This window comes from Canis lupus, chromosome 2, assembly GCF_048164855.1.
Source record: "Canis lupus baileyi chromosome 2, mCanLup2.hap1, whole genome shotgun sequence".
Taxonomy (NCBI): Eukaryota; Metazoa; Chordata; class Mammalia; order Carnivora; family Canidae; genus Canis; species Canis lupus.
In genome coordinates this window covers 6,646,600-6,934,957 of record NC_132839.1, presented here as the reverse complement: position 1 = coordinate 6,934,957, position 288,358 = coordinate 6,646,600, and the positions used below count along the sequence as shown (strand labels likewise).

The 288,358-nt window shown below is 34.1% G+C and overlaps 2 long non-coding RNA genes across 16 annotated transcripts; one reads left to right on the top strand and one right to left on the bottom strand.

Moving 5' to 3' along the window:
• Nucleotides 1-57,969: 57,969 nt before the first annotated feature.
• Nucleotides 57,970-117,973, bottom strand: LOC140611791 (uncharacterized). 2 transcript variants are annotated; one of them, XR_012013013.1, is made up of 5 exons: nucleotides 117,583-117,973; nucleotides 86,870-86,997; nucleotides 61,599-61,644; nucleotides 58,945-58,994; nucleotides 57,970-58,378 (listed from the first exon to the last, which is right to left on the bottom strand). It is a non-coding gene; the product is annotated as an uncharacterized lncRNA (long non-coding RNA). The 2 variants fall into 2 exon arrangements; XR_012013015.1 differs by lacking the exon at nucleotides 61,599-61,644 and having other exon boundaries at nucleotides 117,583-117,968.
• On the top strand, nucleotides 117,889-266,557 carry LOC140611795 (uncharacterized). 14 transcript variants are annotated; one of them, XR_012013056.1, is made up of 7 exons: nucleotides 117,889-118,034; nucleotides 161,820-161,876; nucleotides 166,897-167,022; nucleotides 167,598-168,119; nucleotides 171,983-172,093; nucleotides 237,241-237,308; nucleotides 238,024-238,514. It is a non-coding gene; the product is annotated as an uncharacterized lncRNA (long non-coding RNA). The 14 variants fall into 14 exon arrangements; XR_012013040.1 differs by lacking the exon at nucleotides 161,820-161,876 and having other exon boundaries at nucleotides 238,024-238,513; XR_012013037.1 differs by lacking the exons at nucleotides 161,820-161,876; nucleotides 166,897-167,022; nucleotides 238,024-238,514 and adding an exon at nucleotides 265,491-266,557.
• Nucleotides 266,558-288,358: the final 21,801 nt, after the last annotated feature.

Genomic DNA, 288,358 nt, shown 5'->3' with positions numbered 1-288,358 from the left:
GCATGGACACACTGAGCTCCAAGGCCAACAAAGTTCCTTATTTGAGGATCTACATCCCACTGAATTTCCTGGTTATTATGAGCCTCTGACTTGGTTCTGAGATAAACAAAACATCTGGTTGAGATTACTGCTTGGCCACTACAGGTATAAGTTTGGTCTACTAAGATCCATATGCTGGTTGTTGCCAATCCTCCCCACTTTTCACAACAGATTCTCAGGGATTGAGCCCTAGATTCCTCTGTGATCCTTATGGTGTGAGATCACAGTAGGAACTCCCACAAAACGACCACAATGCTGGATGGGCTGGCTGTCTCCCCTGGATTTTCCTTTCCTAATGGAGGAACCAGAGGCTCAGGGAGACCTCTCCTGTGGTGCCTTGCTGGCATGGGGAGGAGCAATGCAGTCAATATATAGCTACTTCTCTTATTCATCTAATGCAGTCAGTCTTGGTCTCTGTGGTACAGGGTGGGGGATGCTTCAGCCTCACCTCCATGTTCTAGCATTCTCTCAGCAGTGTCTTGTTTTTAAATAGTTAACTGTTCTTGCATGAAGGAGCAAAGTCAGGAATAATCTATGTCACCACCTTGGTGATGTCTCCTTGAGACTAGATCATAAATGTTCTCATCAATAAAGAGATGGTATTATGTGACCCAGTAAATGTGTTGGCTAATGCTATACGGGTAATTATATTGCAATATAGAATTGTATCAAATCAATGGGCTCTATACCTTAAGAATATGCAAATTATATGCCAATTATATCTCAAAAAAATCTCTGAGCCTTCTGGTCAACTCCTATCAATTTACTTTTAATGATCTCTTAAAGTGCCTGTTAATGACTCATTACATCTAAAAATAAATTATATTTACTCTACACAAAAAAAAAAAAATGAAGGAAAAAGACAACCTCATCTAAAAGTAAGCCAAATACCTTAAAAGATACCTCACCAAAGAAGATACGCAGATAGCAAATAAGCATACGAAGACATTTCACATCCTATGTCCTCAGTGAAATGCAAATTAAAATATAGAGATATTCTATATATACACATCTATTAAAATGACCAACATACAAAACACTGTACACAAAAATACTGGCAAGAATGTAGAGCAATAGAAACTCTCATTCATAGTTGGTGGGAATGCAAAATGGTACAGTCACTTTGGGAGACAGTTTGGTGGGTTTCTTATAAAACTAAACACCACTCACTATATGATCCAGTGATCATCTTCTTTGGTATTTACCCAAAGGAGTTGAAAATTTATGCTCATACAAGAATCCATACACAGATATTTATAGTAGTTTTATTCACAATTGCCAAAAGTTAGAAGCAACCAAGATACTTTTCAGTAGATGAACGGATAAACTATTTTGGCATATCTGACAATGAAATGTTACTAAGTACTAAAAATACATGAGCTATTAAGACACAAAAAGAAATGGAAAAATCTTAAATGCATATTATACAAGTTAGCATAATATATAAGAATATAGAAGGATATAAATTGCTAATTTTCACATTTTATAGGGATGATGTGTGTTGGTGGTATATGGTAAAATATTATTTAATTATTAACTTTTATAATTAAAGATTTTTAGAATAAGAATTTTTTAAAGGATGGATACTTCCCAACTACTGAAAAAAATAAATCAATAAAAGCAAATGAATTCTGTATTAAAATAAAGTAAAATAAGCTCATAGATATCAAGGTTCAGAAATAGAAAGCATAGTGACAAGTAAGTATAAGCAACCATATCATCTTGTCTAGTGAGGCCAAATGATTTGAAGTTCTATATTATATTTCAAGGTCTTCCAATTTCAAGTTGAGCACCTTATACATATATGCACACGCACTACATATACAAACACACATAGTGAAAAAAATCTAATTTTAGAAAGTTATATCAGGAAAATTCAAAAATAAAGAACCTGGATTTGACAGCAATAGCAATGGAAAAGCTGGATTTTATTGGGAAAATGTTTGTGAGGGATTAATAAGGGTTATCTTAAGAGTAGACATGTTGAAGAATATAAAAAACTAGTAGAAACATAGTACCAAAATATATAAAGCAAAAAATGAAGAAGAAAGAAGAAGATGATGATGACGACAAAGAAAATGAAGGAGGAGGAGAGGAAGGAAGAAGAGGGAGAAGAAATTGACTGCATAATCATGGAGATTGTCCTACCTTTCGCTAGGGCAAAAATAAATTTAAAAATAAATCCAAAAGATCTGATTAATATACAATTGCTTCAACAGACCTATGTCAAAGACTTGTTCTGCAACGTGAGAAATTTTGTTTCCAATTGAATACCTTTGGGGAAGTTATTATAATTTAGGTCATAAAAATTGTTAATAAATGGCAAAAATATTTAAGAAACACTTTCAAGCCTCAGTGTGAAAAAACTAGAAAATCATAATCAAAGGATCTACAATGAAACCCCTAACTTTGAAATTAATAAGTGAAAGAATTACTTCTTTGCTTTGAATGAGTCCCTATAGTTTGGATCCGTTGCTTTAATTACCATAGTTTCCAAAGTGTTGTGCTGGCAGAATTGACTCTCTCTTAGGTACAAGAAGAGTTCTATCATTTTGTAAAAGAAAGATCCAACCCAAAATAGTGAGAAAGAAATTGCTTTACTGCAGAAAAATAAAACTTGTAAAAACATAAGTACAGTCCTAGTCCATGAATTAGCCACACAGAAGATTGGTGAAACCCAAAGCTAAATGAGACTCTTTTTGTGTGAATTTTTGTTCCCTACTTCCTAGCTCTGTATTCTGGGCCAATTACACTACTGCTCTGAGCTCCAATTTCCTCTTCTGTCACATAAAGATATCGTTATTTGCTTTTAAAGTTATTTGACCCCCCCAAAAAAAGTTATTTTGAATATTAAATGAGATAAAATGTATAAAATGCTTATAGAGCTTCTTTCATCCATATTATTATCTTACTTGGTTAATTCTTGCCAAATCAATTAACAGTAAATTTAGAAGTATTACAAGCTTGCTCTCACCTAGGCAATTGGAATCTTGTCTGGAAATGCAGTATCCCAACAATCTTGAAGCTATGTCACTCAGATGATGGCACATTAAACATGGCCAATATGTCTCTATTTCTATAATAGTCAGAGTTACTCTGGTTGCTTTAGTCGGAATCAGATTTTTTTTTCTCATTTTATCAATTCTGGAGGCTGCCCCGTGTACTTCTCGTAACATTCTTTTTCAGTTTTTAAAGTGAGAGTCAGATTTTATTTAATGCAATCAAAGAATCCTAATTAGCATCACAGTTGTTATGAGACTGGGCTTTGACAAGATTTACTTAAGAAAAGTGGGGAGTATTCAGGGGCTCCTGGATGGTTCAGTTTGGTTGAGCATCAGATTCCTGGTTTTGGCTAGGGTTGTGATCTCAGGGTCTTGGAGTGGAATCAAGCCCTATGTGGGAGTTGGTGCTCCATGGGGAGTCTGTAGGAGATTCTCTCTCTCCCTCTCCCACTGCCCCTTCCACTCCGCATGGGTGCATGCTCTCTCTTTCAAATAAATAAATCTTATAAAAATACATTAAAAAAAGAAAAGTGGGGTATTCAGAATTAGTTATTAAGAATTAATAAAAGGCATGGAATGGGCATATAATGGTAAATATATCACAAAATCATGCTAGCAGATAGTAAAACCCACAGGGATACTGGACACTTGGTCCTCCAATTTAACACAAACGATGTCAATTGGGACTGATAACACTGACAGTATCCATTAGGTTGGATGTTTTGGTTGCACCAACACACTGGATAAGTCAAGGTGACAAACTCAAATCCCTTAGACACAACCTAGACATTGCCCCAAGACATAGCCATGCTGAGAAAATCATTTTATGGCTGTGCTGATAGGACTGGGAACACAAACTTCAGATATAGACATAGACGCAGACACAGACATAGATATGGCTAGTTGCCAAAGTAGTCTTCCTATATAATTCACAACTTCATCCTGTCTTTATCTCTACTGGGAAAATTATTAGAGTCTAATAATTATAATAGTAACACTAGGAAACTTTGGAGGACTAGGGTAACAAGAACAACTAAACTTTGAAACACTACCCTCTGCACTTCTCTTCTTGGAGAAGCCACTCTTTGCTTTCTTGCTTTTTCTTTTTTCTTTCTTTCTTTCTTTCTTTCTTTCTTTCTTTCTTTCTTTCTTTCTTTCTTTCTTTCTTTCTTTCTGTTTTAGAAAGTGAGAGAGAAAAGGGAATGCATACCCATATTCACTAGAGGAGAAGGGGAGGGACAGAGGGAGAGAAAGAATCTCGAGCAGGCTCCACGCCCAACTGGGGGCTCCATCTCACAACTGTGAGATCAGGACCTGAGCCAAAATCAATGGTCGGGTGCTTTACTGATTGAGACACCCAGGTGGCCCCTCAAATGACTTTTTTTTAAGGTTTAATTTATTTATTCATCACACACACACACACACACACACACACACACACACACAGAGGCAGAGGTAGAGACACAGACAGAGGGAGAAGCAGGCTCCTTACAGGGACCCTGATTTGGGACTCCATCCCAAGAGCGCAGGATCACACCCTGCGCCGAAGGCAGATGCTCAACTGCTGAGCTACCCAGGCATCTCCCAAGTGACTCTTAAGGATAGAGAACAAACTGAGCGTTGATAGACGGAGGTGGGTGGGAATGGGCTAGATAAGTATTAAATGAGGACACTAATGAGTCTTTAATACTAATGAGTATTAAAGAGGACACTTGTGATGGGCACTGGGTGTTATATGTAAGTGATGAATCACTGAAGTCTACTCCAGAAACCAATATTGCACAGTATGTTAACCAACTAAATTTAAATAAAAAAATAAAGAGATTTCTCTTCAAAATAAATAAATAAATACAAATAAAACACATAAACACATAGATGTAAATCAAAACTCTGATACAAGGTAGGAACATTGTAATTGGGTTGGGTTGGTAGGATAGTGTCTGAAACATGATATGAATCTAGAGTGATTCAATAAGGGAAGGAAAAATAAGTGGACCCATGCTGAGGAAAATTATGATGAAATACAAAGTGAACTTTCCAGAGGAACTCACCCTGGACAAAATTGACAAATCAGCCTTTTTTTTTGACACCACATGATAAGAATGATTATCCGGGCAGTTCTGCTCAAAACTTATAAAGAGCCAACATGCATGATATGTCTAGATTTCTGTTAGTCAAGTTACCATCTTTTTTTTTTTTCTAGTTATCATCTTAATGGACTATAAGGTTACAACAAATTCAGGATACAATAATTTTAAGTTTATTTGTATATAAAAGGTAAGTTTAATACAAAAATACCCAAAAAAAAAAAAAAAAAAAAAAAAATACCCAACATATACTGGTATTCTGAAATGAAAGCTGTTATGTAAAGTTATAAAAAGAAATACAACCAACCACACAAATGTCACATAAAATTCACCCTCCCTTCCCCCTTTTTTCCTCTTTATTCCTTCCTTCCTTTCTCCCTTATGCCTCCCTTCCTTTTTTTATATTTGACTTCAATTTAACACACTATAGGCTTAAATCTAGCAAAACTAGATAGTGGCTTTTATTTTCTACCAACAAAGAACAAAATATAGTCAAAACACATTTTCTCAAGTTATCTTAGCTGTATTTATTAAAAGTAAAGTAGTAGTAATTTGGTTTTTCCTATAGTTTTATCTGGCATGTCAATAACAGCTTTTGTAAAAACACTGGATGGTCTTCACAGGCATTTATCTAAATAAATGCCCTTTGTCCCTTTCTACCCCAAACAGGTATCACCATCTGCATTTTCCTCATGCTCAATAGTATACCCAAAATAGTATACAGAGTAGGGAAAAAAAGGAAAAAAAATATAAACAAAACCTAAAACAGAACCTAAGAGACAATTTCGCACATCTGTTCCTGCGGGTGTTCTTTCATTCTTTCTCATTTATAATTAATGAAAAATAATGGTGCTGACACAAGTTAATTACTATGAAAAATTACAGTTTATGCTATTCATTATAATAATGGCAAATTACTCGAGATTTTCAAACACTGTTCCTAAGCAATTAGAAGTGTTCATAAGGAGTTCACCTGTGAAATTTTTTCATCTGCGTTTGCATTCTGTGAAGTGAAAGAACACCCAATGTTTTTCATTAGCAGCAGAGATAACACAGCAAGAGATATTAATCATGGAGTCCTGTACCTGGGAAAACACTTAAAACAAATTGGGATTGTGTAGTTGAAGCAGAGGTCAAAACAATATAGAGAGATATTTATTACAACCAAACTTTTCTTAACAGATTCAAAGGGACTATTAAATCTGTTCCATTTAGTAACAATTTGGTATAACTAATTAGAATTACTATCTTGTCCTAGTTTACCAAAAATATTAAATTACCAATTTTAAAATTAGAATTAATATCTATCTAATTAGCACATGCAAATTAGGAGATTGTCCCTTCTCGAACTTGCTTTTCTTATAGACCTATAAATTGTAACACTAATGCAATAGTCCTCAGGTTATTAAGAATAACTTATGACTAAAAAATACTAATTAGGCCTAATATGCCTGTGTAAATGAGCTAAGTGAAAAACATCGCTGTGAAATATTTGGTCTGCTGTAGTTTCAATAGTAACCTAAACGGGGAGAAGCTAGTTTTGTCTTACTTAGGTTAATGACAAAGTTGCTGTACATTTACACCATATTTTGTTTCATTTTTTATTCATTCAAGGTAATATAGAAAAAATTAAAAATTTCAAAACAGTGACAAGTGCTCTGTATTATTTTTAATAACTTTAATTGAATTATATTTTAGGAATACATTTATTTAAGAATACACCAGTTGCTAAGAGTAAAGACAAAAAATATCAAGCTTTACTGAAGAGGTAAGAAAAAAAACGTAAAAATGTATAAATTTTATTAAATAATATGTACTTAGTAATTGCTGTTGAAATTAGCTTTGATAAAATGGTTTAAATATATTCAAAACTCTCTATGCTGTACCTTTTATGCTCATGAGTTATTCATAACTGGAAGCTTGTATTTCCAACCTTCCATCACCCATAAAAGGCACAACATAGGGGATGCAGTCAATATTATTATAATAGGATTGTATAGTGACAGATGGGAGCTATACTTGTGGTGAGCATAGCATAAGTTACAGAGTTGTCAAAAGCACTATGTTGTACACCTGAAACTAATGTAACGTTGGGTGCCATTAACTAACGATTTTAAAAAATAAAAAATAAAATATTCAAAATTATTTTAAGGATTCATTTGTAATATTTCTCTCCATATCCCAGTATATTGTCAACAAAGGAATTACAAATATAAAATTATGTTGTAGATCTTGTTGTTGTTGTTGTCGTAGATCTTGAGTCAATAATGTATAACACCTCCTCCAAAATACTAAATTCTATACTTTGGATGATATTATCATTTTTGTAATCACATGTAAAAAACTTCAAGTCAGTGAAGAGAATTGAGTGTGTTTAAAGAAAATAAGTGCACAGGAAAATAAAAGTCTTTACTTGGTAAATCTTACAGTCTTAGCATAACTGATTAGTGTATCTGAAATTTAAAATTTTTAAGCAAAAAAGAAGTTGGTTGATTCATACAACTATATTGAATACATTTTATTTCCTGCTTTCAAATATGCTCATTGTAGGTGGTAAAATCAAGAAATCAACATTATCTCTTTCTCTGCTTCAGTTAGGCTGCTTATCTTTGGGTGTATTCCTTGCTCATCAGGATCTTTCTACATGATTGCCATGATGAACACCAACAGTTGCAATACACATAAACACCAAGATTTCCAATGTTGGTAGGTTAGTGGTGTCAGAGTAAAAAGGAATAAAAACTCCTGCCATTTTCAAAGCAATAGTAAATTTAAATGGACTTAAAAATTGTGTTTGACGTCTCATTTCAATTTCATGAATAGAAAAAACTAGTTTTTATCAATTAGTTAGATATAAATGGATATTTCTTGGTATAATATCAATAAGAAATGTACTCTAAGTACCATTTTGCCTACTATTTAGGTGTATTATGACCAATCTATTGTTTTGTACATATACCAGAGATGTAGAAAATAGGCTCCTATTATTGAAGACATAACTGATAAAATTAGACTCATTAAGTAAATTGCCCAGGATCAAACAATTGGTAAGCAACTAGCCCAGGAATCACACAGTTTTACCTTATTACAAATTTATTTTACAATATTTTTTCAGTTCCTATTCTGAATAAGCTATATTTAAATAGAATTAGTAGCAAATGATTTTGCTAAGGAGGATAATTATATTCTCTTTATTAGGAGAAGTCTTAAATCTTTCCTTTCTAAGAACATAAAATTATATACAGATAACTGAAAATTCTGCATCTTTTTGTCTTATAATTCTAGCTCCACTTGTTATTAGAGATTATCTGGCATATAAAGTCTGTGTACAAAAGGGGACTTATACTTGATGATTCAGACACTGAGGTTATTACATATATTTAACACTCTTTAATAAAAAATTTGCTTTAAAAGGCTAATTGTCTCTCGAGTGAACCAAATTAAATATTTTAATGTCATGAAAATATCATGGAATTATAAACTAAAAACTGGACTTTGAAACCAAACCAATTTTGAAATCATTTGTATATTTCATAAAATTTTACATTATGAACTCTATATTCATAGTATGAATTCGTTTCTATATAGGATGTCTTCCTTCATAAAAGTGTTTCTCTTTTTTTATTGATGAATTAATGGGTTCAACAATATAAAAATAATCATGTAATATATAATTGTATCATTTCTTTCCAAAGTCTCCCTCCCTCCCTTCCTCCCACATATATGTGTTTATGTGTGTGTGAGAGAGACACACATATATCACACATATATATGTAATAGAATACAAAGAGGCAGTTTAAGTTTCCAAAATGTCAAAAAAAAATCATCTAGAAACTTTATAAATCAAACCCTAAAACTCAGATGTGCAAAAAATTTTGCAATACATCATTTTCTTTACTTTTTTATTTTATTATTATTTTACCTTTTTCACATTATTTTTTAAGTGAAATTAAATCTGAATCCAGGCAATCATTCCACTGTATTGACACAAATTTTGCTTGTCACATGGAAATTTGCTCAACAATCTAGAGAAGAGGTGGTTATACAATTATCAAAAATTAGGAAAAGGGCTTTGAGACTCCAACCCATAATGGACAGGCTTGTGGAATCATTGTTGAAGTATGGCCTCTAAAAGTAGCACCCCTAATTCTCTGGAAGATACAGGCTGGGGATGTTTGGGGTCAGGGGGTCTAGGCAACTCTAAATTTTGTAGAAGAGTTGGATCCCAGAAGAGAGACTTGCTTCCACTTATGTCATTAGCCACTGTGCTTGACTGCATTCAAAATAGATGGTACCTTTTCTAATGCAATTTTAGGTGCCATACGTGAGGCCAGCAGTCCTGGTACAACCTCTCAAGTGTACCACCCAACGTTTCCCTGTCCAAATTGCCTTTGTCTAAACTGCCACTGTGGATCATGGTATAATGTAGGGCTCTGCTTTCCGGGGAGCCTGAAGATGGCTGCTCTTAGACAGTCTTGTGAGGCATCCATCACCCTCTTCAAAAGCTTCCATAATGCCCCTTCCTCACAGTGTATTCTCCTTAGAGGAGATTTGTTTATACACACACACTCCTCCAAGAAAAGAAGTTTGCCTTTAAGGTTTTCTACCCAAACCTCACAACATATAAGTTCCTAGAAATTTTTTGGCACTAAAAAAGTCAGGATTTTCTTCACAACAACCACATACTATGCACATTTTTTTATAGTGCTTGGTGAGGTAGCAAGAGGATGGGGGATGGGAGCAGGGGGGGGCACCTGGGTGGCTCAGTTGGTTAAGCATCTGCCTTTGGTTCAGGTCATGATCCCAGGGCCCTGGGATCCAGCCTTGCATTGGGATCCCTGCTCCTCAAAGAAGTAGGGGAGCCTACTTCTCCCTCTCCCTCTGCCACTACCTCTACTTGTGCTCTCTCTCTCACGCTGTCAAATAAATAAATAAAATATTTTAAAAATAAAAAGGAAAGAAGACTGGGAAGAAAAGAACAATATGTAATGAATGCTCACTGTGTTTTAGGTGCTTAATATTATGCAATTTCTTCTAATACCCTCACTATCCTAAAGTGTTATAATTTTTTATCATTTTTGGAACAAGAAGAAACTAAATTTCAGTAAAATGAAATAGCAAAATCAAGGTATGCGCCATTGCTAGTTCCATCTGAATTTCCACACAATTTCCAGCCGATCCTTGTTTTGTCTCATGCAAAGAGAGAAAGGTGAAGTCCTCACTTCTCTAGATTCTTCTATTTTTTATTCATCAGAGAGATGTACCATATACAACATCAGAGTCAAAGGGTCATCTTTTCATTTCTTTTAGAGATTAAGAGTCTAGGTAATAAAATTTGAAAAATTTTGAAAACATTTTCCTGTTACTCCATAAACAAATGTGGTAGAAAGAGAATGCAGACAGAAATGAAAAACAATGCAATAGGGAATTGAAAAGATGGGACTATAAACAACAGACTAGTGGAAAGGGGGTAGAAATTACAGAGAGGCACAAGCTGGCATTGGCTGATGTTACAAAGTTGGCGCAAGAAGCAGGAGCTAGGATGTGGACAGAACAGGTTGGGCCTAGCCAACAGGACTGGCTGCTTTGCAAGAGATGGGTGTAGGTGCTTTAAGGGATTATCTACTTAAAGCCAATGAGGTTCAGACAGTTAAAAATGTGAGTGGAGTACAGGTAAGCCCAATTTGAGGACAAGACCAGGAATGGGAAAAGTAAGCAAACTAAAGGAGTTAAGAAATGGGAATAAGGTCTAAAAGTTTGAAGGGAGGAATGCTGAGGGGAATGATAGTGAGAACTGAGAAGCTATAATGACAGGAGCAGGGGCTGGTCAAAACTTCACTTCCAGAGAAGGAATGGGACCCAAGTCTTTAGAGGAAGTAGAGGAGTTGAGGTTTTGACTTTTAGGGAGGGAAGAGCATGGGTTTTAGTAATGGATCTTGGAAAGTAACAAGCCAGGACACAAGTGAAGGAAATTTGTATAAAATATTCAGGTGCAAAAAACATGAGACTAAATGATTCCTCCCCTTAGGCCTGTAATGGGTCAAATGACTTCATTAGTAATTTCAAGGGAATTAATTGCACATGAAGCATATTTTAACCAATGGGACTTGGGGAGCAAAAGGAGCCCAGAAGATGAATTCTCTTCCCTACTTTGTTTCCATGGACTACTCTATAGCGTGACTCCCCTTGATGTGTGCCCAGAGGTCTTAAATGGACCATTCTAGACACAGCAAGAGACTGTGTATCTTTCCAATTTCTCTTAAAGTGGTGGCAAGTGCTGTAATGCATGTCTCCATTGGCTGACATTCTTTTTATTCCTAGTACTCTTTCTCTTCTCCATCTTGGATTTGCACGACCCATCTCCCTCAACCAATAGCATTGTAACTTTCACCTTTGTTTTGGGTCATATTTCTAGATAACTCTAGCTAAGGCAACCACATAAAAGCTATCTCCTATATCTGAGACATATTTCAGAAAACACTGCAATGTGTCATGTTGATTCCTATAGGTGTAATGGAAAAGAGAATCTTTTAAGTTCCAGTACTTTTATTTGTCATGCGGCTTTTCAGTCTTTTGTCTTACTGCTTTTTAAAACTCTAATAGAGATGATATCACAAGATGATTTAACTATAGCATAGAGTTGTTGACAATATAAAAAAAATAAGTCAAAGTCTATATTACAAAGCAAATTCACTCAAAAGTTTTCATAGATATAGTTCATGAAATTAATTATACATTTTATATTTTTACATTAATATAATATACTATAATACCATATATAACTTCTATTTTATACTATGAAGTTTGAATATAAAATTGGAAGCATTACAGAGAAAAGGCTGACCTATATATGATAATATAGTTTGCCATAATCTAATCCAATATGTAATTGCTATTTTTTTCTAACATAAAAAATAAAAAATGTTAGGAAGGAAGAAATGGAGGAAGGGTGGAAGAGAGGGAAGAAGGGAAGAAGAAAGGACAGGAAGGGAGGATGGAAGAAAAGCTGGGAGAAAGGAAGAAAGAAAAATAGGAAAGTATTCAATTTATATTCAGGAGGCATGTACCAGGAAATACTCTTTGCTTCTTTGTAAGGGAAAAAATAGACTCTCGATTCACTGAATTTCAGGTTGTTGTTGTTGTTGTTTTTAGATTTTACTTATTTGTTTATTCATGAGAAACAGAGAGAGAGAGAGGCAGAGACACAGGCAGAGGGAGAAGCAGGCTCCATGCAGGGAGCCCAACATGGGACTCAATCCTGGGGCTCCAGGATCACACCCTGGGCCAAAGGCATGCGCTAAACTGCTGAGCCACCCAGGGATCCCTGAATTTCAGTTTTAAACTAAACTTTAGATTTTAAAGGATCAACGAGTAATCCTAATTTTACTTGTTGGCATCAATTGTATAAGAAAAATATATTGTTTTTCTGTTAATCTCAATTTTGACTTGCCACAAAAACAGTATTTATTTTGGTTAAATTTGAAGTTTTAGGCAAACACATCCTGTTGTACTGAGGTCTGTTTTCAGTTCTAAACCAAAGTTTCTTAATTAAAACAATTTTAACTCATACACAGGACCTAATATCACCTTCTTGACTATAATGGCTTTATTGCATTCTCTCGGTTCACTAATATCTGGATGCAATATAATTAAAATTAATGAAGGAATTCTAAGGTATGCTATATAGTAAATTTCCAATTCTATGTTGGCTTCAAAAGATTGATATGTAAAGTTTTCCTCATTCATTTTTTTAAAAAGGCTAAAAGCAGAAAACATGCTCTCAGGAATAGAAAATAGCTATAGAAGCCATTCCTCTGAATTTCTGCTCTAAAAACACACATTATTTTAGGAAAACTTGTCCAGTGCAATATTTAAGAGAGTTCATCATTAAACTATAGTTTGTACTACTATAATTTTTTACTGTAATAGAAGCCCATATTTTATCTATTTTTAGTTTTTTTATCTATGCTTAAGACAGTGTAGGAATGTAGAAATACTAATCATATAATTATTTCTGTGTACCAAGAAATGTTCATTTTTAAGATATGATACAGATTTGCACTTATCTAAATCTCCCCTAGGGAGTATCATATAAAAGCTAACAGGTGATACATTTTCCCTGAATATTTTTAGAGATTGCTCCAAAACCAGTATTTTAAAATAAGGCAATGAATGTACAGTTTATGTCAGAGAAAGAGAGAGAGAGAGAGAGAGAGAGAGAGAGAGATGCAAGAATTTACCATTACTTGCACTTAAAACTTAACAACGATTGAACTCCAAAACTACCTACTTGGCTGTTCATCACTGTGTTTTTCTGTCTTGAGAGTCCCAAATACATGAGCTTAATCCTCTGGAGTTTATAATCAATTGTGGCAACAAAATACATGGCTTAATTTTCCATTGAATTTTAATGTTTTCCTTGGGCCTCCCTATTATGTCTTCTCAAACTGATTTTATCACCGTAATATAAAGCAATTGAATTAAATATGTAAATCTTTGGCTGCTTACAGGTTTGCTTTTCTTCTGAGCCAAATTAAAATAGCATTAAATTTAAAACTTGTAAGTAGGTTTAGTTAAAATCTTCAAGAACTGACTTTCCATGCAGTATACTTTATTTTGAATGTCTCATTTCAAAATTTAGAACATAACATTCTACTACTTAAACAAAATATATCAATCCATAGTCCAAGTTACTGGACATGAAAGGAAAAAAGTAACCACTTACTAAAAGACAGAAAAATAATGCAATTTATGTGGACATACAAACCTTGAAGAAATGGTGACTGATAATCTGTGCCTTTAATGATTGCTATAATGTTAAAGATATCTTCCAGCTAATACACTATTTTATTTTTATTATTGTTATTTTTCTGTTTGCAAAACAAACAGAAACACAACTAAATTGGAGGTTATGATTTGGTAAAAATATATTTAGGGATTTAAAGTTATGCCAGTTTTAAAATATCTCTTTAAGAATGAATTCATGTAGTATACACCATTGGATATTGGATATTCACTAGGCTTTATTGAATAAGATTGTGAATTACAAGCAGGAAATAGTTATGCTTTTTAATATAATTTAAAAATCACAAAAGAATGTTAGCTGTATAGTTATAGTAAATCTAACATATATTTTAACTTCTCTTCCATATTGCTGAAACAGATACTAGATACTAAAGAATAACAAAAATAACTTTAAAGAGATCCACAAGGCATAAAAGTAAATAATTCCAAATCATTTAAAACAAAGAGAAAAGAAATGAGTTAAGTTAAAAATTAAGTGTCTGCACAGGTAACATCATATTCAATGATGAAAACCTGAAATGTTTTCCTCAAAGATTGGGAACAAAACAAGGATGCCCACCTTCACCAATTCTATTCAATACAGTACTGGAATCTAGCTAGAGCATTCAGGTAAGAAAAATAAATAAAAGGTATTCAAATTGGAAAGGAAAAAATAAAATTAACTCTGTTTGCAGAGAGAATGATCTTCTATATAGAAAGTCTAAAGATTCCACACTAGAACCAAACAATGTAAAATGAAACAAAAACTGTTCAAATAAACAAGTTCAACAAAGTTGCTGGATCTGAAATCAACATGCAAAACTCAGTTGCATTTCTTTACACCAATACTGAACAGTCTGAAAAGTAAATCAGAACAATTCCATTACATACAATACCATCAAAAATACTGAGGAATAAATGTAATTCTGATTATAAATGATTTTTACAGTAAAATCTACAAAATGTTGAAAAAAATTTAAAGAAGGCATGAAGAAAGGGAAGGGTATCCCATCATCATGGTCTGGAAGACATAATATTATCCTAACCAAAATGTTGTTCTTAAGAATTACTTTAAAGCTACAGTAATCAAGAAAGTATGGTATTGTAATAAGGGTAGGTAAAAAGTATTATTGGAATATAATTGAGATTCTGGAAAGAGATTGATACACACATATATATAGTCAACTGGTTTTTTAAAAGATGCCAATGTAAATAATCCATTTTGGGAAAGAATGACAAATGATACTGGAAGAATTGGATATCCAAATGAAAATTTATGCACATAACAATTTCAACAAAAACTTGGCCTTACCACACACTATGTACAAAAATTAACTCCATATGTAAGATCCTAGAGTTAAGTGTTAGACCTAAAACTTTAATACATTTAGAAGAATAGAAAAGGAAAAAATCTTATATATCTTGTTTTAAAAACATATTTCTTAGATAAGAAAAAGAAGCAAGAACTAAAAATTAAATGGTAAATTGCATGTTTCAACTGAAAACTATTTTACACTTTATAGTATACTTTAAGAAATTAAAAATTCAAGCCATCAATTGGGAAAAAGTATTTGCCGAAAGTAAACCTGATAGAGGGACATGGGTCCCCAAAAGATAAAGAGCTTTCAGAGTGTGATAATAAGATGGCAATCACCTTGATTACAAACATGGTTGCATAATTTGAAGAGGTAATGTTGAAAAAAGATTTAAAAATGAAGAATAAGTACATATACAGATGGTCAACATCATCTATCAGTGGGGAATAAAAATTCAATCATAGTAAGATATTAATACACAGAGCAGTGGTAAAATTAAAAAAGACTGACAGCATTTAATGTCTCATTAATTGATAGTGGTAATGAAAAATAATACATCTATTTTGAAAAACATTTTGGCATTTTCTTATAAATTTTAACATATACCTCCCCTCAGTGCAGCAATCCAACTCATTTACCCAAGGTAAATGAAAACATTTGTCCATAAAAATACTTGTATCCAAACATTCATAACAGCTTTACTAATAACTCATTTAGAAACAATGGAAATGCTTATCAGAGGAAAATAATAATAACATCTGGTATGTCCATAACATGGAATACTACTCTGCAATGAAAAAGACCAAACTACAGACACAGGTAGTAATCTAAAAGCATCTCAGAATCATTATGCCAAGTGTAAGAAACTAACTTCAATATGACATACTTCTTATTCTGTTTTTATGAAATTCTTGATAAGTCAAAATTATAGAGCATAGCACTGTTTACCAGAAGCTAGTGCTTGGGACAGGGATTGACTCTAAGGAGGCACAAGGGAAATTTTTGGCATAGTAGATATGATCTAATGATTACAATAGCTATTGTGTGTCTAAACTCTGAATTGGTTAATTCATCATAAGAAACTGGAAAGAAAACTACCTAAATTAGCTATCCTAAAAAATATAGACTAATTACAAAGTCAAAGTAGGAAAAATAATTTTTCTATAACATTGTTTTGAGGCAGAGACATTCTATTACATTTTATAAGTTTTCATTGCTACTCTACTTTTTATACTTAAAAAAGATGTTCATAAAATTACACTGATTGTAAAGCCCTATTCTACTGAGAAAAAATTTGAAAATATACTGATGAATTTCAAGATTAAGAAAAACATTTTTTTAAGGCAAAGAAGTTGAAACTCAAAGAAGTTGTTTAAAGAAGGAAAAATTATTCTAAACATTTTAGTGGTCAGGTTATGAACATTTCAATTGAAAATAATGATAGGCAGTAAAACTATGGAATTATTAAAATATGAGATTAAGAAATAATGCCTATATTACCTAAAATTTAAAACATAATAAATTAAAGCATGGATCTTAGTACTGCATATTGCTCCAAACACTAAAGTATTCTAATCATGTTATTAAAATATCCAATCCAAGATCAAGAAATAGTGACTTTTTTGTGACCTTGTAGGTTTTCCTAATGCTCTCACACTGCATGTTATTAGTGATAAAATATGGGGTCACATCCATATATTTGAATAAGTGGGAAATATTTGGCTAAGTAGTATATGATTTTGATGCTACAGTTTCTAAAGAAGTTGTAAAAGTTTTGGAAAAGCTGCCTTTCCTGACCAAGATTAAACACTTTGTGTGATGCTGTCATAAGAATTTTAATATTCCCTGCAGTTGATGTTTCATCATCGATCTGACAAAGTCAGAGCATGGTAATAACATCTCCTTATTTTCATTGCTTGAATAAACCTAGAGTCACCAACGAGGAAAGTCCCCCTTGTATTGTGCCCAACTTTTTCATTCATTCTTAATAATTATTGGTACTTTTTGAAGGAAGAATTCATTAGCATTTATATTGCTGTGATTTTTTACCAACACTTAAAATGACTATCTAGACCTTTTAGTAAGAGAACTATGCGATGTAATCAGGTTGGGTAATACATATGTCATTCAAGAAAAAAAATTGGCTAACAGAATGAAAGAAGACAAAGGGTGTGGCTAGAACTTCCATTACCTATAAAAAAGGGAGAATTTTAGTTAAAAATATAAATTTACAATTTTGTTACTGTTTTTTATTTATTTAATTTTTTCTTGTTTTGCTGGTTTATTCATTTTCTTTCTTAATATTGTGAGGGAGAAAATATGAACCCTCATATCAAGTAAGGATTATCAAAAAATATTTTAAAATAACAATTAATATTAAAGAAACTAGAATAATGGAAAAAAAATAACACTTGAACAATTGGAAGAAACTTTCAATATATGTGCAACATATAGGACATAATGGGGAAGAACATTAATCAACTAGAATCCTGTATGCATCGGCTTTAGACAGAAAGGCACTTGTACTGTGAATGCAAGGAATCTAGAAACTTTTCCTCTTGTTCATTCTTACTTTCCTTTCAAAACCCTTAAACTTTTTAATAAGGCTCGCTCACTTAAATTTACCTATTAATGCTTTATTTATAAAATTTGAATCATTTTCAGTTATTGGGGAAAAACATTAAAAATATTAGTTAAGGACAATTAAAAATTTATAGGAAAAGGAAAAAAAGCATATAACCTATATTAACCCCACCAAAAGCTACAATTACATCTGACATATTTTTTTTTTAAGATTTATTTATTTGACGGGGAAAAAGGACAGATGGAGAAGGAGGGAATCTCAAGCCGATTCTGTCCACACTGAGTGTGATACCTAACACAGGGCTTGATCCCACAACCCTATGATCATGATCTGAGCCCAAATCAAGAGTCAGATGCTTAACCAACTGAGCCACCAAGGCCCCTGACATTTGATATATTTTCTTTCTGACTTTTCTCCTATGCATTTATTTATACAAGTGTAATTTTTATGTTTCACTTTTTCTTTGATAGTATATCATATATATCTTCCCATGAAGAACTCCAAACAACAGGAAATATTTTGAGAAACTGAAATGACAGTCCTTTCTACTTCCCTCTACCTTTAGAATTCAAGAACAAAAGCTTATTTTCTTGGATAAAAAAAGAAACAAAAATGCAACAGAAGTCCTCGGGCTTTGAATTTATCAGTTGTATGATTTTAATGCCCCATCACATTTTGCCTGTGTGTACACAGAGCAATTTTGACTTGAATATATAAAGAGGTTTTATAATACTTTAATAACAAAAGTTTATTTTTACCCACAGCACAATTTCTCTTCGGGGGAGTTGTGTAAGAATAAAAGCAACTCTATTTCACCACAAACAGATCATCATATTAGCAGAAGCATCAATGTGATAATTAAGATGTTTTCAATAACTACACAAATGTTTTTTATAAAAGGTGTATACTATAAAGCCATTAAAAAGTATAGCAAAGCAGAAGTAAGAAACTTAAACCCTAATTCATAACACCTCCCAGAAGCCGGTACCAACCTTGGCATTGAGTTGTCATACTATAGAACCAGATGGGAGCTCAGTGATCATTAAATGTTAAGTATAAATTCCCTATTTTAACAGTTGAGAAGGCTGAGGTCTGGAGACCAGAATTTGTTCTGAAAGGCTAATTTTCTTCATTACCCATCCAGCTATGTTTCTATTCCCCAGACAGCGGCAGAGTCTCAATGAGTTTACTGCAGGAGCAACTGTTCTGTGGAAAGTGGGAATGCAGAGGAAGCTGGAAAACATAGTCATAGGTAGTAGTAGTTTAGACTTAACTTCACAGTGAACAAAAATCATTCATTCCTCCCAACCCCAATAGTTGCCATTATTTATGTCAGGGATGTTAAGTAATTTTTCTTTTCTTTTCTTTTTTCTTTTTTTCTTTTTTTTTTTTTTTAGTAATTTTTATTTCATCATGAGTTTGAACAATTAAGATTCACTGCTAGGAACATTACGTTAAAGGAGGATTCTGAAAAAGTGCCATGAATTCTTAGCTAAAATGGTACTAAGCAAAAGAGGGAATGATATATTTCCTATATCTAGCTTAGATACAATTTAAAGAGGATAAAAATAACTGATTTTAATATTTGCAAAAGCAATTAATTCATGCATTGTTCTGATGACTAACATCTTAGTCGACGACAAAAGTAATCCTGAATATGTGTTGCAGTTATTTGGGTCACATTATACTTAGGTTAAGTGCAACTTCATAAGGACAGCAGTTAAAGTATGGGTTTTAAAAACTTAGAGACATGAATGAGATGAATTTAATCTGACTAATTTCTCTGAAGCAAAACACTGCGAGAAGAAACAGAGCTGACAGCTGACTACTAATTTCAGAAAGCATAGAGGATGGCAGTAGTGGGGTGGGTACTTAGATTTACCAATTGGTCTTTAAAACTTCCCTTTATGTTCAATTTAACTTATACCTCATGCAAAAAAATCAAGAATAGAATGGAAAACATTTACAAATATAATTCACCAGGTTCTCACAAGTCCCTAAAAACAAATGTTTATTTGTTTTATATCACAATACTTGGTTAGGTAGTAATTTGGACATGATGTAAATATCATGGGAAGAAAAGAGGTTTGGGGTAACTATTTGGGAGTTGGTGTTGTAAGTAGCATGTTTAGTTTTAAGAAGTTTAGTACATATAGCTTTCTAGCTACTTCCTGGGTATAGGTAATAGCCCTACATCATTTTTATATAAAATAGAGGTAAAGTAATGTAAGAGTCAACTCTAATTTGTATGAGTCGGTTTCTGTTTCTGATAATGTATTTTTTCCTAAATTAGCCACACTAATTACTTTCATTCCCCTTGGTTTATATCTCTGTTGATTTGTCTTTACATCTAAAATAGAAACTATTTCCCCTTAAATCATAATAAGGAAAACTTATTATAAAACATCATTTTGAAAGAAAGAAACAAAGGTCACTATGGTAGCTAAACAGACTGTTCTGGTAAGATTTTCTTAGTTCTAAGACCTATTTCTAATCATTATGTAGCTATTCTTCTAATATCTTTTCAAATTTAAATTTTAAAGCCTAGTTCCTACGGAAGAAAATACACAAAATCTTTACATAACAGCCAATTTCTTTAATATATTCTATTTGATACAGACTCCAACAAGGTACCTTCATTTCTTTGGATACTATTTCATAATAGGTGTCAACCACCCCTAGTATGCTGGTAGTTTTAATGGTGTCCCTAATCTATTCCATATTTCCAAAACTAAAATGGTTCCCCATGTGAACATGAAGATTAGTATAATATTGGTATTTTTTGTTTTATTTCCTCAAGATGAAATAAAAGCTCTGTACCTTGCAGCTGGCTCGGCCCTCTGGATAAATGACTCTTTCTTGCCTGCCAACCTGTACATACTCATTAAGCTTAGAATGTGGGGCCAACTTAGACCATACAAAAGAAAAAAAAGGTAAGTAAAGAAAAAAGAGAAAAGTATGTCATGGATAGGGTACAAAAATGCTGTCTTTGGCAGGCAAAGAAGTAAATGGAGCTCAGCTGCAAGAACAAAAGGTATCATTCAATGTGAAATTACTGTATCTTAACCCCAGGCGCACTTTGATGAGGACTTTTGCTCCATAGACTGAGTAAAGGGAAAGCAAGTGTTGAGAAGCAGAAGCATAGCACTAACAAGTGATATGCATAACCATACACTTTATCCTGCAGAAATATTTCTTTAAAAAATTAATAAACAGGAGAAAATGAGGAAATGACACCAACTCCACAGAGTATTTAGAATTTTTTTGTTGTTAGTTTTGTTAATGAAAACATGCCTCTGATAATCTGAGAAGAGGGAAAAACACATAAAAGTTGAAGCAAGTGTTTATTTTACTTAAGGTTATAGGTTTCTTTTTCCACAAGTGTGTGAGAGAGTACAAATATGAGATGACCAGGGGCCCCCAGCAGCCCTTGCCAATTTTAAAATCAATGATGCATAAGAAAACATCTAGAAGCACATTTTTCTTAGTGATGTATGTTATCTTCCAAACTGGTAAAAATAGAACATAAAAGGAAAGAGAATGAGACAAATGATTAATTGTCATTTAAGGGAAATAAAAAAAAGTATCCAAAAAAATCATTCTTTTTTTTTTGGGGGGGGGGGAAGGGTGCTTGTAAAGTCACTGATTATGTAATAATAATTAAATAAATAGCAAAAGTCTAATTTTGCTTTTTTTTGAAGTTGACAATAGGGGAGATAGGGAGTGGAAAATTGTGTTTCTCATGTCTTCGTAGACTAGTCACTTAAGTAGTTTAAGTGACCACGGAAGTGTTAGAAATCACTAAGAGCCTCTTCTGAAAGATGTTTGAGACTGGATAAGCTATCGTTCTGTAAAGGAAGTTCAGGTGAATACAAGCAGTGATAACTAGTAGCATAATTAGCTTTACTAACAATCAACACTCAGTGGCCCCAAAGGTGTGAAGAAATTAAACTAAATGGACATATAAAGTGAACTTAGGCAATCAGCATTTATTTTGGGAGATTACTTCCATGCCTAAGAGAGGATGGTTCTCTGTGAAGATTTCAAAACCCATAGTTTATTTTTGATGCCTTCACACAGGCACATGGAGGAGACAAAAGAATGCCCAGATGAAGCGATGTTTTGTCAGCTTTATCTGGGTGACAGGAAAATCAGGAAAACAAAGTGTAAAACGTAATGTAAAATGTGGGCTTTAGTATATATCACTTGTATTAGTAAGCAATCTGCATCAGGCTCAGGAAAATACATAAGATAGAATAAAGGTTTGAGTGATTTATTCTCCAAAAGGAAATACTGACTACATTCATTAACCACGTCTCATTCAATCTTTACTGAAATTAGAATATGTTTAAGATCTATTTTATTTATTTTTATTTTTTTTAAAGATTTTATTTATTTATTCATGAGAGACACACAGATAGAGAGAGGCAGAGACACAGGCAGAGGGAGAAGCAGGCTCCATGTAGGGAGCCTGATGTGGGACTCGATCCCGGGCTCCAGGATCAGTCCCTGGGCTTCAGGCAGCGCTGAACCACTGAGCCACCAGGACTGCCCATTAAGATCTATTTTAAATTTATACCTTAATATTTATTGGTATACATTTACTGCTATATGGCACTCCATCGCATACACTAACTCATGTTTTATAGACCCATTTCCAGGGATGGGCTTCTAGGTTATCTGCAGAGCTTCACTTCTACAAAATAAACACCATACTTACAGAAATATTTTTCCATATCAATTTAAAGACCTTTTTGAAACTGCTTTGTGAATGGACTCCCCTTCTGTTCCCAATGTAAGAGTCCACAAGGTCAGTCTTTCTCCACTGCATAACAACAACCAGTTGGCCTCCCATTCCTGAGGGAAGCTTAATGGGAAACAAACCAATTTGAAAAGCAGCTGAGGAAATCCACACAAGCCACCTAGAAAAATCAATATAATTCTTCATTCTTAACTACTCTGGCAAGATCCCATATTATTAATGACCCAACAAGAATCACATTTTAGGAAAATACATACTAATGTAGGAGAAAGACTGCAAATAAAAAAAGTCCCTTAATGGTTGATGAAACAAGAGATCTTTAAGAAGATAACTTTAAAAACAGTGTGATATATAACCTCACCGTAATTTTGAGAAGATGAAAAGGATGCTAGGAGAAAGTCTATTTAAAGAAAAAGAAATAGATTGGACTTTAGGAAATCGAATTGTTAAAATAAATTCAACAAAATCTGTGAGATGTTAAAGAAACATTTAATAATACAGAAGAAATGAATAAACAAAATATAAATATATTCCATATGGAAAACAAGGATATATAAGTGTCATATAAGTAGTTTTAGTTTCCAACTAATAGGAAATACAAAATCTGACAATGAAAACTTATAAATGTTGCACTAAAACTAGAAGACATTGTCTTGGAATGAATAAAATATATAAATCTTATATTGAAAAAGTCTACAAGATCTAGGCAGAGATTAAGAAAGAAGTCACATCCCCAGATATCTAGACTAATACTTTAAATACTCAAAATCAAAAGGAATATTCCACAGGTAGTTAAAAGCAAGAAGGACTTTTGTACAAAGAGTTTAGTTTTCTTCTGTGTGGCTGCATCAGAAAATAAGATGCAGACCAATGTCATAAAATTTCACTGTGCATAGAAAGAAGAAAATTAAAGAGCTGCTGAATGTGATAAAATAGTTAAAAGAAATAAATAATGGTAAAGAACTTTGAAAGGGCATCATCAACTGATGCCATTAATACTCCATTTAAGGACTGTGCTTATAGTAATACTTGATAGTAATTTAATTATTAATATGTAGGCTGTTACAATATTATGTAATTTATGAAAAAATAGGAAATTTAAGAAAAAATTGCAAGAGGATGTATTTTGCATTTTGATCACTATTTGTGAAGTACAAAAATAACAAAGAATAACAATGTGATAGAGATTTCAATTTGGGGGTTCATATGTATTCTAGAAAAAAACGAATGAAAATATTCTGATTTTAGAGAACACATAAGCAACTTTTTTCCTAACCTTTTATAGCATATTATTCCAAGATGAAGAAAATAAAATCTATGATATCTTTTAGCAGACTTATTTTTCATATTTCAGATTGTTTAATCTGTTGCAGAAGTAGAGGTTTCAGTAAAAAGCATAACAGATGTGACTTCACCAATAAGAAAATGAGTATTTAAATGTTAAGATGTGATATATGTTGGGAAGAAAATATTAAACCAATGAAAAGAAAATCATCTCTATTTATGATAACTTAAACTAGACTCTATGAATATCACAGGAATCTAAAGGAAAGTATCTTGCTTTACCTGTTGTCTGGCACTGCCTAAATCAATTGCTCAAAATCAAAATTAAAGGAGAAAAAGCAGAAAGATAAAGGCTGGATTTTCCCCTTCCTCCACCAAATTATGGTCATAAATATTACATCAACAGAGAGGAATTTATAGTTTCTCAAAGATGCCTTAAGCAACTTCATATGGCTCTTGGTCCATGAATATCTCCCATCAGTCTTACAAATAACCCCAAAGGATTATTTTGTGAACAAAAAGTCTTATCAAGTAGTAACGTTCCAACTTTTAAAGGAAAAACTCATCATTGCCACTTATTTCCTTTTTGAATATTGGGGAAAAAGAATAAAAGATAAAGATCTTAATGTCATTAAGATCTTAATATCATAAAGACACACACAAAAGAAGGTTTGACATGGGAATTCTACAGATCCTTTCTCTGTTTCAACTGTTTGAGTGAACATTTTTTAATGTCTATATATATATATATATATGCTGTGACAAATAATACAGCTACACTTGTCCAATCCTGGATTCTTCACTATGATTAAATAAAGATGAGACAAGATTAGAAAGTTTCTGAAGATGCAGCAGATTTGCTTGCTACTTTCAGCTAATTAAATCCATCTGGGGTAAAAATATACCAATGTGAATTTACACAGCCGATGAGTTTCCTGTCTCATATGCTACGACAAAACAGTGTTCCAACATGCTGGTCTGTCACGTGAAGAGGAATTGTCTTATCTGCCCATAGCAACTATAATCTCACAGAGCATCTTTCAAGTAAACCAAACTAAGCAGATACAGAGTCTGGTGCTCCTTTTGGATTCCAAATCTCATTCCATTTGTTTAGAGTTCAGGGAATCTGAGGGAGTCCTTTTTTTTTTTTTTTTTTTTTTTCCCTGAATGGCTAGAGATAATGTATTTATGTTCTGTCTTTCTTATATGAATCATCTTTGGAGCAATGTTGATTTTAACATCGCCTTTTTTTCCTTTTCTTTTTCACCAACCACTTAAATATTATCTATCCTATGTAGTTTTGCTTATCCCTTGCAGAATTAGCTCATAGTTCCTTGCTTCTTTTTTTTTTCTAAAATTGATCTTTATTTCATTAGGAATAATAAACATGCATAAATCATGTGCCATTCTTTGATTATTAGAATTTATTTCTGCCTGTAAGGAGTTTATGATTTAGTTTGTGATTTAGACACCAGATGAAAAACACAAGGTGGCAAATCCTATCTTATGAAGTCTGAAGAAGTTATCCCCAAAGACTGAAGAATTCAGGGAAGCTTCCTCTAAAGGACAGTTTTTAAAGTAGTCCTTGAAACTGGACCCAGGCAGTAAGAAGTGCTCCAAAAAATAAATAAATAAATAAATAAAATCTCTAAGATGAAGATTTGCACAGTGTCTTGATGAAACCAACTAAACACTGGGTTTTTGCAGGATGCAGAGAACAAGACCTGAGCGCTACATAAAGCTGAGTGAGTTAGCTCCTAGACTTAGGAGACTTTGGTGGGAAAAAAGCCAAGAAATACAAATAGGTATATTTCATGTTTATTTCAGAATATTTCATATATATTTCAGAATACTTCTTCCTTTGTCATACTTGATTGAGCATCAAATGATATATTCAAGAAATAGACAAGCACTTATGTCTCATGTGTTTAATATTCTTATACTAATTGAATAATCTCTTATTTTTATAATGATAGATTTTTCTCAGTGATATTTTCATAATTTTTATTTAATTTTTAATAATATGATTTTCTACCGGAAAAAGTCATTCACACTTATTATTGTTATAAACCAAAAAACCCTTCTCATTTGGTTTGGGATTGAAAACCCTTTTTGGTTTTGTTTTACTTTTCAGTTTAAAATGGAACATACTTTCTTATTTTAAGGTGATTTTGTGAAAAGTTGGAAAGCGTCTAAATAGTTCCTCTGAACTTTAAATATAATCATGGAAAATCATTTTTAAAATATTAAACATTTCAAAACTTAAACACATATCACAAAGTCAAAAATGGATGAGGCTTAAAATTAAGAGGGCCTGGACAAACAGGTCTAGTTTTTTATACTTTTTTAAAAGTGATATTCTTCTTAAATAACTTACCATAAGATCTACTTACTAAAGATATAACTTCTAATAATTTAATAGTTATGTTGGTTGAGATCTGATATGTGGAAATTTCAAAAGGGACAGAACAATAATAATAAAAACAAACAAATAAAACCTAATGATGACAAAGAGCAGTTACCAGATAACTTGGAACCAAGAAGACTGCATTAGTTGCAGGGAAAAGTATGCAATAAAAAGTTTTGCTAATTAATTTTGAGTTCAAAAGATTCTGCAATTATAATGTCTTGCTAAATGGGAAAACTGAAATGCTTATGCTCTGAGTTCTACATTCAAATTTAATTTATTAATGATGAAAATTCTTATGATAATGAAAACTGTGTTGAAGGTAGTAAGGATTTGGCATTCATGGATTTAAAAAAAATCTTATTGATTTACAGAAGGAAGGATTTTAAATGTCCTATTGAGACTAAAAGGGATATCAGGTAGATAGGTGGAAGGAGAGGGGTAACAATTATTAAATACCATGTGTACCATGTGCTATAAGTACCATGTGCCATATTCATTATATAGAATACTTTTTAATTTACTCAAGAGTCTACGGTCATTGAAGTAACTTCAAGTCAGGGTATTTGCCTAAGTCCACACATCTGGGTAAGAAACATAACAAAGAATCAAATTTTTCTGCCTTAATATTCATGGATATTAAGGCCGATGGACCTTAACACCCATACTGATTTTATTCTAATCAAATACTTCTATGCAGGAGCCAGCTCTCAGATATTATTTGTCTTCTGGACATACTATTCCCTGAAAATGATTTAAATACAGTAATATTATTAATAGAGTCATTCTGTAAAACTATAGCATAGACCAAAGCAAAGACTGAAATTTCCATAACCGATAAGATTTTTTCTTCACACTACAAAAATATTCCTAATTTCATCAGAGAGAGTAAGTCTGCATTTTACATTTTCTCTTGCAGACTGGAGTACTCCTATAACAGAATTCTAGTGAATGCGATATAAATGGAAGTTGTTGATTGTATCTTTGATGAAAATTCCTTAAAATGTATGAGTGACGGGATGGAGGGTGATTGACTCCAAGGTGTGTGACATTTTTCCCTTGCCTTTCCTGTCAGATAAACTGTTTTAATGCCCAGAAATAGGAAAACATCTTGCAACTACAAGTTAACTTTTCACAAGTTAAAAATAAATGATTAAAAATTTAAAGGATTCTACATCCTTCATGGCACTGTGGAGGCCTCACCAGTTCCAGCTACATTTTTCTAAATTTCTCATGATAGAGACAAAAAAAAAATTAAATGTACAAGTCAATATTTTTTCCCAGACTTTGCAATCTACAGGCTAAAACAAAGCCCCAAATTATCAATCTACATTAAATCTAATGCCAATCTACATGAAAAGCTGTCTCTCAATCACTGTGTCTATGTGGCATAAAATATCCAGATAAGTTTTTTTAAAGAATTTATTTATTTATTTGAGAGAGAGAGAGAGAGCGCACAAGCAGAAGCAGTGGCAGAGGGAGAAGGAGAAGCAGACTCCCTGATGACAGGCAGTCTGATGTGGGGCTTGATCCCAGAATCCCAGGATCACAACCTGAAATATAAGGCATATGCTTAATTGACTGAGCCACCCAGGTGCCCCTCCAGACAAGTTTTTTAAAGGCAATTCAAGAAATGTTGTTTTTCTCATCTAATTTTTATTTGTGTTTTTCTCATCTTAATGTCATAAAGATACACATAATGGCTGGTTTTCCTTCATGTAATTAAGCCCGGCTTCAGACTGAAACTAACCATAGTGTAAAAAATTAAAAATGCCACTTATAGAAAATTTATTAACATTTAACAATTAGAAAATTACAGGAATAAAATATAGTTGAGTCCTAAATGATCTAATCCATTCCATCACCCTACAATGTCTATGAATCAGGTATAATTGGTTATAGACACTTTGAAAATAACAGGTTATGGTATCTCAACTTTCTGCAATAAACTTTTATGAGGAATAAGAGTAAACAGTCTATGAAATTCCATGCCAACATATTGCCACATAAATAAAAATATCAATATTTTATAGCAAAAATTGTATACAGATACCAAAAACACTAGCCTAGTGTTTTTTACAGGGTTGACAGCATTTCTCATTTACATCTTCAATTATCAATTACTAATTTTACAGATACAGAAGTATTTTGGTCAATTCTTTTTTCTTTCTTGTATCTATTATAGTTTTTAATCTATGAATCCTTTTTTTAGGTTTTTAATTTTAATTCCAGTATTGTTAAATACAGTGTTATATGAATTTCAGGTGCACAATAGAGTGATTCAACAATTCTATACATTACTCAAATGTCATTGTAAGTATATTCTTTAATCCCCATTACCTATTTTACCTACTTTCCTAGGTACCTTCTCTCTGGTAACCATTAGCTTCTTCTCCATAGTTGAGTCTTCCTTGGTTTCTTTCTTTTTTTTTTTTTTCTTCCTTGGTTTCTTTCTCTTTCTCTCACTCTTTTTTTTCCGTTTGCTCATTTGTTTTGTTTCTTAAATTCCACATCTGAGTGAAATCATATAATATTTATTTTTCTGATTTATTTTGCTCAGCATTATACTCTCTAACTCCATCTAGGTTGTTTCAAGTGGCAAGATTTTATTCTTTTGTATGGCTGAAAAACATTCCATTGTAGTGTGTGTGTGTGTGTGTGTGTATACACACACACACATATATCTCACATATTCTTTATCCATGCATTTCTTGATGGACACTTGGTCTGCTTCCGTAATTTGGCTACTGTATGTAATGCTGCAATAAACATAGGAGTGCATGCATCCCTTGGAGTTAGTGTTTTTATATTTTGGGTGTAAATATCCAATACTGCAATTACTGGATCCTAGGGTAGTTCTGTTGTTAAATTTTTGAGGGACCTCCCTACTGTTTTCCACAGCAATGTAACCAGCTGCACCAGCTTGCATTCTCACCAACAGCATACAAGAGTACCTTTTTCTCCACATCCTCACCAACATCTTGTTGTTCCTTGTGTTGTGGGTCTTAGCCATCCTGACAGGTATGAGGAGATAACTCATTAGAGTTTTGATTTGTATTTCCCTGATGAGGAGTGATCTTGAGAATCTTTTAATATGCATGTTGGTCAATTGCATGTCTTCTTTGGAAAAATGTCTATTGATGTCTTCTGCCCATTTTTTAGGTGCGGCATTTGATTTTTGGGTGTTGAGTTATATCAATTCTTTATATATATTGTATACTAACCCTTTATCAGATATGTTCTTTGCAAATATCTTCTCCCATTCAGTAGATTGCCTTTAAGTTTTGCTGATTTCTTTGCTGTGCAGAGGATTTTTATTTTGATACAGTCCAAACAGTTTATTTTTGCTGTTATTTCCCTTGACTCAGGAGACATATCTAGGAAAATGTTGCTATGCCCAATGTCAGACAATTTACTACGTCTGCTCTCTTCTAGGATTTTTATGGTTTCAGGTCTCACATCTAGGTCTTCAATCCATTTTTGAGTTTATTTTTACATATGGTGAAAGTTGTCTCGTTTCATTCTTTTGCATGTAGCTGTCCAGTTTTCCCACATCATTTGTTGAAGAGGCTTTTTTATATTGCATATTCTTTGCTGCTTTGTTAAAGATTAATAGACCTTTGAATTGTGGGTTTACTTCTGGATCTTCTATTCTGTTCCCCTGATGTATGTATCTATTTTTGTGCCAGCACCAAGATGCTTTATTACTAGAGCTTTGTGATATAATTTGAAGTCTGGAATTGTGATAACTCCAGTTTTGTCTTTCTTTTACAACATTTCTTTGGCTATACAGCATTCCATACACATTTTAGGATTGTTTATTCTACTTCTGTGAAAAATGCTTTTGGTATTTTGATAGGGATTGCATTAAATGTGTAGATTGCTTTGAGTAGTATAGACATTTGGACAATATTTGTTCATGCAATCCATAAGCATGGAATAACTTTCTATTTCTTTGTGTCATCTTCAATGTCTTTCATCAGTGTATTATACTTTTCAGAGTACAGGTCTTTCACCCTTTTATCAATTCTTGTTATAAATATGTCAACTCTATTCCTATAGGTCTGAAGTATATATATATATATTTTAAATTTAGTTATTTATTAATGAGAGACACACAGAGAAAGGCAGAGACACAGGCAGAGGGAGAAGTCCTACATTGGAGCCCAGTGTAGGACTCGATCTCAGAACTCCAGAATCACACCCTGAGCCAAAGGCAGATGCTCAATCGCTGAACCACCCAGGCATCTCAGGTCTGAAGTATCTTCTATGATCGCTAATATTAAATGTGTAGGCAATACAACTTAAATGATGACAACATCTTTAAACTTGAAATGTGCTTTTAAAATAATTTAAAGAGATATTGCCTAGTTAATTAAAATGTGTACATATAAACTAAAAATTTCAAAGATTATATTCATTTAATTTTTTAAAGATTTATTTATTTTAGAAAGAGAGAGACAGCAGGAGGAGGGGCAGAAAGAAAGGAGAGAGAAAAATCCTTAAGCAGACTCCCCACTGAGGGCAGGGCACAAAGTAGGGTCTGATCCCAAGGTCATGGGATCATAACTTGAGCCAAAACCAAGTTGGCTCCTCAACTGACTGAGCCACCTCGCCGCCCCATGTCCGTTCAATTTTTACTGAATATCTGATAAAATGTAGGATGTAATGTTATCATGATAAAATATTTTGTTTTTCAATTTGAAAATATAAAAGTTTCAAAATATTTTTCTTGGATGGCTCAGTGACCTCAAATAATTTTAATTAATATTCTTTGGGAATGTAATCCCATAGAATTTCAAAAAACACAGTCAAAAGAAAAATACTTTGGAATTATTTTTTCGCTCAATAGATACTATTTAACAGAAAGGAATAAAAATATATTTCAAATTAAAATAAGTTTGTCACTCACCTAAAAAGACGAATATATAATTTCTTTGTGTTTGTTCAGAAAACTTGCATACAATTTTTAATTAGATGTTCATCAGAGCAGATTGAAAAGACTAATTTATTATCAAGGTCATCTTTTCCTAAGGGTTATATCTAAACACTAAAGGTATACTTTGAGAGAGAAATGAAATGGTATGCTATTGAATAGAAGAAAGAACTGACAGGGAGACCCATATTCTAACATTGCTTAATTAATATGTAGTGTCTGGCCATTATATCTTTAAACATAGATAAACAGAATATTGCTCTTGTCATCTTTATAAAATATAGCTAAAATAGACCAACATGTTTTTTCTTCCTGTTTTATACTCATTTCCCTGATGAAGTATCAAGCAGTTAGCTGGATGCCATTGATTGTTTATTTGTCTTAAGTATTTTCATTTCTTCTCTTATTTATTAGTTATTCTAAATGCATCCAGATGATTAAACTTAACATTGTAGTTAAACAAAATAAAATATTTTATATAATTTTTTTTAAAATTTAGGTTACATATAATAAACATACAGGATTTACACAATCCTTTTTTTACACAATCCTTCTTATATTTACTTATATAATAGTTGCCTGTATGAAGCAAAAGTTCATATATATATATATATAGAGAGAGAGAGAGAGAGAGAGAGAGTGTGTGTCTATGTTTCTTTTTATAATGGCTTATACTTTCAAAATCTTAAGTTTACAAAAAATATAAGTACTAGATTATTTGAAAAAATTGAGGTAATATTAATTTATAATATTTTATTTATTTATTTTTTAAAATATTTTATTTATTTATTCATGATAGAGAGAGAGAGAGAGAGAGGCAGAGACGCAGGCAGAGGGAGAAGCAGGCTCCATGCAGGGAGCCCCATGTGGGACTCGATCCCGGGTCTCCAGGATCACGTCCTGGGCCGAAGGTGGCGCTAAACTGCTGAGCCACCCAGGCTGCCCAATAATATTTTATTTTATACACTCATTCTTAATCCACACACTAATGAATTGGCATTAATGATTATAAAATACAGTAATATTCAAACACAGCTGGATAAGTTTGACATCCTGTTCTCATAAAAGAAATATATGAACAGTATAAAAATGAGTTAGTTTGCTAAAACATAGAGGGTTGCTCATAGAATATTTACTAAGATTCAACTTTATGTCTCGTATCACAGCCATTTGAACTAGCAAGGAAGAAAAACTCCTAAGTGATTTTTCAAATTCTGTTTTTTCTGAGTAGGGGCAGGTAACTAGAGGGGGGACAAACAACACTGAAACATTTTTACCAAGTACACTTATATCACTTGACATAAATACCTTAACTCCTACTAAAAAAAAGTAGGAATTAAATCTCCCATTAAAGCTACATTTGCATTCTCTCTGCTAATACATTTAGCTAGCCATTTGATTAGGGTTGAGGAGTTCAGTATTCTAAGAGGAATACTGGTTTTTCTTTCAGCACTGATGTTTATTATATTCTTTCTGGACGACAACCCCATAAGTTTGATGTATCATATTAATTTGTTTTGTAGGAGTTGATCAATTAACTTGAGAAAACTCTATGTAGTGTTGATTCAATCATATAACAAGCATAATTTAATATAAATGGTGCATAAGACATTGATTTTGCCCAACTGCTCTGTAGAATTAGTGTCACTAAAGAAAGCAGCCAAGCTGAACTAACAATATTAAGCATTTGTGCAATTTATCTCTTGCTATAATGAACAGTAAATGATATAATGACCAACAAGATTAATGATAAAACAAACATGCTAGTTAGATTCACGCTATAGAAGACCAATTCACAATGTTACTTGGTAATCAATAATTTGAAGATTAATTTAACCAATAGGAGTATAAAAATCAAACAGGGGAAATGGAAACCTTTCCTGGAACATGTTCATTGCTATAGCCATTTAAAAATGTATTCAAGATTGAATATGCTATAATTAATCTACTTACTTTATGATAAATTTATTTTCTAGAGTTGTAACCTAAAATTATACACTATGCCAAATAAATTATTTAAATTTCCTAAACTGATGAACCCCCAGATAGTTAGGGATGCCTCCTTCCTGATTCTGCCACAAATATTTATCAATAGAAGTCATTCACAACCAGTGCGCTTTCCTTTGAGTGGTTTTGCTGAATATAATTAACTAAAGGAAGAAAAGTGTGTCCAAGACCAAACACATGGGTGATATATAGGAGAAATCTCTTAATAGAAAATAATAAAGGTGAGAAAAAAATCTTATTATATTTCTTTCTAGTCCTCTCCAATTCATGAACTTTTTTTAGACTCTCACAAATTCTTTAACCTTTATCCTCAAATTAGGGACAAAAAGGCAGTAACCATACATTCAACAGTAAATTGGAAACTTTTAAATTTCAAGCTCTATGTTTCCTTAGAAGGACATAATCCAAAGTAGTTCAAAGCCTCACAGTAAGTAGAAACGTTCCCTTTGATTCCATGTCTTCCAAGGAATGAAATGGCTGTAAGCTAATACTCTGCAGTTCCTTTACGCTGTGTGTCTGTTCATGACTTGAACTACAGCCAATAGTGACTTCCTCTCCAAAAGAGAGTTATAAGTATTATTCCCATGGTCAACTCCACTATAAAAACAAAGAATTTGTATCTTGGCTCTGTTTTCATTCAATATAAAACTATACAAACTAAATTTATGTGAATAAATTCTCAAAGAACCAAACATTCAGTATTAGTGTCTATGTTATTATTATATAAGCAAGAGCATTATTTTCTGACACGAGGAGATTAGGACAGTGTTTGTGGTTAAATGTACAAATAATGAGTATTTTAGCATGTGATTATGATAACATAATAATAAATAAAATTAACACTGAGATCTTATATTCCTTAGGTACTCCTCTAAGCACTTCAGCAGCAATAACACTTATTCATTGTATTAACTCTCTGAGATAGGTACTGAGATAGGTATGAATTTTGTCCTCATTTTGTAGATGTCGAAATAGATACAAGAAGGTTAAGTAACTTGCTAAAGATCTCACAGCTTTTAAGTGGAAGATTTGTAGTTGGAGCCAAAATTTACTGTCCTTGCTCTACTAGTATTTCTGCTTAAACTTGAAAAAGAAATCCCCATTTTACTGCATTTTCTAAAGATAATCAAAAGTTTTGTTTTGTTTATCCTAGGCTTCCAGAAAAATCTATACCTTGTCATTTATCTAATTAAGTTCATGTGCTTGTGAAGAACACAATTTCAGATGTATTGTAAGAAGCCAAACATCTCCTAACCTCAAGAAGGGCAGTAATAGGAGTAAAATATAGCTACAGGCTTTTCACTCTGATGTCTACATTAACAGGCCACCACTACTCCCTATACTTCTTTTCCTTGTGCTACAACTCCCTTGTGTCCTCCACTGTGTGAAGGCATGTGTTTAATTTATAGATTCGGTTTTCTCAAGCTTTGGCCTCTTCATAATTGTAACTTATGTCTTCTTAAAACTTTGGTTTCTATTTGTACTTATAACATCTTTCACCATAAACTGTGATACCTAAGTGTTTAATTTACATTTCCACAAAAGGATGTCTGATTTTGGCTTAGCCAATTTTGACAGACTAGATCAGATGGGGCTGGACAATATACTGATTGGCTCTTCTTTGGTCAGGCTCCAGAGCATTGTTACAACGAGGTGGTCATGGGTCCTTTTTCTTTAGTGTCTGTGAGTCAGTTGGGTGAGGATCATTTACAAAAGGCTATAGGCTAGCAGCCCGCATGCTAACACAAGTATCTAGCTTGTGCCAAGCGCAAGCCTGTGCCAGTGCTTTCCTAAACAATATAAAGATCTCAGATACTATCATACGTGCTTTTAAGAAATGTTCATGTATATCCTTTTATAACTCTACCACTTGTTCCAGCATTGGTTTTGGATGCTGTATGCAACCAGTCAGTGTTCTATTAGACAGTGTTCAGTTTGCTTGGAGGTAGCTGGGTAATCAAAAATGTCTACTCTCTGATTCAATGTGAACCATAAGAACTTTATGACCAAGAGTCTGAAAAAGCTTTCTGTTAATGCTGTCTAGCATTTGTTTGATATCATTACTTTTCACCTTTTGAGCCTGAAAAAGAGTTCTGGATTGATGCAATGGCAACAATAAACTTGCCATTTAAATTTATTCAATAACCCTACATCATCAAGGTGTCTGTCTGTGTCAAACCTGTGGCTACTCTATATGCACTTTGTTTACTCTTTATACAAATAAATATACTAGAGACTTAAAAAAAAAACATCACAAACATCACTATTCACAAACATCACTATTCATCATTGTTTGCATGTGTCACATGCCAAAAACCAAGAATAATTTAAAAACAAAACAAAACTGAGCACCTGGGTGGCTCAGTTTGGTTAAGTGTCTGCCTTTAGCTCAGGTCATGATCCCGGGGTCCTGGGATTGAGTCCTGCATTGGGTTCTCTACTCAGCTTCTCCCTCTCTCTCTCTACTCCTCCCCCCTATTTGTGCTCTCTCTCTCAATTTTTGTTTTTTAAAATGAAAACAAAACATACCCAAGAGCTATTTTCAGTGTTTTTCAGTTTTATACTAATTATGGCTGAACAAGATAATTCAAGGAAAATATTTCATGAAAACATTTTATTTGATACACATGGTTGTATTATTTTAAAAAGTTATCATTCCTATCTACTAGTTATATGTCTCAATGAACTGTTTTATAATCTTCCATTCACACTGGTATTTTGGAATATTGATGTTAAATAATTCAAAGGAATTACCAAATATATCATATCAACAAAAATAATTTGACATTTAAAAGACCCCTCAAAACATAATGATTTTTAAAAAGCTCAATCTGTGGGTTTTGAACATGCAGAGATTACAATAATCCCTTCTTGTTCCTCCTTTCTTAGCACTTGCAATCCCTTTGGAATCCTAGAGTAATTAAAACACCACCACCAACAGAGATGTTTAAAAAAATGTTTTATAGACTTTCATTGACCTCTTGATGTCTACTGACAATTAAAGTATAGCCCAACTTACGTTAATGTACAAAACTCATATTTAGATTGTATCATCTTCACGTTACCTATTTTTTCAGTCTTCAGAGTTACCTCTTTATCCTCTAATGACTATTACCAGTAAAAATGACTGACTGACTTTGCACAGCTTTGTTCATAAATCTAAAACAGGTAATTGTTCTTGAGTTTATACTCAGGAAGGTGGTGTGAAAGTGCCTTCTCAGAATCACAGTTGTTCTTCATAAGGTCTTAGCAGCTAAGACTGACAGAGCAAATAAGGAGAAGGTAAATGAACCAGCTCTATCAAACATGGTAGCCCAATAACAAAGTAAGATTAGGTTTAAAAGGAATGCTCTATGGCTAAGAGCATATGGAACACCTTTCCAAAGAAAGAGAACTCATATTCTGCTCCTTAACTTAGGTGCATTGTACCACTCTTCACCTGTGAATGCTCCTTTTCAATCTCATGCAACGGGGAATACTGTAGATTTTTCTAAATAAGCAACAATTACGCTATGTCTCAAAAAAGCCTAACAAAATTTATATAATATTCAAGGTTCTTCCTGAACCTTGAATCAGGTCTCCTGATTGTACATTTGTCCCTATTAATCTGAAGAACTTCTCTATACCTAATTTCTCATTTTCAAGTTATTAATACAATACATTGTACTCATAACATTCTCTCTGTATGTGCATATACATACACACATATGTACGCTAGAGACATAGAGTATTAAAAAGTTGTACACATTTTTCTAAATGAATACATTACATGTTTATTTAAAATAAATCCAACAGAAATAGTACTGAGTAAAAATAAAAGGTATGGATAACATTTGATTAAAGATACTATGTGATCTGCTTTGGGGAAACCACTAAAAATCTCCATTATGTGTTACACAAAGTAGAATATGAATGGAACTGTTTCAGTAAGATTGGTCCATATTGATGTCACAATTATAAAAGTATTTCTTTTCAAAATTTGTGTTTTTGGATGCTTACATGGCAAGTTAATAAGAAATTGCAATAGACTCGATTATATAGTAGGAAATAGTGAATTTTTTTTAAAACAGGGCCACTAAAGATCATTATAATTTTCAAAAAGGCACTGAAAAACATTACAGATATCCAATATAGTCAGTCAGAAGAAAGACATTGATGTGATGTAAGAGACAATAAAGAAAGTTATGAAATATAATCCAAAAAAGCTATCTGATTTTTCAGTTTATCTCTTCTGTAAAACCAATCTATTTTTCCCCAGGACTGATTCTCAGATAAAACTTCCTGAAAGGGAATATACAAAAAGAACTGACATTATTTAAATTTGATAAGAAAAATTATGTTTATAACAAAAACATATTTAAATTCTTAAGAGAATACTTTCGTCATAGGAAATTTTTTATCTTATTTTAAAATGTAAACATTTGACTATTAACAGTCCAGTCTGGTACAGAGTAGGAGCTCAATAAATACTAGTTGAACACATTTTTTTAAAGTTCAGTTTATATCTACTTATCACTTTTATGTTTTTAAACATAATATTGACATTACCACTGTGATGTCTATTTTTTTAATAGAGTCAGCTTATTACATTTTTCTGCTTTATGACATTTAGTACCTCCAGCATTTGATGGTTAAACCAGAGTTGTAATGTCATTCAGTAAAATTACATTCACGGGGTCTGGTATATAGTATATATTGAATAAAAACTATTTTATTTCCATTGTAAATATCAACCCCTTTTTAAATTTTATTTAAACTCAATTAGCCAACATATAGTACATCATTAGTAAATACCACTCTTAATAAAAAATAAATATGTTCATGGCATTTAATTCACATGACCATTACTTTGAATAGTTTATCAATAGTGACAAAAATATGGAAAATTCTTAAGAACACTATTTTTCTTGTGTTTTTCTTTGTACAATATGATTTTCAGTTTCGTAACTGGTACTATCATCCAAACATCAGTTATACATGAACAGATATGAAGACTGAAATCATTTGAGAAAATAACTTCTTAGTAGGTGATTTAAATATTTAAAAAAAACCTTAGATTGAACTACTTATTACTTAAAAGAGGTATTATTTCAAGAAATTTTGAAATTTTGAGATTGATCTAATAAATTAAAAATTCTTTGAAAGAATTTTAATATCTGAAATAAGAGAAATTCATGACCATTCATGCTTTATATATCTTTTAATCCTGTCAGTTTACTCTGTTAAACTATCTTTCTGAATTATCATCTCCTACTTTAAGACCATACCAAATTTATATCCTGTATTTCATCTACAAAGTTGTAATCATAGAGACATAATCTGAGATATTTGAAAGCTCTTAACTTCTCCTACAACCAAAATCCCATCACACATAGAATTTCATAACACTGAAATTTCAATACTTTTCATTCTTGCTTAGAATTACTTTCCCCTATTAAACTCAATAAAAATATATTTATATTATAGTCCTATATTAATTTTTGTATATTTATAAACATATTAATGATATCCATATATATTATGAATAATTATACATATTTATTTTTCCTGATTATGATTCACATGTTAGGAATATAGCATGGGAATCATGGTCAACTAAGTAAGGAAAAACAAATATGTATAATTAATAATAATACTTTGTTGAAAGTTATCTTCTGGCATTTTGAGCAGGGCTTAATGAAACACTAGGGAAGGAAGCAATTAATTCTGCTGGGGATGTAATGAGGTGCAGAAATTTTTCTTGAAGAACTAGATACAATAAACATGATCTAAAAAGCACTTTTTGGTACTATATGAAGATGGTATCCTCAGTATCTGGTACACTGGACCATGATATATGAGAAATAAACAGGAAGTGATATTTGAGGCAGCAAAGTGTCTGATTTGGGCTAGGTCCTGTGCCCTTAAATATTAGACTTTAGTGTATTAGCCTCTTTAAACTTTGATTCTGGGAACTCATAGAAACCACATTGTTCAGTGCAACCAACATTTCTGTCTGGGTCTTGTTTTCAACTGAACAAATTTCTTGAATTCTTGGGAACAGACTATCCTGAGAGATGGCTGATCACTTCCACCCCATTCAACCCTTCCATCATGCACTCCTCTGTCCAATACATTGGACAAAAATGGTTTAACTGGAATAATGGACTTGGAAAGAAACTAACAAAAGACCAGAGATTTGTATTTATCCATTTCTCTTTCCTTAATATTAGGACTGAGCTTACACAAGCAAGTATACCCTTCGCTCTGCCTCATTCCTCCACACTTTGTTTTACAGGGGTCTTCCTCCATCGTGGAGCTTGTGATGGCCCATCAGCTTGCCTAACTGAGCAGGCAAATTGATCTAGTTCCAGGGTTCATAAAAATTGAATTTGGAAATATCTAAGACACATATTCAAGTATAAATTATATTGGAAATAAAATAATGTTTAAGTCTCTATCTACTACATTATTTTTTAATTGAGTCAGAACTTGATAGGGGGAAGGCTCAGTTTTTCATTGGAAACCCAAAGTCCAACTTACAGCATTCCATACAGGTATTAGTTATATGAAATCAAACTGCCATAGGCCACAGGGGAAGAACAGGAACTAAAAAACAGAGTTACTGAATAAATTAATATCTTAAATCAGGGGTTGGTAAACTATGATTGTGGACCAAATCCAACCCGATTGTTTTCATAAATAAAGTTTTATTAGAACACTGCCACACTCATTTATGTATTGTCTGAGGCTGTGTTCACACTACCATGGAAAGGTTGAGTATAACACAGCAAAGTCCAAGATATTTACTACCTGCCTTTAAGAAAAAAAAGTTTTCTGATCATTTCTTATTGAAATTTTTAGAAGATAGAAGGAAAATGGATTGTAATGCAATTATGCTCCTGGTAATATATATTACAAATATTTCTCTAGTTTGAATAATGAGTTTCTAAAAATGTTGAAATAGTAATTATTTCATCATCACCCTTGGGGTAGAACATAACTCTGTGAGGGGACTTAGTATTTCTTTAAGAGGTAGTCATCACTCCTTTCACTCACATTGGAAAGAGGCTGATAATTAGAAGATGAAGATGCGTAACGGAAGCTTTACATAGGTAGTTTAAAAAAAATACCCTTCCTCTTTAGGCTTACTGTCCTGCAGTTTGTCTTTCACAGGGTAGACATCTGGCTTCTGAACAGAAGGCGCTAAGATAGCATCCTATGTATGGAGGAAGATCAAGAGATCGAATGCAAAAGCAGTGTCTGCAACCCCTAGTAAAACGCAATTGCAGGAGTTCAGACTGTCAAGGTCTAACTCATATTCCCTTTTCTGTTATTCCAAGCATTTAAAAAATGTATTTGTGCATGGTGTAAACTTATTTAATCTGTATAAACAGGTATTTGATTGAGTAATATTTGTTGATTTAAAAAAAATCCCACAATTTCAGTGGCTTAACACACAAAAATAGCTTACTTCTAATTCTTAAAGCAGTTCAATGTGAGTGTTATAGTTGGCAGGCAGGTTTCCTTTATGAGGTGATTCAGAGACTAGGTTTTATCCATGTTATAATTTTTCTATCACATCACTCCACTTGATGCCTGGAGACCACAGTAGAAGGGGGATGATGGGGAAATGTATGTCACTGAGCAGCTACTTCACTTATATTAAGGAAGAAGGTTCAATTTTTTGTGGCTTACAGTCTTTATCATCAATCAACCAATCAATCAAGAACTATAGTTTAGTTACCCATGACCTATAGTTGGAGTAAGCGATTCCTGAAGCCATCTTGGTGAAAAAACAAATGTGTAAGGAGAAAGTGAATCTTGAAAATGAGACAATGAGGCCAAGCCAAACATTCTCCTTTGTAGGCAATTTTCCCACGATCAACTTTCATTTACTTAGCTTCATTTTATTAATAAAGACAGTTTTCTTGAGTGGGCCCAAATAAAATAGAGTGGAATAAATGTGCAGAAATACTATTGGGGCAGGAAGTGGTACAAACTCTGGCATCTGGTGAACAGAATTAATATTTAGAAAACATGAAAACTCATAAAAAAGAAAAAACACAGGAAGGTCCAAAATAAACTATTTTATATTCATATGTGGTAAAAATTCTCCAATAATGAATAGATTTTCAACAAAAAATATAATTTAAAGCTTTTTATTAGTGACTTAGGGTTTATATTCCTAGGAGTTTTCTTATGATGTCTTCTATTATTTTATTTTATCAATTATTTTAATGGAGAAAACTAAGCCTATAAAAAGTTGTGTGGTTTGCCTAAAGTCACATAATCGGTAAAAGAAGACACCGTTGTTTAGTCCAGGTTTTCTGACTCTTATTTCTATATTTTGTCTATTATACTACGCTGTGTCCATATAGTCAGAATAGAAAATATAAAGCACACATCAGTGTAGATCAAAGTGCTGAATTCACCAACACCATGTTTTCTTCTTTGGTGTGTGTGTGTGTGTGTGTGTGTGTGTGTGTGTGCTGGAAGAGGAGGCAACTTGCTTTTGATAGTAAAAAAAATAGGTAGAAGATCTTCACCTAAAACTCCCTGGAAGAAAGTAAGCCAAATCTGATAGATTGATGCCTTTATTCTGTATGACTGGGTCAGACGGAGTTAATTAAGCACACTCAGGGCCCCCAAGCTAGAAGTGCTTTTGGATGAAGTTCAGAGAAAAGTCCCCGAAGCTAGCATGGAGCTGGCCCCAACATCCTCATGTTGGCCAATACAAATATTATCATTGGTCCTATTAATCAGTTACAGTTTTGACTCTATGACCTTCTAAAGGCAATATATTTCCACAATGTTGTGTGAAGTATTTCCTTTTATTTGCTCAAATGTATTTGATAATAATTTCTTCTAAGGCTTTCATATATACTTTGTAAAAACAGTAAAGAAACAATATGGATCAATTTTTACTACATCTTTCTTGAACTCACATGACTCATTCAGTTTCCACTTCATTTCCTATTTCTGGAAAACAGGAAAACACAGTCTCTAATATATTTCTAACCTTACTTTCTCATAAATAGTACTATGAGAACTGACCTTTTCAGGATACCTGATGACATATTCCTTTACTGAAATCATCAAATTAAATTCAGTACATTGACTTTTGTTTATTTTTACATTAGTTCAAGTTTTGTTTTTATATACTAGGAAGTATTTATAATATTCATAACCATTTTTATAAACCCTCCTATTATTTCTCTTAATAGATCTTTATATATCAGAATCTATTTGTGAAAAAAAATCACCAAATTACCTTTACCAATAAATCTGTATTTAATCAGAATTTTCATATTATTATGCTGGCCTGTGATTTTGGCTTTATCTGGACTTTTTGCAGACTCTATAAGTTTTTAACTAAGAGTAACGACTTAATAATATCAGCCTACTTCACTTTACTATCTGTTTCCTCCTTTAAATCATTAATTTCTATAAACAACTAGGTAAATCTTAAATGGTTTCTCATGTTTCTCACAGATAACATTTCTAGACATGGAGGGACAGAAAAAAGAAACCCCAGATTTCTACCACACAAGTAGCTAAGTGTATAGCAAATGGCATTGATACATGATTGCTTAGTACTGCTTGATATAATCATCATAAAAAGCAAGCAAATCACTAATTTGCACGTACTTATGCTCACCATATTTCAAAATGAATTTATACATGTAAAGTCATTTTAAAAATATTTTTGTAAATATGGTGCATACTTTTTGTGCTTTGTAATTAAACACTCTTCAGCAAATTTTATGAATAGGAAGTGTGATATCAACAAGGTTCAAAATGTATTAGAACACATTTATCTTTCCAAGATTTTTAGGAAAAAAAAGAATAAAATTATGCAGATTCCTTATTCAAAATGCACTTCGGTTATGCAGCTTCTCTTTTGAAGATGCTTTGGCATTATGATTATGGTTTAAAATCTTCTATATAGATTATTATAGTTGATTATGGTAGTTTTATTGTCAGCATGTGTAAGATCCTTAAGATAGTAATTATAACTCTAGTCCTAGATACTTCTAAGATTACATCCACATACATGCACATATACACAGGCTTCAAAGAAGGGTCTGTGAATTTTAGCTTTGACAATAAAGAGTTTGGGGCAGGCATGTTATTTATCAATGAACTAATATTTGTTGGTATGTTGACCAAGCATATAAAAATAACTCAATAAATGTTTGTTTTTATAATATCTAGGATAATTACAAATTATTTAAGCTTCAACATAGTTCAGTAAATGCACAGAATAATTTTTAAAATCAATTTTATAAAATGTATAAAGCCATGAAATTCTCATGGTGACATTGTATACTTTCAAGCATCTCAAAGGAAAATTCATTCTATAACTTTACCATTATTTCAATGTCTTTTTACCTGTCATAATGTCTCTACAAACAATAATCTAAAAAATATTTATTGAATAAGAAATGTAATATCTCAAGGCCTGAAGGCAGCTGTCAGTCAGATAAGACATTTTCAGGGTAAAGTTACAAATGCAATGAAAAATAATCTGGAAAATATCCCATGAGATGAGGTCCCTTTGGTAGATATATATGAATTATAAAGGCTCTTTTATGATTTTTGTTTCAATTCTCCTCTTTCCATGACTAAGAAATCTAAAAAGTTTGGATTTCAGATGAAAGTTTCAAGTCCTTATCTGCATAACAGTGCTAACATTTGGACAACAGAGGAAAGAATCAACATAGTTCAGGAAATACACAGGATGTACCCATATTGCCCATAAGAAAAAAGGAGGGGAGACAAATTTTCCCCATAACTCACTCAAATAGAAGGCTACTAAGAGAAGGCTATAAAGTAAGAATAAAATATAAAATAATATGGGAGGATAACACCAGTGAGTTAAAAAATGGAAATGCTTTAACTTAAAAATTAAGAGTCAGAAGGTCTGTATTGAGGGCAAACAGTAGTATTGATTCTTATGTTGTTTAAAAAAGATTCACCTAAAAAAAATCTAAAAATGTTGAAAACACAAAAGTACAAAATTTGAGAAGTGAAATATAAGTGAAAGTAATAACATAAATGTACAAAACCGTTTTCTCTGTATTATACCTCAATCCAGCATTTCCTCAGTAGTCATATCAAAATAAGAAACTTATAAAGTTTCAATAATCTTAAATTTATAAGGAATGATTAAACAGTAAACTTTCATAGTAATTTTTAAGTAAATTTTACCTAAGAATGATCTTTTTTTATTTTTTGGCCAAAAAATATACTCTATTATGATTTAATTTTATTTAAATTATGATTTAATTTTATTTAAATGTGAAGTTTATATATTTCCTGCGCCGGCATTCTTTAATACGTTCTGCTATTTTATGCCCACCTTCATGTCAAGAATATAAATTATTTTAATTCCTGGTTTAAATTAATTTTCAAACTTGGCCAGATTCACAATAGGAAGTCCAAATTACTAAAACAAAACTGATCAAACCTTACAAGTAATCAGCAAAATCTCTATCAAAAACTGACATCACCATTTACAAATTGAAGTGACAAAGGTAACACAAAATAAGGCTTATTTTTGGAGAAGATATGAAGAAACAGACAATACTTCCAATAGGGCTATGAATTGGTTTATTGCAAAGGGTGATTTGAGTAACAGTCCCTGAGTCAGCAATTTGTCTAGAACTATAAAGCCAGGAAATCATTGTATGTAGTTGTATGTACAAAACAAAGCACGTAGCATCATGGTTTGTAATTTAGAAGCATATAAATGGGCTTTCAGGTAAAAACCAAGAAATGTGCTAAATTATGGTTCGTATCCATAAAAATAATACTGTTGGGTAGTTAAAATAATAAAAATGGTTATACTGGAATAAAATATTTTAATGAAATTGTGTGGAAAAACAGATTAGATATGTCACACTCTCTACCTACAGGTATAGTTTTTCACAAATATTCTGGCTTTCTCTAGAGACACGTGGTAAAATTCATCTTTCTTACCCATTTGACTTTGGGTTATATAACTAAATGGCTTAGTGATATGTGTCCCTTCCAGGCAGAAGCTTAAAAAGTCAGCACATGGTTCACTACCTTCTCTTCCTCTGCCCAGGGAATAATAGTCACTCTGTCAGCTTGGATCTCAGAGTGAAGAAAACAAGTACATGAATAACAACCTTCTAGTTGACTGGTGATGGACATGTAGCTTAAGCAAGGAATTACGTTTTGGTGTTTCAAGAAACAAAGGCTGTGGTTCTTACCACACCAAAATCTAGTTAATCCTGATATTTCTTAAAGTGTAATATCAAATATAGATACTAGAAATAAAATTATTCAGATATATCTATCAATTTTATGGATTTTGATATGACTACAGAATCAGAAATAAATTTGGAGGGGCATGAAACTCAAAATTTTGCTCTCTGACCCAGTAATAAGGAGGAAAAATATCAGGATTGTAAAATTTAGAATAGTTTAGACTTTTTGATACAAAGCATTGGGTATAAAGGAACTGGACAAAGTAAAATTGGACTGTGAAAGTTTACAAGTCCAAAGACAAGAGAACATCAGAAACTCTACCTCTGCGGCCGACATAGGAAGAATTTGGAGAAAGCAGATTATCTATCTATCTATCTATCTATCTATCTATCTATCTATCTATCTATCTCCTCTTCATCTATCATCTATTACCTACTTATATACAATTTTTTAAAAGCTAAAACAAATCAAGAAGGACATGAACTGAAAATCACAGCATGGGGATATAACAAAATGTCAATATTTTTTGAGTCCTATTGTCCCTGCAAAATTTTGCACATTTAAAATGACTTCAAGATCCACAGAGCCATATTCCAATTACAAGAAGAAAGAGAAATTCACATACCATAAAATAATAATAATGCTTAATTTTGGGGGTTAAGAGTTCAGATACTGCTTTTGTTTACATATATCCTATATTGGGACGCCTGGGTGGCTCAGCAGTTAAGCGTCTGCCTTCAGCTCAGGGCCTGATCCTGGAGTCCCGGAATCAAGTCCCACATCGGGCTTCCTGCGTGGAGCCTGCTCCTTCCTCTGCCTCTCTCTCTCTCATGAATAAATAAATAAAGTCTTAAAAAAATACATATATTCTATATTTTTCCACAGTGCAGCTACGATCCTTAAAATACTATCTTAAAAATTTGGCCTTATTATTTATTGTTAATAAGCAATGCGTGCAGTGATTGGTTCAGTTATAATTGATTTATAATTAAATCCTCTCCAACATGCTCCTCTCCCCAACTGAAAAAAAAAAAAAAACTGGTATCTTATAGAAACATAAAGTTTGATTTGTTTTTCATTTGGTGAATAGGACTTATAATTTCATTTGGAACTCAGGATTTTGAAAGTATGAAACCAAGAAAGTCTTAAAATTTGGGAATACAGAGAACACTGAGATCCAAAGGTTTACAGGCAGATTTTTTTGTCTGTTGCTAAGGTCTAAAAAGCATATCTCGGGAAAGTATGGAGATTGAAGGAAAATAGCTCCTCAGGACTGGTGGGCTGCTCTCTGTCAATTCAATAGTTAGAGATATTTTATGCTTTAATTGGGGAATTCTAGAGTAGAAATAGTCTGAACCAATGCATAATCAGAGGCAAGGTGTATGATAACCAAACATTTTATTATTAGGTGGTCATTGGGTCATTTTAGAAAAACAACCTGTTTGTAGGGAAATGGTTCTAAATTCTAACCTTGGTTCTGAGTAGTGGCTATTTCAGTCAAGTCCCTTAAACTCTAAATCTTGCTCCTCTGTGAAATCAGGGGGTAGGCAGTAGGCAGGGTATTTCCTTTCACATTTTTATATTCTGTCTCTCTCAAAGTCATAATTTGAAGCATACTTAAAGCTACATAGATTCTGAGAATAAACCTTACTTTTAGCACAGATCTTTGCATGACTTTTATCTCAGCATTCAGAGATCATTAGAGGACTGTAAAAATCATTGCACTAACTTTATGCCACTTTTTAAAATGCATTTTAAGAAGATCGGAAGGCCAGACCTATAACTATGTTTGGGTGTTTTAACTAATAAGTGATTAGCCATTTTGTGAGTTTATACAGGAATCATTCTCTAGTCACTCTCTGCAAAAGAGTTGCAGTCAACACCACCAACAGCAAACTATGCCCTTGCCGTTGCCGAAGTAAAAGGAGCTGTAAAAAGCCGTCACCAAATTTGGATAAAAGAATTTTCAGCATGATTCATTTGATATAATAACATTATAGATATTTGTAAGTAAAAACATCATAAAATAATTAGGAAGGATAAGGTATATAAATTAGGTATATGATATTTTTTCTTCTAAGAGAAGAAAATTAATGCATACTTGTTGAGATTCGAAGAAAAAAGGAAGGTAGGTTAGATAGATATTCCTTCTTCAAAAAATACCAATTTTGAACAATATCAAAGTGTCAGCTATCATTCCCTGCATTACTGATTCACATCTTTTAGTTCTTCTAAAAGGTGATTTTTATTTTCCCATTTTACGGATGAGGGAAAAAGGAATGAAGATAAATCTCTTAAAGGTGAAGTCATTTGCCCAAGGTCATAGAATTAATAAGGGTTCAACATTTCTAATCCTCTGGCTTTTCCTTGGACATGAAGCAAAAATGTCAGCCACACATTACTTGGTGAATAGGGTATTGCTATTACGTGAGAACTGTTTTTATGTTTTTATGCATGTGTGTGCTTCTGTGTGTGTTTTGATTAATCTCAACCACTTAATCAGCATTAAGACATGACATGTCTTTCAATAGAATTGATATCTAATGACACAGCCCTGTCATTCCGAAAAGGTGGATGTGATTAACATTTCATAAGACAAGCATTTGAACATTTGCTCACGTTTATTATCAGATAATATGACTTATTTTTTTGCTTGTTAGATTAGGCCCACCACTGTATCTGAGTAATGTATGTTTCCTACATTCAGTAAATATTAGTCTTTGGATCTGATATTTTTAATAACCATACATGCTGAGAACCATTTGGTTTGATATAAAGAAATGACTTCGTTACAATAATATTTGTAAAAGGCATTGATATCTTTTTTCCACCCACTTAACATTACAGCGCTTTGAGATACTGCCTCTAATTAAGCCCATGTGTTGATAGCCACAATTGGTCTATATAAAGTGTATAGTTACTTAGGAACTATTATTTAGGTTGCAGTTTTGTAAAAAAGGAAGGCTGATAGTTAAATCAAATAACTCTTTGATATAAAGAAAAAATACAACAGCTAAACATCAGTAGAGTAATTAAAAACTCAGGAGTTTAATATCCTGCAAATAGAAGTGACTATTACAATGTAGGCCAAAATAGATTACAGAAACGCAGGACTTTTTAACTTCGGAATAAACAGAATTTTCCATATACAAGAAAAGTTATGCCTGAATTGCAATATTTCTCAAGATTACAGATAGGTACATTTAGTTATTGGCTAGAGGGCATGCTAATAAGAAAATTACCCAATACCTTGAGGAAAAAAATTGCCTAGTGTAACTTTTCTTACTCAACCTAAAATAAGACATGGGCAATGGGGAATGAGTATTGCCATTTTTTTTTCCAAGTGTGGACATTTAAAGAGAAACAAACCAAGTTAACAGAATATAGTCCTACTTAAAACATGGTAAAAGGTAGGTCAGGACAAGTAGAATACCTAAGACTCACGGTGACAAGTTTATAAAAGAGATATTCCTCCCATGTCACCCCCACTCATATTCTTGACCTCTTTCATATCAATCTCTTCTAGTTCAAGAAAAAAATAGTGGAAAACAACTTTATTAGTCATAATCAAATTTTTTCATGTTTATATTGTAAAGCAAAAGTCTCCAATGTGACTTCATGTAGAAGATCATTCATTTCCTTTCTCTCTAGATTTAATTCCAAAAAATAAATCAGTACTCTAAAATATTTTAATATGTGATTCTTTTTTCAAGGAACTCTTTTTTCCTACTTTTAGGGCTCAAAGATGAGGGGGAGAGGGAATCTCTGCCTTGATGACAATGGAGAATGTAAACTTGCTAGGGAAATCTTTAAAAAACAAAGTCCATCAGGGCACCTGAGTGGCTCAGTGGTTGAGCGTCTGCCTTCAGCTCAGGTCACGATCCTGGGGTCCTGGGATCGAGCCCGCACAGGGTCCCCACACGGAACCTACTTCTCCCCCTGCCTATGTCTCTGCCTCTGTGTGCCTCTCATGAATAAATAAATAAAATCTTTTTTAAGAAGTCCATCAAAATGGACTTTTCCTACTTTGGAATTCTAGCAAAATGTGATAGAAAAAAAAACAACAACAACAACAACAAAAAGCAATCTTCATTGTAAGCAGTTGCTGAAGGGTATAGAATTATTTTAAGTTCTAAAGTCTTTTTAATACATGAGCTTAAGTCATGGGATCTTAGAAGAACTCAGATATTCTGCATTTATTTTTATTTTCTAACAGTAAATATTGTTAGTGGGTACAGAAGAGGTAAGGGAGTTATAAAAGCAAGATGTTTTATTTTTTTTCTGGGGATTTGTATTTGCTTTTTGGTTTTTATTGGAGTTCAATTTGCCAACATATAGCATAACACCCAGTGCTCATCCCAGCAAGTGCCCCCTCAGTGCCCGTCACTCACCTTCCATCAACTTAAATTTACCCAATATGTGAAATCAAAAGAGGAAACTCACTATATTTTTTCTTTCATTTCTTGACAAGATTTTACTTAGTGCCCTTTTTCTTTCACTGCTCTATGAAGGTATAATTAAAAGTATACTATATACATTGAAAGTATACAGTGTGGTGATTTGAAATACATATACACATGATATATATTTGATATATATATATATATACACACGTGATATATGTGACATATATATGCATACACACACACACACATTGCAAAAGGATGCCCCCCACCATTGAGTTAATTAATACAGCCATCACCTCACAGAGTTGCTGTTTTTTGAGTGTATGTGGTGAGAATGCTTAGGACCTAGTCTTGTAGCAAATTGCAAGCCTATAATACAATATTATTAACTATAGTCACCATGCTATATATTAGACTCCCCCAAATTTATTAATCTTATAACTGGATGTTTGTACATTTGACCAACATCCAATTATTTCCCTCACCCATTAAACTCTGGTGAGTACCATTCTACTCTAGTAGTTCAATTTTTTTTTTTTAGATTCAACACATAAAGTGGGATTATATGGTATTTGTCTTTCTTTGATTTATTTCACTTAGCATAATGTCTTTCAGATTTATCTGATTGTTGCAGATGATGGAATTTCTTTTTATGGCTATATAATATTCTATCATATATAAATACCATACTTCATTAACCCATTCATCCATCTACAGGTACTTAGGTTGTTTCTGTATCTTGGCTACTGTGAATAATACTGTAATAAATATGGGAGTACAGATAATTGCTTTCGACAGCAATTTCATTCCCTTCAGGTATCAAGCAGTAGGATTGCTGAATCATATATAATTTTATTTGTAATTTTTTGAAAAGCTTTCATACCGCTTTCCATAATGGCCATACTAATTTACGTTCCCACCAACAGGGGACAAGGGTTCTCTTTTCTCCACACCAAAATATATCTCATCTTTTTGATAATAGTCTTTCTAACAGGTGTGAGGTAATATCTCACTGTGGTTTCATTTGCATTTTCCTGATGATTAGTGATGGTGAATCTTTTCATGTACCTGTTGGCCATTTGAATAATATTCAGGTCCTTTATCTATTTTTTAAATCAGCCTATTTAGTTATTTGGCTATTGATTGTATGAATTTGTTTAAATATATTTTGGATATTAACCCCTTATTCAATGTATAGTTTACAAATATTTTCTTCCATTTGTTTGTTTTTGCCTGTGCTTTTGGTGTCATAGTCAAACAAACAAATAATCATTGCCCAGATCAGTTCCGAGGAGATTTTTCCCCCTATCTTTTGTTCTCGGAGTTTTATAGTACCAGGATTTATATTTAACTCTTTAACCATTTTGTAAGTGGTGTAAGATAAGGGTTCAGTTTCATTCTTTTGCATGTAGATATTCAGCTTTCCGAACATCATTTATTAAAGAAACTGTAATGCTAAACAATGTAGATACAACATTAAGTACATTTTGGATAATTCTGGCATCCTTGGGTTGAACAGGGATGGATGAAAGAGGGCTTTCAGGGTTTGGCTAGAGAGTTAATATCTTGTATTTATATTTCTATACTTCACTTGTACTCTGAATTCTCCAGACAAAATTCACATAATTCATTCTGGTTCTTGATATTGATAGTAGTGCTTCCTTCAATCAGTTTCATACAGTTGACCAATTAGTTTTGATTTTCAAAATAGAATCCAAATACTAACAATATCATCACTGATAATTCCCTATAAATTGGATTTTCATATTCTCCATCTGCAGTTTTAAGTTATTATAAGCCAATACTTAGTGAAAAAATTCCAGTAGAATAAAGTGATCGGCAAATCAATGAGTGGGATACAGTTCTTGTATTGTTTATGAAAGGAATGTTTCAATACTCAGTGTGTTTGTATAGAACTCGACACTTTGAGTATAAACACACAGTCATGATGTTTGGAGCTAGTTAGTTAAACAATTAGGTAGTCAGGGCCAGGGTTCCCCCTAAAAAAAAAAAAAAAAAAACACAGGGAGCCAGGACGGCTAAGACAAACCCGCTCTAGCATCCTGTTTTACCATTTACACAAAATCACAATAGCATTCTCTGCAGAAGTGACTTTTGCAAAATATCTTGAGACAAAATAAGTAACCATTAAACACTGGTCACTATTGCAATTTGAGGCAGTTAGCCTCCAAATGCGAGGCCAAAAGACCATCAGCACATAAGCAATAACCTGATAGGCACAGGGGTATATGATCAAAGCCTGAATGGCACACCTTAGCTGCCTATCTGCAAGGAGTCCATGCTCTGGTTACTTAAAATAGTTCTGCAAAAGAGCTTGTAAAAAAATGCCAAATTTGAATGCCAGAACAGCAACTCTCTCTGGTCCCATCCCTCTCTGGGAACTTTGTGGTGTTGCTCAATGCACTTTACCCTGCTGCCCACCACTCTGCATCTGGTCCACCTTCTTCATTCTTTGGAGCTGCATGGCCAAGAATCACAAGCACCAAGGAACAGAAATCCTGTAACAATAATTGGAATTTCAAGTTCCAACTTCCAAAGATTTTAAAACAATAATGCACCTTTCCTCCCCTTTAAATTACTTAAAATGTCACATAACTCCCATTTACTGTTAGCAATGGTAGTTTAGACCTATTCACTGCTTTCTCTATTATAACTTACAAACTTGGGAATACCTATAGAGCCCCAGGTGGCTTTAGCGATTTTAGCCTAAAGAAGGAATATCTATCTAACCTACCTTCCTTTTTCCTTCGAATCTCAACAAGTATGCATTAATTTTCTTCTCTTAGAAGAAAAAATATCATATACCTAATTTATATACCTTATCCTTCCTAATTATTTTATGATGTTTTTACTTACAAATATCTATAATGTTATTATATCAAATGAATCATGCTGAAAATTCTTTTTTCCAATTTAATTGTCCAACTAGCTCCAAAAAAAAATTCTTTTTTCCTTCTTGTTTTTCTCTATCAAGTATGTTTTATTAACTCCAAAGTATCTACTACTTTTCCTCTGCTTCTCTTACATAAATATGACCACACTGTAGTCATATTTTCAGAAAGATTACTCTTAAGTGCTAAATTGTAATGCCAAGTATTCTCTTCATTTCTCCTTTAAGAAGTGTCTGATTTCCTGAGGTTAATAACCTGACTATTCTACACATACATGCATGTGTACACATAAGTTACACCCATGTGCACACATACATGTGACCCTTTACCTTAAGATTTAAATAAAAAAGTCTAAAGACATCAGATGAATGGTGCTTAATGTCAGGTATAGGTGGATACTCTATTTTAATTCACATATTTCTCCTAACCATCCATGACAATGCACCTATAAACACTTTCACCCCAGATTAATGAATGCAGTTAAAAAAAAACATTTAAATCTCTTTCCTAATCTTACAACCATCTTCTCATTTACTCATTTCAACAAAACTTTAGGACTAAATGACTACATGACATTTTTATGTAGTCCTATTATCAAATAATTCTTGTTGCTAAATTCCCTTCACTGCAATTTGTAACCATTTCACTTCTTTCAATATTCTTACAACAAACACTCAAATTCCTAGAGTTACTGGCATTGTCCTTTACAACTAGCTACTACAAATATCATATTCACATATTTCCCTGCTTTTTAATTACATTAAGCATCTTGGCAACATATAGAGAAGCCGAGCCAAAACAAAACCACAAAAAAATAAATAAATAAATAACCCACCGTTTTTTTTTAATTTATTTTTTATTGGTGTTCAATTTACTAACATACAGAATAACCCCCAGTGCCCGTCACCCATTCAGTCCCACCCCCCGCCCTTCTCCCCTTCCACCACCCCTAGTTCGTTTCCCAGAGTTAGCAGTCTTTACATTCTGTCTCCCTTTCTGATATTTCCCACACATTTCTTCTCCCTTCCCTTATATTCCCTTTCACTATTATTTATATTCCCCAAATGAATGAGAACATATAATGTTTGTCCTCCTCCGACTGGCTTACTTCACTCAGCATAATACCCTCCAGTTCCATCCACGTTGAAGCAAATGGTGGGTATTTGTCATTTCTAATAGCTGAGTAATATTCCATTGTATACATAGACCACATCTTCTTTATCCATTCATCTTTCGTTGGACACCGAGGCTCCTTCCACAGTTTGGCTATCGTGGCCATTGCTGCTAGAAACATCGGGGTGCAGGTGTCCCGGCGTTTCATTGCATCTGTTATCTTTGGGGTAAATCCCCAGCAGTGCAATTGCTGGGTCGTAGGGCAGGTATATTTTTTGCATGTTATATTACATTAAATGATTCTCCTATAATGCCATCCATTTCTATATAAAATATCATAGCAAAACCCACTAAGTCTTAACAAAACATATAACATTTTTAATATTAGGATGACCATAATCCAACTGTTTCTATATCTCACGAAGCAAAAACAAATATAATAAAATAAATTGTAGTATGGTATTACTGAATAGTCAGCATATAATGGTTACATATCATGATAAGAACTTCATATGCATTTATTTATAGTGTTTACATTGATTTTATGGGGTATTTTATATTATTTGCACCATTTCCATATGATATAACCAATCTTTATGGAAGCTAACTAATTTGGCTGAATTTACCCAGGTTTGGGTCAAGCCAGGTGTGAACCCAAAATGCATCTGACACAGAGGTATATTCTCTTAACTGTTTTGTGATATCAAGGATATAGTTTTTTCCTGCTTGTATACTTCAGTCAAAGGTGCTCTCAGCTCAGAGTATTCTTTTTTTTTCTACAATTAAGAACTAATGTTAGATTCTTATGCCTCTATTTGTTGCTATATTAATACTGCAAAAAAGCATCAGTTATATCTTTCTTTTAAAATATTACATATTTGAGTAAAAAACTGAAATGGGAACTCATCAGAGAGGAAGAAAAACCTGAGAGACTCTTAACTATAGTAAACAGATTTGACGGAGGGGAGGTGGGGGGGTAATTTGGTGATGGGCATTAAGGAGGGCATGTGATATGATGAGCACTGGCTATTATACACAATTAATAAATCATTGCATGCTACACCTGAAGCTAAGTAGGTACTTCACGTTGGCTAATTGAATTTAAATTAAAAATAATTTATCTAAATTTTTTTAAATTATAAAAATATTACATATTTAACCAAGTATAATAGAACAGATAAACAACAGCAATTAAAAGCAAGTAAAACTTATCACACTACTTTAATTTAACCTGGCATCTGTGAACCTTAGCGTATGAGCTCTTATTTTTACACAACTGCCTTCAATACAATTTTTGTAGCATTTTTAAAAGATTTTTTATTTATTTATTCTTGAGAGACAGAGAGAGAGAGAGAGAGAGAGAAGCAGAGACACAGGCAGAGGGAGAAGCAGGCTTCACGCAGGGAGCCCGACGTGGGACTCGATCCCGGGTCTCCAGGATCATACCCTGGGCCGAAGGCAGAGCTAAACTGCTGAGCCACCCGGACTGCCCTTTTTGTAACATTTTGACATGCTATTATTTATAAACGTTTCTTTATATATACACAGTCCACATATTTATCACCTAATAAGAATATTTATTTTACCATGTGTCATGGATTTGTAAGCATATTTATAAATTTCATTTCACTATTATAAAACATGCAATCATTAATATTTTTAAAAATATGTTGCTATTTTTTCATTTGAAGTTTATATAAGCCTTTAGACTTAAAGAATTCAATAGAAAATAAAATTTTATCTTTTTGCTATTCATTTTATAGACAATGTAACTGAGAATTTGATAAGTTTATTACGTTGCATCATATAGCATAAGTAGCACTAGCAGACCTGACACTGAGACTCTGGGTGCCTAGGCCAGTGTTCTTTCTCTGATATTATAAACTTTATATTGCCTCAACTGTCTTTTAATCCTAGCCTTATAAATACAAAAATTCTGGTTTTCTCTTTACCTGTATTTTAAAAGCTATGGGTAATTAAATAAAATATGTAATATACTGTATCTTACATATTTATTTTGTTTGCTATAATCTCAAGGTTTATTTAAAGCTAAAATAAAACTTTTCAAAGAGACTTAAACTTCTTTTTTTCTGAAGTAACTGTTAAGCTCCAGACAGACAACATTAATACAATTTATAAGATATGCTAAACATTAGCTACTAAAATCTGCTAATGCAGCATTTAAGCAGAAAAGATAGGTCAGGAAATTCAAAGTGATGACTATGTACTATTGTTCATGCAAAACTATATTCCAAGTGACCAGGTCACCATAGAAACTAGATATATATGTATACATAATACATATTTTCTAGACTTTATGCATTGAAACTACCAAATTATATTAAGTTTGTTTATATGCATTCTTATTTTTATTATAAGCATAGATCAAATTGTATTCAAAGAGAGTTTAGAATACATGAGGATACTCAGATAACCAAATGGGAGGAAAACACAGCCTGTGTCTTTTTGGCTGTCATTGAATTTTTTTCAAAATCTTATTTGTTTTTATTTAAATTAACATTTCCTGTATATTCCATTAGGTTGCCAGTGTATTCAGCACAAATATTTTTAGGTTTTAAAATATATAGGTCATTATAATACCACTCTTAAAATATATGGACCAAATTATAATTATTCTTAATAAAATAGGTCTTTAGAAATTACAGTAAATATGTACTTTTATTTCAACCTATTTTTTAAAATTTGCTCTTTTGGGGAGGGAAATATTTATTTAACTCAATTTCTTATGGACATAAAAATTGATTAAAATATTTCCTTAAATAGTCTTATATTCAAATAAGATAACACACATCAAGGTTATGGTATGTATAAGAGAATAGTGTTTTATTATTCTAAAATAGCTTCTTCTCCACAAAGCTGTGAAATAGGCAGTATTTGACAGACTCTATTCTCACTCCCATTTTCCTCTGAACCCTAGTGTTTACTAGTGTTTACTAGTGTTTTTTTTACTAGTGTTCCCCAGCTTTACTTTACTAGTGTTCCCCAGCTCTTCTTCATTAGAGCACACACAACCTACCTCTTTACCTACTAGGTACTAAACATTTTTTGCTACCTATTTTGTACACAGAATTCTGTTTGGTGATTACAGTATAGGGTGTATTCTAGGTGTTGTAAGTGTTTAGGTGTTCTAGACACAACTGGACACATAATGAAAAATGCCAAAATGGCAGTATTGCAAAGGGTTATAGAACCATAGCAGAGGAGGCAAGTAGTTCTTCCTGGAAAAATCTTGAACTCCTCATAACGGAAGATGCTTTTGATAAAATATTTGATAGATGAAGTCATAGAGCTTGAAGGTGGGAAAAGAACTGATACAAAGGCACAAAACTGGGAAAGGTTAGAATGAATCAACAAGCAATAATGCTGGAATCATAAATTATTTGGTATGGGGAGCTTTGCTGGCTCAGTTCATAGAGCATGCAACTTGATCTTTGAACCTTGAGTTTGAGCCTCACGTTGGGTGTAGAGATTTCATAAAAATAAAATCTTTAAAAAAGTAAATAAAAATAAATTAGGTATGAATGTATTAATCATGAAGATTTGAGGATGAAATTACAGGCATCAGAGTAGCACGTTAGCGACTGAAGGGAAGAGAGGTTAAGGATAAGAAGACATAAAACAGGATTTCTAGGTGCAAAGGAAAGAATCATGTTGTCTACTTGAACTAAATACTTTAGAAATGTATCAATCATAAAAACAGGATTTTTTTCGAATCCTTTAAGGGAATACTAACAAAACACACTTTCAAGATATTTTAATGCTGCTAATTCACTTGGTAATTTAAAATATATAATATGATATGCACAGTGAGGAAGGGCAATGATATTTTCCAACAAAATATACTTCATTGGCTGGGAATGGGATGTTTCTGGCTGCAAAGTACTGCCGCCCCTTGCACTCTACCTTCTCCTACTTATTGTTTGTGAAAACTTTTACAGCCTATAGTCCCTCGTTTCCTCACTTAACATTGGTGAGATGAAGGATATAACAATAGCCATTAAAAATGTTCCCTTTTCAAAAACCTCCACAGCCTGTTCCAGGTTTTTCAAACCCTTTTGTCCCAGCAAGAATAATTTTCAAACACAAAAGATAACTGGATGAATAGACACTAATAGTTTTATTTGACATACTGCTGAGAGTACTAAGAAAAAAACTTGCATTTTATCATTTTATCTTTAGTCCATCTGGTTCAAAAATAGGAAGTATGCTATATCACCATATATGGCATACAGTGTTTTTCTTCTGTGTAGAATTTCCAGGAAAGTCTCTGTAGAAAACAGATCCTAGTTGTGAGGTCTTCAAATTCAAGCATCGTTATGGAAATCTTCCAACTCAGAAAGGAAGAAGGTAAAGTCTCAGTAACTTAAGTATATTTATTTTATGGTTAAAAGTTCAACTCTCCCAAATTTTCATCCAGGATCATATTGTGTATTTTAGTGCAAACAGAATGTTCATCAAAACATGACATTTCCTTTAGTCAGTCATGAGCTCCGCTTTAACTAAAAAAAAAAAAAAAAAAATGACAATTTTGGTGCACAGCCTACATACAAAAGTAAAATTTCAAACATTTGCAAGGTAATTAGTTATACCTATATTTTTACAGCTGCAAGATACTAAAAATGTATATGAACATTTGATTCATTACAGCATTTATCTCTCTCAAACACACACTTCCCTCCTCTTTCCTCCTTTCTCTGTATCCCCCCTACTTTGTCTCTCCCTAAGTAAATATATACATATATATATTTACATATATATTATATAAATATATTTATATTTCTTCTCGAGAAGAACTGGAGGTAAAATTGATACTAATACAATGTTGTCAATGTTTGCATAAAAGTAAAACTTTTATATAAAAACTGAAGGCACTAAGACTATCGTTCTTATATTAACATAGAACTTTATTTCAAAATAATGGTCTCAAGATCATGTCACTTATGAGAAGCAGAGTGGGAACTTTAGCACAGGCCTGACAGGAAAATCCCATCTATCTTTCATTTTTTATTCTCAATCACTTTCTACTTTGTAATACCTAGAAAGTCCTTTTAGAGAATGTTATTACCTTTTAACATTTGGTCCATAAACTTCCGTTCTTCATTGGAAAAGCAGAGGCTGGCAGAGAGAACAATGGAGTAAACTTGTGTATGTTTAATTATTCATACTTATTTAAAAACTATAACAAATATACCCAGATACCTGCATGTTTATATCTATGCCTATGTACACATGTGTATCTATATGAATATCTAAAGGTATATCCATATTTATATATGTAGTCTTAAAGCACAAGTCAAATTTATTATTTAAATGAAACTAGCCAATATATAGGACACCATTAGTTTCAGATATTCAGTGTTCAATAATGTATCAGTTGCCTATAACACCCAGTGCTCATCACATCTTGTGCCCATAAGTCAACTTTTAATCTGCTAGCTCTCCAAATGATGAAGAAATAGTTGGTTATGTGGGAATTACTGATGTATCATATAGTTAATGGAAAACTATGTGTAATGAACTTTCTGAGCAATAGAAAGGATTTTTTTTAAAGACTTATATGTACATTTTATTTGTGCCTTTTGGGCTTATAGAGAATCAGACTTCCTGGTACCACTAAAGACAGGACAGAGCTGGGAACCAAACCCAACTAGTTCAATTTCCCTCTGTTCTCATTTTAACTATGGAATACAGGCAAAGTACTTCCATTTCATATATTCCACAGTCTAGATGAGGTGAAAAAATGCTTTCTCATAGAATTTTAAAGCACAATAAATTGTAAAGAATTATAAATTATCAAGCGTAGAACTTCACATACTGTTAAGAACTTAGCATATAGGCAAAATGTTTTAATCATTTTATTTATGAGATTCTCTCAAAATGATTATTTGGAAAGAATTTAAAAACTTGTTTGTCTAATTATTGGTCCCATATAATGACTTCTTTAATCTCTTGAATACTTAATCTCAACATACAAAAACATTGGTAACATTTTAAAAAGAATATAAATATTCAATGAGGAGCACCCGGCTGGTTCAATGGTTGAGCATCTGCCTTGGGCTCAGGTCATGATCCTGGGGTCCTGGGATCGAGTCCCACATCAGGCTCCCTGCATGGAGCCTGCTTCTCCCTCTGCCTATGTCTCTGCTTCTCTCTGTGTGTCTCTCATGAATAAATAAATACATAAAATTTTTAAAAAGAATTTCAATGAATTAATAAATGATCATAAATGAAGGTCAACATATGCTTTTATTGGGAGAATTAACTAAGACATTTTGAATTGGAGTCTGAGCAAATGCATTAGATGTATCTGTTAATTCACTTAAGTAAACTTTTAGAGCAGCTCTTTAGTCACAGAAACGTACATGTACTTATACTTTTTAAAAGAATCCCCTATATTAGTTTATCTAATGAAATGTGGACAGTTTCTATATAAGTCTTTTTTGAGATATTAGTTTGCATTAGCATGTATCACTATGGTTCTCCAATAGAACCAGGAAATTGATCTATTGACCTTAAATTATCATTTAATAAATAAGTAAATTAATGAAAAATTATATAATTGTTAGTTAAGAGAGTTAGACTCTCTCCTAAATGACTGCTCTGTTGCCTTCCCCATAAATATAGCTTCCCACAGAGTTCTGTCCTTCAGACTTTACATTTTTAAACTGAGACTTTCTACACTTTTATGACTTCATGAATTCCTATTATGTGAATGACTTCCAAATATGTGTCTCTAGCACAGCTCTTTCCTCTGCACTTCAAATCTATACACTCAACTACTACCAGGCATGAGTACCTGATGTCCCTTGGGTCTACCAAAACCACAATGTGCACAACTGAAAACATTAATTTTTCCTCTAAAAATCAATATTCTTTAATTACATCACCAGCAGTATGGTCACACAATCATAGAACCTAGAATTTGTCTTCAAATCTTCTACTCTTCTCAGTCAGTATATAATGGTGATGCAGTCCTCTTTCTTCCATCTAATTAATAACTTACATATCTGCCCTTCCTGATCTATCTTCACCGGCACCACTTATTATCTAGACTATCACTATAGTCTCTTAAGTAGTCCAGGTGTTTTATCTTCCAAAATTTGGCAGAGAAATCTTTCTAAAACCAAGAACGACAGTGAAAATGTGAACTCAATTATCTCCAAATTTCAAACTATTCAAGCAGTTGCTTCCTCTTGTCTGCCAGAGTGAAAAGTCCTTAATGCAGTATGAAGAATATCATAATCTGGTCACTGTCTAACTCTCTAGAGTATTGTCTTCACATCCTGCAAATCATCTTAGAAAGCAATCAAATGGAACTACATGCTCATCCCAAACTACCTGTATTTTGCCACTGTGTCTAGAATACCGAATCCTTATGTCAAGATATACCGACAATAGAAAGCTCTATGGCTGATTTCAGTTCAAATAACCTGGACCTCTATTTCTTGTGCACTAATTGAACCCCATTAAATTTTAAAAATTGTTAATTTTTCAGAATAAAAATATTACATTTGTATATTTTCTAAACTCTTGTGGGCATTAAATTATGGTAAGCTCCCTGAAAGCTAGGCTCATACTTTATCTCTCATTGAATTTTCTCAATACCTATGCTTAATAGGTAATAGTAATTGACATAAAGGAAGTATCTACTAATGTCTACAGAATAAATTAATTCCAACCAATATTTATTAATGCATTTATCAAATGAATTGGACCAACCTTCTTGATGCTCATCGCAGGAGAAAAATAAACTGAGTTTGAAATTCTTGGAATAAAAGGAATAATAGACATTATTATAATGATGATATTGGTGATGATTAAGAAATGCCCCAAAATGTTAAGAAACTAACTCCATGGGCTTGGAGGGATGAAAGAGGGGAGGGATGAAAGGCAGTGTAATGTGAAAATTATAATAATAGGCAAGTAATGAATTTTCAAGGATGTGTTGTGGAAATCCTATGATATTTATAAATACATGACCCAGTCGCTGGCAATAGCAAATTAGAGAATTATAATGTCTTTCATTTTAAGTTGTATTTTGACCAAAAAAATAGAATTAGTATATTCTTAAATTGATTTTATGGTTATACTTCATTTATCTCACATTACAGAGGAAGGATATTATTCTTTACATTAATGAAATATTCAGATAACTGTAAGTATTCTTTAAAAATAAGAATTTATGGGTGCCTGGGTGGCTCAGTTGGTTAAGTATCTGACTTCAGCTCAGGTCATGGTCTCAGAGTCCTGGAAAGGAGTCCTGTGTCTGACTCTGCGCCAGTGGGATTCTGCTTCTTTTTCCCTCTCCCCCTCCCCCTGCATGTATTCTCAGTTTCTCTCTCTCTCCCTCTCTCAAATAAATATTTAAAAAAATAAAAATCTGTTCTATATCCATGGCGGCACCATGAGGCACTCTACAGAAATATTCCCTAAAGAAACAAGCACAGTTGGTGAAAACCACTGATATAAATAAAGTATGTCTCTGAAAATTGTCCTAAGGGCATACTAAGGGCACATATTAAAGAAAAAAAAAAACATTTAAGAAAACCCCCCAAAATTCTACAAGAACAGTGGGAGTCTGTACATTAGAGCCACAAGTAACTCCCTCCCTGTCACTACCCAGGTCACCCTGATGGAGGGTACATGTGTATGGTGACTGTGGTCAAGGGGACAGAGTTTTTCCTGTCCTCATCTCCAAACCAAGAGTTACCATACCTGTGAGGGGCAGGCCACCAACATTTCTCATCACCCCCAACACTAAACTGAAGAAGTTAAGTACCTGGTGAATACATCTGATAGGTCAGGAGCTTTTCCTCTCTCAAGTCCCTACACATGGGATAGTGGTTCTCTATCAGGCACTGCCAGCCAAAAATATAGCTTAATGAGCATACCTTCCATGTTGGAAGAGGCAAGATGGGGGGACCACAGGCTACAGTCACATTCTGCACATAGACTAGTAGCCCAGGGAGCTTTCCGAGAAGGATAGGATATCCACAAAAATGAGAGCTCCGAAGCATTCCCCAAGGCCTGGCTTTACTGGAAACGGAGTGTGGGAAAGTTCACTTACATGGACACTCTTAAAAATAATAGCTTAATAAAAATAATAACTTAATGAGTTAAACCACAGACCATCTAGTGCACCAGAGAGAACAAGTAAAAGAAATAGCTAAAAATAGCTCTTCTAGGGTCAGAACAAATTTCAAAGACTGGCCTTAATTTAATTCCTGAATTTAACCAGATCTGACTGCTAAGCAATTTGTGCACCAGGACATTGCCAAAACTCTAGGGCAATCAATCATTAATTAGGGTAACCTAAAATGTGAGGTATAATACCAATTGAAACATGTGTACTAACAGAGAGATCAAGGAAAGAGACAGCCAAAGGGACTAGAGAAATGGGATATCAGATTGAACAGGTAGACTTGAATGTGGTGGGGATTTCCCTTCCCCTGCCAGGCTCCCCGCTGTGATAAACTGTTTTTTACCCTTCAATGTGCCCCCAGCTCACTCCCTGCCACGGAGCAATGGTCCCCTTTGCTCCCAAATCTCATCTCCACCCTTCCTACCTTCTCCCAGATGTCCTCTTCCCAACCTTTAGCTGTGAAGTTTGTTCTGCGAGTCTTCAGGTCATTTTCTGAGTTACTTATGCTGATCTGAATGTTATCTCCTTGTATTCCTGTGACAAGGCGAACCTAGAGTCCTACTTGGCCACCTTCCCAGCCTCCTGTTCCTGGAGAGGTCTCCCTGCCTTCCCTGCTCTCTGAGCCACACTCTGAAATGAGGCAATAAAACTCTCCTTCCCATATGACCCTGGCATTTTTCAAACTACTAATTCTATATGGTATTAGCTCTGCTTGCTGTTTGTCCTGCTGCATTTCTTTTTTTTTTTAAGAGCACGGACTCGGCTTCCTAATGCCCTCCTGACTCTCCCAGAGCCAAGCCACTGGTTTTTGAAATTCTAGGCTTTAAGTCCCACAGGTTGTAAGAACTCCCAAAACTCAGCCCCTCTTGCTCTCAAAGCCTCCTCATCTAAGAATAAAGGGGGTGGCAGGAGCCATTTCTTTCCCCTGCCCCCCAGCATAAACACATGGCCACCTGCAGGAGCCAGCCTGATGCCCATACCAGCTACCTAACTTGTTACACCAAGCCCAACAAACCGTACTTCAGTGGGTCTGCCCTTTCCTATCACACTTGCCCAGACCCAGTGCTGTTCCCAGTCTTCCCCAAAAGACCATTCCAAACCCTGTCAACACTGCATCTCCAGACTTGGGGCCTTGGTTCTGGTGGCGACAGGAGCAGCTCTCATTTCGCAAACAGACCAGCACACACCTTGTTAAAATGCACCCTACCCAGGTGGGGATCAAGCACTTCCGTGACAGGCAAAGGAGCCTCATAAATGACAGGACTGAAGGAAAAAGAGGCCAAGACACAATAGCAGGGCACAAGTAACACACATAAAATGTATGTGGCAGGCCCTGGAACAACCCCACACACACATACACACACACACACACACACACAAAATCCCAACTATAATGAAAAATTTAAGAATTTAGTCCAAAATGTGAATATGCTATCTAGCATAAAAGTTTATAACCAAATTCTGTGACCATAGATTAAATGTTCTTTCGTAACTTCAGGCCATCACTCTGAATATAACTGACAGTGTCAGTGTGTTCAAAGGGCTATAAAACAATGTGAAGTTGAAATATATAAACAGTTTGTTGTGAACATAACTGCCTTCTTGTTCTTCCTTTTGTTATTTGTCAAGTAATAATCCCTTGTGTTCCTATCACCACACACATTAAAATGAGGAGCAGTGATTTACATACCTGTCCTATTTATCTTTATCCCCTAGCAGCCAGCTCAGGGTCCTATAAACACTAAACACTAAATAAATGTTCAAATAAAGACTCAACAGAGCCTTGGAGATTAACCACTCGAATTGGCTAACGGTAAGGACTCTATTTTGAATATTTCCAAAGCCCCTTACTGGCTGAACTTACTCAGAAAACGTACCGAAGCTATTTCTGTTTCAGTTTTCTCATTTATCACATGGAGATAAACATAATGCTTATCTCATAAGGTTGTTATGAGGATTAAATGAGTTACGACCTAAAAATAGCTTTCAGAACTGGATCTGATTTACAATAAACACTATATGTACGTGCCCATATTATTCATGTATGCATAGGCTAACATTTGTTTTGCTTGCTCTGGGAGATCTTTTGATACTTTATGTTCTCTAAATTTGAGATAGCTGAGCTTATCAGATAAGTCACTTCAGGATAAAAATTTACATTTACTGAGTTTTTTGCTATTTGTCTTTCTATCCTCCTTGAAGGCTACTCTAATTATAAATAGGAAAGAATAATCTCAAAACATGAGACACTGGTCTTTGCAAAGATTTGAGACTAAGAGTAAGAAGATGGGGAGATCTGACTTCATAACATTAATTGGATAGGGAAAACTCAGTCAAGAGAGAGCCTTATGAGCAACATGGATCATGTTTTCTATATTGTTTTTATCCTCTGTAAATGGAACTTGATATTCAACATATTTTTGCAATCTTGTCACAACGCCTTCTTGATGCTCATTTATCTTTTCCCTGTTAAATGTTCTGATGGTTCACGTCAGAGAGAGAATGTTGGAAGTCATACCAAATCCATACCGGTTCTCATTGACTGACAGCTGGTGCTAACTTACAGGAATCCTGTGCTTTTAGAATGCTTATCTATTATTTAAAACTCTTTAAAAAAAAGTGATAATCCTAAAGAGTCCTGCTGAGTAGCAAGAAAACAAGAACATCACTGAAGAAAAGGCGCTGCCAACTTCACTCATTGAATGTTTCATTTATTATGGCCAAGGGTTGTACGTAGTTACAGCAGGTCGCCAACTCTCACTTTTATTTATGTATTTACCATTTTACAAATCTTTCTGTCTTGTATGCAAGTCTTTGAGGTCCTAAAGAGTCTTCTGCTTTGGCATTACAAAAGGTACGATGATCTCTTTGTGTGTTCACACCACCACCCACAAACTTTGGAGTTCTGTGGTATGCATCAGATTTTTCAAAGACCTACGAGGCTTTCCTGATGAGAAAGAAAATGGAATGCGAAGGGAGTGCAGCAGCCAAATACTGAATTTTTTTTTACCACTAAATGCTTCCAATGAGACTCTGAAAAATGTATATGCAGAAAAGAAAGAAAACCTCAAGCATTTTACACATTCTGGGAAAAATGTTCTAATATGTCTGATCTTTGATTTTCTCATGTAGGTGGTAATTTCTTATTAATATCAAAACATAACTTAGAGCTTAATCTTTATATGTAAGAAGTGGCAGATTCAGTTTCAAAACCTTGAAAATAGTGCTCTCCACTGGGCAGTATTTAATAACATCCTGCTCTCCCAAACAAAATGTATATGGTTGGGGAAAGTCCCTAATTTATTCCTAGAAAGTTGTTGTAGCCTCAAGATTCTAACTAGAGCGGTTTTCCTCTTCCAAATGCAGATAATGCTAATAAAATAGCCTAATCCAGAGGTTCTCGACCTTGGCCCTAGTAACTGCTAGAGCTTCATAGTCCTGTGCTTTGAGGAGCTGCCCTGTGCACTGCAGGAGGTTTAGCAGCATTCTGGCCTCTAGGTGCAAAAAAAAAAAAAAAAAAAAAAAGAAAGACTCTCCTTTTCAAACCATAACAATCCAAAATACATCCAGACATTGCCAAATGGCCTCGTCTGAAAAGTGAGTGTCTTAGTTTTCAGGTCTGTGAAACAGATTACCACAAACTCCATAGCTTAAAATAACACAAATTTATTTTATCACACTTCCCATGGTCAGGAGTCTGAGTTAGCAGGGTCCTCTGCTCCAGATATCACTAAGCTCAAATCAAAGTGTTGGCTAGAGCTTCTCCTCATATCTAAGGATCACAATTCTCTTCCAAGCACACTGATTTGGGCACAATCATTTCCTTGTAGTCCTGTTACTGAAGTCCCCGTTTTCCTGCCACCTGGGGCCAGGACCCACTCTTGGCTTTTAGAGGCCAAGCTCTGTGACGTATGAACTGCACACTCAGATCACAACCTGGATGTTAAGCCAGTGGGAGTATGACTCTCTGATTTCAAATCCTCTGCCAGTCACTATGATTTGGTCCTACATAAAGCATAAAAAAGTTCTTATTCTTAAGAACATACTATGTAACTACATATAACACATCGTGTGGTCTGCGAATTGCTTTCAAATAGTTCAGCATTAGTTGGTCCATGGATAGATAGTGAATTATGTCCCCCCCCCATATCTATAAATTAAAGTCCTACGATACCTCAGAATGTGACTATATCTGGAGCTAGGGTCTTTAAACAGGGAGTTAAATTGTAATGAATTTATTAGGGTGAACTCAAAATCAGCATGACTGCTGTTCTTGTAAGAAGAGTAAATTTGAGCACAGGTGGATGCAGAAGGAAGACGATGTAAAGACGGAAGACAGACATGAATCATCCAAAGAGAAAGGTCTCAGAAGAAATCAACCCTGCCCACAAAGTCTGTGGTTCTTCGCTATAGCAACCCTAGCAAATGAATACAGATGGAGAGGGTGAGGGAGAGAGACACACACACAGAGAGAGAGAGAGAGAGAGAGAGACACCCAGACAGAAAGGATGGATAGAAAGATAAATTAAGGAAGGGGGACGGATAACACATTATATTCCAGTTGTACAAATTCAAAACAAGGAGTTAGCCACTCCCATAATTATGCAGAAACTGTGGAAGAAGACATCAGAGAAGCACTGTCAAAGGTCAGTGAAGCAAACGTGAAAGGTCTCTCAGCCCGAAGCACCAAAGTGGGTAGTTCTCAGGAGCTCAGTAAAGAGCTACTGAAGTTCCTAAAAATTTCTAAGCCAAGCATCAGGAACTAAATTATGGTCTCTCCACAACTGATATGTTGAAGCCCTAGCTCCAGTACCTAAGAATGTGCCTGGACCCTAAGAACCGACCTTTTAAAGAAAGAGTTTGAGGTCATCAGGCTGTTCTCGAATCCAATCTTCCTGGTGTCCTTCGAAGAGGAGGCGATTAGGAGATGCTAACGAAATTTTACAGGGGTCCTTACAAGAAAGAAGAGGACACCTAGGGAGCTGTGAGGCCATACGTGAGGGATGTGAGCATACAGGGGGGTGGTCATGTGAGGACCAAACAGGTAGAAGGCAGCCAGCTGCCAGCGAAGGGGAGAGGCTTCGGGAGAAGCCACCTACTGTGCCTGGCACCGTGTTTCCGAAGGCCTGGGGCTCTATGCACGAGGGTACTAAGTGCCTCAGTCCCTAGCAGCAAAGCAGCGGAGTCTCAAGATGGTGCCAGGGTAAAAAAAAAAAAAAAAAGAAAAGGCCAGGAAGCAAAGGTGAATCTCACATCAGGTCGCAACCATCTCTGGAAAATAAGAGAATCTCCTTCTGTTTTACTCTCTAAATCTCATGGGATTGTGAGTGCCGCACAGGAAAGGGGATTCTTGGAAACACTATTTCCAGCTTCTCTTGTCCATATAGAAGGGACTTTAGAAAATGTCACTGTCGAGTCCAAGTTGAAAACAGACATGAAGCCTAGTATTTATTGATCAGAAAGTATTTCCCAAATCTTAGCTTGTTGCTCCTTTTGAAGCTGTTTCTGCAGTTCCACGGTTGTCTTTTCTCTACACTTAGGACTCCTTTAGGGCTCTTACTGTTTTTCTTAAGAGTACCTTTCTCCCCAGGTGTTCTGTTTTGATAGGAGTTGCCTAATCCATGTGTTTTGCTTGTATTTTTCACTGGCCTACTAGTCCTCCTGGATTTGTTCTTCATTACTTATTTTTATTTTTGGCCTGCTCCTTGCTTTACCCCCTGGGGCAAATGGTAAGAGAGTTACTAGGTTTAATTTCTCTTTCATCCTGGGTTTACTGGTCAATAGTTGTCAGTGCCCAGAGCAGGTAAGAGACTCCATTCTAAGTCTACTAAATGGCAAAGGCTGGAGGTTTCTCAGTTTAGGAGACAGAGCACAAAGCAGGGAGGACTCACTGTGTCTAAACTCCACCCTTTGGAAGACCCCTGTGTGGGGGGGTCTCACTTCAGTATTTGCAGCACATTCTTTTATTCCCCAAATTCTAACATAGTTGAGACTTCAAGCCCTCAAAGCTGGGCAGCTCCAGAGACATAAATAGGTTTTCATAGTGTGAGGGAGAAGCTGGACTTGAGCAGTGGAAGGAACCACTAAGGGCAGAGTCCCAAATCCTTAAAAAGGGGATGATAGAGACATAAGCTGAAGGCAAGGACCTTGGTGAATAAGCTACGCATTGAAGCTCAGGGCACGACATCCTGACCTCGTGGTTTCCAAGACCCTGGGGCTGACAGAACCGGAGCCACAGGTGCAGAACCTGTGCTCTCATCCACTACCTCTGGCCCAGGCCAACCCCCAGCCTCATGATGGTGCATTTGCCTTGAAGGTACTGCCCCCACACCTCCTGGAGGAAGGTAGAAGTGCCGGGAGGGTCAAAAGTCTCCTTTCAACCTTCAACTGATGGAAAGCAGCCTCCATGAGAAACCACCCCACTGTACCTCCCAGCTCCTCCCAGCCTCAAGAGATCAAATAATATCCAATCCCAAAACAACCTAGGGGCCAGTTCCACCCCCCTGGAGCCTCCCCACTCCCTCCCACCTTGAAAGCACACTTTCCTTTAATAAACTGTTTTTTATTGGTCTCTTTCCTTCCTGTTGTCTTTATCCTAGCCCAGATCCCCACATACGAGTTTGGCTGGGGACTCCAAAGACCCAGACCTGCATTCACACCATGTAGACCCCCCTCCCTGCCCCGCCAGGAACAAAAGGTCATCATATTGTCATCATTCTTGACTTTGGAAAAAATCAGAAAGTCACAGAGCCTGATATTCAATAGCAGAAACAAAAACATAAGACTTTTCTTTTCCTACACCATCTAGTAGGATTTGACATTTTTAATTTCTAATAGTTCCCATAATTTACAGACAGGAATATATGACACAAATGACTAAATATTTCTTAGACTACCAACTATTCATCAGACTGCACACTCTGGCTAATTATCAGAACCGTTTTTTTTTTTTTTTTTGCCACTATCTAGAAGTTTAAATCTGTACAAATAAATTAATAAATGAAAGGACCAGATCTCAAAAAGGAGATGGATGAATATGGAATAAAAAAGGATTCCTCATTTGTCATCTGGCTGAAATTCAAAAAAATGCAGACGAGGGAAAGAAACCTCCTTTCTGGATAGTAGTTTTCTATTCTTTATACAAGTTGCCTTAATAATAGATAATTATAGCCTGTCTACTGACTTCCTAGAGCTCAAATTGGATATCATTTTCTTCATTTCCTGCCTTCAGTCACTTTTAAAATTTGTTGAAAAATTTTAAACATCTGCTTAATTCCACTGAAGAGGTGGCTACGTTTTGTTATAAATGAGGCAATCCATATGTTTAGCTTATTTCTTATATGCGTATATTCAGCATGGTGATTTGATATAAATGGGCCTACACACTTACATCACACATCTATTCGCCACTTGGAAGTCCAGAGAATTTTGTAAAAAATCAGAAATTTAAGATCACGATCTTATTGTGGCTAAAACGATCGATCATATGTGAAGCCAGAGTGTTCTCTTCCATTTGATTTATTGGCTCCAATTACTATCTTCAGATTAAAAATGGGCAACCCACTAGTCCTGGGAGATAGAGGCTTTCGAAGCATCATGTCTTACTGCCTTTCAAGTCAAACTTAGTTTTTATTCTTTTGGCAGCTGTTCAAGCTTATTACTACATAATTGGCACCAGCAGCTGCCTCTGCTGGGTAAACCATATGAACATCACACAATCCAGATTCTCACCATCTCATTTAGTATTAGCTCACTTTTTGTGCAATGAAGTGTGTAGTCTGTAGTCACAAAAAAAGCAAACCAAAAACAAAGGATGGAGAATCTTACAATCATGAATCCAGAAAACTTATGGTCCACAAATACTCTTTTCGGTATTTCCATCCAATACAGTATCATCGTTTCCTTAAAGCGTTGTGCACATTCATTTTTTTCTATTAGTTTTCGCTTTCCTTGTAAATCAAAGGAAAAATCGATTTTAAAAATAATTGAACTAAACTAACAATTACAAAAGATTCGGTTTCTACATTCGACACTTAAAAAAACAAATTACAAATCCATCTTTACCTTGTCAAGCACAATTTAAAACAATGAGCTGGAAAGACTTAACTAAGGAGACCTTTATCAAGATATTTCCTTGAGGCATATAGAGTCTTATCCAGCTGATGATAAGGTGGACTGAAATCTCTGATTCAGAAGCATATCTCTTTTTGGTATCATAAACCAAACATTTATCCATCTGCCCTCTCAGTGGGATGTGGACCTTTGGCCCATAATGGAATTCACCTTAAGTATGTTCTTTAAAAAAACAGATGTTCCCCTTAATCACACCCCGTAAATGTGCAGTAAGCCTAGGAAATACATCCTGGCTGACGAAGATACATTGAGAGTAAACAAAGCCATTTAGTTCTTTACAAGGAGTAACCCTCCCTAATCACTAATTCATTTATTTATGCACTTCCACATGATGGTGGTGAATACCTTTTGGAGTCAAGGAACTGAATTAGGGAAAATATAGGAGATGTGGGCCCAATAAGTGACATAATGCACACAGACTCTAACAGAGGATATTAGATAAATATGAATACAAATATAAGTTGTGTAAGTACAAATATCTATAAATTAATACATGTGAGTGAATATACCCTGAATAATTTTAGTTAGTACAGTTGAATTTAACTGTTACCAGAGAACAAAATAGTTATTTTAAATAAATGTTTTTTATCCTCTCCTCTCATGAAAACACATGTTTACTTACAGTCTAATTTATTTTCTTCTAATATTGAAGAAACAAATATTTCTAGTGTTTTTCTTACTTATCCACGTTTGTTATATATCCTGCCATCAAGACACCGATTGTCACATCTGGAATTAAACCCTACATGGTTGTAGCCCTTTCACCAACACACTTTAAATTACTCAACGATATTAAAATATATCAGCTTCCTAAAACAAATTTTTCATATCACGGTATTGTTTAGAAAACTAGAGAATTGTATATTTTTTCTAGCACATTTGTGTGTCTGTGTGTACATATTTTAAACTGGCCACTGTTCATTTATATATTTATAAATAATTTGTTTTACAAACCTTTTTTCCACCTTTGTAACAGGGGCTGTGCTAAATAAGCACTGGTGAGAAGAATAACCAACCCATAGTCTTTGGCCTTTAGGAAATCGTGTTCCTGCTGGTTAACGAAGTTTTCTGTTCTTCATTTGCTGAGCATTTTTAAAATCAATGAATATTGAATTTTATCAAACGAATTTTCTGTGTCTATTGAAATTTTATACAACTTTTCTTCTTTAGTATGTTAGTATGGTGAATTACACTGATTTTCAGATGATGAACTAGTCTTCCACTACTAAAAGAAAAAACAACTCTGGTTCTAATATATTATTCCTTTATACATTGCTGGATTTTATTTCTTAATATTTTGCTGAAGATTTTGTGTCTGTATTCTTCATGGATATTTGTAGTTTCTTTCCTTCTAAAATCCTAATCTGGTTATGATATGTGAGGGTCAACTGGTAATTTAAGTTGGGAAATATTTCCTCAAATTCGATTTTCTGGAGAGATTATATGAGTACTGTCTTGAACGTTTGGGGGAACTCAGCAGTGAAACTATCAGGAACTAGGATTCACTTTGTTGGATATTGTACTATTCATGGTTTTTTATCCATCTGGAATGAATTTTGGTTGTTTGTATCAGTCAAGGAATTGGTCTATTTCATCTAATTGATAAAATGCATTGCCATAGCATTGTTTGTAATATTGTCCTATTATTTTAATATCAGAGGGACATGTATCTTCTTTCTTTGTTGGCCTTGCTAGAGGTTTATCAATTTTACTGATTAAAACATCACTTTTGGTTTATTGATTTTATTTTTTGGTTTTTAATTTCACTGATCTCTGCTCTAATCATTACCTTCTTTCATCTTGCTCTAGATTTATTTTGTTTTTCTCTCTCTAGTACTTAAGGTGAAAACTAAGGTTATTGATTTTAAATCATTCTTCTGTTCTGATACATGCATGTAATGTTATAAATTTCCCCTTAAGCACTGTTTTAACTGTATCTCACAGGTGGTGATATATTGTATTTTTGTTTTCATTTAGTTCAGAATATTTTCTTATATTTCTGAGACTTCCTCTTTGGCTCATAGGTTGCTTAGAAGTGTATTATTTACTACCCAACGACTGTGGGATTTTCCAGATATATTTTTGTTGTTTATCTATAATATCATTCTATTATGGTCAGGGAATATGCTTTGTATAGTATCTATTTCATTAACTTTTAGATAATTACTATTTTCTTTGCTCTTTCTTCATTCCTGAAGTTATAAGATTTCTTCTGGAATCACATTTTTTTTAGCCTGAGGAATGTCCTTCAACTTTCTTGGGTTGTTGTTGTTTTTTTGTTTGTTTGTTTTTGCCAGTGTGCTAGTGACAATCTTTTCATTTTCCTTGATCTAAGACAGTTTTTATTTTTGCTGTCATTCCAAAAAGTTATTATTATCGTATACAGAATTCTAGGTTGGAAGAAATTCTTTCCTTTTCTATTTTTTTGTTTGATTTTGTTCTGTTTTGTTTTCCTAGTTGATCTGGTTAGAGATTTGTTGATATTTTAATGAAACTGACATCTCAAGTGGTTCTAGCATCAGTCTGGTTTTCATATCCTTTGCTGTGCTTCATGGGTTGTTCTATTAAATTTTTCAGGAGTGAGGGATCCCTGGGTGGCGCAGTGGTTTGGCGCCTGCCTTTGGCCCAGGGCGCGATCCTGGAGACCCGGGATCGAATCCCACGTCGGGCTCCCGGTGCATGGAGCCTGCTTCTCCCTCTGCCTCTCTCTCTCTCTCTCTCTCTCTTTCTCTCTCTCTCTGCGTGTGACTATCATAAATAAATTTTTAAAAAAATTTAAAATCAATCAATCAATCAATCAATCAGAAGTGAGCCCAGACTCATTTACACTTACAGACAGAATCAGGAGCTCTCTTTGCTAGTGCACTCCTCTCCAGGATTTCCCTTCTACTCTGTATTCCAACAGCCCTTTACTCAGTCTTCTAGACCTAAATATTTTATTTCCCTAGTATTTTAGTTTCCCATGCTAAACAGGAAGAAAAAATGGGAATTTCCCCAAAACTCTATGGACCATGAGGTATCACTTCAGCAATTCCTCTGGCCAGGAAAATGGTTTTATTTTGGCTGTTGGGTGCCTGTGATAGTCTATACCACTGATAACTTCCTCCTCTTTAAATCCTCTATGTGAAATCAGGAACACTTTTCTCTTAGGGATTTTATAGTATTTCGGTAACTGCTCTCAGTCCAGTTTTTAAGTGGCATCTCTTCTGTCAATTCTATCCCATTCTTCTCTGATCTCTATTTTACCAAACCCAATAAAAGTTATGTTTGCACAAAAATGATGCTTAAGCTTTCCTCCCATATTTCCATTTGAATAAAAGGTTTCCTGGAAATATTTTCAAAAAGTCTACTCTCTGTTGCTGAGTAGATGGTTCTGTTATTTCACCACGAGCTACCACTGCTTACATTTAGAGGAATTTGGCAGGAAGTGAGCAAGTGAACCAGAAATTTGAAATATTGCCAAAGAAAGTAAATAGATAAGCAATCCATAAACATAAGCTACATCTGTGTGTATACCTATCAATTTCTTTAAATGTGGTTGGCAAAATTTTGTAATTTTAATGTGATCTTAAATGTTTTCTTAGAAAATAAGAATATTACACATAGTATCAATCATTAATTATACTATGACTATCAGGTTCAAGTATTTACAAAGTTAAAAATTATTTATTGTTGTGGACAAGGACTTTTTATGCTCCAGTCTTTGTCCTATTAGATGAATTTCCTCCCCAAACAATAAAAAACCTATTTAATTAAAAATTAGGAATAATTATAATTAAGGTATGCTTACTTGAGACACAAATGTACACAGTCAAAAGATTACTTTCTAATTAACTGAAAATGTAAATAAGTATAATATTTTGCCTATTTTCAAGTAAAAGTCAGAAAACTATTTTAAGCCACTTTAGCAGCGGTTTTATTCAAATATTGAATGTAGTAATAAAAATAAACTTTAGGGGTATTTTTAGGCTCAAAACATGTTTTTTCCTCATACTTGTGATTCTTATATTACTCAATTCCTTTTAACAGATTATTTCATACATCTTTCATTTCATGTCATTTCTTCTTATATATCCTACAATTCAGATTCACCTTTTATTTCCCAATTGGGCACAATTAATGAGATTTTACTACAGATACTGTAGTGTGAAAGTCAATGCTAATTAGCAGCTTTCCCGTACAGAAAGGTGAACTGAAAATTCCTGCACTGGAATTAGGAGAGAAGAGAATACTAAAACATTGCATGTTGTGAGAAATAAAGAAATTGAATGGAAAAGAGAAATAAAAATAGAATGAACAGAATGTGCAATTTTATGCACAGCTAGAATGTAAAATAAAACACTTGAAACTAAAGAAATATCTAACGCCTCTACTTTGTGTTGAACAAAGTGTTGTCCAACAAAATTTAGTTTCACCTAGAATGACCCATAAAGTCCTTAATTTTTATTTAAATCTTTTTCTCTTAAAATATATAGAAAGATAATATTCTAACACGAGACACGTCCAATGGCTTAAAAAAGCTTGGCTGGAACTGTGGCTCCTATGTACATAGTTTACAGCATACTCCTGACTACATTATACATTTTTGCCACTGTATAAAAAATAAATTCCTTAAGGGAAAATATTTGTATGATTCATCTGTATATCATGAATAATGTCTAACACAGTAGCTTGAGCACAGTAGGAACAAAATAAATGCTTGTTGAATATATGGGCAGACCAGATTTTTCAAGGCATTTGACATCTGAAGTTGTTGTGTATATGTGTAATGTAATTATATTTTTCCTGACTCTAGGCACTTAAAATGTACCTTGCTAGACTACTGGGCATCACTTTTTTTTTTTTTTTTTTTTTTACTTGCACCAACCCAGACTCAAAGGAGATACATCTAAGAATGCAGAATTGAAAAAAAAGTGTGAAGTTTTCCTTGTGAGTTCTTTTTTCAATTGTTAAGATACATGACAATCAGTTGATTTTAAAGAACTAATATAGTGTTATCACTTGTAATGTCTGATTCCAATGCCTCTTGCCCCTCTGAACTGACATGCCAAACAATATTAGTACCAATTTCTGTGAACTGAAATTAACTAGCACATATTTATTGATCTCCTAGATTTTAATAGGGGATAATTAACATGATAAATAGGTAAAGGAAGAACTCCGTACAATTTAGGAAACAAATATTCAAGCCTTAGGACAGTGTGATCTAAATTAGAAAATCCAGTGGAAACAAACATTGTTCTTCAAAAACCATGCTGTGGTCTGGTACGGTCGCTAGGTCAAGAAAAACATATTGTAATCTAGTGTATTTTCATCAATGGAAAGGATTTAAAAGAAAAAATGTTCTAATTGCAAGAGCAATTAGAAACAGTATATGTTGCCAAATGAAGAGATTAATCATATAAAATTATTTTTCGCATATAGTCTTAATTTTCCCCAATAGAAACTAAAATAGCAATTAAAGAAAAAAATAAGTTGGAAAGGAAAAAGGTTTGATGAAAAAAAAATCATAGGACTATAATAAAATTCTTTATGTTCTATAAGCAAAGAAGAATATTCTCAGATAAAAATATTTTATTTGTGGCACTTATGTCTAATTATATCTATAGTGGATTATTTTAATTAAATTCCCTGTTTTGTTTAAACTGGACTTTAATTTTATTGATATGATGAAATAAGATCTCAGTGTTATCCATTTAGATGATGGTCCTTGTTAATTTTAAATGTATTCTGAACAATTCTTAGGATTTAATTAAGCCTTTAAGAACTAGACATTCAAAGTTGGGAAGCAAATGGTGAAACCGAAAGTTTCTTTCTAGCGCAGATAGCTCATATACTTTTATATATAACTTCTCTGTGCTCAGCATCTGGAAACGTCTCCACTCAAAGATCAGACATACAGTGAACAAACAAAATATCAGGGTCCTTCCAGAAGTTTTCAGATCTGCACATTTAATGAAAATATAAAACTAGCCTTTGGAATATTTTTATATTGTTACTTTTAACATAATTGACTAATAATTACATCATTTAAAATGCTTAAATATTAAAAATATGCTCCAGGTAACAGTGCACGAGCTGGCATTCTAAGACATCTCTATCACAGTTAAAAGAAGAGAATTTACAAGGATAATTATTGAGATAAGGATAACTACCAATAATTATTCTCTTACTAATTGCAATCCTAAATAAGGGCACTGATAGATTTCTTTTGCTGAAACTGACCCAGGCTACTATATAGAAAGGGAGAAAAGAGTATTTTTCGGCACTGAGTGGAATAGCAACACACGGAATTTTTTTAAAAGCAAATGTCATTAGATTCTATAAAAGGCTCAAAAACTGACAATAGAGTTTGCTTGTCAGAGATGTTTCCATTAATCTCATCACTCCTAAAAATAAGCAAAGAGAAATGATCTTATTTGGACATTTCTGTTGCTAAAAATGTAATTAGTTAATTTTCTTTTATGTAAGTATTGAAAATTGAGGTGAGAGAGTGTATTAAACCTTTAAGTGTTGAGAATTCCAATTAATCTTGATCTTGTGTTGTTATATATTAAGTTTTTTTGACCAATGAATATTCCACATTTCTGAAATGTGAAAAACAAAATTAAAGTATTGTGTGAAAAAAATGTATTTTGGAGAAGTGGACATTAAAAGCAATTTATAAAGGAAACATGACTGAGCCATCATCAATGAAATCTGTTTCAAATGTCAAAAGAAGGCACTGAAAATATTATCAGTAAACGTAAATTCAAATACAGTAAAATGTTGAATCACCTTGTGAACTTTAATAATTTCATTAGCATACTCTTTTCCAGTATTAAATATTGACTATATAATTGTCTCCTAAATGACTCCACAGGATGCTGAGTAAAGGTGGTGGGGACTGTCTTAAATATTCCAGTGTTGAAGTAACTACAGAACAGAGGCAGCCAACTGAATATTTCAAATAGAGGGTAGCAGATGTCTAGGAGCTGATTTATGGAATAGCTAAATGCAAGCTTCGTGTTGCCTTAAATCAATAGGTTTCAGGTGAAAGTTTTGAGGTAGCATTTATTCCAAATTTTTAAAATATCTTCCTCTTCAGAAAGTGTTTTGTGTTTTCGTTTACCTAAGGGTTCATATTTGGTGTTGTACACTGAATGGCTTTGGACAGATGCATAGTGACTTAAACTCACCATTACATCACAGAGAGTATTTTTACTGCCCTAAAACGCCTCTGTGCTCGATCTAGTCATCCCTCCCTGTCCCCAGCTGACAACTATTGATCTTTTTATTGTCTCCAAAGTTTCATGTCTTATATAACATCACATGCTTGGGATTATACCATATGTAGCCTTTTCAAACTGGCTTCTTTCACTTAGTAAAATGCATTTAAAGTCCCCCATGTCTCTTTACCACTTGGAGCATTTCTTCTAAATGCTAGATATTCCATTATTTGGATGTATCACAGTTTATTTATTCCACTGTCTTTTTGGTTGCCTCCAAGTTTGGGCAATTATGGAAAAAAAAAAGCTGCTATAAATATCCATGCGCAGGATTTTGTGTGAACATAATATTTCTTCTTTTAGGTAAACATCAATGAGCACAACCAGTGGATTTTATGGTAAAAGTTTAGGTTTGTAAGGAACTGCCAAACTGTCTTCCAAAGTAGCTGTACCATTTTCCATTCCCAGTAGTAATGTATGAAAAGTCCCATTGCTTCATATCCTCACCAGCATTTGATGTTTCAATGTTCCAGATTTTGGCCAAACAGGAAGCATCTTGTTATTTTAAGTTCACTTTCTCTGATGGCGTGTTACGCGAAACATCTTTTCGTTGTATGTATTTGTCATCTGTAGGTCTTCTTTAGTGAAGTGTCTCTTAAGGACTTCAGCTCTTTTACATCAGGCTATTGGTTTTCTATTTGTTGAGTTTTAAGAGTTCTTTGTATATTTTGGATAACATTTCTTCATCAGATGCTTCTTTTGAAAATATTTTCTCCCAGACTATGCTTGTCTTTGAAATCTCTTGAAATTGCTTATCACAGGACATGAGTTTTTAATTTTAATGAAGTCCAGCTTATCAATTGTTTCCTTTATGAATCATATCTTTGGTGACATACCTAAAAAGTCATCTAGGGTTTCTAGGGTTTCTCCTATGTTATCTGCTAAGATTTTTATAGTTTCGCATTTTACATTTAGGTCTATGACCCATTTTGAGTTAATTTTTGTGAAAATTGTAAGATCTGTGTCTAGATCCATTTTTTTTTGCATGAGGAGGTCCAGTTGGTCCAGCACCACTGATCGAAGACACTATCTTTGCTCCACTGTATTGCCTTTGCTCATTCTTTTGGTTTTCAAAGTTCTTTTTTCTCATTGCTTTTCTCATTTCTCATTTAAATTTTAGAAATTTCTTTTGTCATATGCCAAGCCCAGAGATTCAGTGTCCTAATAAGATCATCAAAGGCATTCTTTGTTATAGTGTTTTTGCTCTCTAGCATTTCTTATGTATTCTTTCTCAGAATTTCTATTTCTCTGCTTACATTAACCCCCTGTTCTTGCATGATCTCCACTTTTTTCCCCATTAAGCCCCTTAACAGATGAATTATCATTTTCTTATATTCCAAGTCTAATAATTCCAACATTCCTGCTATATCTGATTCTGGTTCTGACGCTTATGCAGTCAAACTGGTTTTCTTTACTAAGCCTTTTATTAAATCTTGTAATTTTTTGCTGAAAGGTGAACATGATGTTTTGGGTAAAAGGGATTATGCTAAACAGGTCTTTAATAAGGCAGTGGCAAAGTGTGGAGAAAGAGGAACCATTATATAGCTTATAAGTATATCTCAGTCTTTTGGAAAATGTGTGTCCTTGAACTGTGAATTTCACCACATCTCAAGTTTTGTTTTGTTTTGTTTTGTTTTCTCCCCTGAGGTGGAACAGGAGGGATGGAAGGGCTGGAGTTGTCTATTTCCCTTTACCCAGGAAGGTCAGGCTCTGGAAAAACCCTAGCAGGTTAGACCCTGGTGAAACAGTTCCCCCTGAGGGCAAGCCCAGGTTAGAAGAACAGGACGCCCTGGGCTATTTCAAGATGGTTCCTTTCCCCTTCCTCCTATTAGAAGTTCCAGGGGATTTTTCTCCAATATTCACCGGGAGGCCCTAGCAGACCTCCAGCAGGTCAAACTCACACAAGTGTCGGGGCCCTCCTATGACTAGGTCCTCCTAGCATTTTTAACTCTCAGATTTGTTCACACTGAGCCTCCAGCAATTCATTGGTTAGAGCTGGGTTTTCCCACCCCAGCCTTGGTTCCCAGGTACCTCTGGGTCTCTACTTGTGAGTTTCTTCAGCGCTGGGAAACTGTAATTCCTTGTATTCACCCATCTGTCCAATATAAGGGGATAGCAGTTTGCAATGACATTATTTCTCTGACAGCTCTAAGAAGGGTCGTTGATCTTTCAGTTTGTTTAGCTTTTGGCCAGTTTGTAGGATAGAGTGGTAACTTCTAAGTTCCTCACACCTGGACTGGAAACTAAAAGTCCCAAATTGGTTTTTCCATCCATATTCTCTCTCTCATATATATGTGTGTGTGTGTGTGTGTGTACTCACACACCTTGTTAAAAAAGATTTTATTTATTTATTTGAGAAAAAGAGAAAGTGAGTGGGAGGGAGAAGAACGAGAATGAAGCAGACTCCTTGCTGAATGTAGAGCCTGCCTAAGGGCTCGATCCCAAGACCTCAAGATCATGACCTGAACTGAAACCAAGAGTTGGTCACTTAACCAAATGAGCTACCCAGACACCTCTTCAATGGCTTTATATTAGAGGCTTTCTTCAGTTTTCTGGTAATCTTTGAGCAGCTAATTATAATTGTGAACAGGGGCATAGAAGATTGATGGAGAGCCCTGAGCACAGATGGGTGAGGCTTGTCAGCTATGAACTTTTGTTAGGATGGATTGCAGTATCTTTATACTCTCACATGAAACTGACCCAATTGTGATTTCCAACCTAAAAGGATTTGGATGCCAGTATACTGAGAGTAACGCGTTGAAAGAGTTCCTGGTTTTCAGCATGACATGCATTCTGTTACATAAACATCACATTCCCCTAAGGTTTACTTTGTGATAACCCTATTCTCAAGTGTCTGTTGTTCCCCAGGCCAGTCTCACCACTTTAACCTCTCCAGAAAATGAACTTCTCATTTCCTTCTTTAAGAAGCTGTGTGGCATCGAGGAGATCTGGTGATCTAATTGCCTCTTAGGCTGCTCACAACTGGTCTTCCTCATTGTAGACATCTCCTTGTCCTTAACCCCCAGCACCACAAGACACTGCTAATTCTGGAGGCTAGGCAGGAATTCTACAGTCTAAGTCAAAATGATTCTCAGCTTGTACCACTAGTGACTGAGAATTTGGATTTCTCAGGTCTGCTAATTCACTATGAACACTACTACTCCATCTGCATTCTAACTTCTAAAAGTGTTTTTTTCCCCTTATCAAGTTTTTTTATTATTCAAGTTAGTTAACATACAATGTAATATTAGTTTCAAGTGTCAAATTTAGTGATCATCACTTATATACAACACCCAGTGCTCATCATAACGAGTGCCCTCCTTAACCCCCACTGCCTCCCCTCCAGCAACCCTCAGTTTGTTCTCTATAGTTAAGAGTCAGTTTTCTGGTTTGCCTCTTTTCCCCCCTCATATTCATCTGTTTTGTTTCTTAAATTCCATATATGAACAAAATCATATGGTATTTGTCTTTGACTGATTTATTTCACTTAGCATAATACACTCCAGCTCTATCCATGCTGTTGCAAATGGCAAGATTCCATTCTTTTTTATGGCTGAGTAATATTCCATCACATATATATATATTCTCTTTCCATTCATCAGTTGATGGTTGATAGATATTTGGGCTTTTTCCATAATTTGGCTATTGCTGATAATGCTGCTATAAACATGGGAGTGCATGTATCCCTTCAAATCAGTATTTTTGTATCCTTTGGGTGAATGCCTGGTAGTGCAATTGCTGGGTTATAAGGTAGCTCTATTTTTTAACTTTTTGAGGAATCTCCCCACTGTTTTCCAGAGTGGCTGCAACCAGTTTGCATTCCCACCAACAGTATAAGAGGGTTCTCCTCTCCCTGCATTCTTGCCAACAACATCCTGTGTTAATTTAACTAAATGTGTTATTGTCTCTTAGTTCTCTCCATCCCTGCAGTTTAGTGCTCTTAAAATATTCCCCTTCACTTTTTTTTTTAGAAGAATGTTGCTTCTAAAATTAGTGAAATTAGACACCAGCATTCAAGCCACTATTTTACCTGAAAATCTCCACATCACTCTTACTAATGTAGGATCAGGATATTGGTTTCCCCTTGTGAAAGAGTGCCCCCCAAACTTAACTTCACTAGGGACGTTTATCCCATTAATTCTAGTAATAAGTCAAAATATTAGAAAGTTGATCAAGCTCTATTAAAATCTTAAAAAAAACTTTTTTTTTCCCAAAAACAAGTCTGTATCTTTAAAAAATGAGGAAGAAAAGACGTTAAAGAAAACTGAGAAAACTGCCAGCCACAGAAAAACTCAGAGAAAGCATCAAGAAAAAAGCATCACAAAGCATTACCTACTCTGTGTTCCTCAGTAGATCTCCATCTGTCCTCCAAAAGGGAAATCTAGTTATTGGACTCATCAATCTGCCAGTTAATTTCAAAGGCAAATGCAAGATTAGTCCGAGTGCTTCCTGCTTTTTTGTGTGTGACTTATGAAAACACATAGTACAATTGACTGGCATATGAGAAAAAATATATTACCTGTGATATATAAAATCAACCTTTGCTAACTTTCCTATTCAGGGTGATTACATCAGATTCTTAAGCAAGTAATTTGAAACCTTAGAATATCTGATTAATTGAAGCTTGAGGTACCAATGATCATAACACTAGCTATACAGCCGTAGTTGTCAAAGGGTATGTGTGTGTATAATAAACATAGCATGAAACAGAACTGTAACGATTTTAGCAAGTAAGCCTCTTATTATAGCTGCTAAATTAATCTGTAAATTCACACAGTATTCATATGGGTTGGTTTTTGGTAGGCTCTCAATAGTCTGATAATGTGATTTTATATTAATTTATTAACTTTGGTAAAAACTTGTCGGCTTGAAAAGAAGTGCTTACCAAAGAAATGTGACACAATCACATTTTGGTGACTGCTATGATTAATATTATATTAAGAAATACCATGTATAATATTTTATACCATAAGGAATTCCAAAATACATTATTTCATTGATTGAGCTAATCTATGAGGGAAAAAAAAAACAATTGGAAACTGATGTTTAAGGAGGTTAAAATTCTTGTTCAAAGTTCTATACAAAAAATGACATCTGCCTTTATAGCTTTCATTTCCCAATTCTACTTCATATATACAGTAAAGATCCTTACAGGTTTTTTTAGCCTTTAAGTATTTTCTGCTGTATTTCTCCTGCATTATCACAGAATATCATCTCAAATAAAAGGAAATAATAATACATTCTAGCTGCTAGATCATTTTTACAGTAGAGAAATTGAGACACAGAGAAGTTAAGTAACTTATCCAAATCCACACAGTAAATATGGGGCTAGTGTTCAGGCTCCAGTCTCCTCATAATTAAGTTCTGCAAGAATCCCCTTCCCAGTTAAATAAATCTCCTTTACAGTTAAATGATTTTCAAAATTGTAACAAGTGAAAATATTTTGTTTTTTTGTTTTGTTTTGTTTTCCATTGAGCACAAGTATATGCAGAGCTATTGGAGATAAAAAATGAGCTAAAGTATTACAGAATGATCACAAAACACAGGCTTATGTAAAAACGATATTGATGTGGGTATAAGTAAGGGACTTCATGCTTAAGGCATAACTTTAGTTATCTCTTTAATATGACATTAAAATGAACATAGTTTTTTTTTTTTAAATGAACGTAGTTTTTGGGGTGTCTGGGTGGCTCAGTCAGTTAAGCACCTGACCAGCCCAGGTCATGATCTCAGGGTCCTGGGATGGAGCCGTGCTCCAGGCTCTGTGCTCAGTGGGGAGTTTGCTTACCCCTCAGTCCCTCTCCCAACTGGTGCATTCTCTCTCTCTCAAATAAATAAAGTCTTTATAAACTGAACAAAGGTTTTAAAAATATTTTTATACACATGACATAAAATGTAACTAAAAGAAAACTGAAATATGTGTGGATTAATAAGACTAGCTTTTGGTAGCTTGAATTTACATTTGTTTTCAAATATGATTTAAAATATTGGTAATTTAATATTACTTTAAAATATCACATGCATTTGTCACACATATTTGAAGAAAACAAAAAGTGTTACTTTAAACAGAAACGAAGTAGTAAACAGACACACTTGTGAATCATGCAATTGATCAGGCTCTACAGTTTCTAATACAATCTCAAGTGAATATGCTTTTCCTTTCCAGGTTACTGACTTTCAATTAAATAGAATCCGGCATAAATTAAACAGTTGCAGGTGAACAGCTGGACCTTAATTTCTTCATGTGACTTTTAAGTACATGTATTTAAGATTATTTAATTAAATTTGCACTGGTGTCTCAAATTGACAAACACACTGAGGGCTTAATGGAAATGAAATTACTTTCACTTAAGAGTGAAGTTGAAAACAAACTCTTTTTGCAGTAATTCTACGAAGAGCTAAGATCAAAGGCCTCTGATAACACCTTGGCGTTTGAAAGACCAGAACCCAGAAAACTCAAATATTATTTTGAACCATTCTGGATACAGAATGTTGAATGTTGAAACACTTTCAACAATTCTTCAGAGAATCAAAATAGTAAGACTTTGGGGAGTTGCATTTCCTCCTTTGCCTGATAGAACCATTGTGTTTGGCTTGAATATCCGACAGGACTTATATATCTTTCCTCTGAATATATGGCTTGCTATGCCTCTGATAAGCAAAGCAAATGAAATAAGCAATGGAGCTTTTTAGAGCATTGGCTTGCGCTGTGCATCCGCAAGTGATTTCTAAGGAACAATAATATTCTAAGAAACTAATTTGTGTGGATTTTCTTTCTCCCTTGGGTACTAGATCACTTCCAATGTACAATCAGGAGGTTTGGCATTCACCTGACTTATGGAACTATTGGACTTTTTTATATCCCCAGAACAGACATTTAAGCGAAGAATGGGCCCATCATACTGTTTCCTGGACTTAAAACATTTCTTAGTACTTATGAAAATCTTGGGTATAAACATCTGCATCAACTCTCATTCACTCTTTCCCACTCCTGCTCTTTTACAAACATAAGCAAACATACTCAAAGCCTCATGCAGACATAAGAGCTGTAGGAAAACCAGGTCCCATTTGGACAGATCTGTGCAAGACATCATTTTTGCATTACCATGGCATAAATTATGTCATACCCAGAGTTCTGACATATAAAATCAAGAATATAAGCACAGAACACTCTGACAAACATACAGAATGCCTTTTTTTTTTTTGTAGGGAAAGATAGGTTTTTATAAATTGAATTACAAATAGAAATGTGGAAACAAAGAAAGTTTGAGACATATAAGTGACTTAGGATTATTTTAAATATCAGCTTTAGATTTTAGAAATTAAAAATCATTTCAGTCATATTAACTTCCATTACAAGTAGGATGAAGAAAGCATATATCACTGTTAAAAATTGTGATTTATACTAAGACGAATTATAGATCACTATAGTAAGTTTTCCAACTATAATAACCAAGATAGTTTATGTGAAAGAAAAAAAATAGTCATGGGGATGAGATGTATAGCATGGTGACTATAGTTGATAACATTGTATTGAATATTTGAAGTTGCTAAGAGAGTAGATCTTAGAAGTTCTCATCACAGAAAAAGAAAATTGTAACCGTGTATGGCGACAGATGTTAACTAGACTTGTGATTGTGATAATTTTACAATAGATACAGAGTACATCGTGTTGTACACCTGAAACTAATATATGTCAATTATACCTCAATAAAAAAAATACATAAGTAAACCCCAGCCCTTCCTCCTTGCTTTCCCCAAACCCAAAGACTGTTAGCGCCTTTCATCCCAAAGCCCAAGTCAGGGATCTTAGTCATCTCCTTGGTTCTTCTCTTTTTTCATCCTCTAGCTTTGTCAGGATATGCTAGATTATATTACAGTATAGCAAACACCACCACCACACCAACCCTCCGTGGCTTAACACAATGAAGTTTATTTTTCACTCTGATTACTGAGCCAGAGATGGGGCTCTATCCACTTTGTCACACTGACTCCAGGTCACAGGCGGATGGAGCAGCCACCACCTAGAACATTCTTGGTTACCAGAACAGAGAGAAGAGAGCTCTAAGGGTTTCATCCTGGTCGTTTGGTGCGCAGCCCAGAAGCAGCACACATAACCTCTATCAGAGCTAATCACTGGCCCATCACCCAACCACAGGAGGCCAGGAAAAGCGACACCAGCTTGTGCCCAGAAGGCAGAGAGTCAAAAAATTAATAAACGGCATTAATGACTACCACACTGTCCTAGGAGGGACTCCCTAGAAGCAGGCCCTCAGATGAGGTTACATGTGAAAATGATTTGCTAGGAAATGCTACCAGGAATAAACAGCAAGAGAGTGGGGAGAGAAACAGGGAAGAGGAAGCCATGCAAACATTCAACATCAAACAAAACCCCATGGGGGACAAGTTAGGCTCAACGCTCTGGAAGATTCTGGAGACAGTCATACCTCAGAGCAGCCTGGACCAGGGGCAAGAAGCTGGAGTAGTGATGCCTCGACACCAGGAGCCGTTTGCTTGGGCTTCTCCCAGGGAGATGTCAATCCCAGTTATCTAGGGCTCTTCTTGCAGGTGTTGGCTGTTAGAAGTGAAAGCACAGCGTGAAAATGGTAAAGAGCCCTGAAAACATACAGGTGGAACACTGATATCATGTGCTACACTCATACACCAAACCAAAAAAAGAAAGAAAAAGAAAGAAAGAAAGAAAGAAAGAAAGAAAGAAAGAAAGAAAGAAAGAAAGAAAGAAAGAAAGAAAGAAAATTGAAAATTGTCAGAAGACTATTTCATTTTAAAACACATTTTTAGACTTCTGACTCAATACCACCTTTTTTGTTCTCCCTCCACCATTTTTAGGTTTATAATTCAAGTCAGAGTTCAATTATAAAAAGTAATCGCAGCCCATTAATTTACTAATTTTGAATTAATTTTCTGCTTAATTTGTTTCAATTTTCATTGTCCTGCAGATAATTCAAATCTTAGACTGAGAACCTTCACTGAAAACAAGTTAATATTTAATATAGTATTTTGCATGTATTCAGTTAATAGCTAGAAGGGTAATGACAAAGATAAACTTTTCTTTTCAGTCTACAGAATGTGTCAGGCAAACCTATCACTGCCCCTGGAGTTAAGATGGAAGAAAATCATACTCTATATTGTCTTCTTTTGAGACTTCAGAAGGAGATTCATAATACAGCCCAACGAAATCATATTTTTTTCTTTAAATGAGTTTAGATATACTTGAATTGTAATAATGATAAATATAAGTGTTGATTCTGTTTTGACAGGTCAATGTCACCTACAATGAATATTATGAATTAGTAGCAAGGTTTCTTCATTATTGCTGAGTCTATATCCCTTTAATAAGTGCATGTCAAAACAGTTAAGGAAGGTGTCACCCAGCAAAACTCTAATCTCAAATGATTTCACTCTACACACTTAACACACTTAACTTTAAGGCTTACTATACTGCCATCAATAAGTTTAAAATAAATTCCATGGTCATATGCTATAAAGAAATGATTTATAACCTGAAGCATGAAAAGCAATAATACTGAAATAAAGTCACTCTACGTTGACTATTTGAAATGAGACTCTAGCTACAAAGTAAACTTAGTTGTCAAAAGAATGACGTCATTTTAAAGGCCTCGAAGATCAGATACCTGGGTGGATATCAAGTAAAATTCTTTTATTTAAACTGAGAGCATAAGTGCCACAGACAAGTATCTTTCTCTTACTGAATGTAGGAATGATAACTACAAAGATTAATTGATTTGAAGAAAGAAACAAAGTGACAAGGATAAATCCACCCGATATAATTAATATTATTGATTTACAAAAGTAAATTAAGAAGATATAATCTGGCAGGTGAAGATACACTCAGTATCCCTTCAGATGTCTACAACTTAGTTAAGAAAGAGTCAAAGATATGCATGAGACGATTGCTTTAAATACATTCATAAAATTGGTAGATTACTCAGGTACATAGAGGATGATTATCTAGATTGGTAAGGAACTTGAGATTGTACTAAATAAAGCCTCTACTCAGTCTTTCCAAGAAAATGGTCCACAGATATCTTAAAGTTTTGCTTTGTTAAGGAAAGATACTACTGGATTTATAGATAGAATAACTGATTCTTTGGATTTCTCCTGCAATGAAAGTTAAAAAAAAAAAAATAGCTTCTGGGAAGTGAGGCTAATTCATGAGTTTGAGCTAAATGACATAAAATAGAAACTATAAAAATATTTAAAGACAAAAATAGGGTAAAATATACCCAAAATACCATAGGTTATTTTTTCAAACATTTAATAAATCTTATCTGAGCTCCTACAATGCACTTGGCCTCGTACAAAACCCTCAGAATTGAGCAGGGAGCACCATTCTTCTCACCTGCATAAATCCTATATTCATGTATGTTTATGAGGGATAATTCAATAAAAGATAATTACAGAATGCTTAAAGAGTACTGTACATGATATAAGAATTTTTTTCCCCAGAGTCCTTCTAACCCATCCCAGTATGTTTTCTCTGCATTAACAAATCCAGTACCAAGACTCTACGACATCGAAAAAAAATGTCCCACAGGGATTCACATGGACAATTCTTCTTTTCTTCCATTAGAGTAGAAGTCAAAGAAATGAAAACAAAGGCAGACCACCTTCTTCCAAACTCTCCCTTATTTATCTCCTTGAGAGAGCCATCTACATCAGAAAGGGTTTTCACCCCTGTTTTGAAAGAGTTAATGAACATCATGTAGTGTTTAACTTACTGCTTAGCTACAGGAGAAATGAGAGCCTCTTGACATATTGTCCAGTAAGTGTTTTCAAAGAACCCTGGTTGAAAGCTGCTCTAGTAAAATAAAGCACCATATTGGTATAGACGGGTACGCTCTGCTTTCCTGAGTTCTGTGCTTAAAAGGCTGATCATAATTTTGTTACCTGACTTTCCCAGGCTGAAGCCTACAACATGCTTTTTCATCAGCAACCCGGGGTGTCTCCGACATAGACAGCTCCCACCACGGCTGACTTTACCTCACGTTGATGTTAGAGGGAAACACAAACCCTGTTGGCAAGAGTGGTCCTTGTACACAACTTCCTCAATACAGTTGGGGCCAGTATCACTTTAAGAAAAGTTGCTATTAGTTGTGACAGATCAAAAGGCCACCAGAACCGCTTGATAGAATGTGTGGGGTGCAAAAGCCTCAGGTTCAGCAACTAAAACTTTCTTTTATGATGATGACACGACACACTTATTTTTCAAGCCTGTGCTTCCTACCTTGACAGTCTGCTGATAAAAGCGAGATATGAATTATGACTTTGGTAGCTTCCCATTAAGACTTCTATTCCCTTTAAGCAACAGAGTCCAGCAAAGCAACTGAGTCAACATAACACTTAGACATTTTAGCATTTTCAAAGGCCACAGCTGGGTTTAAATGCCAGAGCAAGAAACAAATTCTCAGATCTAGCTCCTCTTGTCTGATGTTGTGAAATGTAATCTGATTCTATTTTCAAAAGTATCCTTTAGGCTCTTCCACTCCTTAGTCTAGCCACTAGGAAAATAACATCAACATTTCTACAATAGATTTAAATGATCTATTAAATAAAATGAATTCAACCTCCAACTTGTTCTATGTATCTTCAATGTGATTGTATGGAGTCATGATTACTCTCTTTTCTGTTAAGTTGTTAAGTGCTTTTTTTTTGGCCTTTTGTTTTTTGTTTTGTTTTGTTTTAGCAGATACCATGCCTAGCATGGAGTGGCCCATGGCCCTGAGATCAAGACCCGAGCTGAGATGACAGGTCTTAACCAACTGAGCCACCCCAGGCACCCTTCTGCTAAATTATTTTATTTTTCTAAAGATTTTATTTATTTATTCATGAGAGACAGAGAGAGAGAGGCAGAGACACAGGCAGAGGGAGAAGCAGGCTCCCTATGGGAAGCCTGATGTGGGACTCAATTCTGGGACCCTGGGGTCATGCCCTGAGCCAAAGGCAGAGGCTCAACCACTGAGCCACCCAGGCGTCCCATGTTAAATGATTTCAAAAGTCAATTTGGCGATATACTGACCATGCCACAAAGTGAATATATATAATCAATATGATGAACTTAGTATGATTTAGAAAAAGTAAAATGATATACATTTACTTTTTTAAAAAAATTAATGTTTGATTAATGAATGGCATAGTTTGTTTTTTTGCCTTTTACCAAACCCTCAATTTTTGCCAATTCCTCACCCCCAGCCCCTGGCAACCACTTTTCCACTCTGTTTCTATGAGTTTGACATTTTTTTTTTTTTTAAGACTCCACACATAAGTGATACCATGCAGTGTTTGCTTTTCTCTTGACTGGTTTATTTCACTTGGCATAATGCCCCCCAGATTCATTTGTGTTGTTGTTGCAAATGGCAGAATTCCTTCTTTCTAGTGACTGAATCATATTCCGTGTGTGTGTATGTGAATATAGTGTGTGTGTGTATATATGTGTGTATATATATGCAACAATTTTTTTAATCCATTCATCCTTGATGAATACCTAGGTTTCCATATTTTGGCTATTGTGAAAATGCTGAAATGAATATGAGAATGCAGATCTGTCTCTGATATATTTCCTATATATCTTTCGAATAGATATCCAGAAGTGGGGTGGTTGGATCATAGGGCAGTTATATTTCTATTTTTTTGAGGAATCTCCATACTGTTTCCATAGTGGCTACACCAATTTACATTTCCACCAATAATCCACAAGGGCTCTCATTCATCTACTTCCTCACCAACACGTCTCTCTTGTCTTCTTGATGAGCACCATCCTAACAGGTATGAGATGATACTCTGATGTGGTTTTGATTTGCATTTTTCTGATGATTAGTCATGTTGAGGACCTTTTACCCACTGGCCCTTGGTACTTCTTCTTTGGAGAAATGTTTAGTTAGCTCCTCTACCGATATTTCAAATTTGATTGTTTGTTTTGTTTGTTTTCCTTTTCTTACTTTGTTACATCTCTGCCCTTATAAAATGGAGTCTAAGAAGGAAAGGTATGCGAATGACCACTTCACTAGCACACACTGATCACTTATTATATTTTGCTACACAAAACAGGGCGCTTTGTGAGACAGAACTTTTTATTTATTTCTCATTATTATTATTACACTAATTGTCAAGAAAACAATATAAAAAATGACCACCTTTTTTTTTTCAAATTGAAGTGAGTTAATATACAGTGTGATATTAGTTTCAGGTGTACAGTATAGTGATTCAACATTTACATACAATATCGGATGCTCATTGTAGCAAGTGCACTTCTTGATTCCCATCACTTATTTTACCCCATACCCCCACCCACCTCTCCTCTGATAATCATCTGTTTGTTCTCTATAGTTAAGAGTTTGTTTCTTGGTTTTCCTCTCTCTTTTTTTTTTTTTCACCTATGATCATTTGTTTCTTAAATTCCAAGCAAATGATCATAGGGGAAAATGACCACCCATTTCTATTTTTAGCTTAAAGTTCCTGAGAACTACTCATACAGGAATCTCTAATGTGGCCCTTATTTCTACTTTTGGTTGTATATGTGTGAACTATTGCCCAAAGTATGAAGGCAGGATTTTATGTTCAGGAAGTGGAAGGAAGTGGAGTGAGCCTTACTCTGTCAAAAAAATATTGGTACTCCTACCTTTTTTTTTTTCTTTTTTACTGTGAATTAAAAGTATTTAAAATACCTGATGTCTGAGGTGACTCTGAGTGAGGCCACTTCAAAGAAGGGAATCCGAAAGGCCCCAAGTGAAAAATTTTAATAAGAGTGACATGAGCTCAACAGTTGGGTAGGACTCACTCCAGCATTCAAGGCTCTTCACTCAGCATCAAAGATATTATTTGGGTAAGAATGATGTGCTCTCATGGACGCAAACCTAAAGAGCTTTATAGAAAGAGAACTGTAATGTCAGCTAGCTTCAATATGGAACACTTACTGTGACAGGAACACTGGGAAAAGTCTTTCTCCGACCCCAGAAGCTTGAAATGTTACTTAAAAATTGCACGTACCTAAGAATTAGCAAGAATAATGGTTTCTGTTGGTGGATAAGATCTCAGCGAGTGTGACTCTTTTTTCATTAGTCAGGATCTATAGAGATGCCTCTTCCATTTAGCAGTGTCTTGTGTGGGGAGCTGACTCCTAGCAGAAAAATCATGGGATCCTGACAGCAGCAAAGATAGAGGAGGAAAGAGTCATTTGATAGACTGGCCAGAAATTTCAATTCCCTCTCTGTGAATCAGTAATTATCTGACTACTTCAACAATGTTATCACATCTGAAATTCTTCATCTTGTTATTAGATGTAAACTCCACACAGGACAGAAATATTTAGGAGACTTGGAATCATTACAACTAGGACAATAAAAAAATAGAATATTATTGGATCATGTAAAGGAGAGTGTGTTAAATGCTTCTATGTGTGTATGTGTGTGTGTATTCAAAGCAAGTATTTTTTTTTCCAGTAATCTTTTGAGCACTATTTCTTTTAAGGATTTTATTTATTTGAGAGAGAGAGAACGAGAAAGCGAGAGCAGAGTGAGAGGCAGAGGGAGAAGCAGGAGAGCAGAGAGCCTGATGAGGGGTTCTCAGATCATGACCTGAGCTGAAAGCAGACGCTTACCCAACTGAGCCATCTAGGTGGCCCCCTTTGAGCACTTTTAACCAAATAGGACTTCTATACGTATTGGTGAGATTTTATTGAATATCATATTTTCTTGAATAATTCCAAGTATAAATTTGGTTTTTTTAGCCAACTATTTTGAAAAACTATGTTCACGTATCATGTCTCACATCCAATGCATTCCCATTTTTTCCTTATATTTTGAAAAATTAGTGAAAACATGCTAGTTTTTCTGTAATTGCTTATGTGCAATGCATTTACATAATGTATGATGCAGTTTGATTTTTTTTTAATTCTCAAACAAACCTATAAATGTCTCAAAAGTCATCCCAATTCACACTCTTGCAGTTCTGACATAAATCCACTTTACCCTGCCAGCTTGGACACTGGTATGTGGAATAAATAAAATTTATATGTAGATTATAATTTGTGCATTACTAACTACTCATTATGAATAAGGATTAGATGTTATACTAGAAGTATATCCTAATTTTAAATTAAGAATTGTTTTAATATCAGTTATTTTTACTTTTTATTGCGGGGAATAAATTTTATATAATAGTAAAAAATTCCAAAATAGAACAATATTGACAAGCAAAAGTTGTACTGGTTTTATATAATTACTTGTTCCAGATTTTCAAAGAAACATTAATCACTCAGAGAAGAAAGAGTTCAATAAGGCCAACTACTATTATTATGGAATAATTTACCTAGATTGATTAGTTTCTTTTATTTTTTTTTTTAATTTTTATTTATTTATGATAGTCACAGAGAGAGAGAGAGAGAGGCAGAGACACAGGCAGAGGGAGAAGCAGGCTCCATGCACCGGGAGCCCGATGTGGGATTCGATCCCGGGTCTCCAGGATCGCGCCCTGGGCCAAAGGCAGGCGCCAAACCGCTGCGCCACCCAGGGATCCCGATTAGTTTCTTTTAAATAAAATTGTTAAACAAGTTGCAATAATTTGTTCATTCATTTTATTAGTGACAAATTTTCTAATATGTTGTCAAAACATTAAAATGAAATTTATCTGAAAATATAAATACCACATATATTAACTATGTATTCTATATAACTAATTAAAGAGACAAGATTATTAAATACATTTTTAATGAAATTTATTTCATAATACAGTTTCACTAATTTGGAAGTCATTTCTATCATTTAAATTACAAAATTAACTCCCTATTTCAACTTGGCAACATAGTTTCAAATATTTTTCATACACAATCTTGACTCTTCTGGGGAAACAAAAGAAAAAAATGAAATAACATAAACATGTCAAATTGGGTAAGTTCCAAACTGGATTTGAAATAGTGATTAATTCATCTATTTCATTCTGGGATCAGATCTTTACACTAACCAGAAATGAGAGGTTTAGGCTTAATGATGTATTAAAGTGAGAGGGAGGCAATAGTCCCTTTAGGAAAGGTCTCATAGTTGAATATATGATCACATTACAACAAATATATATTTTCCTCTCATTTACTATTGAAGATTTAGTTCACTACGAATTGAGGTTTGTTTAAATGATTTGAACCCTTATTCCCTGTTCCATAGAGAATTTTACCATAAGTCTAGGCAGTTAGTGATGGTACATATTTGTATTAGTTATGGCATACTTTTAAATTAATTCCTTATTTTGAATTCCAGTACCAAGGGTACTTTTTTTTTCTAAAGTCATTGGAATATAATTAGCATATTTATTAACATGATCCCCTGTTAGCTTCTCTAATAATATTTTATCCTAATATTTGTTGCATTCCTCAGACAAATCTGAAGCTTTTTTTAAATGGTGATTTTAATTGTATTATAAAGACTAATATCTCCCAGGTTGGTTTCACTTTTTACGAATTCAATGTATAAGTAATTATGAAAAAGTTCATAACAGGTCATTCACCCTTTGAATTCTATCATCCTTTCTGTAGAAATTAGCATTAATTTGTTCAAATAAGGCTACTTACTGAATATCAAACCAAAAGTAGTCAAAGTAACAATGAAATTAACCAAAGAGATATGTGTGCATGTATACACATATTCTTTCTGACACAAATTCTTAAAATAAAGACATGAAATCAATTATTTTGGTCAAATGAACTTTAGGTTGAGTAAAAAACTGACTTTGTATTCTTCTCATATCCCTTCATGAACCATAAGGTACTCAAATTTAAGCTGAATTTATATAACCATTGGTTTGATTAGTATTTAAAAAATGAATAACTGAAATTTTGTAGAATTCCTGATTTATTCTAAATTCTGTATAGAATTCTAGGTTTCTAAATAGGGAAACAGGTGAGAAGTTGGATATAGGGAAGCATTTTTTGGCTGCTATCTTACCAAATGGGAAAAAAGTGGGTTTTTTGGTAATATGATTTTATAAATTCAGATTAAAATATTTTTCTGAAATAGAGGATGAACATTTACATCAGTTCATTTATTGTTATTTTTTGAAAAATTAGTGAAAACATGCTACATTTTCTGTAATTGCTTATGTACAATGCATTTGCATAATGCATTATACAGTTTGATTTTTAAAATTCTCAAATACAAATAATAATTGTAGTTTTCAATAGGGTATCTTAACTATAGAGGAGCATATATGAAAAACATAGTCTTTGACTTCAAGAGGCTTATCGCCTAAAGGGCAATCTGACATATGAAAGAACGTAATACAGAGTGACATATGCTCTGATAATAGAATATGGGAACACAGTATTTGAGTGAAGGTTAGAGAAGATTCTTTGGAGGGAGAAACATTTCATAGGAATATTAAATAAACACTAGGCACTATTCAGCCTTGAAAGGGTCATGAGACTCTTCAGACAAAGGAATGAGCATGTATGAAAAGAACAATAATACAGCCTGCCGCATTTTTGGGATAAAAAAAATATATTGTCTTAACTCTGTGTGTGCCATTGTGTATCCATTTCTGTGTGTGTGTTTGTGTGTGTGTGTGTGTGTGTGTAACAGAGAGGGAGGGAATCACAGAAAACAAAGAATGTGATAGACCTAAAGATAGGTCTGAATGTCTGAATATAAAATCGAGGATAGGATTATGTTAGTTTCTTGATTACCATTCATGTAGGCAATCAGAATCCATAAAACATATATTAAACCATATTTGTCCCACAGAAGGCAGTCAGTAATAACATTGATACTAGGTATTTTTATAATATTTGCAGTGACTCTATGCTTAGCTAATATGTCCACCTAAGGAAGGCAAAGCTCAGAGAAGATTAATAATTTCCTCAAGAGGGACTAGATGAAATTAAACCAATACCAACCTTTTTCCAAAGTCTATAATATTACATAATACCCAACTGCCTCTCAGAATTAAATGTGCCTTTGGAATATTCTCTGATAGAGAAGGGACTTAAGAATGATGAGACTAGGGCAGCCCGGGTGACTCAGAGGTTTGGTGCTGCCTTCGGCCCAGGGCCTGATCCTGGAGACCCAGGATCAAATCCCACGTCGGACTCCCTGCGTGGAGCCTGCTTCTCCCTCTGCCTGTGTCTCTGCCTCTCTCTCTGTGTGTCTCTCATGAATAAATAAATAAAATCTTAAAAAAAAAAAAAAGAATGATGAGACTAAAAGTAGAAATACCAGTTATAGGCTCTTCCAGAATTCAAGAAAGAAACAATAGAGGATTAAATCATGTTAATGAGAATGGAGAGAAGTATATGGGGTCTAAACAAGTGTAGGAAATGAATATACGATGTTGGTCAGCAAGAACATATTAGACACTTCTTGTGCACCACGTCAAAATCCATCCTCCCTTACTTTTCATCCTAGCTATTACTTCACTACTACTATTAATGCAATCACCTGCTAACCTTTTGAAATGCATTTGGGCACACTGTTCTTTCTCTGCCTTACTTTATTATGTGTCCTCATCTATGAAATGGAATAAAAATTTGAGTAAATGGATGCAAATGGCCACTATCCTTGGCACACACTGACCACTGTATTATAATTAGGGAAAGAGGAAAAAAGAACCTGAAAGAACATAGTGAGGCAGAACTTTTTTATTTTATAATCATTGCTAAATCCCCAAATGATGGGTATGTGTTAAAAGGACATAGGAGCCAAATTAAAGAGCACCCATTGGCCAAAGTGAAAAATTTGACCTAGAAAATAAATAAAGTGTTGGTTTAAAGCTCTAGGTGTAAAATAAATATCTAGCAGTCTATACTGATAGATAATTATACAGATGAATACAAGCATAAAGGAGAATAGACAAATATTCCATGCAGAAGACTTCCAAATAATATATGTAGATATTTGCCCTCAATGAGGTCGGATGAAACTACCCACTCCTTGAATGCGGACTGCATATAGTGACATTTTCGCAAAGGTACAGTAGTAAAGAAGGTAAAAGAATAACTTTACATAAGAGGAACCAGATAAACAATATCTCAGCTAGTTGGTCCATGTTAATATGAAAATAACTCAAGTTGATAATGCGTGCTCTTGTGATAGGATGGGAATGATACTTTACCTCTAGTTTTCCTACTCAAAAGTAATAATCTTAATGTAATCATGATAAAAGTTCAGAAGAATCCCAACTGAAGGGTATTCTATGAGATATGTGACCAGTACTCTTCAAAACTGTTATGGATATCAAAATCAATGAGATTCTAAGAAACCATCAACCAAGAGAGCCTAAGAAGACATGACAGCGAAATATAAGGTGGTGTCGTCGATGAGATTTTAGAAGAGCAAAAGAAGGAGGAAAGAAAGGAAAAACTAATAATACCTGAATAAAGTATGGGCTTTAGTTAAGAAAGTATCAATATTGGTTCATTAATTTTGACAAATGTACTATATTAGCATAAGCTGTTAATGGCAGAGAAAACTATAGGCTGGATATATATGGATTCTCCGTAATATATTTGTAAATTTTTTTGAAATCTAAAACTATTCTACAGTAAAAAGTTTATTTAAATGCTCCAAAGTTTTGCTTTGACATAGACGTTTCCTAAGAAAATGAAAATATGAAGCCACAGAGTGGGAAAACTATTTGTACACCATATACCCGCAAAGAATTTATATTCAAACAATTTAAAGAACTCTCAAGACTAAAGACTAAGAACAGAAACAACCCAGTTTTTTTTAAAAAAGGGAGGGGGGGACTTTATCAAATAGGATATATATATGGCAACTAAACACATAAAAAGATATGTGACACCCTCAGTCATGAGGAAAATGCAAAATTAAGCCACAGTGACATACCACTGTGTACCTGCTGGAATGGCTAACGCTGAACACAGCAAGACTACCAAAGAGTTGAGAGGAACTCTTATGCTGGACTGGTAGGAGGGCAACACAGCAAGCCCACCCTGGAAAACCATTAGGAAGTCTCTTAGAGAGTTAAACATGTGTCTACCATATGACCCAGTAATCACACTTCTGGGTATTGACAGTAGGGAAAGCAACAACACCACTATTAGTCACTACTAAAACTGAAAAACAACCCTACTGTCCTTCCATAGGTGAATGAACAAATTGTGCTACAACCATTTTACACAATAATACTGAGCAATAAAAATGGAATGACCTCTCAATACAGGCAATGACACACATGAATCTCAAAGGCACTATCCTAAGTGAAAGAAGCCTGTTTCAAAAATGTATATACTGGACTGACTCCATTCATATGTCATTCTCAAATAGAAATGATAGCTCTGAAGAAGAAATCAGTAGTTGCAGGGAGACGGGCGTTGGGGGTAGTGAGATTCTCTAGAAATAGCAAGAAGTTCTTTGCACAGCAAGGACTTTTGTTATCTTGATTGTGATGATGGTATAAAAATCTGTACATATGTTAAGGTCACAGAATGTAAACCAAAATATGGTCAATAAAACATCCAGTGAAATAGACATTGAACAATTACAAGTGGGTTACTTGTTACAAAAGGGAAAGCAGACAGAGATTTGGAAATACCTAGTGACATTTAGTGCATTGTTTCCTACATTTAGTACCTTTGGTACAACACATAGCTTGGCTGCTTAGAAGATAGTTTGAGAGGTATCCCACTGTGGAACGAGTGGGAATTGTGCATATGAGTGCACGGGATATTTTCAGCCAAATGGAAAGATAATGAGAATTAAAACCAAGTGAAGGTTTAGAAAATTCAGAGCAAACTCGCATATCTGTAATATCAAGTAGAAGTGAGAGAGAGAGAGATAAGGCTGGAAGATGGGAAGCAGCCGATCTTCAAAGACCCTACAACCAAAAAAAAAAAAAAAAAATTGAAACTATTGGTGAGTAAATTTATTTTCTTAAGGGTTAACAAACTTTGACTACAATACATCTTACCCCGTGAAGACATTGCTTAAAGCAGCAATACCCACTGGGCTTAATTTATAAAGCAGTGAAGTGTTGCCAAGCTAGTTTTATACCAGTTTATATGAGAGGAAATAGATATATTTTTATTACCAACACTGTTACAGTGGCAACCATGCTCAGACCTAAATATTAATCACCAATATCACATATGCCATACATAATTATGCTCATAAATATCAAAATATGAATACATAAAATGTACAAATAGAAGTACATATATAATGTAAATTTTAAGAAACTGTGAAATCTTGTGGCTGTAATGAAGCTTAATGGTCATCTCTTCCAAACTAGAATACTGTTTCAAAGGATGGGTACGTAAGATGATTTCAGAGGCACACAGAGGGATATTTAAAACTTTTAAGAGCTGTCAATGTATTTTGATATATAATAGAAAGAATAAACTATGACTAGTACATAAATAACCACATTTCAAGAATACGATCATTTATGTTGAAGCCAAGATTTTTTTTAAGTAAATAAAATTAAAGCTGATTTTCTTTAACAACGTTAATTTAATAACTGAATTCATTAGGCAATATAAAATGAATTAAAATTTTTCTTGTGACCTATAGAAGTGTGAGCATGAACTAGTTGTAATGTAATTGCTTATGCTGATGAAGACATACAAGGGATGTTACCATCACTACATTCATATATCTGCCTAATAAGGGAATAGATGTCATTTTGGCCTCAGTGTAGCAGTTGTCTCTCCCATTAGAAAGAGCCAAGGATAAGTAACATCCCTACCACTGCCCTCCATCTTCACCTCGTCCAGTTCCACAGCAATGAAAAAGAAAATAGCATTTCAGGAGACAGAAGTTACTCAGGGAAAGTGTAAAAGGTACAAGGCCATACAAATAGAGAAACACTTCCTCACTCAACAATTCATAATAAACCTACTCTTCCAAGTTCTCATCCTATTAATGTGAATCCATTTATTCCATGTAATTATATTTTCTTTCTTATTTATTACAACAAACCCCCTTTCCCACCCACCTCTAACTACTTAAACAGATGTATGTGTTGCCAAGGGAGAAGTCAAGCACATACTATGCTTATTATTCTGGTGGTCAGAATCACCAGAAAAATAAAATACCTAAGAAAATGCCTCATTATCCAGTTTTTTCTTTCCATATATGCCACAATTTACACTTCCAGAAATAATCCAGTCACAAAAGCCAGATTCCTAAAAAGCATACTTCCCATTTATCAACTTCAAATTTCTGTTGGTTTGATCTTGTAAATATCTCTTGTCTCAGTGCAGAGTATGATCACTTTTTTTTAGTTTCCTAAAACTGGATTTCTTGGTTTTAGTCTTGTTTATTAACAAATGTGGTCATAAAAAGTGAAAAGCTATCTTTAAACATTCACAAAATCCCATATTTCCTTGACTACTTAGAAAAGAACTTATTTGCTCCTTTATGTTAATTCTTCTCTCTGCCTATTTCCTATGTGAGATTTTAGAAGAGTCAGAAGCACAGCAGAGGAAAGGGTGACAAAGGAACACAGTACAAAGAAGATGCTGATCATACCTCTTCTCTCTGTACTGAGTATTTCTAACCTAAGCAAGTCAGAAAGAGATACTGGGGGAGGCCAAAAAATTGCCTTTAAATGAAGTCATGACTTTCCCTTTTATATTTGATGAGGCATTCTAATAACTAAAATTTGATTATTTTTATGACAAATATTGACCAATTAAATTAGAATTATGTAGACCCTAAAGTAACTATGTTTACCCTTCAGGCCTCTTCTTAAAAAGGGATAATAAAATCTCAAATTACAAAATAGTAAAAATACACACTGCACAAAACTCCTGCCATTACACATGTCCACTACTCTTAACAGTCATTCTGGTAATAAAGATTGACATTGATTGCCATGCTCACTGACTCCCGAAAGGATTTCACCAATGACCAGTCAAATGGAACCATAAAGCTCCATATTAAGTATGTCTGGAAATCTGGTTTTACAATAATCTGACTTGAAAAAGAGACTCTAGACATGCATCAAGTAAACAAGAAGTCAATAACATGCCAAATCTTGTAGAATAAATATTTAGGTTTAAATGCTAAATCAGTCCACCTTATGATGGGCATAATTATAGGCTAATAATTCTGGTTCTTTGTTATTTAAAAAACTCATATCAGTTGAACAATATTCATTTTTTTATCTACATTAAGATTTCTATGAACTCAGCACACATTTTAGAACACCAAACCCTCCTTATGTCCTCTACGTATTTTTCAAAATTTTCAATTCCAAATGTGAAGAAGCATGGACATTTACTTCCTTAAAAAAAAGTACTTCATTCACAGACTAAATCAAATTTAGATACATATAATTACCACATTTTTATAAAATAGAAAAGAAAAAGTGGGCCATGTAATGTCTGAATAGACCCTCCATGATTTACTAAATAAGTTTAATTCCTCTACACTTGGATGGGAGTATTTAGGAGGCTCTGCTATTGAATATTCATTCACGTAGCCTTGGAAAAGTCCGATGTCCTCTCTAAGTCTCAGTTCCCTCCATTTTAAAGTAAGGGAATTTAAATAGTTGATATTTATGTTAACATTAAAAATATCCATTAGAAAAAAAATAAAAAATAAAAATACCCATTAGTTCTATTTCTAAGTTGGAGACAAAGTATGTTAGGCTTCCTAGCAAGAAATTGTCAGTATCTGGGTCTGTAATACGCCGTCCAACTTCTTACTCATAAGCTATGCTACTAAGAATAAGAAGTAACAAAACCATGCTACAGAGCAACACATAGCCTGTGCAAAGATCCTTAGTATGTTTGGGATGCATGTTTGGGAAACATGGATCTTTCTCACTGCATTTTGCCTAATGATACTGTCTTTTTTTAAACATAAACATAGTATTAATCACAGTGTGGAATACAGATTCTAGGGAAAGTCTGCTAGTTCTCTCCCGTGGATTCATATAAAGGATGTTCCTCTCATCCAAGTAATTCCGAAGGTGACAAATATTACAGATGCTGAATTTATGGGAGTGCTTGCTCCCTGTTTATTAACTCATCCATCTTGTGAGAAATAAAGGGACCAAACAGTGAGACAAGTGGGCTTTTCTTATCCTGTCAGCTCAATGATGTTTTAAAGTAATCAATATCTATAATTACTAAATCCTGCCAGGGAAATTTAACTCTTAACTGTCTCGTTGTTGCCTACCCAATTCCTAACATGATGGCACAGGTAAATCCAAAATTGATTAGCAAGAATACAGCTTCAATTATGACATTAAATTCTTTCACCAAATCCATGCTAATGTAGCCTACATCACATTTCATCTTACTAAGTGGTTGTGTAGCCAGGTGTTCTGAATCTGGGACCCTTGGCAAAAGGAGGTCCTTGTGTGCATTTAAATGTCCAGTCTTGATAACAGTATGCTGGAGGTCTTATGTACAAGTGATCTCACAATTTCCAAGTCTGGTAGACTCAAATCAGAGCTCTAACAGACTTAAAGTATTTAGTTTCGGACCCTATTGGAGATAGGGGATTAAAATTATCTTCAATTTATTAAAAAGCAAAGGTGACCTGAATTTAAATTAAACAAATGTTTAAAATCCAACCCTCAAAGTAGAGCAAATTAACTCCCTGTTAGTAAAAATGCAAATAATAAATATGCAAGAATAAATCATGAAAGAGGAAATAAGCAAATAATGACAATCTCCAAAGACAAAAGCATGTCTTCACAAGGTCTTTTAAAAACAGTAACTCTTAGCAAGACTGATTAGAAAAAAAGAAAACATAATTCCCAGCATCAATATCAAAGACAAAAGTGAAGGTTCTACAGACACTGAAAAAATAAATAACATATATTATTAACATTTTTCCTCAAAAAATGAGACAACTGAGATAGACAAATTTATGTTAAAGCAAAACCATCAAACTGAAATAATAAGATATATAAAATATAATGCCCCCAAATTAAATAAATTTAATGTACAAATTTCAAAATTTTCCATTAAAAAAGTTTTAAATAACTGGTAGTACATTCTGACAAGTACACACAAGAAGAAATAACACTAACTTACAGGAACTCATTCAGATAATATAGAAGAAAGAATCTCATTTTACAAGACCATAAATCAAAATCTAAAAAAGTTAATTTGGAAAAAGATTATTATAGACCAATATCACTCATAAGCATACATCCAGAAATGCTTGAGAAAATACAATGTAAAATAATCCCACAATATATAAAAAGAATAATATGTCATGATCAAGCAGGGTTTGTTCCCAGATTTCAAGGTCAATTTAACATTTGAAAATAGGGTAGTATAATAAGCCATACTGAAAGAATGAAAGGGAAAACCATATTATCAACTCAATAGATTCAGAAAAAGCATGACTAAAGTCAAAACACTTCCATTAGAGAAAATAAATCCTTTTTTTGATTTGACAATAAAAGAGTTATACATAGAGTTACAATGTGACCCAGTTATATGTTCAAGAAAAGTGAAAATATATGTCAAGACAAACACTGGTAAACAATTGTTCCTAGCAGTATTATTCCTAGTCGGAAATATGTCTATCAGCACATGAATGGCCCCATTGTGATACATTGAATGAAATATTATTTGAATAAGAAGAAATGAAATATTAATCCATATTATACCCTGACATGATAAGTCAAAAATGCAATACAAAAAAAGCATATATTGTATGATTCATTTTATATGAAATTTCCAGACTGGGAAAAATCCAGAGATACAAAAACCTATTAGTGGTTGCCATATGTTGTGAGTAGGGGTGGGAGCAGGGATTAACTGTTTAAAGGGTATGGGATTCTTTTGGGGATGATAAAAGTGTTCTAACATTACATAGTGGTAATAGTTATGTAAGTCTATGAACATATTAATACCCACTGAACTGTATAGTTTGAAGTGTGAATTTTATATTCTGTGAGTTACATTCCAATAAAGCTGTTATTTTTTTGAAAATTGCATTTCTGTGTGCTAGCAATGAACAAGTGGAAACCAAAATTAAAAACAAAAACAAAAACACAATGCCATTGCAATTGCTCCAAGTGAAATGAAACATTTAGGTATTAATTGAAATGTATACAGTACCTGTTTAACAAAATGCTTAAAAAGGGAACTTTAGAAATATTCAAATAAATAGGGTGGCCATGTTCATGGATTGGAAGACTCAACGTAGTAAATATGTCATTTATTATCAAATTAATGTATCTGTACTACAACTGCAGCAAAGTTGGGGCAGGCACCTGGGTGGTACAGTCGGTTGAGCAACCAACTTGGTTTTGGCTCAGGTTGTGATCTCAGGATAGTGAGATCTTGAGCCCTGCATCAGGCTCCATGCTCACGGCGGAGTCTGCTTGAGATCCTCTCACCCTCTCCCCCTGCCCCGCCAGCCTGCACTCACTCTTGCACTCTCTCACTCTCAAATCAATAAATCTTTTATAAAAAAATGAAATGCTTTCTTGAGAAACAGACAAAATCGGGACGCCTGGGTGGCTCAGCTGTTGGGCGGCTGCCTTCAGCTCAGGTCACGATACCGGATCGAGTCCCGCATCAGGCTCCTGCAGGGAGCCTCCTTCTCCCTCTGCCTATGTCTCTGTCTCTCTCTCTGTGTCTCTCATGAATAAATAAAATAACTTAAAATAAATTAATGAATAAAATGAAATAATAAATAATAATAAATTAATGAATAAAATAAAATAATTTTTTAAAAGAGAGAGAAAAACAGACAAAACGAAGGAGAATAGTGCCCCTCAAAGATGTTTACATCATATTCTCAGAATTTGTGAATATGTTGGATTGCATGGCAGAGGGAATTAAAGTTATAGATATTATTAAGGTTGCTAATAGCTGACTTTGAGATGCAACTGCCACATGACCAATCAACTGCATACTTGGGTATTTATTCCAGAAAGAAGAAAAGTTATGTTTACACAAATACCTGTATACTAATGTTTATAATTGCTCCATTTGTAGTATTCCCAAACTGGAAACATTGTAGATGTCCTTAAGCAGGTCAATAAACAAACTGTGGTAGACAGACATATAGATATAGATAGATATTATGGAATACTGCTGAGTAATACAAAGGAATTATGTAGATACACTGATATAAGCCAAGCATTACCTGAATCTTGAGAGAATTGTTCTGAAGAAAACAACAACAACAACAATAAGTCGTATTGAATGAGATTCCATCTAAATAGCATTCAAATGACAGAATTTAGATAAGAATGACAGATTAGTGATAGATTACAGATGGGGTGAATGGGAAAGTGATACTTATGTTTACACAAGGGATTTTTGTGGTTTTGGAAGTGTTCAGGATCATGACTACCCAAATGATAAATTGTACAGAGCATAACACACACACACACACACACGAGTATAATTAAAACCAATGAAAAGTGAATATGATCATTGGATTGTGCCAATAATTTGGTTATGATATTATAGTTTTATAAAATGTTACATTCAGGCAAAATTGGATGAAGTGTATAAGGTATCTCTTTGTATTATATTTTGCAACTGCATGTGAATCTACAATGACATCGATAAAAATTCAAAAAATTTACTAGACTCCATACTTAAAATCAGTATACTTTGCAGTAATATATGCATATGACAATTAAATATATTTTAAAAATTAAGTGAAGAACACATCCTGCAGATCTCTGACAGTCGTTTTTCCAGATTAATTTTCTTGATCATTTTAGTCTTATGTGATGTTCCAACATCTACATAGATGTTCATTTCTTCTTTTGGGACAATAACTGTTAATTCTAAATTATGTGATTGTTAAATTCTACCATAAATTATTCATCAGATTATTAAATGTGTCTTTTACATAGGCCAATTCCTCACATAGTTTTAGAGACTAAAGTTTGAAATCAAGGTATTGCCAGGGTTGATTCTTTCTGAGTCCTCTGAGGAAGACTCTCTTATTTGCCCTTCCCCTAGCTCCTGTTGATGGCCAAAAATCTTTGGTATTCCTTGCTTTGTAAATTCATCACTCCAATCCTGCCTCCATCTTCACAAGGCATTCTCCTTGTGTCTGTATCCAAATTTCTCACTTCTTAGAAGGACACCAGTCATTTTGGATGAGGACCCACCCTAATGGCCCCATTTTAATTTAATTAATTACATCTGCCAAATAAGGTCACATTCTGAGGTAATCAGGATTAGGACTTCAACACATGTTTTTAGGCAACACAAATCAACCCATGATAGTCTTCCTTCTGGTTTCCCAAAACTCATGTCTTTCCTACATGCAAAATAGATTCATCCATCCTAATGTCTCCCGTTCTATGATCAACCCTAAATCCAAATGTTAACCCATTCTATGATCAACCCTAAATCCAAAATCTCTTCTAAATATCATCGACTCAAAGTTCCAAATCTCATGATCTAATTCACCTTAGTTATAGGGGACACAGGGTGTGACTTATTCCAGAGTAAAATTCCTCTATGTTTGCAAATCTTTGAAACCAGACAAGTTATCTACTTTCTTTTTTTTTTTTTAATTTTTATTTATTTATGATAGTCACAGAGAGAGAGAGAGAGAGAGAGAGGCAGAGACACAGGCAGAGGGAGAAGCAGGCTCCATGCACCAGGAGCCCGACATGGGATTCAATCCCCGGCCTCCAGGATCGCGCCCTGGGCCAAAGGTAGGCGCCAAACCGCTGCGCCACCCAGGGATCCCAGTTATCTACTTTCTAAAATGCAATGGTAAAAAAGACAAAGGACGAATATTCTCATTCAAAAAACAAAAAAATTCTAAAAGGAACAAAAGGTAAAAGAGGCCAAAATTTCCCAGAAAGTCCAAAATCAAGCAGATCAAATTCCATTAGATTTCAAGGCCTGAGAATAATTTTCTATAGTCTGATGCTCTGTCCTCTGAGCCTACAGCGTGGCCTCAATCCCTCAGTCCTGGGCATTGGCTTCACCCTCTAGAAGCCAGGAGATACGGTGGGCCTAGGTCTCTATTCCAAGGCTCTGCCTGGGGAGTCACTCTTCCTCCATTTTGCCAAGTCTCTGTTCTTTACAGTCCAGGATGGCAGGGTTGATGCTGGTATAACATTTTCAATAACCTTGTGAGTCATCTGTGGGATGTCAAAGGAATTCACACTACTAGATACAAGTGTTCTCTATAGATCCTTCCTGGAAAACCGTAGCTCTATTCCTGGCTTTTGCTGAAAAGGTTTTTGGATCTACGAATCCCACCTAAGCTCTTTAACAAATCGTTGTTCAGTTGTACCCTTGGCCCTGTGTCCAGAGCAAGCAACGTAGATAGGCTAAAAATTCTCCTAATCATTAAGTGATCGTTCTTTAGCTTACCAATTCCTTCTTTGGTTTTTTAGTTTATCTCTTTTTTCTTGCATTTTACTATGGGCAGGACCAAAAAAAAACAAGTTGTACCTTCCACACTTCGCTTGGAAATCTCAACTACATATCCAAGTACTTCACTTAAAAGTTCTACTTTCTACCAATGAACACCAGAACACACAAGTCAAGTCTCTGCCACTTTATAACAAAGATCACCTTTCCTTCAATGTCCAATAATATTTTCTTTGTTTCTGAGATTTTATCAGAAGCATCTTTAACATTCATATTTCTAGCAACAATCTGTTCATGGTGATATATGCATCCAGACAATGATATGCATATGTTTATGCATTAGAGATGATAAGCTTCCTCTACAGATCTCTGAGCCCTCAGCAGAATTGACATTAACATTCATATTTTTACCCACAGTCTTTTCAAAGCAACTAAACATTTTCTATCATGTACTTTGAAACTCTTCTAGCCTTTGCCTAATACCCAATTCCAAAACCACTTCTATATTTTTAGTTATCACAACAGAACCTTGCTTTTTGGTACCAAAATTCTTATTAGTTTTCCTAGGGCTATGATACCAAGAACTACAAACTGATGTTTTAAAACAATAGAAATATTTTGTCTCATACTTATTTTTTCTCATTGTCTCATATTTCTAAAGGTTAAAATTCCAAAATCACCGGGTCAGCAAGATTGCTTCCTTCTGAGAACTCAAAGGAAGTTTCTTCTAAGCCTCATTCTTAGTTTCTGATGATGAAGGGAAATCCTTGCTATTCTTTGGCTTATAAAATCATCCCTCCAATCTCATCCTTCATCTCTACATGGCATCTCCCTGTGTCTGTATGCTCAAGTTTCCCCCATTTTATAAGGACACCAGTTATATGGATTATGACTCACCCGAATGACTCTATCTTAAATAATTACATTACCCTGTTTCCAAAGAAGGTCACATTCTGTCTGAGGTAATGAAGGTAAGGACTTCACCATATATTTTCTGGGGGACACAATTCAACTCATTCAATGTTTTTAACATTGTCCTAAATAAAGTGGTTCTCAATAATTATTTTCTGAATTCAAAAATTTAACGTCCAAGTGAGATTTCACCATTTTGACTAGAAAGGATGTAGTATATACTTTGTCTTTTCTGTTGGGAATTCAATGGGTGAAATAGAAACAATGGAAAAAGGAAAAAGGACTCCATTTTGGAGACTAGTTGAAACTGGTGTAAAGAAAGGCTAGTAGTGTTGTTCTAAACTGCATTCCTGTACTGGTATGTTCTGAGTCATTGGTGATTTAAATAAATAAATACAATAGAATAAAATTAAATGAAATAAAAACAAAAATATAAACATTTCAGAAATCATGTTGAAATAATGCAACACCAGGAAGTTCTGACCATTCTCATTGACAAATAGAAAGCATAGATTTTCTAAAACATTGCTTGCATTGCAATTTTTTAAGAAACTCTATTAGCATCATTCTAGAATTCATGAGAAATTTAGTCATGTGTTCTGTGTAAGAGGAGGGTAAAAAGTTCCAAAATGGTCCATTATATCCTCTGTAAAGGCTTTAAGTCTGGTTTGGGTTTGGGGGGTTGTCTTTTCTGCCCTGATCACTATATGAAACACCCAGTTATTTGCATTATCTGTCATTTAAACTGTGTAGTTTAAAAATAAGAATATCGATTAAAAATAAGTTTCTATCTAAAATAGTATAATATAAGCACAATTTTTAAAAGGATTTTAGATTTGTTAAATAGTATTTCATTTGGATTGTATTGTTCCATGAATGTGTGGAGCAGTTCAGCCTAGAGGGTAATATAGTAATGTCATTCCTAAAGGACTGTGATCAAGCAAGCCATCTATCTCTATTCATATCTGTGTCTACATCTATGTCTATCTTCAACTATCTATATAGCTAAATTATTTACTTAAAAGTCAAACTTCTAAAAAAAAGAGTCAAACTTCTTACCATAATGTGCAGATTAATTAAAGGTCAAAAATTTCACCTTAAAAGGAAGTACCGCAAGTCACAATTTTTCTGTATAGAAGCTAAATGTAACTACGTACAGATGATAAAAATAACTGAACTGCAGAATACATTTGACATACTCATTCTTTTTATCCTCTGGACTTAGGACAATACCTTGTACTAAATATGGGCTTAGAATTGTTTGTTTAGAAATAAAGAAAGTTCTGTTATTTTCATCATGGTTAATCCCAATGTCCGTGACAAATATATTAATCATCTTAGAAATTAAATAAGCCCATAGAGGGAAAAATTCATTGTAGAAATTTTTATTGAGTAATAGTAAGAATGGCTTCTCTTTATACCATCCTTTAAAATTTATAGAAAGTAACTTTCACATACAGACTTTGTATGTCTCATAAATTATAAGAGATATGTATACTATATGTATTCATTCTTATTTTGCAGATGACTGTCCTGTGCTTAAAATTTCAAGCCTCCTCTGAGACACAAACTTCCACAAAATAGAGCCTCCAGGTCATCTGACTCAACCCAAGTAGTTTTACTCTTTCCAGTAACTATTCCCTGCACAACTTCTATCAGCATTTGTTCTCAACACTACCATACACATAGATGCTGTTTCAAAAGTCTTTCTCTGGGATGTCTGAGTGGCTCAGTGGTTAAGACTTTAGCTCAGGTCATGATCCCAGGGTCCTGGGATCGAGTCCCACATTGGGCTCCCTGCAAGGAGCCTGCTTCTCCCTCTGCCTATGTCTCTGCCTCTCTCTCTGTGTCTCTCATGAATAAATAAATGAAATCTTTAAAAAAGACTTCATTCTCCTGAAATGAACTTCATAAACAAAATAAGGAACCTAAGTACATAATTTCAAAATAATTGATATCATGCTCCTCATTACAGAGAAGAAAATTAAGTAATAATGAAATAATGTGTATTTCTATACATGTATGCTTGAACATGACAATTCTAGAACATATACTGAAGGAATCAGATATTTGCACCAGTATGTAGAATCACTATGAATGCTGACTGGAACAAATTTATTAAGCTGAAAACTCCAAATTCTCAATGGTGAATAATCATTGGTAAAATTCCAAATATAACAAAAACATAAAACAAATTTCAAACATAAAATTTTCTAACCAAATTAGATTTTTAATATATATCTAATATAATACTAGTTGTATTCAGGGAAAATTTACTGTATATTAATGTTCAGCTAACATCACTTTCTAATTATAAATACTTTGCATTTACTTGAATATTAATAGGAGGCATGATTGTTCCTCACAGTGCTCCTAACAACCTCAGCCTTTGCATCTAACATCCCCAGCCTGTGCTCACTACATGCCTTAGAGTGCCCAAATATTATGGCAAGCAACACTGCCCCCTAAATTTCACAATGATCCCTCCTCTATTGTGCACTACTGAACATAACATGGGCATTAGGCAGAGTGACCAGGAGCTTCAGCTGCTTCACATTTCTGCCAATAGATAGTCAACACTCTTAGGACTTCCTATGTTCTCCCTATATTTCTCCCTCAGAGCCTTTCTGCAAATAGTTTGAGGCCCTCTGTCCTGCTTATACTCAAGGAGTCTGCTTCCTCAGGAGAAGGATGAAGAAGGAATAAACCTAGATTTTTTAATCCTAAATTATATATACCTTCTCAAGAAAATAAGGAATTAACTACTTTCACTATCATTCAATAGATTTTCATTTAATATCACAAATTCTGTTATATCAGCCTAAATGATGAAATAGTTATATAAAAAAAAGATTTCTAATACAAACAACCAAAAGTGCTTACCTATTCATGAGCATCTCCTCAAAGGTCAAAAGCAGAAGCTTTTATTATTAAACTGTGTGGAAGCTAATTCAAGTCCTATGGTCAGAGTTACGGTGACAGGCCAAGATATCACTTGTAGACTGCCAACCGCAGCTTTTGTTATTGCACTTGTCAAAATATCCCAGTGGGATGGAAGATTTATTAGAATTTTCTTTCCAGATAAACCCCTGTTGCGAATCAAATTATTCATTTTGTACTGAATAGTATTTTAAGAAACAATTCTGGAGTTGCTTAGAGATTATTATTAAGACACATGTCATATATTTTTATAACAAAATCAGAATGTCCAAAAACTCAAGTGAAGAAGCAATATGTTTTAAGTTGACTTTTCACTGTTTGATGTTATTTAACTTCCCTATAATTTTATAACTTATTTGCCTCAGGAGCTACAAACCCTACTTATAGTTTGACAATAAGTATCCTTCCTTTTGATGTATGAAAATAGTTGAGAATTTCAATGAAAGATGGATGCATTGGTAATTAGTGGCTAAGAATTCTGAGATTTCCTTCCATATTTTGTATGTGTATCTAACATCTATAACTAGAGAAGCAGAACAAGAAAGTTTAAGCAGTGTTAGTAATCTCTATTTGTTACTGGGCCCTTGGGTGTTTCACCAAATGTGATGGATGAAGTAGATAAAAAAGAGAGGCCTTGGGTTCTCGGAGGGAGGATCATCTCACTAGGTAAGTGATGGTCCAGATCTCCCTATGGGTCTTCTCTGAGTGAGGTCTGGAGCCACTGTAACTTTTCACCAGAAACTAAGCAGGTATCCTCAGGCACTGATCTTCTAATGAAGCACAACATTTCTGTAATTTGAATATTTCTATTTTAATTAAATCACAATGGTTCAAATGTGCACACATATACATACAAACATTAATCTGCTGCATTCAGAGGTCTGTGGAAATGAAAAATTAATAATGAGTTGATAAACTTCTAAAAGCTTGTCAAGGAAGGTTTTAAACTGTATATTTCCTTATAAAAAAGAACCATATTGTGATATGGCAATCGGCACTTGTAAAGAACCCTTGAAAATATCCCATAGCTACTCACACAAACCCATTAGTGAAAACAGACTTAAAAAATATGTTTGAAGGCTCTATTGCCCCCACACATATTCAAAAGTGACCCTAAAACAAACATGTGTTTCCCACCTCCTAACTAAATCTCTCTGACACTCCATTTACTTCACTAATCTTAAAAACACACTTTATAAAGTTACAATTCATTATATCTGAGATTGGTTAATATGGAGGACATCTGGGAATGGGTTCACTTAACATCTGGGACACATCACATCATTAGTCAAAAGAAAATGTTGATGAGTCCCTGAGTGCTCAATATGGTTGAACTTCATAGATCCATGGATCACTGCAAGACTGATTTTATATAGGTGAACACACACATAACCCTACACACACACACACACACACACACACACACACACACATTAATCAAAGATCGAGAAAGTAAGAGAAATAGAAAGAATAAAAGAGAGGAAATGAAAAAGAGAAAAATAAAAGTGTGTCTTTTGAAACCTTATATCAGATCATCTTATTCTACTATTTGTGGTTCCTTAGTGAATGTTCACTGTGCATAGAATAAAATTCCACTTTCCTTACATACCCAGCATAATGCCACATGACTTGGCTATTCACTTTCTTTGAGACCTCATCACCTGCTACACTTCCCTTGGTGTACTATAGTAGATTAGTAACATTAGCTTTTTTTTTTTTTTTCCTGAATCTATAATACTTCCAGGTCTTACATCCATTATGACCTTTACACTTGCTATTCCCTTTGCATGAAATGTCTGATACCAAGTTTCCACATGGTCAGCATTTTTATTCAGATCTGATCAAATGTTACCTCTTCAGAGATAGTATCTGCCTAAAATTATCTGTCACCATATCTAAAGTCGCTAATCCTATTCACTCATCCTTTCTCACCATGTCAACCTTGTTTGGTTACCTTCGTAACATTTAATGCCATTGAAAATTACCATATTTGCTTAAAAATTTATCTTTCTGTCTCTTCCATGTTGCATCGTAAGCACCATGTGAACACGTACCTTCTTTTACCATCTTAGGCCCCTCAATCTCAAATATAGTAGGCACTCAACAAATAGGTTTAAAAAATTAATAACAGATATATATGAACTGGTTACATATTCCCATGACAAATTATGGCCATGTTTTGTTGACTCCTTAGTCCACTGTATAGTCCTGCAAATGTGGAGGGTTCAGATTCAGCTACATTTGGTCAGACCAAGGGTCATTACTCTTAACAAGAGATCGAGGAATCTACCAATACAGTAAGATAGTGCTAAAAAAGATTGATACTCATTAAAGTCTCCATTTAACTTGCCACAGATTTCAGGGCACCACGAGATAAAACAATGCTGCTGCTGGACTACCAATTTTACTGTCATGGCGTTGCTTGTAGAGAGCTTCTTTGTAGCAACCAAGAGGAGACTACAGAAGAGAACAGAGATTTTTGCCTTATAATTTGCTGTCATAGAAGACAAGAAACTTGTATCTTTTGAATTAGTCATAGTTTTTTTTTGGAAAAAGATTTTGAATAAAAAGGTTCTTCTTTAACAGAGAGGTTCAAAATATTTTACTGAAGCAATGGAAACAAAAGGCTGCAATGTGATAGTTTTGTAAATACATGACCTTAGAATGTCTTGAAAATAGGAAAGAAACTAAATGCTTTATAGAATCAAAATGAAAAAAAAAAAAAAAAGCACAGTCCAAAGTTTAGCAAATCAAGAGGAACACTTTGAAGATCTCTCTGCTTTTTACTCTCTTTATTTTCACCAGGGAAATCTGTCTGGAACTCCATAGGACATCTGAGGTCTACTCTCTTTCCTTCCTTGTCTTTTTGAAAGGCCTCAGAAAAACAAATCACCAACAAGATGCATTTCAAACCTGACCTAATTCTGACTAGGCCACAAGAGCATTTCAAGTACATATTTACCCTACAAGATTAATCTCATTTTAAGCAGTTATTCAGACATGTAGATGTCAGTACATTAAAACAAACAAACTCAGTAACTATAATTGCACTTTAAGTTCCTAGACACAGATTGACTATCAAGTGTAAATTTACATATCATGCTCTTAATACTTTGTTTCTATTCTTATCACACTTAAAATAAATAAAACCTAATGCATGAAAACTTAACTTTCTGGTCAATAGGATTATTTGTATTTATTTATTAAAGCCAGATTTTAAAAATTTTTGGCTTGTCATGGAGCTAGATACATCAGACTATCTTAGACTATTGTTATTTGCTCTGAATCTGGCCATTTATTTATTTATTTATTTGGAGTCTGACTTTAGTAAGAAAGTTCCAAAATAGTATCTTTCCTAAATACTTATTTGGGGGTAGAGAAGACACATTTGGATGTCCTCAGTAGTTACACTTTCACTTTATATCTGTAAATTGCCATACAGGTTATCATAACAGATCCATGTGTCATTTAATTTCCCAGAGCTTAGTCACCCAGGAGAACATATAAAATTGTACTCATGGACATAAAAAAACTGAAAATAGAACCATGGACTTGAGTGATTCCAATAAGAAGTAGATATCACTGAGCTTATGCCTGATCAATAAGTAGTCACTCTATCTCTCTATGCTACTTAATCTGTATCAGTGACTAACAGAATGACTTAATGAAATAGTCCTAAAATAAATATTTTTGAGATATGTCAAAAATCCTAAGTATTTTTAATATTAATTCTATTTGTAAGATGTGAGAAAAGAAACAAGTATATTTAATGTGCCATTGTTATTACATATTAAGATGTGAATTTAAATACTATTAGAAGCTAGATTAATTTGGAGAGTGACCATTAATGATTTCTACTCCTTCTTACATGATCTTACTTGTTTTTATTCAGTTAACATCTACCATAAATCCATATACATCCCCCTTCCTGTCCATCATCATATCATTTATAATGTCCTGTGTAGGACTCTTCTACTGTGGCGAAATATTTCCTTATCTTTGTCCTAATTTCTAGTTCCTTCATCTCTATCCCTATCATAATATGCACTTGAATTTTGTAATGATTCTCTGAGTGATTTTACAAGTTTTTATTAGCCTGCTGCATGGCAATTGCTCTTCAATCACCGAGGATACAGTGGTTAAAAGAGAGATAATATGTCTGCTTATATGAAGCTTATATTATAGTGGGGAAAGGCAATGAAGAAAGGAAAGGAGAAAAAGTTAAAAAAAAAAAACACCTGGGATCCCTGGGTGATGCAGCAGTTTAGCGCCTGCCTTTGGCCCAGGGCACGATCCTGGAGACCCGGGATCGAATCCCACGTCGGGCTCCTGGTGCATGGAGCCTGCTTCTCCCTCTCCCTCTGCCTATGTCTCTGCCTCTCTCTCTCTCTCTCTGTGGGACTATCATAAATTTAAAAAAAAATTTAAAAAAACCCACACCTAATATTAAAAGAGGAAAAGAATGAAATAAGAAAGGAATGGAAAAAGAAAGGAAGAATAAAAAAACAGAAATGTAGGAAAGAATTTTAAAATTACTTGCAGTGTAAGTGCTACATAGATTAATAAATTAATCTGAGGGGAATGACAGTAACTGGTGACTAGTTTAGATTGAATGATGTGGTTACACTTTATTAAAAAAAAATCCTAACACTTTTTTTAAAAAGTAGCACTTTATTCAATATTATTATTATTCAATAAGAATATTCTAACAGGGAAGAGAGATCCTGCTCAACTCTGAATCAGAAAAGACAGCTGGGATTTATAGCTAATGAGCAGAGTGAAGGGATCAGTGGATTGGAAATTCTAAGGGGAGACGCCAAGGGTAGGAGGATTCTTGTTAACTGACCTGATAAAATTCTTGCTGAAGGCAGGACGAGGTGATCAGATATCAAAGATAAGGGATTCTCTCTAAACTGGCTTTGCAGGATTCTTGCTAAAACTGAGGTTGGCAGGCCAAGCAAGGACTGGGGCCAAAGTCTAGGACTAGTTGAGGGGAGGGCTTTCAAAAGTCTGTCTAAAGTTTGATCAAGGAGAGTGTCTTTGTCAACCTCTTTCTGGCTCAATTTAAATTAAATTAGTTAAGATAGAGCTTAATTTTTTTAAAGGCTTTATTGATTTATTCATGAGAGATACAGAGAGAGAGAAGCAGAGACACAGGCAGAGGGAGAAGCAGGCTCCCTGCAAAGAGCCAGAGGTGGGACTTGATCCCAGACCCTGGGATCACACCCTAAGCGGAAGGGAGACACTCAACCGCTGAACCACTGAGGCATCCCAAGATAGACCTTAATTTGAGTTCCAAATTTCAGTTAAAGGCCAGGTAAGCAAATAACAATGATAAGAACATTACAGACAAAGAAAACAACTATGATAAATGCTCCGTAAAAACTAGGTTGGCTTAATGGAGAAAGTAAAAAATAAAAATCTATTCAGCTGGAGCAAAGAGACTCAGGTAAGCAATGTCTATAAAACCAGGACAAATAGTTTGGACAGATTTATTACATGTCTTGGGAAAATAATCAATAGGAATTGAGTCAAATGTAGGGATTTCAGGAAAATAAAAAAATCAGGAATATCTTCTAGGTGAGTTAGGGACAAATGGGGCTAGGCAGGGCTAGGTAGGGGGCCACGGAAGTAGGCTCACAAAAATCCCCAAAACGCTAAGGTGTAAGGAAACCAGAGATACAGGAACCAACCAAACCACCCTGCTCCAGATGTGGGCGGGGAGGGTGTCTTTTTTATGACAGTCATCTGTGACCAACAAAGAATAACCAGACCCCAAAGAAGAAGAAGTAAGCCATTAAAGATGTTAGCACTAGTCCTTACTCAATGGTGACATCAGTAGGTAATGCTAAAGGATTTAGGATCCCTGATTGGCTTCCAATAAAAGACCAAGCCTACATACGAGCCCTCAGTGTCAACCCTGCCAGGACCTCCCTCACTCATGAGAGCTTTCTCTGTATCTTAATAAACTTCTATCGCTTTATTCACCTTCTGTTGTTTGCGAGATTCATTCTTCAACTCCATGAGACAAGAACCAAGCTCTCCTGTGTCATAAGTTGTCTTGAAGAAAACTTGGTGAAGGGTGGGAACATTGGCTGAGGTTGGGAGACTGTAGAGGAAGCAGATACGCAAGGACATACTGGGTTTTATTAAGTTCAAGATGCTACTTCTAATCCTAATGGGCAGGTCAGTTGGCATTTAAAGATACCAGTCTGGATTTTATGGGTGTGTCCAGGGTTTCAGATGCATGACAAATAGATTTCATTTAAAATCTTAGAATCGAATGATGTCACACAGAGAAATCAAGAGGACACAGGACAAAGATTCTAGGGCAGTCTGACATTTAGATGTCAAACCCAGAAGAGAGGCAGGCAAGAGAGCATGAATAAGTGTGTGCTGTGAGGTAGAATGAAATTCAGAAGGATGTGGCATCATAGAGGGTAAGAGAAGAATGAATTTCACAAAGGAGCAAGAGGTCAATTACACTGATTTCTCCTGAGAGATTAAATAAAATTCCATTGGAATTTCTACTATAGTAATCGCGATGGGTTTATTAGACTAGAATCTATATAAAGGATTCAGGGAAAGGTTAAGAATTTATCCCATTATTCCATGAATCTGTATCGTGGAATAGAGACATGGTGTGGTAGCTACAGGAAGATGCAGAATCAATGGAGAGTATTAATTTTTAAGAAGAGAAATAGCATATGTCTGTTTGCTAATGGGAATGATCCAATAAAGTGGGGAAAATTAATGAATTAGACTAAAGGGGAAATGTTTGAGGCGAGACTGGTTAAGATCTAGAATGGCTAGCCCTAGACAGGATTGAAGTCCATCTATCATCACCTAAGGAAAGGGAGAGATTAAGGAAACAGACTAGCAAATTTGTTGGTGGAAAGATTAGGTAGGTTTTGTCAGATGATCCTATTTTAGATGAAGTTCATCAGCTGCAGTTAAGGAGGATGTGTCTAGGTTTAAGAATTCAGAAGACACTGTTATATAAAAGCATAGAAAATCAACATATCTGAGAACTGGTATTATAATCGGGTGATTTTGAGTGAATATGACTCACACTGAACCCTTGTTACAAATTCCTATATATTTATATGTGTGTGTCAGGGAGGTCTTGTTGTTCTGATATTCATTAGTAAGTATACCAAAATTTTTAAAAGCAGTTTTCTTATTTTAGGAACTAAGCCTGTGTTTGAGTAGTGGCATAAATATATAGAGGACAAGGCCTAGCATCTACCAACTGTGGCGGGTTAATCTGAAATTAAGAGTAAAATTCCAAGGAGATCTATGGGGTCTACTATAGGATCAGAAACAGAGATATGTGTACAAAAATATTATAAATGAATTTAAAACGTTTAATTGAAGAAATAATTTTATGGAAACATAAATGAGAAAGTCTATCATTTTTCTATCATCTATCCATCATCTATTATTTAGTGGGGAAAAAAAAAACAAAAAAACCCACAAAGATTTCATGCTATTTGATGTGGGTTTTGAAGCTTCAAAAGAAGAATGGTATGAAAAAGAATAAAGACATGACTCAGTTCCTCTCTCTGCATTCTTAACAGGTCAGAACTATTCCACATTTGTTATTTTAGTTGAGTTGCTATTACTTCTATGCTAATAATTTCTATATTCTTAGCTTTGTCCTTAAGCTCTAACTTTATAATTTCAGCTCTCTAGAGTAAATTTGCACTTGAAAGTTTCATTTTTATCTTAAAATAAAAACATCTAAAATATGATTGATCATGTTATTCCATAACTAAGATCATCTACCTGCATTCTAAATCTCTTCATCCTAACACTATTTTCTCATTCCTGGAACTGAAAAAATAAGATTACTGTTTAATTCTTGCTCAAGATGACAACTTCTATCCAGTTAAACCTTAAGGCTTTGAAGTCTTCCTAGAAATATTTTATGAAATGTTGCTGGATTTCTTCAACTTCCTAGAATGCCCTTTTATTCACTCTAAACTTAATTAATGCTGTTTCTTCAAATATGGTCACCTACATGATCCACTTCTCTTTCAATCCAGTCAGCATATCACCATCAAGTTTATCTTCTGGAATCTGTTTAATTTTATTTATGCCTTCTTAACAAGTCAATAATTTATCCATAAAATTACTATTTGGGTAATTACATTCTTTTTTCTGAAGTAATGTACAATATAGTGAGCAATGATGCCTACACGAATGCTTCTGTTATCAGCTTGATGAGTCTATATTTAATCCTGAATCCTGAGTTTATATTTAATCCTGAGTTATACTGAGTCCTGGAGAGTCACTCCTACATTTTTTACCAGGGAAATAACATTATCTTATTATATTTTAGTAAGTCTCTCTGGGAACAGAAAAAAAATTATACTGGAGAACAGCAAAATAAAAGTTTTGCTAAGATACAAATACAATATCTCAGAAAAAAATGAAAAGAATATGGAAAAGTTAATACCTTTAAGAATCTTAAATGTTAAAAATCTTCTTTTCCATTTAACAAATGCAATATTCTATATCTCTGTCCATTCCTTTGATAAGTATACTGTTGTTGCTTAGTCAGTTGCCTCTGTGCCACTTTTCAAATATAAAGTAAGATAATATGGGCTTTCTCATTAGACTTTGCATCAAATTCCTTAGGGTATTACCAGACTGGAGAGGGTTTTCTGCAGTGCCTAGAGTAAGTGCCAGCAAGTAGGAGCCCCTGTGGTATTGTTACCTCTTTAAGCAGTAGATAATGAAGCCATTAATTCATTTATGCGACATCCATGTTACACTCTACAGTGATATGTACTACACATTTTAATATAACTGTTGAGTGCAGTATCAATTTTTATTCCCTCGTATTTCTACCTAGGAAAAAAAGTTGGAAATCTTCCATTCATAAATCTGGTAATTTGTGTATACTGCCTTATACAGAAATTGCACAAAATGCTTAACTTCTGTTGCAAACAGAAACTAAAACAATAGCTTTTCTCTATCATGGTGAAAGCTAAATTGAATCCTAAGTAAGGTATTTATTAAGCAAAACATAGAAACAGGAATAATGCAGGTATAATTCTGTTATTATAGAATGTATATAATTCTACAGTTAGTCTGTGCTTGTTTTTTCAATGGTAAATATAGAAAACATTTTGTAAATGGATTAAAGTTTGAAAAATAAATTCCAACATAGATATGTTTTACTTTTTTCTTTTTTAAATTTTTTTAAAATATTTTTTAAAAGATTTTATTTATTTGAGATAGGAAGAGAGAGAGAAAGAGACAGTATGCACATATGAGGGGGGTGGGGCAGAGGAGGAGGAAGAAGCAGACTCCTCTCTGAGCAGGGAGCTCGATCTCAGGCCCCTGGGATCATGACCTGAACCAAAGGCAGACGCTTAACTGACTGAGCCCCTATTTTACTCTTTTTTCTATAATTAATCTCTTCGTTATGCTTTTATTAGGCTAGAATACTGGCAAACACATAATTTTACATGAAAATTTGCTTAATATAAAAATATGTAATCAAGTTACAGATAGCATCATATTTGGCAATAGTAACGTGTAACAACATCAAATGACAGCCTAAGTTAATATTTGCATCTATCTTAATCATTGAATCATTTTACTTGTTATGCACAAATCATTGATTCTAAGGATTAAATAATATCAACAACAGATTCAATGCTAAATACATATACATGTACAAACCACATGCATACCATATTGTTAAAATGACACTTTTCAAAAATTAAATAGATTTCTTTGGGCTATACAAAAACAAGATATATATTCTCTTTATTCTGCAAACATACAATATGAAGAGACACCAAAATAGTGAATTGAAAAAATAAACAATGACAGTAGTCACTAACTGAGACCTGTTAACAGGTATTGAAAATTAGCTACTGACCCAAGTTAAGATAGTCTCAAAAGATCAAACTGATGTTTCATCCTCTCTGATCCTACACTTACTATCTAGTTACTCTTTTTCTCCTCTAGATTCACTCTTGACCTTTTTTCCACCAAGCACTGTGGTCTAGAGTTCTGAACCTTGTCGCACTACATCAATAGGATTCCTTTGCTTTCTGGCTTCTCTCTGGGTATGACTAATAAGATGCACCCAAAGGAGAACCAAAGACCCAAGATATTCTTGTCTTAGTTCCTTTGCCTCTGGCCCACTGTGGATTGGCATTGTCTGCACTCCTCTATTTAAGACCACAGGTTCTGTATCATGGCTGTCTCCTAATAGCTACCAGCTTTCCCTGAGTTTTGATAGCTCCTGCTGCTGCTTCTTTTTTTTTTTTTTTCATGAGTAGTTATGGTCATTGGTTTCTCTCCATTGTTAGCCCGAAAGTACTCCATGATTCTTGATTTCCATCAACCTATCTCACACCTTTGTAATCAGTTATTTTATTAAAATGTAATCATTTATCTTTTCTCCCCTTTTATTCGCCAACCCATTATCTTCTGGGATGCTGACACATAAAATAACTAAATGGCATGAATTTGGTGTTTAAAATAAATTAACAATGGCAATATAGAGTAAAGAAGATATAATCAAAACATCATGACAAACTAGTTATTTACATTAAAACACAAATACCTCTAGTTCCTCTGTTTGGCTTCCATACTTTATCCTTCCATTGTCTTATTAAATTAACATACAAATACTTGTGAAATACCAAACAAGAGAATGAGACTATGATAATAAGAATTATAGATTTCTTGCTTTAATTACGAAGGGAGGACTGATGCGATCAGATTTGCATTTTTTAGGTCTCTGACAGTTGTATTGAAAGTTGTATTGAAAGTAGATAGAGAAAGCAATGAATGGATGTGGAGAGACAGGTGAGATCAGTACATTTGGACGGGGAAATTCTATCATTATCCTTATATTATCACTACTCTAGCTTGGCCATTTTAATGTTTTTTTTTTAATTTTTATTTATTTATGATAAATTTATTTATTTATTTATTTATTTAAATTTATTTATTTATGATAATTTTTATTTATTTATGATAGTCACAGAGAGAGAGAGAGAGAGAGAGAGAGAGAGGCAGAGACACAGGCAGAGGGAGAAACAGGCTCCATGCACTGGGAGCCCGATGTGGGATTCGATCCCAGGTCTCCAGGATCGCGCCCTGGGCCAAAGGCAGGCGCTAAACCACTGCGCCACCCAGGGATCCCCATTTTAATGTTTTAACGAGAATTTCCTCATTTTATGTTTCTTATTTTACTTGGCTTTCTTAATTCTTTATTTTTTTCCCATATCTTCAATGATAAGTTCCTTAATACTTTGTGTGTCAGAGTTCCCCATGAGAAACTGATGAAAACATTGCTGTTCTTTTGTTCAGAAAATGATTAATGAATGCACATACACAAAAAAATTCTCCACTCAAGATTTAGAGGATTCTTAGCCAAAATCCATACATAGACTTATAAGCAAACAATATATGAACCACAAGGGAACAATTTGGTAAATATTCTCACTAGATAACTAGAATCCAGCTTATGCTACTGTTTTAATGTTTATATCATAAAAATAATCTGAATTAATCAGGGATGTAAATATATAACATATAAAAGGTAAAAAAAATGGGTAATAATTTGAAAAATATTAATGGATCTTTGCTGATATACTTTTTTGCTAGTTAGCCTGAGGCATTCAATTTTTTTAAATGTCTGTGTTTTTGCTTAGTTTGTTTTTGATAAGGCAGGTAAGGGAGAGAGGAAGGGAATGCTTTAGAATTATTTTAATAGCAATGAAGAGAAAAATATGTTAAAATTCTGATACAACAGGATTTTTAATCCCTCAATATGATTAAATTTTTCCTTCTTTTTTTTTTTTTTTTTTTTTGAGAAAGCATGTATGTGAGCAGGGCTGGGGGTGCAGGGGGAGAATCTTAAGCAGGCTCCACACCCAGATCTCACAACCCTGAGATCATGACCTGAGCCAAAAATCAAAAGAGTAGGATGCTTAACCTACTGAGCCACTCAAATGCCCCCAATTAACATTTTTAAATACAGAAATTCTTACATCTAAAGTCCTATTTTATGGGGCACCTGCTTTGCTCAGTGGTTGAGCATCTGCCTTTGGCTTAGGTCGTGATCCTCTCGGCCTGATGCTGGGTTCCTGGGATTGAGTCTCGCTTCAGGCTCCCTGCGGGGAGCCTGCTTCTCCTTCTGCCTATATCTCTGCCTCTCTCTCTCTGTGTCTCTCATGAATAAGTAAAATATTTTAAAAAATGAATAAAGTCCTATTTTACAACACTACTATATACTTTAAAACCATACGTGTCGAGAGAGAAATGATTCTGGATTTCTCTATCCTATTAATTCAACACTGTATGAATCACATCAATATTTATTTATTTATTTATTTTTTATTTATCTATCTGTTTATTTATTTATTTATTTATTTATTTATTTATTTATTTATGAGAGAGGGTGAGTGAGAGAGAGAGAATGTACAAGCAGGGGGAGAGGTAGGGGGAAGTAGACTCCCCACTGAGCAGGGAGCCCTTAACCGACTGAGCCTCCCAGCGCCCCCCATATCAACTTTCAGCCTCAATGTAGGAAGGATAGATTTTTTTGCCCATAGTATAAGCCATGAGGGCCTTCGCCCTAGGGAAAGAAGATATAAAATCAATCCCAATTAAGAATGGAAGGTAAAAAACACCAGAATTTCTTATAGCAAGGGTGATTATATAAGAAAGAATGGAAAGAAAAGAGAAGGAAAGACGCACATGGAAGTGATCTCTGCTCTTTGGTCTTTGGTGCAATGTGATAAAGGTGTGTGTTAGGTTACTTAAGAAAAATGGCAAGTATAAGGGATCTTGTCTGAATTCAGATTTTTTGTTTTAGGCTCTTGAAAGAGATTTGTTATAGGCTCTCCAGAGCAGTCTGAATAGTGGGACATCAAAATAAAATAGTTGATACACTATTTCAAGACTAGGAGGTCTTGAGTTTTTCTTTTTCTCTAGTTCCCAGGATTCACAGAAGGGACCAGGATGTTCTGATTATCCCTGTGGGAGGCATGGTATTTAGCTGAGGGCCTCTTACCAGATAATATGCCATAAGGGAATTTCCACCATCAGGTATAAAGTAGTGGTTTAATGGAGGGCAGCAGAGCAGAAAACCTGAGCTGGGTACTATGTGAACTTAAGTTAGAACTTAAAACAAAACAAAACAAAAAATAGCACTAGTTAGAGAAACAAAAACAAATTGGACCAAAGACTTTCCAAAGAGGCCATAGCATAATACGAAGCAGAGAGAGAGAGAGAGAGAAAGAGAGAGAGAGAACAGACCATGAAATCCTTCTGTTTCAACTTTTAGAAACTAATTTTGACCTAATTCTCAGGAAAGAAACTAGTCACAATAGATACCAGGCCTGAGAACAGTTCAAGAATATTAAGCACAAATCAGAGGCATTTTCTCTCCCTCAACCAATGGGACCCAAGAGAGAGCTTAACTTGGAGAAAAGAGGGGTTCTTAAAGACTGAACATTAATCTAAAAGAGTTACTTAAAAAGAACGCTCAAACTGCAGGATCAAACTAAAATTACTGGAGTCAACCACAACTTATATTTTCTTATACTGAAATAAATTAGAATAGTTTCAGGGAAATGAAGAAATAGTATTTTTGCTTCACACTTTGTAGTAGTATGGATAAATACATCTCTGAATGTACTTACATGGTCTACAACACACTAAAATAATGTCTTTTTTTTTTTCTGAGTGAACAGTTCTGATCATAAAAGAATTTAGAGGAGAAAATCTATTTTACTAGAACAAGAAATTTGACTAAATGTAACAGAATGTCTACCTGAGACTGATCCATGCACACGCCCACTCTCTACCCTGGGAATGAGGCATCTATCTTATGATAACAGCTTTATGAGTCAAAAAACATAAAAGAAACATAGTAATTAGAAGTAGAATAATGCATAGTTTCATTAGTTCTTTTTTTATTTGTTTCACTAGTTCTTTTTTTTTAACTTTATTTATTTTTTTTAATTTATTTTTTATTGGTGTTCAATTTACTAACATACAGAATAACCCCCAGTGCCCGTCACCCATTCACCCCCACCCCCTGCCCTCCTCCCCTTCCACCACCCCTAGTTCGTTTCCCAGAGTTAGCAGTCTTTACGTTCTGTCTCCCTTTCTGATATTTCCCACACATTTCTTCTCCCTTCCCTTATATTCCCTTTCACTATTATTTATATTCCCCAAATGAATGAGAACATATAATGTTTGTCCTTCTCCGACTGACTTACTTCACTCAGCATAATACCCTCCAGTTCCATCTACGTTGAAGCAAATGGTGGGTATTTGTCATTTCTAATAGCTGAGTAATATTCCATTGTTTCACTAGTTCTATCTTGATTTAAAAAACTGGGAAGATATTTGGGTAGAGTTTGTACAATATGATGCAATATGATTTAATTAAAGATAAAATCTAAATTATATACAAAAAATGAAGCTTCATAATTAAAGATGCTTAAATAAGTCATATATCTATTGATTTTTATGGCTTTTGTTTTATTTTGGTTTCCTTCCACTGAACTTGTTTGAAGTCACCCAAGATATCAGTTCCCATAGTTGCATATCCATATTACATCTCACTTGATTTACCATCATACACTACTACCAAGAAACATCCATGGATTGAAAAATGGTAGATTATTTTCTTTCCCTGCTAAAAGCACTTAATCTGTTGCTTATGTGCTCTCACTTTCCCTTTAGGATCACCCAGAATGGGTGGGCCTACTGGCCATGATTTGACTGCAATACTTTCTAACCTTTACATAAAATTTAATGTGGTATTTGACACTAAAATGTGGCCTTCTTATGAATACATCACATAGGCATTTCATGTTTTACCATTTGTTTATGTGATGTGCTTGTGCAATGAGTCCTAAACACAAGGTTTATCAACAAAAACCAGAATTGGCTACAGAAAATGGGAATATGAAGTGACAAAGGGTTTGAAAAGGAGTATCCTGACATGTTCTATTCCCATAATGCCCACTCGACCTAGATTACATCTTCCATTATTTTACCTGCTTTCTCTCATGAATCCACAGAAGCCAGAAACTTGGTTTAATTCCCTTCTGTATAGCTCCTGATTATATAACATTCACCCTCTCCGGGAGAACATGTATTAATTTCAAAATTTTGAAGATGTTCTGATGCAGAACAAAACTTTGCCATATAGGTACTTCGGCTTAACCTAAGTACGTTGTCATCAGTTGCAAAATAGCTTCTGAAGGTTAAGTCTCTTTAGAACACACAAAAAACGAGAATAGGGGCACTCTGGAAATAAATGGGCTTCAGCTCAAATATTTTCCAATCAGGGAACTGAAAGAAAAGAAAGAAGACAGTCTCTCATCTCACTAGCACAGCTTTATCATGCTATCTTGAGGACTGAGAGAGAAACGTGGAAATTCAGGGAAATCTCTCTTTGGCCCTATAATCCACTGTTCCAAGGGAGATGGCATTACCATCGACTGTTCAGTAGAGCTTTTTGTGTCTGCCTCAGTAAAGAAAAGCACCTGCGTCTCTATTACCACTGCACTTCAATTATACATTTATTATACTATGGATTTGACAGGCTATGTTAATTGAATTGCTGTCATGTTGTCTTCTCCACTAAAGTATAAAAGAGTATCTTTAAGAGGGGGAAAAATATCTTTTCACTTTTCTTATTAGTAGTATTTAGCAAACTAAGTACATACTCAGCAAATAACTGTTTAAATGAATAAGTGAATGAATTAAATTTTTGTTATTTTAATAAGAAACATGTATCTAGCATTCTATGTCACCGGTTTATGTGACTTTTAGGACTCCAGCCCCTTGGTAAGTTGAAGACAGCCTCTTCTCGTTCTTTTCTTTAACTTTCTCAGTAAATATTAATCATTGAATTTAGAACACAGTATTTGAAGACTGTCCATAGTATATATTATGGTTGCAAAGATACCATTCTTGACCTCAGTGTTCACAATGTCATTTATGTACCAAAGAAACAGGATTTACAAATAAAAGGAAACACTGGGCAGCCCGGGTGGCTCAGCGGTTTAGTGCCGCCTTCAGCCCAGGGCGTGATCCTGGAGACCCGGGATCGAGTCCCATGTTGGGCTCCCTGCATGGAGCCTGCTTCTCCTTCTGCCTGTGTCTCTGCCTCTCTCTCTCTCTCTCTCTCTCTCTGTGTGTATGTGTGTGTGTGTGTCTTTCATGAATAAATAAATAAATCTTTAAAAAAATAAAATAAATAAAATATAAAATAAAATAATAAAATAAAAGGACACACTAAATCAAACAATTTAATTCCTATTGAAGCTCCTTTATTCTACATTTTCCTTGACACAGCCAATTGACTGCTGTGTTTCCTGTTATGGCATTGTATGAAATTCCATTTTCAGTTTTCTGGCACCAGTCTATAGCAATTCTTTGATTCTGTATACTAAACATATATTCTAAATGTCAAGGTGGTTCAGGTTTGTTATCATAGCAATGACCTTTATGCCCTTAAAGCACTTTTTAAATAAAGGAACAGAAATCTTACTGATATAATGTATGCACACATGTTTTTTGGTGTCAGTCTAAGAGGCAGCAGAAGTGCATGTAGCCCATATGTATACCCTTTCTTTGTTTCCTTGAAGGAAGAGGTGGGATTTAGCCTGTCAGTGACCTCTGTGATGTGGTTACAGTGAAATCTGTATGCAATGTGACTGGAACATCTGCAATTTTTTTCAATAACAATTATAAAATTAAATCTTGACTATTTTTTTAGGGTGCCCACTTCAGGACCATACTAAAATTGTTACTTGCTTCTCTGAACTAGTTCTTTACCATGTAAATACCATTTACTAGTGCTGAGGGCCACGGCCATCTTTGTAAGTCTAGCTCTGTTCATAATATTCCATATTTCAAGAGTCTGTCAAATATTTCTGGTCCCCAAAAGACAATAATTATTGAGCCTGTATGCAAGACCCTCTATAATCGCCCTTCTACTGTTTTGTTCTCATTTTTCTTTTTCTATGCAACAGCACCCAACTCCAACCTCCCTGGCCTACTGTTCACCACACATGCATTTCATCTCTCTGCCATCATATACCAACAACACTTAATCTTTGTATTTTAAAAGTATCCTATGCCTGTTTGTCCAATTTTTATTATTCTTTGAATATCCATTGTTTTTTTCCACCTCTTCCATGAATCTTTTATTACCCTGAACTTTAAGCTATTACTTGTTCCTATGTTTGACTTTGGAACTGTTGTTTTGTTTGCTTTGACTGGCATATGTTTAAATAAATTTGTTAGGTTCTGAATTACTTTATATGTACCTTATACATGCTGAAACCATTCTCCCCTACACACAGCTGCTCACCAAGACACTAAATCAACAATAATACATCTCTGAGGTGAATGACAGAGATTAGTGTTGCTTTCGAAGGTTTGAGTATCCTCTCCAGGATAAAGGTAATGAGTATCACCTATGCACTCAGGAAAAATACTACAGCAGGGCCTGCAGTTTGTCCTACAAACCCTTCTGTAGAAACCTTGTCCAGAAATTGTGATAAGACCACCACCACATATTTAAGTAAAAAATGACAGAAAAAGAAAAAATGAAAGAAAATATTCTGGAGTATAATCAGTTATTTTATATAAAATATGTCATTGACTTGGAGAAAAAATGTGTTATATTTTTTCCTCTGTATCTCTTCTGTTGCATTTATGCTCTTCTGTTACATTTGTACTCTTTGACATGTATTTTAGTAAAATCTTAACAAAATGGAACAGCTATCATGATGTTTTAGGCAATTTTATTATTTCCAGTCTATAAAAATGTTCTGATATTTAACTCAGAAATTATGCTTGAGTCTCTGTTCACACGTTTCTTTCTTTGACCAGTAAAGTCCGAATTAGACATTTTGAGATATAAAAATCATAAAATAGGGAATTTGAGACTATCATGTTCATAATTACATTAAAAGGAAAAACAAAAATGCACGTGGAATACTTTGAAAATCAACCAGCAGCACTTATAAACACTCAAATATAAGTTCTAATAATTCAGAAAATCTAGGTAAAGCCAAGACCTAAGGAAATATTTAACTCAAGGAGAATTACTGTTCAAAGATGAACACCCAAAAAAGCGTTACCCACTGCTATGTTAGCTGATAACTCCAAGTTACTCCCTTACCCAGCAAATTGCCCTTAGATGAATGAGTGCTGCATTGTTTTAGGACTCTTAGCTTCCTTTTTCCTGTTCTGAGGCAGCCTTCAGCCAACTAACTGCTGCAAGGGTATAAAAAATTCTCCTCTTGTTTCAAGGTGGTACTAACTCCATGGTACAATTTATGCTTCAGCACGTTCCTGCATGATCAAACTGTAGCTAGTCTCCAGCTAAAACAGCGTTCTTACTTGTCTTCTTTTCCTTCTTCTACCTGCGTCCCTCATTCCCCTTCTACCGAGAATACTCTCCCCCACTACAGCAATTGACCAAGATTCCCCACCCCAGGCTCTACTTCCATGGAGCCTTACCTGATGTAAGTCTTTGGCACAAGCTTTATAGTAAGCCAGTCAAAATTACCAGACTGACATGACATAGTTCTTTGACATCCAGAATGGTATCAGATTATAGGAACAACTCGGTTTGGAATAGATATTTATTTCCTCTAAGACTTTTGATATTATCAGAATCCAAAAGTAAGGAGCAGGTTCCTACAATCTTTACTTTTGATTAATTTTTAGCATTCAGAACTTACTGAGAAGGAGTATTATGACATTCAAATATCAGTTTTCTTGAAGTAAGCCTTCTCTAAATTTTTTTAGTTCTACAACTGTGTCAGGTCTTTTATTATGGGCAATTTGCAGATGAATATTGTAACGACTGTTATTATTAATCATAAAATGTTTTAATCAAAAAACTCTTAAGAACAAATCAGAATATATAAAGGAGGGGGAAAAAGCAGAAAAACACCAGATTAAAATTAAGAGAAAAAAAACGCAACCACAGCTGCAACTAGAACTGAAGGCATCATGATTACACCCACTGCATGAAAACCAAAAGTCTTTTATCTCAACAAAATTTTTGCTTTGTTCTTTCCTCTTTGTTCTAATACAACATGATGTCAACAGTCTTTGAAAACTGAGCAAAAATCTATTATTAACTTGAACTTCCAGCTCTGAAGGAAACAAAATAATGAGAATTTTACCTACACAAGAACTACTATAAAGGCTTTATAGTCTCTCTAGAATTTTATTTTTTATATCACATTTCTACATCCTCCACGGAAATGTGCATTACTGACCTATAATGAAATCAGTTATTAGATCTTTAAAAATATGTCTATGTTATTTATATATCAATAAAATAAAGCATCAGTACTAGAAAATACTATTCTCTACATTAAATAATCCTAAATTAAATTGTTTAATATTCTTTTCCTTTACTAACTAATTAAGGCATTTGTTAAACTTGTATAATTTTAAGGTAACAAGGAGAACCTAATGGAGTTCTATTGAATTTTTTCCCATTAAGTTAACATTATAGACTTTTAATGAATGTCTTAATTAGATACTCTTATTAACAGGGTTGATGCACAAATGAAAATCAGTCTCAATATATGCACTATACCTCATTAGCATTCACTGCAAGACACTGACCAAAACCTTCTTAATTAAAATTTTGTCTAATCCTCCTATGTATAACTGCCCATTCAACAATGCATGTGTTTTCAGAAACACACTATTAAATCAACAAAGAAATAGCATTTGAACTTAAATTTTATAAATTTGCACTTCTTTGATGCCTACTTTTCCTTGTGTCCTCCAATCTCCACATTATCTCTTCATCCCATTTAGTATATATACAACAGCTAATTTTGTACCTTGCTTTTAATATAACTCATATTTTGCCTTCCTTTCATTGCAAGTAAGTTAACGTTTTTCACTTGCTTCTTTCTCCTTCATTCCTCAACGTGCTTTGATCTAACCTTTGTCCAATCATGCTAATCGCTATTCTCATTATGGCCATTCTGATCTTTGTAGTGACACCAGGATTAGCAGACACTTTTCCTCTTTTCTTTATGTGATCTTTCTTAGCCATTGACCTAATTCTGATGAATTTCCTGGAACTTTATTTTTCTTTACCTCTGGATACTTTATTTTCTGAGTCCCCATTTATCTTTGTGGCTATTACTCCTCACATTTCAATTGTATGTAATGGAACTGACAGTATATATATGTGTATTTTCCTGATGACTGTCCTCTCAGTCCTCCATTCTTCTACTCAGGGGATCTCATCAGCATCTATAAACTAAATATCAAATACAAACTGATTTATTCATTCAACATATATTTACTGAATACCTAACTAGGGAAGATACTTTACTATGTGCTGGAAACACAGTAGTAAGCAAAGCAGACATCGTCTTTGCCTCTCATGAAGCTTATATTCTAAACTTCAGAAAAGAATGATAATTAGCAAATTATATCTAGTACAAGCTTCTATGTGGGCTTAAAATGTGTATATCTATCTGCGTACTATAAATAGCTCCTGGGATATTTCATAGCTACTCAAATTCCACATGTTGAGAGCATAATTATCATCTGCTTATATTATTCTGCTCCTCTTTCTATTTATCTCACCTGAGTTTCATCAAGGTCCATAATTTTTTTCAAAAAAGAAATTTAGGAAATATCCTAATCTCTTTATCTTTTTCATCCCTGCACATCCAATCAACTCTTAATCCCCAAAAGTATTTTTCCCCTTTTCATTTCCATAGCTATTGTTTTGTTTAAACTCACATCATTTCCTGCATGCATTTAAATAATTAATTTTCCACCTTCCTTAAGAGTCTCATGCTCTGCTGACTGAGCTTGCCGGGCGTCCATCCTCCTTCTTTATAGAACTACCACACCACTACTAATAGTAGCAGTTGTGGAAGATGGAGGATCTTATAGAACACATCAAGTCCAGTCATTTATCTGCATAAAATATGAAGTTTTACTTTCCTATCGCTTTTAAAAACAAAGTAAATTTCCTTCATTCAACATGTATGAAAGAACATACATATATTCTTTCACACATATGATAATCTAAGTCTGGCTAGTGTCCTCAAATTAGTACTCACAGTCATTCCTCCCTTTAGCCATAGTAAACCACTTGCATTTTGCTGAATGTGTGTCATACCTCATTTTCAATTTCTTCCTAGGCACTTTCCTTTTTATTTATCTTTATTCCTACAACTTAAACTTCAAAACTCCACTACTCCCTCTATAAGGTATCAATCTAAAATATATTCCTTTATTTTTCCTCTATCACCCAGGATACAACTGTAGAAAAGATTATCAAAAGTGTACATTAGTCACTGAATTACCTGTCTTATTCCCCAATAAAATCTAGTTCCTGTGGTGCTGGAATATAGATTTTAAGATCGTTCATTTCCCCAAAGATTTCAATTCCCCAAAGATGTCCATATCCTACTCCCTGGAACCTGTTACCTTATATGATGGAGGAGAGTTAAATTTACAAATAGTATTAAGGTTCCTATAAGTTTACTTTAAAATAAGGAAATTATTTTGGATTATCAGGATGGACCCAAACTAACCACATGAATTTTAAAGATAGAAGAAGGATACTGGAATGTGGGTCATAATTATAGCACATGAAAAGTACTTCACTCCTCTTGCTGACTGAAAATGAAGGAAGAGGATCACTGTCCTAGGAATGTGGCAGTGTTTAGAATCTAAGTGTGGGAAAATAGCAGTATACAACATTAGAAGAGGTTAAGACTCTAAGAAAATCACCTGTTTTTATTTATTTGTTTGTTTGTTTTTGAACATCACACCTTTTTAGACAGAAGAACAACAAGTGGTTTCAGAAAGTCTGGAATAAATCCCAAAGATAAAGGCATTCCCTAATTTTGCATACAGATTGACATAACTCCTGGCCTTACAATCAAGCTTTGCACACATAACACACACACACACACACACACACACACACACACACACACACACACAGCATAATAAAGCCATTAGGAACTGAAATATCTTATATACCAGTGATCAAATCCCAGTCTAACTTCTGAGTGGTGTAAATGCTGGCGAATCAAAATACCATAGCAAAGAAATTGAAAAATGTACTTACATTGCAGCCACGATTCATAAAAGGCAAGATAAAACTTTCAGTCTAAACTACTTGATTGTCTACTATATTGGTCTGCTCAAACAAGATAACACTCGCTAGGTGTCTTAAACACCAGAAATTTATTTTTTCACAGTACAAGAAGCAAGAAATCGTATATTCAAATGCAGCAAAACTCACCTAGATTAAAATTAACTGGGGCACCTGGGTGGCTCAGTGGTTGAGCATCTATCTGCCTTTGGCTCTGGGCCTGATCCCAGGGTCCCGGGATTGAATCCCTCATGGGGTTCCCCACAGGGAGCCTGCTTCTTCCTCTGCCTATGTCCTGCCTCTCTCTGTGTGTCTCTCATGAATAAATAAATAAAATCTTAAAAAATAAGAAAAATAAATAAAACAAAATTAACCTCAGAAGGTTTAGTTTCTAGTAAAATTTCCTTTTCTGGCTTTCAGGCAGCCACCTTCTTGCTATGTCTTCATATACACTCTTTCTTCTGTGTGCATGTGGAAAGAAAGAACTATGGTGCCTCTTCCTTTTCTTATAAAGACACCAGGTTTGGGCACCTGGGTAGCTCAGTTGGTTAAGTGGCTCCCTTTGGCTCAGGCATGATTCCAGGGTCCTGGGATAGAGCCCTGTTTGGAGCTCCCTGCTTTTTTCTCTGCCCCTCCCCTTACTCTTGCTCTTGCTTGCTAGCACGTTCTCTTTCTCAAATAAATAAATGAAAATCTTTTTTTAAAAAGAAAGATACTAGTCCCATTGGATTAGGTTCTAACTTAATCTTAATTACCTACTTAAGGCCCCATTTCTAAATATAATCACATTGAGAATTCCGACTTCACCATATGAATTTTGAGAAGATACGATTCAGTCCATAGCATCTAGTGAAACAAAAATAAAATTTTCTATAGGACAGTAAAGTACTCAAGTTACCAAGAAATAATGGTCAGAATTTCTAGGAGAGAATCCAAAATTCCTGAAATATAAAGAATTGTGAAAATCTGAACATATTTATGACAAAGGGCAATCAAAAGATAGTAACACCTAGATTATGTCATTTCTCTTTTACTTGAAGACCATCCTTTAGCATTTATCTTGTAGCATTATGGCGGATCATCTGCAATGACTCAGAGGTCACAATTACAAAAAAAATCTTTAAATCATCTATCATAATTATTCTTTGTAACATAAAACAGAACAATATTAAAATGAATGTAGAATGAAAAGTTCCCAGAAGGAAAATTAGAAAATAAGAGGTATAACTGAAAATTTTAACTGAAAATTACAATATCTGAAACAAAAAATTCACTGTAATGGACTCAATATCAGAATGGGGGTGACAATAGAGTCACTGGACCCATAAAATTTTCCTCATATAAGTAGAAATTATACAATTTTGCCCTGGGTTAAATAATATCCCCCCAAAATTCATGTCCTTCCCAGAACCTAAGAATGTGACTTTATTGGAAATAGAGTCATTGCAGATGTTATTAGTTAAGATGAGTCATACTAGGGTAGAGTGAGCCCTTAATCCAATATGACTGGTGTCCTTATAAAAACGGGGAGATAGACCCACAGGAAGAAACTATGTGATAACAGAGGCAGAGATTAGAGTGATGTAGCTGCAAATCAAGGATGCCAATGATGGATGGCCACCACAAGAAGCTATGAAGAAACAAGAAAGGATGTTACTCAGAGTCTCAGAGGGAGCATATCGTGCTGACATCTTGATTTTTTACTTCTAGGCTCCAAAATCATGAGAAAATGTTTCTGCTGTTTTAAGCCTGATTGTTTGTGGTATTTGTTAACAGAAGCCCTAAGAAACTACATATATATGACAAACATCATGAAACAAACAAAAGAATGAGTAGATTTACAAAGACCTTAGGACAGTATCAAACGATCTACAACTGTTGTCCTTTAACTCCCAGAGAGACAGGATAAGGTGATTGGCATATCAGAAGTATTTGAAGAAATACATTCTGCACATCTTGCAAATTGGATAAAAATAATAAACTAAATGATTGAAGATGCTCGGCATACCCCACAGAGGACAAACTCCAATACACACACACACACACACACACACACACACACACATACACATATGCCAACTCAGCCATAGTATAATCATATTGCAGAAAATAAAATATAAATAAACAAATCTTGAATCAATAAAAGAAAATTGGCATATTGTATATAAAGTTGTGATGACTTAAATGGCAGTAGATTTTCAACAGAAACAATGGCAGTATGTCTATAAAGTGTTAGATGAAATGTCAACCTAGATTTTTGCATCAAATGAAAATATTCTTTAGCTATAAAGCTAAATAAACAAAGATGACAGAAAACTGAGAGGATCCATCACAGAAAAACTGCACTATGATAAACGCTAAAAGAAGGTATGTAAGTTGAAGGGAAATGATTCCAAAGAGAAACGTGGAACTCTAGGAATAAGAATACAACAAATAATGTAAATAATGTGGTAAATGAGTCTATAATTCACCTTTCATGTTTTCTAAGTGAATATGGATGATAAAAGCAAAATAAAATTGTGCAGGTGATTAAGACAGTGTAGATATTCAGGTTCTATGTTTTACTTGTGATTGTATAATATTAACTCTAATTAGACTAAAGTACATGTATTTATCCCTTAGAAATAACCATTAGAAAAAAAAAAGAAATAACCACTAGAAAACTGAAACAACAAAATATAGCCAATAAGCCAGTAAGTAGATTAAAATTAGATAATAAGGGGATCCCTGGGTGGCGCAGTGGTTTGGCGCCTGCCTTTGGCCCAGGGCGCGATCCTGGAGACCCGGGATCGAATCCCACTTCGGGCTCCCGGTGCATGGAGCCTGCTTCTCCCTCTGCCTGTGTCTCTGCCTCTCTCTCTGTGTGTGAAATAAATAAATAAAAAGAAGCTGCTTCTTTAAAAAAAAAATTAGATAATAAAATATAAGTAATAAAAAAATAAAAGGTAAGCAAAGAGCAGAGGGTAAAAATATAAACAGAAGACAAATAATTACATGGTAGACCTATATCCTACTGTATCAATAATTATATTAAATACAAATGGTACAAACACATCAATTCAAAAACAGATTCTCAAATTATGATTTTTAATAAATGCATCCAACTTTATATTGCCTACAAGAAACCCACTTTATTTATAATAATGTAAATAGGTTAAAAGTAAATAATAGAAAAGTTATGCCATGTAACCACTGATCCAAAGGAAGTAGGAGTGGCTATATTAATATCAGATTATATTTCAGAACAAAGAATATTACCAGGATATTCAAATGATATCATAATCTTAGGGACGCCTGGATGGCTCAGCGGTTTAGCGCCTACCTTCGGCCCAGGGCGTGATCCTGGAGTCCTGGGATCGAGTCGCACAGAGGGCTCCCCGCATGGAGCCTCTTCTCCCTCTGCCTGTCTCTACCTCTCTCTCTCTCTCTCTCTCTCTGTGTCACTAATGAATAAATAAATAAAATCTTTTTTTAAAAATGATATCATAATCTTAAATGGCTCAATTAATCAAGAAAATAAACAATCACAAATATATATGCAGCTCACAGAGCTTCAAAATATGTGAAGCAATAACTGATACAACTACAAGGAAAACGCATGTGCATTTAGACAAGACAAATACTATCAGAGAAGAACATGGCAGAAGGTGAACGTACAAAATGAAGGTCTATCAAACCAACTGAGCTAATTTGAATGAAAACACTGTAAAAATGTGAGTCATTAAAAAAATTAAAATCTACAAAAGATGCTACAGTGGTTGGGATACAGGATTTTCCTAAGCAAACCGAGATGACATGTATGGCCATCTCTCCCATGACTTGTATCTATGACTTCCATAATCCCCCTTAATAAATGTCACATAATTTACCTAGTGCTCATACTAAAAACCTATGGCTCACTTTGTCATCTTTCCTTCACACCCCATATCCAATCTATCAGCAAGCTCTATTAATTCTAACATCAGAGTGTGATAGTATCCAATGCTTCTCACTACCTCCACAATCTCTCTTAATCCAAGTCACTATAATTTCTCATCTTCATTACTGCAATAGCCTTCTAACTGCTTTACTAGCTTTCACTATTGTAGTTCTTCCACATTTTATTTTCTCTGGAACAGCCAGATTGGTCTGTCTAAAACTTAAATTGGACTCTGTCATCCTTATGCTCAGTATTTTCCTATGGCTTCTCCATGACAAAAGAGAATGAAATAGAAACTTCATGATATCAATCTACAAGACACTGGATGATTTGGCCTCTTTCTAATGGATCATTTTATGTAAAATATGGTTTCTTTCTAATAGACCATTTTATGTAAAATAATGTTCCTTCCCTAATCAACTCTGTCTCCCATCTAGCATCATTTTTCTATTTTTCTTCATAATATAACATGTGGTACTCTCAATATGTATCACATATTTATTAGTTCACTGCCTGTCTTTTCATGAGGATGGGGAATGTGTCTACATTGTACATCTGTGTATTCACCACATCTAAAAGAATACCTAGACAAGGGCAAACTAAATAAACATGTTTTGAATAAAATAATGAGCTATAATTATTCACTTACTATGTTTCAAGAGTCATGCTAAGAACTGAACATAAATAACGCTATCCGACCATTATATGAATATTTTAAAGCAAATATAATTTATTGGTTTTATAATGAATAAATTGTAAATACAATTTTTTTAGTATTTTCCTGAAGTTCAAATAACTAGTTAGTGATAGAAATAAGATTCAGACTAGAAAAAAAAAGATTCTGACTAGACCTCTTTATTATTCCTACATTTCAACAAATGTGTTACACATATCTAAGCTATTGCAAGCAAGATTTTATGCAACAGACTGGTATATGCCTTTGTTAGTGCCTGTATTTTTCTTACGTGTACTTTAAAATAACATATTTACTAGAATAGCTAACTGGTGAGTTCACAGATGTTATTGCTTAGAGCAAGGTTAAATTCACTTCAGTATAAAATGTGAGGCACCCCTTTCAGGAGTAGGATGTCCAGTTTTCTACAGAAAAATTCTCACTACTAACCACTTAAAATTGTTTCATAAGATCTTTTAAAATATGTTATTTTAGAGGACCTGAATGAACTAAGTGAAGAATAAGAGAAATTTGGGGGGCCCAGAATAGATGGCAAATATAAATACAGAAAGGTAAATGAAAGGTAATAGGCATTGTACTAGACATCTACTAATTCCTGGTAGCCTAGAGCTTGGGTTTCCATGTGGGACTAGAGATCAAATTTGAGATCCATGCCAAGTGGGGATGTAGGTATAGAGATCTTTCAACATAGTTAGAATCATCTAAACGTGTCTCTCCAGTGGTGAACTAGTAAGAAATCTAACCTACTAATGAATAGAGAAATCTGCCAATTTTGACTTAAAGCTTTAAATTAAACAGAAATTTTTTAAAAAGCATCCTCTGAGAGCTCCCAATGACATGGTTCTCAGACAGGAATTTATTCTACATGTGAGGCATAAAAACTGAGAGCTGAAATTTTCATTTAAAGTGATCTTGGTTTGTAACATCCATGATAACCTGATATAAGCAAAGACAAACCCTAACTGGAAAATGCATTTAAAATCTATAGATTAAAAATTACTCTCAGATAAAAGTCAAAGTTTTATAATGTCTAAGAAAGAAAGAGAAAGAAAAGAATAATAATAAAGATCATATCAGAAAGTAGGAGAAATATGAGAAATTTAATGAGGACCATCAAGAAAAAACCTGCAAAAGAAGATACCCAAAATGCAAATATTAATATTTTATATATAAAATATGAAATGAACATTGTTAAGGAACAAGAAATGGTAAAACATCATTAAGCAAACTTAAAGAAAATCTCTATACTTCTGGAAATAAAGAATAAATATTCTTTTTTTTTTTTTTTTAATTTTTTTTTAAATTTTTATTTATTTATGATAGTCACAGAGAGAGAGAGAGAGAGAGAGGCAGAGACATAGGCAGAGGGAGAAGCAGGCTCCATGCACCGGGAGCCCGATGTGGGATTCGATCCCGGGTCTCCAGGATCGCGCCCTGGGCCAAAGGCAGGCGCCAAACCGCTGCGCCACCCAGGGATCCCAAGAATAAATATTCACATCTCAAGTGACAAGTAAAATATTAGGCTAGACACAGTTGAAGAGAAAATAGATTTGAAGAAATTAGAATCACAGTGGCAAAAAAAAAAAAAAAAAAAAAAAAAAAGGTATAATGAAGAAAAAAAATGGTTTTGGTCCCAGGAAGGAGAGATTTCAGGACTCACTCGCACCAGAAGGACAGAAGAGAAAGAAATGGAAAAATACAGTAATAATGAGATTAAGATTATGAGTTTCTTATAAACAATTAAACATAACTATCCTTAGATTGAGAAAGACATATTTCAAGCAGATCAAAAAAATCTATTCAAACAATAAATATTGAAAGAATACCTTAAAAACAAAGAATATTTTAAAACAATATTCTAAAAAAGAAGCTTTTTTAAAAAAAAAATCAAGGACGGATTTCTTATAAAGGAATGAAAAGTTAGATAATATGACTTCTCAAAACCAACAAAAAAAGAAACAGGACAAAATTTTGATTAGGGAATGCATAATGACATAACAACTATAGTTGACTATAGTTTCCAAATGAAAGTGAAAAAAAAGTAAAAAGACATACAAGATCTTTGCATCAAAATCCACTTATTAAAAGTGCTTTTAAACTCTTTATTTCAAGAAAAAGAAAATTATTCCAGAAGGTACTTCCTAGGTACAAATAAAAATGTTGAACAAGAAAATAATAAATATGTAAGTAAATGAAAAACATTTTAAAAATATAAGTTGTATACAAATCAATTTGAAGGACATCTAAAAAATATCTCAGATGTATGTGCACATGGCATATACCAGGATGGCAGTACAATGATGGCTGTTAGTGGGGACGCTCTGCTCCATGATTCTGTGCCATGAAATAACATCAAAGAATTTCCTTACCCTTTAGATTACAATCTACACACGTCAGTTAAGCTCTGAATTAAATATCCTACATATGGTGGTGTCATAATTATAGTTCACTACCATGAACTATTAATGGACATATTTCAGTGCAGAATAAAATCTCAAGAAATGTTTGATAAATGAATGAAAGCTTCCAATAACTATATAAAATATTTCAATTTTAAGTATATTTCTTTCCTTTTGATTATAAAAGATTATGTTGACAGTAATTCTTCTATTTCATTATATAAATATAAAATATTGTATAAGATGTTAAATAATACATGCATTAGTACATTCATACATATGGTTTCCAATTATAAAAAGTATCAGCTATATTCAACATTTAAACTTGAATATTTTAAGAATATGTAGTTGGTTGTGCTTGCCCAAGTATTCATGGTGTGACAGAGAATGAGCTATATTTGTTCATTATAACTCACAACAAGGAAGGAATCCTGCCTCAAGCAAAAATATTAGGCATCTATATATAGTTTGTCATAAGATTTGCAACAATAATTCCATTATTACACTATGATAATGCCAGGAGGTGAACTAGGTGTGATAATAAATTAACTTTATTTACATGGCATGTTCGTAAGTGAAGACAATCTAATTAGATCAACTTTAATTATCTCTAGAGGGAAAAAGAGTTGTTATTGATTGGTTTGTGAAAGGACAGTAAGATAATTCATTAAAGTTGTTTTCTTATTTGCCAACTTTAACTATAAAAGGCTTAAAGCACAGCTTTGGTTAGAACTAAATTCTATTTCTATGTAGATGTGATAAAGAAACATTTTTTCCCTTCCTTTGTTTCTCAGCTTAGGTATGATCTCCTTATGACCTGTTTTGTCTTACAGTCAGGGAATTTATAAATTACTATGCCCTTATTTTTATCTCAATTCAGAATTTGGATGTGGGAGCACCATATACAAATTTCAAATCTTAAAGTGAATTTGGTGTTCAATATGGTGATAAGTTTGACAGCTCCTGAATAGGCCACTTTTAATAGACAAAATGAATACCCATGCTCCAGTATATAAGCCACATATTTTATTTTATTTTTACAAATACCCTAAATTATGATAGAACCTCTCTACATCTTCAGAGTTGATTTTTATGTTATTCAAAATTAGCATAAACTGTGAGATAATCTGTCATAGGGTTGTCTAACTTCCTTTTGGTAATTCTAATCTGGTTTCTTTGTCAGTCTCAGATCCCATCTATGTCTCCTTTGGCTGATTACTAATAATGAACTCCCTTCTCTTTACTTTTACACTGTTTTAATTTAGAGGACAACAATAAAAAAGTACAGAAGAGTAATATGATTTCACAGTTCAAGAGGATAAAACTAATAAACAAATAGGGTCATCAGAGAATCATCAATGTTTATTCAACTATTGAGTTACACATTCTGAAACTTATTTGTCTGAATACAGAAGAACATTTTGAATGTAGTTTATTCTCAATACATATTAATTTGGAAAGGGAATTTATGTATCAGCTACTAAACTGTTAGGTGGCAAGGTGATATTTACTACCTCCATTCAGGGATTCTTTTATTCTGTGATGATGATGATGCTACTTCAATATCAAAGTAATTATTAATTTGGCCTAAGAAAAATATTTTGTGTGAATTTTCCCAATATAATTATTGAATATACAAACATTCTACTGAGATCTTTGAAGTCTGATGAAAGGTATTAAAGGATTTCACCATAATGTCCAAAAGGATGATTTAATATAATAACTACAGAATTATGCATCTAGATAAAGTGAGATTTAAAAAATGTGGCTTTTATATTTGGAATTTACATTAGAATATTGAAATTTTACAGCTTTACCATAATTTTAAGAGCTGATTATTATTAGGCCACTGAACTTAAGAAAACTCATTTCAGAAATATTATTCTACCAACCATGCATACTGTTCCTTTATGACTTAACAATCAATTTTATTTTTTCATTCCAATATGTCTTTTTGATTGTTCTTCTCAGCTTAACTGTGATAAAATGACATGACTACACTGACAGTAAAATAAAAATACTCATTATCTATACATAAGGTGCAAAAAAATCTGTTATAAACTTTCTCTATGTAAAAATAAATTGAATATGGTCACCTAATAGTATCAGTGGATAGCAGGCAGAGTTAAACAAAAGATCAGATGGTTTACATGTGCCATTTGGATAAATCAAAGGTTTTATTGGAATATTTTCAGAAGTAAAATTTTTTCAGATAACAAGAAAGCTATATAGTAAATATAGGGAAGGTAAAAGAAAATTTTTCCTAATTTTTGTGTCTGTTAGAAATGAAAATCCCAAAAATGGTCTCAAATGATTTTTCTTAATAGTTTTGTGTAACTACAGGTGATTTCTAGAGTGTCTGACATCAGATTCTGTGTATTAGCCTAAATGTAACCAACCTAACCTGTCTCATATGCAGAAAACTCAACTCATTGGGGCCAACTATAAGTAGAGTCTTTTTAGGCTCTATACATGCTGTATACAAAGGGCATTACAGATTGAACTGTGTCCCTCAGAAAGATATGTTGACATAATAATTCCCAGTACCTCAGAATGTGACTTTCTTTGGAAATAGAGTCTTTGTAGGTGTAATTAGTTAAGTCAACATGTGGTCACAATGGAGTTAAGTGGGCCCTTAATCCAATATGACTGGTGTCCTTAAAAGAGATACGGGGAGAAGACAGCATGTGAAGATATAGACATATAGGAAAAATGCCATGTGACAATTAGGCAGAGACTGAAATGTGGCTGCAAGCCAAGGAACACCAAAGACAGCCACCCTCAGAAGCTAGGCGATGTGCGGAAGGATTCTTTCCTGTAGGTAACAGAGAAGGAGTATGGCCTGGCAACACATTGATTTTCCACTTCTAACCTCTAGAGCTATAAGACAATAGATTTCTGTTGTGTGAGGCCACGCAGTTTCTGGGACTTTGTCAGGGCAGTAGCTCCTTAGTGGGATTTTATATATGCTAATTCCCAAATAGAGTCAAATAAGCCAATTTCTCTTTGGACTTGGTATACTCACAGAGTGAATCCAAGGTGTTACTGGTTCCCCTACCATCAAAGATAAATTCATGTTGCAAAGAAATCTACAGGAATGAGGAGGAATGTGTGAAATAGGACAGGGGAACCAAAGGGACCCCACAAAAGAAAAGGCTGACTTTTTCCTGTGCTTTTTTGCTGCTTCTCTTCTTACTAAGATGCGCACCCCTACATTGCACATGCCTTAATGGATGTCCACCTTGCAAAGGTCAAGGAGTTAATGATTTCTTTGGAGTTTTCCAGCACAGAAGATAACATGTAAGGACTGTCTGGGTTACCATGAACATTTTCAAGACCACTGACTCCAAACACTTTGACACCAAGAGCCCTGGCTACAGGCATAGATGACTTATGGAGGACACTTGAGCACTCGTCCTTGTCCAATCAGTTCCTTGATGCCTGAGAGGACACGCACACCAGATCAGTGTCCTCAGTAAAAACTTCAGACTCCAAGCAAATATGAGGCTCATATGTCTTTTCCTTTCTGAATCGCCCAGATACTCTGTGTATCTGCTCTATGTCTTCAATAAACGCTGCTCTTACTTCCTCCTGGCTGGTCCTGCAGGTCCCACTCTGGGTCCTTGAACCAGGCCTGCCTGCATCAAAACTACCCCAAAACTTTTTCTCACAGACTAGAAGATGGCAACATGTAAGTACTGATGGTTCTAATCTATAGGTTTGTTTTGGTATTGCTGTGTTTTAATTTTGCTTTTTTTTCATCTAAATCTCCCTAATAAGTTCCACATGGATGGATTAGCAATAATTTGTTTTACATTATCCATTTTTAATACACATTTTATATGCTTCACAAATAAATTCTTGTAAAATAAAATTCAACATAAAGAGGATAATTATCCATAAACTTCCTGCAATCTAAAATCTATACATACAACTCAATTTAGATGAAAATATGAAAAGTATTCCTAGAACCCCTCTTTTTGCAGATGTCATGCTGTGCAAACATGATAGTATTTCTTATGTCAGCAACCTTCCAACATGAGAGGACACAAAGGAATTTCAGCAAACAATTTTATGTATTTACTTTTTTCCTGCACTAAGTACTAGACTTTAAAATTATTCTAGAATTATGCGTATCTTGCTATGGTGAGAAGGAGCATCCTGATTTTTACTAAAGTGGAAAAAAAAGGAATAAATCAATGTTTGAGTTTTTAAAAGTATAACCCAATTAAGAAAATAAATGGATACTCAGTGTTTACAACAATTTATTAGGCTTTGAAAAAAAAAGATGAAGGACAAAAGTTAAGCTGAAGTACCTATTCACTACAACCTCATTGGCAAAGGCTGTTTAACATACAGCATCCCTTTGTATCCATAGTTGGAAAAAATTTGGATTTAATTTCTGGCTCTCTCATTTACAAGTTGCGTCCATATTAGCAATTTATATAAATCCCTAAGAGTCTCAATTTCCTTCTGTAAAGTAGATACATTAATAATAACATACAGATTTTTTTATGAGAATTAAGTAAGAAAATATATGTAAAGAACTTAGCACAATTCCTGATGTGAAAATATTCTCTCCGATAAAAACCAACCACAATTATAAGATAACAAAAGATTTTAAAAAGGAAAATAACTTCACTAGAACTTACGGGACAAAAGAGAAAAATGAAAGCTAGCAACTTCCTGGTTCTATTTTTTCATGAAAACAACCAAGAAGACAGGAAATGAAACCACTAGCTGATCAGCGTTCATTATTTAACAGAAGTCTTCCTAAGACACGATATCAGTTGATCTGATTCATTTCCCCAACACAAGAACTGTAATGAGTAAATATTTAATTTAAGATAAAGTAGATGGGACATGATGTAGTTTTGGAATATAGGTGAGGTTTACTGGGGTGAGGTCTGGAGCTGACGACCAAGAAAGAATTGAGACATTTTTGGTGCACAATGGTGGTTTTATTAAAGCACCAGGAAAGGACCCAAGGGTAGAAAGAGCTGCTGCTCCAGCTTGTGAGGGTAGCTGCTTATATACTTGGGAGTGGGAGAGGTAAGAAAAAGGGACAATTCAAAAGGATTTTCATATGCTAAAGAGGACCTACAATACTGGAGGCCTTGCCATTTGCAAGTTAAGGTTGTTTTCCCCTTAACATTAAGACAGTTGGGAACTTCCTGAGGAATGTCACACATATCCCATCTTGTGGGGTGGGGGGGGTCCTTTGTGGGAGTCAGCTTATATTTTATTCCCTCAGCTAGCCTTCTGTTCCCCATCAGACAGGCTTCAGAAGAACAGTACCAATGTCCAATCAAATCAAAAGTATGCAGCTGGTTTCTATAAACTGCTTCTATCAAGGACTGCCTTTGGCCTCCAACCTAAGTGATGAATAGGAAGGTAAATGAGGGGAGTTGGTGGGAAGATCATCAGAGCTTAGCCCCAGATGCTGTTTGGAGAAGGAACTTTCATACTATAAACAGCTATCCTTCCCCCACATTGAATTTCAAGCACTAAACACAATTACTTTTTTGAGAATTATAATTTTTTTATACTAATGATTAACAAATCAATGGAAAGAAAATATACACATATATATTAAGTGATAAAATTAAATACTTATAATGAGCACAGAATATCATTTAAACTGTTGATTATTAGGAGACATTATCTTACATGAATTTGCTAATTTTCCCTCACGATATCCCAAGAAAGGATAAGAAAGAAAATGTAAAATAGATAATCCTAAAGAATGAAGAGAAGTAAAGGAAAATCACTAGCAAATATAGAATTTCAGGATATTTATAGAGTCCACAAATGTGGTACAAAACACAGGAAGAATTTATGGAAGAAATTTATGAGAAAAAGGAAAGCAGATGCACTAAATGCAACACAGGAAGCCAAGGCCGTGAGTTCCCAGAACAAAATGCAGCAGGAAAGAGGCTACTTAAAAAATGCCATCATTGAACAGATACACCTACACTTTAAAATGTTGTGCAGAGGGACGCCTGGGTAGCTCAGCGGTTAAGCAGTTAAGCATCTGCCTTTGGCTTAGGGCATGATCCTGGAGTCCCTGGATCAACTCCTACATCGAGTCCCACAATGGGCTCCCCACATAGGGAGGGCTCGCTCTGCCTATGTCTCTGCCCCCCCCCATCTGCATGTCTCTCATGAATAAATAAAATCTTTAAAAAAATAAAAAATAAAAAAATAAAATGTAAAGATATCAAAGAGAGAAATGTCTATATACTGTATTACTCAAACTTGTTTCAAATACAGATCTTTCACAGAAAATTCACATACAGTATGTAAAATGATTTTTTTCTCTTTTCAAGAGGATTAAAAGAATTGTGTTGAAGCTGTGAAACAAGAATAAAATGAATTACATTCTAATATAGTACAATAATTCAAAGTGACACTGGAAGTGTTACCTGGTATGATCAATATAAAAATAATCACTTAATAAAACACATATAGGGATCCCTGGGTGGCGCAACGGTTTGGCGCCTGCCTTTGGCCCAGGGCGCGATCCTGGAGACCCGGGATCGAATCCCACGTCGGGCTCCCGGTGCATGGAGCCTGCTTCTCCCTCTGCCTGTGTCTCTGCCCCTCTCTCTCTCTCTCTGTGTGACTATCATAAATAAATAAAAATTAAAAAATATATATATATAAAAAACCACATATAATACTGAATTAAAATATGTAAACAAAATGGGAAAGACACAATTTCAAAAGAAATTAATGTAATGCTGAATAGATTGGGAGAAAAGATCACAGGCAAGAGATATAGAACACTGTGGCTCAGTATTCAAGTTATATTGTCATGGAGCTAGAAGACAACAAAATGAAGAAAATCAATATAGATTAACAAATGCTTCATAAAAATTTAAGCAAATGGCTACAAATCCTAGGTACTTGCACTTGTCCCATGTAAAAGGAACAAAGAGAAACTATTACCAAAGTATGTCCTATTATTTTATAAAGCAAAAGTAAAGATCATCCAAACAAAGAGAAGTTCCTTAACTTCAAAATCTGTTATCTCAATTTTATTAACTATATCAACCTAAGACAACATAGAGTATAGCCTGAAAAAGGAAGGCTACGATTTAAAGGTATTTCCCAGGCCAAACTGACATTTACTTGTGAATGTAACAGAAAGTTCTTCGCAGGCATGCAAGATTTATTTATTTATTCATTCATTTATTAGCATGCAAAATTCAGAAATGAGCAATAAACTTCACAAATGTGCATTCTGCTAATAGCAATGGAAAGAATGTTAGAGAATGGAGTGAAACGAAGAAAAATTAGTATATAATAAATAAATGCAGAAATACATACATATGCATACAAACATGAAGTGTATTCTTAATCAAAGATAGTATAATACAAATGTGTATGATTACTTATAACAGCAGTTCTGTATCTTAAAGGTAATTAATAGTAGTGAAATAACATTATAGAAGAGTTTTAAACAGGTCAAGAAAAAATTCAAACAGTAAGAAAAGGATTTTTCATCTCATGGTTCACTGCAAATATCTATATATTAGTTGATGAACTAACCAATGGGCACAAAAGAAAGCACAATGAGGGGTAACACTAAGGGTTAAGTCATGAAGAGCAAGTCAGAGTTTGAGATCAAGAGAAGAGAAATGCCAAAAGGAGGAAAATATTTTATCAACCATGAAAAAGTCCAAATTCTGCTTTTGGTTTCGATCAGGGGTCTGCAACTTTTTCTCTAAGGGTTCAAATTGCAAATATGTTGAGCATCTATAGACTCGGTACCAACTATCCGACTCTGGTCTTATAACATTAGGATGGTTAACAAAGAGTAAGTAAACAAATGAGTAACTGTATTCCAATAAAACTTTATGCACGCTAAATTTGGATGTCATACAATTTTATATGGCATAAAAAATACTTTTCTTGTGATTTTTTTCAAACGCATAAAAATGTAAACAACTCTCAGCTTATAGGCTGTAAAAAACAGGCTGTGGGTCTGTCCAATTGGGCTCATAAAACATAATTTGCCAACTCCTGATTTTGATAAATAGACTATGTAATATTGAGAAAATATCTTAGATTAATCAAAAGAGGTATTCTATATAAAACAACTATGAAAGCACATTAAATACATATGTTATAAAAATGGTATTCAGTGAATAAAATAAAGACCTCTTTTATAGTGATATCTCAAAAATCATGCCTTAGATTTCTGTGTACTTGACTGAATGGCAGTCCTGTCTTCATAGAAATGGTTCTACACAAATACTTTTGAGAATTCCTATTGTGTATATCCAAAGTCCTTAAATATACCCATGCTCTGATTTTTTCTAGGGTTTTAGATAGAGTTGCTAAGTAGTAACACATAGAGTTCAGGAGGCACTGCTTTCAGGTCTATAGAATAAGTACTCTGTTTTCTGCTTGTTCACTTAGCTAATTTCTCCACTGAGCAATCCTATATTTCTATATTTAGTGTCAAAATGTGTATTGTTACTAACTTGCTCAAACATCACGAACTCTTTTAAATTCCCAGCACAGAATTAGCAAGGAAATAACATTTTTTTCAGTTCAGCTGCTTCAGAAATTGAGTATGCAGAAAAACATTTGGGATCCATAATACAAAATTATGGAGGGTGATTTGGTAATATAAATTGAAAATCCTAAAATACTAATCTTTGGACCACCAGACCACCATCTAATTCCTAGAATTTATCTTAAAGTAACCATCCTGGATAGAACAATTATTTTATTCAGCTGTATATTCAGAATAACATTTTTTATAAATACTCAGGATTATAAACCACAAATTTTTTCTGCAATAATTATAATTAAAATACAGTACATATGCTAGAATATATTTATAGAATTTAGAATGATGGCATAACTGGTAAAGATGATAGAAATGTAAGAGGCAAATATCTTATACCCCAAAAGACAATATGCTTAAACTGTTCTATATGCCCAATATGCCAAAAATTCATAACTAGACTCTCTATAATATATGAACTGGTTCAGGAAATGTATAAGAGAAAAACCCAAGCAATTCACTATAGCACATGAAGAAAACTTTGATTGTACAACAGGGAAAAAGGTACTGAAAAATAAAATTGGGTCAGATCCAAACTATTAAATAACATGAAAGGAGAAAAAAGGGACAATGGTTCAATATTAGAAAAGTTGATGATATAAATTAAATTTTGAATAATTTTCATTCGCATTTGCTTGACACCCTTCCTAAATTTAAAGAGCATTTTAATAAAATTCCACACCCACACAGAATAAACAAACAACAAAGAAACAAAAACAAGCAAACGTTCAATAAAAAATAGGGAGTGAATTTCCTTAATCTGGCAAAAGACACCTACCAAAAACTTAGCTCAAACATCATACTAAATGGTGCAACTTTCCAAACAAAACTAAAATTAGTTACGAGGCAGAGTGTCCATTATCAGTGCTACTCAACAGTGTTTTTGAGAGTTTAGCCAATGCATGAGAATGCCCATGAAATGAAATGATTTCTAGTAAACATAATTACTTTAAAAAAAGAAGAAAACATTTATTTGGGGATTCAAAGAGTCTCTTCCATAGAGGAGCAAAGTCTAATGAATATTGAATTATACTGTGAAGATGCAGTGTTAACACATAATTTGTGCAGTAACCTCAGTAATAATAGGAAAATAGATAAACCAAACATAACAGAAAGCCTGGAAGCTGAAACAGATATAAGGACTTGCCATATAAATATGTTAGCATCTCAAATCAGGGCATTCAGAATAACAATTCAGCAAGAAGTGAGAATTTCAAATGCAGGTAAGTTTATAAGGGAAAAAAAAGAATTCACATGCATTGCTAATGACGTATAAACCGATCCATTCGCCATGGATGACAAAAATTGACTGGAACAGAAGGAATAATAAAATCACAATTGAAATACATTTATGAAGTCTAAAAAGGCTCACTTCATTCCAGGAAGGCTTAAGAAAGACTCATTTTTAAAAATACAAGGCACCTGCCAATTAATATAATTTTGCCTGGGAAATTTTAGACTACCTGCCACACTCAATCCCTTTGTGAAAGTTTTTTATTTTTTCCCCCCAAAAGTTCACTATACTTTGTTTCACATGTTCCAAATACCTGTGTAAATATTATTTGAAAAAAAAAATAAGTGAACACCAACCCAGTCAGTAGGATAATGAGATCCTGACATTTTATTTAATATTTAATAACTATGTATTATATAATGACAATTGAATCAATCAGATCTATCCTTTTTGGATATTTACAGTGAAAATGTCTGGCCAAGAACCCAGAATAATGGGGTGGGGGGGAATGACACAGAGTTGCTAAACTGGCATCATTAAGGAGAATAGAGTAAGGAGTGATGATGGTCTGAGAGGGCAACATGTAATGGGGTCATTTCAAATATGCTCTATTCTAAGTGACGTTATATCTCTATACATTTATGTATTTAACACATCTTAATTTCATTCATCTGTTGTTGTTTCCATCTCTTGGCTGCTGAGAAAAAGATTGCAATGAACAGGGCAGAGCGGATATCTCTTTGAGATACCAATTTAGTTTAACTTGGAAATACACCCAAAAAGGGATTGTGGGATCATATGGTAGTTGTCTTTTTAATTTTACTGAGAAAACTTCATACTGTTTTCCATAATGGCTGTACCAACGTACTTCCCACCAACGGCGTCCAAGAGTTCCCTGTTCCCTCGTCTTCATGGAAATTTGTAATCTCTTGTCGTTTTTATAACACACATCCTGACTGGCATAAAGTAATATTACAATTTTAATTTGCATTTACATGGTGATTAGTGATGTTGAGCACCTTTGTGTGTATGTGTTGCCATTTATGTGACATATTTGGAAATACGTCTATTCAGGCCCCTTGTTCACTTTTTAATTGGATGTTTACTAAGATTGCCATTGAATTTTGAGTTCCTTACATATTTTATTTTTTAATAAATTTATTTTTTATTGGTGTTCAATTTGCCAACATATAGAATAACAACCAGGGCTCATCCCGTCAAGTGCCCCCCTCAGTGCCCGTCACCCAGTCACCCCCACCCCCCGCCCACCTCCCTTTCTACCACCCCTAGTTCGTTTCCCAGAGTTAGGTGTCTCTCATGTTCTGTCTCCCTTTCTGATATTTCTCACTCATTTTTTCTCCATTCCCCTTTATTCCCTTTCACTATTTTTTATATTCCCCAAATGAATGAGACCATATAATGTTTGTCCTTCTCCGATTGACTTATTTCACTCCTTACATATTTTAGATATTAATCCTTTAACTGATTTGTGGTTTGTAAATATTTTCTATCATTCTGTAGGTTTCATTTTCACATTGTTGATGGTTTCCTTTGCTGAGCAGAAGCTTTTTAGTGTAGTGTAGTTTCATTTTGTTTTTGTGGGGTTTTTAAAATCTTTTTTATTTAAATTCAACTAATTAACATATAGTATATTATTAGTTTCAGAGGTAGAGTTCAGTGACTCATCAGTTGTATATAATACCCAGTGCTCACTACATCATGTGCCCTCCTTAACATCCATCTCCCACACTTCTCCCCTCCACCGACCCTCAGTTTGTTTCCTATGATTAATAGTCTCTTATGGTTTGTCTCCCTCTCTGATTTCATCTTGTTTTATTTCTCCCCCCTTCCCCTATGCTCTTCTGTTTTGCTTCTTAAATTCCACATATGGGTGAAATCATATGATAAATGACTTCCTCTGATTGACTAATTTCATTTAGCATAATACCCTCAAGTTCTATCCATGTCTTTGCAAATGGCAAGATTCCATTTTTTTTTTTTCTGATGGCTGAGTGGTATTCCATTGTATATATACCACATCTTCTTTATCCATTCATCTGTCAATGGATATCTGGACCCTATCCATAGTTTGGCTACCGTGGACTTGCTGCTATAAGCATTGGGGTGCAGGTCCTCTTTTGGATCACTACATCTGTATCTTTGGGGTAAATACCCAGTATTGCAATTGCTGGGTTATAGGGTAGCTCTAATTTTTAACTTTCTAAGGAACATCCATATTGTTTTCCAGAGTGACTGTATCACCTTGCATTCCCATGAATAGTGTGCCCATTTCTTGACTGGACTATTTGTTCTTTGAATGTTGAGTTGGATAAGCTCTTTATAGATTTTAGATATTAGCCCTTTATCTGATAAGACATTACAACCCCATTCTGTAGGTTATTTTTTGTTTTTCCTTAATTTGATCTGTATGTCTACGTGAGCCTTTCTTTGTAATTTTTCTGTGTACATTTGCTGCAGTTTGTTGCTTGTTTGTTGTTTTTCTATTTAAAATATTTCCACAGTTTGGGAAAATCCCTTTATGATTTTTTCGAAAATATCTTATTCTCTCTTGTTATTTGAGTACTTAGTTGCACATAAATCAATTGTTACTGATCATATATTTCAAATACACATTTTTATATTCTTTACATTTTTTCTACTGATAATTCACTTTTATAATTTCTATTGCCTCTATATTCACTCACACAGATTCATTCATTCTTTATCCATTTACCAATTCTTTTTTCTTATCAAAACAATTATTTTTTATTTTATATTTTATATATTTCTTATTTTATATTTTATTTCTTTTGTTTTCATTGGTTTCATAGTTTCTACTTCCTTCCCTTTGATCCATCCTCTGCCAACAAATGATTATCAATATTTTGCTCTTTATGTATTAATATATTTATCAGTGTTAAAGTATCTTTCCGATAACTAAAATTGTTAGGTAATCTCTGATTCTTCTTAAGATTTATTTATTCATTTATTTTAGAGAGAGAGACAGCATATGTGTGCATGAGTTGGGGAGGGATAGAGGGAGAAAATCTCTACCACATTCCCCACTGAGTGGGGAGTCCAACATGAGGCTCAATCTCATGTCCCTGAAACCATGACCTAAGTCAAAACCAAGAGTCCCCTGCCAACCTATTAAAGCACCCAGATGCCCCTCTGAATCTTCTTTATTGAATCTCTCTTCTCTGGGCCAAGTGACTTAATTAAATTAATTATATCACTTTCCCGTCACATAATATTTTCATAAAAACCGCATCACTTACTGTAAATAACTGGTAGTTTGTGTGGCGGACTCTATCGCTTACTTAATTCAAAGCTGTACTTGGACTTTGTTGCAGTCTTAGTTTGATAAATTTCACCAGTGCTTTGACTTTTGAATGTGAAATCAGAACTTCCTCTTCAACAGGACTTGAGGTCTGAGCAATGGTTAAGATATTTTTACGAGTTTCCAACTGAGTGGCATATATTTTGATATCATTGAGAAGTTCTCTTTGGTCACCAGTACCACTTTGGTCTTTCCAAATATTGTGAAATTTCTCTCATCTCTGTTTTTGCCCCCAGCCTTTAATAACTGATGCCTAGCACTTGGTGAAAATTATCGAGAACTGTTAAGAGCATGAAAATTTTCTCTATTTGCAAGCTAACACAGTAGCCTGCCACAATTTCATGAATGCTGTCAAAGGACAGGAGATTCCTAGGTTACAACAGGAAGTAACATGAGTTTCATGTTCACATTGGATCCCTTTCCCCATCAAGACCTACATAAACAAGGTGGAAGTAGACCCAATTAGATGCAACATACACAGTCAGTGTGCATCACAACTGAGTAACATTGAACTTAGGAAACCCAAATTTGTATAATGGCTGCAACCAAATCTGTAGAACCTTTGACCCAAAGGGAAATTTTATCTTTAGTGTTCTGGACATCAAAATATCAGCCCTGGGATCCCTGGGTGGCGCAGCGGTTTGGTGCCTGCCTTTGGCCCAGGGCGCGATCCTGGGGACCCGGGATCGAATCCCACGTCGGGCTCCCGGTGCATGGAGCCTGCTTCTCCCTCTGCCTATGTCTCTGCCTCTCTCTCTCTCTGTGACTATCATAAAAAAAAAAAAAAAAAAATATCAGCCCTTTCCTTAGACACAAACAGCTATCTCTCCCTTCTGAAGCTATTTGCTATAAAACATTCTTTAAAAGATAATCTAGAACAAAAGGCTGTAATTTCTCTGATCATATGCTATGCAGAAATACTAATGACCCATGTACAGTTGCCTATAAACAAAAATCTGCATTGCCTGTTCTGGATTAGCTTTTCTGATATGTCTTCAAACCTCAGTTTCCAGGGATCACTGGGTGGCTCAGTGGTATAGCGCCTGCCTTTGGCCCAGGCCGAGACTCTGGAGTCCTGGGATCAAGTCCCGCGTCGGCCTCCCTGCATGGAGTCTGCTTTTCCTTCTTCCTGTGTCTCTGTCCCCCCCCACCACCGTGTCTATCATGAATAAATAAAATCTTAAACAAAACAAAACAAAACATTCAGTTTCCACTGCTTTGTAGATAGAGAAGATCCCTCACAAATCTCAGGGGTTATGTTTTCCTGCTCTCCTACTCTGTCCTTTATTTTGGCTTACCACCTGATATCTCCACTCACTCAGGAATGCTCCATAGAAAACAATGACAAATAGCTGCAGACTTGCTCTGTGATTGGGGTAATTTAGGATTCTTTTTTATCAACACAATCCAAACATTAATGATTTGGCAATCTTTTCCTTATGATTAGCTACTCTTATTTTCCTACTATATTATTTTTCTTTTAAACTTATATCTCTGTTTTGTTCTTTAGGATGTGATTATTGGATAGTTCACTGTAATGCCATAGTTGATTTTAGAGCCTGAATGAAAGTTGCTTAACAATCTAACCAAACTCATATGTTCTAGAGATCCATGTCTAATGGACTCCACCTTGTCCCATTATTCTAATGGGCTGAAGAGTTGCAAGTCATCTCCATCCTGGAAAGTCACTCTCTGCATTTTAGCTCTTCAGGTTTTTGGTTTTATTTTGCCCTTCTGCTCTCTAGTAAGTTCACAATAGCTATGATTTTGTAGCATATCTCTCTTGCTTTCTGGGTTAGGTTGAGGACAATGGTCTCATAACTTTCCACATACTAATCAGAATTTAACAAATCTCCAACCTTCTTCTTCTGTTAAATAAATAGGTTAGTGTAATCATCATTATTTTCTAATCCTTCCTTCTGTTGTCCTATTAAAATAGGAAAAACAAAGGTCACGGTTGTTTATTTTTTTCTTGTAAGTCCGTGGTTTTTAGAGAGAATTCTATTCTTCTGTGGGGCTTCTACTTTTCCCACAGGACCAAGGAAGGGTATAAATGAGATCTTTCAAATTTTCCATGCAAATTATTTCCATTCCCAGCACTGCTTTAAGAATTATCTTGATTTCTGAAGTTATCTCTTTTTTTCAATAAAGAACATGTGTAAGTGTATTTTATGGTAATTATTATTTTCCTTAGTTTGGGAGTCCCTGATATTTTCTTTGGTCTAGTTTTATTTTATATGTTCATATTTTAATTTCATCAGATTTTATATGAAGGAGGTTTTCATAAACTGGCTTCACTTCTCTATTTGAATCCAGAAATTGCTAGTCTATTTTAAAAAACATAATTATCATGTAATCCACGTGATTATGTGTTTGTATGTGTGCATATAAAAAGTTAACTAATGTATAGACTAAAAATTTGGTAATTTATTGTCATTATACTTGAGGAAAACATATCCCCTTTGGTCACATTTCTTTTTTTGTCTAAAGCTAGTTTGATACCATTTGCACAAGGAAGCATAATCTCCTAAAAAGCAAGCAACAGTTATATATAACAATAATATGAGACCATGTAGGCAACTAGCAATGCCTACTATATCACATATTAAGTACCTGAAATAATAAGATAGGTGGATCCTAATTAAAAGTTAATCAGACAAAATAGTCCAAATGTTCAGATTCTCTATTGTGCAATATTAAAACTTAAGAAATCAGAGACAAAAATCAGGTTTCCTGCTAAGGCACAGTTACAAATTAACATCATGTTAAAAATCTGTGCCAAATCATAGAGCACAGGGCCTACAGTGAGAATAATTGAAAAAAAAAATGGAAAGGAAACATAAAACAAGTTTCAGATTTATAACTGAGAGTAACTGTCTACAATGTCCAATCTTCATTTCCTGTCATTTAACCACTTGTGGAGTTCAAAGCTTTGGGGGAAAAAGAAATCAAAAAATTTTTAAAGTTGTATTTTTCAAGCATAAAACAACTTTTATGTTTAATTTCACAATAATCCTAAGAAGTTGTTCTTCACAAAGGATGCTTAAAGTATATTCTTAATTATTCAGATGAAGGAACTGAAGCAGATTCTTAACATAGGAGTTTCAGCTAAAATATTTAGCTAATATCATGTGAAATATAAGAAACTCACCATTGGGTATTTTCAAAATAAGGCAAAGACCCAGTTAGGGATCGATTCTCATAAAGAAGTATAGTAAGAATTTGATTTAAAAATGTTTATTTATAGAGAACCGTGTTTTTAAAAAAAAGTTGCTGTGGGCTGTTGACTTCCACCCTTCCTTCTTTTCATCAATGTCAACCAGGGAACCCACATCTCACTTAATACATCATGGAAAGCTCTCTATTAGAGAACTCACCTTCAAATATGATGTGGATGCCCTGAAGTAGGCTAGAAAATTGGACTGCAGTCTGATTCCCAGATAGAAAACCTAATGGCTGACAGCGAGCTAGTAAATTACTTTCATGATAAAGTGGAAGTGAATAGCTGTTGACTTGGGAATTACCCAGGACTACACACTGGTCAAGGTCCAGGACAACTTAAACAGTGATCAGTATAGACTGAAGGCCCATGTATTTCTGTCCTCCATAGCTCCCAGAATTCCCACATAATCTCATCAAATGGGAAAACATCTGTAAGATTGGACTTTCCTGCCTCTTTCACGAGTGCCAACTTCTGTTTTGTTTTAAGAAAATAAAGAAATGACAAAATTTAGCTTCAGTGAGTTAAAATGAATATTCCTTCTATAAAAATGAAAGTCAGCATTTAAAATCATGAAAGTTAGCATCCTCTCAACAAGTTTGGTTCTGTAGTTTTCAACAATCTGTTATTATGACATATACCATTTTTTTAAATGCATGTATAGTTTCTTAATGCCAATATAATTATATTTATGTGTTGAAAAGCTTCATAAAAGGACCAATAAGGGAAGCAAAAGCAACTCTAATTTATCTACAAACCTTATTTTAAAATGCTATATTCTTATGTAATACATACTTTTTAAAACTGAGCAGTGAATAGTGTTTGTATTAGTTGAAACAAATGTGATAAAATAACACTGTGAAGGAAATATCTATAGAAACATAAATAATCTGGAAGGATCATCTAATAACCAAATTTCCAAAGTAAGTTAAATGAATAAATTGATTCTAAATGATTAGGTATACATTTCCAAGGGAATAATTTCTCTAAATTATCCTTTTAGAAAAAATATAAATTATCGACCTACATAATCATTGTAAATTGTCAACTCATCAGTTAGGTCTTGGCAAATGGCAATAATTACAATGATAACCAAAATGGGAGACCAAATTTGTGGGGCCATGTTTTGTTTGAAGGACTGAAGGTAAATATGGCAATAAAGTGTCTTGTTTTCATCATATTTATCCATGAAATCATTTGGTATATCAAATATGTTATTGCCTGTCAGCACAGCACAGCATGAAGTGGATATTTGGCGACTTTTCAATTAACTCAGCCAATGCAGTAAACCAAACCAGATAATTCAGGTTAAAAAAAAACAAAAAAACAAAACACTTCTGAATTATCAGATCTGGCTGTCTGCATTAGGGACTAATTGAAAGCAGAAAGGACTGCTTGTCAAACACAGTCACTTAAAATTATTACAACTGATTAAACAGATCCCTCATTGCTAAATTACAAGACAAGTTAAATTTTAATAGCTATAAGAAGAACCTAAGGCAGGATCTCTATAATAAAATGGATTGGCTATTTAATGTCAGATACTAAGCACTCAATCTTATTATAATCAGCTGATTCAAGTGAGTAGTTCTAATATTTAAGCGAATAAAATAACCAGGCCATTATTGTGGGCAGTAAGAAGATAAAATCAGATAAAATTATACCTTTATAAACTTCAGTATTGAACTACTTTCACCATATTGAAATGCTTTGTGATTTTACTAGAAAGACTAGTATACAGTTACTGATTGTACTGTTCAACAGGTTATTGCATCTTAAAGTCATTATAATATAGAATTTCTTAGGATAATTTATTAAATTCATTCTGATTTTGTTAATTCAATTAACAATTGAATTAAAGTGAGAGGAAAAAACAAGATTCTTCACACCAAGCTCTTATTACTCAAATTAAGATGTTTCATTTTGATAATAAAAGATTATATAAATTTTAGAAAAATACTTAATAAACAATACAATTAATAAGATTTTAGAATACAAAATTGACTTTTTTATTTTGAAAAGAATGGGTTTGCTCTCTGAGGCAGTAACAGTGATGACCCTGAAGTATATTGTCAATATAAACCAGTGAGAATTCATCAAATAAAGTTCCTAAAATTAGTGCTTTTACATGAAAGTACATTTTGAAGTAATGCAATGGACCTTTTTTTTTTCTTGTAAATCTATGAGAGGAAAGTATATGTACAATTTTACTTCTATTTCTTTCTTTTTTTATAATTTCTTTATATATTTAAACGCATTGTTATATAGAAGCAATATGATATTCAACTTGACGTTGGATTACTATATATTCTTTGAAAATTAAATTATTCAATATAAAAGTAATCAGTTTTACATTATACCATTAATAATAATGAAGGCAGCAACAATTTTTAGAATTTCAATTTTATCACTTTAATCTTAGAATAAATGAAGGCTTTACTTCTTCAAACTCTGGGATTTTTATAAACTGATTCTAAAATGTAAAGAAGTAATTTATCTATTTTAATTCTTTCAAATCTTAGTGGACCTTCTAGTCATATTTCACACTGTACATATTTTACATTCACAAAAGAAGTGTCAGCAATGGTTTGGGGTCTTTGCTGTAGTATCAGGAGCATTTTTGGATATATTTTTCTGTCATTTCTTCTCATAACATTAACTCCCAGGATTGGTAGAAATTCACCAGATCCGAGATGAATAAAAAACCAACTGAAGATTTTGTATAGAACCAAGTACCTACACTTCACACTGTAAATACCATTTATTATGTAATGAGTGACCTGTATGAAAAAGGTGTAGCTACACTGAATAATGGGAGCTAGTACATCCCATTAGAGGCTGTATGACCAACTAGGGATGACAGCTCAAAGAATCCCAAGCTGATGGCTTCGCTGACATGAGCTAGTGCATACCTAGTCAGCCTCATTTTTGTGACATGTCCCAGTTCAGCTTGACGGGGACACCAGAAGCTGTGCCTGGAAGTCACAAGGTATCTATTACACTATTAATGTATATGCTTTTTTGTTCTCAGATCTGTGTGTATTTTTTTTTAATTCTAAGTGAATTTGAACTGGATGAAGCCTATTATGTTTGATGTGTTTGACTATTTGAAATCAAGACCACTGCTTCTTACAGGGCAGAGAATTTAAAAAACTAACTCCTATAACTTAAAAGTAATACCATCCACAAAATATCAAGTTTGTATCCAACTACATAAAGAAAAAGTCCAAGATAACAAGAAACAATATGGACTTAAACATTCAATTAAATTAATAACCTGCTCTACTGTTCCGGAACTGTCCTTTTCAGATTATATTTAGTGTGTTTATAGAACCAAACTGATTACTTTTTTGGATATTATTTCACTTCTAAATTTCCTTTTGGGCTAGTGGGATTTGGGGGGAAATGTCTTTGCTAATTTCAAAAAACTGTTTAAATTAATTCACGTCAATTCAAATACCTCGAGAGATTTCCTATGTATAGATCTCATACCTGTTGCTGAAGATATATAATTCATGTTTCTCAAGAGCTTAGTTTCAATGTAATGGCAATTTGTGAATGTGTGTGCATGTGTGACTTCAGCTACTATAGCTCATAGCCTGAAAAATTAAGTATGAAATCTCTAAGTCCATGAAAAAGTATAGAGTGAGGTGACTAAATACATTTTTATTGTCCAAACACTGATTGATTTAAAAGAAAATGATTTCTACTAATTTTGTTTAGTTTGCTTTAGAACACTCCATTCAGTTCATTTTTCCCTAGGTATATTATTACAGGTACCCTTTCCAAGAACAAATGAAGAACCAAGCTTACTTGAATATCAATATTCAGTTAATCCTAGGAAGGATGTATTAGGTTCAATATTAAATACTTAGTGTCTATATCATCAGGTTTTTATGGCTAAATCTAATATGCATATTTTGTGAAATTGATAGAACTTAACAATTGAGGTCTATATAGTTAAGAAAATACAGCAAAATATAGCTGCATGTATTTGGGTAGAATTCAAAGATGACAAGATAGAAATTAACAAAAACTTGACTTTATACTTAATAAACAGAAGAAAAGTTTTCAATAAATCTTTTTTAGCTACTAAAATAAAAAAAAATGCTCCTTAACTTCACACCATTCTCTAAGAAACCGGTCCCAATAACCAAGTTTTATTTTATAAAGATGAAGCTCCATGCTCTATGTTTGCAACATAAATCATAGTATATATAAAGTCCTTAAAATTCTATAATCATGGTGCAGTGAATACAAGCTATGATCCAAAGAAGTCAGTTACCTGGAAATTAGTATCATCCTATGGTTAGAATACAAGGAAAACACAAGAAAATACAATTCATTATTAAGTTATAAATTTGACCTTTATATGTCCCTTTGGGTTATTCTTAGAATATATTAGTTGTATGTAGTTATTTGAAGTTTTATAGAAAACAGAATAATGCAAGATATGTGAAATTAATAATCTAACATTGCTTTTTTGGCTGTCTTTCATGCAACATCCTTGGGATTTAATTTACTTATCAGATGGTACCAAATCAGAGTTCGAACAATATTTTTCCAGAAGAAGTGAATTATATTATGCAGCTATAATTCTGACAGTAGAAAAAGAATTATTTCTAAATAATTAATAGCATTTTCCCCCTTTCTTTATCTGAAAGATTGCTCAAGTCATGTTCCCCGAAGGTTTCACTGTTCCATGGAGACAAAGTTGACAGGTGATGGCTAGATATTTTTAATTAGGAGAAACCCCAAAGTAAAGAGCTTTCCAGAAAGAGTAGCAGCTAGCCCCAGTAAACAATATTTGACACCTGCTTTGTTAAATTACAATGAACACCTGCCATTTGCCACTCAGAATGCTTACTGCTCACTAATTTCAAGTAAAAACTAAAAAGTTAGAGACTTCAAATAGGTAGGAGGTTTAAAGTTAAATAATAATCTTAACTTTTGTCTTCATCAGATTTTATTCCACAAGTAGCATATGAATCTATTCGCTTTCCAAAAAATTAAAATTTTCCATTAAGCCTAAGATCCCATTTGGTCACCAAGTTTGATCTTAATTTGAATATTAACTTAAAATTGAGAGGCCTGTAACTTGCCATTTGGCTAAAATGATGTTTCCTATAGGGAAAATCATGAATAATTTACCCTGTATCTCCCTAGACTTTGTTTTTAATGGTAATTCATCCCTTCTCTCAATAAATATTTATGCAGTTGACAGACAATAAGCTAATTAAGAAAAGTACATAATACGTTAGAAAATAAGTATCATAAATTTCTGAGAAAAACTAATTGACAGTTCCTTTGTTGAGACAGATTACACTTTAAACAGAGTGGACAGGGTAGACTTTATAGGAAAGTTTTATTAGAAGAAACAATGAGACCAAAGTGAGGAAGCCTGCCATGGACATGTGGAAAGAGAACATGCCAGGTAGAGGCAAGAGGAAATAGAAAGGCCTTATAATGGTAGAAATCCTGGCATGTTTGAAGGCAAGCAAGATAACAAGTATGGCTGCATTAGGGTTGGGGAGTAGGAAAGGAATTGGTAGGCCTCGTTACAAAATCTGCATGGCCCAATGCCAAATGAAAATGTCGAGTTCCTTATTTAAACAACTGAAAAAAAGTACTGGAGAGGACACTGTATTTAAAACTTTTTCCTTTCTTCCCATGGTCTTTCTTGACTTGTCACATTATTTCCTATTTACTTTTTAATATTGACCTAGGTAGGGGGATCCCTGGGTGGTTCAGTGGCTTAGTGCCTACCTTTGGCCCAGGGCATGATCCTAGAGTCTCTGGATTGAGTCCTGCATGGGGCTCCCTGCATGGAGCCTGCTTCTCCCTCTACCTCTCTCTCTCTCTCTCTCTCTCTCTCTCTCTCTCTCTCACTTTCTCTCTCTGTGTCTCTCAAGAATAAATAAATAACAAATCTTAAAAAAATATATATTGACCTAGGTAAAGAAAAATTAAACTTTTATAGACTATATTATATAACAGCAGTTTTAAATACAAATGTAAGGACACTGAATGCATATGTGGAATCACTGAAGTTACACAATATGCATTTTATTATCTCATACATGTATGAGATGTATATCTTGATGTAGGTCATGTGTATTTTGATGTAGATACACCAGAACAGCATAACAAACTCAACTATTTTTCATTTCCTGATATACAAAAGTTCTCCCAACCCTCTCTACCTTCAGCTTAATGACAAGTAAAGATGGACGGAAAAGGAAAGAAACGATAGGTTGACATGTCATAACCATTCCTTCTTCCTTCATCTCTAGTGTAAAAGGTTAGCTAATATAGGAGTATTTCATGTCAATAGGAACATGAGGATGAAGGAATGAGAGGGTTCCTTAGTCATGTGTGTTTCTTAGAACATAACACCATTGCCTTTTTTCCTTTCAAAGTAAGTTCTTGTTCAAATGGAAGAGCTGCCTCTTAGGACTGTCAGCACGATTCTGCTTGCACAGTCACAGACACAACACAGCTACCTTCTTCTCCCTTTGGATCTTGTGAAGATCCAGGCACCATGCAAGGACTGGAATTCTGTGTTCATGGATCACTGCAAAGGTTATATGAGGATACCAGAGGGGGGAACGGCTGCAAGGAACAGTAGACATATTGTGTGAATCTCCTCACTTGCTTCATAAGCCATTGGACTTCACTTATAAATCACGTGTTGAGGGATAAAGTCATTAAGAAGGCAGCAGAGTGTTATATCAAACACAGGCTGTGAGTGGCTACATGGGTCAGATGCCCATGAAGCTGCCCTGGCAGGAGGAATGAAAACCGAAAGTTAATGAAGGGGCCAGTTGAGTTTGGCCTTGTAAGTCATTATAAGATTTTGAATTTATCCAAACTGAGACTGAAATCCACTCTAGGGTCTAATGGGCAGAGTGGTCACGCTGACGTGTTACATCAAAATTTAGGACAGTTCTCTCCATTTGCTGAAACTTTAGCAATTTAGCCCTCTGCAAAATGCCCCAATTATTTTGAGGGTCAACAGGGTATACTTCCTACATTTTGTGCTTCTAGAAATTTGTAGAGCTCCACCAGGCCATTGTGACACTTCTAATTCTTTTTCTAGTCATGGTGATTCATAAGTACCACTTCAGGAATCTCAAGCTATGTAATAATCTTTAAGAGAGGGTTCCCAATAATACAGTATTATGCCCCAGTGTACTTCAGAGTTTAATAAAATCACTTTTGCATTAAAAGAACTGCACATGAAATCCATGGGACTAAACCCACATTTAGGAAGAAAAAAGAAGGACTAGGTTCAAATAATTAGTTTTGTAGTATACCAAAATCCTATTCCTTTACTAAGGTCATCCTACATGATATGCTCCCTCTGAGGTTCTTGATACATGCTTGGATATGGATTTTTGTCATTTTCTGCTGGGACGATCATTTCTATTAACATCAGCTCAATTAATTCCTTTTTTTCTCAGTCAGACTTTAGCAAAGAGAAGTTGCCCAGTCTGGTCTTTAACTCTAGGTTTCTGATGCTTTAGAAAAATATTGATTTAAGACTTAAAGTCATTGAATTTGACTGAATTCCAAAAACTTACTTCTCTCCATCATTGTAAATAGCTTTCAGAGCAGAAATGTCCTAAAACTAGATCCTGTCAATCTAGTCAAGAAGACTTCTAGAAACTACCTGAAGTGGTAGGGTTGTGGCAACTTAATCTCTAAAACTGTTGTTTCTTCAAGTTTTATTGTTTTTCAAGTTTTATATATTAATATCTTGAAGCCATCACATCATAGTACCAATGAGTTCCTGACAGAGAATTTTCCCACATGGCCAACACTGAAAACGTGTCCGCTGGTCATAATAATGGCCCGAGTATCAGACAAAACAAAACAAAAAAGAAGTCATATGGGTTTAAATTTTGGATTCTAGGAACTGGCTTGTTTATGCCTAATTATCTGAGTAATCATTACTAAAGAGCCTTAGATTTTGACAGGAGACCAGGAACTCTTATAGTTGTTGGGCTAGTCTTCTAACCCTCTTTCTGATAACACCTTTTTTTGCTAAATTTCCTAAATGTCCTTGATTTCTGTTTCCCTTGAAAACAAGAAGTACTTCATTCTAGAACCTTAAATGACTGTTATCACCTATAGATTGTAAAGTATAAAGCATCCTTCCAAGGTTTTCAGGGACTCCATGAGTAGACCTGAATTCCGCCTTCCAGATTTATCTCCCATATGGTTTATCACAAATATACAGATGGTCAGCCATTTCCAAGTCTTCTACTTATGTTCACACTGTTTCCCATTGATTCTGTTGATTGAAAGTATAATTTCCCAAAGGCCCACCTCAAATTAAAATTGTTGATAAAGCCTTTCTCAAATTCCCCATTTTTCAATTATTTAATGAACATCTTTAGAACATTAATATGTGGAACTCATTGTTCCAAACACTTAATCCTCCTGCTAATATGTCACAGATATTGTCACGTCCTCATTTTATAGATAAAGAGACTCCGGCACAAAAAGGTTGAGTTACTTGCTTAGAAGTAATGCAACTTTCCTGCTTCAATTCCAAGTTCTTAATAAATGTCCTGTTATTCCTCAAAATAAAACTTTCCTAACTTCTACTTCTTTATTAGTTTGCTCCTTCAGAGTACTTATTTAATTTTCCTTGAATTATAGGAAATAATAAAACTCCTATTCCAATGGTATTTTAAGCACATGAAATCAGAAACTGCATGCCATACTTAGCAGTATTTCCTACAGCATTTAATTCAGTTTTACTGAATCAAAATTAATAAGCAAATCAAGGTAACTTTCAAGTTTTATACATTCATTATTTTCTATAGTTTCATAGTAGAAGTTCTTGCAATATAATGGCGTTCATGGTTGGTTTTGTTTTACGCTGTTTACTTTGCATGTTGCAGGTTTGTTCAGGAAAGTGTTACTGTACAATATTATACGTGCTTTTATTTATTATATAATACTATTATTATTATTGTTTATGTACAGGGAAACATGTTACGGAAGTTAAGTAATTTGCCTATTTCACATGCAGATGTATATATATTTTATAATATGTAACTGCATAACATTAATGTCAATGATAATGGATAAAACATTTTTTAAAAGACATTAATGTAATATTATATACACTACTAACAGAGAGGTAGAACTACCAATAAAAACTATACTATGCCCTGCTATATGAGAAAATGAACTGCTGGAGATAAAGATTTTCTTTTTAACAAATAGTCAGTGAAAATTTAAAATAAAAAATTTACTATTATTAGTGGACAATTAACATATGACTTTACATCTGTGTAGGTTTCCATACTCTAGAAAACACACTCTGGTGATACTAAGCTCACCTTTGAGACCTCTCTTCTGACAGCCAGAAAAAGACTTTGAGTTACTAACAGTGCCAACTCTATAAAAAAAAATGAAGAATCTTGACTTCCAGTCCCAAGATCTCTCCAAGTAATTCTCCATCCACAAAAATAATTTACACAAATTTCCAGGGAAATAATTCATTTCCCTTTTATTCTGAAGAAAGCAACATTCCTGCTGGGTGGCTGACAGCAGGTGTTAATTCTGCAAGTACTAATTTAACATAGCAGGTGTCAAATACACTGGGTATTAACTGCATGGTTGCTACAAAGTGATGACAATCACTAAATGAGCTCCGATTAGGTGGCCACTGGCACTTGCAGGCCTTCTGCTCGATTTTATTACTCACCTGAGTTTCATCCGTAGGTACATCACATGGAAGCCTGTCACTCAGGAGTTTATAAAGTAATGATCATCTACTTCAGGGATATGGACATTTTCTCTATCTCCATCATTTCCTCTTTTCAGTCACATATGATGTGACATATCAGGGTAATTATAATCATTTTAATTTTTTTAAATGATGAATAATACTGTAGGAAAATTGCCAGCAGCTGCTTCAAAATTAACTTCTTTCCCAAAATATTGCCAACCACCTGCTCCCATCCCAGTCCTCTCCCCACTACTTATAAGTAATCTGGAAAAATATGCACACAAACACTTAAAACCTGCCATAATTTATGAGAAATATAATTTCTTGGAAGAACCATTTAAATTTATGCCTTGTCATTTAATCGATATTTTTGGTGTTGGTAAAATATTCTTTCTAACCTAGTGTCTGATTTTCAACGTATAAATTCTAGATGTTTTCCACAACTGATGACATTTTTATACAATGCTCATGCTAATAATATCTCACAACATTTTGTTTAAATACTTAGCTGTGTTTTCACTAGTTGTTAACTTTCATGCTTCCATGTTCAAGTTTTGGTTATTCTTTTCCAATAATGTATTTGTTGTTAATAAGTCCACTTTGCATTCTTTCTTAAAGCACAAGTCTCTCATTTTTGCACTCCATTCTCACCCAGCAACTTACTTACTTTTACTTGTTTTGTCCTTTTCTTTAGGAATGGCTAAAAACAGAGGAGACAGAGACCACAGCTGTTTGTAGATGGGACACGCATGTCCGAGATATTACTGATTTTCTGGAGGAAGTCGCCAAATGACTGAGAGATATTTTCAAATTACTTTCTTTTAATACAAAGAAATTTTATTGTTCAGGTTCACTTAACCTACCCTTAAATCTCCTCAACCTTTAGGTATTCGGCTGCAGCTGATAGATATAACAATATATGGTGTAAATTAATTGAGTTTTCATCTAAATCACCAGGCTCAAATTCTTTGAAACATCTACTCGCAGATAAAATCTATGCAAAGTCTGTCAGCTGTCAGCTTTTTACTATTCTTGTATAGTTGGTTAACAACCGTGTTCCGAAGCTGAGTGAAAGCTGAATTTGTCAGGCTTTTGTGAAACAAAGAACTCAAATTCAGAAGCCTTACCATGAGAATAAAGCCACCTACAGGGATGTTTTATACGAGTTTGATCTCAAAGAAATGAGATGGGGTGCTGAGAGAGGTGCCAAAGACAGGTAAGGGCAAAAGTCAGTGATAAGAATACCAACGTCCAGGGGAGCAAATCCCAACGTTACCTTTTATTTTTCTCTAATCAACCAATATGCAGTTTATGACTCAGTGCATGACAGCCCATTTGTGATGCTCTTTAGAGAGGTCTTACTTCATGAGAGGAAAGTAAGCCTGATGTCTTTGAAATGGAGATCTAAAAATGTAATGAGAATGTACTCTTCAGATCATAAATGTATTTTATGTAAGATCCTCTTTCATCACGGAGAGCTTATTGTGTAGACAAAAAAGAGTGCTATGGAGCCCTTATTTTAAAGGACTTCTAAACATAGCTACCCTGCCCCCTCCCCAAACTGTGAAATGAGATGAATTAGCTAGCCAAGGCTCCTTTAGCAGTGGTTATCACATTTATGGAATCATGCCATTATAACAGGCTTTCTAAATCATAACGGGAAGCTGAGCCTTGATTGCAGGGTTGGCAAATGTGGGCCAAGAAAAGTCTCTAGATACACTGATTTAGAAATTGTTAGCAACTGTGATATATATAGATATAGATATAGATATATAGATATAGATATGTAAATCAGGGTATATTAAATATAATACTTAATGTAAAAATATATAATTTATATATATATATATTTATTTGTATATGTGTATATATAAATAACATAATAAAAACTGTTTAGCCCATGAGGTTTGCATTCATTTATCCTGAAACTAGGATGATGCCATAATGCTAAAGGTCAACTAAGTCAGACCTTAACCACTAATTATGATTTGATCAACAACATCTAGCTGTTATCCATGATAAGAAGTAAAAGAATCTACCTCTATAGAGGTTTCATGTAAATACTGTGGTGCCCAGCAAACTATACTTTCTGATATTAAATGAGATATTTGACAAATAATAGTCTTATGAAAAAACACGTCCTCTTAATGTATAAAAAACGGAATCTTAAATGTGGAAATGACCAAAATTCCATCTTTTGCATAGAGGATCTGAAGATGGCTACTTCATGAGAAACCACATAATTACTTCCACCTACTTTAAAACATTTGTTTTAGTTTCTCTTATTTCCCAAAGCATGCTTTTATTATTTTTGTCCTGTTGCTGATTTTACTATTTCACACTAAGTCAAATCTTACTCAAAAGCCAACCAAATCTTGGATAAAATTCAAGATTACAGTCAAGGCAAATATTCCTGTATAAACATAGAAGTCAGACTCATAGAAACACAGAAAGACACACGAAGACACACTACTGCACACACTTCCCTTGTCAATATACATACAGATTTAGGCATAGACAGTGATTTCTCTTACTAGAACATGGAAAATCAATAGCGTAACAAAGAGACCTTTGAAAACATCTGACCCCATAATTTACCTGGTTCATTTCTGCAATTCCAGAAAAGTAAGCAATTATAAAATCCAAAACAGGTTGTTACTTTGTCTTTTCCAGAAGATCTTCTTAAGTTCCTTAAACCCTTTTCTTTTCTTATTTCATCATTCATAGACAGTAAATTTGTGTTTGGTTACACATAATTTGGAACAAATTCTAAAATTACATAGATTATGGGTATGCGTGATGTCCTGATACGGACATCATGATATGGGTTTGCAAGTATTATAAGGGTTTGCAATTTTTATAAGCAATGATATATCCCTTACCTATCCGTGAAAGGGATGTAAGTTAGCTTTGGCATACAGAATAAAAAGACGGAAAGGGAAAACATTTTTAAAAGATGATACTTATTTTTAAGAGTTAATTGCTACAGTTCTCCACTACTGAAGGTTATCTCTTTCCTTAACCTCACTAAAGTCATTATCACGTTATTCTTATGCCACTACTGTTTACACAGAAGTGTAACACTTCTCTGCAAGCTTTGTGAAAATAGGATCATTGTCCAATCAATTTCTGTATCCTTCACAGATGTCCATGCCTACTCTCTACCCTCTATATTACAGACTTTCCATAATTATTCAATATAGTTTTAAGCTCTACAGAAGACAGGCAGGTAAGAAAACAAAAGCTCTACAGATGACAGGCAGGCAGGTAAGAAAATTACAAGATGGCCTTAGGTTGTTCTCATTAAAAACAACAAAAATAATAGCATGAAAGTTAATGTGTAAAACAAATACTTTCCTCACACTGAGTTCTAGAAGAACTGTACCAAATGGGTACTCACATAAGGGGGAATGGGACTTAATGAATGATATACTTAATTATAATTTCCCAAGACAAAATACACTTCTCAGGTAGATACTTCTTACAAAAAAAAATATAAAAGTCAAGAACAACTAAAAACTCAGGGATACCATTTTGGCGAGTTAACACTTGACAAGGACAGAATGATGAGAATGTAGAAAGCCTGCCTGTTTTAAATATCAGTCTTGGAAAACTTGTGACAAGTGTTCAAAGCCAATGTATAGATCAATTCTCTGCAGGATTCATACTGAATGTAAATTGGTTCACAATATTCTATTTCGTTGCTATATAAACAGGTTCCAGATATTGGATTCGTTAATTTTTCTTGCATTTAGATTTTCAATGAACATCTGCCAACCACAGCAGGCTGAGAAATATGAGCTCATGATGAAAATAAATTGCAAATTCCAAGAGCTATGAGGAGCTCCAGAAGCATGTACTCTTAGACATGAGAGTAAAGGATTTCAATGAGCAAATAATACATAAATTTAAGCAGCTAATGTGCATAAGATGAGAACCCCAACCATCTACCAACACTCTTTTCTTGAAGGGAGTAAATTTAGTATTTTGGAGTCAAAGGCTCTTTAGAGGACTTAATAAAATTATGTGCCACTAACTTAGGAAAACACACAAACACACAAAATATTTCATACCTTTGGATACCTTACGCTTTTCTTGGCTTCCTCCACTCTAGCCATCATAGCCTCTTTGTTGTTTTCTCAACTAGAACCACTCGGGGACTTTGCAGTGACAATGCCATCGCCAGTAATGATCCTCCTGGAGTTATCTTTTCTGGCTTGCTTTCGCTTCTTTCAAGTCCCTGCTCAAATGCCCCTTCTCATCTGGATGACCTCAAAAGATCTATGTAAAACTTTATTATCTTCACCATCCCCTACTCTCCAGACACCCCCTTATTTTGTTCTATAATTGTAGCACTGTGTAAATGTTATACATTGTAATTGTTATTTTTACTCTTTATTTTATATTTCCTAATTGAAAATCAGATCCACAAGGTTAGGAATTTTTATATAGTTTTCTGTTCAGTCTTATATCCATGATACTTAGTAGATAACCCTAAATATGTATGGAATGAATGAATACTATTCAAGCAGGTAGTAAAGTATGGTGCTAAAGAATAACTTTTTTTTTTAAACAAATGGATATGGATGAGTCTTGGTATTTGTAGCCCTTTAGTGAGTCTACGGACAAGCAGCTTTAGATCTTTTAGCTTCTGTTTGTGTTAACTTACAGAAGGATGTTAAGAAAGCCTACAGTTATTTAGGGTTCAGAAACAGAATGCTGTCTCTTTCCACATATCCCCTCCTCTTTCTTCCAACTTGTGTAGAGAACTGATCTTCCTCAGACAAATCATGAATTTTTCTGCAGTATAATGTGACAAGCACAAAAAGGCAGAGTCATTAACACTTGAAGAGAAAGAAAATTACTTAGATAAAGAGATTAAGCCAATCTAAATTATTAAATTCTGAGGACAAAAAAGGATGAAAGTAAATAGAATAAGTAGAGAGTAGTTCCGGGGGAGAGAAATTAAGATGTTATCGGTGAGTAAAAAGTTTCAGAGAAGTTCAAATTGTGAAAATTAAGGTACTGAGAAATGTTGCCAGAGGTTATGAACTGCATTTTTTTTTTTTTTTTTTTTAGCGTCTTCGGAGTAAGGATTGGAATGACTCTCTTTTTCCTTGTAGCTGATGAAACTGAGTGGTTTGAATGGTTTCCAGGTAACAACAGACAGATGCTGACTCCAGAATGAATGTGAGTTACACATATAAAAAGCCTAGTACATTGCATGGTCTACTATTACTATTCAATAAATTCTGGGTATTAATAGGGTAAAAAATACTCATCATATTCCATTGCAATGAGAGCACTGATTTATTCATTTAACATTTATTAAATGCCTATTAGCTTCTGGAAACTATGCTTGCCATTAAGGATATATTACAGAAAAAGACAGCCCGGGCTCCTGGATTTATAGATTTTACTTTTGATGGATTTAACTGAAGATTAATTAATATCAGGGCAGACATAAGGATAGGCTTCTGCCAAATTTTATGAGTGTACTGTAGGTATAGGCATGTTTTTCCCCTGGGAGTTAGACCCTAAATCTTTAAACAGATTCTCAGAGTAATTTGTTACCTTATTGCCTAAAAAATTCCTTCCCTGAGTGAGAGAGGTTGGAGTCAAAAATAAATTACAGCTAACTGAGGGATACTTTCATCACTGAGTGTGAAATACTTATTTTAGGTTATTAAAAGAGCAAAACCAACCAAACGCACAAAAGCAAACTATTAAATTTTCATCAAGTAGGAGTTGATATTTAAATTCGTCTTCTATTCATCAGGGATCTTGCCCCTTATAGACCAAGACTGGGGAGAGGAGGAGATCCAGAACCAGAACCAGAAGGCAGAACAAGGGAAAATTCACTGAAAGGAGCGGGGAGGGGTAGGGACTTAACAAGAAGTGTTACTCTGGTGTATCACCAAGAGCACTGGAGCTCCTAATTCAAAACACAGTACTATAGAGATTCAGGAGAAACTTGTTCAAGACTGAGCTTCCCTGAATAATTGTAGTGTTAATTCAGGCCATCTGCACTTGCAGTCCTCAAGCAAGGGATTCTCTGGTTAGACAAGAAATTCTTTTACCCCCATTTTACTCCAGATGATATGTAAAGGTGCAATCAGTCTCTGCACACTGCCCAACAGAGGGTACGTTTGAATGAAGCAGCCCTTTTTTAACACTGGTGCAGTAGAAACTCCCCGAAGTTGATATTGCAACTTACTTCCCAAGAGACATTTATGGAAAAAAGAGACATATTGAGCAAGAAGACCTACCTACTTGCTTGTGTCCTGCAAGAAGATAATCAGAATATAATCTGTAATTATACATTAATAAGTAAATTAAAAAAAAAAAGTCTCCTGAACCTTGTCCCCATCATATGGCCACTTAAAATTCCCTCTTAAATTCTCAAGGGCTCAGCAAGATAGGTAGAAAAGTTATTTGGTGTACACAAGATAACACAAGAAATACTTTAATAAATTCCTGAAAAAAAATCATTAGGTAAAAGTCCTTTTGATCAGCATCCCCTAGCCTGATTCACTTCCTTACTCCTCAGAGGAAAGTATTTTTCTGAACTTGCTCTGTAATTTTTCTGTCCTTTTTGTTATATACATTTGGTTCATTTAGTACCCAAATCAGAAATATTGTATTTTATGAGAGAATTTCATTATTATTGTTCTTGTAAAAATACTGTTCTGAGACCATCTATTTATTTAAAGTAACATCTTGGGGATTTTTTTACAGACCTACTTCTTTATCTGAGTAGCTTGGCCTTACTATATATGTATATATGTGTGTATATGTATGTGTATATATATAGTGTATATGTGTATATTTAGATTGGTTTGATTTCTATTTGTTTGTGTTGGATCTGATTAACAGTATCATTTAGGGCTCTTGTGGCCTGTTGGAGGTCATTCTCTTGGTCTTTTCAGAAAACACAGAAATGACTTTGTACCGTCATGACTAGGGCATTTGGACTAACTGAAACTACCATTGGCTTTTTTTCTGTAGATCAAATCCTCAGCTAAGCCAAGAATGAGGATTCACGAGATCAGATATTAAAAAGAAAATGTCAAAGTAGTAGGGAAAAAGAGGGCATGTGCCACACAGTTACTTCAATGACAGACTAATTTGTGTGTGTGAGTTGGGGGCCTTTCTTGAAACTCCTAGTAACTCAGAATGTGCTAACAGAAGTTAATTTGTGTCAGTAAAGCTGGTGGGGGCTTGTTCCACTACAGAATTAGGATGAAAAGAACATATAAAAATTTGAAGGAAAAAGGTGACCAATGGCTGGCAAAGCCTAAGACACGTGCAACTACTTTATTTTAGGAAAATTGGTAGATATTCAGAAGATGGTTTTGGACTAAAAACACAAACCAAGAAAGGTTAAAATTCCCAACAACTACTTATGCTTTAAACTCTTTTTTCACATGCAAAATGAAGGGTTTGATGAAAATTATAGTATCCTTCTAATTCCATGCTTTCTACATAAATTTCATCAGATTCTTATTTTCTTTAAAATAGCAATAATAAAACCTCAGATTTAAATTTGATATTCAATAATTTTATGACCTTTCAGGAAAACAAGCAGTTAGGAAAATCAGACGAGAATCGCAGAGGTTCATTACAGGTTATCTGGCAATGACCTAACTGGGCCTGGGAACTTGTCATCCCCACTTTCGGGAGAAGGGATTTGCCCACATTCAGTCTGTTCCCAGGAGCTAAAGACCTCTAATGTCTGTAAGTGTCAGGCAGATAGCATTTCCTTGCAGTCTCCTCAAAACTGGCAACGAGGCTAACCTTGATTAAAGCCCAAAATACTTATTCTCTGAAGACAAACCTGATTTTACTCTTACCCTCAAAATAAAGTAATAATAAAGGAGAGTTACACTGGTAGGACATAGCCCCAAATAAAGTCCCATGTAGTAAGTTGTTTCTCTCTGCAGTCAATGACCACTGCCCCTCTACAATTTGCCACCAGTTGACCCTGATGTCTCTCACTTCTACCAAATAACCTGTACTACTATTCACAGCAATATATTAAAGCTGCTCTCAGAAATTATTACTGAAACTAGCCTCCTGTTTACTTTCTACTTTTACACTGCATTAATAACTTTTCACTTTCTTACAAATTTCTAGATTATAATTTACACAGGAATATCAAAACATCTGTATAATGCTTTTTTGATAGTTAGTTTTTCATTCATATTCAATATTCATCAGGCTATTGATAATTTAACCCAGTAAGTCACCAAAAGGAACTTGAGACTTGCTTAAAATATACAAATATATTTTATATATATATATAATATATATAATGTTGCTTCAAATATATACATTATATATAAATATATAATATAATAAATATAATTTATATAAATTAAATAAAATATTATAATATATAAATAATAAAATGTTGCTTAAAATATATATGTTATGTATGTGTATGTTATGTATGTGGTAAATGACGTAGTGGGTTATTTGGGAAGGGGAGAGCTGTGGTATGAATGAAAAGCTTTAAGGAAAAGTCTAAATTATTCATATAGTTAAAACTTTACGATAGTTCTTCCAGCTTTTTGATGATCACTATATTCTATAAAAGCATTGTCTTCTCGAAAATGAACAGCCTTTGAGCCCATCTACAAATTGCATATGTTGAAGCCAACACCAATGCAAGAACAGACTACCCTGTCTGTCTCCACTGTCCTGCTTTTACTTAAATAGTCATTCAGGTGGAAAAATGCCAGCCTTCCTGCCCTGGGGCTTGTTGAGTTCACTCACAGATGTCTGGCTCAGATTACAAGTGCATTCAATGGCACTGATGCCAGGCCGAGCCTGGGAATTTCCTTGACCTTATCGTGCAGTATAAAAGTTTGAATGATCTCATGAAACAGGTCTAGGATAGCTTTGGCTAATTTTAAAGTAGATCTTACCTTTCCTAAAAGGAATCTTCCTTTAAAAAAAAATCTATTAATCTCTGCAGCATATTGTGGTAGGGAAAAAGTACTAAAAGGTGGTGGAAGAATGACTTGTAATGGCAATCAGCAGAACACTATTAATCTGACATTGATGGGGAATGATCTGTACACATATGTTAATTTTGCAGATAATTGAAGCTTAACTTTTCAGGCACTGAAAGTAACCGTTTTAATAGAAATATTTCTAAAACATATTACACACATCTCTGCTTTCTAAAGCAGAGTGAATTTAATATAATTTTACCCTTCCATTAAAGCTCAAAATGTCTACCTACATGAATGCCAATCTGTTCTGTAATAGGATACCGGGTGAAACCAGTGTGTCTCGGGGAGCTACACAACAGGTCACACTCAAGCGTTTTTCAGTTTTTCTGTATGCCCATCCTATCAACTATGACTTTTACTATTATCCAGGTGCCTGACTAGCAATCTGCAAGCTTGAGTCTAATTTACTTTTTCCATTTTTGCTGAATCTTGGGAAATTAGCTAACTAGCCTTATGAGAAAAGATCAGGAGGTATGAAGCTATTTAACAAAAGTACGACATTTCTTTAAAGGAATATCATGGACTACATATCCCTTCATAGATTCACACAATGCATATATTTTGGATTCTTCCCACCTTCTAGATGTGAGAGCTACAAAGAGGAAAATGACATATGTCCTCAAGAATGGGGAACCTGTGCAAATAAAATTATAGGATAGGAAATATAAACTTTCAATACTGAGGTTATATTATGGGTCAACAACTTCAGATGAAATCACAAAAACCGGGATCCCTGGGTGGCGCAGCGGTTTAGCGCCTGCCTTTGGCCCAGGGTGCGATCCTGGAGACCCGGGATCGAATCCCACATTGGGCTCTCGGTGGGTGGAGCCTGCTTCTCCCTCTGCCTATGTCTCTGCCCCTCTCTCTCTCTCTCTCTCTGTGACTATCATAAATAAATAAAAATTAAAAAAAAAGAAAGAAATCACAAAAACCTTTAAATAAACATAAAGCAAGTAGTATTTTTCTATTTAACAGATGGAGGGGATAAAACGAGTTAAATAACTTGCCAGTGTCAGAAGTGGCAGAGCCAAGCTTTGAAAAGTTGTGTCTCTGAACTTAAAACCTATGAACTTTCCCTTATCCCTAAGTGCCATTTCTCTTCCTTTTTCTCCCCACTTCCCTTCCAGTAACGCACAAAAGGTTGTGAAAAATGGTGCCAAAGTGATGAGGTAATTTGCTCAAAGCAGCAAGGCTTCTGAGAGTCTATCTTTACTTCTTTCCCTTATAGTACTATGCTGATTCGCCCTCATGTATAAATCTAAGCTTAATGACTTTTTCTTCCACGTCTGGGGTTGTTCATGGCCAAATCCTATAGAATTAAGACAGCCAGACAACTGAAATCTGGATAAGTGAGATGGCGTTGACTTCTGCAGGGCAATCTTCTGCCCAACTGGTTGATTGTTTACGAACTTTAGGAAGGCAGAAAAAGAACAAGCACACAATGGCAATGGGGTATACAGAAGGAAAGCATGGGATCAATAAATGCGCATGCAATCAGGCTTGGAAAGGACCTGGATGGAGCCATATGGATGTTGAGGAGTTAGCTCTAAGCAGCATGTTCTGTGGGGCTTCCTGTGGTGAGCTACTCAGCCCAGGGAATAAAAGGCAAGGCAGTTTAGGGAGAGCAGAACCCTAATGTCAGGGGCAACTATTTATATTTTTTTAAAAAAAAGACGCTAAATCTTGGGACTACAGAAAAAATCAGCAACTGAGATATTTTTGGCTATGAAACACGCTTTGTGTGCACTCTGTGTTATTCTCTGGACTTAGTTTGCTTACTTTTTTTATAGTAAACATTGTTTTTCTTGTTAAAACATTAGTAATAATATTCAAAAACCTGATTTTATAACATTTGTACATGAAACACATCCAAATCTGGGTTTTTCCTAAACCAATTCAAAACATGCTCTAGAATAATTTATGCTTCAAAAAGCAAGGCAAATTACCTAGCATATAAATCATTAAGATTTACATAATGGTTTTGCCTTTGAGATTGGAACAAGGAATATATGCAATAGTGAGCTCAATATTTGGAGGATCAAGAGTCTTCTAAAATTTTCCTAAGCTCTCTTCACGTTTAATAGAATGGGTGAAAGAAAAGTTTCTCTTGAGCGGACACTCAGACCAAATAGATATGATCCCAGGATAAGAGCCAACAAGTGAGAGAACAATGAGATAGTCAGGGAACGCTAAGAGGTTGCTAAGATTTGCCTTAAGTCACTTTACCTTCAGGGACTCTTTATTTCTTGTCAGGTTAAGAGGAGACACCTCATATCACCGTCATCCTACCTAAACACAGGCTGTGATCGCCAAGGTTGTTAGGAGATACTGTGAAATCATAGAAAACAACATCAAGATTTGATAATCACCTATTGTTCTGTTCACACTTACTTGAAAGGAAACAAAGTTCTTTAGAGCAGAGCCAATGAACATTGCTCGCCAAAACAATAGAAATGAGATATTAATCAAACATATTCTCATGCCTCTAGTGAAAGAATGATATGAATAATAAAGTGATTAATAGGAGACAACAAACCTTTCAGTCCCTGTCAGCATTTGTATGCAGCATGCTTGGATAACTTAATGAATTAATATATCCTCCATGAAAGCCTGGAAGCCAGAATTATCTTCAGCGGGGTCACACCTTATTTTCAAGAGTTTCCAAGCTCTGTGTTAATTCCCTGCATTGATATGCGAACCAGAATTGTTGATTTAATATTCATTGCAGAACCGAGGTCTGAACATTAAAACATATCACAACCTAGTGGACTTTTAGTGAAGCGCTAGACAGACAATGTCACTTTTGATTGAGTTCTTCTTCTATCAGAGCCAATTTAGCACATGCCACCTCACTTAAACAACAACAGAATCCTTGTCACCCTGACTGTAATGAAATCTTGGAAGAAAAGCTGTACAAAGAAAACAGAAGATAATACAAAACAAGTTTATCAGAGAAACGTCAAGGAGGCAACCATGATTGTGAAAGGACATTCTTCTTCTACATAATCTTTGAGCCACGCAGAACTTACTGCCAAAAAAGATAACTTAATAATAATGAATCAGGTTGCTTCTTGCACGAGATATGCCTGTATTAAAATAGTGTCTGGCAGCCAAGTCCCGAAAACATGGCAGCACATTAAAACTGGCCATAAAAACGGTAAATGGTCTTAGAGAGACATTTAAGGAGACAAGCAACAGCATCTAAATTGCCATATGTTAAAACAAGTATTTGAGTGGGCCAGGCACGGGAGTCTAATTGTCTCCTGTGAAGGCAACCAGCTCTGAATGGGGCCTATGGGAAGGAACTAGATATAAAGGAAGGCAGGGATTTCATAATCCAGATTCTCTGTGCTTCCTCAGCAGTTTCTATTTTAGAACTTTTCATTGCTACCTTCATACTTTCTGTTAAGCTTCTGTAACTCTGGTTAAGAAACAGACAGAAGAGTAGGTCTGAGTTCTGGTTTAATCCTTTTGTACTGTTCCCTGATCCTTCATAAGAATACATTTTCCCTCCATTCACACAGATTACAGGCCATGATTGAACAAAGACATAGAAGGATGCCCTCTGTAGCTGAAGTCTAGGAAAAGAAAAAGAAAAAAAAAAAAAAAAGAGAAAAACTGTCCTGCACAGATTCCCCATGCTGACTCTCTCTGAGATGTTTGATAGCTTCCAACTGCTTTGGAAGTTGAAGATAAGTCTTGGCCTGCTCATGAGAAGCTCTGCCAATTTTGCAGAGACATCTTTTGGTGGGAAATATTGGGAACTTGGAGAGTACTCCTATTTCTTTATATATATATTACTGGAGTTCGATATGCCAACATATAGTGTAACACCAAGTGCTCATCACGCCAAGCAGCCCCCCAGTGCCCGTCACCCAGTCACCCCATTCCCCCATCCACCTCCCCTTCCACTACCCCTTGTTCGTTTCCCAGATGCCCTCTTTGAACTAACAGAAAGCTCTACATGCCTCCTTCCCCTCAAAACAGTATTTCTTAGATCTCTCTGAAAAACAGTTCATTCCTTCCCTCATGTAACCCCTTCAGTCAGGCTGCGGGCCCATGTCCCTGATGACAATCCACCATTTCCTACTAAACAAACAAAACTTCCCCTATGGAATTCCTAGGACTTTATAGCACTGTCTGAAACCCTACTTGTGACTATGAACTTTAGACAATATATTCATATTTATTAACATCCGGTTTACAATTCTCCTTCCGTCTAAATCCAGCTTTTGAGATAATGTCTCCACTGTTGTGGGAGCCTGATTTTACAGTAATGGTCCACCCTCCAGTCTACTCTAGCCATCTTCTTTTGTGATTGCCACCCGGACCTTCCCTAGTCCAAGAGACACGAAAGCTATAGTTTTCTAGTGCAGGAATAGAGAACTCAAAGTGTAGAAGAGAGCATAAAAGAAAGGACCAGTACATTAAAATTGGTGGGATAATACAGAATTTGAAAGAAGTGACACTGACTAATCAGGTACTTGTTAAGTAGAAGACAGTCAGGTAAGAACAGGGTACAAAAAAGTGAGGAATCAGGGACTGGAGGTACTAAAGAAATGGAGAACAGAGGTAGAATTTGAGTAAATGTGTGGGAGTAATAGACAAAACAAGTAATTGTGGTCAAGGATTCATAGGTAAAGGCAAAATTAAGAATACCAGGAAATAATTTTTAATTCAAATCTCTTCAATTCAATTGCATCTATTTGTCTCTGTATTTGATATGCTGAGAAAAGATGTTCTTTTTGTGATATTGATCCTACACTACAACTTTTCCAGAAATATTACGGGCTAAGTATTCAAGCTTTACTTTTTAACATTTCTTTAATTTATTCTTTTCTGGGGTGATCTTTACCCTCAAGCTACCAACTAACTCAAGTTTTCTTATCATAATTATCAAATTTTAAAATATAGTTTCTTTCTTCCTTCTTCTACACAAACTCAACAAAAGAGTATGCGTGATCTTCACCTCGCATTTCTTCTACCCCAACAACCACTAAAAATTTTCTTCCTCAACTTCTTCACCTTATCTGAGCATGTCTTGTCAGCATCCTTTGCTGGTTGACATCACAACTTGAGCAATACCATCATATGAAGTAGAATTTACCATAAAGAGCTTCAGGGAATTTTTTTTCTCTTCACTGCCTCTCCTACTAGACTGTGCATACTTTGAAGTAATGTCGTATTTATTCTTTTATCTCTTTGTAAAATGCCCCAGTTGCCTTAAAGCTTATCAAAAAGGTTGCCTGATGAATATTTCATTAAATTCCAATTAATTTTAACCCTATTATTTACATATATTTCCAGACATTTTACTCAAATACTAATGAAACTGCATGACCCTATTTATGCAACAGAAAACAGCCATGCACATTCTAGAGGAAAGTTGCTTTTTCTTTTTTCCAGAGCTTATATCAATAACCCATGTGAACAATTTCTTGCTATTTTTAAGTTTTAGAAAATGTAGAAAATGCACAAGTCATACATATAAAAGCCAGTAATTATCCTGTCCAAAGGTAACCACTAACCTGACTTTAAACATAATACATTAGTTTTGGTTGCTCAAAAAAATTAGGGAGATCATATGGATACATATTAAACTTTACATCCTAGTAATAGAAAACAAATCCTCTTTGTCAATACACCAAAACATTCAGAATTTAAAACATTTAATATTGATCCTTTATTAGAACTGACAGAAAAATAAATAATTCTATAAAGAAATTTCACAAAAAAACACCGAATCAATGTGCAACAAAAATAGAAATTATTTACACACAAAAATAAAGGTTTATCTACTTAGAACTTTATAAATATGCATCTACTATTTAAACATATACATTTATATGTAAGTGTATATGTGTTTTTTAAGTTCTATAATGATAGGAACAATTTCTTTCTGATATAAATAAAGGAAAATTTATTCTACCGATGACATTAAACTATCATCAATGGAGAAAGAGTAGGTGGTGTGAAAAGTTGACGAAGAACAAGATATATGTATTGTCTAAAAGTATCTTTCCACAAATCACTTACCATTTATAAGAGAATGTATGACGACTATATGTGGAGAATCTAGTGGATAGCTAACAAAGTGATCACAGACATTATTAGTTGCATCAAACGAATTTCTGGAAACTCCCCAAAATGACTAAAAGTAGATATTTTATATTTTTTCCTTATAGATCATATACTAATTTTTATATCTCTAGATTTCATGGATCTAAACTGTATATATTTTTCACTAAATCCAATGTGTGCAACAGCAAGTGCAAAGAAAAGCACTAACTGTACTGAAGACATAATGATTGGAATTCCTTAGGAAATAACTTGATTTAGAGTTGAAGAACATGCAGTTTAACAAATAATACTTTGATCGGGGTGCCTGGGGGCTCAGTCAGTTGAGCATCCAATTCTTGTTTTCGGCTCAGGAGATCACACCCACATCCAGCCAACTCTGCACTCAGCTCAGAATCTGCTTGAGGTTCTCTCCCTCCCTCTCCCCCTGCCCCTCCCCCCACCCATGCGTGTGCATGTATGCTCACTCACTCTCTCGCTCCCTCTAAAATAAATAGAATCTTTAAAGAAACAAATAATATTTTTGAACTGTACAGGAAAGATAGTGAAACATTTGTTGTACATCATGAATCAATAGATTTTTTTTAAATACAACGAAATGCATTTTCACTTTTTTGGTCTTTGGTACCTTCATTTTTTAAATTGAAATTTGTATTGAGATAATTTTAGATTCATATACAATTGCAAGAAATAGAGAACCCACATACACTTCTTGCAGTTTCCACAAACACTAATATTTTATAAAACTAAAGTTTAGTATTAAAACCGGGATATCTACATTGATTTAGTCTTCCAATATGAGTCAGATTTCTCTAGTTTTACTTGTTCATTTGTGTATGGTATTTATCTATAAACTAAAGTTATATAGGCAAAATGTTGAACAGCTCCAATATAACAAAGACTCCTCCTTTTACTCTTCTTTAATCACTCTTCCCCCATGCCCCTCCTGTCTGTTCCCATACTGGCAACCACTAAACTGTCCTCCACTTCTAAAAGCTTTTCATTTCAAAAATGTTAGATAAGCTGAATCATGCATTATATATTCCCTTTGAGACTGGTATTTCTCATTCAACAGAATGCCACTGAGATTCATCCGAGTTGTTAACATATCTAGTTTGTTCCTTTTTATTGCTGAATTTTACTACAAGGGGTATGGGCACACAGCTTGTTTAGCCATTCACCTATTGAACATCTGGGAACATTATAGCTTCTTGGCTATGACAAAAAAAAGTTGCAACAAACATTTATGCATCAGTCTTTGTGTGAACACAAATTTTATTTCTCTCAAATAAATACCCAAGAGTACAGTTATTGTGTTGTATGGTAATTGTGGCTTTGGTTTTATAATAAAGTAACAAACTGTTTTACTGATTGGCTGCACCATTTATGTTCCCATGAGCAATTTTTGAGTGATCCAATTTCTCCCTGTTCTCACCCATTTGTTACCATCATTTTTAAAAAAGTTATTGTGCGAAGTATGTAGTGACATCTCATTGTGATTTTAATTTTCTTTTCCTTCCTGGCTAATGATGCTGAATATCTTCTTCCATGAAATGTCTGTGTCTTTTTGTCTATTTCCAAATTATACTTTTTGTTTACTTAATTTCTACTGTTGAATTTTGAGAATCCTTTGTGTATTACAGATATTGATCCCATGGTAGATATTTGCAAATATTTTCCCCCAGAATATTTCAGATTCTTCACATGGACTTTTTTAATGCAACTTTATTGAAGTTTAATTTATATACAAAGAACTAAATGCATTGAATATGTGTAATTGGATAAGATTGGACATATGCAAACACCTGTGATACTATCATAACAATCCATGTAATAAGCATATCCAGCACCTCCCAAATTATCCTTATTTGCTTTTGATTTTTTTTTTCTTTTCTTGTTTCTTATCTGTTTTGTATTTGGGGAGGAAGGGCACTTAATGTGACATCTTCCCTCAATAAATTTTGAAGTATGCAATACCACATTGTTAACTATAGGCACTATGTTGTATAACATACCTCTAAAATTTATTTATTTAGAATAAGTGAAATTTTATACCATGGAACAACTCCTTTTCCCCCATCCCTCAATTCCTGACAATCACTACTGTGTTTTTTGCTTCTATGAGTTTATTTTTGATATCTCAAAGACGTAGAATCATGCAGTATTTGTCCTTCTGTGACCAGTTTATTTCACTTTGCATAATATCCTTCATCCATTTTGTTGTAGTTGGCAGGGTTTTTTGTTGTTGTTGTTGTTGTTGTCATTTTTTGAGAGGCAGAGGGAGAGAATGTTAAGCAGGTTCCATGCCCAGCACAGAGCCTGATGCGTGGGGCTCAATCTCACAACCCTGAGATAGTGACCTGAGCCAAAATTAAGAGTCAGACACTTAACCAAGTGAGCCACCCAGGATATCCTTCTTTTTTTAGGCTGAATAATATTTCATTTTGTACATCATATTTTCTTTATCCATCCATTTGTCAATGGACACATGGATAGTTTCCATATCTTGGTGATTGTGAATAATACTGCAATGAAGATACTGTCTTGAGACCCTCATTTCAATTCTTTTGGACATATATACCCAGAAATAGAATTGCTGGATCATATGGTAGTTCTATTTTTTTAATTAATTAATTAATTAATTAATTAATTAATTATGATAGTCACACACACAGAGAGAGAGAGAGGCAGAGACATAGGCAGAGGGAAAAGCAGGCTCCATGCACCGGGAGCCCAATGTGGGACTCGATCCCGGGTCTCCAGGCTCGCACCCTGGGCCAAAGGCAGGCGCTAAACCGCTGCGTCACCCTGGGATCCCTTTTTTTTAATTTTTAAAGGAACCTCCATACTGTTTTTTATAGCTGCTATTTCATTTCACATTACCATCAACAATGTTCAAGGGTTCCCCTTTCTCTGCATCCTTGCCAATACTTGTTTTGTTTTGGAGGTAGCAATCCTAACTACTGTGAAGTGATGTCTTACTGCAGTTCTGATTTCCATTTCCTGATCATTAATGGTGTTGAACATCATTTCCTACACCTGTTTTCCATTTGTATGTCTTCTCTGAAGAGATATCTGTTCAAGTCCCTTGCTTATTTTTAACTGGGTTGTTTTCTGTTTTACCTTGTTTTTAGATTTTTGCTATTAGGTTGCAAGACTTTCACATTGGCCTTTGTAAAGCAAATGTTATTAATTTTAATGAGATCCAACCTATATGTTTCTTTCTATGGATTGTGTTTTCAGGCTAGGACTATGAATTCTGACTAGTGATAGGCCCCAGACATGTTCTTTTTTTTTCCCCTAAAAGTTGTATAGCTATATGTTTTATATTTTCATCTGCTATCCATTTTGAATTAATTCTTTTATCATGTTTAGGTTGAGGCTCATTTCTTTTTTTTTTTTTTTTTTTTGCCTACATATAACCAATTGTTCCAACACCATCTATTGAACAGGCTATCTTTCTTCAATTGAAATGCCTTTGCACCTAGTCAAAAATCAGTTGGACATATCTGAGTGGTCATACATCAGCTCCATTTATCTATGTGTCATCACATGACAAGTAGCAACTCTCTTGTTCATTGTTGCTATGTAGCAAAACTTAATATTCAGTAAAGTAAGTACTCCCACATCATTCATGGTCAAAATTGCCTTACCTATTATAGTCTTATTACCTTTCTATATAAATTTTAAAATTATTTTGTCTATGTTTACAAAAACTTTGCAGGAATTTTTATATTAATTGCATTAAGATTATAGATCTGTTTGGGAAAAAATAACATTTGCTATCTTGAGACTTCCTTTCCATGAACATGGTATGTCTATTTATTTTCTTCTCTAATTTTAAGCATATGGTTTCTGTACATAGTTTATTAAGTGTATACTTAAGTACTTCACTTTCTTTGACATAGTTGTAATGGTTCTGTGGTTTTAAATTTGGTGTTCATTGTTAATACATAGAAATGCAATTAATTTTTTAACATACTGTTCTTTTTTATAGTTACCTGCAGAGGCAGACAGATCCTACAAAAAGTATAGCTCAGATATTGAAATTGACAATACAACACATATACCATGAAGGTATAAAAGGTTTATTATATGACTGAAGTCTCTGAGGGAATAGGGCAGACCTCTCAAGCAGGTCCTAAAGGGCTTAAGAGAGCTAGGAAAGAACTAGCTTAGTTTTATATCATGGTTAGGAGGTGGGGTCTGGATAAGCATTCCAGTACAGTGGAAGGCACTTACATGGTTTGAATTCCCTACTAAAACCAAAGGATGGACCACCCAGGCTTTTTCATCAGCTAGTCCATGTATGGGTCATAAGGGCATAAAGGATGAGTAACTCTTAAAAGTCCTCACTGTCAGGGTGCCTAGGTGGCTCATCTGATTAAACACTTGACTCTTGATTCCAGCTCAGGTCGGGATGTCAGGATTGTGAGATCAAGCCCTGCCTGGGGAGCTGGGCTAGTCAAGGAGCCTGCTTAAGATTCTCTCTCCCCTTCTCCCATAGCCCCTCCCTGCTCTAAAACAAAAGCTCTCACAGTCAACATCAATAATGAAGTCAGATACCTCATTACAGTCTTGTATCATGTAACTTTTATATGCTAACTTATTAGTTCCATAAGTGTTTTTTAGATCCTTAAGCTTTCCTACATTTATAATCATGTCATCTGCAGAGACCAGTTCATTTTTTCCTTTCCATCCTATACAGGTTTATTTGTCTCAATTTACTGTAGTAGCTAAAATTTCCAGGGCTAAAATGAAAAACTCTTTCTCCCAATCCTAGGGGAACAATACTCAATTTTCCATCACTAAACATGATGTAAGCTAGACATTTTTATGAGTTAGAGTGGATATTTCATCAAATGCTTTTTCTGTGTCAACTGATATGATCGTATGATTTTGCTTTTGTAGCATGCCAATGCTAAATGCCATTATAAATGTCAAAAATCAAATATTTAAGATTAAACTTATTGAAAGTCATTAAATTCCCAATCACCTTTTCTCAAAATCACTGTGATTTCCTATTGCAACTGATAGGGCAAACCAAACATTTATTCTTGATGTTACTTTGTATATTTTTGGTTTTACACACAAAAAAAAGAAATACAATATTTCATTTTTCCTTGGATATAGCATAGTAGTCAAGGACTTTCTGTATCTAGTCTCCTAATAAAATTTGTATTGTTAGTAATAAGGATAGTGATGTTTTGCCAAACTAAAAAGGGGCCATGTAAAACTATTCACAGATTTGTAAGTATATCCAATGTGTTTTTAATGATTATCTCTTGTGGTATATTAAACTCATAAAATGCTTTATTTTATAGTCATATATACTAAACTGAAAGTTGAGTGAGTAATGGATGGTTTATCTAGCTTTCACTATTTATCAGCTCTGATTCTTTTTCATATACAATCACTTATACATGAAGAAGAAGAGAAAAAAACCTCCCTTGGCAATTTCTCTCTGAACCATTACTCCCAATTAGGTCCAAGTTGTTCAAGGCACTCTATTTTTATGGTGAAGTCTTTTGTCAATTAAATGAAAGCCTGCATTTACTGCAAGTGTTCTTCTTGGAGGAGGCAGGCCAGAAATCACTGCTAGTTGGAACAAGAATTTCCTGCTTGGCTCCATTTATGATAATGACTAAATCTTTGATGAACACTGCATTGGTGACAGTGTTGGCATTTAGCAGCAGTGGCCTCCTGTGTGGTAGAGACAGAGAAGATAAACTTCTTCCACTTTAAGGAAGAAAAGGGCAATTAAAGCACTGTTGTATGTCTTCACTTACCCTGTTGTTTCATACATATTTTCAGATGGCTGAATATTGTAAATTTCTTCACATAAGTTTCATGTATAATACCATTAGGTGACAAGTAGTCTCCCACATATGAACGAAAATTCCTGGAGCACTTCCATGCTAAACAAAACTTTGTGTCAATGTCAGCTGTTCAAATGTACTTAAATCTTTCCAGAAAGCAGAAAGATGATAATGTGAAATCATGTAAGTGCTTGGGGATCTCCCACAGCCATAAATCATAACTAGAAAACAAAGCAAGCCCTGGGCAAAATTGCATAATAAAGGAAAGTGTGTCTTTGTTACTCCCCCAACTTTCTCAGTGTGTGTCTCGTCTATTTCTGGGTTTCTGTGAAATGCCTAACAATCTCAGTGTTATTTTTTATAGAACAGGGACCCAGCTCTGGCTTCCCATAAGTTTAAGGCTACTGACCAACAAGGCCCTTCCTGTGTCCTATAGAACAATGGTAACTTTCCTAACTTTAGTTATAGTTCTTAGGAAATATGCAGCTAAAATGAAAACACATACATAATAATCACTAAGTTAGTAAGTATTGTAAACCTAGCCATAGTACAGTACATCTAATAACTGCTGAGAGATAACTAATACATTTGAAATATAACAGGAGCATCTACAAGGAGCCAGTAACTTATAAGAGCTATTAACAATGAATTGATAAATATTGAATCTGTTTTTGAGGGGGTGCTATTAAGATAACAAAATTATGTCTATCCATCTAAAAAGTATTATTTTTTTCTAATTATGTAGGAGTATTTTCTAAGTTTTAATAGATATTATTTTTTGATACCCCCATATAATGAATGCAAAAAAAAAAAAAAAAAAGGAGTGACATGAAAGCCATGGCTGTTAATGAAAAACTAGTGATTCTGACAAATACCATGCAGTAGTGATTTTAAAATGTAATTGTTTCTGCTTCTGAGCCTCTACTTCTATAAAGTTTAAAAGTTTTGTAAAGAATTAAAATAGCTGGGATCCCTGGGTGGCGCAGCGGTTTGGCGCCTGCCTTTGGCCCAGGGCGCGATCCTGGAGACCCGGGATCGAATCCCACGTCGGGCTCCCGGTGCATGGAGCCTGCTTCTCCCTCTGCCTGTGTCTCTGCCTCTCTCTCTCTCTCTCTGTGTGTGTGTGTGTGTGTGTGACTATCATAAATAAATAAAAATTTAAAAAAAAAGAATTAAAATAGCTGAACTCTGTGCACAAAGACTAAGATAATATGGATGAGTTCTAAATGTCTATTCTGAATGTACATTCACTACCAGATGTACAGAAATGTAACATTAACTTCCTATAACAAAATCAACTTAGCCAAGAAGCAACTAATTCTGTTGGCAACTAAAAACTCTTATCTCGCCCCCCCATTCGCTCTATAAGTAATTCTACTAGAGCAGGGACATTGTTTTGTTTCTATATTATGGTAGATGTTCAATAAAGAACTGTATAATAAAATATTAAAATTTGCCATTTTATAATAATCTTTACTAGCAGAAATGGACTCATTTCTGTTTTAAACTTAGACCATCTTGAGTATATATAGTCATTACAATGTCAGCTTTAACCTGTGGCTTTCCCATTTTGAAGATCGTCCCCTGCCAGGCCTCCAAAAGGCAAGCATAGAACAAGAATGATATTGGCTTTACCCTCAACATATGTAGAATCATGTTTTCCACAGTCCTCATGCCCCAGGCTTAACTTGCATCATCCCTAGTCTACAATTTATTAGCATTAAATCTATCTTCCAATGATCTAGATTCCAGCATTATAAAGCCTGTCTGAACATTCCAAATTTAGTCTTTGGAAATTCAATACATACAGGTCTACATGCAGCGTTCATCACCAATAAGCTAAAACATCTCTTCATCAAGTTGACTTTTTTTACTCTAGGTTCTATCTACTACCTGAAGGAGGAGGGAAATATATTTGTTGAATAGCAAAAAATTTTTGGAGAAATAAAAATACCTTGATTAAAACCCTTCTAGGGCAGCCCCGGTGGCTCAGCGGTTTAGCGTCGCCTTCAGCCCAGGGCCTGATCCTAGAGACCTGGAATTGAGTCCCACGTTGGTCTCCCTGTGTGGAGCCTGCTTCTCCCTCTGCCTGTGTCACTGCCTCTCTCTCTTTATGTCTCTCATGAATAAATAAATAAAATCTTTTTAAAAAAACCTTCTAATATTATCCATGATAAAATGTAATGGAACTGTAGTAGTGACCAAAAGGACTATGAAATTAAACTTTCTAATAATAAAGGGTACAGAAACTGCAAAGAGAGAGAAAATGACTGGGAATTTTAGAGAAGTACAACACTGTGGGCCTCTTCAAATGCAAGTAGCTGATGCAAATAATCAATAAAGTGTAATATATTTGAAAGAATTCAACTTAACAAATGACCACAACTATCAACTTTCCCCTGGACCTGAAATGAATATGCATCTTTCATTGAAAAAGAGAGAGAGAGAGAGAGAGAGAGAGAGAGATGATTTCTTCTAATACTAGTTTTTCCAATTATCATCTTGAAACTAATGAAGTAGACTTTTGAGAGAATCTGATTTTATACTCTAAAACATTGCTTTCCTCATGGACATCTGCAGGTTGCTTTCTGTCCTGCCTTTAAAGAGCAGAACCTCATTTAATATTATTTTGAAGAAGAATAAGAGTGTTGTTTTTTATTTGTTTAAAATGTATATATAATGAAATCAAATGTGTTACAATTTTATTTTTTTAAGATTGATTGATTTGGGAGACAGAGAATGAAGGGAGGGAGATACAAGGGACTGAGCCTGGAGCCAGATGGGGGCTCAATCCCACAACCCTGAGATCATGACCTGAGGTGAAATCAAGAGTTGGATGTTTAACCAGCTGAGCCACCCAGGCACCCTTATAGTTTTTTTTTGAAGATTTTATTTATTTATTTATTTTAGGGGAAGAGAGAGCTCAAGCAGTGGCAGGGGGTGGGGTGTGAAGGGAGAGGGAGAGGAAGAGAATCTCAAGCAGACTCCACCCTGAGCACAGAGCCCACCTGGGGCTCCATTTCATGACCCTGAGATCATTTCCTGAGCTGAAACGAGAGTTGGGTGCTTAACCGACTCAGCCACCCAGGTGTCCCTACAATTTTATTTTAGACTATTAGGACCTTTAAGCATGGCTTGATCACTGGGTCTGTCTTCACTAATATGTTAACTGAAAGTAACTAACATTTCAGGCTCCATCATATACAGCTAGGGAAAATGTCCTAAGATGGGAAAGTCTCTTACTAATTCTAAACCACATCACATTGTTGAATAGCTATTGCACTCTTAAAATAATCTCTAGTCCCTCTCCCTATATCTTCCAGACAATAAGGTTTATATTGTGATGTTTTCCTCACTTTCGAAGATGAAATATTTACTAACCCACCTTTAACAAAGGCCTATTAACAGAAATAGCTGAATAAAACAACACATTAACATTTTGTTTCAACTCCTCCCAAGCTGTGAGTTCCTTTCTGAGAAGAGAAAGAAATGAAAACTTTCAACAAAAATGCACTTCAGCTTGCAAATAACCACTGCATAGTCCATTGCAATGATTAAAGAAAAATTACATGGAAGGAATCAACAGTTGTGTAAGAAATTACAAATTATGAAAAACATAATTGCTTGCTTGATGTCTACAAAACAGTTTGCTGACAAATACACCCTGGCTGAGAAAATACAACAACCTAAAATTCTACCATTGATGTCAAAGTGTCACACTTTCATTAGGCAAATGATCCATGGAAAGTGAACCCTTACAACAATTCTGTACTAGCAGTAAGCAAAAGACATGCCAAGTGTGTATCTGGATTGAAGTCCTCTTTTATGTATTTCATAATTTTTCTGATTGCTGTATGTGACCAGAAATTTGGGGAATATTTAATCACTGAGAATAAGGAAATAAAACAACCAAATAAATGGAAATAGAAAACCAATATAACATATGACAATGTGCCACCTTCTTCTATGTGAATAATCCACTAATTACGAAAGTTCCCTAAGATTTTTCAGAACCAAAAGAGTCAATTTTTCATTTTTTAGGACTTATTTAACAACGCTGATTTGCTATCTGTTATAGGGTGTACCTCATTATCTTTCAAATTTGCATAATCACAGAATGCTTGATTAAGGAATGGAAGCTTTGAGTGTAATGGAAATGCATGCATGATTAGCTATAGGAGGGGATCTGTAATTATGTGATGTATAAATATACATCTATATACTTTAAACCTTCATAATAAACACAACAAAGTCTTGACATTTATTTTAAAATTCTTCTAGTCATAGCTTAAAAAAAAAATCCCACAATAATGGTATGCTTAAAAGAACCATGAAAGGTCTTGATTACAATTTTCCAGAGGTTTAAAAATCACAGCATGATATAAATTAATATTCACTATCAAACATATTGGCGATTTTTGTAAAAATAGGTGGAGCCTTTGAATACCCAGGTAGTTTTGTGCTATGAGACCCATATTCCCCATTCATTAGGCAGAGAGAGTGCCAGTAGGATGTTTGTCTGAAATATCTCCACTCCACTCAGTTTAACTGAATTGGAAACTGGCACATCCTTTATACACTTCCCTCCTCCCATCACACCACCCTCCTGTACAGCTATACCCCCAAGCACATACGACACCACATCAACGTGAACTTCAAACTCACCAACTGGGAAGGAAGGAATTACCAATTGGCATATTTGTATAAAACGAGAATGAGAAACTGCTGTGAAATCTATTTCCACAGCAGACTTAAAAAGCCAATTAACTAAACTCAAACTTCAACCAAACTCTAAATACCCTAATAATCATAATAATCATGTTATAACAGAATTAGAAATTTATTTTTAGGAGACAAGCTTTTTTTTTTTTTCCATATCCCAGTTGATTAGTATTTATCTACTTACATGGATTCATTCCATAAACATATTTTATATTTATAAACATTTGTTTCAACAAAATGAGCGATGTAGCGTTTATCTTTTTTTTCTATTACACATGCTAAGAAAGAAAACTGACAACCACTGATAATTAAAGTCCTTTTTTTCCTAAATTATTCTGAAGCACTTCACCTATGATAGTTTAAAAAATACTTTTTTTAAAGATTTTTATTTATTTATTCATGAGAGACACAGAAAGAGAGAGGCAGAAACATAGACAGAAGGAGAAGCAGGTTCTGCACAAGGAAGCCTGACGTGGAACTCAATTCCAGGACCCCGGGATCATGCCCTGAGCCAAAGGCAGACGCTCAACCACCGTGAGCCACCCAGGCACCCCCAAAAATACATTGTAAATACATTTATTATTTTAAGGCAGTGTAAATAATACATATTTAACAGAATTATTTCTTATATTTCTTTATAGATTTCCTTTTGAAAAAGGAAAAATTACTGTACATATTTAATTAACTCACTTGCTGCCTTCTCTATTATCATGAACCACATTTTACTTCATTTTCAGCAGTCCAATATTTTATTGAAAAAAACTTAATAGGAAATCAGCCTTAAATGTCATCTTCATTTCCCACCTCACTAAAGAGCCCTTGTAATTTGCAAAAGTGAGAGTGAATTTCTTGGTAGGTCATTTATGTGATTCTCCGGAGTGAATTGATGCCTATGGTTTATGAAAAGCCTTGTGTGAAAGATCTACAATCAAAATGAAGAAAATAAGAATAAAACATCTCACGGTAACAAATGCGGTGCTAACTAGATCTATAAGCTTACACATTTCTCTGTTTGCTTGAAGGGAAGAAACTTAAAAATAAGCAGTGAATAAACTTAGTTTTATTACATCTGTAGTAGTCATATTTTCTAATATTAATATTAATACTGGAGAGGAGGAGGAAAGTAGGAGGAGGAAAAGATTGAAGAAGTAAAAGTGTATGAGAAAGTTACCACCAATAAAGATAAAAACAGTACAAAACATAAAAACTTCAGTTTACTTAGTATATATGTTCTTAGTTTTGGGTGATTTTTTTTCTATCAGGTACTAAGTAAAAATTTTTTTATGACACTTAATCCCTGTGTCATCTATATGTGGATTCATTGTTATTCCTGTATTACAGGTAAGAATACTGTGACTTTGGTAAGAAACCTTATATTTATCCAGTTCATGTTATTGCAGTTTGACTTAATATCTATTTCTGTCAGACTCTAATATTTGTGCTCTTGAACTGCATTTTTTGTTCATTCTTGAATAGTATTAGTCCACTAAAATTCATTCTAGTAAAATAAAGCATAAATTGTTTATGATGTAAATATTTGTCCACTTTACTTTCAGATAAAACTTGGGAAAAACTCGATCCAAATTTCAGCTATTTTTTCTTCCTCAAATAGCAAACATGTATAAAAATAAAACCAGAAAATGTAAAAATGTAACATAAATTACAGGGAATTATTTTTACTTCTATAATTAATGCACATGTTTTTTCCAACTATTACTTTTGCATATTTTATTTTAATATATATCAGCCTTGCAAAACTGTCTTCTGTCTAAATTAATGGGCTTTTAAATGTGTTACAATGTTTTTGCTGTTAAACCTAAAACCCCTTAAAAGAACTGAAGGAAAAAAGTAAAATTGTAATTAAAAGCCTTTATTGTTTGTGAGTTAAAATAATTATTCAAAATAGAAATTGTTACCTATTAAGACCATATGCTGTGTAAAATATTCTTGTTGATGTCAACAGGAGTTTCCATGAGGATGTGGGCAACATATGGACCTGGCATTTTGTTAATTAAAAACAATGTTTTGCTACATTGATGTGTGTTCCAAAGAGGGATTCCTAGAGCATAACACTAAGTTGCTGAGTTCACTGTTTTAGGAGATCGGTGGTTATACAGTTTAAAGTTAGATTTGAAATGCAAGGATATAACATTAATATTATTCACATGGTGACATTAGCATACAAGCATTCTATTTTTAAGAACAATAGAAGAGTTTTGTTGAAATATTTTATTTAGATGACTAATTAATTTCAAGTAATTTTCAAGTCTACTGAAAATTGAATACTAAACTGCAAATATTATAAATGGGGACTAAACATCTATAAGAAACTTTTTTTGGCCTTTTAAAGTATATGTAGAATTCCTTACAGTATATTTATTGAAAAAATAGTCAAATTCACCATGTTTCCTGCCCTCCACAATGAACTCATTCCATAAGAGGAATCTATTTGTCTACACAGTGACTCAGAAATAGAGTTCTGACATGCTTTGGTTAAGAGAGTGAGGAAAGTGATGATGCTCCAGTATCAAAATTGGGCCTAATGGCCTTCATTTCTTTCTGTCTTTTTCCTTTTTGTGGATTCCTACCTAATCTACACCGCCAGGGGGGAGCCTATGGAGCAGACCCAATCCAGTCTAGTTGTCCCAGCTGAAAATCCAGAAACAGGAAAGACCCTAGCAAATTTCAGCAAACTTTCAACCACTAACGTGTGGGTGAGAACCAACCAGAAACATGGCCCAGCAAGCATGTATGCTTATTAGTGTAAAATTGCAAATGCTTATGGTTAAGCCACTAAATTTTGAGGTGGTATTGTTATACAACACTATTATGACAATGTATTCCTACAACATTGCTTCCTCTCCCTCACATAAATGGTATTTGATGTCTTGATTAGCATCAGTTTTCAAAAACCAGAGAAGGGAAATTCACAAAGACCACTAGTCATGCAGAATCCACAGCAAAATATATGGTGCAGAATGCTTACGCGAGCTACCTTGATGCAGGAGAATATTGTTGTTTATAGTATACATATAGGTAGATATCTAGGTTCAATCAAACATCAGCATTTAGACACTGCCTCTAGCCATGTAGGCCAAGAGGCCTTCCTGCTCCCTCTGAAGATAGAACCTGATTTTTCCCATTGCTATTGCTACTTCTGATTAAGTAGAAATAGTTCCATACACCTTTTTTTCCAAGAAAAACTGATGTTTAAATGACTCATGTTAGGTTTTAGATTTTACCAATATAGATCATTGATCCTAAAGCCAAAAAGACATTTTGTCTACATGTTAACTTTTGGATACCACTGCAAAGAGAGAGATCAATGAAAGATACGAGGCTTGAGGGCAAAAATATGAATGAAAGACATAGCCTTGTGTTGTATTTGACAAGAGCAATTGTGAAAATGTATGTTTTTTGAAAGGCCTGTACTATATAAGAATGTGAAATGTCATTAACAGTTAACCCAATAGGAAAAAAACATCTCTAAGTCATCAGGAAAAAAAAATAAATGATACAACACACAAACAAAAATAAATTGCTTTTGCCCTCATAGTAACTCAAAATAATCAATAATACTTTCTATTCTGTGTAGATACATAAGTATCATTCATCTGTAAGGCTGCATGAGATGAATATACTAGTTTTTTAGATATTATGAATGGAAAATGCATGTGTATCATTCTACTTTCCACAGAGTAAGTTTCAGCTGTTCAATGTAATGTATAGCTTTTAATGAAATTCAGGGACACCTAGATGGTAATCTATAGGAGTGTGAACATCAGGAGCCAAATGCCTAGCACCGTATGGAAGAGAAATGCTGCCATTTTTGTTCCTCCAAACTTCAGCTAGTTCAGGACAAGCGCCTCAATGCACTGAAACCTACAAAGAATAAGAATCTGAAACAAAGTTGTATCAGAATCATACCTGCCTCTAACATAAGAGGAGAGTAGAGACTGAGGATGAAAATGAAATGGAACCAAAGGCATCACAATAGATGAAAACTATTTGAAAGTTAAGGTACAAAGGATTTGTTTGCTCCTAGAAATCAAAGTTAGCAATATATGTCAGGACACAAAATTTCTTAGTTATTCTGGACTGATTGAATGACCTGTGTATTCTCTCTTTCTTACTATCTTTCTTTCTTTTCCCTTTTCTCTTTTTTCCTTTCCTCTCCTTCCCTTTCCATTATCTGAGGTTTAACTAGGAGGGACCCATTTCCATCCATCATACGTGCTCAGTTCCCTCCCCAAAATTGTTTAGATCAGAAAGGCCAAAGAATCAAAAAAAATATATTCTTTCAAGACATTTGCCAAGATGTATTAATCTCTCATTGACCCTCAATTTTCAGTGTACTACAGCACTTTCATGGTATGATGCATTCCTGGACTCCATGCCCTTGTAAGACTTCAGCATACAGGAAGAAATTTCCCATACAGCTGGCAAGCAGCCAACACAAAAATAGGTCTTCTGGGACGCCCAAATAAAGTCTCAGAAAGGAGCTATTACTTTGTCTCAGGAAATTCCAAAAGTAAAAGTACCTCTTTTTGCATATCTTTTTTTGTTGTGACATTGTTGAGAAACTAGATGTCAGCAAACTCTGGCTATTGTGGTTACCTTATTCTGGGTAAAAGTATGTTTATTCAAGACTGTAGAATTCATTACTTTCTATCTGTTAATATTCAAAACATACACGTAATTCACATCTTACTTAGCTCAAATATAACCAAATTTTAATGATCTCCTTGTAATAAATGATTATTTTTATCAGATAATCAAATTGAGTGAAATATGAACTATGTAACACCAAAGTCAATCTTTTCTAATGTAAATTATGTATACTGAGCACTTCAACTCTCAATTTGGAGAGTCTAATGCCTGCTGAAAGGCAAAAGAAATAAGGCTGATTTTATGCCTTCGATCTATTCCTTGTTTGTAAGAGAAAAGCAAATATATATTATAAAGCATCTAAAAACATCTACCAAAACAATTTGCCATGAAATCAAGAGTTCTGTGATTAACTTTCATACAATTAATGAGGCAGAGCCATCTTTTCTGTCACAAATCCCTTTTGACTTCAACAAATGTACAAACTTCAACTTGGCCAAAATAAACGGGTTTCAAAGTATGCAAGATGGCCCAACACTACCAAACAAATATTTGTATCAAACTACTCATTCAATGATATGAAACTCAGTTCCATGTATTCACATATTAGTGTTTACTTGAACCAGTTGACAGATGTATTAGAAAGAGCACAGGCTTGAAATTGAAATTCCCGCTTTAATTCTCAAAGCTCTGAACTCTTGCAAGTGTTTTAGTTGCTCTAAGTCTTATTTACTTAGAAGAAAATCTCAATCTTAAAATGCGAATTGATGTACGTGTTACATGGCTAGCATAACTGAGTAATCCATACAAGTTGATTGGCACTCAATAAGGAATCAATAAATGCTGATTCCCCTCCTTTCCTAATGAGAAATTCCTAAGTAGAAATTAAAAGAAGCCTATCTAAAACAATGCCATTTCCAGAAACAAATGGAAAATCTAGAAATCCAAGACCAAATTTGATGGTAAAAAAAAAAAAAAATCAAGGAAACAAGATACGGATAAATAACAAGATTTTTAGTGTCTGGTTTAATAAACCACATGGCTGCAATTTGGAGGAAGAACCATAAAAAGTGCTACTTGAGAAGGGAAATGTGATCTCAGAAAAGTGTCTTGGAACCAGTGCCTAACAAAACTTTCAGTCTTTTTTTTTTTTAATTATAATTTCTTGTGTTATATATTCACATAATCTCAGATCTACAACTATCTTAAGAACAAAAAAATTATAGGTGGATTTGCTTAATACATTATTCACTATCTCTGACAATATAGGACTTCCAAAATTTTTTTATTCCAGAAATTGCAGCAAAATTCAAAATGTATCTTTACCTATTTTTATTTTTTAACATTATTATTTTTTCAAATTTGAATATTAAATTTATGAGTCATTCAATTTACACTAAAATAAAACATGTTCTTTTTCTTCTTTCTGACTTTGATAATATTCTTTTCCAATTATTTTGAACATGTAGAAATATATTAAGATACGAAGATGCTAATACTATTTATGAAATGAATCAGTTCTCATATAACTATGGATCAGTATAAAAGTATCAAATAATGTATATATTAATGGAAGGAGTATATTAAATCATGCATCTCATATATTTACTCTTAAATATATGACAAATATCTAAAAATATAATTAGGTTACAAACTAAAAACATGTTTAAAAGGAACATGGTTTGTTTGGGTTTTTTTTTTAAGATTGTATTTATTTATTCATGAGAGACACACAGAGAGAGGCAGAGACACAGGCAGAGGAAGAAGCAGGCTCCCTGCAGGGAACCCGATGCAGGACTTGATCCCAGGACCCTGGGGTCACACCCTGACCCGAAGGCAGACACTCCACTGCTAAGCCACCCAGGTGTCTCGAAAAGAACATGGTTTTAAATTATAATGAACATGAATATCACCCTCATGTAACATTTAATCTTATTAAATTAAACATAGAAAGCAATATATATGTATAATTATATTAATAAAGAATGAGCATAAACTGCTTCAAAAAGAAGGTCTGTGCTTTCAAAACTTTGATCTTTAATAATCTTTTGAACTCAGAACTCACAAAAATGTGAGACATGTTCTTTAGGTTTCTCACCCAACCTCATGAAACCAATTTAGCTGCATTTGCAATAAGAAACTCAAAGATAGTATTAAACTGATTCAGGCATTTTGTTTGAAATAGAACCCTACTGAGTTAGCTTATCACAAAAAGGAGATGCATTTAAATGTTGCTTCTCAGATCCTTGCACTAGGGTAAGTCCTAACATCAGGAATAAATAAGAACCAGAACTAAAAGAGCGTCAAGATTCCTTCTCCCCATTTCTGTCCCCTGCAACTCTCTGGGCACCTTTTTCACTCTTCTGTCACTTTTTTAAGAACAAAGTTTTATGATTCCCATTCTGCATAGCTGAGCACAACAGACCTCAGCTTCCAAGTTTACATCCCTTTCATCGCAGATACACTAGATTATGGTTTGAATAGCTTTGTTCTTTAATTTCCAAAACAGAGAACTGTACTGGTCCTGATGAGGGGTCTAACCCGGACTAGTCAGTGGTACCCATGAGAGTGGTATTATATGTTATCGATTTCCCATTTTAACTATCTGTTTGGAGATTCTCGAGCTGCTGGTGATGCTTGTGAGAGGGATTAGAACTGTGAAGTTTCCTAAATAGCCAAGCCCACCAGAAAGCCACAGATGAGAAAACCACATATTTTGCAGCAGTGGCCCCATCAGGAAAAGGCAAATTCAGAAAAGCAGAATCAGTGGCAGAAGGAGACAAGGAAAAAGGTAAAAAGGAAAGGACACAGAACATCAGCCTCTCACTTGCACGTTTCAGACAAAGCTTTGACGGTGCACCAAGTAAAACCAGTGTTAGAAGCGCTGCTTTTCAGTATGTGTGCCAAAGGGAACACCGGCCTAGAATATGTCATCCTTATAAAAAAATCAAATGATTTTCTTTCATAAATTTTCATAATAGCATAGATGTTTTCCTATCATAACCTCAGTAGAAAAATAGATGGAAGAAAATTAATTTTTCGTAGACTACCTCTTCCAAATTGTGAATATACGAGACTGGATAAAAATTGGCCACAAGAATTTGCTTTATGTTTTAGATGTAGATCTCAAATGGTGTTAGAATTCTCAGCATACCATTAGCATAACTTTCATTTCCCTGTGGGCTTCCAGCTGAAAATAAACTCCAGTCAGTTTCCTTATCTCAGTTCCCAATAGAAGAGAAAAGATAGCTAATCTTTCAGTACAATTAGGTATAGAGAAAAGATCAAGGCTTTTTCTAAAAGAACCAGATACCTCCTGCCAGAAATTTTATCTTTAAGGGTTATCAGGAGTTGTCTTAAAGTCTATCCTCAAATATAAGAATTAGAGGACTCTCTGGGCTGCCTTTGAGGAGACATAAATGGAGTGGCCTGACAATAGGGTAAGTTGTGAAAAACAGCACTGGTCCTACCACAATTATCCTGAATTAAGAGAAGATAAATACAATGTGTGAACCTGTGTTAAATAGCATGTGCTCCATTTTCCTGCTGAAGATCAGCCAGGCTTAATGTAGGATATATCCTGAGGGATGAGTGAAATTATCCTCTAACACTAGTCTTTAGTCCTATTATCCTAGAGCAGTGGCTCCCATAATTTAGTGTGCATCCCAATCACTTTGAAAGCTTATAAAAACAGATCTTGCTGGGTTCCACTCCATGTTTTCTAATTCTAACAAATTCCCAGGTGAAGATGATGACGCTGGTTCTGGGTCTACACTTTGAGAATAATTATACTAAAGCCAAGATGCTATTGAGTGGTTCAAATATTAAAATATTTGTTTTTCAAGATTCATAGTATGTGCTACGTCCCTCAAGTGGCGAAGCCAAATAGTAATTATGAGAACAACAATAATAACGATAATGGAGTAAGGATACTCCCTATGTGGCTAGAGATCAAGATCGAAGTGTGTTGCTTTTACACTAAGATTGGTAAAGTCCTATTATTTTAATAGACACACCTTTTTTGAATAAAAATAAGAGCCCTAAAATCATAGATGTAACATCTCTACTAACACAAAAGTACAAACAATATATAGAACTCTTACTTTGCATAATATATTATTCCTTGGGAATTATATTGTGAATCATAATTCAAACATCAGGTGGGGAACTTGCTAAACATTAGATTTTTGGTGTATACCTCTAAATGTTAATTTTCTGAGTCATGTCTAGGCTCCAGAATCTATTTGTTTAATAGGCATCCAAGTGACTCCTATGTAGGGAACTAGCAGACTATATTCTGGAATAAACTGTCCCTAGATAACACTGGGAGTTAGAAAAAGCCTGGTTATTCTTCTGTGTTACTAATGTGGAAATATGGTTAGGGAAATAATGAATTAGTCAATGTCCCAAGGTTGTTAAGTGTTAGAGAACTCTCAAATCTTTTAACTTTGACTTCCATGCTTCTACTCTCCATATCACATTATCTTTTTTCTAAATGGATTTTTTTTTTTATTTTCACTTCTGGAGGCTTCAAGAGGTAGCATGAAGTCCCTTGAGATTTAGAATTCCAAGGTGCTGAGACACTGTACAATTGTAACTTCATTTTCAAGAACCTTATTTTAATGTTATTTTATCCAATTTAAGTTCCAATCTATTCAGAAATCCATGTCTCCTACCATCTTTTTTATCTTCTTTTCTCATTACCATATCACATTATCTTAAAAATATGGATGAAACTAGTATTCATAATGTTCAAGGGTAGAAACCTAACCAATATTGAAACAGCATTATTATTTATGTGTCATTACTTTGTCGGTATCATTTACTATTTTGGAATCCCAGACACCCATAGTCTTCCCAAATAGGCTTACTATTGGGAACCTTTTAAGGAAAGAGCATTTTAAGTTCATATAGAATGTAACTGATTCTGTCTACACACACTGAATAAAACTGCACAGGGAAACACATGGTTAAGCAGAGTCTTAACACGAAAAAACTTATTAAAATAACATGAAATGTGAACTGTTTTCTATCTGCTCTGCTTGGAAAAAAATGTAAGTTATATGAAATAAATCTGGTACAATGCCAGTGGGAAGTACCAGATTTACTTAATAAATACATATCACTTCTATCAAACTATTAAAAATGGGGAGGGCTTGCAAGTTTTCCAAAGTTTTCATCAGTTTCATATTTATGATTTGAAATATATGTCATCATATAAAAATGTTTGGAAAACATAGTCATTTTGTTCTAATACGGCATATCAAGTTTCACATGGAATTAATTCCAAATTTTAGTCCATTTGATCTCTTGACTCTTAGGAAAGAGGTTGCTCTACATTTAACCCCATGCAGAAATAAACTTTCTATTTTCTTTTCAGCAGCTTCAAGTTCCGTGTCGTGCATATTCATTCATATACTAGAACTTTTGTTATCAACTGAAACTATGAGTGCAAGAGAAACACTTTCCAGCCCTCACCAAGGATATGGGGTGGATCAAAAAGAGCTGTTAAATGATGATTAAACTCTTATATCCCTGTAAGCTCCCTCTGACTGGCTAATGGAAAAAAGATGGTGAAAAACATTTTTCTCTGTTGTCAAGCCAGCATTATATATTATGAACACTGTTTCAACTGGACTTCTTAGCAGTTTCATAAAAGAAAGCCATTAGGATATATATATATATATATATATATATATATATATATATATATATGCCTTAGTTTATGTGCTACTTAATTGTAATGGAATAGTAAGAGTTTCCTTCTGGCCTGCTCAGTGATTTCCCTCTTCTTGAATTTCTATTTTCCATATGTGTTTAATATGTCAAACAATCATAGGTAAGAACCAAAAACCATATTCACCACATGCAAAAAAAAAAAAAAAAAAAAAAAAAAAAAAAAAAAAGTACAGATGCCAATCGATACCCATGGCTTGCACACTACGTGTGGATTTTGTGCTTCCCAGCGCTAAGCAAACTGGATAAGCTTTAATCAGTTTTGTTTTCATAGACTTTAGATCCCCTTTTTTAATTAGCATAATGAACAAATGACTTCTTCCATCTCATCCTTGTCTCCAAGAAGAGTCATTAAACTGATTGCATTTATCTTGTTAAAGAGCAACTTTCATTCCACCCTAACCCTGATTTAGTCTCATAAAGCTGAGCACTTAAGGAAGTAGAAACACTTTAAAAATACCCAGTTTTTGAACTTCTCAGTCTAAATCCTTTTGTGAGCTAAAAGAATTTTCCTTACTAAGCAATGCAGCGAGTCTATATAAAAACCTCTATGGGATAAAATGTCAGTTTATAAATCCTCTGGCTTTCTAGTTTATGTGAAGCTCTTAGGCTTTCTGTTTCCATCCAACAGTAAGATTGTTACCTCTTGAGGTGGTTCGAATGGAATAAATTACTAGAAAACATTTCCTAGAATAAAACTGTGGTTTTATTGTTGTCATAGTGGTAATCACATAGTGATTAAAATTGTCCATCCCTACTCCTTATCACACAAGAATACCGTCTTGCTCTTCGTGTCAACGCTGAACACCCATGACATCTAGTGAATGCAGATTCTTATTTACATTATATGCTATAGTCATATGATTCCTAGATTCTGACCCTGACCTCACTGTTTACGGATATTTCATACTTAACACATGGCCTAAAAATAGCTCTAATAATAACTTATACTTTAATCGGGCAAATCGTTTTTCTATCTGCTCTGGCAGTGTGGCCTAATTCAGCTTCTTAATTTCACGTACTACACAAAGCTATTGTACATAGCAAGAGAATTATCATACTAACTCTTTCCTTCCTCTAATAGTATCAATAAAAGGTTAACCATTAACCAAATATTTGTAATGAAGAAAATCCAGAATTTTAAAGGCTATCTCTAAATGCCCTGCTCATTTAATTTATTATTCTTTATCTTTTAAGGTCTTTATTTTTGAAAACATGGTAATGTATAGTTTATCCACACACAAAGTTGATCAGCTAAGGTGAAGTTTGAGAGATAACTTTAGTAGCTATGTAAATTTGTTTTTCTAGCTAAGAGCTCTTTTTTCTTAGGCATGACAGATTTTTGAAAATAATTTTTCAAGCTTCTAGAGTTTCACGTGCATTTACTATTACCTGAAACATAGACTGTCCTTTTGGTTAAACACATTTTATTTTCTTAGGGCTTGAAAATAAAATCATATCGCCCTGGCTAGTAAACCTCCAGCTTATGCAGTCAATTCAATTTAATAAACATTTATGTTTAGATCATGATACTCAATGATGTAGGGAATCTCAAGGTGTAAAAAGTATGATCCTAATTTCAAGGCATTTATAATCTTGAAAATAATTAGAAATGTCTCACTCTAATGATAATGATAATGAGCAGCAGTTAGAGACTGTTCATTTGAGCAACCACAAAATCACATGATACATAATCATCTATATTATGGCCAAAATTCAGAAAGTTATTCTGAAAATGGCCTTCAATAAGTTACATATGAACAGCATACAAGCTTACAGATTTTGTTTACTTCATTATAAAAAAAATGGATAAAGGAAGATTTCCCCCCTATGTTGAGAATATTGCCACTTATCTGCTTAATATCTCCACTCAATGTCTCTTATAACAAGTCTTTTAAACATATAGGTCTTTTAAAGAACTGATCTATTTCCTTATACTGAATAGTGACAATTTTGAAAGCCCATAGCTTTACTTTCTTTTTGTGGACTTGATGCAAGGAGAAGAGTTAATTATTAAAAATATAAATTATTTTTAAATGACTTTTTAATTATTTTAGTTTGAAGCAGCGTTTTTAAAGTGAGACCCAGTGATGGCCACTAAAACTATTTCAGGAGGTCTATGAGGTCAAAACTAAGTTTCTGTTGCTACTAAGATGTCATTTGCCTTCTTTATTGTGTTAACTTTGCATTGATATTACCAAAGCAATAGTGATTTAATAGGGTAGAAATCAGGGTGAGGCAAAATTTAAGGGAAAACCAAAAAGCTTAGTAATCAAGACAAATAATATTTTAGTGCAATATTTTAAGAATCACAATTTATGCAAAAATTCATGATAAAAAATAAATAACAATACCATGCTGAGCTACATTGGGGTAAAAAAGTTTCAGTGTTTTAGTATTTTTAAGCTACATTAAAATTCTGGGGAAAAAATTAACAATTAAAAATATATAAAACATATATAAATATATACATATACAATTTAAATACCTAGGATATACAGAAAACAAACATACTTCATTTTTGTGTCAGGTTCAAATATAGCATGTGAAAGCCCCGATGACTAAAATTGCTATATGTCTTAACATGAATCAAGGGGGTGGCCAAAATTGTATTAGCAGTCATTGCATTCTTTACCATCAGGTACTTGTAGCAAAAGGAAAAACTTTTATTAAAAATTAATGTCTTCAATGAGGCGGAGTAAATCTTGGTTCTTGAATACATGTGTTCTTAATACTCACCATAATAAACTGGAAGTATGCATATGGCACTGCATACCACAGTACCCCTGATGTATCAAAGGGGAAAAAACAAAGTTTTATAATTGTTTGAGTTGTAATCTCAACTAGCCACTTTTCTAATTAAATTCCACTTTGACTCCAAAGGGTTGGTAATCAAAAAACAGAGTTGGGCATTTGGCAGAAAATTTCTTTCTTTCCTTTTTTTTTTTTGGCAGAAAATTTCTTGAAGATAAATGAAATGAGCTAGTCACATTAAGCAGACTAAAAAAATGACATGATTTTTTTTTTCCCCAATGATACAATTTGAGCCTCTACACAAATAGCATTTTGGAAAAATTTTATCTGCCACAATTTTGTAATAGATTGCATCAAAAATTGGAAAAGTTGTGTATCAGTGAGCCAAAATTTTCTGAAAGATGTAAATATCTGCTCAAAGTGTAAGACAGATCAGTTAATTTTAATATAATGGTGTATACAAAGTTAATTCATATGGATTCAGATTCCATATTGTAACTAGTCTTTGAGAGACTACTACTGGGACAATTTGGATAGGATATCAAAGAAAAATGTCCATGATTATCCAAAATGGTTATTAAAAGCCCTTTCCTTTTCCAGCTGCTTTTCTGTATGAGGCTACATTTTTATCATATACTGCAACCAAAAAAAAAAAAAAAATACTTCAATGAGTTGAATGCAGAAGCAAACCCAAGAATCTAGTTCATTGTTCCGTATAAAATAAGATATGGAAGAGCTTTGTCCAATCCATGCTATCTTTTCTTATATGATTTTGAAACTACGGTTACTTTTCATAAAATATACAACACATTTATGTTTCCAGGAAATGATTTATTATTATATTTAAGGAAATAAATTAAAATATTTAAATTTTTTTCAATTCTATTTCTTAATATAAATATTGTATCTACCCATGGCCATTGGCAAGACAGAACTACAAATCCAGAGCACTTAATGTAGGAACTTAATGTAAGATGTAGGTAGAAAAGTTGGTAGGGTAAAGTTTACAAAAAGCCTGTTAAAATATACTAAGAAATTTAATCTCTTAAACAAAGAAGAGACGTAGTGAGGAGTTTCAGAAATCTAGCTTTCTTGGCCACTTGAGAAAGAAACTGGAAGAGGAAAACAAGTAAATGATTGCAAAAATCTAGGGAAGAGATCACCGAGGTCTGAGCCAAGTCACTATCAACAAGAAAAGAAAGAAGGATTATATCCAAGGGATATTTATGATATAAAGTCTTCAGGAATGATTTAACACCAAATTGTGTACAATTAATGAGGAAACAAAGGGTTTGGTGAAGAGTCTGACCAACAGGGTAGATGGAAATCATATCATCTCAAATGTAAAGCACAAGCTGGGGTCACATTTGGATGACTAAATAAAGTAAGCTTTTGATTATGATGAACTTTAAAAGACTATAACACAATCATGAAAGTAGAGCAGACAAATATATATTTATATCTGATATCCCAAGGGGAGATCTGAATTTGGAAGCAAGCAATTAGAAGTCATTAGGAAAAAGTAGCAGTCATAAGCATGGAAGTGATTAAGATTACCAAGGGGAAATTTGTAGATTAAGAAAAACATTGAGGTCAAAACTCCACACATTACCAACATATATGCTCTTTAAAAAGAAAAATAATAATTGTTCTCACTCTAAAATGCCAGGACTGATTTTTACATAGCCCAGAGAGCATGTACTCAAAATGTCTGCAACATGAGATAAACTTTTATAAATCACTGTAGTTTAATTCCTATTCAATGGAGAAAAGCCTTTTTTTTTTCAAAGTGGGCCAATATAAATTTCACTATGCAAAATTTTATGATTCTTTTGAAAAAAATTAATAAAAAATATTTCCTCTTTTGTTCTTGCTTTTTTTTTTTGTTTTGTTTTTTAAATCCTGTTTCTTCTTTCTTCTTTGTTTCAACACTAGGGACACACAAATGGACTTCGACTACAGTTGACATGAGCAGTTGCTCTCTGAAGCCTGTTATTGTGTATTTTCTGCCCAGAATTTTGTTGTTGTTAGTTTTCAACATAGTGCTTTTGTTTAATGAAGTTTCAGGATCACTGCTCCAGATAGTCACTGTTGTATTTCTACCCACAGATATTCTATTTACATTTTAATACTTTGTGAGTAGGCTTGGTTTAGATTTGAACCACTAGTTTATAAGCTTCTCCTTTGTGACTTCTACCATATTTTTAAACTTGTTTCAGTTTATATGTCTTTTGACTGCCTCTATAAGGTACGATCCCAGTCTAACATGTTTTATTCATTCTTTTAAGTTGGCTTCCCCTAGAAAATGGAATCTGAGATGTATATCTCCATTTACATGGTTTATTAGAAAATGCTTTCAGAAACTATTCCTGTATGGAAAGGAGAAAACAAGTTTGAGTAGAGGGAGAAACTGAAATGTAAAAATATTATAACAAAGACCTCAGCCCATCCATGAGATGCTAGGGAACTAGGAGAGACCTGCAGTTGTTTCAAACTGAAGCAATGGTAGTAGTCATTTGTCCCTTTTCTCCTCATTTTACTAATCATTAAATGTGGGAAATTCCCAGGAAGAGTATAACCTCAAGTAAGATAGCCATTATCAGCAAAAGCCAATTCCTAAGGAGGGAATATGCTGTGAATTATTATTTTTTCTTTCTTTCTTTCTTTTTCTTTCTTTCTTTCTTTCTTTCTTTCTTTCTTTCTTTCTTTCTTTCTTCTTTCTTTCTTTCTTTCTTTCTTTTTTTTTTTTTTTGCTGTGAATTATTCTAAAAAACCCAGCAGTAGCTAAAAATGAGTGCCTTGGTCCTAAAGGCAGAGTCTGAACACATAATTACATAATCTACGACAACATTAACTGCAAAAGTTGATTTGTAAACTGTTCATCTTTGTAGACACACTCATTCATTTATTATGAAAGTATTGCTCAAGAAATTCCTTTCCAAAGTTCTGGTTAAGACAAGAAAAAAAAAAAGTAAAGATGGGAGGAGGGAAGAGTTTTTAGAAAATAAAAGATTTTTGAGAAAAAGAGTCTTGAAGAGAAAGACTCACGGAAGTTATAAAACTTATCTATACTTCTTTTGCCCATCTTAAAGGCAATATATATATTTCTATCAGTTAAAGTGTTAAACATTTTTAAGAGTTTGTAATAATTTTTGACAAAACACTAGAAAATTTAAAAATATTGCAAATAACTTTTCAGGGAAAATAGGTATTTCAAAATCTGATTTTATTCCAAATGAGAATTTTGAAAGTCATGCCTACAACTGAGAGTTGTTGGCTGCTCCAAAAATAGAAGATGCTTTCTCCTGAGTGTTGTGTTTCACAATATTTATTGCTTTCTAAGATTTGAAAAGTTTGCTTCATTTAAGCATTGGTTGCCAAATTTAAGTGAGATTTGAATATATATATTCAAATATATATATAGCATTTTTGCCTCTAAAAAAATCAATAAAAATAATGTAAATACTATGAGTAAAGCTCTGCATTGGGTTCTGGTGATATAATTTGCAACTGACAGTCACAGACTATAAAATCGCTGCCTCTACTGTAGTGATTCCCAAACTATCACTGACTGGTATTTTTGTATGGCATAGTAAAAATATATTACCAGAGAAGTGAAATAGAAATACATGGCCAAATTCTTTATTATTACACCCATCAAATGTCAGGTTACTTTGTCATATTGCCAAAATAGTTTCTAAACACTTTCAATTTCTTATAGCATTTCCGATTAGTAGGAATTTGTAGATTGGCAACAGCTCATGGATAACAATTATAGTAAGGTTTTTTATGAAATGTCCCATATTTCAGCACAGATGATGATGCTGACCAATAAACTTCCAATTACAATAGAATGTAATAATAAACACTTAACTCAGACATTTTAAGCCAAGGAAGTCTGCCTAGAGGAAGTGATAGCTAATATAAATGCTAATGTTTACATGTAATTAGGGGAAAAAAAGATAAATTGGTAAAGAAAGGTAGAATTCTCTGCTTATCAGAAAAAAAAAACTTGATTCTGTTTTGATCAAAAAATGGATAATAGTTCAGTGACTGGAATAGAAAATTCAAAATCAAACCATTCACAGAAGGAAGGTGATGAGTTTAGTTATAAACAGGCTGAGTTAGAATCACCTCTGGGATAGCCAAGTTGAGAGGTACAAAATTCAGTCTAATGCATATGATTAAAGCTTAAGAGATATTTACCTAGAGCTACAGCTATAAATTTTATCCATTTAAATGGGCTAAGAAAATAGAAGACATTACCAAGGAAGAGGATATGCAATGAAAAGAGAAAGGAGTCTGAGAAAACAAAAAATTGGACAAAGAACATTCAAAGTTTTAGTACTTCCCACTTGAAAGGAACAGTTTCTACACAGATAGTACCTATGTACAGTATTTCTAAGATACAGAAAAGAAACACTTCAAAACTTCATAAAAATGCATATGACCATCTTACGACAGAACCCATAAGCTGAAGGTGCACTCACATTCTGGAACAAATAGCAAAATAAAATATCTTTAGCCTTGATGAAATTAAGAAAAAAAGAGTCTAGGAAACTACTGCGATTGCCTCTTCTTGATATGATTCCAAAATAAAGCATATGTTTTTAAATCAATGGTTTTCAAGGAGAACAGAAAAGCTTTGTTGAGTGGGAACTTGTCAAAATCACTTGGGGACTTTCAAACATAGCATACTCACTGCAACTAACTCTCTACACCCCAGGCACCCACAAATGATTAAATTCTGACATGCTAACTCTGAAGGTATGTTGTAGTAATACAGGAGTCATTTTCTTTCTGTGATAGTATCTTTGAAATAGCAATTTAATTCAGTGTGGAAATCTATTATTTATTTAACATTTTTTGTCCTCAGCACCAGGGATACAAGAAGAGTAAGAAACATACCTTATTAAATGTATAGAACTCAATAGCTGGGGGGGGGGGGGGGGGAGGGTAGTGGAGAAACAAACAAGCAAAACAAAAACACCTCTGTGATTAAAAAATGGCCAAAGAGGGGCACCTGGGTGGCTCAGTTGGTTAAGTGTCTGCCTTGGCCTCAGGTCATGATCCCAGGGTCCTGCGATGGAGCTCTGCCTTGGGCTCCCTGCTCAGTGCAGAAGCTGCTTCTCCCTCTGCCCTCTATCTCTCCCTTCCACTTATTCTCACTCTTTCTATCTCTAAATAAATAAACAAAATCTTCTTTAAAAATGGGCACAGAAACTGAATTGACATTTTTTTCAATGAAAATATACAAATGGCCAACAGGTACACAAAAAGATGCTCAACATCATTAATTATCATGGAGATGCAACTTAAAACCACAATGATATAGATACCAGGTCACACTTGTTAGAATGGCTATTATCAAAAAGACATGAGATGACAAGAATATGGAGAAAAAGGAACCCTTGTGTGCTAATGGTGAGAGTGTAAATTGGTACAGTCACTGTGGAAAATAGTGAGGAGGTTCCTCAAAAAATAAAACAATCAGGGCAGCCCCAGTGGCTCAGTGGTTTAGCGCCACCTTCGGCCCAGGGCCTGACCCTGGAGACCCAGGATCTAGTCCCACGTCCAGCTCCCTGGATGGAGCCTGCTTCTCCCTCTGCCTGTGTCTCTGCCTTTCTCTCTCTCTCTCTCTCTCTGTCCCTCATGAATAAATAAATAAAATCTTTAAAAAATAAAAAATAAAATAAATAAAACAATGACAATAGCCTATGATCAGAAATCCCATGTCTGATTATATATCAAAAGGAAATACAATATCTCAAAGAGATATCTGTACCTCCATGTATCTCACTGAAGCATTATTCACAATGGTTAACACATGGAAACAGCCTAAATATCCATGGACAGATGAATAAAGAAAATGTGTGTGTGTGTGTGTATATATGCTAATATATATATTTATAGTATCTAAATATATAGTATATATGCTAATATATATTATATGCTAATATATATAGCTAATATAGCTAATGCTATATATATATATATATACACACACATGTATATATGTGTATATGTGATACACACAGAGGAATATTATTCAATCATAAAAAACAAGTAAACCTGCCATTTGCGACCAAATGGATGAATCTTAAAGGCATTATGCTAAGTGAAATAAGTCACATGGAGAAGGAAATATACTGTATGATTTCACTTATATGTACAAACCTAAAAAAGCCAAACTCCTAGAAACAGAGAATAAATTGGTAGTTTCCAGGGCTAAGGACTGGGGAAAATGGGGAGGTGTTAGTCAAAGGGTACAGACATTGAAATTATAAGATGAATAATTTCTAGGCATCTAACAGCACAGCATGGTGATTATAGTTAACAATACTATATTGTTTACTTAAAAGAGGCTAAGAGGGTAGATCTTAAATCTACTCACATACACACACAAGATGGCAACCATGTGAGGTGATGAATTCGTTAGGTAAGCTTACTGTGGTAATCATTTTTACATATATACATATATCAAACCATCAGGTTGTACAACCGAACCTACACAACGTTATAAATCAATCTATCTCAGTAGAGTTGGAGGGAGAAAAAAGAAACCCTGAAGACAGAACTTCTTTTTTTCTTTGCAATGTACTTATTTTTAGAAAGATGCAAGCGTTGCAACATAATATAAATATTAACTTTGGGAGAAATATAATGATAAGTTATTATTAGAATGGTTGAGTAAGATTATGAATCAGAAGATTAACTCTTTCTAGTTGTGGTTCTGTCCCTCAATAGTTTTGTGATCTCGAACACGTTTCTTTTTTTTTTTTTTTTTTTTTTTTCGAACAAGTTTCTTAATGTCTTGGGTTCCAGGTTTCTTACAGGTAAAAAAACAGTGGTTGGGCGATTTGACTTTTTTTTTTTTTTTTTTAGAAAAATCAAGTAAGAGTAAGATACACAGATTTATAGATTCCACCTCAGAGTTACTAAGTATTCTCCATGATTAAGTCTCCCTAAAAAACTTTTTTAGGTGATACCTGTACAACCAACCCTGTAACAGTCCATTTGACCATCATCTGGGAACATCTGGAGTAAATGACCACTGCTCATGTACCCCTAAGTTATTTCCATAAATTAGGGAACAAATGAAACCTCCTGGAATTTGAAAAGGTTATGTAATTATATAAAATCCACTCTAGCTTTATAATTATGTTTCTGACTTTCTGTATTAATTTCAAAAGACTATTTTATTTTATAGCTAAGTTTGTAATGAGTAAACCAAATAGCTCATGAAGGTGAGATATAAATAAAACATAACTAAATAATTTTCCATTCTAATAACAAAGCAATATTTTGTACAAATAACCTTTAATTATAATAGATAGTCTCTATGTTAAGTAAATTTATTCATATCTTTCTAAGGAAAGGTGGCATCTTCTCATGGATAATCTTTTAAATTTATATCTACTCTCATAGCCAATCAAATCAGTCAATCCATTGATGTATACAAAATCTATTATAAATCATTGTGCTAATGGTTTTATCATTACTGATTATTCTCACCTTTTAAGAAGATCCATCATGAATACAAAGTTTTTCCCAAACTAAATGCTAACCACGAATTTGGGAGGGAAAAAATGCTATTTTTGTACCCAGAGGGAAAGATGTGCCGATATATTGCCTGGACAGGGCACTATCTTAAGCACACATCTCTTAGCATTTTATTTATAGTGGAAACATCAATTGATTCCACAAAAAATTATCTCATTTGGGGAGAAATTATTATTATAGGATTAGATTTCTTTCCTTACATTTCTTGGACTTGATATAGAATTTTATCAAAAAAATTAAGGACGTGTACGTGTAATGTGCATGTGAGTGAATGAAGAAAGGAAAAAGTGATACTCTGAATTTATATCTGGCTGACATGTGTGTACTCTAAATCTTGTTCACAGACTATATAAAACCCCTAGAAATGATTTTGGAATATTCAACAATATTCAATATTCATTCAATTCTATGAATGATTAGCATCTCTTTCTCACTGAAGAAACATGATAACATCTCTTTTGTGAACTCTCATTCGAAACAAGGTCAGAGTCAAACCAACTCATGAAATATATCAGTTTTCTAACGTGCCATGATGTTTAACAAAAAGATTTTTTTAATTTTATTAATTTATTCATGAGAGATACAGACAGAGAGGCAGAGACACAGACAGAGGGAGAAGCAGGCTCCATGCAGGAGCCCAATGTGGGATTCGATCCCAGGACCCCGGGATCATGCCCTGAGCCAAAGGTAGACGCTCAACTACTGAGGCCCCCAGATGTCCCTAAACAAAAAGATTTTTAATTGAAAAGGAACATGAATTCAATATTTTAACGTGGAAACTTTAGACAGTTTTCTAAGGTTTTTCTTCATGCAATGGTAGAAAATAATTACAGTGCCATATGCAATAATAATAGTGAAAAAATGCTTGAGTGTGCTCTACGTGTCATATACCATGTAAAACAGTACACTTTTGTTATCCCATTTAATCTTCACAGAAATTTTAGAAGATGGATGCTGTTGTTATTGTCCAAAAATGAGGAAACAGAGGTTAGAGAGATAACAATTAGTAATCTGAGGAAATTGCATTTGAATCTAAGCAGTCCAGATCAAGTAATTATTACATTAATTAACTTCTACCTAGAGGAATGGACTTTATTAGCAAGAATTCATATGGGATCCTCTAAATGTCTACACTTCACCACTAAAAATTGTAAGTCCGTGTCATCTAGAAAACACACGTATCTGTGGAATTATATTTTTCTCTCTAGGAAGAAAAATGTTCCATCAGTAGCATCAATATATAGGAATTAAATTTAAAGTGGTAGGATATGCTAACAACAGGAAAACTGATGCATGTTGTTTTCTTTGTCTTGTTATTTGGTTTGTTAGTTTTGTCCTTTAATTGTGATTTTGATGGCATATTGCCAGCCTAAAGTAACAAATTCTCTTAGTGGAGGTTACTGAGCTAGATGTTCAAATCCTGGGGGGGGGGGGGTTCTTCTGCTTCTTCTTCTTCTTTTTTTTTTTTTTTTTGTAGAAAACCACGGCAGAAAACTCCCTGTAGTTTTGTTTTTATGTACAAACAACCAGTACAATATTAAATAAGTAATTAAGACCTTAAAAACGTGTAAAAACATATTATATGAGTGTATTTTTTTATAGTTTACTTTAGATTCCACCAAGAAATCTCCCGTGGCTCTTGTATTTCATAAAAATTTTGTCTTGAGTTGGCTACGGTTTTCAATTGCTGCTATTCCTGATTATAATTATAGATTAGTGTTATTTTGCCTTCACAATCAGCACTTTAATTTGTTGTAGGTTTGGTTAATTATAAAGTGACGCATATTTCCATTAACAACCTTTTTAGAAGCATAATTTTTTTAAGCGGGCTCTTAGGAAGTGTATGCATTGTGGTTCAAATATGAATGATTCACACCTCTAATGCTAAAAGAAATGCAATTACAATTTTAAAACAGCACATTTGTAAAGTGACACTCCATTGGAAAATAGAGGAGGACATATGGAAGAAGGTCCTCTTAAGAAGGTTTCATTAAAAACTACTCAAGAATAACCTAAAAGCAAAAACTGTTTTCACTACCTAATTGTTCTTAAAAAAACTAGAATGTCAAACTTATCCTAATTTAATTTATTTGTTTAAATGTATATCATACTTCTTTCTCAAAAAGAGAATACACAAACAATATATCTGATATAATTTCAATGCAAAATCAAAATCAAAGAAAGAAAATGTTATAACCATATTTAACACAATTATTATAATTACCAATTAGTCTTGAGAATGCACCTTGATTTTGAAAAAAGATATTCAGAACCACATTTTTTTTCTTTTTTAAAGATGTTATTTATTTATTCATGAGAGACACAAAGAAAGAGGCAGAGACGTAGGCAGAGTGAGAAGCGGGACTCTATCCCAGGTCCCTGGGATCACAACCTGAGCCAAAGGCAGATGCTCAACCACTGGGCGATCCAGGTGTCCCAAGAACCATATCTTATCCAGGAATTGAGATTTTTCAATTAGTTCACTTGTACAGTCTATAGATCTTACAGGCAGTAACACCTTAAATAATGATTTATGTGGTATAGCATTAATTAGTATTACAACTATTCCCAACAATTAGAAATATACAAAGACTCTTTACACTGCATTCTGTAAATGCAGTTTATATAGTTATACATATTATACAGTTTATACTGTATATATAATGTATATATAATCTAGGTATTATATAAGACTAGAATTTGCACAAATTAAATGATAACTATTATTATTTTTATTTAAAAACCTCATGGGGTGGCTGGATGGCTCAGTCGGTTAAGTGTCCAACTGGATTTTGGCTCAGGTTATGATCTCAGGGTCTTGTGATCCAGCCCCATGTTGAGCTCCACTCAGCAATGAGTCAGTTTGATTTCCCTCTCTCCCCCTCTGCCCCACCCTCCAGCTCATGCATGCTCATGCATGCTCACACACTCACACACTCTTTAAAAACTAAAAAAATCTTTAAAAAAAAAAAAAAAAGAATGAACACCTCACTTTCCCTTAATTATGATTAGAGTTTACGCAAATTCCTTAAATTTTAGCATGGGCCAAAAGATGGCATGATGAAGGTAGGATTAACGTTATTATAAGAAGTTTCTTATTGTACCCAAATGCACACCCTAATTTCCACAATGCTCTCCCAGCAATGTCTCAAATAACATAATAGTTGAGGAAAGAAAAAAGATGTCACTGTAATGAAAGAGTCTATCATCAAATCAGCATTTAATTTCCTCCATGGATTTCACCTACAATCCTCAAAATAAGACTTCAGTGGAAGAGATTATAGCTTCCCTGAATACACCTAATTAAAGGGGGGAGGGATGGCTATCAAAAGCTCTGCAGAAATCAATGAACTTTAAGATACTGGTTGTTTCAAAATTGCAGAGCATTCTCCATAATTCCTTTGGAAAGAAAGCGTGGTAACAGCATGCTTCACTCTCTGATAAGCCAGCATATATTCATGGTTCATTTCATTGAGAATATCTTTTAGACATTTTAAGCACTAGAACTGAGAACACCTGGTATAGCAGTTCGTGACACCAGCTATAGCACATACAAATACCTCTATTTGAAATATCACTGCACTGGAAATCCAAATTTCTATCATTTGATAATATGCAAGTATGTGAAATTACACCACAATGAAGAGATATATCATTACCTATGTCCTTACACATTGAGACATTTCTCTTGATTAGGTCCTGTTTTTACTTTCTTCAAAGCTTGTATTATAACATCACCTTTATACCATGATACTTGGTTTTGAATATCTAACTACATATATCCCCCAAAGGATATTCCACTATACTGAGCTCAAGATTTACGGACTCAAAATCCCATTGTATTTGAGTATCACTGGGTGTAGTGAAACACTACAGTTGCCCAGGCAAAGCTGTGTCAAAGCAAAAATAAAAGAACAAATGGAATACTAGAGTATATGCCCGGAAAAGATTCTGAAAATGATTAGTTTTCAATAGTTTTCTAGTTTTGAGAATAAATTTTCAATACTTGTCCAAAATGGCTATTTTTTTAAAAAATTTTATTATGTTGGCTTTAATATTCAAACTATATATTCTATAGGTTTAATTTTTTCTAGCTTAACTAGTTGTTTTTGTCTAAAGTAATTATATAAACAAATTATTCTCTTGCAAAGTATTTGTTTCTCCTCTAGAATAGTTTTTGAAAGATGTTTTGCTTTAATTTCCCTATGCCATAAAATTTTAGTTTTCTTTCTCAATTTGCTGTTGATGAATTGTTGAAGATTTCCCCAAAATTATAAAATTAAATACTAGTGCTCTCAAGTACCAAGTCCTTATTAATTTTCACCTAAAAGATATTGATGTGATATGGGCTCAATAAATCCTAAAATCAAACCTAAATTGTATTCCAATTTCTGCTTATTAGTAGATATGTATGGTCCACAAACTTCATCTATCTTTCTAACCTAATTGTACAATATATGATCCTGACACATCTTTCTCTCAAAATTGTCTAGATGTCTTGATTTTTATTTCTTCCTTATGATCACATAGTCAGTTCTAGGAATAGTATATTTTCTAGATAAGACTGAGTTATTTAGGGTATTATCAATTTTCACAGAAACATCAGTTTGAAACTTGAGTAATTAACCTTATTGTCATCTAAAATCTAATTAAATATGTCAGGAGAGATAATATAAACCTCCACAGAATCTGTAATATAATATTGTATAGAGAGAGAAAGTGAAAGAATATAAATATATGTTGATAATTGTTGAGGTTAATGATGGATGATAGGTACAATAAGGTTCTTTATACTCTTTTCTCTACTTTTATATGTTTGAGTGCTATCATTATCAAGAACAAAGCAGGGATCCCTGGGTGGCGCAGCGGTTTAGTGCCTGCCTTTGGCCCAGGGCGCGATCCTGGAGACCCGGGATCGAATCCCACGTCGGGCTCCCGGTGCATGGAGCCTGCTTCTCCTTCTGCCTGTGTCTCTGCCTCTCTCTCTCTCTCTGTGACTATCATAAATAAATTAAAAAAAAAAAAAGAACAAAGCAAAAGTTATCCAAATGAAATGGAGTGTATTAAAAAACAACATAGAGAAAACAAATAGGAAAAGCCTCAGGAGCAATGAAAATATCGGATGTAACTATAAATGTAAATGTAAATTTTGAATGCACTACAGGATCCTAGGTACTAAATCTATAGGTTGTATTTTAAGTATCTGAAGTATGCTTGTCAAAAATGGTTTCAAACATCATAGAGACTGTTAAAACAAAAAATACTGCAAAAATGAACACATTTAAATCATACAACCCATTGATTACAACATTCATTCGGCAAATATGTATGCCATCAAATATTATTATATCTGCATGTGTTCTGGGAAAGGGAACAGATAGAAGGAGGAGTAGATATAGAATTGTTATAAGAATAATAGTGCCACAACTAGAGAAAAGAAAAGCAAAATAGTAAGTTAAGACTTACTGATTTTGAAGTTAGGAAATTTATGACATATTGAGCATAAAAATAATCTTAGCTTAAGGTCTCAGAATAATACACTATTATTAGAACTCAATGTAAATATGAGCTCCTTAAAATGCCCTTTACCAATAAGCTTTTATAAATAGCAATTATATATGATTTGAAATTCCTGTTGTTAGTTTTTAAACATTGTACCTGGTTTGGTTAAATCTTTTTCTTCTCTGACCTATCCCACATGGAAAAGGGCTCTAATGAAGTAAAGAATGAGTAGATTTTCTTTCAAAGATCTCCTCAACCGAAAATACCAACACAGTTATAGCCATTAAATATTTTTCTACCAAGCGTAGATAGTAGGTCTCTCTTACTAAATGAACAAACCATTTTAGTAATAACATTATCTGAGCAGTTTTTATTTAAGTATGCTAATGATTTGGTGTTTGGCTTTTTAATTGATTTAAATTGTGTGGTTCTCTTCTAGTTAAAAACTTTAATCTCTAGACATGTGATCAAAGATCTCCTTAAAGAGGGGCTCATTTGTCTCAAGCTTATCATTCATTTCTGTTAAAGGAACCTCAGGCTTCAGAAAACCATATGGATTTTAAATAGCCACAAGGTAAATAGTCAAAGGTCATAAAGAAGTCTGGGGATGATCTTCTGGGTGGGGAGGGTCTCTACAAAGAGTATTGATTCTCATGTTTCAGTGATGTACTTCTGCCTCAAGGCACAGGACTGAACCACATGACTGTGCAAAGTTCACCTCGGCCCTCTGGTTGTAAAAATATAGAAATAGGCTTGATCAAATGGCCTTGATCAAATAATTTTTCTCCCCCCTCCCAGCCTCTCCCTCTAAAAACTACTAAATTTATATTTGATATATAATGTTCTTTGGTTTACACATTTGTACTTTCTGTGATATAACTTTTGGATTTCAATGCTTTTAAAACACAAGGAGCTAAGCGTCTTGACTTAATTACTGAAAGATTTCCTAAAAAAAATGCATGTAGGTAATGCTATACTTCCAAACTGCATGCAGTTTTAAAATACATTATTCCAAAAGTTTATGAACTTAAGAGTAACACTCTTTATGATGCTATTCTTGATTTGCATGAGAGAAAAATTTGTAATTCTTAGGGTTCAGGATTAATCTCAAAATTCACTCAACCAATATTTTATTCTTTCAAACTAGTCGATAACTGTTTTACCTCATTTTCCTTCTCTTTTACATTTTGGGGGAAGAAAATTAGTTTACTCATTGAACTATCTTCACAAATAGGCATAAATAAGTCACTCTATTCTGGTTTCACTTTAAGCCTCTCCTTTAACCCATTCAAATTTTCACCCCCAAATTCCTACAAATCATCTGGTATATATATCTTTCATTTTTAATGCTAAGAAAGAGTACTTTTTCTTGACATATTTTCTGAAAAGTTAAAATGCAATGTAACTTAAATCTACAAAGGCAGTAACAACAGGAAGAGTTTCAAGTGATTTCCACTAAAAGATAAGAAAATGGTGAAGTGAATGGTTCATCTGCTCAATTGGGAAGTAGAAATCAAGACAAAATAGGTTTTTTACAAAGGATTCTCCTGCTCTTTATCTCACTGCTACTGACAGTTGGCTATGTAGGTTATATAAAATATTTGTCACTTAATTCAGAGGTCTTAACTGGCTTGTCACCTAAATATAAGGTCAGGCAGCAAAATTTATTAGTGAAAAGATCTCAAAACTTATAGCTGAATGATCAAATCTACATAATACTTCTCCCATTTGCTAGTCAGTACCTTTAACCAACTCTGTTTAATATATTTAGAACTCATTCACACACACATTATTATGTGACACATCCTATGCTACCCCCAACAAGACCCATCGAAACCCTCAAGGAACTCACAAGATGGACCAGTTAGCTATACCAACTAATCTATAGCAGTAAGGTTAAAATAATAACACTCACTGGAATCAAGGGGGGACTCAGAGAACACTTCAATTACGTGATATTCATTTTCTTTCACTGAAAAAAGAAATCATCACAGCTGCCCTGGAAAAAGTCCCAGAATTATTATGAGAGTAAGAATGAGAATGTAATTGTATGTAAAAGTCCATTGTTAACTAAAAAGCACTGCCCCTGTACTAGAATATATTAATGACTCTTTTAAGAGTATGGACTATTTAACTTTTAAGATAAAAGGATGAATTTGATTCAGCTATCATAAACGTTCACCCCTGTTTCCATACTGTAAAGGCTAAATGGAAGGAGAGTCCAACTAACAAAGTGTAGTTCTTCTGATCAAAAATGTAGGATTAAGAGGCAAAGAAAGACTTAAAGAAGAAGGCTATAAAAATATACTTCATAAAAGAGGCTAATGTTTCAGGGGGAGGAAATGCATTAAAAATGATAGAAATTCCTGCAGAATTTCTTTTTTCTAGATCTGACTGTCCTCAAATAATTACAGAAAATTCCACTTCTACTAGCCTTAGGCAAGACTAGTTGTGTTTTCTTAGGTGACAGTACTAAGTCATTGGATTGAATGTCCCAACTCCAGAATGACTCTTGTTTTGATTGGATGGTGAGACCTGCCTCCAGGTGAAAAGAGTTAGCAGAAATCAAATCAGTGTCCCTCATTTCAAGTCTACTGCAGACTCTGGTGTGTGTGTGTGTTTGGGGGGGTGGGGGTGTTACAGGAGTTTTAGGAAGGAGGGCAAGGGGGCAAAATACATCTAGTGGAGGGGCCAATAAATGTTCATTTCTTTCTGCTAACATATAACAGGATGAAATTGTAAAGCACAATAAAATAAAAATAACTTAAGTAGAAAATAAGGTGCACTTTCCAGGGCATCCCATGAGGAAGTTAAAATGACAAAACATAGCTAAATGTTCACAACATCCAACTACTTTTCAAGTACAGTTTCATTCACTAATAGAAAGACTTTTTTTCAACAGGTTGCATTATTCAGTTTGTAAATCTCCAGTAGAAAGGATCAATACTCAGGTGACTTCTATGGTTATAGGCAGTAGGATTTTAGCATCCTACGTCATTTAGGCATATAGATCAGTACATAAACCATTTAGGTCACCTAGCTGTCATCAGGAATTAATCAAAGGTCAAAGAGAATCAGAGTGTTTAAATCCAAAAGCAGAGCTAACCTGATCCTGTTATATCTGGAAAAAAAGCAATTCCCCAAAATCTGACTGGGCCAGATATAGAGACAGCTATCATATTCACCTGGTGGAGAAGAAGGACAGCGGCCAGCCAAATCTTCTGAACTCTGAGAGATGTGTATGGATACAAATCATTCCTCTTTAGTAACCAATGCATTTTACTAGTGTGCATTATTAATACAGGTGAGAATCTTCCCTCATGCAAAAATTTGGAACTCTATAGAACATAAAAAATAAGAAAACTTGATAAATTGATATAATAGAGTTGCTTGTGACCTTCTCTATGCCCCACCTGAATAATTACACTATTTTTGGAAAATTAAAATAATAAGCAATTCAAAGCATACTTAGACATTTTCAGAATAACTGGACCAGAAAACAGTGTCAAAAATCATTTGCTAGAAGTTAACAGTGTTCGTGCAGGAGTTTCCTGAGCTCAGCATTTGTTTCACAATAATACACATTTCCCAGCATGAAGAAAAAAACAAAAACAAAAACAAAAACAAAAGAAGCCACATAAAACTGATGATCTAATCTAGAAAATGCCTTTAAGTAACTTCAAGTCTGACATTCACAATTGGTGATTTTTAATTTATATGTCCCAGATGCTCATCGTTTGTTGAGTTCCAGTAACAAAGTCAACTCTTCATTATGGGATGGAATCTTATGGGAAGAGGTATTTGATTAGGAGTTCTCTTTCTTGAAACCTGAAATTCCATGTCTGGATTGAACTTTTTACATTGTATTATTATGGTATCTGGAAGATTTGGGTACATAACGATTACAGCTAAATACATGGAGTAAAGACAAAAACAATAGGAATGAGCAATGAAAAAATGATATTTATTCCTTTAGTGGTTTTCGTAAGTCTTACACTTTATTGAAAATAGGAATTGACTTAGGGGATACACTTTAAAACTTTTTGTTGAAGTAAAAAAATATGTGTAATCAAAAGCACATAAGTATAAATCCTGATGAATTTGTTTGCAAATCAAACTTATCAGTTGTAACCAGCACACCGATTAAGAACCCATTGCAGATTCCCTTACTCACCACCCTCAACCAATACCATTAGCCTTATTTCTAATGTTTACCAATTGGTTTTGCCTGCATTTGTACTTTTGTGTCAATGGAACAGTCCTTTTTTGTGTCTGACATCTTTTGAGAAAGTCATTCATATTATTATCTGCTGTTTTAAATCATTTATTCCCATTGCTGGGAATTATTCCATTCTACACCAGATTCATTACTTGGTGGTTTCCAGATTTCTTTCTATTATAATTAATGCTGCTATAAAGAATTCTGACCAATGTCTTTTGATGAATATTTGGGCACACCTTCTGTTAGAAATATACCTAGAAGTTGAGTTGCTGTGTAACAGGGTAGATGCATGTTTAGTTTACAAGAAACTTCCCAAAAGTTCTGGGTGATTTTACCAAGCTGCACTTCCATGGTATAACCTGTATCACACCCTCACCAATGCTGGATGCTATCTTTTTAAATTTTCCTATTCCACTAAGTGTGCAGCAGTACCACATCACATTTTTAATGTGCACTTCCAAGAAAAATAATGAAGTTGGACCCTCAAACAGATATTTACTGAGAATATTATTTTTTATTTTTAAAAATGTTTTTAAAGTAATCTCTATGTCCAAAGTGGGGCTCCAATTTACGACCCTGAAATCAAGAGTTGCATGCTCTGCTGAGTCAGCCAGGTGCCACTTATTGTTTTTATTTGTATGCGTATATATGGCAATAACATTCTAAAAAAATTTTTAATTCACCAAATCACACTTTTGCTAGGAAGAAAAATATGAAACAAAGCAATCATAACAGAACTTATTCAAGCTTGCTTATTAGTGTACTTCTAATAAAAGAGAAATTAAGAACTAACTTGTGAAACATCATTCCTCTTTACTGTCATCAGCTTTCATTTATTTCTTTTTTTCATCAAGAAAATGTCAAGTACACCTAATTATATGATAAAATAGAAATTCTAAACACTGACCACTAGAAATAGTGCTATTTCTCTATGCCTAACTCCTATAAAGGGTCTTGCTCCTACACTTCCCTGTAGAACAACACAGAGAGATACAGACAGGATGAGAACAAGAGTGAGAGAGATAGACTATCCCTTTTCAGAAAGATGAGTCACAAAATAAGGAATTCTTGTTTTGACTAGGAGTTAAATGCATAGTACAAAAGCAAGAAAAAAAGTTATTACTCTCTTCTCAGAATTAAGTGTATTTTCATATCTTCCTCCATCTATATAACCCCTTGCTAATTTTGAATTCCACATTCCAAAGAATTCAGATTGTTTTACAATATTATATCTTTTTAATTCTCTGATATCCTATAAGGAATAAAATGGTATATAAAAAAAACTTCTCTAACCAAGCATTAATATTAAATTATCTTTTTTAGATGGCTATATTTACAGGCATCTAAAAATAACATATTTTATGGGATCACAGAGCAGAATGGTAATTACTTTTAATCAAATTTCTGTATTTTCATGATCAGAATTAATCTTAAAGTTTGCCCAAAGTAGTATAGGGCCACTTAATGCCAGAATCATCTACTAAGCAGATCAATTTGTGGTCCTAGTATCTCTGGAGGACTTAACACTAGGTGCTAGTCTGTTATGGCTATATGGCTCCCCATCATTACCAGCTTGGCATTAAAAAGATATTGAGCATATATTTACATTTATGAGTTCATTGGCAACATTGGTGAACATGGTTGGATGTTCTCAAAGTACCTGTGCAACTCTACCCAGGATTGGAACCAGCTTTTGTGAGATCAATCTGTGAAACAATGTGTGAAGCCAAATGCAACAGATTACCACAATGCAAATACATTATTTTACAGTTCTGGAGGCTAGAAGTTCCAGAATTAGTCTCATGATAAAGGCATGAGCCCTCCAAAGGCTTCAGGGAAAAATCTATTTCCTTACCTTTTCCAGCTTCTTGAACTGTATTTTTATGTTCCCTGATTTGTGGCCCTTTCCTTCTTCCTCAAAGCCAATAGCACTGCAACTTGTGTGAATGGTCACATTGCCATCTGTGTCATTCTTACTCTGTCTCTCTCTTTCAGGACATTCTTTATTGCATTAGGTCCCACCAGATAATCTAGGCTAGTGTCCCCATCTGAAGATTCATAACTATTTACATCTACAAAGACTCTTTTTCTATTGAAGGTATATTTACAAGTTCTAGGTATTTGGATCCAGATATCTTTGAGGGCCATTATTCAGCAAACCCCCATAAATTAAAATCATCACAAAATATTGATAGATATAATAATATATACATGAGCTAACTCCCTTTCACACTACTATAATATATTCCTCTGCTGGATTTTTTTTTTTTTTGCAGGATGTTCTTTGATTCATTCTTCATATGACAACATTTTATAGTATTTTTTCTACTCACAGAAGAGAAAAAAGACTGTTTTTTTCTTCTAGCTCATTTAATCAAAACATGTATTTTTCTTATTCTTATTATCAATAGTTGGGATGCCTAAAACACGCGATACCATTCGTGTGTATGTGCATGGTTCCAGGTTTGTGCCTTATGAATTTTTGATGTTCTATTAAAAATCATATGGAGCATATTCTTATATACCCTGCAAGAAGGAACTTCTCTTTTGACTAGATGTTGATAACTTTGGGTGTAAATGAAATGTTATACAACTGGTGCTTGGAAGATTTTTGCACAGGCCAGTTTCTGGCTCCATCCAGTTCTCCTACTCTTCCCATGCCAGGTACCATAGGACAAATCCATACCACAATACCACCTAGTCCTTTGTGACTTTGGGCAATGCTGTGCAGTCAACACTATCAGCTACAGTAGAAGTATTTCTAGAATCTATCCCTACATTGGGCAGCTAACAATAACTTAGCCATATATAAAAGAAATGTGAGCCACGTAATTATACCCTTTTAAATTCAAACTGAACATATTCCAAAGTTAACTTTTCCTTAGCTGGATAAAAAAAAAAAAATCTCATGGTGCCATCAGTGAACCATGACACAGGGGAAGTAAAAATGAAGGAAGGTCATAGTGGAAAGAAACAGTGGTTTTAAGTAGTTATGGTTAAAATATCTTACTTCAACAAAATTTACAGAAACATGTGGCCTGTGAACCCATTGCCAGGGCTCCTCCCAGGACCTAAGAAGGGACCATGAAATGAAAAGCTATGAAGCTCAAGCTACTTGGCCTAACTGGAACTCTCCTTCTGCTACCTTGTAAGAACTTCTCTGCATACTAACACATCAGTTGATAATAAATACAGCTTAGGTAACATACAAAAAGCCCCACACACACATTTAAACATTGGAAGCCCTCATCATTTTCTACCTGTGTGGATGTCTGCACTCTTATTCATCATTATCACATGTGTGAACTCCGCTAATCTCAACTGCTATCTACTTTTTGATTATTTTATGATCCTTTCAAGTGCTTTTAGCTAGCCTCATTGATTTGAAATAACTGGGAAGAAAGTTCTCCTTAAATTAGTGTGTTATATGAACTATAGAGTCTTTTCTAAAGAAGTATACAGTTACTGACTTCCAGGAGCTGCAATAACAGAAAACAGCTTAACAAATACTCCAGCATAGAGCTTTTATGGGCATAGTATAAAACCAAAGAGATGAGGAATATTTTAAAAGAGTATATTCTTGTTTTGTAAAAGTTTCGGACACCTACAAGTAGATTAAATAACAAATTATCCTTTTGTTGTTGTTGATTAGATATTTCCCTTGCAATATTTCATATTACTAATTAGCTTTGACCAATCTGGATGAAAAACCCATGAACCTGACCAAAATCAAGCTACCCTCCTTCCCAAAGGCCCTAGGTTTGGGCACACACTTGAGCTAAAGCAAGCACTGGAAGTCAGAAGAACCTCAAGAGACCCTTTAAAGATCTGGCTGTCCTCAAAGAAAAATATTGTCTGTTTAGTAACTCAGTAACACCACCTGCCTACCCAACTACAGTCACAACCAGTTCTTCCTAGCTTTATTTACTCCTTCAATCTTGTAGTTGGAGCATTCTCCCCATTGCAATAGTTTTTTTAAACAAAGTCTCTTCTTGCTTGACTGTATTTATTTTTACTCAACAGCATGTTAAATTGTCCACTAACTTTTTATTTTTTTTAATTTTTTTATTTATCATTATTATTTTTATTTTTTATAATAATAAATTTATTTTTTATTGATGTTCAATTTGCCAACATACAGAATAACACCCAATGCTCATCCCGTCAAGTGCCCCCCTCAGTGCCCGTCACCCATTCACCCCCACCCCCCACCCTCCTCCCCTTCCACCACCCCCAGTTCGTTTCCCAGAGTTAGGAGTCTTCATATTCTGTCTCCCTTTCTGATATTTCCTACCCATTTCTTCTCCCTTCCCTTATATTCCCTTTCACTATTATTTATATTCCCCAAATGAATGAGACCATGTAATGTTTGTCCTTCTCCGATTGACTCATTTCATTCAGCATAATACCTTCCAGTTCCATCCACGTTGAAGCAAATGGTGGGTATTTGTCATTTCTAATGGCTGAGGAATATTCCATTGTATACATAAACCACATCTTCTTTATCCACTCACCTTTCGATGGACACCGAGGCTCCTTCCACAGTTTGGCTATCGTGGACATTGCTGCTAGAAACATCGGGGTGCAGGTGTCCCGGCGTTTCATTGCATCTGTGTCTTTGGGATAAATCCCCAATAGTGCAATTGCTGAGTCGTAGGGCAGGTCTATTTTTAGCTCTTTGAGGAACCTCCACACAGTTTTCCAGAGTGGCTGCACCATTTCACATTCCCACCAACAGTGTAAGAGGGTTCCCTTTTCTTGCATCCTCTCCAACATTTGTGGTTTCCTGCCTTGTTAATTAAATACCAAATAATCTTCAGTCCATATGACTGCAAGTTAAATACTGTTAATTTTCAAATTAATAAGATTTCATTTTCTTTAGATCCTAAAACCTATGTTTGTTTGTTTGAGATACAATCAACAAAACAGAAAATTCATCAGTTTAACTACTTTAAAACATACATTTAATTGACTTTTAGGATATTCACAATAGTGTGCAACCACCAATACTATCTAATTCCAGAATATTTTTATTATCCCCTAAACAAACTCAATATCCACTAATCATCCACTCCACATCTCCTTCCCCTTTCAGCCCTTAGAACCATTCATATCTCTTTTCTGTCTATACGTATTTGCCTATTTGGGGCATTCTATATAAACAGAATCATAAAATATGTAGTCTTTTGTGTCTGACTTTTTACTTAACATTTTTTCAAGGTTCATCCATGTTGTGCCATGTATCGTTGCCTTTTTTTTTTTTTTTAGATTTTATTGATTGATTGATTGATTGATTGATTTTGAGAGAAAGAGAGAGAATGGTGGAGGGGAGGAGCAGAGGGAGAGGGAGAAGGAGACTCCTTGCTGAGCAGGGAGCCCAATGCAGGGCTGGATCCTGGGACTGAGATCATGACCTGAGGTGAAGGCAGATGCTTAACCAACTGAGCCACCCAGGTGCCCCTATTTCAGTCCTTTCTATGGCAGAATAATATTCCTTTTTCTGATATGCCATCCATTGGTTTTCTTTTCATTAGCTGATGGACATTGGGTTGTTGCTACCCTTTAGCTATTGTGAATAATGCTGATAAGAACATTAATGTACAAATTTTGGCTTGGACACTCATTTTCGAGTCTCTTGGGTCTAAGGATAAGAATGAAACTGCTGAGTCACATGGTAACTCTATGTTGAAATTCTGAAAAAAATGGCTAAATGGTTTTCCATACCTGCTGAACCTTGTTACCCCCACTAACATATGAGGATTCAAATTTCTCCACATCTTTGCCAACATATGTTTTGTTTTGTTTTCTGTTTTTATTTGATATTTAAATTATCATTGCCATCCTAGCAAACATGAAGTAGAACCTCATTATGGTTTTGATTTGCATTTCCTTAATGAATAATGAGGTTAAGCATAACTGTCTTGCACTTACTGGCCAAGAAACAAAATCCTATTTGGAGAAATGTCTATTCAAGTATTTTGTCCACTTTTAAAACTGGGTTGTTTACTTCTTATTATGACGGTGAAAGCATTTTTTTATACATTATGGTTATTAGACCCTTATCAGATATATGATTTACAAATATTTTATCTGATTCCGTGGGCTGATTTTTAACTTTTTTGATTGCATATATTGATGTAAATTTTTTTCACTAAAGTCTGATTTCTCTTTTTTGCTGTTACTGTTGCTTATGTTTTTGGTATCATATCTAAAATCCCACTGCCAAATCCAAAATCATGAAAATTAACAAAATCCCAACTTCATTCTTTTATATGGGTAACCACATTCATTTGTGGTTTTCCTACAATCCTATGAATAGTCTTGGCATCTTTGTCAAAAATCAATATACCAAAGCTGTATAAATTTACTTTGGACTTTTGAGTCTATTCTCTTATTCTATATACTATCCTTATGTCAGGATCACATTACTTTGGATACTGCAGATCCACAGTAGTTTTGAAACTGGGAAATGTTCTCCCTCCAACTTTGTTCTCCTTTTTTCATGATATTTTAACTATTCTTGGTCTTTTTCAATGCCATGTGATTTTTAGGATCAGTTTATCCATTTTCTCAAAAAAGGCAGTTAAAATTTTGATAAGGATTGCACTGAACTGCACTGGGGAGTACTGTCTTAACAGTATTAAATCTCTTAATACATAAACCTGGTTGGTACTTCCATATATTTAGGCCATCTTTAATTTCTGTCAACAATATTTGGATTTTGGAGTACACATCTTATACCTCCTTGGTTAAACTTATTCCAAATTAGTTTACTGTTTTTATGCTGTTGTAAATTGCATTGTCTTATCAATTTAATTTTCAAATTGTTCTTTGCTAGTGTATAAAAACACAACTAATTTTTGTATGTTGATTTATATCTACAACTTATTGAATTTATTTATTGTAACAGGCATATGGATTGGAAAGTAAGAAATAAAACTGTCTCTATTCACAGAAGACATAATTGTGTAGAGTATCTGAGAATGCTGACAAAAAAATTTTTTTTGCAACTACTAAGTGATTATAGTAAGGTAGCAGGATACAAGGTTAAGATAGCAGGATACAAGGTTAATATACAAAGTCCTCTGCTTTCCTATATGCCAGCACTTAGAAACTGAAATTTAAAATTAAAAACAAAATACCATTTACATTAGCACCCACTAAATGAAAGTACTTCAGAATAAATCTCACAAAACATTTATGAGATGAATATAAGGAAAAAGGCAAAACTCTATTGAATGAATACATAAAAGAACAAGGTAAATGGGGAGATACTCATGTTCACAGATAGGAAGTTTCAATTTTGTAAAGATGTTTATAGATTCAATGCAGTTCCCTAAGTCCCAGAAAGTTATTTTGTAGGTATTTTCAAACTGATTCTGAAGTTTATATAGAGAGTAAAAATACACAGAACAGTTAATATTTAAAGAGAAAAATCATGTTGGAGTACTGACTCCACTGTACTTCAAGACTTATCATAAAGCTATAACAATCAAGACAGAGTGGTATTGGTGAAAGGAAAGACAAATAAATCAATAGAACAGAATAGAGAGTCCACAAATAGACCCCCATAAATATAGTGAATTTATTTTTGACAAAGAGGCATAATTTTCAACAAGTGGTGCTGGAACAATGGGACATTCATACGCAAAAAATGAATTTAGACACAGACTTTACAATCTCTGTAAAAATTAACTCAAAATGGACCATCAACCTAAATGTAAAATGCAAAATTATAAAACTTCCAAAAGAATACATAGGAGAAAACTTAGATGGCCTTGGGAATGATGATGACATTCTAGACAGAAATAAGGCACAATCCATGAGAGAAATAATTGATAATCTGGACTTACTAAAATTAAAAACTTCTGTGAAAGATAATATCAAGAGAATGAGACAACAAGCCATGGCTGGGAGAAAATGTTTTCAAAGACACATCTACTAAAGCACTGTTATTCAAAATATACAAAGAACTCTTAAAACTCAACAATAGGAAAACCAGTAACCTGATTTTCAAAAACGAGTCAAAGTCCTAAATAAATACCTCACCAAAGATGACATATGGAGGGCAAAAAAATACATGAAAAGAACAATGCTAACAATGCAAATTAAAACAACAATAAGTCACTATTGTTCACATACTAGAATGACCAAAATCCATGTTAAATTAATGAGAGTGTAAGAATGGCCCCTTCTCTGAGTCATGTTCTCATGAACTCTCTGGAAGTCCTCAGTTTTGGCATTTTAATTAGTATTACTTGTAAAAGAGAACCAAACACGCTTCATCCCTGGGACAACTGTGACAACTTATTCTCCCTGTCATTTTTGGGATTAGGCTGACCACAACGTCTGTCTGACCCAAACAAGCATGAAATCACTGGCATGTCCCTGACAGATGGCTGTCCAAGGTTGGACGGAAGTCCACAATGATTCCATATTTGTATATTTTGCCAAACAATCACCACAATATGGGCCCTGAACTGCATGACCAGGAAGAGGGAGGACCTATACTAGAAAACGATCCAGAGAACAGTCCTTATGATGGGTCGCTGTGGGAGCCCACCAAGGTCCTGCCTTGCAGAAACATCACCCAAAGATGAACAACTGCACAAGGAGAACGAGCAGCGCACTCTTCCACAATGAGACCCTGCATGCAGACACCATGCTGGTCATCAGCCCTAAGGCCCTGCTCTATGTCTACACCTGTGTGCTGACCACCCAGCCCTGCTAATGGAGCCCACCTACCTTGTGGAAAGCCAGCGTCAGGGTCCAAGTGGCTAGTGACATCTCCTGTGTCCTGAAGGAAGCAAGGCTACCTCCTCCAGGGGTCTCCCATGGCAGGCACGCCCTTGTTCGCCCTGAAGGCCTACCTTGCTCCTTAAAGTTTGCTTTGGCTTCACAGTTGACCTGCTGTCCCTCAGGGGCAGGCAAGCTTCCCTGGTGCATGTTCAACTGCTGCCAAATCCTGTCCGCCCTTCCCTTGGACGCCACTTCTTACGAGATTGATTTCAAGATTTCAGAGACAATGGAAATGCCCTGCACCTGAGATTTATTTGGCTGGTGGGGGAGGGAGAGGGGCTGGGACACCTAACACTCCTTTTTTTTTCTTTTTCCCCTTTTCTTCAGAGGGAAACTCAATTGTCCCCTGAAATTGTTTAAAATAAAAACATTAAGAGGTTTAAAAAAAGACTAGGACTACAAACAGTTTGTGGAAAGTGTAGGTTGATTAATCCAGTATAGATTAAGGATTACAGAGTTATCATTTTGGAGATCAAAGTTGGAAAACTGAACTCTTCTAAAATACATTGGTGCTTATAAGATAGAGATGTTCGCCTTGTGATAAATGTTGACTTTCATCATAAATACTGTAAAAGCATCACGCTGGGTCTCGTTTTTGTAGTTTCTTTTTAAACTATATTATGGAAGTCCAGGGATATACAAAACAAATTAAATGTATTGTCTCTTTGGCAAATTAAATTTAATTATGATAGTATGACTGAATTATTTTCCTATTCCAAATCGTATTTAAACATTAGGCTTCATAACCTATGATTATAATCTGTTTTATTTTCAAGAATTCACTTTATCATAAAAGAAATGTAGATTACAACACTGTAATACTTTTGAAGTATTCAGTCCTAGGCATACATTTTACAAGGTAACCTTAGGAAACATGGCCTGTTTTCTGCAAAGAGAAACGTTACAAATTACTAAAGATTTATGAAAAGACCTTGATTACTTTTGTCTTTTTCTTTCTACTATTTTGCCTTTTCTTTAAATCACAGCATATTAAATTATTGATGCTTTCTTTAATTTTCAAACATAGGTTAATTTCTGTTCCTGAATTTTGTATGTACAAAGGCATTTAAAAAACTTCATGTACAACCACAGTTTAAGAATGGTTACACTAAATATACCAAAATCATTTGATATAGTTTTCCTATGAAACCATGGCATGGTTGAAAGAATAATTTATGAAGCTACAAATTTGGGGTTATAGCAGAAAGCAACTAGATTGAACACAAAATGTTCAAAGGTAAAAGGAATACTTAAAATATATTTATAATGCCTATATGTAATACATATTCACATAACAATTCTAAATGTTTCAAATATTTTGAAGTCTAGAAACTCTCCTTTATGGAGTGAATCAATGTTTAAGGTAACAAAGTAATACTTAAGCATAGAATTGACAGGAAACCCAAGAGAAAACTCAACATATGCTCCCTATATATAATAATATATAAATCCAACTGAGGCAGTAAGTAAATGTATAATAATGTGTAAATTCAACTCATACGGTAAATAAATGTAGCAATTGCCAGTGTTCAAAGCCCTTTTCTGAGAAAAATTTTAAAAAGCTTTCCCTTTAATCCTAAATTTCAAAGGTTCTCCTGATACCTTTGCCAGATCTCTCCTTCAGATGGGAAACAAAACTTTTTGACAAGATATGTGCATCCATATTTGTTCAAATGTACCTGGTATGAATCTTATGTGTAGGTACTTTGGTGAAGGTTTTATGGTCAAACATTAATTTCCTTAGTTGTGATTCTTGACTTTTCAGTGAAACTGAACTTGGTGTTTATCCCCAGGAGAGCACAATTAACGGTTTCTTGTTGCTGCAATCAATGCTTCATGTTATTTCACAAGACGTTCTTTGAATGCAAATCATTCCTTTAGAATATATCCCTTCCATTTATCTATGATGATTTTTTTAAAAGGTCGCCAATTTGAATTTTTTGATGCAATCTGAGAGATGAAATAATGCGTGCCAGACCTAACCTTCACCTCTTAGGAACTCAAATGTAATCTACTCTTCAAATGAAAACATAAATTTTACTACATGTGATTTTTTTTTAAGTTCATATCTTAGTACATGTTGTACTGACCTTTAGAACATTCTTAGGGAAAAAAAAATACTCTTAGGAATTGCTTACCTGGTCACAAGTAAGTTGCACACACATATACCCTTTTCTCTTGCTATGATACACACATACAGCTTTAAGCAACTGATTTAGTTGTCTAAAAATCTGTTATTAGTACATTAGTTTATTAAGACGGTTGAATATTGTTTTATTTTTTTAGCAGACCTGTCCTTCTCTTGGTTAAGATTTAATCACTTCCTGACATGAGATATCTGACGGATTACTGTTCAAGTTATATGCACAGGAATGATCTTCAGTATAGACCAAACTCTTTTAGGAGAAAGACAGCCGTCTGAATGATGACAAAGTATCCATAGATGCTAAGCATATCTCAAGACCTTGAACATGTCTGTTCAAAATAACTCTGATCGAATGACATAAGCCCTCTATCTATTTTGGAAGCCTTGGTCAAAGTAGTTTGGGGAGGGGTGGGGAGTGCAGATTAGATAATAATATCGATTTAATTCTGCAAATGTTGATAAAATACTTAGCACATGCAACATACTATGGATTGACCACAGGAACACCTATCAAACTATGATCATTGACAGTATCGTGATTATTTTTCCTTTTCTATATACAAGAAGTTCCCTTAAAAATGACACTGGCCACTAATATCAAGCACTCTAATCTTTCTGTTGCTATTCAAGTTGCTTTTGTGTCCATTTCCAGAGGCAATTTTTAGCATTAGCAAACCCATTATTTGCTTCCAAAAACAATTACCTCCAAACAAAAATAATTACTGAGTTTCTCATCTCAAATGAAAACCAAAAATGATGTCTCAAACGAAACCAGAACTTTTGAAGACTGCAAATATTTTGAAATGTTAAACTGAAACATATAATCCCACCGTAATTTAACTGAAAAATATTTTCTTCAAATTTATGTATCACATACTGTTGACAGGGAGTTTTGTTTCAAATAGTTCACCTGATGAGATGGAAAAATAGTAAACTTGATATTTTAAATTTAGCAGTATGTTCTCACATGCATGAAACTACAGTAAATAAAACAGAGTAACTTATGATATGCATCAATGGTGAGAATTGTAATGATAGTTTTAAATGTCAAATGTAAATTTGAAGATTGAAAATAAATTCCTACAGAGAAATTTACTGAGCATTTGTCAACCATCAAAGCAATGTAAAACATATAAATCTGATAAAAAATAGCAAACGGGAAGACTATGTTATTTTATTGAAGATTTTGATAGGATTACATATGATCTTGTTATTAGATGTTCTTTTTCTCTTACTATTTAGGAGTTGTCAGTTTTCAAATATTTTTAGCAAAGAAATTCTGGTTTCCAAGCTTCAACGGCACTTAATATTCTGGTTGAAAATGAATATGGCAACTTCGTTAAACCTTAAGAAGAAAAGTCTCTTTCAGCATCCGTAAGACATTTACAAAAGGAAGATCGTGACTAGTTACTTCTACTCTGAAAATGGTTTTTACACTTATGGCATACTTGGAAATTTAAATCGAGAGAAGCAAGAAAACATGCAACCACACAGCATGTCTTATGAAATACAGGGTCTCAGTTATAGTACAAAAAGTCAACTTTTTTTTTTTTTTTTTTTTTTTTTTTTTTTTAAGCGGAGAGTGGTTTTTAAGATGATCGGGGGAGAGGATGATAAAAAAAGAAAGAAAGAAAACCACCCCACACCCCATTACATTGAATTCAAATAAGTTTCTAATGTAATTCCTTCATTGACATTTCTGTATCCTACCTAGCCTAACGAAATAAGATACTACTATGATCCTATTGTTGTTAAACACTATTATGTTAACCTCCTGCTAACCTAGCATTTACTGACGCTACTCCCTATACCTTCACCCAAATAAATGAAAAATCACCATAGACAAAATTGTGATGTCCTTCATAATTCACTTTGATTGAATACCTTTTTCAATATTTATTATTCACATTTGTTAGGGAGATTAATACATAATTATCCCGTGTCAACTGGGAATTTATGATTCATATATAAATCTGTTAAGGAGATTAGCTACATAGTTACAATGTGTTAACTCCGTGACTACATTTTTGTTACTATTCTTACTGGATTGTAGGTACAAAGATTGCAGTATATTTAGACGCTAATTATATGATCTTTGGCAGGTAACTTGACTATTCTTATTGATGAGTTTCCTTATTTATAAAATAGAAACATAGTACCTTCCCACAAAGCTTAGGTAGAGCAATATATGTATATCAATTTTTTTTTGTAATTCAACTGGTAAGAAATTCACTGTATAAATTAATTAATATGAGGAAAATGACAGCTAATAATGTCCCCTAGAGATCTAGAAATTTTCTGATGGTATAACAGAGAGACATGGTTAAATCTCATTGAAATTTAGTGCCTCAGTTTAATTTTTGTTTGTGCATATGTTTTAACATAAAGCAAACCTGGGAAATCAAAATGTTTATGTTATCTACAAATCTGAAATTTTTCTTAGGAATAATAAAAAACAAATTACTTCAAACGTTCCATTATTTGTAAAAAGACAATTTTCCCTTCATTTTCCATACACCAAAGGCAAGATTTATCTTTAACCTCTCTGTGAAACAGAAAGGATATTTAGAACATACAAAATAATGTATAATAATGTCAGATTGATTTTGCTGCTCGGCAACTGTTGCCTGAAATCTTTCTTTGCTGGTTATATATTATTCTTAATTCTGAGGTTTATTTTCGGGTTGTCTTCCTAGGATAAGTGGCTTTTAAAGTTAGTGACAGATTGCTGCAGATGGAGAGGCAAATTACTGCCACACTGTTGTTATCTCTTAATTGACCAGTAATAGGGGCTATATCATCATGTTCCTAGACACACGGCTTCTTCTGTGACCAGAATACAGTTAGCAATTGTAGCAGTGTCCTTACATAGAGAATATCCAATTAACTTTTTCCATTCAATATCAGCCATAAATCCTCTCCTGGGTCTGAATGCTTTCATTTCAGTCCCACTTGGCAATATTGGGGAGTGGGAGTTTGGCCAGAAAGGATGACAAAAATACCCGTAAGCCTGCACTCTTGCTAAGATGGAATGAGGCACTCCAAGGCACCTGGGCTGCATGGTAATAGTTGCCTTCCACCCTGCACAATGGCTCCATCTTCTTTCTAGATTTACAAAGCAAATAAAATTACTATTGGTTCTCTGATGCAGTTGTAAGGCTAAACTTGTGGAAATGATAATCTCACGAAGGCTCAGCCTTTTCTTCTGCCTTTAGGCAGAGTCTCTTATCAATTTCTGGGACTTCACTCCTCAGGCCCATAAGAAGGAGCATTTTTATTAAATTAGTTAAAAGATCCTTCACTGAGAGCTCAGGAATATAGCTTTAAATTTCACATTCATGAAACTTTAATCTATTTTTCCAAAACAGGACTGCAGTGATGGAATACTCATGCAAAGACTGCCAAGCCTCCACACGGGAGTCCGTGCCTGAACGTGGTTTGTCTAGCATTTACCTATAATTAACACAACTAATAATATTTAAATTGACAATTACAGGCTCATAATGATTGTTCTGTACCTATAATGCAATTTTTCCGAGAGGGGCAATAGTTGATTCACACATTGATGAAGCAAAAATCTGGTTCTCCTCTGGAAGATTCAATTAAAAGAACATCCAAAATAAGCCTCAAACTGCCCAAAGTATCCAGCATCAATTCACGGGATAATATTAAAGAGCATAAATCAGCTTCTTTCGGGAATATGGAAAGCTGTTTTTTTGTACTTAGCATTTTGTTGCTGTTGTTAGAAATGATATGTTAGTGAAACAGAGATTAAAGTCGCCCTGTTCCACATATATGGGGACTAAACTCCCATGCAGACTAATTATTTATATTTGGTTTTCTACTTCTATTGATTCGCTAGGTTACTGAAAAAATAAGTATTAGACATAATTTTGAGGAATAATAACAATTACAAAGAACTTCTTAAGTCAGTCTCTCCAATGCATATTTTATAATACAGAGTCCAAATAGATGCAATGAATATTTTGTTTGCTGGTATATATATTTAAATGATATGCCAATAATTGAGGAAGAGAAGAATGATCTTTGGCATCCTGAGCTCTCCTGGAGCTGTCAGCTAGACTTTAGTGTTAGCCAGGAACCAGCCTGGCACTCACAGTTAAGCTTGTATGTTCTCCTCTTGAACCTAGAGAATTTCAAAGAACCTCAACATCACACAAGGCTATTCTGACCATGATGGATCACAGGAAAAACAAGACCACCAAGTAATCATATCTGAACACAAACAAAAAGAAACATTGTCCATCCTTAAATAACAAACATCCCCCACTTCTGGCGAATATTACACCTTTACCACCTGTCTAGTCATCCCTCCCAATATTTAAAAATACCCAATCATAGATTTACCCTAATTCTTGACAGGGTACAATCTGTCACAAGTCCCCACTTTCTTAAGCCTTCCCTCCAATCATCTAACATGCTCTTACTGAGACCTCCCATGGGTCCCCAAGGAATGTCTTCTTTGCTGCCACACAAAACAAATGCAACTTATTATACTATAGGTGTGTCCAAGCTGGACTTTGGCTGGAAGTGACTGGCATGCTATTATGTGGAACTTCATGTCTGTAACAGTGTGCCTATGTGCCACCACAACTTTTGTCTCATCAAATAAACTATGAATAAAATTCTGGAAACTAAATTGAGTAAGGCATCCATTTTATGTGAAAACAATGGTCTTAGGGAATAAATGATCAGATTAATTCAAACAGCTTTTTGAGATGTGCTCTGAATTGTTCTGTATTTCTTGGGTCATGCTCTAAGTGTCATGGTCTACGGAGAACTTTCCCACATGTGACTTACATTCTAGTGAGGGAAACAAATGTGCATAGCACTGTGGTTACAGGCACATTGTGAACACTATGCGAAGAAGACTTATGGGAACATAGAGTGAAATGACGTGTAAGTCCTTGATTCAAGATTTGTTACAATAGACATTTTGGCAATCTTCATTTCCCTCATTCTTTTACTCAAATACAAACTACTAAACTCTAAAAAATTGTGGGAAACTATAATATTCTACTACAGTCTTCAAAAGATACACAGTACAAGGAGAAGCTATACAGAATGCTAATAATATATTAAAAATCAATTTTATAGAAGGTTAGAAATCAATCAATGATGTATATCTATTTGGGAAGAAATGGGAAATAACCAAGGGATTAAAAAATAGTTAGCTCTTTTTAGTTATTTTGCTAACATCACCAACTTCCATTTGTGATCTATTACAGAAACAAAGTATGGGGGGGATGGATAATTTTTGTGACTTTTTTTGAGATTTATAGAACCAAATATCTTACTTAATGTTTAACACTTTTTAAATTTTATCTTCCAAATTGCATTTTTTGGCATTTAATTACACATGGAGTATACTAGAAAATGTTTGAACAAGTAGCGCTGATCAGTAGGTAATACAAAGTAGCTATTTTACAAGACAGTATAAAAACCCTCAATAAGCAAGCAAATTTTAAGGATTTCTTTTTCTCAAATAATACAGAATTGCTGCTAAGGAAGAGTTAATCTGTCTAAACTAGTTTGAATATTGTATATTTTTAAAATCTGTCTCTGCGTCAGTTTTTGTTGCATTTCAATTATGAACAACTGTAATGTCTTCATATTAGTAAAACTGAATGGATGCTGAAGAATAACAATTAGTCTCTGTAAAAGTGAAGAAAAATAAATTTTTTCTTGTTTTTTCTAATTTTTCATATTCAATATTATGCTTAAAAGGAACTCCCCTAATACATGATGTTGTCTGTCACAAGTGAAAACATTCTATATGTACAAGACCTAAAATAGGAAAGAATCTTCAGAATGACAGCTGATAACATTTAGAGTGTGGTTCAGTCACTGCACTTTATTTTTGCTGAGGATTTTTTAAAGCTGACGGTAACATTAATTGTGTTACAAGTACTTTGTTACCATTTTTTTCTGTAAATAACACTACCAGCACTTTTCAGTGTGTTCTTAGCAATACAATCTATTAAAAACTAGATGTTGTTTCAGAGGAAGTTGGGATTTTGCAACTCGACTCTTATCAATGAGCAGGAGCCACTAAACGAGAAAGATCTGAAAATGAAATATGAGAAGCTTCAAATAGATCAACTGAATAAACTGTATTATTGATTTTTTAAGCTTTTTTATTATCATTTTGGTCAGTTTATATGGTATTCTGAAACTCTGTTTTTGCTAATGCTATAAAAATTCACTTCAAGAACATGATAGAAAGTCAGTAATACTTTAAGACTTTTATCACATTAGTAACTTTCTTATGATATTAGAAATTCAATAAAGGACAGAAAAGTCACTGATCCTATAGCTAAATTGCTAATATAATGCAGCACTTACCACTATGACATGAAATATGCATTTTACTCTGATGCTTTAAAGCTTTCAATTTTTCTTTTCTAGCCCTTTGAGGGACTTTTCTTTCAGTATATTTTTTTAACGATAAATATATAATAATGTGTAAAAGTTCACAAATAGTAAAACAGCAGGACATTGATTCTTCTATACAGAAGGAAAATGTCATCTAAGTACAAATCGTGCATCCGGGCTCATATAGCAAGAACTCATGTTGCCCTAGGATACTTAAAAAGACAAAATGGGGTGCCTAGATGGCTCAGTTGGTTAAGCAACTGACTCTTGATTTCACCTTAGGTCATGATCTCAGGGTTGTTAGATTGAGCCTTCCCCGCCCCCCCTCCCCAGCCTCTTAGGCTCTGCACAGAGTGTGGAGCCTGCTTAGGACTCTCCCTCTCTTCCTCTGCCCCTCTTCCTATTCCCCCACCCTACTCATGTGCACTTACACTCTCTTTCCAAAAAAAAAAGAAAGAAAGAAAGAAAAGAAAAGAAAAGAAAAGAAAAGAAAAGAAAAGAAAAGAAAAGAGGCAAAAAGCTACCAAAACATTGAAAACTAAAGTTGTAACAAGATCACATTTTAGGATTTTGTATTTTCTAATGGAAATAAGAAGTATTTACTAGTTGAAACTCAACTGGAGTGTTATGAAAATAATTTAAAGGGTTAGTATCATATGGTTAATACTCCGAACAGATAATGCAATCTCTGATACCCATGGGCTTTGCTTATTAGAAAAATGGGTGTAGGGTATCTAAGTGACTCAGTTGTTTAAATGTCTGCCTTTGGCTCAGGTCACGATCTCAGGGTCCTGGGATCCAGCCCCACATTGGGCTCCCTGCTCAGCGGGAGTCTGTTTCTCCTTCTGCCCTTCCCCCACTCATGCTTTCTCTCTAATCTCTCTCTCAAATAATAAATAAAATCTTTTTAAAAAAGAAAAGAAAAATGGGTATATATTACAGAAAACTCCATCTGAGGTGACAATTGAAATTCTATCTCTATTAACTCAAAAATGTATTAAGTGCCTAATCTTGCCAAGATGCTTACAATTAATGTGACCTGTGCCAATAGCTAATCTTTTATTACATCTTTTCAGTAACCAAAACCTTAAATATACAAAATGTCATCTTCATTTATCATTCTTTCATCCATCAAACATATTACCATGTATCTCCAAACAGGCACTTTTCTTTTTTTATTTTTATTTTTTCCAAACAGGCACTTTTGAATGAGATTGGTATATAGTATTGAACAAGTCAGGCAAATAAATTCTGTGAAATATAATAAATTATTTCAGGTAAATTCTAGGAAATCAGTATAAACACACAATATGATAGTAAATGATAGCATTGGTGACATGGTCAAGGAAGACTTTGCTGAAAAGGTGTCATCTGAATGGATATCTTAACAAATAAGGAAAGGCCACTTATAATGTAAAGGAAAACAATCAAACAGAAAAACTAAAACTTTGGATTTTTTTTTTTTTTTGCTACAAAGACACAATGTACAATGCTGTTAAAAAATATCTGTAGTTTTAAAACTGTATCCACATGGTTATAAGAGCTCTTTTTCATGGGTCCTTTTTAAGAAAATGATTAATAATAGAAAAGGCATAAAATTAGTGACTACAACATAAATACCTGAAGAGAGAATGTCATCATAAAGCAAGCTGATTAATGCAATGAAACCAGGCACTGCAAACATGTATTGTTGAATTGAAAGCATAGAGTGGGACTGAGGGAAGAGAAGTGGGTGAAAGCAATTTTTGGAGCCCGTAGGTCCTCTTGGGTCTCTATCAGGTAAATTTCCTTACCTCAGCAGAAGATTAGAGATTTCTCTCTGGAGAATATGAACCAAAAACAGTATAGCCTTGGTGACACTCAGCATGATGAGGAAGGAATCATGGGTTGTACTGATACGAATGGCACCAAAGGAGTATCTACACAAGGAAGAGTAAGAAGAAAATTTTACGAAAGAGCAAATGCTTTGAAAATACTGGGGGGTGGGTGGTAAAGATGAGGAACAATGTTTAGTCACAGGGATACACACAGGGGCTCCTAGGTAGCTCAGTTGGTTAAGCATCTGCCTTCATCTCAGGTCATGATTCCAGGGTCCTGAGATCCAGCTCCCTGTCGAGCTCCCTGCTCAGCGGGGAGGCTGCTTCTCCCTCACCCTCTGCTCCTCCAACCCCTTGCTCATGCTCATGCTCATGCTCTCTCTCTCTCTTTCTCAAATAGATAAACAAAATCTTTAAAGAGAGAGAGAGAGAGAGATGCGTAGAAAACTATCCATCAGAGGTAAGAGTAGAATAAAACATTTTTTTCCAGTTTTTGAATGTTAAAAGAAAATTACTCCCACGCACTTTTCCTCAGAACTAAAAAATGTGGGTGCTATGATCCACAAAATGAGACAGTAGCCAAGCAACAACCAATCAAACAATAACATCAGTGAGAGCAACACTATCAAAAACAACAAAATGAAATATGAGGTGAAAAATATACGTGGGGGAATAAACTTACCAGAGGAATTGACAGGTGGAGAGTGATGATTAAGTTATATATTAAAATGTAAGAATGACCAGGCAAGATTGGTGGAGAATACCAAACCCCAGTTGGATGTCATCTTATACTCTATTGAAAAGTATTTTCAAAAATTATTGCAAACTTTAATAAGAAATAAAATAAGCATTCAAAATGTTAGAAAATATGACAAACCTTTTTTTTTCTTTTCATTAAGTGTACCAACAAGATTTTTCAACTAGGCAAAAATGATAAAATTCATATGTTAAGTAGACCACGTAAGAAAAACCTGGGAAATAGTTTTTTTTTTTTAATTTTTTTTAAATTTTTTATTTATTTATTTATGATAGTCACACAGAGAGAGAGAGAGAGAGAGAGGCAGAGACACAGGCAGAGGGAGAAGCAGGCTCCATGCACCGGGAGCCCGACATGGGATTCGATCCCGGGTCTCCAGGATCGCGCCCTGGGCCAAAGGCAGGCGCCAAACCGCTGTACCACCCAGGGATCCCTGGGAAATAGTTTTAAAAGCATGCTACTGTCAAGAGTAGTGATACAAATTTGGAGTTTTCTATAATGATATATTACATATAACTAATGGAAACCTAAGTATAAGCACACAGCAACTCAATGTGAAAGTAAATTCAGAAAAATATCCAAATATGTAAAGAAGTTAATAAATATGATATAAAGAAATCAATATATGATAAATAAGGCATATCAAAGCTGTAGAGAAAAGGGATAAAGTAGAAAAAATGAAATAATTGGTCAATCTTCTGGAAAACATCTATATCAAAAATTCTGAAATCCCCATGGAAAAAACTAAAAATATTAAACATACAATTTTAAACATGTTAACCAAAACAGTGGAAGTCAGAAAACAATTCAATAGTTTCTTGACTGTGTTGAATTCCATAAATAAATGAAAATAAGGAAAAAAAGATTTTAAGAAGACAATTTCAGGCAAACAAAAATATGTACTTCTAATACTGGTAAAATAAAAATGAATGCTCTTTTGGCTGTCGAAATTTATAAGAAAATGAAGCTCACTGAATAAATATTAATAGGAACAAAACTTTTAAATTATGTATCATGAAATTTATAAACAAAATAAATATGCAATAATCTTACAGATAAGTTAGGAGTAGGGTGGGTATATAAATATGAATAATACTTTCACAGTTTCTTTAGACTTTGGTAAATCAAGAATTCATGTTTCAAATTCTGGATGGTACTAGAGCAAATAGAAGAGGAAATTTATTTTTAAATTACAATCAGTCCAAAAAAGTAACAAAAACAATAATAAAATGGATACAAAAAAAGTAAACAGTAAATATAAATTTAAAATTAAAGGCATCAGTAATGATGTAAGTAATGTAATGAGGTAAATGGCATATGCTTTGATTTAAAGGAAAAGATTGGGAGGCTGGAAATAAAGTAAAAAAAATTATATTTTTGAGGGATATAGATAAATATAGAAAGGTTAAATGGGAAAAATGGAAAACAGTATGTTATATGAACATTAAGCAAAATAGCTTAGAGGCCACATTCATATTACATAAATAGACTTTAAGGTAAAAAATGTTATCAATGATAGAGACATTGGAAAGACAAGACAACTCTTTAAGGTGATATCTAACTTATGATATAGTCTGAAAATACATGCAGCAAAATAATTAAAAATCTATTCATTTGTAGAAAAACAAATGCCCCAGAATATCTAAAATCTATAGGAAGAGCTTCTCTCTGCTTTGGAAGGAATACGAATTTTAGTAAGCATATAAATGGTTTGAACGAAACACAGTCTTATTGACGTATGTGAAACACTACACCAAAAGCTGTGGGATACATATTCTTTGCAAATTCTAAGGGAATATTTACTAAAAACTGGCATTATACTAGGCCAAAAAATAATTCTGTTTTCCATGAACATAAGGAATTAAGTTAAAAATCAAAACCAAAATCAATTCAGACAAAACCAGTCTACTATTTCCATTTGGGCCTATAAAGAATTTGGAAGTTGTCAATTCCAATTTCACAACAGGAAAATTGTTGACAAAATGTCCAACAAATCTTTTCAGAACTATCAGAGAGACAGGCTCCAGGACAAATCACTGCTCTGAAATGTGGAGAGATGTGAATAGAGACATCTCAGCTTCACAGGAACAGAGGCTGCTAAAGACTGCAACTAGTAGAAATGTTTAAATAGCAATTGGTGAATTGCTTGGAGTTGAAGGTAGGTTAGCCTCTGAGTCAAAAACCCTACATCCCAGACCTGAGAGACCTGCAACCCGACATGCAGGCACTCTGTTAGTCTTGTTAGTTTTACCTCCAGGGGCTTCATCAGATATCCTCAGTGAAATTAGAGAAAAATTGCCTACCCCTTCAGGCAGAAAAAAGGGGGAAAGCAACCATTCTGAAGTATATGCTGAGCACTCTGTTCTTCATAAGAAAGACCACCCACCCCTCAAGAGGAAATATTTGACCAGAGCCTCAACTGACCTGAGAGAAGAGCAATTAGTCAGCTCCAGCCCTAACCAGCTTTCTTGTTTCAGAAAAGAAGAAGGAGAAAAGGATTATAATGTGCTCCTGAAGTTCTAGCCCATCTACTCTAGGCCATGAAGAAAAAAGATAAGTGTTAATCAGAAGATTTTAAATATCATTGTATACCTTATAACCACTTCAACAGGGCTCCAGCATAAAAAAATAATAATAATAAAGGACTAAACCCGAGAGAGCTACTACGTGACACAGACTATTTAAAAAGGAGTATCTAGGGAAACCCAAAGACAACGGGAGAAAAATAAGGTCATTAGAGGAAACTGAAGGCTCTGACACCTACAGCTACAGCAAACACTCAACATAGTATAACTCTGCCAGAAACAAAAAACTTCACAAAATCCTTCTTACTATGCAGAGAAAATGAAATTAATAAAGTCAGAAACTCAGATTTACATAAAATAAGGAAAAGCACTAGGGAAGAAATACTAAAGTCAAGTAAAATATTCTATTTTTTCAATTCTGAACTGAAGTAATAGATAACTTTACCCAAAATAATACCAGAACAATGTACTGAAAGATCATACAATGTGGATAGGTGAAAGTAATAAACAGCAATGTTATACCAGAAGGGCAGGAGGAATTGGGAATATTCTGTTATAATCTACCTGCACTGTCCTTCAAGTGATACAGTGTACTTTGAAAATGGATTTAGATTAGTTGTAAATGTATATGACAAGTATATATAAATATATATTGCAAATGTATATTATGACTCTGTGGCAGTTGATTTTTTTAAAAGATGTAACTGATATACTAAGAGAGAGGAATAAATGGAATCATATAAAATGCTCAGTAAACCCAAAGAAGGTAGAAGGAGAATATTTAAAAAGAAACCATGAAAAAGTACAATAAATATAAATATAAAGTACAATAAATAAATATAAAACAGAAATATGGTAGATATTAATCCAGCCATGTCAATAATCAGTTGAAATGAGAATGGTCTAAATATACCAATTAAAAGAGAGAGAGAGAATAAGAGTGAATAATTAAAAAAAAATTCAACTGTGTGTTGTCTATAAGAAATCTGCTTTACATTTACATATAAAGACATAGAAAGATTACACTTAAATGGATGGAGAATGATATACCACACTAACACTAGCCCAAAGATAGCTAGAGGAACTATATAATTTTAGACAAAACAGACTTTAGAGCAAGAAAAATGACCAGGGGCAAAAAGGGGCATTAAATAATGATAAAGTAGTCAATTTTCCAAGATAGTCTAACAATTCCTAATGAATATGTACCTAACAAGAAAGTGTCAAAAATTGGAGGCAAAATTAGTAGAACTGCAAGGGGAAATAGAAGGAGCCACACAAATAGAGACAACTGATCTTTGACAAAGGAGCAAAGAAAATTAATAGAGAAAACACAGTCTTTTCAAGAAATGATAGTAGAACAACAGGGCACTTGCATTAAAAAGAGGAGGGATGCCTGGTGGCTCAGCTGTTGAGCATCTGCCTTTGGCTTAGGGCATGATCCCAGGCTCCTGGGATCAAGTCCCACATCAGGCTCCCTGCATGGAGCCTGCTTCTCCCTCTCCCTGTGTCTCTGCCTCTCTCTGTGTCTCTCATGAATAAATAAGTAAAATCTTAAAAAAAAAAAAAAAGAAGAAGGAGAAAAAGAAAAAGATTAAGAAGAAGAAGGAGCAGGAGGAGGAATCTAGACATAAACCTTACAACTGCCACAAAGTTAATTCAAAATGGATCATGACCCTAAATTTAAAACACAAAATTGTAAAATTCCTAGTAGGCAACATAAGAGAAAACCTACCTACTCTGAGAAGGCTACATCCTGTACGATTCCAACTATCTGACATTCTCAAAAAAGACAAAACTAGAAAGAGAGAAAGAGTAAAATCTCAGCGGAGCCAAGAGTGTATGGAAGGGAAGAAGGATAGATGGATGAAGTGCTGAGATTTTTAGGATGAAGATACAATTCTGTGTGGTACCATAATGATGGATACATGACATTATACATTTAGAAAACCCTTAGAGCTGTGGAATGCAAAAAGTGAACCCTCATGTGAATATAGAATTTAGATATAAAAATTAATTAAAAACAAAACTTAAAAAGTTGTGTATTTGGAATTAAGAGAGAAATAACACTCCAATAACCTACGGTAAAAGAAATAACACAAAACTAAAATAAAATTTGGACTGAAGAGTAATAAAAATATTACATATGAAAACACGTGAGAAAACTAAAACCATGTTTATGAAGAAATTTATTTTGTTAAAAATTTTATGGTTTACCATTTAGAACAAAAGAGCCAATTAAACCTAGAGAATCTTACTGAAAAGAAAAAATAAAGAATATAGAAGAAAATAATAAAATAAAAAACGAGCATGACACAGCATCTACAAAGCTGAAAGTTGGTACTTTGAAAAAGTTGAAAAGCAATGGGACATTGCTTCAGACCCTACACACATTAAAATTAGGTAATAAGATGATATTATGATGAAATTTATGACTATACATTTGAATATTTAACTTAAATGGGTAAATTTCTAAGAGCACAAGTTAATACAAATTTTTAAATAGAGAAATAGAAATTTTTATTGATTCAGTACTTCCCAAAGGCAAATGAAAACCCAGATATTTTCACTATGAATTTTCAAAAGGAAGAAAACAACTCAGCTGAAACCTTTTCATACTTCTGGCCTCCTGAACTGTAAGAGAATAAATCCCTGTTGTTTTAGCCACCCAATTTGCAGTCATTTGTTACTCCAGCCCTAGAAAACAAATGTAGAACTCCTGAGGTTCTGGCCACATTGTCTGTCTTTATTTAGGTTGCAGTTACTTTCTTTGATTTTTGTCTCTCCTCTTTTTCTCTCTCTCGCCTGCTAAGCATTATATTTCTATGAAAATGGCAGAGGATTAATAATTTATACTCTATATAATTACAATAATTAATAATGTGATATTCTTATTATCATAATCTCAGAATGGGGGAGGCTTTCCTAAGCAAGAAACAAAATCGGAAAAAATGCAATACAAATAATTGATCATTTGGATGATGTAATATTTTGAGGTTTGCATTTTTCAAAACACCCAGAAGCCCAAAGTCAAGCAATGAACCAGGAAAACATTTGCAACATGTTTGCAGTACAGAGGCACACAGGCACACACAGACATAACAACTATAGACCTTTTAAAAGAATTTAAAGCCTTCATATAAACAAATTGGTAAATACATGAAAATATGCTCAACACGCTTATGATTAAGACATGCCTAAAAAAAGTCTTGTAAAAATATTTATACCTATCAGATTAAAATCTATGTTTACAAGAGCTGGGCATGAATTATTCTCACCTATTTTGAGTTGGAATGTTAGTCTAAACTTTATGGAGGATATCTTGGTGATGTCTTTCAAAAGTAAAATAACATACTCATTGAGTCAGCGGCTCCATTTCTATGAATTTAATCTTTATCCACTAAGGACTCTGAACTAAACGATAGCTTTTGCTACCTTATGAATGTGTGACGTATGCATACATTATTTTTTAAATTTCTTCATATATTTTTTCAATGTAAAGTTTAAATACTCAAATGAAGGATCCAGATATTAACTTTATTTTATAATAATAATTATTTTCCTAACACTAATAAACAATGAACACTTATTAAAATGCTCCTAATGCTTTATTTGATAAGGTGATGATTTTAGGATGCTGTTTACCTGCAGGCCTTTACAAGATTGCAAAGTATTTGATAATAAAATGTATTTCTTCTAGGGGAATATAAGATACAATTGAAGAATTATAACAGTTAAATATATTTTGCAGATAATTTTAAGTTTCTTACAGCCAGAAGTGAAATGAAGTCTTATAAGCAACATCATGACAACATACCTAGCTGTAATTCCCAGAATCATATAAGAATCTGAAAAATAGTTCATATCTTTGCCTGTGAAAAATAACTACTATCAAGTAATTTTATAAAATTTACAAATGGATTCAACTTAACATATGTTATAATTTTGCCAATTGAAGCCATTTATAGAAGAATTTGAAACACACTCTATGCTTTGTAATACACTCAAAATAGTTTCCATTAAGGGAATGTTTCTGTTACATTAAACTAATACTGTGCAAGGAGTCCCTTAACTCACAATGGTTGCATATTTTCTTTCAAAATTCATTAAGAACTCATCCACATTATTCCTGTGTAAATAATATTGATATTGCTTAAGTTCCAATACAAAGCATATTTAGCTCAACAGGGAGCTACATTTTTTAAGATTTATTTATTTATTTATTTGAGAGAGCATGAGAGGTTGGGGAGGGGCAGATAGAGAGAATCTTAAGCAGACTCCATCCACGTGGGGCTCCATCTCATGACCCTGAGATCATGACTTGAGCCAAAATCAGGAGTCAGATGCTTAACCAACTGAACCACTCAGGAGCCCCTCCGCAGGGAGCTATATTAACCTTCAAAGAATATTCAATCTTTATTTAATCACCAATCTGTAGCACCTGGTATCAAACAACTACACTGGAGGCCACTGTAGAAATGCCCCACAAGGCCTAGAAGCCTGCCCCTGACATGGAATCTCAAAAGAGTAATTTTCAACCTTGGATTCACATTATACCTACTGTCTTTTTAAACTAGTCAGCGTTAATTCCAGACTACTTAGATCAGAATCTGCAGATCAAAAAATGAGACATCAGTGTTAAAAAGAGAGAAAAATGAATCACTAAATTATATTTCTCAAAGCAATATTACACTATATGTTAACTAACCAGAATTTAATGAAAAATTTGAAAAACAAAAGAATTGCTTTTTGATTCTTTTTTTTTGTTCAGTTTATTTTGATTTTTTTTACAATTTTTTTAAATTTAAATTCAATTTGCCAACATAGAGTATAACACCCAGTGCTCATCTCATCAAGGTTTTTGATTCCAGTCTGCAATTAAGTTGGAGAGTAACAATTCTAAAAGCTATTCCTGGGGTGCCTGGGTGGCTCAGCCAGTTAAGCATCTGCCCTCCGCTCTGGTCATGATCCCAGGGTCCTGGGATCGAGCCCTACCTCTGTGGCTCCCTACTTAACGGGGAGTCTGCATCTTCCTCTCCCTCTGCCCCTCCCTCTGCTCATGCATCTCTCTCTCAAATAAGTAAAATCTTAAAAAGAAAAAACTATTCCTGTTTTACACATTCTGTTTGCTTGCAGAAACTACTACTTTTCTGAAGATTAGTATCATTTTTTTCAACATACGATTTTCATAGAAACAGAGACTCCCTAATGTGATGATATAACATATATTTGTAGGCATAGGTCATTGTTTGAGTATTTTAAGTCAATTACACCTGTAAGTCAATAGCTATATTTGTCTACTCATCTCAATTGCCCATGTCTGATCCTTCTTTCTTCTCCACAGTTAAAGCTACATTGAACATGGTATTTAGCTGAAGATTTGATTTAAAAAGAGTTAGAAAAAAAAAGTCCTAATTGGCTTTCTCCAATCATAATTTAGAATGTAAAAAAGTTAGTATTAATTCGTTCAGTTTAGGTAGCTTATCTCACTCTGAAGCACAGGACTTTTTGCTTTTGCATATTGCCTTACAGACACTTTGTAGTTAGCCTGTGTGTATAAAAAAGGAGAAAAGGAAGGAAGGAAGGAAGGAGGGAAGGAAGGAAGGAAGGAAGGAAGGAAGGAAGGAAGGAAGGAAGGAAGGAAGGGAGGGAGGGAACAAGGAGAAAAAAGGTGAAAAAAGAAAGAAGGAGAAAAAGAAAGAAGGTGACAGAAAATATTAAGGTCTTTATTGAATGGGAAACTAATAATTAGAGGAAGACCGCCTTAAAAAAATGATTGTGAAGAGACAAGTTGTAGCTGTCAATAGTAAGCATTTTAGAAAAAAATTACAGTGTCTTTAAGCTCTTTCCTACATTTTTTACCTTTCCTCCAATCTAGCCAATATCAATGTAACCATCACACAAAGTTTATGCTTGTTTCCTTCCAGAAATAAAGAGGGATCCATGGAATGATTGTCCCACGATGGTAACTTCGTGATCATCTTTACAAAATACGAACATAGGCCCACGGAGGGAGGAAATCAAACTCCCAGGCAATACACAATAAATTAATTTTAATTACTTTTGCTTGCAGATGATAAACTGAACTCCATTTGCTACATGTCAGGTTATTGGCTCCCATAAACAAGTGTCAAGGATAAACAATGCTGGACACTAGTTAAAGTGGTTAAGACAGATTTTCATCTGTAATGGGTTATTGCAGTAGGGAAAAGAGCGTACCATGAACTGAGCTGAACTGCAGTGTGTACAGGGGTGCGTGGGAGCCCTCAAGGAAGGATGCAAGAGTAGGGAGGGGGATAAGCAGTCTCAATGGAGTCAGGGAAGTGGAAAATTATAAAAAGCAAATATAGGGTTGGTCCATGTGAAACACATCTGCATCTGCTAACTAGCGCTTCTGGAAGGTAGGCTCCTACCCTCCCACAGAGACTGGGAGATAGAGCCCCATCTTTGGGTGTTGATTAGAACAAACAGTAAACCCATTTGGCATCCTTGTGTTTTCTCAGGCAGACATTTTAAGTAATACTAGGGTCATCTTAGGGATGTAGCCTTGATGTATTAGAAAATGTTCATGTTTGTTTAAGTCTTATTAGACCAGGGTTGAGTCCTAGTCAAGAAAGGTCTCAGAGGAACCTGGCTAGATTTTGGTTCGAAGAGAATCTTTTTAACAAATTAGAGCAAGAAGTATCACATGGCTGAAGCCAGCAGCTCAGATGACTTTGTCAATATTTATCTTTCTCCGCCTCACAGCTCTATTTCCTTCTGTTCTGGCTTCCCTCCTCAGCAAAATGATTCTTCTTCGTGATTCCTTGAGCTCCAAGATTTTCTGGTCACTTCAGTAATTCCAGTGCAGAAGAATGTCTGCCTTTCTCCTAATCACTCAAGCAAAAGTTCCAAGAGTTTGACAGGGCATGAATCATGTTACCATCTCTGAGCCAAAACTCTCTGGGTGAGGAATGTGATGTCGTTGACTGGATCTGTGTCACATGACTCACCCTGGATTCAGGATTGTAATCACTCGACCTAAATTATGTGGGCTCCAAGTAGATGGGTAGCTGGTTACTGAGGAAATAGGTTCTGTTTTAAAGAACCTGTATAGGTTCTTTATAAAAGGGGATGATAGATGCCTGTTAGCTAATGGAAAATAGCCACCAAACTAAAAAACTATGCCTTATTATTTTTTACTCTTACATATATCATTCAATACACACAGATTATTGTGTTTAAGACTTTATGAGGCGCTGGGCAGAAGCAGAGAAAGACATTGCTTCATGTGAGGATGCACTAATTGTTCCAAGGAATTATAAGTAGCCTATCCATAATTTATACAAATCATATTTGTGTTTCTTTAAGAACATGAATATAACAAGTTTTTTCCCCATATAGTGTTCCATTGCTCCATGATTCAGATTGCTTTTCATTCTTAAACTTAGATTTGAATGGTATTAGTCTGTAATCTTAACTAATTGCTTTTCTATACTTGAAAAGAAATATTTATAAATGACTAGGAAATCAAAATCCACATGACATCTGTTGTTCACAGCCAGAACATTACTCATTCACTTTTATTGTTCAAAATCATTTACATTTGACGTAAGGACAATTAACTACACACATCATGAAAGATAATCACATAATTAAATATTCTTCACAGCACCAGAACACTTTACAAATATTATTACTGTAGGAAGTTAGTTCACATTGGGAGGGCAATTTTAACCAAGTAGTAGAAAGAGTGACTAATTTTTTTTTAATGCCTTTTTTTTTTCCAGGTGTGAAAATAAGCTTCAAGTTAGAAGGAAAATAACAGTCAGTGTTTCCTTAGTCAGAACACTAGTATTTCTTTTTAAATCTTCTGTTTTTTTTTTTTTTTTTAAGAAATGTTTTTTTGTTTGGTATTTTTTTGTTTAAGTTTTTTATCTTAATTTCAGTATGGTTAACATACAGTGATAATAGTTTCAGGTGTACAATGATGCACCTTGTTGCAATGATGCAACAATTCTATATATTACTCAATCCACGTCATGATAAGTATACTCTTAAATCTCTATCACCTTTTTCACCTGTGTCCCTACCCATCTCCCCTCCGCTAACCATCAGTTTGTTCTCTATAGTTAAGAGTCTTTCTTAGTCTCTATTTTTTCTTTGTTCCTTTCTTTTGATTCTTGACTATATTGGGTGAAATCATATGGAATTTTTCTTTCTCTGACTGACTTCAGTTAGCATTATATTCTCTAACTCCATCCATGTTCTTGCAAATGGCCAATATTTCATTATTTCTTATGACTGAATGTATTCCACTGTATATGTTGTGCACGCAACATCTTCTTTACCCAAATTCATGTATCAATGGACACTTGGGCTGCTTCCATAATTTGAATATTACAAATATGTTGGAATAAACACAAGGGTGCATATATCCTTTCAAATTAGTGTTTTTTATATTCTTTGGGTAAATACCCTGTAGTGTAATTACAAGATCCTAGGGTAGTTCTATTTTTAACATTTTGAGGACCCTCCACACTGTTTTCAAGAGTGGCTGCACCAGTTTGCATTCTCACCAACAGTGCAAGAGAATCCCTCTTTCTCCACATCCTCTCCAACACCCATTGTTTCCTGTGTTGTTGATTGTAACCATTCTGACAAGGATGAAGTGATATCTCATTGTGGTTTTGATTTCCATTTCCCTGATGATGAATGACATCGCACATTTTTGTGTGTGTCTGTTGGCCATCTAAATGTCTTCTTTGGAGAAGTGTCTATTCATGTCTTCTGCCAATTTATTAATTGGATTATTTATTTTGGGGCTGTTGAGTTATATCAGTTCTTTATAATAGTTCAAATACTAACATGTTTTTGGATATGTCATTTGCAAATATCTTCTCCCATTCAGGAGAGTGCCCTTTAGTTTTGTTGATTGTTTCTTTTGCTGTGCAGAAGCTTTTAATTTTGATATAGTCTCAATACTTTATTTTTGCTTTTATTTCCCTTGCTTCAGGAGACATATCTAGAAAAAAGTTGCTACAGTCTATGCCAGAGAGCACAGCCTGTGCTTTCTAGGATTTTTATGGTTTCAGGTCTCACATTTAAGTCCTTAACCCATTTTGAGTTTATTTTTGTGTATGGTTAAAGAAAGTTGTCCAGTTTCATTCTTTGGCATGTAGCTGTCCAATTTTCACAACATCATTTGTGGAAAAAACTGTTTGTTTGTTTTTTTCCCACTGCATATTCTTGCCTCTTTTGTTGAAGGTTAATTGACCATATAATCAAGAGTTTATTTCTGGGCTTACTATCTTATTCCATTGATCAATATGTTGATTTTTGTGCCAGTGCATTCTGTTTTGATTATTACAGCTTTGTAGTATAACTTGAAATCGAGAGTTGCAGTATCTCCAGTTTTGTGTTTCTTTTTCAAGATTGTTTTGACTATTTGGGGTCTTTTGCAGTTCCATAAAATTTTAGGATTGTTTGTTCCAGTTTTTTGAAAAATGCTGTTGATATTTTGATAAGGATTGCATTAAATGTGTAAACTGCTTTGGGTAGTAGAGACATTTTAACAATACTTGTCCTTTTAATCCATCAGCGTGGAATACTTTTCCATTTTTTTGTGTTGTCTTCAATTTCTTTCATCGCTATTTTAGTTTTCAGAGTATGGGTCTTTCAACCACTTGGTTAAGATTATTCCCAGGTATTTTATAATTTTTTTGTGCAATTGTAAATGAGATTACTTTCTTAATTTCTCTTTCTGTTGCTTCATTATTAGAGTATAGAAATGCAATGGGTCTCTGTACATTGATTTTGTATCCTGTGACCCTACTGAAAGCATTGATTAGTTCTAGTACTTTTTTTACAGGTCTTTAGGAGTTTCTATATAGAGTAGTATTATGTCATCTGCAAGCAGTGAAAGTTTTACTTTTATTTTGATATAGTCTCTTTTCTCTCATTCCTTATTCTCTCTTAATAGTGCTTATTTCCAAGATTTTACTTATATACCATGTTATTTTTCTTAGTATCTCTCTTAATTTGTAGAACATTAAACAAAATACCACATCACAATATAGGGAGTTTCAAATATAAATATCAAAAATCATTAATATTACTAAAAATTTACTTCATAAGGAAAAATCTCATATTTAATTTATTCTTTTCAAACACTTTATAGAACAAAACATAATAAAGATATTTTATAAATGATGTAAAAATGGAATAAAAGAGTATTCTAAACTCTTTTATCTATCAGTAAAAATATTTATTGGCTCTCCTTCAAAATATTAATAATAATAGATTTTAAATTATAATAGTGGAATAAATAAGTTTAGTTATTTAGAAAATCCTGGTTTTATATTTTTAATACAATATATCATGGCTTTAATTTTTCTAGTTTTGTGTATTGTAATAATGATCATAAGTAAAAAATATAATCAACACATTTATGTAGATGAAAACAAACCAAGTTAATCATGAATTTTGCTCGCTAAAAGATTATAGATATTTTCAAATCTACACATCAAGAATTCATAGAATTATTTTTGTTTTGTGTTTTTATCTTTAATTGCATAAGAAATTGCTAACTTTCTTGAGAAGATTAAATTGCTCCTAAAACTTTAAAAATGGTTGCTTTAAAAAATTAGATAAATAGATTCATAGCTGTTGAAACTCCTACTTTGTGATATTAAAGAGCTTATATGTGAAGTTTGAATTTTTGAAAGTCTATAGACAATGGAATTTTTACATGTCAAATACATTATTTATGAAGTTTTGGAGCAACAGAACTCTCACTTGTTTCAGTGGGACTCCAAAATGGTACATTGATGCACTTTGAAAAGTCAGTTTTACAGTTCCTTACAAAACTAACCTACTGGGACACCTGGGTGGCTCAGTGATTTAGGCCTGCCTTCAGCCCAGGGCGTGATCCTGGGGTCCCGGGATCAAGAGTCCCACAATAGGGTCCCTGCAGAGAACCTGCTTCTCCCTCTGCCTATGTCTCTGCCTCTGTGTGTGTGTGTGTGTCTGTGTGTGTGTGTCTCTCATGAATAAATAAATAAAATCTTAAAAAAAGAAAAAGATGTAGGCCCATGTCTGCCTTTGGTCACTATTCAAAAAAAAAAAAAACAAAAAACAAAAAACAAAAAACAAACCTAACATACTTTTACCATATTATCTACCAATGGCACTACTTAGTGTTTGCCCAAAGGAAATGAAACATGTCCACACAAAATCTGCACATGAGTGCTTATAGTAGCCTTTTCATAATTGCTAAAACTTGGAAGCTACCAAGATGTACATCAATAGGTAAATGGATAAACTGGTATATTCAAAATGTAATATTATTATAATGATAAAAAGAAATGAGTTATCAAATGACAACAAGATATCAGGGAACTTTAAATGCATGCTGCTGAGTGAAAGAAACCATTCTGAAAAGGCTGTGTACTGCATGATTCCAACTCTAAGATATTCTGGAAAAGGCAAAACTGTAAAGATGGTAAAAAGATTAGTGGTTACCTGAAGTTTGGGGTGAGGTAGATAGGAATGAATAAATGGGCCACAGGAGAAAGTTTTTAAAGATGTACTTTTTAGGGATCCCTGGGTGGCGCAGTGGTTTAGCGCCTGCCTTTGGCCCAGGGCGCGATCCTGGAGACCTGGGATCGAATCCCACGTCAGGCTCCCGGTGCATGGAGCCTGCTTCTCCCTCTGCCTGTGTCTCTGCCTCTCTCTCTCTCTCTCTCTCTCTCTCTCTCTCTGTGACTATCATAAATAAATAAAAATTAAAAAAAAAAAATAAAGATGTACTTTTTATAGAGCAGTTTTAGGTTTATATCAAAATTGAGAGTAAGGTATAGAGATTTCTTATATACCACCTGCCTCCACGCATATACCTCCTTTTCCATTAGCAATAGCATTCACAAGAATAGTGCATTTTTTAACCAAAGATGAACCTAAATTGACACATTACATTTACCCTGTCAGTAGTTTACTTAAGGGTTCACTATTAGTATAGTGTATTCTCTGAATTTGAACACTGTATAATCACATACAATCATCATTATAATATCATGCAGAATATTTTCTTTTTCTTTTTCTTTTTCTTTTTTTTCAGAGTATTTTTCACTGCCCTAAAAATTCCCTGTCCTCTCTGGGCCTGTTGCTTTCTGCTTTGGAAGTTTCTTAACTATCAGCAAATTTCTTTAGTAGATATGAATCTATTCAGATCTTCTATTTCTTCTTGTTTGAATTTTGACATATTGGGTCATTTAAGGTTATCGAATTTGTGGACATAGTGTTGTTCATAATATTCTTTTTCTTATTAACTTCCATGAGATTGGTAGTAATGCCCCTTCTTTCATTTCTGATATTAGTAATTTGTGGCCTATCTCTTTTTACTTAGTGTGGCTGGAGGCTTATTGATTTTATTACTCTTTTCTTTTTTTATTTTATTAATCTTTTCAAAGAAACAGTTTTTGTTGATTTTCTTTATTGATTTCCCATTTTTAATTTCATCAACTTCTGCTCTAATTCTTATTATTTCTCTTCTTCTACTACTTTGGATTTAATTTTTTCTTCTTTTTAGAGTTTACTAAGATGGAAAGTTAGGTGATTGACTTGAGATCTTTCTCCTTTTCTAATATATATATTCAAAGCTATAAACTTCCCTTTATATACTGTTTTCACTTTGATAGGTTGTGTTTTCATTTTCATTTAGCTCAAATTATTGTTAAATTTTTCTTGAGATTTCTTCTTTGCTCCAGGTATTATTTAGAAGTATGTTTTAAAATCTCCATGTATTATGGAATTTTCCAATTATCTTTCTGTTATTGATTTCTAGTTTAATTCTATCATAATCCAAGAGGAGACATTGCATGATTTCTATTATTTTAAATAAGTTAAGATGAGGATGCCTTAGTAGCTCAGCGGTTGAGCATCTGCCTTTGGCCCAGGGCATGATCCCGGGGTCGAGGATTGAGTCCCACATCGGGCTCCTGCAGAGAGCCTGCTTCTCTCTCTGCCTATGTCTCTGCCTCTCTCTCTGTCTCTCTCTCTCTGTCTCTCATAAATAAATAAATAAATAAATAAATAAATAAATAAATAAATAAATATTATGCCCCAGAATGTGGTTAATTTGATGAATGTTTCATGTGAGTTGTGAAAAATGTGAATGAATCCTGCTGTTATTGAATGAAGTAGTCTATATATGCCAATTATACCCAGTTGATTGATGGTGTTGTTCAGTTCAACTTGGTCCTTACTGATTTTCCACAAGGAATTTTTGGGAGGCAAATTATGCAGAACAATACTGTAATGATGAATACATATACATTTATCAAAAGTTATGGAATACACAAAATGAAGGGTAAACTCTACTGTAAATTATGGGCTTTGGTTAATAATATGTCAATTCTTGGTCACCAAATGTAACTAACTAATGTACCATATTAGTGTGAAATATTAATAGGGGAAGCAAGGGGTAGTGTGAAGGTATATATGGGAACTCTCTGTAATTTTCATTAAATTTGTCTGTAACTCTATGACAGCACCAAAAAAAAGTCTATTAATTTTTAAAAGTGAAAATAAGACATAGATAAAAAGAAAAAAATACACAGTGGATTAATATACTGTTATGGATTCATATCCCATTAAATCTTTTCCTTTTGGAAATTGTTAAAGAGTCTAGATATGAATTTCTAATTTGTAAAAGTATGCAGATGATGGAATTTTTATATATGAAATACATGTTAGATGTATTTCCAAGGATCTGATTTTAAATTCTTTTACTTAACCAGTTTCTTTTGAAAATGATTGCTTTCTTATTATTTTTAAAACTGACCTTGAGAATGGTTAAAAATTAATTTTTTAAATATTTCATAGTTATCATACACATTCTACCATTGAAAACATTGGTAATTTTAGAATATTTCTCTTTTGGTAGAAGGAAATATGTAGCCAAAAGACTGAAATTTATTATACATTACCAAATAGATCTTGGTTTTTCTGAGATAGTCTCAATTTAAGCCTGTTGTCTCAATATCCTATCTAGTAAGTGCCATCTTTTATGTTCAAATGTGTTTCATTTGACAATATATTATATAGTCACCATCAATAAGAAGTAATAAGAGTGACACATATGAGATAATATGATCTTTAGTTATCATGAAGAAAAGTGTTGTCAATGGCTCTAGCTTGTGCTTCACTAATGGCACCATGGTAAGATTTTTGTCATAAATAAGTTTTACCAGATCTTATTAGAAACCTTGAGAGGAAGTTTGCTTTTAATAAGGAGTATTCTTAATTAGCATGTCGTTTGTCATTCCTTATACCTCTTTCCAGCTAATATAAGGTTTTTCATCTAATTTCTTATTTTCTTGAAAAGGGTTTTATGTGGTTCAAATTTGAGACTAGGAAATCTTACAAATAATAAAGTTATGTTGTGAAATCATTGTGTTCTGGATATTTACATGTATATATGTAATAATAGGAATAATTATATTTATTTTCTTAGACTTATTACAATGTTGAGGAACTGTTGAGCATTGATTTACTAATCTAATTCTCCCTATTAATGCAATAGCCTCAAATTTCTGGGTCACTATGTGAACCACAGTTTTGCTAAGATAATGGAACTTCTGTTTTTAGATGAGTTTTAGATAAGGATCAATAAGCATGTAGGCAATTTAATGCAACTATTTGGCTGTAAACTGCCTCGGTAGACATATGTTTCTTTAATGCATTCACTTTAATGTAGTAAAAGTAATTCTATTTACATTCATATGTATTAGTTGCTGTTTTTATTTAGCAACAAATTTTAAGGATTGGGAATACTTTTATTTTGCCCTGGCTTTCTTCCACCCCCTAAACTTGTATCTACTTATTCATAAACACACAGGGAAGACAGCAGGCAAACAATGATCCATCCTCGATTAAACATTATACTTTTACATCAAGGATAAAGAGGGTCCAGGGAAATTAATCCTTTGCCCTAGGAAGTTTATTAAAAATGCTAAATCAGGAACCGATGGCAGCTTAAATAGCTTGAAGTAATTCTCTAGGGGAAATCTTCTAAAATCCTATCTGTTAAGGTAGATTTGGTTCAAAAAAGGCAAAGACCAAATTTTTTTTAATTGCATTGTTATAAAACTGCTGATCTTAAATATCAAAGTTAAGAAACAAAAGAAAATTTTTACACAATAAACATTGTATGTCAGTAAGAATCTATTTAGTACTGAGCTTGAATCATTTTTTTAACTTAAGAAAAACTTAAGTATCTGAAACTATCTCTGAAAATAAAAATATTTAAGGATCAAGTTTGAAAAACTGGTAGTTAAATACATTCATGCATGATTGAAACATGTTTCCTACAAATATCTGCTGCAAAAATGACACAGATTGAAATGTTTCTGCACATAAGAGATGATCTTAGCTTTAGGATATATTTATTAAAGTGTAAGGAGATGGAAAAACTATCCCTATATATTGTAATTAATTTAAGTATGTGGCAAGTGTCACAAAGTATGATATGTACAAAAATATATTTTACTCTGCAATATATGAAAATCATTCCAAGACTAGTATAAATAACAGGTTTTAAAAACTCTAAGAGACAATTCCAGCTTCTGCTCTGAAATATAAAGATCTTGGAAATGATCACTCCCATATTCACAACAAGAAACAATCTAAACACCCTCATAATCAACAGCTCTTGTTAGATCCAGCAGAGCATTGAGGTCACATAGCAAACCACTGCTCTGAAAAGTGGAGACACAGACATATATAGTGAATCATAGCTTACAGGGAGCAAGTAATAGGCAGGAACTCTTAACCAGTAATTCACAAATGACTGAGAGGAAAATGTGGAATCATTGAGAGTTACAAACTCATGGGGGCCCAGTTTTAGGAAGAACCCCTGTGCTTTCATGAGCTCCTTCAGGGAAAGAGGCTCTTGCTGAAGGTCCAAGAGAAATTACCTCCTACTTTCAGTCATGGTGAATAAGAGGGAGAATAACAATTTTAAAGTATGCCCAGACCATTATATTCCCCATAACAAACTGCCCTTAAAGGAAAATATTTTACCAGAGCCTCTATTACCTAGTAGGGGTCAGGTCTCACAGGGGGAAGATAAAACAAAGGCTAAGAAATGCTTCTAAAGATCACATCCTAGAGACACTGGCACACTCCGAAATAGATGACGAATTATAAAGTTTTTTCACTCCAATACCTTATAACTAATTCCACAGGGATCCAGTACAGTAACAGTGGATTATTACTGACAGAGCTTCAGGACAGACCCTATTTAAGAAGGAGCCTCTAGGAAAACTGAGAGAAAGTGGAGACAAAAATAAGGGCATAGAAGGAAATTGAAGCCTCTGACCCTTTCAGCAACAGAAAACGTTAAATGCAGCATAAACCCTAGCCAGATAAACATATTACTTCTCACAAAAAGCCTATTAACCTCAGTTCTTATTTCCTGATACCTCATGTTCAGCTCTCAACAAAAAAAAAAATCACAAGACATGGTACAAAGGCAAGAAAAAGCACAGTCTGAAGAGAAGAAAGTGTCCAGAATGAGATAAGGGAGATATTTTGGAATTATCAGACAGGAAATTTAAAATGATGATGTTTACCATGCAAAGGACTCCAATGAAAAGAACTGGCAATGTGCAAGAACAGATAAGTAATGTAACAAAGAGATGGAAACCCTAAGAAAAAGTTTGAATTAAATCCAAGAAATCAAAGATTGAATAAAAGAATCAAAGAATGCCTTTGATGGATTCATCATTAAACTGAACACAAATGAAGATAAAAACCAGTAAACTTAAAGATACGCAAATCTGAACTGAAAAACAAAGAGATAAATAGATATTAAAAAAAAAAAACTCAGGAGAACAGCATGTTCGAGAACCACAGGACTGTACTAAAAGGTGTAGCATAAACACATTGGGGGATGCCAGAAGAATATGAAAGACTGAGAAAAGGGCAAGATAATTATTTGAACTAACAACGGCTAATAATTTTCTGGAATTAATAACTAATAGCAAGAAACCTGGAGAACAGTAAGTAAGCAGGGTAAATACTAAAAAAAAAAAAAAAAAGCTATATGCAAGCATATTATAGTCAAATTGCAGAAAATCAAAGACAAAGAAAATCTTGAAAATGTCAAATGAAAAAATGTTCCAGGTACAGAAGAGCAAATATAAAAATACCCTCAGACATTTCTTTTGAAACTATACAAGCAAGAAGAGAATGGAATACAATTTTTAGTGTTAAAACAATCATCTAGATTTCTATATCCATTCAAATTATTCTCGAAATTGACGGACCAACAAAAACTTCTTTCAAACAAAAAAACTGAGGGAATTTGTCACCAGTAGATCTGCCTTATAAGAATCGTAAAATAAAATATTTTATTTTTCTTACCCTTCATTTATCAAGCTATTTGTTCAAAATAATAGCAACGATATATTGGGCAAATATATTTTATAAATAAAAATGAAGGACAGCCATGTATAAGGATGGAAAGAGGAATTGGGAGGACTTAGTTATAAGAGGAAAGACCAATCACAAATAAATAAGAATGCTAATTTGTTCCATGTGGGAATTTGGTAAAGGTGAGAGGTAGTAGTTTGGTTTGGATTGGAACAAAAGAGAATCTCCCTTTGAGGCAGGATCAAAAAAAGCAATGATGAGAGTGGTGAAATGGAGGAAGTTTATGGAAATGGCCTCCATCCTCAGTCAATTAGGTATAATGTCTCTCTGTGGAAAGACATTAATGATATTGAAAATTATGTTAAAATAAAGATCTGAGGAATAGAAAATTTTAAAATACTTCTACAGGTGAAGAATCCATATGAAGCAAATACACAGGTTTCTGGGTAATGATTAAGAGCTAAGATAAATTAAATAAATTATTTTACTGGATGCTTGTCACATGTTTCCATGAGCATTTCCAGCAACATCAGGCTGAACAAGAGCAAGAAATGAAGTAAAAACACAAGCAGAGTAGTGTCTTAGGGAGCCCTGCTTCTTATTTGTTCATTTAGTTAAGAGTTAACAATCTAAATTTCTGCTCTCTTTATTGACACTTCCTTCTGACTATTTGATTTCAGTGGCTAAGATACAGGGGAAGGGAAGGAAAAATTTTTTAAAAAAAAGGATAAAAACAGAGAGTGAGACAAACCATAAGGAATAAACACTCCTATCTCTAAGCTTAAGAAAAGTAGTGTGATAAAGTATCAAAATTTCGATTAAGCTTTTAATAGTCTCTTTCCACTGAGCCAGTAGGAGCTGCAAGAGAATATTGTTTTCATCCTAATGATGACAATAGTCCAAGTAATCTGCAGAATCATAATTTTTATGAATCTATCAGACATAGGATGCCTCTAGGTAACCAAATAAATGAACTCCAAAGTGTGAAAAGTCACTACTGAAAGAGGTTAGACACAGGAAATCTTTTACCTTCAGCAGAGCCTGGGAAAGAGGATGTTTACAAAAAGATAAGAAGAAACTGACTAAAATGTTAACCAATTTTCAAAGGCCAAATATAGGGCAGGATGACAGTTTGGAAAAGCTAGAACCCCAAACCCCAGGTAATTTGATACCCCTCCAAAGGGTGTTCATAAAAAGGTATGGAGACTAAAACACCAAATAAACAACAGCAACAACAAAAGTGTGGGAACATGGTAGAAAATCAAAGAGTCATTCTTCCTGGTACAGGCTGCAGGAAGTGATTAGATGCTGCTAGAGAAAGACAGAAAATGCTGCTCATTTCCCTCAGAATATGCTCTTCTTGGAGCAAAAATCTTAGACTACTAGTGAAGGACAGCATACTCTCTAGCTCTCAAAAACCAAGCAAAATCCATGCTTCTAGAGAGTCAGGGTTGGTAGGAGGAAAACATATCTGCATCCAGGGAAATAAAGAGCACTCTCACCAATCGGATGCAAGTAAAGAGCCACTGTAGCTGCCGAAAGGGTAGGAGTAGCATTGTTGGATTCATTCAACAAATAAAGGTATAAGACTTCCAATTAAATTTAAATTTCAAATACAAAACAAATATTTTAAAATCTGTTTATTGCACGCCCCACGCTTGCACATTCTATAGGACATACTTACACTAAAAATGATTTATTATTTGCATGAAAGTAGAATTTAAGGTAGAAGCAAAGACCTCTGTCCTTGAGGGAGAAGCAGGAAATCCTCTTGTGCCTCAATATCGTTTGTTCTACAGTCAGAATTGATGCAGTATCTGACCAGTTTTCAGCAGCTGATTTGCCACTGTCATTTCTCACCTGAATTATTGGGAAGGCCTTTTAACTTTATTACTGTTTTTCAAGTGCTATAACTGCTTCCTTCTTTGTCTGCATACAGTCAATTCCCAAGACAGTGGTCAGAATGTTACTGTTAACATCTCAAGTCTTAATATATTAGCTCAAGTCCTATAATAGCTTCTAATAAGAAAAAAAGACTGAGAAGGAAAGCCAGTGTTCTTGAGGCCTACAAAGTCCTGGAAAGTCTAGTCCTTTCTCTGAATTCATTTCCTCACTCCAGCAACAGGACCTCTTGCTGTTTGTTAAAATTGCCAATCATGTCCCCATTTTAGGGCCTGTTCATTTGCTTTTCTTTCTTTCTTTCTTTCTTTCTTTCTTTCTTTCTTTCTTTCTTTCTTTCTTTTCTTTTCTTTCTTTTTGTTTCTTCTTTCTTTCTAGATTATTTGAGAGAGAGAGAGGAGAGGGGGGAAGGGGCCAAAAGAGAGAGAAAATCCTGAAGCAGACTCCCCACTTAGCATGGAGCCCAATGAGGGGCCCAGTCTCAGGATCCTAAGATCATGAACTAAACCGAAATCAAAAGTCAACCACTTAATCTACTGGGCCACCCAGGTGCCCCTCTCTTGCTTTTCTTTCTGCCTGGAAGGTTTTTCTCCCAGTTATCAATATGTGGCTCTCTTCTTATTCTATGGATCTTTTTTCAAATGGCAGCTGTTAAGCCGAGGCCTTCTGTTAATTGTGTTTACTAAAATTCCATGTCACCATTCCCACCCATCACTCCTTATTCCCATCATGCTTTATTTTTAATTGCATAAGACACCATATATTTTATTTATTCATCTTGCTGTTTTCTATTTCCCCTCATTTTCTAGGTATTGGAGATTCTTTTTGTTTTATCCATGGCTGTGTTCCAGTCTTAGAAGAGCTCCTGGAAACATAATTGCTCAATAAATATGTTTTGAATAAATGAAGAAATACATAAATGAATGAGTGGGTGAATTAAGGCACAAAATTGAGCAAATGTTGCAATCCAAATGAAAATGTACTCTTTTAAGACATATAATACTGTTTTAGAGATGCTGATAAAACATGTTTTTTTTAATATGTTGTTCCTTCTGAATATTCATTAGAGTATGACTTTTCTTGATTCCTTAGGATGCTGCAGTAACCCTCAATCTCACACTAAGTTTCTATATTGATATAAAGTGCTGCCTCAGATGGGACATACTGTAGCCTTTTAATACCAACATTCATCATACTAAAATATATGCATGGCCTATAACTTCTGTGGAATAGCCTACAATGTGGAATAGGAGTGATCCCGAGGCAGAGCTTAAAATAAGCAAATAGGTCAAATGTTCAACTTACCTGCAATATTTTTAATTACTTGGCATATCTTTTTAAATGAATGTTCAGGCCCTATCAAACCATCGTGACACTAAACTTAAATGAGAGGAATACCAGAAGCCCCATGTGTTTCATCTTTTTTAATGCTCCAAGTAAAATGAATCTTTTGATTTTTTTTCATCCTGAAAATGTCTCTAAAGAGCCAATGGTTTAAATGCAAAGTTCTTCCCTTAAGGAAAAGGTTCGAAGTTTTCATTTTCCAAGAGTAAAATATTACTTTCTCACATGAAAGTTTTGTCTATTTTATTGCTAGAGTTGAAAAAAGAAAAAGTCTCAGAACTTCTTTAATATAGCCCAATTCATCAAACTGATTTTTTCTTGCTCTAGGTTATTTCTCATTGATATTCCCTTTGGTTGCTAGAAATTTCTAAATTAGTGTTTCATACATCTATGTGGCACACATTATTTAGCTAACTGTTACCTTTCATTTGTATTCATTATGTGTGTATGCGGCTTTATCATTGCTCAGCATTATAATAACCATAAAGGAGTGATTTATATTGCCATAGATACAGAGATAAAAGTATTTCATTTAAAAATCAGCATCTTTTCTTATTATAATCTGTTAAATAAAGGAACTTCATTAAACATAAAATGTCACTATGAACGTGTTTGTGTTTATTATCATACCAGTGAACAAGAGCTTTTAGTATCTTCTTGTTTGGTTGTTCAGATTTTGAAAATCTATAGTCTTTTAAACCTTAAAATACTGCCTTTCATTGTTGAAAGAGCAGTGAGGTAATGATGATGGTTAACAGTTCCATATTCTAAGTAAAAAAAGTTTATGTACTGTATAAATTAAGTATGCTGCCAAATTAAAGCATAAATTTACACTCTAGGATGAATTTTTTACTATTTTTTTTTTTGAGAATGTACATAATTGTTTTGAATTTTACCCAGTTACAAAATATAAACATGCTCTACTCTTACATTCATCTCTTTAGTTGATGGAACCACAAGATTCACTTTAAGAAGGATTTTCAATTTGGACTAATTTTTATGTGAATAGATATTCCAAATGTATTTTATGAGGAAACGATGGACTACTCTATCAATTTAACAGATGAGAGTTGTAATGATTAAATAACAAATCATTAAATAACAAATCATTAAAATCCAAACAATATAAGCTATTTATCATTAAAAATAACTAGTACTAAATTGTAAAAAGGTAATTGGTTTATTTTCTGTTCCTATTTTTTTACTACGTAAAATTTAACTGTATAAATGTTCCTATGCAATGATACAATTGCTTACATTAAAATGGGTGTAATTATATTTACATTTAAATATATATTTTTTAAAATATCATTTTTATAGTTCTGGAAATTGATCTGTGATGATTGTGTTTATGTGTGAACTCGGCTAGGCTAAGCTACCCATATATTTGGTCAAGCACCAGTGTAGGTATTGCCATAAAATATTTTTTTGGATGAGATTGATATTTAAATCAGTAAACTTTGAGTAAAGTCGATTAACCTTCATAACCATCAGCCTCATTCAATCATTTGAAGGCCTTAAGAGAAAAAGACTCAAGCTCCTCAAAGAAGAAGGAAATCTGTCTACAGAATGCCTTCAGACTCTAGCTACAACATCAATTCTATGATTTTCCAATCTGCCCTCCCATCTTGCAGATTTTAGACTTGGCAGCCCCCACAATGGCATAAGCAATTCCTTTAAGCTTCTCTCTCTCTCTCTCTCTCTCTCTCTCTCTCTCTCATACACACACACACACACACACACACACACACACATTCTACTGTCTTTATTTATCTGGAGAACCCTGACTAAAACACTTTCAACAATCTCAGTTGCAAATACCTTTCATTTTTTTGACTTTCCTATAGACTTTTCCTGGCCCTTTATCCCTCTGACTCTCCCCAAGCCACCAGAGCTCACTACTTTGGCCACATAAGCTTTTGTGAGAGAGAAAGTGGACTTGGAATTTTTGGTGATCTTATTAATTCATGGAAGGAATAATGAAAGAAACTAGAATGATAATAAAACAAATGATGTTACTCAAATCATCTCAGAAAATAATCAGCCTTGATGAATGTAAGTTCAAAAGTTAATTTTAAAAAATGGATTATCTTCAGAAACAATCACTGTAATTTTTAAAAATAATCTTTTGTAATCTTTAAGGCTTTCAAGGGGGCAACAATCTTATATTAGTGTAACATGGTTAAATCATATTACATTTTTCCTAAAATATAGCTAAATCAACAGCCCTTAATAAACAGGATTCATGATCATGTGGAAAGGCAATGACTTTGAACTATGAAACACCTTGGAGCAGGTCAATGGAATGAGTTGACTGGAGGATGCAAGGTGGGTGCCGTAAGTAAGGGCAAAACCCAGAACATTCTAGAGAATGGAAACTGGGTGAGAAAAGGGTACTGAAAGGGAGAATAGTAGATATCAAAAAAAAAAGTAACTGTGATAATAAATAATAATACAACTTTGATATTTAATCTATAAAGAAAGAATTTATCAAACTCAGTACCAAAAAAGCAAACATAATCCAGGTAAGAAATTGGCAGTAGACACAAACAGACATTTTTCTAAAGAAGACATGTGGCAGGCCAACAGACACATGAAAACATACTCAACATCACTCATCATCAGGGAAATACAAGTCAAAACCACAATGAGTTACCACCTCACACTGTTAGAATGGCTAAAATTAACAACAAAGGAAATAAGATATGTTGGCAAGGATGCAGAGAAAGGGGAACCCTCTTACGCTATTGGTGGGAATGCAAACTGGTGCAGCCCTCTGGAAAACAGTATGGAGTTTCCTCAGAAAGTTAAAAATAGAGCTACCTTATGATCCAGGAATTGCACTACTAGATATTTATCCAAGGAATAAAAACATAGTGATTCAAAGGGGGCACATGCACCCCAATGTTTACAGCAGCAATGTTCACAAGAGCCAAACTATGGAAGGAGCCCGATGTCTATTGACAGATGAATGGATAAAGATGTGGTATATATGCAATAGAATACTACTCATCCATCAAAAAGAATGAAATTTTACCATTTGCGATGGTGTAGTTTGAGCTAGAATGTATTATGTTAAGTAAAACAAGTCAGAGAAAGACAAATACCATATACAAATAACATATATTTCACTCATATGTGGAGTTTAAGAAACAAAACAGATGGACATAGAGGAAGGGGGAAAAAAGAGAGGGAGGTGAACCATAAGAGACTCTTAACTGAGGGTTGATGGAGGGAGGTGGTGGGGGAATGGGATAAAAGGGTGATGAGTATTAATGAGGGTGCTTGTGGTAAGCACTGGGTGATGTATTTAAGTAATGAATCACTGAATTCAACACCAAAACAAATATTACACTGTATGATAACCAACTAGAATTTAGGTAGATTTTTGAAACAACTTAGACCAATTTTTTTAAAACAAAAAAATAAATAAAACTTCTACAACTCAAGAAAAAAAAAACCTACCCTCAGAAAATTAAGGAATCTCTGTTTCTTCCTTTTGATATTTTATTGTCTTCTAAATGTAGAATTCTGAATTCAGGCCAGCAATATTAGCAGTTCATTTTTGCTACGTTATAGTTTATATGCATTTACGGACTAGGATGAGAACTGAACAAGCTTAATAGTATTATTCCCATTGAAATATATGTTCTAAGTTATAAATAGTCTACTTAAAATGAATGCTAGGAACACAATACATTTGTAATTTTGAGGCCTGTCAATATTATCAAATGTGTCGTCAGTCATATTGAAGACAATGCAAAATTTAAATATTTTGCCAACATTTTTCTTGATCTCTTATGGATCTGGATTCATAGAGACTTTCCAAGATGATTTTATTATTTCAAACCATAAAAAGTTCTGCCAATATTTACCAGAGGGTTTTAAAAACTGAGCAGTATTGTTTCTGCTTTGTGATTTTAAAGGTTTGATTGCTATGGGGACACATTTTCAGTTAGTTGATTGATACGAGAACTTTTTGAAATATGATAACATTCCATTTAGACCATGAATTATATCAAATTGCCCCTTTGTAGAGCCAACAACATTATTTTTTCAAAACATGAAAACATCTGGAAAAAGTTAAAATTTTTTGAACACACATAATCAAATAAAATAAATTGCTATTTACTGAATATCTACTCAGGAGAGGGAGCAAACACTAATTAAGCAAAATATGAGAAGGGTAAAATAGGGGACTTCTATTTAAAAGCTAAGACATTATAAAATAAGAAAGCTTTAGGCATTAGCAAGTCCTCAGGAAATCTTAGAATTTAGCACATTCTCCAAATGTAGTCCTCTTATTATCACATTCTCACTTTTATATTACCTAATAATTTCATTATTGTTAAATTAATATTTCCATTTAGAGCTAACACGGCATGTAATCACTACCTATTTTAGACTCGTCCTAGAAAATATCATTTTTGAAATCAGATTCAATGTGTTAGTTGCATTTTTGAGTATGTATTTCCTGATAATTTTTTATGTACCATCTAAGATCATCTTGTCTATGTAGTGTTGTATACATGCCAAACATTGTGAGAAACTGATAAGAATCCTGTCTGGAGAAAACTCAAGGAGATAGCATCAAGCCTCCAGAATATAGTATTGCAATGCTTAGCTCGGAAATTTGTTCCATTGGGTTGCCCTAGTTTTTTAAAAGCTCTTCCTTAAACTGAACTAAAAGTCTGTCTCCTAAAGGTGCGACAAGAAGACTAGAGAGAGATACAAATTGGGTTGTATCTCCCTTATTGGAAAATTATGCTAGGAGTAAAGTGACCAGGAATTCCTAAGGATTAAAATTACTTCTACTTTAGATAAATTTTATTAATTACTATGTAGATGGTTTGGGGTTTTTTTAAGATGTTATTTATTTATTCATGAGAGACACAGACAGAGAGGCAGAGACACAGACAGAGGGAGAAGCAGGGTCCCTGCAGGGATGCCCAATGTAAGACTCAATCCCAGGAGTCCGGAGTCACACCCTGAGCCGAAGGCAGACACAAGCACTGAGCCATCCAGGTGTCCCTACTATTTGGATGTTAATTTTTAATAAGTTCATACTTATTTATAGTGATCGTAGGGTTTTTTGTTTTGTTTTGGGGGGTTTGTTTTGTTTTTAGTCTTCTCAGCTCATATGCTTAATCAGGCTAGTGTAGAATTTTTTCAGCATGTGTTTTTGAGCCTCCCAATTCTCATCCTAAAACAACTTGCTCACCTGCAATTGGGCTGTTTACAATTCTCTTTAATTTCACAATTTTTTTTCTAGTTTTATCTTCTAGCTTTATTGATTCTACAATTTTATATTGATATTTTCAGATATTAGGTAATTTCATTTATAGATGCACTCCTGCCCTATCCTAATCTAACATTGAAGTTTGAGACTAGGTTGCCAGGAAAATGGGAAAACTGTTAGAAGAAATAAAAATAAAAATCATCTAGATGTAAGTAAAGTGGAATTAATAGTATCAAAAGATTGTATTTGTTTAAATTGTCCTGGCTGAGAATATTGATAGGCTTTGGCAAATATTGTAAAACTGCACTGATAACCAAGAATTTTACACACATTTCATGTTTCTAGAATTCTGTATATAGGCTTTAACACATAATTAACTTCAGTACGTGCATGTATTTCTTTCCATCCATAGGAAATTATAACTTTTTCCAGTTAAAATTTCCTAGATCAAAATCCATTCGACCAATTATCAGACACGGAAACTTAATTTAGTAAGATGACAGATGTTAAGGATAATGTTTTGACTAAACCCTCTGGTTATAACACTGTTGGGTAAATCAGAACTACACTCAAAATTACTTTTATTTAAAAATTACATTAATTCATCTTAGAAAATCTCTGAATTTATATTTATGAAGTTAATATTCTCATTGACTTTTAATATTAAGTTAAGAAGACTCTCAAAAAAATAAGGATTTACAAATCTCAGATAGGTTATTTAGCAGTTTTTACCCTAATATTGTGTTATTTTCATTTCCTGACCAAATAAATATAGGAAAAGTATTACTTTTGCTTAGTTAATAGGCTATTAAAGAGCAAAAGCTTTCTACCACTGTCCTCTTTAGGAAGCCTCAATTTGTGAATTGACAGTGTATACAGTGGGGGTTGGGGGGAGGAAGTAAGGTATGTTCTCATTACAGAGCTTCACCTTTACTAGGTGATTTTACTTCCCTTACTTTCCAGAGAAAAGAGACTTTAGGTGTAAATTTTTTGAGGGGCTCATATTACCCATATGCAATATGCTCACATTCTTAACTTTTTGGCTTCTGGTTTATTTTTGCCAAGTCTCCTCTCTATGTACTTTGAATCCCATTTCCTTTTCCTGCATCTAGAATTTAATCATTCTCAGTCTTCCTTAGTTTAATTCCCATAATTAAAAACACAAACAAAAGGAAAAATAAAGGAGAGCAAACATTAAAAACACTTTATCTCTTATTTTTTATGTCCTTTCTTTTCATCCTGTCATGATATGAGTTTCCTAGGGGCTTAAGAGTGTACGGGTGATCGATAGCTGTGTGTTTAATGAACAAATAAGTGCTTTCCCTTAAGGTATCTTTTATCTTAGTAATTTCCTACATAAGAGTTTAGACTAAGGTAAGCATACTTATATGGCTAGATGTCATATACAGAATAACGTCTGTAAAATATTGATAAATTTATTATTAAAATATTAAAAACAAATTTAATCAAATGGGAACAAAAATTGCTTAAATCTGAAGAAAACATTTTGTTATTTTACCCTACAATATTTACTTTTAAGAGTGATAGGAACTTATCAGTATTCAGTTACTCATGTCTTCTTTGTTTTCTGCAACACTTAAGAGTAGAAAAGACTAAGTTTAAAATATTAGAACACCATGAAACTTAGAGAAAAACTCTTTCCTGTTGAGATATTATTTATGTAAGAAAGAAATCACAAAATTGCAGGTATCATATGAATTATATTTAAAACATTATACTTGAGCATAGTATGGTATTTCCAAATGCAATCTATATATTTTTTACTACTGTATCATTACTATAAAATAAAGTTGCACACAAATAAGAAACTCAGTTTGAAGAGTTTTGACAGTTTTACAAAGCTATCGAACCACCACCCAAACTGAGATACAAAGATTTCCATCACCCTAGAAAGTCTCCTCATGTATTTTTCCAATAAATTCCCTCTCCTGGCCTCTAAATTGAATTCTTTATTTCTAATGCTATAGATAGATTTTGGCTGTTCTTGAACTTCAAAGTAAAATTACATTATATGTATCTTTTTGTGGGTCTGGCCACTTTCACTCAACATAAAGTATTTGAGATTCAATCATGTTGTTATTACATGTATTGTTCATTTTACTGTAGTAAAAGAGCTTCACTATCATTTTGTTGTTGCTGAGTAGTATTCCATTGTGTGAATATGACACAATGTTTTTATCTTTTCTCTTTTGAAGATTTCTTTCTTTCTTTACTTATTTTTTAAAGATTTTATTCATTTGAGAGAGAGCAAGAGCAGGGGAGCAGGAAGGGCAGCAGGCTCCCCACTGAGCAGGGAGCCCGATGTGGGGCTCGACCCAGGACCCAGGACCATGACTTGAGCTGAAAGTAGATGCTTCACCAACTGAGCCACCAAGGCTCTCCAATCTTCTCTTTTGATAGACATGTCATTTCTTTCCAGGATGGGCTCTTATGAATAAGGCTGCTATTTAGATTCTTGTATAAATCTTTTTGTGGACATACGTTTGTAACAATGGTGGTAGCGATGAATATCTAGCAATATAATTCCTCATTCATAAGATAGATGTATATTTAACTTAATTAGAAGCTTCCAAATACTATTCTGAAGAGGTTTTCTTAGTTTGTGTTCCCACCAACACTACATGAGAGTTCCAGTTGCTTCACATCTATATCAGTATGTATTTTAAGAATTTTAGCCACCCTTCTCAGTAAAGTGGTTTGTTTTTAGGATTTTAACTTGGATTTTCCTGAAAAATAATAGTGTTGGTGCCTTTCGATTGTGAGGTTGGGTTTTTTTTTTTCATTTTTCCACTTATTTTTTGCCATTTTACTTATTGTGAGTTTTTTTCCCAAAATTTAATACTGTCATCTCATTATCTTTTTTTCTCACTTTATTTCTAATAGGAAGTTAGCAATATTCACATCTTTGCTTCTCTGATACGATTTTTTTCTCTTGGCACCATTTAATATCTGCCTTTCTCTGTAGTCTGCACTAGTGAGAGTATAATAAAACTGGATGTGGTTTCTCTTTACAACCTTGATCAAAATTCACTGAATTTATTGGATCTGTTTTCATCCTTCATCAAACTGGAAAGTTTTCAGCCATTTTCTTTTCCATAATTTATTCTTCCCATATTTTTCTTTTCTTCTGGTGGAACTTCTGTTTGAAAGTATCTCAAGAATCTAAGACTCTCTGGTGTGCTTTTATAACTATTTTTCTTGTTTTTCTATTTAGGTATTTTTTTTATTTCCTGTCTCCAAGGTTACTCATCTTTTCTTCAGGGCTAGTCTGAATGTAAGCCTATCAAATGATTTCTTCCCTTCTGATCTATTTTTTATTTCTCGCATTCCATTCAGTTCAATTTTGGTGTTCATATCTCTGCTGAAAGTTCACACCTCTTCACATATTTTTCCACTTTTTCAAATACATGATTTGATTATTTATACCAAATTATTTGGAAGTCCCTGTCTGATAATTCTAACATTTCAACCATCTTTTAGACTGTTTCCATTAACCATTTCCTTTCTTGGACTTGGGTCATATTTTCTTGTTCAGGGGGATGTATCTTATATTTGATTTTCTACTGTTTTATATGGAATTACAATGGAGATTGAAGCAAATAATGTCAATATACAAAAAAGGGCATATCTCTTTCCTGTTATCCCAAAACAGGGAGTCCAAGTCAATCTAATCTATGTTTATTCTGGATCCGGGTTTTGTATGGCCTTAACATGGTTCAGACTACAATTGTTTTTGAACATTTTGAGGATAGAACCAGAAGTAGAAATCCGAACACTGGGGAAGATTCCAAAGATCTTCCTGTTTCATGGTTAAACTTCCAGTTTTCAAATATGTTGAAAAATCTCATCCTTCATTGAGGATTTAGTGCCAGGTTTTTTGGTTTTCTGTGGAAGTCTTTGATCTCTAGTGCTGCCCTTTGTTTTCTGAGCCTGAGTAAACCTCTTCCAGTTCAGTTGCCCCCTTCCTAGCTTCTGTATGACTAGAGTCACAAATGTGTAGACATCTTCTCCCTTACTATTTTATTGAGATATGATGGACATAAGGTATCGTATGAGTTTTAGGTATACAACATTCTTTAGAAGTATGTCTCACCATTTTCTTGCCATCCTCCCAGCACTTTGTAGGTGAAAGCCCAGAGCGCCCAAAGTGTTTCTCATGCTCTCTTAACCCTGATGAACCATTTTATAGCCAAAGACCTAGGGGGGCTCTCAATGAACTTCTCGCAGTACTCCTGGCTCCTTCACTGCTATCGCATACGTGAAGAATAACAGGTAAGGAGTGTGTGTAGATGCGATTTCCTCTTTTGGAGAATGCTCTGGATTCTATTTTGCCACAGGAGGCCACGTGGCACTGTTAAATGTCTGTTAAAGTTTGACTAATGTCTCTTCCCCCACTTGTGGTTCGCTCTCCCTGAATAGTTCTTCCAAGGATAGGAATAGTTGTGAGTCTTTTCTCTCCTTCCTGAGTAGAATCCAGGGATTTCTGAAATGTACTTGTTTTTACTTTACTGTGTTTGTGTGTGTGTGAGAGAGAGAGAGAGAGAGAGAGAAAGAGAGAGAAAGAAGTCAATTTTATAAGGGGTTTTGCAAAAACATGATTTTTTAAGCTTATTCGGGTTATCTTTGAATTTTAGTGAGGGAATAACCATTTCATATTTCTCAAAGTTCACTAATGAAAAATATTTTATCCAAAGTATCCATTACTATTAACCAAATAAATAGAATGGAAAAAAATATACAGAAATTATATATGGCTCTGCCTTTATTTCGGTGGATACATACACAAAGAGAGATAGGTAGAAAGAATGGGAAATGCTGAATAAAAAGACTTTATCTTTGACACTTACTCTACTTACCCTCTTGCAGATATAGATATTTTTATCAACACACCTATAAAAATGTTGATCTATATTTAGTTAAAAATGGTATGCTAAGAGTACTGAGATGATATTGGTTAAATAGAGGATATCCATAAATGCCCCCTGCAAAATTATATGCTATCTGCATTTATTATCATATTTAAATCTTATAAAATTATATGAGATATGTATGATTGTCATTTTGATTTTATAACCATGAAAAGTTGGAAGGGCACTTGGAAGGGCAAGGTTTAAAAGCATCTGATCTTATTACTGAGCTTTCCCTTAGGTTGAATGTGGCATTGCCTTCAACTCTTTAAGGCATGATAAATATAATTTAAGATAGATATACTTTATAGAATAATAACAAATTGACTTATCTAAATCTAATATAGGCATGAACAAAATTGCTCTTGGTAATTTTTTTTTTAGAAAATCATACATTAGATTAAGTTAATTAAGCATGGTCATTGTCATAAATATAATTTAGCAAATCTATTATATTAAATGATAATACATGTATGTCTACTCTGTCCAACTTCCCCAAAGGTTTATTTTCCACATCAAAGAATTACATTGAGCCACTAAACTGTATTTCTCTTACCAGAACACTGATCTCATTGTCAATTAATCTGATTAGTTAAAATCTTTTTATACTTTAAACAAGATTGTATTTTTTATAGATGCATGCAAAGAATAGAATTTCTGGTAAACTATCTTAGTCATTATGTGAGTTAAACTTCAGCTAGGAAAGTCAATTGCCTTTTATAATGTTCTATTATATGTACATAGGCATATTATACACAAAGTAACAGTTAGATTTGAAGCAAGATAATAACCTTAATGATGAAGTCTAATGAGATGGCCATGGAAATAAAAATATATTAATCTGAAATGTTCCATTTTTTAATAATATAGTATGCTATATCCCAAATTTATGTATTATTTTTTTCACCAGTTCACTTAGATAGGTATTTCTCAAACTTTTGCAACTGAGGTCAACATAATGTTCTTCAACATGGAATTGGAGCCCAACTCCATTGTAGGTAAATTTTGGTGATGGAAGATTAGTTCCAAACTAAAATGGATAAAATACATTTTGTTAATATGATAATATTAATGAAACTAATAATTCATATGTTTAAGAGGGATTATATGGTTTATCCAGTGACCTCTAAAGGATCTTTTTGAGACTTGATAATTGACACACTGAACTTTAGTTCAGATTCTTTTTCCAGTTTCTTTTTTTATATAATTATTTCTCTATAATCTTTAAAATTCTCAACTCATAGCTATAGTTTGGGGAATGGCAGCAAGTGGGTGGTGTCTCACAATATGAATCTGAATATTTGGCATGGACTCAGAAATAAGGAAATATTTGTCCCCAAAATGTTTAACAATCTTATGTAATATGCTAACATGATGTATGTATCAGATTTGAACCTTTTAATGTTGAGTATTTCAATTTGCAAGCCAGAGCCTAATAAAGTCTTAATCAGTCTTTATGTTTAAACAGTGAAAAGAATATCTTAATTCCTGTGGCATATTTAGATTTTTTTTTAAAGACAGCCAATAATGCATAGTCTAAGAAAGGAGTAATGAGTCAAGCTTTTAGATTTCAAAGTATTCATATCAGAATTTGTGCTTTAAACAACTGAATTTTTATTCTCAAGGTTAAAAGGAATGATTTTTATCTGTGAAATTATAGGCTCTCACTACACAAGATATTAAATATATTCCTGGTTATGCAATGTAGCAGATCACATGAAATAACTGATTTTGATTTTTTGTGTGTATTATCAATGCCATCAATAAATATTTTGTGTCTTCTCTTAGTAGCAAAATGCATGGGAGCATTTTTTCCTTGGCAGTCAGGGTACTGATTTGGTACTCAGAATATCACTCTACTATTAAACAAATAATTTTTACATAAACTCATTTTTTCCTCTTCTACAAAAGTACCATATTAGTAGGTTGAATGATGATGCTTCTTTAGTTTTTGGGGTCTTGCCTGCCACTAGTGACAAAAACTTATCAGTTTGTACTGGAAAACATTTCATGATTATTCAGTAAAACGTGAGCAAAAAACAATATTTTAACAACAATCTCTGTACTTTGTTCTAAACAGTATGAAACCTTAATGAGTATTGACAACATTTTATAATATATAGACAAGTAGGAAAGAAACTGTGAATACATAGCTGGTCTAATGCATATAATTTTAAAGATAAACATTATTTGCTCTTTTCATAATTTTTGAGTTACTTATGTAGAAATACTTTTTCACATGTTTCCTTATCTCAGAATATGCAAACTTACATTCTGTATTTTCTGAGTTCAGTTTACTATTTGCCTCCATAATTTTCTATGTAATCTTTTAAAAATATAATTTTTAATATTATCATTTCAGCATATTTTATGTTATATGAATAATTTTAAAGTGATCTGTTTAATTATGGATTGGAACTACAACATGATATTTTTAAAAGGTCACAAATTTAAGAAATGTAAATAATAGTAAAGATAAAAAACATCAAATTAAAGAGTCTTTTAACTGAAATGCTAACCAGGACAAAATGACCACTATATTACTTGTATTGCCTGATAAAACTTCTAAAAATTAATAACCTAGCATGCAGAATTTCTATGAAAATAATCATTTATTAATGTTTCAAGTTTATGCAACAAATACAAAAAGGTAGTATTTTTTTTCCTAACTTGTATATATGTAAGTCAAAAGTCCAGTAGTAAACTGATGAACAAATCTCTAAATTCTCTCTACAACTTAATAAAATTTGCCATTAACTAATTCATTGCAATTTATTTCTAATTTTTACTGTAATTTATTTTAAGCAATTTTGTTTAATATTTTCAAAATTCTCTTGCTCTTTTACACCATATTATTCTCCTTCATGGTTTAATTGTATTAAATCCAAGAGTCCATCAGGGAGTATGTCAGATGTAAATTGACAATACACACAAATTTGTATTACTAGGTTAAAATGTATATCTTATTACACTAAAATACTTCAGATATATGGAATACAAAATTTCAATATAGTTCACATTTTTAGAAAATTGTATATGATGTGGAATAATCTATATACACGAGAAAGTATAACCTAAAATATGTAAATACGGTTCAATGAAATCCGTATCACGTACCTTTCACACAAAGTGTGTACTTTCATTTTGTTTTCCAGGATTACTCTGTCATATACAACTGTGTGGGAACAGATATTTGTGTAATGGTAGACATTAAGCAACAAATCTTCCTGGCACAAACTTATTTTTTCCTAAAATTCAGTTCAGTAAATTGTACTGAATGAGTAACTCCAGCAAAGATCAGTGTTAGGACATTCCCTACTCTTGTGGCTTTTTTATTATTTAAGATTTATTTATTTATTTGAGAGAGAGAGAGAGAGAGAGCGCGCACATGTGAGTGGGAGGAGGGACAGAGGATGAAGGAGCTAAGCAGACTCCTAGCTGAGCAGCGAGGCTGACACGACACAGGGCTCCAAACCCAGGGCTCTGAGATCATGACCTGATCCAAAATCAAGAATCAGACTCAACTGATTGAGCCAGCCAGGTGCCCCTACTCTTGTGGCTTTTATGGTATTGTAGTTTCTATGGCAGCTTTCTCCCTTCCTGAACAAAGAGAGGACCAGTCAACATGTTTCATTTCCAAGGAAAAGTACTTAATACATCATAATGAGTTTGGTTTCCATAAAAGAATTTAGCCTAAGAAAAGCAAAGTTCTTCCCCTAACCCTGCCAAGTAAATGAAATATTAAAGTCAATAAAAGGTGCAGAGTTTTAAAATGTTGAAATCTACTATGAAAGCTAAAATGCAGGCTGAATTTTTCACAGAGCTACAACAAACAATCCTAAAATTTGTATGGAACCAGAAAAGACCCTAAAAACCAAATTAATGTTGAAAAAAAAAAGTGGGAGGCATCACAATCCCAGACTTTAAGCTGTATTACAAAACTATAATCATCAAGACAGTATGGTACTGGCCCAAAAACAGACACATAGATCAATGGAACAGAATAGATAACCCAGAAACGGATCCTCAACTACATGTTCAACTAATTTCTGACAAAGCAGGAAAGAATATCCAATGGGAAAAAGGCAGCCTTTTCAATAAATAGTGTTGGGAAAACTGGACAGCCACACGTAGAATGAAACTGGACCACTTTCTTACACCATACACAAAAATAAATTAAAAATGGACTAAAGACTTAAATGTGAGACAGGAAACCATCAAAATCCTAGAGGAGAACACAGGCAGCAGCCTCTTTGATTTCAGCCACAGCAAACTTCTTACATTCCAGATGCAAGGGAAACAAAAGTAAAAATGAACTACTGGGACCTCCTCGAGATAAAAAGCTTCTGCACAGCAAAGGCAGCAACCAATAAAACTAAAAAGCAACCTATGGAATGGGAGAAGACATTTACAAATGACATATCAGATAAAGGGCTAGTATTCAGAATCTATTAAAAACTCATCAAAAATCAACACTCCAAAAATAAACAGTCCAGTTAAGAAATGAGAAGACATGAACAGACATTTCACCAAAGAAGAAATACAAATAGCCAGCAAACATGAAAAAATGTTCAACATCACTCATCATGAGGAAAATATAAACCAAACCCCAGTGAGATACCTGCCAGAATGACTAAATAATTTTAGCATAAAATTATGGCTAATTATAAAATTAGTTCATAGCACAAGAAGCAACAGATGTTGGCAAGGATGTGGAGAACAGGGAACCCTTTTGCACTGTTGTTGGGAGTGCAAAATGTTGGTGGGGGAAGCCACTCTGGAAAACAGTATTAAGGTTCCTTAAAGTTAAAAATAGAACTACCCTATGATCCAGCATTTGCACTACTAGGTATTTATCCAAAGAACACAGAAGAGCTAATTTGGAGAGGTACTTGCACCCCAATGTTTATAGCAGCAGTAACCATATAGTCAAAATAGGAAAGGAGCTCAAATGTTCATCAACTGATAAATGGATAAAGAAAAAGTGATAGATAGATATAGATATAGATGATATAGATATATGTATATATATACATATAGGAGTATTACTCAGCCATCAAAAACAATGAAATCTTGCTATTTGCAACAACATGGATGGAATTAGAGATATATTATGCTAAGCAAAATAAGTCAGAGAAAGATAAATATCATGATTTCACTCCTACATGGAATTTAAGAAAATAAAACAGATGAATGTAGGGCAAGGAAAGGAAAAATAAAATAAGGTAAAAACAGAGAGGGAGGCAAACCGTAGAGATTATGAGTAGGAGAACAAACAGGGTTGCTGGAGGGGAGGTTGGTGGGAGATGCGCTAAATGCGTGATGGGTATTAAGGAGGACACTTGTTGGGATGAGCACTGGATGTGAAATGTAAGGATGAAGTTCTACTCCTAGAACCAGTGCTACACTATGTTAACTAATGTAACTAACTAACCTGAATTTAAATTAAAAAAAAAATTGTTTAAATGTGGGCTGAGAGCAAATTGCTTTTCTCGAATTCTTCTGCAAGTTGATAAAGTAAATATATCCCGAAGACACAAAAGAAAACAGAAACCTCTTATTTTCTATTTCAGCAGTCACATGCACTTGAAAACTGAGACATAGTGATAATTTTCACCAATTATCATTATTCTGAATTAGCAACCTAATATATAGTTTGTGTGTTTAGCATAGATCAACAGAAACATTTTTTTCTTGACTCTAAGCATCACAGAAAGGCAAATATTCTTATCCCCATTCTAGAAATATGTAAAAGAAAGTGGATTGTTGGTTTAGCTCCCTGCGCATAATAAATCAGTTAAATGCCAAGAAATAAGCAGCTGCTGATGATACTTGAGATATACTTGTTGAAGCAATTGAGCTAAAATGTAACTGGCATTTTATCAGTGTGTTGAGTTGAGGATCATGGTCTACATCTAATAATTCTGCCCTTTCTTTGATTATAAGGTGAATGCGAACCAAAGAAAAATCATATCCATAATTCTTAAAGGGCCAATATCAACAGGTAACCTCGCCCATCCACTCCCACCCAACATAAGAGAAGCAGAGGAACCATTCTTCTCTCTTTCACTTTCTACTTTAGCCAGTTTCTCTTTGCATGTTTTAGCATTACTAGACACCTGTTTTTAAATTGGAAAAATAAATAAATAAATAAACTCCCCTAAATAAATAAATAAATAAATAAATAAATAAATAAATGATCTCCCCATTTGGCCTCAAAATTCAAATACCACTTTGTTCCTGGTTTTAATTTAACTCATTATTTTTTTGACACATTTTTCAACATATTTGATAACCTCTGTCGGGAGGTTGCCATGACCTTTTTTTTTTTTTCCTCTGGTTTGTACAATTAGCTCAAAGCAGTAGATTTCCTAGTCATTCCTTGTGTAAGTGACTCCATGGAGGATACTTGGAGTAAGAACATTCACGTCTTTTATTTTATAATGGCGATTTCTCCTTCTGTATAGTATCAGTGTGAGTATATGAGTGTTGCTCTCCATTTAAAGCTTATAAAATAGGCTCCTTTGAAAGATTTCTTTCTACTTCCGTTGATGCTTCTCAGAAAGTATCCTGAATGGGTCTTTAAGGGTATTAGAACATGTGGAGCAGCAATGCCTTTTCTTGTTGTGAAAGGGGATGATCCAGTATTGCCTATATACAATGTTCGAGGATTAAGTTTCTGCACAATTTCTACTATTCATTTTTTTTATTTTTATACTAAAAGAGAATCTTCTTGTTCTTTCTACCAAACAAGGGGAGGAAAATAAAATGATTTGCCAAGTTGACAAAGCTATCTCAGCATTCGCTCGGTTTGTGAGTTGGCTCTGTTGTCAGAGAATTGCAGCACGGAAGGCAGAGGACTGCAATTGTAACAGAATTAAAAAACATGTTGTTGCTTGAAGCACTGTGATGTTAATTTACTACTCAATAAATACAACAGGTTTCCACTGAGGCTTGGAAGCCTAGAGAGAGAAGCAACATGAAGGTACCTATGTGAACAGTTGCTTAGCTAATTATGAACAATGGCTGATTAGAGATGTGCAGGGTGATTCTTCTACCAAAGTTTTATTCCCCACACTTGTACCTCTGAGTCCAAATGTTGTTAGTGGTATAAAAACCCAATGATTTACAAGATAACGTCTGAATGTATAATATCTTCAAAATATGATCAGTGCCTATTAAAATGATAAATATATTACAATTTGACAGATGGGACTTTAATAAGCTGGTCTCTCCTAGGATTTCTGATAGTCTGCTGTTTGCAGCTACGGAGAGCGTAAATCTCATGACACACTTCTCTCCTTAGAATTCTCCAGTGGCTTCCTATTGCAATCAGAATAAATATATCAACTTACATTCTGTTCGACAAGGTACTGGACGTTCCAACCAATGTGCAGATCTCTGATCTCCTTTCTTTCTTCTCTTCCACTCCATCATGACATTTCATTCCCATTGGCCTTTATCGTGTAGCTTAAACACACTCAGGTCTTTTACCCTGTGATTTCGTCATCTATGATTGTTCTTCTACTAGATTTTCCCAAATTTGGCTTCTTCTTTCAGGTCTCCAGGGAGGCTTTCTCTAACCACCATGGCTAAAGTGACTCCTTCATACACCTCTTTCCTCAGATTATTCTCTACTACATCGCCCAGCTCTTTTATTTTAGAGTGCCTATCAATATCTAAAACTTCCTTTGTTGACATGTAATGAACAGATGTTAATACGTAATTCTTCACTAGAATGTAAAACTCTAAAATCTAGACCTCTGTCTTGTTATATAGCAGGCCTAGAAAAATATTTGTTCACAGTTAATGAAAAATAAAGCTACTACTAATTAATGTATTCATTTATGAAACTATGGAAAGTCCATATATACTTATGAAAATGTCCACTATGAAAACTCTTATTAAGGTGGAAAGTAGGAGCATAGATAAGAATGCCCCCAAAATTTCATGAATATATTTCTGACCTCTTATTTTATCTACCAGACAATATATTTAAAACACTAGTATAATAACTTTAACTCTCAAGTGTATTTTTGAGGGCTTTAAGTTGTTTTATAAGTGCCAAAATGAAATATAGTTTTGTTTGACAATTTTTGCAAGAGCTAGGCACTTTATCTCTCAAAAAGCAAATGTATTTGAATTTGAAATAATTGTTTTTTATGACATTTAAAAGACAAAAAAAAAAAAAAAAGACCTAGAATACGGGTACTTAAGGGCAATCATAAAAAATACCAATGCATCTGCCGAGCAATGTGACAGACACTCACTACTTGACATTCTTTGCAGATATAAATTGAATTAATCATCACAGTAGTTATGAGGTCAGTGTTCTACTTCCTACCTCACAGTCTACAAAACTGAGACGTGTGAAGTGACATAGACTTATGGAGGTAGTATGTGTTAGAATTGGAATCAACAGGCTTGCCTCAGAGGATAAAAACCTGATTTGAGAATGAGAAAAATAAGAGAAAGTATTCCCCATTTCCCTTCAAGGAGTAAAATCCTAAAGACGACAACAACAACAACAACAACAACAAAACAATTTATAGGCACTTAAATCCTAAAATCTCTGCTGTTTTATTCAAAATGCAAAAAAAAACAAAAAAAACAAAAAAACAAAAAAACAAAAAAAAAATGCATAGAGTAATGTTTGCAATTAAGTAAAAAACAAGACACCCTCCTTTTTGAGAAGCAGAATTTAGACTTTGTATAACCATACCCAACTCCTCTTCCACTGAAGGCATATTTGGCAAATAGATAAGATGGCATTTCCCTTCTGTAAGCCTTTTGAGCCTTTTCCACTTGTTGCACTGACATGTTTATCTAGACAAAATTGCTAAATTTGAATCCTAATTGAACAAATAATAGATGGATATCTATAACTAATAAAATATTGATGGGTTATTACCCAGCTTTTGCCACTTCAAAATAATTCTTCATCAGTTTTATAGCAATATTATACACTCAAATGCATATTTCCTCTGAATTTTTTCCATGTCATGGGACTGCAAATTAAATTTATCAACATAATTTACTCTTCATGTAATCATAAAAGATTTTATTTTACAGCATGTATTTCTCAATCCATAATTTACCTGGCCACATAACCACATAAAACATGGCATGTGTGTGTTTCCTGTTTCCATAGAGCTATAAAAGCCATGATATATACATTAGTGGATAGGAAAGTAACCACATCACAAGCAATTCCTTTTCTCCTATAATTTACTAAGCCCTATGTTTATTAAATTTATTTAATAGAAGTGTCTTATTGATCTCTCAAAATGACTCCTTCCCTAAGAAGCTGACTAAAAATACAAGACCCAACTCCATGTTAATTTCTTTAAATTAAGCATAAATGCTAATCTGTTAAATGAATAGTGATGAGACTACTTCTGTTAAAAAAAATAACAGAATGAAAACAAAGTATAGAAAAATCTATTAATAGTTGAACACAAAAAATGGAATATAAAAATACATAATTTGGGCAGTAATGGTAATACAGGTAGGTGAATCGAAACCAGATACATTTCCTTTTCCTTATTTATTATTTTTTATATTTATATCTCTACATCTCCTGGCTAGAGGTATATTTAACATCACGTGTACACAGATGTATTCTATAGATCATATCTCCATTAAGGCAAGTTGATTAAGTTTGAAAATATGAGCTTTGGCTTGTCTTACCTGCAAAATCAGTCAACAGAACTTATTTTTCTGTTCAGTCTTAGGTGGGAAGAGAGGGGGGCAGGTAAGGAGGCAATAAAGTCCAAGAACAGAGGTTTCTTTTGGCTCAGTTGGTAACCATGTCTGAACAGAAGCTAGTACAAAATCAGCACTGATTCCAACAACAGTGACTCTATCCTCCAGTCCCAACGTAACAAATCTGACAAGTCAAGGTTAAAAATACCAACATGGTATGAACACAATTAATAATTTTCAAAATTGTTAAATTATTTTGAAGAAAAATAATTGTCTTAGTTTTTCTTAGGTTTGTTTTTTAGAAGTAAAGCTTGAGCCAGAGCTTGTAGCATGTGATTTATTCACAGAATGTGCTTCAGGAAAGCCTTTAAGAGAATAAGGGAAGCAATATAGTGAAGGGGAAAGAGCTGAGCAAGACGGTGGACCCAGGGAAAAGCCCATTGGTGTTCTGAGCCAAAGAAGAGGATGTCTTTTGAGCAAAAATCACAACCAAGAATTGTCCTAGGTTTCTATTCTTTGGCCATTCCACTGTAGGAAGGCAAAGTGACCCTGAAAAGGCAGCTCCCTAAAGCCTAGCATCCCAGATCAGCACCATCAGTAGCATACAGAATTTGTTAGAAATGAAAATTCTTACTTACTCTAGCTCTGGAAGTAGAATGGGATTTAGCAATTTGTGCTTTTGCATCCCTTCCAGAATATTCTGATACCCCCTAAAGGTTGAGAACCTCTGGCCTGAAGCAATTCCTTAGATAATTTTGCAGAGAAAGAAAAGTGACTTTGAACCAGTAGCAGGTAAACTCACAGCAGCTATGGGATGGATTTTTCTCGTGTTGTGAAAGAGATCTGCATCAGGCACTAAGAGTGTCCACTAAATTTTCTTCATACTGTCACCTTTTTTTTTTTAATTATGGACAGACTATTTGGAGAAGACTGAAAGCAAAAAAATAGAGATTTACAGAGTAAGACCTGTATTGTCAATAAGAATTACATCAACTATATGACATCCATATCAGCCACCATTATTTATTACACCGTTATCTTTAAAAAAAAAAAAACTTAAAGCATTTAACTGTTGAATTAGCCACTGGAGAAAACACATGTAGCATTCAGTGATTACAATGAAACATTTTGGAATTGAGAAGGAATAAAAAATTAAAAACCAATTTTAGAGATAGCTAAAGATCAACTGAAAGGCAGCCTCCAGGCAAAACTAAGCTTTACACACACATACCCACACAATGGTCTCATGAAACTGTCACAATTGATGACCTTATACAGTGGCCTTGAAGAAGATAACTTTTACAGAGGTTAATATTCTCCTTGAAACTTACACATAATTTGTTTTGATTTTTTGTTTTTGCTATTAAAGTTTGATTTGCCAACATATAATACCAGTGCTCATCCTGTCAAGTGCCCTCCTCAGTGCTCATCACCCAGTCACCCCAACCCCCCGCCTGCCTCCCCTTCACTACCCCTTTGTTCATTTCCCAGAGTTAGGTGTCTCTCATGGTTTGTCTCCCTCTCTAATTTTTCCCAATCAGTTCCCCTCCTTTCCTTTATGCTCTCTTTCACTATTTCTTATATTCCCCATATGAGTGAGACCATATGATGATTGTCCTTCTCTGATTGACTTCACTCAGCATCATACCCTCTAGTTCCATCCATGTGGAAGCAAATGGTGGGTATTCATCCTTTCTGATGGCTGAGTAATATTCCATTGTATACAGAGACCACATCTTCCTTATCCATTCATCTGTCGATGGACACTGAGGCTCCTCCCACAGTGTGGCTATTGTGGACATTGCTGCTAGAAACATCGGGGTGCAGGTGTCCCGGCGTTTCACTGCATCTGTATCTTTGGGGTAAATCCCCAGCAGTGCAATTGCTGGGTCATAGGGCAGGTCTATTTTTAACTCTTTGAGGAACCTCCACACGGTTTTCCAGAGTGGCTGCACCAGTTCACATTCCCACCAACAGTGTAAGAGGGTTCCCTTTTCTCCACATCCTCTCCAACATTTGTTGTTTCCTGTCTTGTTAATTTTCCCCATTCTCACTGGTGTGACGTGGTATCTCATCGTGGTTTTGATTTGTATTTCCCTGATGGCCAGTGATGCAGAGCATGTTCTCATATGCATGTTGGCCATGTCTATGTCTTCCTCTGTGAGATTTCTGTTCATGTCTTTTCCCATTTCATGACTGGATTGTTTGTTTCTTTGCTGTTGCGTTCAAGAAGTTCTTTATAGATCTTGGAAACTAGCCTTTTATCTGATACGTCATTTGCAAATATCTTCTCCCATTCTGTAGGTTGTCTTTGAGTTTTGTTGACTGTTTCTCTCGCTGTGCAGAAGCTTTTTATCCTGATTAAGTCCCAATAGTTCATTTTTGCTTTTGTTTCCTTTCCCTTTATAGATGTGTCTTGCAAGAAGTTGCTGTGGCCAAGTTCAAAAAGGGTGTTGCCTGT